Source organism: Lissotriton helveticus, chromosome 11 (assembly GCF_964261635.1).
Source record: "Lissotriton helveticus chromosome 11, aLisHel1.1, whole genome shotgun sequence".
Classification (NCBI taxonomy): Eukaryota; Metazoa; Chordata; class Amphibia; order Caudata; family Salamandridae; genus Lissotriton; species Lissotriton helveticus.
In genome coordinates this window covers 1,079,756,612-1,080,034,506 of record NC_136072.1, presented here as the reverse complement: position 1 = coordinate 1,080,034,506, position 277,895 = coordinate 1,079,756,612, and the positions used below count along the sequence as shown (strand labels likewise).

Below are 277,895 nucleotides of genomic sequence, written 5' to 3'. Positions count from 1 at the left end.
GAAAGAACCGAGAGTAAAGACCTCTTCCTCTTTGAGACAGAGGTACGTCTTCTATCGCCCAAGTTACTTTCAGTTCTTTTTTCCGGCTCCTGCAAGCAGGACCCTGGAGCATTGAGCTCTCCCTTTTTAGGGTTTATTAGTGTTTTTTCACTTCAAATTCGATTTGAAGTACTTTCTAAGTACTTTGTGACTTTTCTTCTTGGTGTTTGCACTCTTGTTGTGTCGAATATGCCTTCTTTATTCGACAAATGCCCTGAGTGCTCCAGGAAGATGGCTAAGTCAGACCCTCCTGAGGTGTGTATCCTCTGCCTGCCCTCTTCCCATGTTCCAGAGGAGTGTGAGATCTGTAAAGGCTTCTCTGGCAGGACCCTGAAGGACAGGATGAAGATCAGACTTCAGGGCCTCGAGGAAAGGAGGCTGAAGGCTCAAGGTGGGTCTGGTGGGGCTTCATCTGCCCATGCTGAGGCCTCTGGGGGGCTCCCCAGGGACAGGGAGTCCAACAAACATCCTAAGTCTCCGTCTGGGTCGGTGGCTCCGATCACGACGTCGAGAGGAAGGTCCACGGCCAGTTCCCGGTCTCCCCAGGGCTCTGGGTCGAGAAAACGTCGCCCGTCGACGTCGAGGAGCTTGCACAGGCCGCCTTCGAACCCAGTGACGGTTTCATCATCGTCGCCGTCGGCGTCGAGTGGGCGGCGGCGAAGGACCCGGCATCGGCGCTCGCCGTCGAGGCGACACCGCCGTTCGCCGTCAAGGACATCGTCGTCGTCGAGGGGATCCTCGTCGTCGAGACCGCCGTCGAAGCGGAAGAGATCGCCGTCGAGGCAGAAGAGGTCTCCGGCGAAGAAGAAGTCGACGTCGAGGCGATCGAGGTCGCCGTCGAGGCAGTCGAAGAGGTCGCCGTCGAGGCGGTCGAAGAGGTCGCCGTCGAGGCGGTCGAGGTCGCCGTCGAGGCGCAAGCGATCGCCGTCAAGGCATAGAGGATCGTCCATCTGGTCAGGATCGACGTCGAGGCATAGAAGCAGGTCGACGCCGAGGCATGTGAAACGGTCGCCGCCGAAGGGATGCTCGACGTCGAGGAGGCCACGTTCGACGTCTGGACACCGGTCTTCGACGTCAAGGGGTCGTAAGGGCAGACCGAGGACTGTGGGGGGCTCCCCTCAGTCCGGAAAGGATGGTGGCTCACCGGGATCGGTGTACTCGGAGGTGTATACCCCGAAGAAGTCTACTACTCCTCCTCCTCCTCCTCCTTTGCCTAGAGGTCCTCCTCCGAGGGTCCCAACCCCTCCTCCATTGCCTCCTCTACCGCCTCTTCCATCAGGTCCACAGGCCCCGGTGCCTGGTGCTCCTCCTCCTGTTCCACCGAGATCGGTGTCATTGCCCAGGCTTCCGACACCTCCGAAGAAGACTCCTAAGTCAAAGGACCCTCCTAAGCCCAAGACGTCCGTCCCGGGGAAGCCGGCAGAACGTCCCAGACCCAGGAGATCGAGGTCTCGCTCAAGGAAGAGGGACAGGTCTAGGAGTAGACACAGGTCCTCCACTAGGTCCAGACATCGCCATAGGAGGCATAGGTCCAGGTCACGTTCGACCTCTAGGACCCGTTCGTATTCACCTACATTGTCGGACTCACCGGAGACGAGGGTGTCTCCTATTGATGACATTGGCACGTTCCAGGAGGTTCTCCTGAGGGGGGCTGCGAAGTTGGGGATCAAGGTGTCGGCTCCTACACCGACGACGTCTGTGATCTTCGAGACTTTGCACAAGAAGCACCTGTCTCGCCCTCTACTGCCTTTGGTGCCCGGACTGGTTGAGCCTGCGGAACAGCTGTTCCTTACGCCAGCGGTGGTGAAAGCCGCTCCCTCCAGGCTTCTCAAGAAATACAGGGCGCCAGACTCGGACCCAGCCTTTCTTCGGATGGATCCAGTGCCTGATTCGGTGATTGTGACGGCGGCTAAGAAACTACATGCTACCTCCCCGTCCTCCACTGTACCTCCGGATAAGGAGAGCCGCTGGATTGACTCAGCTGGAAGGAAGGCGTGTGGGACGTCTTCCACAACGTTGAAGGCCTCCAGCGACTCGGCGTTACTGGGACGGTACGACCGTGCGCTGTGGGATTCCATGGAGCAGTTCGCGGACTTTGTCCCGCGTGACAGGAAAGAGGACTTCATGGAAATTGTCCAGGAAGGGATGCTGGTCTCGAACCAAGCCATCAGCGCTGCGGCGGACATTTCCCTGTTGGCGGCGCATGGATACTGCCACGGTATCAATCAGCGACGCCATGCTTGGCTCCGACTTACGTCGCTCAAGCCTGAGGCGCAGCAGCGAGTGGCTAATCTGCCGTTTTCCGGAGAGACTTTATTCGGGAAACACGCAGATGACGAAATGGCCCGGATGAAGGCCGAGGCCGAAACCCTGACGGCTGTGGGCTTGGAGAAGCCCAAGGACAAGAAGCCCTACCGCCAGTTCCAACGACGGTTCCGGTCGCAGGGTAGAGGAAGAGGGCAGTCTTCTGGGCAACAGCAGCAGCAGCAGCAGCAGTACAGAAGGCCCTTCCAAAAGCGTCAGAGGGGTAGAGGTGGACAGCAGTCCTCTACCGCGAACAAGGGCCCGGCCGGGTCTCGACCCTGAGCGGTTACTTCCCCTTCATCCGTTACCCGCTCCGGTGGGGGGAAGCGTTCAATTTTTTCAGGCAGAGTGGAGAAAAATTACTCAGGACAAGTGGGTGCTGAATATTGTTTGCAATGGATACAGTCTTCGGTTCACCAGCCCGCCTCCATCGATCCCTCCGGTCAGCTCGCAGTACCAACTGCGCGAGCTCCAGGCGGAGGCAGACATCCTGTTAAGGAAAAGGGCGATAGAAGACGTACCTCTGTCTCAAAGAGGAAGAGGTCTTTACTCTCGGTTCTTTCTAGTCCGCAAGAAGGACAAGAACGAGTTCAGGCCCATTCTGGACTTGCGGCAGGCAAACAAGTGGATTCGCAGAGAAAAGTTTTGCATGCTGTCGTTTCATCAGATCTACCCTCAGCTGCAACGGGGAGATTGGATGTGTGCCATAGATCTACAGGATGCATACTTCCATGTGCCCATTGCATGCAAACACAGGAGGTTTCTGCGTTTTCAAGTCGGCATCAATCACTATCAGTACACGGTGCTTCCATTCGGGCTGAAGTCTGCGCCCAGGACGTTCTCGAAATGCATGGCAGTGGTAGCGGCACACCTGAGGAAGAACAAGGTGTTTGTCTACCCGTACCTGGACGATTGGTTGATCAAGGCCTCCTCCTTCTCGGAAGCTCAAGCACACTTCCGGAAGACGTGCGTTCTCTTGAACAAGCTGGGGTTGCACATCAACATGTCCAAGTCTGTCCCGACTCCGGTCCAGTGTATCCAGTACTTGGGAGCCTCCATCAATACGCTGTCAGCAAGCGTGTCTCCTTCGGAAGAGCGACGTTTATCACTCCTTCGGAAGGCTCAGGCTCTCATGTCTACTCCATCCATGACAGTGAGGACGGTGTCTTCTCTGCTGGGATCGATGGCCTTGTGTATCTTCCTGACGCCACATGCCCGGCTGCACATGAGGCCGCTGCAGGAGTGCTTGGAGGATCAATGGGACCAGAGGAGAGGATCTTGGGACGACAAGATACGGCTGTCTCTACATGCTCTTCAGTCTCTGAAGTGGTGGTGCTCGAAGGAGAATCTCCTCAGAGGGGTTCCCTTCCACAAGGACATTCCCACACAGACTATCGTGACGGATGCGTCTCTCCAAGGCTGGGGAGCGCACTCCGGAGACCTGCAGATTCAAGGGACGTGGTCCCCGACGGAGTCCACGTACCACATCAATTTCCTGGAACACAGAGCTGTTCACTTGGCACTGAAGGCCTTTCACCCGTCCTTTCAGACCAACTCTCTGCTTGTTGAGACGGACAACACGACAACGATGTATTACCTCAACAAGCAGGGGGGCTTGAGATCGCACACTCTGTCGCAGGAGGCGCAGGCGATCTGGCACTGGCTTCTGGCTCGAGGACTGTCGATAACGGCCACCCATCTGCCAGGGGTGCAGAATGTTCAGGCAGAGGAACTGAGCAGACTGATTCAGGAAAACCACGAATGGGTCATAAACGACGAAGTACTAGGAGAAGTCTTCGCAAGGTGGGGAACTCCAGACGTAGATCTGTTCGCCACCGCCGAAAACAGCAAATGCCGAGGCTTCGCCTCCAGGTACTACCAGCCGGGGACGCTGGGGAATGCGTTATGGATCAACTGGTCGAACAGCTTTCTGTACGCTTTTCCACCAATTCCCCTGATTCCGGCGGTTCTCATCAAGCTGTCCCAATCCAGGGCGAGAATGATTCTGATTGCCCCGGAATGGCCCAGACAGTGGTGGTTAACGGACCTGCTTCACCGGTCTCTCCTGCCTCACATGAAGCTGCCGTGCAGGCCGGACCTTCTCACGAAGTTCGGGGGGCGGATGGTGCACCCCAACCTCTCGTCTTTGAGTTTGGCGGCATGGCTCCTGAAATAGTGCAATATGGCCTTCTGAATCTCCCAGAGGATTGTATGGACATACTGAAGGAGGCTAAGCGACCTTCCACTAGTGTTAAAACCTTAGTCGGGTCGGGGACAATCGATATTTGCCCGGCGGTATTGCCTCTGTGACCCTCTAGTTATTTAATCAATGAAGAGGCAGGCGCTGGAGACTGGAAAGCAGGAAACAAGGTTTTTATTCTCTCCGGAGGAGAACACAACGAAACGGACAGAAGGTATCGTTCTGAGGTGCTCTAACTTACGTTTGAGGCCTGGCCCCTTATATACAGTGTTGGTGGTTTTTATTACAGTTTACATACACATGACAAAGCTTTGATATACGGAAAGACATTCCCGGAATCCCCCTTTTGGGCCCGTTCCCACACATATCTACAGTAGAAGTCCCCACCCTAGTCACAACAGGTGATGAGTATCACGCAGCTGGATATTCCGCCGATTCACGGAATGTGGGGGGTTTGATCGGATCTCATGGACTGGGGGCTTTGATCAACCCGGGGATCCTTTGATGGGGGAAACTTTCTATTGTACGGGGAGGGGCAAGGAATGGTATCGGCAGAGCTGGGTGTCGGCCTGGGAACGGGGAGGACAAAACGGGCACACAGGGAAAAAGGGGGTTTGCGTCTAAGGGCCGGAGATCATGAAAGGGAAGCAGGGAGGTGTCGCGCTGGGAACAGGATGAGGGCCTGGGGCAGAGCAGCGCCGAAGAGGGGTTTATGACTCAAGGCAGGTGCAAGCAGGGGGTGGTCAGCGTGCAGGCTTAGTGAAGGCGAAGGGCTATGTCAGGGGCCAGCGGCATGAAAAAGGGTACGTTCTGATCGGGGCATCTTAAAAATGGCGGGCGCGCACGACAAAAGTGTGGCATCAGGGGAAGAGGCAAGATGGCGCAGATAATGTTCACCAAAACGTACTAATTTTCAACAGTCCTCCCTTTAACATATTCAAGACATCTTGCTGGCTCATTCTCTACTCGGTTCTATTGTGGTGGGCATGAGAAAGAAAACGGTAGGAACCCTAGATGAAAAGAGTTGTCAACAATACATTTTAACATTTCTAGTTTTTAGGAGGTGAGCCTATTTGATAAACTTTGATCAATTTGTTTAGCAGGAAAGTCATAGGAATGCAATACAAAAACGATTCTGTAGCGAGAGCAAGTATTTCATACAGGCAGGTGATTACATATATATCAGGTTCGGATTGGAGCATGATCAATACAATGGCGGCTGGGAGAGAAATGAGGTCTAGTAGAAACGGCGATTGGGGATGTCAAATGTTCGAAGTTTTAACGAGTTCTCATCATTCTTTGTTGCCTTTCGTTGGCGCTGTTGAGCACCGGCGGTGGAGCTACAAGTCCAGCTCTGTTCTAAGTTCTGCGTTGCAGGGCACGACCCTTTCCTCGCGTTTCTGGTCGGAAAGGTCCTTTTCGCCCTGTGTCCTTTGAGGTGATTGTCAGAAAGTTCAGATGGAAGAAGAGCGCACAAAACAGTCCATAGGGTAGGTCAGAGGAAAAGGGGGATGGAGCAAGGCCAAATTAGGAACAAACTAGGGGAACGAGAGACTTCAAATAGGCGGGCGTGTGACCGAATTCAGAGAGCGGGGACTTGTCGACAGACACTGGACATCGAGCAGGGGCATCAGGTCGACCCTTTCTTCTCATGTTGTCGAAAACAGTGCCTCGTCCTGCAGCTCTTTTCTGTCGTGGTCTCGCCTTGGCTAATGTCGCAGGTGTTCCTTAGTCTGCAGTCAGGCCTCGTGCTCCCACATCCGGTCCTTCTCTCCTCCAACAGCAGTACCCTTAAACAAGTTTGAAAAAACAGTCTTTAGAGAATTTGCAGATGAAGATAATCAAAAAGTCTATTTCTCTCCCAGCTCCAGGCAAAGAATGAAAATGCCCGTTATATTGGTGTTCACAACTGGCATATGAATGACCGGTGACGGGCCTGTTGGATTTACTATGACTTTCCTTTACAATTATTTATTACAGTCACGACAGTTCATCTGATGGTGACCCACCTTCGTGAGACGAACCTGGCAGAGATATGCTGTTCTCTAGAGTTTTACATTTACAAAGGGTACTGTGAGTCGTCAACATGGTACTACACAGGTATTTTGCTGAGAGACGAACATGGCTAAACATTTCCCTTCTATCGATGCATCCTGCCTTTCAACTACTACGGGGTTCATTTCGATGATTTCTTTACCTTGGACTAGTCTGTTAACCTTGTAAAACATCACTCTGGATCCTACGTAACCTTTTACAGCCCGATTACTTAATTAGGAAGGACAGGGGTTTTATGGGGAACAACCAGGGACATAGGAAACTTGTGGTAAGGGCATAAATCGACCCATCTCTCACAACCGGAAATGAGGGGTAGTTTCATAATTCCAGTTTTTGGGCGGCTGATACGGGGGGGGGTAACAGGGGTGGTCATTTTTCCGGTTTGGGTATTGTGACAATTCGGGGAGGGGAGGGTCGCGTATTCTGAGGTCCTTGTTTTATACCATAGGAGCCGTTGACATGTAGTTCCCTTATTTCGGGCCAGATTAGGGAACCTCTGTCGTCTTACCTGTCCTTTCCCTTACGGCCCAACCTTGGTTCATTGACTTCTAGCGGAAAAGGAGAGGTAATGACGCGGCCTCAGGGTGATTGTATTAAAGACAAGTTTTTGTGCAAATATTGACGGTATTTGAAGCCAATTAGGTGGTGTGCTAGGGGTGGCAGTCTGCCAATTTCGGGGTTAATCACTCGGAAGAGTGGGAGTGCAAAAATAGAGGAGAGAGAGAGAGAGAGAGAGAGAGAGAGAGAGAGAGAGAGAGAGAGAGAGAGAGAGAGAGAGAGAGAGAGAGAGAGAGAGCAACGGCAGGCTAAATAGTACACGTGCAACAGAGAGGGTGGCAGTGTATTCAAGAAAGGCTATTTAGTGCATTACACAGTAAAGGGCATTCACGGGTCTGCGTTAGAATCTTGTAATCATGCAGCTTGAGCATTAGACAAGGTAGAGGGGACGTGCCTTGAGAAAAAGGAGAGAAGAAAGGAGGTACCATTTTGTCGCACTTCTCGCATTCTCGGTCCTTCGACCAGTTGGGTCGACGCCTCAGTCACACACACACATTCCCTCATAGTTTCGCATCATACGTGACATGGGTTCATTCGTCCGGTCTGGTTTAAGGGTGATCACTTTTTCATCAGGTTGTGCTAATTTTTCGGGTTTGTTCGATACGTGAGTAGTTTGCAGGCGTGCTTAGACACCACCTTGCGGCGCTAGTCCGCTTCGTGTATTAGACATGGCAAGGCTTCAGATCTTCGCCACACCTCGGCTGTAATCTCTGATGTAACCTGCAGAGGGAGGGAAAAAGGGGGGTGGGGGAGACAGCATTCGCGCATATTCAAAATACATGGATTCATAAGTCCTTTACTTACCTCTTACTCGTCTTTCCTCCTCGGGGCAGGGTCCCCGGGGATGTGGTTTCTGGAGTCGAGGGGGGTAGTGTGTCCATATAGGTCGTGTGCGGGGAAACGTAAAAAGGAAACCAGAGGTGCCTAGTGCGAGGTATCTAGTCAAAGGATGTATCTCACTATCGGGATCCTCAAACCTCTTTCAACGCTGTGGCGTTCTAAGGTTCTTCGGTTCTTGGGTCAGCTCCGTTCCCTGATACTTTGGAGCGTTGTACTTTATAACATTTACATTATTTCCTTTCGCCCTCCTTTTACATTCCCTCATTTACACCGTTCGTTTTACCCATCCTTGGAAGTCAAGGTCTTCCTCTGCGCGAGAGTTCATGAGTCAGTCGCGTACTTTGAAGGCGGAGTGTCGTGTTGTCGATCCGATCCGTCCTCCAGGGCTGGGCAACCATCTTCTTTTAACCTTAAAGAGAGAGCAGAGTAGGGTGCACAGAAAAGAACTTTCCCACCGATCCCACATTTTTAAAATAAAGCATGCAATACACGTTCATAGTTTCAAAAACTTTATTTTGCAAAATCATTTCAGCATGTGGATTATGAGGGTGCGGTCGTATTTGGCCGGTCGTGGCAATGGCTTAAGTGCGTACAGTGGGGGGGTGTCGTTTGCAGCAATAAAAACATCGGAAAGTTTTACTCATTCATTTGTAAGAGACTAAAACGTCTATTAATTGGCTGGGGGTTCGGGGGCATTTATTTTCATAATTTAGAAGCATAATCATAATAGTGGTAATCAGATTTCTTATATGCATACCGTACGTGTGCGTCGTAAATGAGGTTTACATCAGTTATAAAAATATAATACATTGTACATTTGTAATCAACATTTGTAACGGGGATCCTTTCATACTGTTCGTAGAGTGAGTTCTCCTTGTCTTTTCTAGCCAAGTGTACAAAGGATCATATAAAATCTCAGAACATCAGGTTTATATTAGTGCGAAGGAACACCACGAGGTGTTCGTAAGTTCCGATTGATACCAGCGCCATTTTGGGCGGGGCCGGCTCAGTCCGGAAGCAGCATCAGGGGGAAATGTTTCCCATTACTGGCAGTTTGGACCAGAGTCCTTTTCGGCAGTTCTAGAATTCATGCTAACAGAAGGAGTGGCAATGTCATGTTTGTTTCGTTGGCGATCAAGGCAGCCGTCCCTTACCGGAAGCCTGCAAAGGCCGAAGGTTCCGCCGGGGACCTTTGTAGGATCTTCAAGGCTGCGGAGATGCTGTCGGAGATGGGGGCTCGTGCTCCAGGGGGCAAATGTTCGAGTTATGTTGCTGGTCAAGGTTACTCTAGTGGCCGGGGCCCGCCTTCCAGCGGACCCAGACGCCATTTTGAGGCCCTACAGGGGCCACTCTCGTCGAGTTTGCAAGAGTGGGAGAGATCCTTCGGAGTGAAAGGAAGAGGTCCCTGTTGTGTGAAAGCGGGACGTTCAGCTGGGGTGCAGCTGTGATGCCCCCACCTGGGGGGGCGAGGGAGACTCGTCCGCATCGTCTCCTTCTCCCGGTGCACCCCATGCCGCTCCTTTTCATCGCCCCGCATGAAGGTCTCTTCACATCCGGTGTTCCCCAAGTCCTGTGCTCAGTGCTGTGGGAGTATGGCCACCTGTGGCGCGCATTCGGCGCGGCACGAGTATCAGTGCAGTCATTGCAGGTTCGGTGTTCCGAAAATATGGCCACCATTGCACGTTCGGTGCTGCGCAAGTACTGGGGTGCCACCATGGTGTGTTCGGTGCTGTGGAAGTATTGGCACCATCGCCTGACTGGGGGTGTTCGGCGTCGGGCCGGGGGCTGGGAGACCTCCTATCGGTGGAGGTGGGAGAGGCTCGTCCGCGTCGCCTCTCCCTCCCAGCCCAACCTGGACAAATTGTTGTGGAGGTACGTGCAGGACATCCCGCCGTCCAGAGCTGCTGCGGCTGTTACGGAAGAGAAAAGGAAGAGGTGCCTCGTTCTTCTCTGGACATGTGGCGGGACTACTTAAGTCTATCCAGGCCCGTTGCGGCTGGCTGAAGAGACATGTGGCGGGACTACCTACAACTGCCCCGGCTGCTGGCTCCTGCCTCTCCTCCGGCTCCCCCATACGTTAAGATTTCATGACCAAGAGTTGGCGGCCGGGCCCGCCTTATATGGGTTGCCGTTGGTTGGGCGTAGCCGTAACCCTGCCCTACTTTGGAAGGTTCCAGAATGGGGGGGGGGGGCGAATGTTCTGTTTGACTTTAATTTTCTACAGTTTACCGTTATTATTCCTTGTTTGTTGTGCTAAATTAAAAGTTCAAGTTCATTAATGGTCTACGGATTTTGTTTTACCATTTCTTTCTTTCCAGGTTGCTTTTATGCTAATTTTCTGCTAACAGAGGTTGAGTAACACGGAAACACGTGTAGAGGGATGACGCAGATTTGTACATTACATACACACAAACTCAGACAGGGGACAGTACAAGTACGACATACAAAGACCCAAGACGAATATAAAACAGTTATTGGTCATGATTATCTCTTTCCGTCTGTGAATTTTAAAGCGAGGCTGGGTTCCCGTCTTGACGTTGCCCGACCTAGGAGAACTTGAGCATGCCGCTGAAATTGTCCTGGCGAAATCTGTGCCATCGGGCATAATCGAACGTGGTGGTTCTGTCTGGTCTGTCTATGTAAGTCGGGTTCTTCTTTGTCTCGCGCTTTTTCTCGTACTGCCGGTCTGTCGTTCCTGTCGGCCCTTTGCCTTTACTCACGCTCAGTAGAGTCGGGCATTGGGCTTTCCAGTGTCCGACATACCTACAAAAAGCGCATTGGTCTGGCCCTAAGTCTGGTCGTCTTTTGCATAGTGTCGGGGGATAAGTTGTGGGTAGCGATGTCCTGGGGTTGTCCTGTCGGTATATTTCTCTACTTGATTTGTCCTCGTCTTTTCTCTGTCGTTGCATAGCCTCTCTGCGCCACATACCGAGACTGTCGAGCATAATTGGCGTTGTCTTATTATTTCGAAGGGCTATTTCTAACGTTTCTATTTTATCAAGGTCAAAGGATCCTGCCAGTGGCCACTGTTTGTCTTGACTCTCTTCGGTATACCTGTGCCACAATTTATTATAGGCTATGGTGACTAATCCATAGTTTATGAACATGTCCTTATTAGGGGTGCCTTCTAGTGGAGCTATATGGTCCACCTCTAATACACGGTCCGGGCTAAACAGGCTATTAATCAGTGGGGAGAAGACAGACATGACGGCTCGTAACGAGGGACTAAAAAGTCAGCACTGCCTATCTTATCACTAGGTGCAAAGACTGGACAGAATATTTCTATTCAACGTTGTTTGCAGGCAGTGAATACCTCATGGATCAAAAATAACAAAAAAAGACCAATAAATAACAATGGGGAGAATGAGTAGGTCCGCAAAGATCTGCGTTACCTACCCTTTTCACTATCTGCAAAAAGGGTGGTCTCTTCCCTGTTTGCAGACAGGGAATCTCCAGGAAACAATAGTTTTGCGAACAACAGTTCAGTTTCAAGTAGTTATTGAGTGGGGGAGAAAAAATAAGGACGGCTGCTGCCCTACCTATCCTCCACTGCTTGCAAAGAGAGAGCCCGTTGTTTCTCCGTTTGTAGACAGTGAATCTCCAAATAAATAAAGAGCAATACTAGTATTTTTAAACAATCAAACAATCAAGCAATTATTTCGCAACTTGTCGTGATTACACGACCTTACCCGGACCATATGGACAGTTTCTTGTCTTCCGAATCCAGCGCCCGATCGTCCTCTTTTTCTCGTATTTCTCACGGCACTCCTGATGGTCCCCAGTCAGGACCGTAGATCACTCGAGAGAGGTCTGTTCGGAACTAGTGAAGTTCGGATGATCGGCTGCCAGACGAGGGTCTATTGGGCAAGAGCTCTCCCGATCGTTGCAGTCGTTCACTCTGTCGTCGGGACCTCTCCCACTGGATCCACGAGTCGCTGATGGGCCCCACGCTTGGGACGCCAATTGTTAAAACCTTAGTCGGGTCGGGGACAATCGATATTTGCCCGGCGGTATTGCCTCTGTGACCCTCTAGTTATTTAATCAATGAAGAGGCAGGCGCTGGAGACTGGAAAGCAGGAAACAAGGTTTTTATTCTCTCCGGAGGAGAACACAACGAAACGGACAGAAGGTATCGTTCTGAGGTGCTCTAACTTACGTTTGAGGCCTGGCCCCTTATATACAGTGTTGGTGGTTTTTATTACAGTTTACATACACATGACAAAGCTTTGATATACGGAAAGACATTCCCGGAATCCCCCTTTTGGGCCCGTTCCCACACATATCTACAGTAGAAGTCCCCACCCTAGTCACAACAGGTGATGAGTATCACGCAGCTGGATATTCCGCCGATTCACGGAATGTGGGGGGTTTGATCGGATCTCATGGAGTGGGGGCTTTGATCAACCCGGGGATCCTTTGATGGGGGAAACTTTCTATTGTACGGGGAGGGGCAAGGAATGGTATCGGCAGAGCTGGGTGTCGGCCTGGGAACGGGGAAGACAAAACGGGCGCACAGGGAAAAAGGGGGTTTGCGTCTAAGGGCCGGAGATCATGAAAGGGAAGCAGGGAGGTGTCGCGCTGGGAACAGGATGAGGGCCTGGGGCAGAGCAGCGCCGAAGAGGGGTTTATGACTCAAGGCAGGTGCAAGCAGGGGGTGGTCAGCGTGCAGGCTTAGTGAAGGCGAAGGGCTATGTCAGGGGCCAGCGGCATGAAAAAGGGTACGTTCTGATCGGGGCATCTTAAAAATGGCGGGCGCGCACGACAAAAGTGTGGCATCAGGGGAAGAGGCAAGATGGCGCAGATAATGTTCACCAAAACGTACTAATTTTCAACACTAGGACTTCTTATGCTTACAAGTGGAAGAGGTTTTGCATCTGGTGCAAGTCTAAGAACTATGACCCTACGACATGCAAGGAAGATGTCATCCTTCCATATCTACTACATCTGGCGCAGTCGGGCCTTAATGTCCATTCCATTAAGGTTCATCTGGCTGCTTTGACTGCCTACAGGAAATGCCCTTCACAGACTTCCTTCTTCCAGATCCCTGTGATCAAAGATTTTCTGGAAGGCTTGAAGAAAGTATTCCCTCCTGTCAGGCTTCCTTCGCGGGACTTGAATGTGGTGCTGTCCAGGTTGATGAAGGAGCCTTTTGAACCTATTAATAAGGCTTCGTTGCAGCACCTGTTCTGGAAGGCGGCGTTCCTCGTGGCCATTACATCGGCCCGCAGGGTGAGTGAAATTCAGGCGTTGTGTTGCCAAGAACCTTATACTGTATTTCATGCTGCTAAGGTTGTTATGCGTACTCACCCTAAGTTTCTTCCCAAGGTTCTTTCTGATTTTCATATCACCCAGACTATAACTTTGCCTACGTTCTTTCAGAATCCTTCATCTCCAGCGGAAAGGTCTTTACATTCCCTGGATGTGAGGAGGGTGCTGAAGTTTTATCTGGATAAGACCAAAGATATTCGTAGGTCAGACCAATTGTTCATCAATTAGGGATCAGTCAGGACAGGTCTTGCTACCTCTAAACAGTCCATCTCGAGGTGGATTGTGTCCTGCATACAATTGTGTTACTACAAAGCTGATAAGACCTTAGGGGGCAAACCTAAGGCTCATTCCACCAGGGGCAAAGCTGCCACGACAGCTATGCTTCGTAATGTTCCCATTGCAGAGATCTGCAAGGCGGCCACTTGGAAGTCGGTCCATACCTTTGCTAAGCATTACTGCCTGGACGCTGATGCCAGGGCAGACGCTCAGGTTGGGCAGGCTTCGCTGCGGAATCTGTTCGCACAATAGTGGCGTTATTTCTTCTTCTCCACCGCCGCTTGGTGTGGGGATGGGCTTGCCATTCTATTCACTAGATTATGACTATACACAGAGATCCCCTACTACAGAAGGAGTAGTTTCTGTCCTGTAACTACAGTTCTGTAGTAGGGGTATCTCTGTTATAGTCATAAGCGCCCGCCCTCCTCCCCGGTGGAGAGGGATATTCATGTACGGAATGCTACAGGTCTGGCGTGTTACGCCTTCAAAAAGAACTGAAAGTAACTTGGACCTGCTATGCATTCTGGGATACTGGGAGAAGGTTCTGGAAGATTCTCTTAAAGGCACAGTATCCTGTTTTGAGCCACATAATGGCAGCCTATGGGGCTTGTCTGTCCAGGTTCTTCTCTCTATCATCCCTGAGGGAGTTTGCTGTTGAAGCAATGGAAATCTGTACAGGCTTTTGCTGTTTTGTGGATTTTTTGGTGGAATTTCTAGTTGAAGTACTGGACAGTGTAGCCTTTTTAGGCTGCATTATCTGTCTTTAAAATCTCTCTTAAGTGTCTATGCATTTCTGCATTTTTTACACTGTAAGAGATTATTTTTTATTGCTCCGGGGTACACGCACATGGGTGGGACTATTCACTAGATTATGACTATAACAGAGATACCCCTACTACAGAACTGGAGTTACAGGACAGAAACTACTCCTTTCTAATCTTTACCTCATTCAATGCTATGCCTACATATGGTATTAATGCTCCAGATATCTAAATGAGGATTTGCTTAAAGCTTTGTCTGCTTTGTTTAATATCATTTTCTAAAGGTATATCTAAATTATTAGTATGATAAATTTGCAGAGAAACTAATAAGGCATAGCAACTTCCTTCCCAATTATGTGGTAATGCTTTTGTTAGTTACAAGAGTGAAGAATTGTATACTTTACACTGGCTTGTTCCCTTGATTTTGACCCTTTATAAGTACAAAGACATGTGTTTAGTAGCCCACACATATAATTTTGCCCCAGTTAGTATATGTACATTTTATAAGGAATAATCAAAGTCAGAATAGAACAGTCAAGGTGTGTTGATAATATAGATTAAGAAACACAGATCAAGAAAATGAATAGGTCAAAGGAAGGTGAAATAAGCTGCTCCTTCAGCTGCAGAAGCAGGTAGATAAGAACAAATAAAGCAATTTTCAACTTGCATAAGTTTCACATATTCAGGTAACATTTAATAGTACACATAACTATACACATTACCTTACTGTGAGAGGTGTGAAATATTTCTTTCATGAGATGGTGGGCAAGTCACAGAAACAGCATTAATATCTGATAAAGATTTCTAACCGCAGATTCCTTACCTTTGAATATCCCAGGTGCAGACTGGATCGGGAAACTTCTGCATGAGCAGCATCCCTGCTTACCGTCAGGCTCCATTCAGTTCCGCATGTCGTATGCATTGTTGGCACCGGATGTGACGTCTCATCAACTGTATAGAAGCAACCCAGGCGCGCGGACATCAGTTCTTTTCTTTCCATGCCAGTTAGAAATAAGCCAGAAAATAGCTACCCCTCTTTCTCTTTTTGACAGACTGTTTTCAATGTTTTGTCAAGGATTTGTTCTTGAGGGTTGAGGGAATGTCCCCTAGAAAGTTAGGGATCAAGCCATGTGGTGCCTGTCACTGCGCCATGTGGTTTACTAACTCGCACCTTGTGTGCTTATGGTGACTTAAGCGCGACCATGACTCAAAGTCGTGCTCGTACTGCCAGGCCATGGCACTGAAGGCTTTGAGGGAGCAGTCCCTAAAGCTGTTTGCGGCCCGGTAGTCAACGCCATCTAGCATGACTCCTAGGAGGTCTCGGTTCCAATCAAGGAAAAGAAGGTTGCAGTATCGCTCCAGGAGCACCAAATCTTCTTTGTTCCACTTGATGTTTCGGGACACTCCGGGAAGAAGCACAAAAGAAGAAGTCTAGATGGACTTCGACTTCACCTTGTCAGTCGGCTGGAGAGACGAGTGGGAAACATTGACGTTCCAGGCATGGTTCGGCAGAGCCGTTGCCAGGTCCAACTCCGCGCCTCCCCGCATTTACGGGAGATAGAATGACCCCCGCTCAAAAGGCCTTGCACCAAATATTTGAGCAGGCTTACCCCTCTGAAGCTCCTTTGGCACCTTCAGGGTCTGAGAAGGCCACATCCGTTTCTGGCCACAGCTCTGATGGGGTCTCATGGATCCTGATTCGCGCCAATCATGCCAACGCGACCTTCTCTGGTGCCGGTCCCGATGTCGAAGGTCCCGGCAGCCCCATTCTCGTCGCCAACAATTCAGAGTCAGAATGGCCGATTCTGGAGCTGACAGGACCCAGTGGTTCTAGGTTGTTGCCTGAGCCTTTTGAAGTGCAGAAAGGCATGGGGAAGAGTGGGAGGTGTTATTGGCCCCCTTAGAACACCAGTTATACACCCCTGGTGGAAATTTGAACTGGTATAAGGAACTAGCAGAGGCCAGTGGACTGAGCACCGCTCCAGATTCTGGTTTGCGCTCTCCACCTACCGTGGCTACGCATTGTTGGTGAAGAAGGCAGCAGAGGTCCTTGACCTGGAATTGCCCTCAGTCGAGGTCAAGTCTAACCTCTTGGCCGAAATGCTTCATCCTGGGGCTTCCTCATCTGAAGCCCTATTGCCCTTTAATAAAGCACTGGTTAATGTCCTTCTAGGCACTTGGTCCAAGCCCAGCACAGGGGCTCCTGTGAGCAGGACAATAGTGTGATCCTAGTTTCCTCAGACAACATCACACAATTGAGAGCTTGGTTGTCCAAGCCGTGACTTCCTATGACACATTCCGTGCTGCTCCCCCAGACAGGGAATCCAAGAGGCTGGACACACTTAGGATGCTTTTTTTCTGCCTACCTAGCATTGCAGTCAGTGAACACCACATGCCTTTTGGGCCATTACTCCCATACCCTATGGGAAACGAACCCTCAATTGGTGCCACAGGCCCCGGAGGCCCAGGCCATTCTCTCCCAAACAGTGAAAGATGGGAGGGATGCAGCAAAGTTCACCATTATGTGTGGTCTGGATATGACTAACTCGCTGGACAGATCGGTTTTGCCGATGGTGGTCTTACGGCACCATGCCTGTCTGAGAACATCTGGCTTTTTTGGGGATGTCCAGGCCAGCATCTTGGACATGCCCTTTGATGGGACTTCAGAGAGAAGGTAGACATGGCGCTGGAGTGCTTTGAGGACTCGCAGGCTACAGCTAAGTCCTTGGGCTCTCAGTAACACCTCGCGGCCAGTCTACTTTTTGTGGCTAAGGATGGGTCTTCCAACCGCATCATCCATAAGTTGTGTGAGGACGTGGACTTGGTGCATTCCGAGCCCGTGCGAATGGTAGCCAGAAGTCATCTGCCACCAACTCCGCTGTAGCCACTAAGCCCTCCTAGTTTGGTTCTGCAAGACCATGGTTGCCCAGTTTGAGGAAGAATCCAGCATCATCTCTTCCATTGGCAGTGTATAACATCAGACAAATCCGTCTTGCAAATAATTTGGAGGGGTTAGTCCCTCCCTTTTTAATCTTTCCCTCCCCCTTTACTGATGTCTCATGAACGGCTGGCAGAGGATCATCTTATCTTGCTCCGAGAGAAAGTTACACCACTCCTGGCCAAGGGGGCTATAGAAAGGGTTCAAGTTTCGGAAGTAGGCAGTGGTTGTTATTCCCACTACTTTATGATACCCAAAAAGAACAAAGATCTTTGACCTATTCTAGACCCCCAAACCGTCCATCTCTTCCTCAAAAAGGAGAATTTCAAGATGCTCACTTTGGCTCAGTGTAGGAAGCTGGCTCTCTGTATATTATACAAAAATGAAGTACACTGTGTAGAGAGTTCAGTGGGTCCCCAATTATTTTACAGAGACTAAAGTAGATAATACTAATGATTTCTTTTGTGGTAGTATGGGCGAGCACTTAGGCTTATCAGAGGGTAGTGCTAAAGATTTGTTGTACTTTCAGAGGCAAACAAATGAGACGCACACTCAAAGAATAAATCTTTTTATATATATTTCAAACTCAAGAACTTTGTTTCAAGTAAGTATAGTTTTCAATAAAATTATGCAGAGGTAGGTAAAAGTTTCAGACCTGCGCGCTTTTACGTACAATGCAATCCTATGGGAGGTAAAGACAATGATGCATGTAAGGTAGGTACAGTCGGTTTCAGGGGTTCACCTTCTGGAATCGGAATAGTAGTGGGCCAAGGTTCAAAGTACTGCCAGCAGTTCTTCAGAAAATGGCCAGGTTTTACTAGGAGCAGATTGCTAGTGAGGAAGGTAGCTGGGGCTACAGAGAAGAGCGGCCACCTGAAAAGAGGCTGCACAGGGGGACATGCGGGAAAATCTGAGGGCTCTCAAACGGGGGCTCAAGTTGCAAGGGGTCTTGGAGCATGGGGGCACAGCCGGTTTGTTGTGAGCCAAGCCGGAGGGCACAGGAGCAGAATGGTTTGGTCATCTGGGCTGGTGTGCAAAGATGCACCTCACGGTCAGGGACAAACAGCTGGAAGAGGAGAAATCAAGGCAGCTGGGTCACTCTCAAGTGGGTCTCAGTGATGCTGATGTCCCACAATGGCTGCTTGGTCCTGGTGCAGTGAGGTCTGGACTGGACATTCACGGTCAGTGTTCGGTGCAGGGCGTCTGGTATCCCGCGGGTTGGTAAGGCACTGCTCTGGTTGGTCCTGATGTCTTCACACTCAGTGGGGAGACAGATATGACCATCCAGAGCACAAGTACTTTCTCCTGGTTGTCTGTGGCGTCTATCAGGACGGGGAGCTGCAAGGCTCTGCTTATCGGTGCCTGCGAACTGCAGAGACTAGTTCCTCTACTCCACGGTAGACTTTTGGTATTGATTGAAGTGCTGGCAGGCTTCCCAAAGCTTTGGTAGTGCTCCAGCTCACAGGACGAGTCAGTCTGTCATGATTGTCGAGAAAGGGCTGAGGACAACAGGGTTTTAGCCAAAGTCCTGCTGCAGTTCTCGCCAGGCAGTGACTCTTCTTCAACCTTCTTATGTTGATCTATCAAATCTGAAGTCAAGGGTTGAGGGGTGCCACCTTAATACTCAATTTAGGGGCATTAAGGGGAGTACCGGGTAATGACTACTGGGCTGTCTACCTGTTGGGTGACTACATCTTCTATCTGACCGATTCCTGTGGGAAGTGGGCATGACCCTGACCCTAATAGGCTAATTCTCTTCAACACAAGATGGAGGATTCTGAAAAGTGTGGTCCACATAAGCTGTCCCGGCCTAGGGGTGGTGCTGGCTGAAAGGGGGCACATCTCCTAATCTAACTGATTTTCCCGCTTGTCTTGCTGCCAAAATGTGGGGTCCGGACAAGGGGGTGGGCACCTCAACTATGTGGAGAGGCCCAGGATCACATAAAAAAGGCGGCAGGGCCTTTGAAGCTTCCGAACCTGAAACGTCCATCCTGATTGGAGGAGGTGTGAACATCTCAGTCCAGAGCAGATATTGTTTCTGTCCTCCGAGAGTGAAGGCTATGATCTCAAGAGGTCAGAAATCGGTCTATGGTGGCTGGCTGGTCAAGACCAGTCAGTCAACACACTAGTAGTCAGTAGGTTTTCAGGGGGACCTCTAAGGTGCCCTCTGTGTGCATTTAATAATAATTCCAGCACTGGTATCAGTGTGGGTTTATTATGAAGAGATGTTGGGTACCAAACACCTTGGGGTACAGCAAATTCTTCCCCTAGCTTGGGAACTCGAAATGACGAGTATCAATCCCATGTAGCCAGTCAATCACACAAGAAATATCAGGACAGGGAACAATTAAAGAGAACAAACAAAGGGGCTTAGGCAAGAGCTTAACATTCTGTAAACTTGTTAATCGCGCAGTTTAGATTATAAAACAGAACAATATTGACACTTTCACATTCTTAAAGGGCAAATAAATCATTCCATGTGTGTAAGGTGCTCATAGTTGTCGAGGCGTTTCGATCCGTTTAACACATTCTACGGATCTCATCAGGACATTTAATGTATGCCTAATAGTAAAGCAGCCTCATTTGCCTAAAGGGAGGAAGGGAAGGAAAATACCAAAAGACATCCGTAAGGACAATTCGGAAAGGACGCATGTATACATAGTGTGAATTTTGTGGGCATGCACTCTGTGGGAGGAAGGTTCGAGTGCGACAGGCTGATATCAAGTACTGAACAAAGGATACCTAAACACATGCAAGAAAACGAAATTGAGGTCCGTGCATGTGCATGATGTGAAAATTACATTCGATGCAAGGTGTGAAATAATTACATTCGACGCAAGTGCTGAGGCTGGTTAAAAAAGGGGGGGGGGAGGGGTGACGACGCGTTCATCCAGGCTAGTAAAGATGACATTGAAGAGAGTCAATATCTACAGGAGAAGGCTAAAGCTCACCAAGAGGGAAGCCAAGGGGTTCAAGGCTTATTGTGTACCCGATCACAGGAATTTCCTGCAAAAAGAAACTCCATGCATGACTCGCCATTCCTACCGGCACCCGCGTCTGAACAGTATTGCATCCTTACTATCGGTAAGTCCTTACCAAGAAGTTTTGCCCGACCACCACGCTCTACGCTGGTTCCCCCCTGGGGCTGCCGGGTCTACCATCTAATTCCCGCCAACCTTTTGCTTCCCCACCCAGGTTATCGTACCGGACTATCTTGAATGTCCCTACATTCCTGATTGTGGTACGCCTGACGTTCTTTGACTGACCAAACCTTGGTAAGCGCCATTGCGACAATTCTCCTGTGTCGCCCCTGATCCTAGTTCACTGCTGGTTTCATTTTGACACTCCTATTCGTTCTTTCAGGTCCTTCTTCAGTCTTACACAAGCACATTGCTAACCGGAATCGAATCCAAGCTGACCCCAACAGGTCACAGCAACAGCCCGCCCGGTAAGCCTCCCTTTTCCCGTCCCACCCACCACCTTATCTGACACCTCACCCGCAACGTACTGTAACCTACTCGTTGTTTTTTACATTGACTGAAAAGTAAATACCAAGACCTCTGCCCGGCTGGGCATGTCGCTTTCAAATATAGCAACGACTTCGTCTATATTTATTGATTAAGCATTATTATTTGTAAGGGACCACTGTTGCCTTAATAATACATAGCACCAGGGCACATTCACTCTCGCAGATATGCCCTCACATAGGTATAGTGCAGCCTGCCGTAGGGCTGTAAAGCATCAAGACACGCAGGTTGCAATGGCAGTTTGCCTGAGCTTGGTGAAGTATCCCTTAGGGTGGCACAATTTGTGCTGCAGCCCTCTTTAGGTCCAATGCCCTAGGTACCAGGGGTACCACTTACTAGGGACTTACAATGTATACCAAAGGGTTTGCCAGATGTGGAACAATCAGGCAGTTTACAGAAAGAACACTGGTGCAGGGGACCTGGTTAGCAGGAATTCAGCATACCTTCAGTCAAAGTTGCACCAGATATCAGACAAAAAGTGGGGGGTATACTGCACAAAAACCCAGTTTCCTACACAAGCCCCCTGTCAACAGGCCAGGAAGCTCAGCCACAATCTGGGAGAAACTACCTAGTCTGTCAGGTGAGGACAAGTAAGGAAACAGACCGGATTGTTGCAGGGGCTACGCTGCCTTACATCCTCCTGTCTAGGTCATTCCCTCTGGGGAGCTGACCAACCTTAACAGTGTTGGGACCCAATGTGAAATGCACCCTGTCTGCTTCTTTGCCCAGTTTATTTTCTTTGGGATGAGAGGTGTCTATCTCTGCTAACCGTATCCTGGCCAGGGCAAACTCCAGTTTACCCAAAGAGAGGACACCCACAACTTGAGTAGCCCCACCATAACCAACAGGGTCTGGGGGCCTGCCTTGCTATTCGACATGGGGCCAGACCACCATGCCAAGAACAGTGCAGCCAAAAGGCTACCAACCAGCAGAACCTGCTGACAGCTGGCAGTGCCCAGACCCACACCCTTAGCTCTTCACTGTCAGGTGAAGGGGCTAACTCACAGGCTTCTATGGATTCAGGTTGTCTATCTGCTGTTTTAGAGTGGGGATTACTACATCCTGTAGTAAACACCCTCTTTCTACTCTCTCTTCTGTTAGTTGAGGAGCCACCATCTCATGCTTAACAGTTGCCTGACTAGTCAGGACTTCTTGTGGGTCAGGTTGAGCTTCACCAGTGCCAAATGTGAAGTTCTCCCCTTCTGGTATAGAATCTCCTTGACTCACTGGAACTTTGGCTAAAACTTGCCCTCCTTTCCTACACTTTTTACTTCTTCTTTTCTTTTGGGGCCTGCTTGTATTAAATGCCGGTTCAGCACCTTCGGAATCATTGGGTAGGGATTGGCACTGGGATAGGGCCTCCCTTTAGCTCAGACTGACCTCTGGGTGGTCCCCTTTCCAAGGAGACAGTCAAGGGGATGTCTTTACTGACTATGCCCTTCTCCAACTAAGGGTCCCAGCTATTTCTAGGTGTACGTCAGCCACAGGCTTAACAATAACCTCTCCCGGGATAGTCCTTACTCTTCTAGTCTCACCTGGCATCTACTGGTTTGAGGGAACCAATCAGTCATGCACAACAGTGTGACTGGCACAGGTATGTCTCAGGGCTGTGGTTGGAATTCCATTCACCAGAAGGTGGTGGAAGCGTCTACTCCTCTCTGGAATCTCCAACTCATCCTTTCAGCACATTTTCCAGTTAAAGGCTAGGAGGACTTACTCATCTGAGGAATCTCAAAGGCTACACTGGCAATCCTTGGGGGTTTGTTTTTAGGACAGGAAGAGCCCTTGGTGCGGTGGGTGTCCAGTCTTCTGACAGTTGAGATACCATGCCTTTTTGGGGTTCCAATTCTTCCCTTGGTACCCAGTTTTGTTTTGGGTGGTGTCTGGGGCCCACCCTCCTGGTCAGTTTTTTGGGGCCTACAGAGGATTCCTTTTACTTTATCCTTAGACTGGTCCACCTTTTTCTCTTGGGAGGTTTTTGGCCTCTTTCTTTTGGTCTCCCCCCTCCATGACTTGTCTTGGTCACAATAGTTTTCACTCAGTGATCAGCCTTCTTCCCAAACTCTTGGGAAGAGACTTGCCCTATGTCTACCAGGTACTGGTGCAAGTTTTTTTTTAACAATTACTTAACAAGTGTTCTTTCGTAATCAAATTATACAGCCCATCATAGTAATGCACATTGATAACTTTCAACCAACCACCTAGTGTTTTCACTGAAAACTCTACAATATCTACCCAGGACTGACTAGATTTTTTGAGTCTCCCTGAACCTGATCCTGTATTCTTCAGTGGTGATTCCAAAGCCCTCAATCAGAGTACCCTTCATGTGGTCATAGAACTCAACTGCAGTTCCTGTCATTCTCAGGAGTCTATTCCTGCACTTGCCAGACATCAGTTCCCAAAGGAGAGAGCCCCAATACACCTGGCTGACCTTCCTTGCTATACAGGCTCTCTTGAACACTGTGAACCATTTTGTGATGTCATCACCTTCTGTATACTTAGGAACAATCTCTTTGGGAATTTTAGGGCCAAAGGTTTCCTCCCTAGGAATTATGTTGCTCCCACCATTGATGGGTCCTAAACCCATCTCTGCCTTTTCTTCGGGCCAGTCTCTCTGAAAGAATCTCCTCCGCTGACAGTTCTTCTATGTAGCTTGAGTGACCTGAACCGTCCTCACTAGAGGCCGATACCCTTCGTACAGTGGCTTGTTTTTTAGATGGAGGTCCGGCTGTCCTCTACCTCAAGTTGAGCATACTCTTCTTCACTCCACTCTTGTCCTCAGGGTCAGTGGCCTCACCAGTAGGTTGGGCCTGCTCATACTCTGCCAACAGCTAATGAAGCTTTACAGTGGTAGGCGTTGAGCCTGTTTTTATTTTGTACTCTTTGCAGAACAAACTTAGCTGCTAAATGTAAGCTGTAGATAAGGTGTAAGGTTGAACTCCTTAGCCACATCCCCTGCAAGATCCATTATCACGCTAACGTTGGAATCTTTTTGAAGTTAGAAAAATCCTAACACAAGGCTTCTTAATCCTAACTATAGTACATGTTTTAAATCAGAAACAGTTATGAACTTCAGGGACTTAACAAAGTTTCTAACAATTAATTTTAGAAATTTAGAAAAAAAAATACCAATTGAAAAAATAAAATTTAAGTGAAGGCAATTTTTGCATTTACTTATGTAGTCACTTATGGACAAAGTGGTATCAGTCAACGCATGTCCGTAGATCCAGCCGCTGCCACCAATATAAAGCTGGCTCTCTATATATAATGTACTAACTCGAAGTACACTTTGCAGAGTCCAGTAGGAACCCAGTTGGTTTTTAGAGTTTGAAGTAGATAATACCAACGCTATCTTTTGTGATAGTGTGGGTGACCAGTTAGGTTTATCAGAGAGTAGTGCTAAGTATTTGTTTTACACACAAAGGCAATAAATGAGACACACACTCAAAGATTAAATGTGAGACCAATTAAAAAAAATAACACTTTATATATATGTCACGGGGCTGCTGGACAGGAGCCGGACTTTAATACTTCTTCGCTTCCGACCGTGGACAGGATTCCTGCGGCCCCTTCAATGTGGCCTGGGCTTTACCAGAGGAGGACTCGTCGGCCGTGACGTCACTGGCTTATTTCCAATCAGAGAGCGAGGCAGAGTTAAAAGCCTGCCTCCAGGAAGAGGACGCTGCAAAAGTCGGGCGGGGATTGAGTGTGGAGACGCCGAGCAGTTTGGAGAAGTTTCAGCGCCATGAAGGGAAAGCAGAAGACGGACAGCCCAGCGGAAAAGGAACGCCAGGAGGCCAACATTACCACGAGCCGCCCCCTGGTGATTCCCTCACTCCCCGCTCCCCTCTCTCACGTTAAGTTCCCCAGAACCTCCAGTAATCTCGGGTCTTTGTTTCTCTTTTCTTTACATGCCGGTAATAACTCCTGCTGTGCCCTGGCATCGTTCCCTGGAACCTCCACGCCTGCAACGAGGACCTCACGCTCCTGTGTAAAGACTATCTCTAGGAAGGCTTCCCCTCAAGGAGAGACTATTTCTGTTATATTCCCTTTTGTTCCTCTAGAAACAAGGACTATCTTTCATTTTTTTGAATGGCATGTTTGGTGGCTACCAATTAAAGCAACCATTGAACTCCGTAAAAGTGGTGTTGCTGAGTCCTTCATAAGCCAGCCCTTACCTGCATTCCTGACAATATATATATATTTTAAACTTAAGAACTTTGTTTCAAGGTAATACAGTTTTCGATAAAATTTTGCACAGGTAGGTAAGCGTTTCAGACTTTTATGCACAATGCAATCCGATGGGAGAAAAAGTTAAAGATTTATATAAGGAATGTACAGTCGGTTTCAGGGGTTCACCTTCTGGAATCAGAATAGTTGTAGGCCAAGGTTTAATGCACTACCTGCAGTTCTTCAGGAGCTGTCCGGGTTCTACCCGAAGCAGGGTGCTGATTAGGCTGGCAGGTGGCGTTATGGAGAAGGGGGGGCCACCTGAAAAAAACTCCTGGCAACTCCGAGGGCTCCCAAATGGGGTCCCAGGTCACCATATGGTCCACTAGGACTGCTCCAAGCATGCAATCCTCCTTCCTCCTCAGGCACTGTCATTGTGAACTATTCACTTTCAACTCATCACTCAGAATCAAAGCATTCTGCTGGTGCCCTGCACAATAGGACATCTTATTCCTCATGTTTTGCTGCATCACTGAAGATGTGGACATCAGCATTCAAAATGATTTTTGATTCTGCGCATTCTGTTCCGGATTCTGCATATCTGATAGAAACGTCTAGCCGCAGATTCCTTAACTTAGAATATCCCCAGGCGTCAGACTGGTCCGGAAAATTTTGCGCAACAGCACGTCTGCGCGTCGGGGGTCGGCACCGTATGGCTCCGCCCTGATGTCGTCCATGGACGTGACGTCAGCGGAGCCACATATGCCCCGCCCTGCCAACATCAGTTTTCTTTTCCGCGTCATGATGCGGATCCTGGAAACCAGCAGTTCCTGGCCTAGTTTTGGGCCTTCTCGGCACCGTTGGTGTCATACCGGAACAGTGTGCAATGCCCTCCGGGTTCAAAGCCTGTGAGGCCTGTGCGCGTTTGATGACTGGCACTGACCCGCACCTTATATGCATGTGGTGCCTTGTTGTGCACCACGACTCCAAACAATGCGGTGACTGTCAACAGATGAAGCCGAAGTCCCTACGGGAACGCCGCAAGAAGCTGTTGGCTGCACGGCTGTCCGGCCCAGCCTCTTCTCGTCGCCATTCTCCCTCTCCAGAGGGGGCTCGTTCCCAAGGCCGCTCCCGCGACCGGCACCCTAAAAAAGGTAAGCGGAGCCACAAGCATGCACTGAGGTCACCTCCCGTAGGTGTGCCGCTGGCGCCCATTCCTCTCATAAGGGGTCAGCTACGGGTGCCTGGAGGTCACTCCCTCCAAACCCTCCTTTTCCAGGAGTTGGAGCGATGCGTGCCCAAATGGAGGCCTACTCCTGGGCTCTTCAGGCCTAATTTGAGTCCCCCTCTCTCCCTGGCATGCCTTCGGGCCCCACAGAGGTGGAAGGTACCCAGGCCGGCCCCTCTCTGTGGATCCTTCCCTGACCAGGGTTGTGTGCACCGACTCCGGAGCCGAGGCGACGATGTTGGACCTTGGCCCAGACCGTCCTGGTCGCTCTAGCACACTCCGCCAGTCAGCGCATAGCCCTGTGCAGCTTTCCGCGCGGATGGCGGAAGCAGCATCGGCGACGCCAAGCTCACACATCCAGTCCACGCATAGCCCTATGTGGCTTCCTGCACGAACGGCGGAATCAGCGTCGGCGACGCCGGGTTCGACGCCAGGCTCACACCACCAGTCCACACACAGCCCTGTGCGGCTTCCTGCACGGACGGCGGAAGCGGCGTCGGCGACGCCGGGCTCCACGTCGGACCCGAAGCCGGGCTCGACATCCAAACCCACACCCAGCTCTAAGCCTGGTCCCACGTCAGGGGCAACGCATCATCCGATGCCGGTTGATGTCGAGGTAGCGTCCCTCGTGGAGGCCCTCGACGTCCAGTCGACTCCGACACAGCGCCCACCGATGCCGCTGTTGACGCATCCATCGAGACCGGCATCCAGGCCTAGGGTTGACCTCCCTCCAGATTCCTTGCTTCTGTCTCCTCAGCGGGGTCGGGTGACACCGGTATCCGCTGCAGCCCTTTTGGAAGCTGCTGCTTTCCCTGGCCCGGGGCCACTGGTGCAGGTCCCTAGTGTGGCATGGCCTTCGGTTCGATCCCCAGCCCAGCTCATTTTGGCATTTAGGAGGATTAGCAAAACACACAAGATGATGGACGGAATGTTGCACAATGGCAAAACATTCACCCCCAGTCACAGATCTGGGTTTAATCCATCGTTATTTTGCTCACCAAGCCACCCCAGTTCAGACATGACCATATGCAAATCAGTCTTGACCCTGTGCCTCATGGGAATAGTCCATATGTTCTTTGTCCAGCCGGACAGAATTCTTTTATTTAAACAATGCTTTTTAGTCAATGAAATATTCGAGCGGAGCGCAACCTGCGAACCACACGCGTAGAACAGGAAACAAAAATAATAAAGGGGTGGGGGGGTGTTGGTTTCAGGCAAGGAAAGAAGGGGTCTCTTTAACAGTAATCAGTAGACAGACTTGATTATGCGTTAGTACCATTGTACATTACATTCACAATATAAATATGGTACATAGGCGTCACAGCCCGAATTGCCAAGCCATGTCTTCCCTGGACCGGAATCAAGCATCCTAGGACCGGTTTCTGGCTATCAGCCATCATCATCCAGGATAGCTTGACTCCAGTGGCCTAGTGAGCACGGGACCCACGTCTGGGCATACCGGGTCCCATGCGCGCTCTGCGATTTCCAGGTGTCTGTCAGGGCTACCGTAATTCTGCAATGTCACTTACTGACATTCTCCTTGGACCTTAGTGGTGTTCCGTCGCAGTCCGCCTCCTCTAGGAGTATGGTTTTGGTATCTATTCTGACATAAGGAATCTGCGGCTAGACGTCTCTATCAGATGAACAAGTTACTTAACTTCGGTAACGATGTATCTGGTAGAGACATAGTCTAGCCGCAGATTCCTTAACGCTCGCCCGCCCTCCCCGTCCTGTCACAACCTTTTCAGGTTGGGCTTCTTGCCTTCACCTCCCTTTGGGTGGCTTTATTCCTCTGCGGGCTGACGTCTTCTCTTCCCTCCGACTCACGAGGCTACATTCTGTTTCGTGGCTCTGCTCTACCCATCCTTGTGATTGGACGGTAGGCCCATATGCCATGTGTCCTTTACAACCCTTACCCTGGGTTGCCCGATGTGAGTCTAAATCCTTCTACCCCCCACCCTTCCCTTCTATCTTCTTCAACCGCTTGAGGTCTCTTGCCTACTCTGCACTCTAGCGGTTGCAGTCTCTGATAATGCTGCATTCGGTAGGTCCCTTATTCAGATCTGACGTCTCCTTTTGGTTGACACCTTATGGTAGTTTGTCCTTACTCCTGGGTTCTGGACTTGTTGTCCTTCACTGTCTTATATTTTGGTTGCAGCCTTTCCGTCGGCTGCTGTGTCAACCAGAAGCTATGGCTCAATGGTAAGTGTTGTGCCTCTGGTGGCACAGGCTCACACAGGCCAAGGGTTCGAATCCTGCCTCTGCTCTGCATCTTCTTCTATCTCCGGGGGGAGGTTTTGGACTTAACAGTTGCGGGAGTCCCTCCCAGAGTGGTGCTCTGTTCTTTTCCCTCCTCAGTTTACAATATACGGTGCATGGCACTGTCCTTCTATGGTGATATTTTTCACCATACCTTGTTTTTTCTTTTTCTGCACACTGTTCCCATATTTCACGGTTTTTGGTGGTGGCTTCATGTTCTGACGCGGAAAAGTCTTCTAACGAAAACTGATGTCGGCACGCCCGGGGCAGAGTATATATTGCTCCGCTGATGTCACGTCCATGGATGACGTCAGAGCAGAGCCGTACGGCGCCGCCCCCAGCATGCAGAGGTGCTGCTGCACAAAATTGTCCGGGCCAGTCTGACGCCTGGGGATATTCTAAGCTAAGTAATCTGCGGCTAGACTATATCTCTACCAGATACATCGTTACCGAAGGTAAGTAACTTGTTCATTTGGAACCATTACACAATTTATTTCTCTGCATCTGTGAAATTTGCTCTACATTTCCCTGAATCCTGTTAGGATTCTGATGACACTCCCTCTTCAAGTGGCCGATCTTCACACAGAAGAAACAAGCTGTATTCTTTTTAATCATTATAATGCTCACATTCACTCAATCGCCTCTAGTACCACTTTATATCTACACCTGATTTATTCCATGAATTCCTATTAATCCATCTGATTTCGCAACCCTTTCTTAAACTGCTTTGTCTGGGCAATCATAAGCTTCTCTTTGAGCTTTTTCTGTTTTGTCTTAAATTAATCACTACTTTTTTTCGCAAACATCAAGATCTCATCTATACCCTTTGTCTGCCAGCACAACTTACTCTGTTGAATATGATTACTAATCTCTGGCCTCAATAAATCGATGAATGAAATACCATTTTATATAGCACAAACAGCTGCTTTGAAGAGGCATCCCAGAGCTTAACCAGCAGGGAGACCATTACTTCAGAATTAACAGAAGTGAACTTCATATTTATTCCAATCTAAAATCCAGGTACACATATAGTACCCTATTTCTTTCATCATCTTAGACGCTGATGTTCCTTCTGTTGGTAATTTCTGACCCTCTCAAGGTACAACAGTAACCTTAGATTTTACAAACAAATTTCCAATTGTTTACATTCAAAATAAACTAGAAATTAACTCTAACAAGCTCAAAATCACAACAAATGAACTAGTGAACAACCAATTGCATCGCGGCTTCATCAGCAACCAACTAAAGAAACCACCACCAGCTTTGTGATGATGTATCAATCGCAGAGTGGCTCCCTGGCTAAGTAACCAATCACAGCACAGCTTATCCGTGAATAGGAAAACAATCAAAAACAATCACAAAACCTCTTTAAAATCAAAAACTTCAATAAACAGTTCATTTTCCCCAAGAAAGTAAGGAAAGTTCAATAAATCAAGTAAAACAATTCAGTCGCAAACCATGAAACTTCAGAAATAAGAACAAAATTGAAAATCAAGTATGGAAAACCAAGAAGTTATCCACAAAGCACTTCAATCCCCGCTAAGCAGACTCTGGTCCGGCAGTAATTTATCCTAGTCAGTATGTTTTCTCACATGCACTCAAGAGCAAGAATCCCCAACTCAAATTTAACATGCAACCTAGAATAAGAAGTTTGTTAGGTCAGAATCTCTACCAATTTGGAAAAGGCACCTCGCTCTACACACCACAATTACAGACCAGTAGAATCAATATATCTCAGGATCTTGGATTTCGACAAATCCAATAACCAAACCAACCGATAATCTTATTTGAACTAGTAGATTTCAAATGCATTTACAAATCTGAATAATACATCAGCCCAATAGTGATCAATTCACCAAATTAACCCGCAATCATCTCCGCATATACAAACAAGTAGTGGCATAGTCAAAAGGTCCTACCTTCGGGACCTTATAAGTGTTTAGCCACAGCTATTGGCTTTGCCAATGTTTTAATGTATGTTGTAGTGGCTGCTGAGCAACATGTTGAAAAGTTATTTTTAAAAATGGGTTATAAGTATTTGTTTACCTTATATATAGCCAAGAAGACATTATGTACAACTGAACAACCCAATGAAAAAAATAATTATCATAAAAAAGTCTTCTAGTTTTTTTGTCCTTGCATTGCTAGCAATTTCCTCCTGCCTGTTCTAATGCTTGTTTGTTATAGATTTTTTTATGGGGGAGTGGACATGAACAACAGGAGGTTGGCAGTTGGGAAATAGTACCTGAATTACAACAAGAGCTGTGGACGGACAATAGGGGAGGATCGACAGAAACCACATTTCGAGGGGCAGACTGCAGTGGTGCTGAGTGACGCCGACTGATGCTGAAAGTGGGTCTGATGCTGAGGTTGCCCTGCACTGGTGCTGTGCTGAAGCTGTTGTTAGGCCACGCTGGAGCTGAGTTTAGGGCTGCACTGGTTGTGGTGGTGCACTGATGCAGAGGTGGTCCTGTGCTGATGCTTAAATGGTGCTGTACGGATGCTGAGGTGGTGCTATGGGAGTGCTGTGGTACTGCTGAGTAATGGTGAGGAGATGCACTGATGCTGAGGTATTCTGTGGTGGCGCTGAGTGATGCTGTGCTGGTGCTGCGCTGATGCTGAGGTGTTGCTGCTGCACTGATACTAAAGTAGTGTGGCGCTAGTAGTGAGGTGGTGCTGCGCTGAGGCTGAGTGATACTGAGGTAGTGCTCGGGTACTGCTGGGTGGTGGTCAGGTGTTGCTGGGTGATGCTGAGGTGGTGCCGTGGTGGTGCTGCTGAAGTGGTGCTGACTGGTGCTGCACTGATGCTGAGATGGTGTTGCACTGATGCACTGGTGATGATGTGCTGATGCTGCGGTTGTGCTCAGGTGGCGATAAAGTGGTGTTGTGCTGGTGCTGAGTGATGCTGCGTCATGCTGTGCTGCTGCTGAGTCAAGCTGTGGTGGTGCTGAGTCATGCTGAGGTGGTGGTGCTACACTGGTGCTTAGGTGGTGCTGATCTGTGCTCAAGTGGTGCTGAGTGACGTGAGTCGGTGCTGATGCTGTGCTGAGGTGGTGCTGCGCTGATGCTGAAGTGGTGCGGTGTTGAAGTAGTGCTGAGTTGCTGCTGAGGTGGGGCTACGCTGGTGGTGGTGCACTGATGTGGAGGTGTGCTGTGGTGTTGTTGAGGTGGTGCCGCGCTGGTGCTGTAGTGGTGTCCTGACACCAGCAGCGGTACCCACACACATTCAGTGTGCTTCTCTGGCGGTCTGGAAAGGGCTCATTTTGCTTTCCAGCATGGCTGGCTGCATGAAACCTCACTTCACAGAAAATCTAATTAATTTAGAGTACAAGCAGCTTCCTAACTGGCAACAGCTAGAGGTCAGTCACAGAACAGCTAGGATATCACACCAGGCCACCACACCGAGCAGCCTAACAAATAAAAAATCAAATAAATCTCTTGCCGTATAAATTCACAAGTTGCTGAGATTTACACACATTCTGGTTTGTTTTCGTATTTTGTCAGTTTGTGTATATGTGTAAGACATAACATCTATGCATGCTCTGTCAAAATAAAAGACATATTTCAGAGCGTTTGTGTTCAAGAACATTATTGATCATCGTTTCTAGAACAGGTGATAGAAACTGAATTTCATGGCAAATAATTAGTATTTATCACCACCCATTAAAACCCATATTAACAAACTTAAAATAGCAACATATTGAGTCAAAACCTATTCCTTAGCAGCCTACATGGAAACCTTTAAAGTAAGAACATGACTGGGTGATTTTATTGAGTGTAAACTTGCAGTTTACACATGGACGGGTACAAGAAAATCATTAGCCCACCAAACTACTTTGCAAAATACTAAAACAAGTGACTTAAACGCAGAGTTCTGCATAAGGTAAATTAACCCTCTGAGCTGTTTTATGATGTCAGACCTGTGACCAGCGCATGCTCACCAATCTCTCCAGCAAATGCATTAATTACCAGAGTTGTCTCAACAGCATCACGCCCTGAAACCTGCTGGGTGCATATGGACTTCCGCAGCAAGTGCCTTTACCTCCAAAGCTAGCTTAAACTGAAGCCTGTTAAATACCGAGTAAGGAAGCCAGAAGAGCTTGCCCATCACATTTTTCATGTTGCTATTTGGGGGCAGAATATTTAAAAACAAAAATGCATAGGGCGACTGTAATTCACTCTAGTTCTCATCATGCTGCTGCTCTTCTGGACTCGCCCCTCATCACTCTGCTCCCTTATGCCATTGTCCTGGAATTATGGGTTCCTGGGGTACATATGTTTCTATTTTCATGACATTAGTGAACTCTTCACAATCAAACCCTCATTTAAGAGCGACACTCGGTGAACTGACAATCAGTTTTTTTTAATGTCTTTTTATTGTTATCAAAACAGCACAGATTTCCATTATTACACTTAATACAGCAAAGTAGTTCACAGTGGGGTACATACAGTGCAGCATTGTCATAACAGTTCTTTTAAGTTCAAATAATTTTATTGACAGAAAGACAAGGTGACCATACAAGGTACAAGTTATAAATCATGTAACATCACAATCCAATCTTGCTTTTCAAAGCATTGTCATAACAGTTCTGATTTGGCCAACATCCAACAGAGCATTAATCGCCGGACTCCTCTAGGGATAATTGCAATGGCAGCTCGGGTGTGTCACAGATGTTCCCTCTGTATTCATTCCAATTCCCCCACACTTGCATCCATTTTTTGGGGCATCCCCTTGACGTATACATTGTTTTCTCCCTAAATCTGCACCAATCCATATCTTCTTCCCACTCCCTCAGTGTCGGAACAGTCTGCACTCCCCACTTTCTAGCAATATTTCTCTTGGCAACCATCAAACCCAGCGTCACCCATGTTTTCTCCTTGTGCCTCAAGTCAGTTGGCTCCCATATGTGTAATAGACACTGTTTAGCATCCACCACCACTGGTTTTTACATAGCCACCCGCATACTTGAGGTTACTCTGTTCCAATATCTTCTGATATGAGGGCATTCCCAAATTATATGAAAAAATGTGCCCACCTGGCCACATAATCGCCTACAGCTAGACTCCTCCCTATTACCCATTTTGACCAATGCCGGCCCTATGACATAGATTCTGTGCAATAGTGTTAGCTGTACCAGCTTTAATTTAGAGGATATTGCCTCGTACCTTGGGGATGCCAGTGCTTCTATCCACTCCTCTTCATCTAGTTCTGCTACATCGCTTATCCATTTTGCTCGAAGTTGTGGAAGTGGGTCAGGTGCATGTTTTATCAGCTTGGAATAGGTTAGGGAAATGGCCTTCTGGGACATGTACCCATCCAGGAGTCTGTTCTCGAGAGGTGAGGACTTAGGAGGGTTTTCACCTTTTGGAAACGCTGCTTGGAGCGCATGCTGCACCTGGATATAGCGGAACCGCTTGGTGTCAGCTAACTCGTAACTCTGCTGGAGGGTCGAGAAAGGTACCACCCCTCTCTTAACCCAAAGGTCACCCACCCGTGAGATCCCTATTGTATCCCATTTATCAAATCCCTTCACTCTCCAGAGCGAACCCAGTTTTTCAGACTCCCACAGCGAGGTTGCCCGCGTATGGTCTTTGCCCACCCCATACTCCTCTGGACCAAGTGCCATACCTGCACGGAGTGCCATGTGGGACTCATTAGGTGAAATCTTGTGGGATTTGAATAGACGCCCGTATATGATTGCTACCATGTAGTAGCCATCTGTCCATTTCATATCCCGGATCATTCTGGGGCCAATATATATACAGTGATTAATGGCTACTAATTGTGCAGCCCAGTAATACTTTTTGATAGCTGATAACTCAATTCCCTCATCATACCAGCCCTTTACAAGTTTTGGGAATGAGATTCGAGGCGGGCCATTCCCCCAAAGCAATGTTCTCTGTGTTGTTTCCACTAACTGAAAATAGGATGCGGGGACAAGGGGATGCCAGTGCTTCGGTGGGTTCTGGATACTGTACAGAAACTGTGCCAGTGACATCATTTTAAAAAGTGCTGCTCTGCCCAGAAGTGACGCGGAAGAGCCTTCCAGTGCTCCACATCGCTGCTCAGCCGCTGTAGCGGTGGTAACAGGTTTGAGTTATAAAACAATTTGGGGTCCATGGTAATAAAAATTCCCAGATATTTAAATCGACCCGCAGCTATCGTAATTTGATACTTGATAGGCAGGGTTGTTGGTTGGCCCTTGACCAGTTGATGGTGTACCCGGAGTACGAGCCAAAGTTAGTAAAGATATTAAGAACCCTGTGTAGGGACCTCTTTGGGGAGGCCAGGTACAATAAAATATCGTCCGCATAGAGAGATATACGATCTTCCCAGCCCTCCGTCCAACGTCGCCCATGAATTATAGGGTCCCTCCGGTTCCAACAAGCGAGAGGCTCCAGTGTGAGCACAAATAACAGGGGGGGGGACAAAGGGCACCCTTGTCTAGTACTCCTATGAAGATGAAAAAAGGCTTATTTTGATATTGTTGACCACGACCTGTGCAACTGTGTCATCATATAATAGGTCGACCCAGTTAATAAACTTGGGACCAAATCCCAACATCTCCAGGACGGCAAAGAGGTATGACCATTCTATGGTGTCAAATGCCATAGCAGCATCTAAGGATACCACTACCGCGTCCTCCATTATGGTGTTCGCTCTACCCATCACCGCATGCACTCTCCATAGGTTTAAAGCAGTAGTTTGTGATGGCATAAAACCGGACTGATCGGGATGAACCAGCTCGGATAGAACCCGGACCAGTCAGGGGGCTAGTAATTTGGCTAGAATTTTGGCCTCTGCATTTAGCAGTGATATGGGTCGATATAATGTGCAACTGTATTTGGGCTTACTGTCTTTGTGGAGGACTACCAACGTGCCTATTCTTTGGTCCTGCGGAGAAGACCCTTTTCAAGACTCTCCACAAACATTGCGCCAAGATGCGGAGCTATTATATCTGGCTGCAATTTGTAAAGTTCTGTCGGTAATTCATTGGGGCCCATCGCCTTACCCGTCTAGAGAGAAAAAATGGCCTGTTCTATCTCACCATGCGTAATGTCACCCTATAGCGAAACTTGATCCCCTTCTGATAATACTGGCATATGAATTTCCTCCAGTATCTCTTTAGTCTCTCTATTTTGTCTGGAAGTTCTGGATGTATAAAGTCGTTCATAATGCTTGGCAAGTTCGTTCCCAATAGCCTGTGGATCCGTGAGGCATTCCCCAGTCTCTGTCTGCAACTCTGTAACTAGGCGGCTTGCCAACTCCCTTTTATTTAACCAGGCCAAGAGTTTGATTGTCTTATCTCCCAGCTCGTATACGCTCCCCAACCTATGGCTATTTACTGTTTTTGCCATCTCTTTCGTTTCAGTACGATATTCCTCTTTGGTCAGGTTAAGAATGTGCATTTTATTGTGCTCCGTTGAAGCCGTAAGTTCTCCCTCTAATTGTAATATATCCTCCTACAGGCTAAGCAGCTTTGCTTGCTTCTCCTTTTTCCCACCGGATATTAGGGAGACTGCTTGTCCCCTTATCACTGTCTTAAAAGCTTCCCAAAGGATCTGAGCCGAGTCCACCGGCCCCACATTTTCACTAAAGTTGTGTTCTATTTCTTTACTAATTTTCTATTTGATCTTAGGGTTTCGGAGGTGCCAGGGGAGGTGCCAGGGGTTAATTGGCGCTTCTCTGGTAAAATAGAAAGTTTGCTGTTTTCGAATTAGAGGAGGGGGATAGGGGGTGCGCGGCGACGCGTGAGAAGATTGCAAAATAATGTCCTGGTCTCTGAAGTTGAGGAGTTTTGCCAGGATAGGCCTTGAAGGAGGTGTGGGGGGGGCTGCTTCGGTCTTCCCCCTGGCACCCTCTGTGCTCTCCTGACCGTTAAAAATTTGGAAAGGGTGGTGGGTCGAAGGTGCTTCATTATCAGATCTTTCACGAGTAGGTCGACCACCAGCCCTTCCGCTTTCTCAGGGACCCCAATAATTCTGATGTTGTTGTGCCTCGCGCGTCCTTCATAGTCATCCAACTAAGTGACTACACTCTTTTGGGCGGTTTGTAGCTACTTGATCTCCTTACGCATCTGTTGTGTGTCACTGCTGAGTTCCGCGGTCACACCTTCAATAGCACTCACTTTCTCACTCGTTTTTTGCAGGTCTGCTCTAATCAGCGCCATGTCAATAGATATGGTGTCCTTTCTGTGTTCTAGGGAGGTACGCACCCTCGCTATGGCTACCATAACATCCACTCGTGTTGGTTCTTCCTTAGACGCACTAGTAGACTTCTCTGTCTCCCCTATATTTGCTCTCTCCATCTCACCTGTTTTCTGGGTGGCATATTTAACAAGCTTGGTTTGGAGCGTGCCTCTCTGCCCCTTTGTCCCAGACATAGTGCCGAACACCAGAGAGGAGTAGTCGCTATGTTGCTGTGGTCTTGGTGCCAGTGTATGCTTGGCGCTTCAATCCAAATGAGGCTCCTTAGGAAAGGTCCCAGTCTGCGGTTCTATTGGGGCCACTCATAGTTGATCACAGCGTTTCAAATTGCGTCCCAGACCCAAATTTTCACCACCAGCTGGAAGACATGCAGTTAATCAACCCCTCGGCCCGAGATATAATCCCGGCTCACTGTTCCAGCTACGCATTGGGCGCAAGCCCAGGAGCCCGACTGTGGTTTAAATCTACTCAGCAGAGCCGTTATTGGGGTGATCTATCTCCAGAACTTATTTGGTCCGCCTCAGTAGTTCAGTGCGGCCTACGCCTGTTGCCCCCCAGCCTCACCACAGCTCTTCACCAGTGGGCCTGCAGCAGCTCCTGTACACTGCTGGGTACTACTCCTCAGGACCCGCTTCAGGCGCAGGCCCTGTCCCTTTCACTGCTAATCACAGTCAGCACCCAGGGGCCACACTCCCCCAGCAATAAGTATCACGTGACTCCTGGAAGTCCCGGTCGGCTGGACGGAACTCGAGCCCGAGGATCTGCAACCCCGATCGGCGCGCAGCTCCTCTCTGCCGCAGATTTGCTGCGCCGGCGATCTTGTTGGTTTGGAGCGACACTCCGCTGCCTTCCCGCCGGGGTGTAATACGATGTTGTAGCGGATAATAGCGGCAGAATCAGGCCATCGGTGTCGCGACTCGCGAGCTTCACTGCAACGCGGCCAGCGGCCAAGCCACGACGCGAACTCTCTTTTTATGTCTGGTCGGCACCGCAGCTGTCTGCCAAATGTTTTGTCTGCAAGTCTTTAAAATATACAAAAACAAAAGTAGTCCTCTCCTCATGCTATCGGCATATTTGAGCAACTTTCCTCCTTCCAGGAAGTGCTTTCATCGGAATGCATGAGGTACTCTTTTACATGTGAAGTTTTACCTTCGCGGTTCGTCCATTGGGGCGTGGGGGCGTAGCCCCCCCTGCCCGACGCCACCCGCAGCTCCCTCATGACAATCATGTCAATGAATCAACATGACGTCAGACCGCCGGGCGGGCGTCATGTTGATTGATTGACATGATTGTACAGGCGGCAACACAGTACGCATGCGTGGGGACGGAGGGTGAATTTTTACCCGTGCCCACGCATGCGCACTTGTGTTTTTGCGGCATTGCGCATGCCCATCAGGAGCCCTAATGGGCGTGCTGCAGGCGAGAGGGTACCTGTGCCCCTGGCGCCAGGATTGGCCAGGGGCGCTGTGAGCCTGTGACGTGTGGGGAGCAGAGCCCAGAGGTGGCGTGGACCGGAACCGGCAGCAAGGTAAGAGTGTGTGTTTTTCTTTTATTTTAAAGTGTTTGGTGCGAGCGTGCGTGTATGCATGAATGTTTGGTGGAGAGTGTTGTGAATGGATGTGTTTGTGTGTATGCATGTGTGAATACATTTCTTTGAGTGTTGTGTATGTGGGGGAGGGGGAGGGCGCCGCCGGCCTGAGTGGCCTGGGGCCCGCACTTGAAAATCAGTTTGCGCCCCACCACTGTAAAATGTCACCAGCCGCCCCATACCACCGTTTGCCACATTAAATTCTTAAGCGCATTGCTCCTAATTTTCACAGCAATGGCAAAGCCAATTGGACAGGCTTTTTATGTGACGAACAATTCTTATAGTGAACTGGAGAAGTTCTTATGTACAAACAGCCTAACTCATGACACTTGACAAATGTGTGACTTCAGGAGGTGTTACCACCAAGGGGTCTGTATTACTCATAGTTGGGAAACTACAGCATCTTGACAAAATTACATGAATTCTAATTTCGCATACACTGCATTATACTGCTCCCATTAAATGACATTGCAGGGACGCCAACGCCTCACAATGCTGCACGCAGGTATAAGCTCATATCAAGCTCACCAAATACGACAATGAAGCACTGCGAATAGTTGGGGTCACTCACCAGCCTCTGGAATTCACTCGGACAGGTGTTACTGTTACACAATTTAATAGAAGCATTTTATCGACCACAGAAGACTGGAAGCCCTGAGCTTGCCTGGTCTGGTATCCAACATGTGACCTTTCGTTTAGTGCATATAGCTGCAGCAGTCTTTACCTTACTGAGCCTAATTGCAGCTGTACTCCTGCCTTTATGTGTGCTCTGCAGCACGGCTCTGAGCGAGTCTCCCCTCAGCTCCATGTTCATGCCTGTGGGGGGCGAGGTTTAGTGGAATGCAAATGCAGTGGTGGCTCCTCCATGTGGGCGGAGGAGCGTTGCCTCACTGCTTTCTTGCAGTCCGAGAAGCAAAAACATAAAATGGTATAAATACCATTTTATGTTTCTGCTTCTCGCACTGTGAGGAAGCAGAAGAAGGTTTTGCATGGGGGGGCGGGGCGTGGAGGAGTGGCTGGCCCAATGTTGTGGGCACTGACTGTTTAGTCGGCCCCAGGGCCAACCAAACCAGTCATGCACACACTCCCGTTTTCTCCATGTAGGCTGCATGCAGCCTGCATGGAGAAAACAGCCTCCCCATTGACGCCAGTGCGGTCGGCGTCCCAGCCAATCACAACGCTGCCATTGCAGCGTCGTGATTGGCTTAGGGGAACGGGGGGGAGGCTGCCTGCAGCTGCATCCTGTGAGGACGGACGACGCAACGCGGAAACGGGCGGCCGAAGGTAAGTTTTAAGTACATTTTGTTTTAAAATTAATCCACCGCCCTCCGCTCACCCGCCACTCCACCCGTGAATCATGCCTGCTGCGACTGTACAAATGCAGCTGGTGCAGTATAACAATTCATTTTTCTACAAGAAAGGCAATGGCCAGGTAGGTTTGCCAACACAGGGAAAGCCATTCATGAAGACAAGTTTATCATAAAGAGTTTGAAGAAAAAAATTGTAAGAACCAGTTTCTTACAGTTTGTTTTTATGTTGAAAACCCATACAACCAATTAGTTTTGGAAAATAAGATACATCCAGGGTTTAAACTGACGTGAACTTAACATTGGCTTTGCAGTTCAATAGTACTGAATGAAGAGACTGACTTAGAAGCTTATTTGGAGCCTTAAGGGTAATATCTATTGACATTATTGGTAAAGGAGATGCTTTCAGCAGATGTGTACACCATTTTTGCTCCAACATCTTATTCTCTCCTCCTTCATTGCCGGGGCTCAGTTTAAGACCCGGGCCTTATTTATAAGGCCTTGCATCACTTTTACGCCGCCAGTGCTGCACTTTTTGTGACGCACCGGCAGCGTAAAACATGCACCATGTTGCGCCCTATTTACAAAGTGGCGCATCTAGACATATGCGTCACTTTGTAAACCCCTGCGCCAGGTATAATGGTATAATTTATGCAGGGTGGGCGTTCGCCCGCAAAAAGCCTTGTAGAAGTGGCGCATTGAATTCTATGAGATTTCAGTGTGCCACTTCTAGGAAGCCATTGCGTTGATATCGTACGCCTGCCTGACAGTGGCCCTTCACATGGAGCTTGCCCCATGTGAAAGGACGCTTTGCTGGAGTTACGTCTGTTTTCAGACACATCCCAGTGTTGCAGGGATTCTGCACATATACAGAACTATGTGCAAGAAACCAGGACCTCGATAGATAGTGGTGTACCAACCTATCACCTCAGTGCCCAAAACGACTAGCAATAGTGTGTCATTCGTTCTCCGACTAACAACGTAGCTACCAATGATTAGACAACCCAGAACACAACACTCCCGACTCTCTCAGGAATTGCGGGAGCAAGACAACTCTTTCGCTCACTCACTCATACCTGTCCACAAAAAGAGCATTCAGAGTCATGATATATTTTAAAGTTTTTTTTTTTTTAAACTAATGCGCTCTATGGTACAGTACCTGTGCCATTATAAGCAGCAAAATGCATAAAAACAATTTTGTCAGCATTGTCTCAATTCCATAGAATACAAAGAGGGATATCATTTTATAAAGACAGTGGGAAAGGGCTACAGTGCCTAACCACCCTCCCCTTGCTAAGATATAGTTTATTATAAAAAAGAAGACCTCTGGGCTTTGTCAGCAGACCCCATACCTCAAGGCCTAGATGAAAGGTTTACATCTCAGGACAAGTACAGCTCTTCTCTCTGAAAAGGTCTCTCTTCAAGTGCGTGAACAACACGATTCGCTTGCAATATTAAAGCACGCAGCTTTCAGTAGTGCAGCTATGTATCATGTTATGTCAAGGTGCGAGGGACAGACCAGAACAGAATAACAAGGGGCATTATTTATCGACCTTGTACATCGTGTGCAGACTAAACCTCAGAGCACAGCAGAGAACGCAAAAAGCAGACAGGTCTCTTGTGAAAGGGCATAAACAAAGTCTTGCAAAATAAAGGCATGTAGTGTTGTGCGCAAAAGCAGCCTCATGGCAGTAAAGCTCATGCTAACTTACCAATGTCGACAATGACCCCACCATCCATACTACACCCTCCCCCGGTAAGTCCATAGTATGCAGACATAGGACGAAAAACAGAGTTGAAATTAGTACGAGCAGAGTTCAAAAGCGCCTTCATTTGTAAAAAAATATATAAGGAAGAGTGAAAAGAAGGGGGAAAAAACGTTTATGGAGGAAAAAAAATTTGGAGGACAAACATCCGAAATGGAAGAACGTGCTAGAGTGCATTAGCGAGGCTAATCCATCAGATTATATGAGCAAAAGAATGTAACACCCGCCAAAAAGTAATCATTGTCGTTGGTAGAAAAATGGGATGCCATCCAATTAAGCAAGCTGAGTGAATAAGCGTGCTCCTCACAGTTGGATGCCTCCATGAGCATCGGCGTATTACTTGTGTGATATTCAATGTAACTTTGAAGTAGTGGATGATTCTGTGCAGCCTCACAGATATCCCATTGAGCCAAGACTCCAAGTGCAGCTGCACACGCCATAAGGCCGATCCCAGAACAGTCCAGCTCATGGGCCACTAAGGGACCTATTAACTGGTTGAAATCCGGGTCTGAACATGACGTATTGGAGAGGCATAAATGTAAACGGGATCGTAAGCATGAAAAGACTTTTTGCACACAAGTAAAGTACGCAAAGCGGAAGGACAACCCATAACAAACACTGAGAATAGCCAGTGGTAGTGGCATCCATGCATATGGTCACGGTGCAATTGCAGCCAGCTCGGTCTGTGCAGTACTACAAGAGGAGCATCCATTGCACAGCAGGCACAGTAGAAGCAGGATTCCAGCAGCTAATGCCAGTATTAAAGGGAATCCATCAAAGACGCTGGAAAAGATAGAATGAATGAATGCAGGTATTACACCAAATATTGTCTGAAATGAAGTCACAAGGCCAGAGCCGACAGCCTTAAAAAAAATGAGCAAGGCCTTGAGTATTAGACGCATTAAAATGCGGTGTAAAAGCTCCCCAAAATGTAGTGCGAGGTTAGTGTACAAAAGAGTATGAATTTCGCTAGCAGTGCTTGCCACCTGTAGTTGAAGGTCTCGCGCGCGTAAGTAAGGGGGACTTCTTGTTGGAATAAAAGCACTTTTAGTCTATTCAACTTGTTGAAATCTGCTTTCAAAGTTGGTATGGAAGGCCAAATTGAGATATTGAGCTTCCCACGCGGGGAGGAAAAAGCAAAATTTTACAGCAAATAAAGCACTGCGAATCCGTTACAATGTACAGTATTCCAGCAAGTAAACCGCAGCATTCCAGGTTATTTAAAATAAGATACCTACCGTTAGTAAGCAGAGTGAATGTGGGTGTTATTGCGGGAACTGGATTACCTTTTAAAACACACGCAAGGTTCAGAGCGAACACATTACATGCTCTATTCAACTTTGTTTTTACAAACAAGGGAATGACCTACTGTAGAATCACAGTCCTCCCCGTAAGGTATATCTCCTTCTCATCCCGTAAGCATCTCTATGTGTAAGACAGAGACCACAATTCATGAAGAAAAGCACTACCCAGGGGTTCAAAGCGGCCTAGCGGGTAATGTTTCATACAAGAGCTGAATTAAAACATAGAGAAAGGTAAAGATATAACTCCATGAATTAGCCAAACAGCAGTCAGTCTCTACCACAGAGAAAGGCAAAGGGTCTATTTTTTCTATGTGTAGAAGAGTGTAGATTGCATCTTTCATGGACATAAACTGCTGTTTGTCTGTCAGGTTAAATGGAAAAAACAAAGCAGTTGCATTTAAATAATCCCATGGTACTTTTGCCATTTTTAGAGTTTGCAAAGCCCAATGCAAACTGCATCACAGAACGAAATTGATTTTGACTATGATATAACAAAGACACATCTTCTTGCACAATATAAATAACAGAAGAAACAATATTAAATGTCTAAATGCGGGAAGACAGTGTGTTAATACTATTGTCAACAACAGCAAGAACCTTTTCTAAATTCGAATGGTCAATTTCCCGCAGACGTGACGCTTCTTCGATCTGTGAAAAATTCCATATTTCATTGTAAGCTGCGTAAATAATCTCTTTGTTCTAGGAACCCTGGGTCCCAAGACAAAGTCAGCCAACTTAATGTTATTGGACAACGACGACAAATGTTCTTTAACGGACGATAGTGTAGAGTGCTGCAACCACTGTTGACATAATTATCCAACCAAATAGGTTGTTACCGATGTGTATCTGGAAATCTTGGGTCGGGTTTGTCTTGTGTATAACCCGAAGTAGTGTTATAAAAACTGAGTTGGCAGGCATTCAAATAAATCTTCCAAACTAGGCAACCTAAAGGATCCATGTCAGACACATTAAATGTGTTATTTTGAAATAAAGATTGTAAAGCAGCAACGGTATAATTCATGTGGTGCGCCAATTATCATATTCAGCTAAAAAGGGAATGGCAGGGGCGTTCAACTTCTTTGCAGTTGCCAAACCAAAGCAAGTTGTTTAGTAGACTGTCATTTAAAAACAACATTTGTGCTGGGATGAGGCAGGCATGATGTAGGGTTTCAGTGCCTCGCACCTGCCAGTTCTTAGAACCCCAGAACGATTTCAAATCAATGGAGGCCTTCCAGTGATCATAACCCCTGACTGACAGATCATGTCTGAAACAACTTGAAAAAAAATAATGTCGTATGGGTCAACATGACTTTAGGAACATTTAATTTAAAATATTAGGACTCAAGTGTTGACCTATCAAAATCTGTAAAATATGTAAATGTATTACTAAGTGTTTTCAAACTTCCTTTTAACGGTGTAGGGCAATGTTCCCACTGTGTATAATTAACAACAGGACGTAATGTGTCACCCCTATGTAGGAAATGATTCCCATAATGTTGATAACAGAACAAATCAGCATCATTGGCAGAGTTTAAATACAAATCTTCAGCATTAAATGCAGCATTATACTTCAAATCTTAAAACAATGATTGTATTGCATGCACATCCTAGTCATCTGAACGTATGTCCTGTGTTACCACATCACCCATGGAGACACTAAAGATGTATGGCACGTTGATAATTTCCATCGGGCCATGGATCTGAAAATCCACTTTATCCGAAACGATGCCATCCGCAACTGAAGAGACATGAAGAGAAAAATCATGATGAGTACTAACCAGATGTATGTCCAAGGAGGGACTAAGTAACTGTGTTAAAACCAGGAGACAAAAATAGTCAATTTGGTTGGGCCAATTGAGGTGGTGGAGGACTAGTCATAAGAAAAGCTGCCAGGGTGTAAAGGACTTTCCAGCAATCCGTGCAAAGACTCACTCATGGGATAAGCATATTCCACTTCCTCATTGTAGGAGGAAGCAGGTGGGACAGGTAAATGGTCAACAATAGGGTCCATCTCGATGACAGGTTCATGTGGTGAGTTGAAAGATGCACCAACCCCAGGATTCCTCGAAATTGTGGGGCACGAAACAGCAGGCGTTACACTATTCAGAATCATCCAGATATTGTAGCTTGATATTGTCAATTGAGATGTTTCTGTTGTCTTTGCAACCAGGAAGCGGTGGTAAAATTACTGTATGAGTATCCTTCAAGCCAGGCACTGAAACTGGTGCACGATAAGAGCGACCAAATTCTTTTGTTCTCTCCAACTTCTCTCGGACCAGATCACCAACTGTCGGAAGCTGGCCGGCCACCGGAAATAGCAGTGCAGCATCGGTGGCAGAGGGCAAATGTTCAATTGTAAGACTGTCATGGGTCTCTTGTAGGTCTTGTAACATAGTAGAATGATAATCTACGTCAAAGGTTGCGGCAAACGCCGCAACGTCTGGACCATCAAGGTCTGGCACATACATTTTAATGCCAAAGAGCATCTTGTATTTATATGCAGTATCTGCAGAAAATGGACCACAGTGATCAAGATAGACACAACCAAAAGGCCTATTAGAATTGCATAGCTGTGTTTGTGGTGGGTGTGTCACAGTAGAAGGCTTAATTTGCTGACAGATGTCACAAGAAAGTACAAAATTATGGGTCTGTTTAAATAAACCACGCCACCAATAACGTTGCTGCAAGATAGAAACTGTTGCAGACATGACGGCATGGGCCTAAGCCAAGCCTTCTTGTGCGGCTTTCATCAAAGAGTATCTGTGGTCCGCGTTGGGAATCAGCTGATCACCAACGTCCGGTATTCTTGCAAAAGGAACTTGTTCAGGAGTTACCTAATAAGAATATTTTGAAGGGAAACCCTGTGGGTCGTTAATGCCCTTCGTAGTAGCAGCTACAGCTGCCAAAATCTCATTATCTATCTTAGTCATGGACCTTGTAACGGCTGCTACAGAACACGTGGCTACTGCAGATTTGGCTGCTTCATCTGCCAAAGAATTACCAAGAGCATGTGCTCCCACACACTGATGGCCAAATGTATGTGTAATGTGTGAGGGGCAGACGTTTAAGATCTGCCACTTGAACCCAAAGCGTTTTATGCTAGTTGTCCTGCCTTTAGAATCCAGATTACCATTTTGAGACCAAAAGAATAAGTTGTCATTGAAAGACTGAACACAGTACTAAGAATCACACACAATGAGAGTAAACCCATTTGGATCTGCAAACTCGATAGAAAGAACCAGAGCGCGCAGCTCGACCAATTGGTCAGTATTTATTTATTTATTTATTTATTTATTTATGGGATTTTTAGTGCGCAACTAATACCCTAAGGTGTCTAGGCGCAGTGAGATACTCTAGGATACAGAAAAGTCAGGACACAAACTTATTGATTAAAAAGCCAAGTCTTCAAAGCCTTGCGAAAGACAATGAGAGTTGGTGCAGTTTTAATGTACAAGGGGAGTGAGTTCCACAGTAAGGGAGTTGCTACCAGGAAACGTCTGTCTCCCCATGTGGCCGTTCTTGTACGGGGTACAGACAATAGACAACTTGCTGCTGATCTTAAGTTCGTTTTAGGAGTGTACACCTGAAAAGCATCCTTTAAGAACTTCGGTCCAGTCTGATGAATGGCCTTATAGGCGATGCAGAGAGCTTTGAATTTGATCCTGCTCTCCACCCTTAGCCAGTGAAGGTGGCGTATGGCTGCTGAAGTGGAGTGTCGCCTGGGAATGTTAAGCAGGATCCGTGCTGCCATATTTTGGACAGACTGAAGTTTATTCAGGATGTATTTATGCGTGCTGAGAAAAAGAGCATTTCCGTAATCCAGTTTTGAAAACACTAAGGTGGTAATCAGTGTTTTTCCTGCTGAAGCTGGTAAGTATGGCATGAGTTTTTTTATCTTCTTCAGCACGAAGAATGCAGCTGAGACCACCTTGTTAACATGACATCCAAAAGATAGCCTGTTATCAAAGATCACTCCCAGATTCCTGACCTTAACAGCTGGAACCGGGGGGGGGACCCATCTGACTGGGCCACCATATTGGGGACCATTCTGGAGAAATTTTACCGAAGGTCATGACCTCAGTTTTCTCCGCATTAAGTTTCAGGCAGTTACTGTGCATCCATGATTGTACATCCAGTAACCCCTCCTGAAACTTAGCTGCTACCACTGGGCCGTTCTTGTGCACCGCCAACACAAGCTGGGTGTCATCCGCGTAGGTGGTTAAGCGCATCCCATAAGATTTAATGACCCTCGCCAAGTCCGCGACGTAAATATTAAAAAGCGTAGGACTTAACGAGGATCCTTGAGGGACCCCACAGAGCAGTTCGGAGGTAGGTGAATAATAGTTGCCCAATTTGACTGCCTGCTTACGATTAGCTAAGAAAGAAGCTATAAGGTCTTTGGCCAGATGGTTAATCCCAAGGGCTGCGACACGGTCGACCAAGATGACATGGTCGACCGTGTCAAAGGCCGCCGACAGGTCCAACAAAATGAGCACTGCCGCTCCTCCTGAATCCATGATATCTCTGATTTCATCCGAGGCCTTTATCAGTGCTGTCTCGGTCCCGTGTCCCTTCCGGAACCCGAACTGAGTGTCATCTAAGAGTTTGTGTTGTTCAATAAACTCTGAGAGCTGTTTGTTCATGATTGCCTCTACGATTTTGGCTGGGAAGGGAAGGCAGGCAATAGGCCTGTACTTGGACGTAATGGTGGGGTCTAAAGAGGGCTTCTTAATCAAAGGTTTAACAATGGCCTTCTTCCAGGTCTCTGGATAGACACCGGTTTTGAAGATGGAATTGCATATATTGGTCAGCGGCTGCGTGATAACATTATGTAGTTGATTCATTATGGCATGATTTGATCTTGCCAACAAGCGCGCTGACTTGATCTTCAGTAACTGGCTGAAACTGAGCGAGGGAAGAATGATTCATTACTGGATGAATGATTGAATCAGTAGTTCTTCCCACCAGCTCTTTAGAGAAAGTGGAATAAATATCCATCACCTTAGTGGTGAAAAATGTAGCCAGTGAGGTGCAGAATTCCTGCGAGTTCTCTATTGTGGGGCCAGCCGGAGGACTGGAAAGAGAATTCACCACTTGAAACAACATCCTGGCTGAGTTCTGTGCATGCTCAATTTGACCAGTAAAAAAGAGATTCTTTTGCGTGCTAATAGCTTTTTTGTATATCGCTAGAGCATTTTTATAATCTTGTTTAGCAGAGGGACTATAGTGCTTTCTCCAGCGCCTTTCTAAATTTCTACAGAACTGACGCTGGAGTCGCAACTCCTCTGTATACCACTGGGCAGATGGAGTGGCTCTATTAGGGCGCTGAAAATTTTCGGGTGCAACTTGGTTAGCTGCCTTTAGGATCCACTCCTGAAATTTAATAGACATAGTTTCAGTATCGCCTACGCTTTCCGGGACTGATGACAACAGGAGATTTGTAAAGTGAACAGTACAGTCTCCTAGCCCCTGTGTATGCACTATATTACACTTGAATTCTCCATTCATTATAGTACCAGCCACAATAGCAGAATCTGCAGAATAAGGATGTTTAGAGCAGTTGGCTGGGTGCGCCGAGCCATCGGTGTAAATAATCCATGTGTACTCCTCTAAAGGAAACAAAAAAAGAGGAGGTGGATGAACGTGTTCATACTGCAAGAACTCCTGTGTCTGAAGAGAGGGCTCATAGATAAACGAGACATCAGGAGACGTCAAAGAAGTAGACCATTGTATCCAACGGGATGTAATGCTTTAGAGTTTGTTACACTTTCCTTTGTCACTGCTTCTAAGGCAGAGTAAGGCGTAACCACCAAAATGCGCTACCCCCCATCTACACAGCTGTTAAAACTTTTTCAACAGTGGAAAACCGCATTTGGGCTGAAGTGTACAAATGCAATTTGTATGCAATAGGTACTGTCACCTACATTGTACGTGAAGTAAGTGACACCCACTGTGCCTGGCACAATACGTATCACCAGGTTTGTGTGGTTGTCACTTGTCAACAAGTACTTAGATTCAAGTAGATCAAACTGCGAAGATTGCAGAGCAGCAGAATGTTCCGGAAGCCAGCTGGCCTTTGAAAATGTTGGTTGTATCAAAGCATAAAGAGGCTTAATATGCTGGGCATAATCGGGAATATAAGATTGCCCAAAATTTAAAAATCCCAGTAAAGACTGAAGCTTCTTCAGATTAGTTGGGAGACTGCAAACTTGCGCATTTCTCCAGAAAGTGGGATGCCAAGCCCCTACCCTCGTTATTGAGCTCATCGCCCAAAAAGAGCACAGCATAGGAAGTGATGTGTGATTTCGAAAAGTTAATTTGCAAACGTAGTCCGCAAACATAAGAATGATGCGGTCAACACAGCATAGATGCGCCCATAATTCGTCGTCTGTCAGATCAATATCGTCAACGTACGAGTATGCATCTAGGTCAATGCTGTCTAACAAAGAGACAACACGGGCTGCGAAAACCCTGGGGCTATTATTATACCCTATAGGTAAACTGCAATTCTTTTTCCTGTTTTCCACAGGCCATAAATGCTGTCCATTGACTGCATTCAGGGGACAGGTTATGACTATAAAAGCCATAGGAAATGTCAAGTGTCGTGTTATATTTCTTACGAACAAGACTGCCTACAAGAGCAGAGCTATGGGCATTCTGTACCGCAAAAGTACAACAATGAGAGTTCAAATGTCGGTAATCTAAAACTATGCGATAAGACCCATCAGGTTTGGATACTGTAAAAAGAGTATTATTCACTGGTGACACACACGTCTCAACCTTGATACTCCAACTTGGTCAGAAACGTGACCTTTGACTTCCCGCCGGATGGGATATTGGGGTTGAGGTTGTGGCATAGACCGCAATAGAATCTCATGTGTTGGAGAATCTTTATCCCACCCCACTTGATTACGGTACACTGCAGGCGCAAGGGCCAGAGCCCACTCAACTGCAAAAGCCTCTGCATGCTCCTTGGGGACATAAAGCGAAAAAGTCGGAAGTATCACGTCCTCCCCTCTTGCTGCGGGCAGAACAAACGGTGGGGGCCAATCCGCCTCCACCAACAAAATGTCATTAGAAGAGGTCAGATTCTCCCAAAAAATCCCAGTGATCACACGCTCAATGTCACCTTCAATTTGAAAAACTATATTATACAGTCCATTGGGGGGCAACTCGGGTGTCAGCTGTCTCTACTGTAATGAAAGTCTCAGTTGTTGTCGCCTACAGACAAGGACGCAGTGCCTCCCTGCGCTGTCGAGCTGAGTCACCACTCAAGTCCAATCTAGCAGCCAGGTTCTCACTTTCTGAGGCATAGCTCGCTGTTAATCCGGCAACTTTTCTCTTTTGAAAAGGAGGTCGAAAACAAGGTAGATCCTCTTGTTTCCCTTTGACGTCAAATTGACGAGGCAGATCACGTCTCTGTGGCGCAGACTGACTCTTGCCACGATCCTGGTGATCCCCACCACCGACTTGTGAGTCAGATGTGTCCTGTGAAGAATGAGGAAAACACAGATCAGGGACCTGAAATCTATCAAGTGTCTTAATTTTCGCGCGGTCGCGCAAGTCATAAGTATGCTCAGAAGAGTCAGGTGGTCAGTGAACTAGCACGCGAACCTTGCTTCTGTTGTTGCTGCCCCTGTTTTTTATTTTTCCAGTTCTTTTTAGGAAAGACTGGACGTCCGCCTTTATCAGTCTGAGCTTTTTGGTGTGTTTGAGATTGAGTTTGCATTTGAGTAAAAGGCTTAACTCCCAAACTATTGTGGCCTATGGTCTTATAAGCGTTTGCAATAATCTTTGGCAATTTGTGTGGTTTGTCTGCCTCAGGGACAGCCTCCAAGCGGTTTGCCTTGACATTGGCAAGGATCATATCAGCAACCACGTTGAACACCCCAACCAGTCTCATCCACAGGTCCACAGCCACTTCGGCTCCATCTTAATCTTGAACACGTTTAATCACGGAGGGGAGTACGGCCATAGAGGGAGTTCCAGTGCAGAAACACACGAAAAAACAACAACATCACTTTCACAACGAACTGACAGATCCGCGAACTAAAAACATTCATTAAGGCGCGGTAGCCACAGCTATTTAACACCTGCCTCAAGTAGGTGTTAAGACGGACGACTACCTGCAGTAGGCAACGGAGCCCCGCACACAGCCAAACCCGAAGAACAAACAACACCATGGAGCTACTCATCATGCAGCTCGGAGTCCCAACAGGGCCACAAAACCCACTGCCGCCACCCCCAGGACCCAGACCCGCCACCCCAGACCACCAGAGAGGCAGCGCAGAGTAAGACCGAGTGTGAGAAAATGCCATCTTTCTTGCATTGTATGCCCCCACTTTTTTGCTGAATTGCTGATGTGCTTTGACTGAGTGTGCCCTGGGATGCTGCCAATCAGGTGCCCAGCACCTGTGTTCCTTCCCTAAAAACTGTGTTGAAACTAAAACCCAATTGGCATCTCTGGCCACATGTCAGCCCCTGGTAAATGGTACCCTATCCTGCTCCTCCCACAGGAGAGGAGCAGGATAGGTGTACTCACCCCAGGACAGGGACCTATTGGTCCCTGCCCCTCCCTTACCTGTAACGCCCCTAAATGTAGTATTTAGGGGAACCCTGAACCTTCCTTCCTCAGACCCTGATTTCGAAACAAGAAAGAAGACCAAGCAGAAGAAGACTTGCCGGGCAGCTGCTAACAAGAGTACGACACCAACTGACTTGGCCCCAGCCCTACAGGCCTGTTGATCCTCGAACCTTCTCCTGCTAAATACCGGCTCCTCCTGCGGACAGCAACCTCGAGAAACCCGGAGGACCTGCCTGCCTTGACCCTCTTAGAGACTGTGACTCCCATGAGCAGTGGTTCTGCTCAAACAGCAATACCCCTGGTGCCAGCCTGGAACCGCAAATCCAGCACACACTGCACCTGCCGAGCCCGGCCTGTACCTGAATGAACAAAGACCCTGAGGACATCCCCCCAGAAAATCTGACCTAGAATCCAGTGCCCAAGGACCCTCCTCGACGACCCTGACGACGCCTGCAGCCTCAGAACAAGGGACCCCTCCAACCGCGACCTTCAGAGGGTAAGATTTCCCAACGTCAAAAGACACCCCTGCACCCGGTGCCCTCCGGTCCCCTGTGCCCAACTCCGGGGTGCCTACCTATCATCCAAGATCCCAACTTACCGCTCGAAGTGGATAACATTGACTGTTTTCACTTGCAAACAACATAAGAATAAATACTCCGTCCAAGGGAGGGATGGGAGGGATAATGTTAGCCTCCGTGTCTTTAATGAAATCCAGATTCTCTGGGCATGTTAATAGGAGAATCGCAATTTCATTACAAGACAGGAGGCTACATTATGCATGTTGGTAGCCTTGAAGAACAACATCGGATATGTGTTCAATAGGTTTACAATAATGACGAGCAAAAAAGGGGATGCATTAGACCAATCAGCAGCTTTATCTTACATCTAACTTACCACCAGACCAAAAGGATTTGCTAGCCCTAGCACCCCTGAAAGAGTGGGCTTGAAATTTAGAAAGGTCAATGCCAGCAAAGCTCATAACCAACTTGACCCATCTGGCGATAGAGCAGGAAGAGATTGGTTTAAAAGGTTTAACAAAAGAAACAAAAAGTTGATTGGCATCATGAGGACGAAGGCCTTTCATCCTGGAATCATATTCTTTCATACAATCAATAACACAAAGTTTTTTTCAGAAGTCGAAACAAAGGTAAAAGATAGAATCTGACGAGGGGGGCAGAGCTAGCCGGCACTGATGGGGGTCATGTAATCCCTGAGCTCTGTGCTGCCGCCTTAAACATTCGTTAATTATCCTGCATTGGATGCCCATATTGCGCCAGAAGTGGACTGCCGACCCTAGCCAACACCCGTGACACAGCGAGGGCCGACCTAGAGGCTCCGGTGCCATCTGATTGGACCCGGCGATTCACGCTCTGGGGGCCACGGACTGGGCTGCCGAACCACGACCTTGCCTGAGGGGAGTGCCGGAGTGCGTGCTGCGACGTGCGGCTGAGCGGGGCCTGCCGGCCTGTGCGACCCCGAAAGTCTGAGCAGTGTGGACCGGAGGAGGTACGAGGCTCGTATTTCTGTTGCGCCCCCACTGCCTGTCTCTGCCGACGTGCCCCGAGGGATATTGGAGGCCTGCACATGGGGGAAGCCCCGGCACCTTGGCATGGATGGAGCGCGGGGGGGGGGAGGGGGAGGCCTAATTTTCATCAGCCCCCCGCGGCAGCTACCAGCGTCTTTGACACACTCCCGAGCCTCACAGTGTACTGGACCTGCGCTGGCAAACTGAACTCATGCACCTCTGATGCCAACTACAGCATTGCATGGACGCCTGCAAGGATTTGCCACCAGGCCCTGAGTGCTACCAGTACCCTGACATCGTGCCACGATACCCCCAGCAGACCCTCTAAAGCGCATGACGCCCCACGCCGGCAGGGTGTACCCGGGGAAGCCAGTGAAAGTTAATAACGGGCACTCGGCGGGCAGTACTTCTGAATCCACCTCACGCGTGCTGGGCGATAAGGTCTGTCAGCTAGCAGCAGGAGTAAAACAGAGTTGACTTGGTGGAGTACCCTGTCGCGGAGTTCCTGTCCCCTCGGGAGCCATCATCACTCGGAGCGCAGACATGGGGAAGGGTGAGAAGACGCAGACCAAGCTCCCCTTTGAGAATCGCCGTCTGAAACCCCCTGGAACAGTTGAGGCAGACGCAGTACACCAAGCGTTCAGTGCAGAGGCCTCGCCGTACTCAGATATTAAATCCATGCTAGTATCCATGGAGCAGGGCCTGCAAAGCAGTATGACATCCATAGGCTCGAAAATTGACGCCCTGACGTATAGAATGGACCGCATGGCAGAACACGTGGATAAACATGCGGAGCGGCTGGACATGTCCGAGAGGCGCATTACTGAGGTGGAGGCAGCTCAAACGGAACTGGACGCTGATCGCAAGAGAATAGATAAACTACTGCAAAGTCTGCAGGACAAAGCCGAGGATTTAGAAGCGCGCTCGAGGCGCTCCAACATACGAATCACGGGGGTCGCGGAGACGACCCCAACAGGTAACATGGAGAAGTTTGTGGAACATTTGTTGGTCACGCTTCTAGGGGAGACCGCTTTTTCCCCGATGTTAATTGTCGAGCGGGCGCATCGCTCACTGGGTCCTAGACCGCGCCCGGGCGCCCCACCACGGCCCATCATTGCAAAACTATTAAACTACAGGGATCAAGACACTGCCCTCCGGCTAGCTTGAGAGAAAAAGAAACTGCAATTCAAGAGTCTGAAATCTCTTTGTACCCAGACTTCACGGCTAAAGTGCAGGAGGAACGCAGCCACTTTGCCCCTTACAAGAAACAACTTCGGGAGCTGGGGCTGGATTACGCCATGTTGTATCCCGTAAAGCTCCGTATTAACCGGCAGGGCCACTCGCATTTTTTTACGGACCCAGAAGCGCTTCAGCAGGCTCTGAAGGGGTGGACCAAGGAACACCGGTCAAGCTCTAGGAGCCCGCAGGCTGGTGGAGAGGCCTCTAGTCAACTGGACGATCAGGAGTGAAATTTGCGAGAGGTCACTAGCCCCACTCCATGCCTAGCGGGGCTCCTTTGCTACTCTGGATTTTCACAGACAGGGGCCTGGAGACGCAGCTGACGCCCAACGCAACGTCCTTCTGACTCTGAAGGCGCGGCGGACCTGTTTGGAGCAAGGGTGAGATCCACCAATTCCTTCTGTTTTGCATAATGTTGGCTTAATGAAGTATATGCGCGCAGAGTAAATTGAGACTGTACTTATGGCTGGGGGTATGGGAAGGGGTGTCTGGATGGGGCGCCCGCTCTTGGCCCGTGCCGTATGCGGCCGGTTTGTCCTCACCATTGTTACTATTGTCCGATGTCAAGCTGTTAGGCGGTGGTACATGTGCAGGGGCTGAGCTTAGTTCCACGCTTAGTCTTTTTACTGACTGCCTGTCTACCTTGGTCCCCGAGCTGTTAGCACCTACTATTCCCAGTTCTTTTTGGGGAATTCTGGTTCGTTAATTGAAGTGGGAGGGGGGGAGGATGGGTTCAGTCATGCAAGGCCGAGTTGGGGTTGGCCTGCTGTGGGTGGGGGGAGGGGGGATAATGGGGAAGGAATGTTTTGATTGCTTCAGGGAAGTTTGCCGCTCGAATTTTGACACAACTCTCACACTAGACGCCTCCGGGAGTTACACACACGGAACACACAGCAACACCACACAATGGCAGATTTAACTACAGCGGCTACGGCCGCTCACACTCCTAGACTCAAAGTCCTCACATGGAATGTTCGTGGCCTTAACGACCATCGTAAGATCAGGAAAGTTATCCGCTACCTACAGCGTCAACACATAGATATAGCGCTGCCTCAGGAGACGCATCTCCCACTGAACAGTAAGATGTTGCACTGCAGGGGGCTAGAGGGCAATATTGCGGCAGCCGGCTTCACCTCCCACGCTCCGGGGGTACTCACATGGGTGAACCCGCAAGCCAAACTGACAATGCGAACCCTAGAAGCAGACTCGGAGGGCAGATTTGTAATTTCTCAATGCACCAGACCAGGCCGGACATTCACTATTATCAACACATATGGCCCCAATTATGATACGCCAGAATTTTACCGTGCCCACCAAGATCAGACAGTACGACCCACACACCCTCTTGTGGGGGGGCGATTTCAACCTGGGCTTGACCCCACGCTAGATAGGTCGGCCGCCCCCCAGCTATGCTCTCGGCAACCTCCCTTGAGCTGAAACGTGCAATGATAACCCTGGGACTGGAGGATGTGTGGCGCTCCCGGAATGAGGAAAATGAAATTTTGCCTGACCAATGTGTCCCCTGCGTGTACCCTATGTTTCATGTATGTGCATGTCACCCATGCATTTTCTCGTAGTGGCCTGAATCACAAGGCCTCTGCAATCAAGTCCTGCATTAGAATACCAGTCATCAAGTCCCCCACATGTTAAGTTAGCATCAAGCATTGAGGCCCATGTGTTTGCATTGTACACGTTTAATATCGAGATGAACCCGTTTTGTGGCTCAGCCTGAACCACTTTCTGAATTAGTGATTTCATGACTCCAGACACTCTGAAAGCTGCAGTTACGTATCCCTGACCTCGCATATTTCTGGCTCAGCCGAAAGAGGCCCAGCAAGGGTTGCCAAGACAGTATTTTGCACAATAGTTATCAGCTTGCTATACAGAATCACATTCCTGCCCGGTGAAGAAGGTAAACAGAACCCGTCTACGAAGATAGGGCCCAGCCTTTCTGTCTCAGTTTAACTGAATTACAGCACTTGCATCCGTAGAAATCTCACAGCCCCCACGTAATGAACGAAGAAATATATGCCCTCTCTGGCTCTTAGCGACGAGCGACCTTTGCTTCAGATAATACATCCCCTGACTCAAGATATCAGATAGTACCAGACGTGCTGGTCGCCCTGACACTGAAGGCTTCCCTACTAGACTTAAAGTCAGCTTCCCCCCAGTTACACGTCAATTGCACGTCATGATCAAGTTGCACACACAAGTAGGGCAAAGTTCCAGCTGGCCATGCAACTCCTCCTCTACATATCCACCCACCTATCACCCACCTATGACTCATCAAGTGTACACCCTCATGCACGCCCACATGCTCTTATCTTTTATTCTTTCTTGCTCTGCCTCGAGCGCCTCCTCCCTATGTCCTATGTACAAGACTAAATGTATATATATCGTGTTCTGTAAATAATTGTTAGAAGACCCTTCCTGAACCTCAGTGGTGATGGAACAGATTCTCCCTTAACTCGAGTTATTGGAATAAAGCCCATTTGAATCGAACACCACGGACTCTGCCTCTCATTTAATGCATGATGCATGTATATGCCTAGAAATTATGTCAGGGTAATACTTTATTTACCACATTAATCTGGCGCCCGAACAGGAACTATCCCTTTCCCCACGCGCCGGTGACGTAGGTCCAGCCTTTGCCCCCTTCTACAGCCGTGACGGACTTCGAAGTGTACACGCCAGCGGGACTTCCTGCTTACTCCCTCAGGCCCACGGAGGAGACGGACTGCGACCAGGCGTCCACACGAGGCGGTGAGGATTGCGGATCATCCCGACCAGAGCCCACCCGTGAGAGAGCAAGGTCCGAGGTTTCCGAAGGCCCACCTGTTCCGAGGCGCATGCGTAGCAGTAGGAGTAGTAGTATCAAGTTTCCGAGGCCTTCAAGTTCTGCTTCCCGGTGAGTACCACTATGGGGAATGCATAAAGTTCAAGACGGGTTCATTTTATATGAACACGGTCAAGACGGGTTCACGTTTACGTGAGCACGGTAAAGACGTGCCTCATTTCTATGAGCACGGTAAAGACGTGTCCGTTCACACGAACACGGTCAAGATGGGTCCACGATAAAACGTGGGCACGGTAAAGACGTGTCTCATTTCTGAGACCGGTATTGCTGTACTGTATTCCAGTGCATAAAGTTTTTTTCAAGTACATGTTTAGCTCTCTGTAATGGTATCTGTTTTAGTGTTTTAGTGTTTTAGTGTTTAATTTCGTTAGTGTGAATGATTGTTGATTGTTTCAGTTTATTTTCGTGTATTGTGTTTTCATTGTGTTGGTTTCAACATGCCACTGTTTTCAAAATTACGTCAGATAGGGACCAGGAAAGGTATACTAGAAGAGTCAGTTAACATTCCGCCTAGAGACACACCTGGTCATTACATGTATAATAAGCATGGGTTAGACGCCATTTTGTTTTTAGATTTATGGGTAGACTATACAAAGGACCTAGAGGAGAAATATAGATGGCCTATCTCGGGAACATGGGATTCTGAATGCATTATGAGAGTAGAGGAAGCGCTATGGAAAAAAGAAAGCAAGACCCTCTCAGAAAGATGCCATTGAGTTGTGGCGCAAAGAGTCACATAGGAGAACAGAGAAAGAATTCAATAAAGTAGAGAGAACTAAACAAGCAGTGGAAAAAGCTAAAGAAAAAGAACTGCGGGAGGAGGGGGAACGGGTCAAAACAGAACAGACTGATAGAGAAAGAAATGCCGTCGTTACTGGTATTTATCCCGTCCTGTCAGAAGAACTAGCTAAAGTGACCACCTCAGAAACACCCAGTAGGTCGCGAACGCCACCACCTGTACCCTTTAGAGTATGTAAAAAGAAGCCGACAGCAACAGAGGCTTTTATTTCCTCCTATCTAGAAGAGCCCGCACCGGACTACGTAAACGCAGATTTCCCTCTGCCCCCATCGGCCATATAAGTTTATTGTGGAGTTCCTTGTAAATAGCTCCTTGTAAATATGGTTTATGAAGAGCATGTCAATATTATAACTTGTTGAGTTTCTTGTGAATATGGCTTGTGAATAGCGCCATGTGGTTATGGTTTGTGCAGAGCATGTTATCATTACGTTAGGCAGGAGAGAGCTGGATCTTTTTCAAGTACTTGGAGAAAACGTTTTGAAGATGTGCGTACGTGTTATGTGATAACGTGGAAAGATGAGTTCATGACTTTCCCATGTACTGCAGTCATTGGGGAATGATTGTGCTTCAGCTGCCAAAGGGTTAATATCTTGTATTGAGAAGGCAGTATTTGTTTTAACATGCTGTTTAACATGCATGGTTATGTGAGCTGACACTAAAAGTCAGTGAGTGTTAGATGAATGATGGTTTGATTTCACTTTTTCATTGGTTGCTGGGTCTGCCTATGTGCTTTGTCAGCTTGCAGACTGAATGGTAACATCTTGCATGGAGAGTAAAGAAGTGTTCATTTAACATTCTATTTCAATGGGTCCGCGTATTTGTGTGGGTTTGCCTTGGAACACTTGATTTAATGTGTTTGACTCAGAGGTCGGTAAGTTGTAAATAAACCAGTCGGATTAAGATAAGGGTTTGCACGGAGGGTGCTTTAATGTTTTCACGGTTGAGAAGAAAATATAAAACAGACCCATCATAGAATGTGCTTTTATTTAGTGTAATGCACCCGTGTTCTACAAAATATACATTATTATTTTTCCCAATGCAAGCTGCCCTTTAGAATAGCGTGTGACAGTTAATCCACTCAATTAGAAAACATGGCTTTTTGAAAAATGATGAATCTGGCCCTTATAATAGGTATAGAAGAGCTTGCACACTTAATTATGAAAATCTTGGTTATGCAATGCAAAATTATGGTGTTTCACATGTTATTTTCAAAAAGTAAAATGTGGTGTGTTTCCATGCCATGTTGTTCTGTTTCTTTTTTTCCTTTGCAGCTAGTAACAATATTTTATGATATAATTATTTTAAAATGCTAGCATGTGTCTAAGTTACGAAATAAAAAAATATGTCCTTATTAATTACTGATTTTAGGATGCTTTTTATCACGTTTTAAATTTGCTTCAGTTAAGTTAGAGAATGTTGGTTAGCTCTCTGGCCTGGGTACAGATATGTTTTGAATTACAAAGAATGTGTTTTTCGACCTTGGGGTGGCCTGGCTCCCAGGGAAAGATATTTTGTGAAGGGAGGGCTTTTCCCTCTTAGAGCTCCGAGCAGTGCCTGTCTTGTTATTATTGGCCATACTCCAATTCCTTTCCGCGGAGAAATGTTTATATAAGGAGGGGGTCAAGTTGCTTTTCCTCACAGTCAGCACTGAAAGCTTCATTGACTTCAGATAAGGCATGCTTGCAAATGAATAGTTTTTCCCTCGTAGTGTAAACAGAATAATTGGCAGGAGTTTCGCTCTTGCAATGAGCCCTAGTATTTACAGTCAAGCACTGAAAAGACAGCTGGACAGTATTAACATGCCTACCAACACTGCGCTACTCCAATACGTAGACGACATCCTAATTACTGCACGATCAGAATCGGACTGCGAAAATGCATCACTGACAGTTTTACACTTTCTGGCAGACAAGGGGCACAAAGTGTCCCCTTCAAAGTTACAATTCTGTGAACAGCAAGTGGTGTGCCTTGGACACTTGCTGTCCAAGAGGGGTAGACAGCTGACACAAGAACGTATTCAGTTAATTGTTAACCTTTCACAGCCCAAGACACAAAAGGAAGTACGGGCCTTTATTGGCCTCACTTCATACTGTAGGCAATGGATTCCCCAGTATGCCTATCTAGCCAAACCACTCATACAATTGACAACACAGGAAGCAGCGTCTTCGACTGTACTCCCTTGGACACAAGAACATACCTTGGCATTTGAGGAATTAAAAAGAGCATTATGTCAAGCGCCAGTTTTAGCGACTCTTAGTTACAGTAAACCTTTTATGCTTTTCGTAACTGAACGGGATGGAACAGCGTTATCTGTCCTCACACAACATCAAGCAGGAAAACACAAGCCTTGCGCTTATTTTTCTAGTACACTGGATCCAGTGGCCCAGGCTCTGCCTGCGTGCCTGAAATCGGTTGCAGCAAAAATCCCTAGCCATAAGACAAAGTGACTCGATAGTGTTGGGTCACCCTCTGACAGTACAGGTACCACATTCAGTAGAAGTTCTCTTAAACAGGACACAGACACAACATTTGACTGTAGCTAGACTGACAGGATATGAACTGACATTATTTCAACCACACATAGAGATCAGACGATGCAACATTCTGAACCCTACTACACTTTTGCCCTCAAGTACAGTAAATGCACCACCACATGACTGTGTGGAAGTAATGAATATAGTGACGAAACCAAGACAAGACCTGACAGATATTGCACTTCCAGACCCTGACCTGACGCTCTATGTAGATGGATCATGCATGAGAACGAGTGCAGGAGAGATAGTAGCAGCATATGCCGTGACCACTGCTACTGAAGTCATAGAGACACAAAGAATAGACACACTATCAGCACAAGCTGCAGAGCTCATCGCTCTGACACAAGCCTGCATAAGAGCTAAGGACTTGAAAGTAAACATTTATACAGATTCACAATACGCTTTTGGCGTTGTTCATGATTTCGGAGTACTATGGCGAGAGAGAGGTTTCTTGACCTCTCATGGTACGAAAATTCAGCATGGTCCGCTTATTCAGGCCCTATTGGAAGCAATACATTTACCTACAGCCATAGCTATCCTGAAATGCAAAGCTCATACCAAAGTTACAGACACCATTTCCCAGGGTAATGACCTGGCAGACCGAACAGCGAAACTTACAGCCCAGACACCAACAGACACGACAAGGACAGAGGTACCATTACTGACAAAAAGCATGACAGTCAGGGATCCTTCTCAAGATGTACTCAACATACAGACACATGCCACAACAGATGAAATAAAGAAATGGACTGAACAAGGAGGGGTCCAGACTGACCAGGGTTGGATGACTAAGGGAAAAGGTACATGGTTTCTTCCAGATTCTATGGTACAAGTAATCATAAACACAGCACATAGTCCAGCACACTTGGGAGAGAAGGCAATGATAGACAGCTTACAGAATATCTAGTTTAACAAGCACCTGCGTGCAGCAGCGAAACAGAAAGTACGAACTTGTATGATCTGTTGCCAGTTCAATCCAGGTAAAGGCATTCCGGTGGAACAAGGCGGATTTCATCCTCCTGACCACCCTTTTGAGGTCCTCCAGATGGATTATATCCAAATGGACAGATGTAGAGGTTACAAGTATGTCTTGGTAGTTGTGTGTGCACTATCTAGATGGACAGAAGCGTATCCAGTTCCAGATTATACTGCTGTGACAACAGCCAGGCAATTAGTGCGCGAGTTCTTCCCCAGATATGGTTTGCCCCGTGTCATCTATTCAGACAACGGTCAGCCATTCTCTTCTAAATTAATGAAACAAGTGTCTCTTCTGTTAGGATATAATTGGAAGTTCCATTGTGTACGTCACCCAGAAGCAGCAGGCCTTGTAGAAAGACATAATCAGACAATTAAAACGAAACTAGCTAAGATATGTGCAGAAAAAGGCGTGGATTGGATGGTAGCCTTGCCGGTTGCCCTCTTTTACATGCGTATGGTAGCTCATTCCAGAACAGGCCTATCTCCGTACGAAGTGGTTTTCGGTAGACCGCCAAATATGTGGGGTACGCCTATGCCTAAGAAAATAACTGATGTTGACAGTAACATGCTGACAGATTACCTGGCTTCCTTGATGTCTGCACTACTCTCTTGTCGTTCACAGGTTGCTGCCGCCTTCCCTGACAACACCCAGGTCAAGGAACACGCCATAGTCCCTGGGGATTTCGTTTTTGTTCGGAATTTTGATCGATCAAGCCCCCTTGAGCCGCGTTGGAAGTCGCCGAAGTTGGTGCTACTGACCACGAGGACTGCAATCAAGGTGGAGGGACAATAGGGGTGGCTCCACGCTCAGCATTGTAAACGATACTTTGGACAATCCGGAACTTTGGTAACAAATAAAGACACTAAAGACATTAAGGACAATACAGACTTTGCGCCGCCTTTGCTAGAAAAGACTCCACAGCAAGAGTATAGGTCTAAGTTACGATCTAGTAAGTCAGACGAGGTTTAATTGTTTAAGTCCACTAGGTGGTGAATCGGTTAGCCTAGATTTCTGACATGTATAAGATCACATACGAGAATAGTAAGAAAAGCAAGATGAGAGAAAAGTACTGCAAGTTATTACGCAGGAGATGTATAGTTTCTTTGATTATTTTATTTTTTCTGTGCATTGTTATCATCTGTGTTAGTTTAATACTACATGTTTTCTTTCCTCCTATTGCTTCACATATGCACTCTTCCAGTAACAACACCGTAGAGCATACATTCAGTGAACTGCCACCACATGAACTGTCATATCGACTTGCCTTGCGTAACAATACTTTCATTCGAATGTTACACCATTCTCATCAGACCAGCAGTGCGACTGATTGCTGGGTATGGGGCCAACTACCACCTTATCAAAAGACGAAGGGAGTCCTGCCCTTCTTTCCTTTACCGTTCTCCCACAATGGTTCGTGTGGAGCATGGTTTGCCTTAATGGCCTCAATAGATAGAAAGTACATAGCTTATCAAGATGGCTGGCTATATGGAAACTTGAATAAAGTAATGAATGAAGCATGTTTTCCAGACAAAGACGGGTTCCCCCAAAGGAAGGGAACCGATCTAGAAAATGAAGAATCCGAGCAAGGAAATGCATCCGTTAGTTTTGTAATGCTAAATGTTCAGCCCATGCAGAATGTAGGTCCACCGTTTATTTCAGTCCTGCCAGCAAAAGGTGATTTGTGTGTAAGAAAGAAAGGCTCAGTACATATGGGACACAGCGAGTGTAAAGTTGTAGTAGAGTTTAACGATAAAGGACAGTCTACTTTCAAAACATACCGCCATACCTATTTCATTTGCGGTCAGACAGCCTATGTACATCTGCCCTTAGACTGGGGTGGGACATGTTATATAGCGTTCCTGCTGCCACCCGTCTTTCTGGCCCCATCCCATTACCATCGAGATTCACGACTAGAGCATTTTAGACAAAAGAGAGAGACTGATGCCTCAGGGATCGATCAGACAGAAACAGCTTGGGAGCAATATACAGATTTCAACAAAGGATTCTTTTTCTTCATAGGTCCTGTCCAAAACAGTAAACTGATACGCAGGTTAACAAGAACTCTGGAAGCAGTAGTGAATGTGACTGCATCTGCCCTGGCGAACTTGACCCAGGAGCAGTCTGCTATGAGACTTGTTGTTCTTCAGAACCGCCTTGTTCTTGACGTCATCCTGGCGGATAGGGGCGGAGCCTGTAGAGTGATCGGATCTAGTTGTTGCATTTTCATCCCAAATAACGCGCCATCTGTGTACGCAGCAATAACAAGACTCCACAAGATTGCTCATGATATACATCAAGACCCAGGCACATGGACTTGGTCCAGTTGGCTCTGGGGTGTGATATCGGCATGGGGATGGAAAGTGATGTCGTTCCTAGGAATGATACTACTTATGATATTTGGTTGCTGTCTCTGTCTGCAGTGTGGCCCGGCCATTTGCGGCCTGTGTGCAACTGCCTGTATTCCACATCCACGTATACAAAGGAGTAAGGATGAACAAATGATGCTGTATGATCAAATATACGGTCTCATGAATATAGATGTATCCTGAAGGGTAATGTAGGGGACAAGGAGGGAATGAGGAAAATGAAATTTTGCCTGACCAATGTGTCCCCTGCGTGTACCCTATGTTTCATGTATGTGCATGTCACCCATGCATTTTCTCGTAGTGGCCTGAATCACAAGCCTCTGCAATCACGTCCTGCATTAGAATACCAGTCATCAAGTCCCCCACATGTTAAGTTAGCATCAAGCATTGAGGCCCATGTGTTTGCATTGTACACGTTTAATATCGAGATGAACCCGTTTTGTGGCTCAGCCTGAACCACTTTCTGAATTAGTGATTTCATGACTCCAGACACTCTGAAAGCTGCAGTTACGTATCCCTGACCTCGCATATTTCTGGCTCTGCCGAAAGAGGCCCAGCAAGGGTTGCCAAGACAGTATTTTGCACAATAGTTATCAGCTTGCTATACAGAATCACATTCCTGCCCGGTGAAGAAGGTAAACAGAACCCGTCTACGAAGATAGGGCCCAGCCTTTCTGTCTCAGTTTAACTGAATTACAGCACTTGCATCCGTAGAAAGCTCACAGCCCCCACGTAATGAACGAAGAAATATATGCCCTCTCTGGCTCTTAGCGATGAGCGACCTTTGCTTCAGATAATACATCCCCTGACTCAAGATATCAGATAGTACCAGACGTGCTGGTCGCCCTGACACTGAAGACTTCCCTACTAGACTTAAAGTCAGCTTCCCCCCAGTTACACGTCAATTGCACGTCATGATCAAGTTGCACACACAAGTAGGGCAAAGTTCCAGCTGGCCATGCAACTCCTCCTCTACATATCCACCCACCTATGACTCATCAAGTGTACACCCTCATGCACGCCCACATGCTCTTATCTTTTATTCTTTCTTGCTCTGCCTCGAGCGCCTCCTCCCTATGTCCTATGTACAAGACTAAATGTATATATATCGTGTTCTGTAAATAATTGTTAGAATACCCTTCCTGAACCTCAGTGGTGATGAAACAGATTCTCCCTTAACTCGAGTTATTGGAATAAAGCCCATTTGAATCGGACACCACGGACTCTGCCTCTCATTTCATGCATGATGCATGTATATGCCTAGAAATTATGCCAGGGTAATATTTTATTTACCACAGGAATCCACAGCAAGGGGGATATACACATTACTCTGCCTATCACGACATACATACCAGGATCGATTACTGGCTGGCTTCTTCTAACACGTTGACCCAAATTAGGGACTGCAGAGTGCTACCTAGAACCCTATCGACCACTCACCAGTGCTATTGGAGTTGCGACTCCCGGGAAAAACCATTCCGCCATTCACATGGCGATTTCCTCCGTACTCCCTCTTAGACCCGGTATTTCGTGGAGAACTCGCTGAGGCTATAGAGGTATTCTTCGAGGCTAATATGGGTTCGGTCGACGACTTCCAGGTTATATGGGAGGCGTTTAAGGTTTACATCAGAGGGGTGGCGATGTCCAAACATTCTGGAGTGTTGAAGTCTATTCGACAAAGGCTGTCTGATCTCGAAGCACGACTGGCTGACCTGGAGGGTAAACAAAACAGACAAGCGGAAAACTCGATTGGCGAAGAGATCAAGACCCTACTGGCGGAATACCATGAAGAGGCGGACAGGGAAATTAAACATCTGGGGAAATATGCCACAGCGAGGGTACATGGAGAGGGCGACAGGCCTAGCGCGGTTCTAGCTAGAATAGTGGGAGGGTGGAAGGAACGACTTCAGTTTACAGAGATGAAGTCTGCGGAGGGGACAGTGCTGACTGATGAAATCGACATAGCGAATGAGTTCAGGGCGTACTATGCTGTGCTATATACGTCGAGATGTGGCGACCTAGAGGATGAAATCAATGGTTACCTTGGCCGTATCGAAATTCCCACCCTGTCCAATGTGTACAGGGAGTTCCTTTCGCTCCCCATCGAAAAGGATGAAATCCTAGAGGCCTTAGCGGGCATGAGATCGAACAGCGCGCCAGGAGCAGACGGCCTTACAGTGGGCTTCTATAAAGCTTTTAAAGAACAGCTTATCCCCCACCTTTTGACACTATTTGACAGTATTTGTGAGAAGGGCATTATGCCTTCTACCATGAGAGAGGCGCTTCTGGTCACAATATTGAAACCAGGCAAACCCAGAGATGAGTGCGGCTCCTACAGGCCACTGTCGCTATTAAATGTTGATGCTAAATTGTTCGCTAAAGTGCTGGCCACCCGACTGGCCCTGCTCGCCCCGAAGTTGGTGGCGCCGGAACAGGCTGGATTTATACCCAACAGGAGCCTGGTCTACAACATAAGGACGGTGTTGGGTACGATACAGCATGTGCGCCCAGACAGGAAGGCTCTAGCGGTCTTTCTCGACATGGAGAAGGCCTTCGACTCCGTCGAATCGCCCTTCATGAGTGCGGTACTACGGCGCATGGGCCTTGGACCGCCTTTCCTGCAGATGATAGGGGCACTTTACAATCAACCGCGTGCTCGACTCCGCATGGGTGACCTGGTCACGGACTCCTTCCCCATCAGTAGGGGCACCCGACAGGGATGCCCGCTCTCCCCACACCTATATGCCCTGGTCGCGGAGCCACTGGCGTGTGCCCTTCGCGAGTATCATGGAAATGAGGGCATAGGTTTTCCTGGATACAAAATAGTTGTGTCAATGTACGCAGATGACACGTTGTTATATGTCCGAGACCCTGATAATAACTTGTCCGCTATACTTCGGAAGGTGGTCAGATTCGGTGCACTATCGGGCCTAAAGGTCAATTGGTCCAAATCAATAGCGTTCCCTTTGACTCCCATCACGACTCCCATAAACATGGAATACCCACTACAGTGGACCGAGGACACCGTCAGGTATCTGGGGATCCAGCTCCACACTGATGGAGAGATCCTTTTCAGGGCAAATTATGGCACAACATTTAGTAAGCTAGAGGACGACATTGCGACCTGGTGTAGACTCCCCCTTTCACTGCTGGGAAGAATATCCATTGTGAAAATGATGGTGCTGCCCAGATTCTTATTCCTCTTTGCGACCCTCCCGATCGTGCTCCCCAAGTCTTTCTTTGCACGCATACAGCAATTGTTGGTTAAGCTCGCATGGGCGGGCGGCCAGCCCCGTGTCAAATGGACCACTCTCACGCTGCCTTACTCCATGGGGGGACTTGGCTCCCCAGACCTCGAGTTATACTACAGGGTTGCCCAGGCTGCCCATCTGTATACATGGGTCCATGGAGACAGAGACATCCCGCATGTACGTATGGAAACTCTTTTTGCAAGTCCGCTTTCGCTCCCGCACACGATTTTCCAGCCCACTGACCGCAGGACTGGCGTCCTAGATTCTATCACGGCCACGAATCATGCCTGGCACTGCCTCCTCCAAAGACAGGGTGGTGCCCTGCTGTACTCTCCTGTGATGCCGATAGACTGGGCCCGATGGATACCCCCTTTGCAGGAGAGAGGTGTGGTCCGTGCATTGCAAACTTTGAATGTCGGGGTCGCGGGCGATCTGTTCAGTGACGGAGTAGCTAAGACCTGGGAGCAGATTGCGGGAGGGGGGGAGACGCCGCCACTTTTGTCCCGTTTCCAGTTCCATAGGGTTCGCTGCGCCCTGTCTGACCTGCTCAGAGGGCATATGGCGGAGCCTCCGGAGGTCCCGGAGCTCACCTATGTCATTAAGGCTGACTCTCCGCAAAAATTACTTTCTCGTCTATACATGTTGTCCCAATCCCACAGAGAACACAGCTACACTAAAGCACGACTGGCGTGCAGGTTGACCTACAGATTGTCCTAGACGACGATATGTGGCGATACTGCTGCACCAATACAAGGACGCTCTCTCTCAATGGTAGACACAGACTGGTGCACTTTAAGTTCCTCAACAGGGTGTACTACACCCCGGCTAGACTCTGCAGATACGGCTTGCGCCCCTCGGCCACCTGTGAGAGATGCCAAGCGCCTGATGCTGATTTTTTACACCTTGCCTGGCAGTGTCCTGGGGTCTGGGACTTCTGGACGCAAATCTTCGCTGAAATTAGCCGTGCGGTGGAGGTGGACCTAACTCCTGACCCTCTACTGGCACTGTTAGGCTACCACAAGAAGCTCCCTAGAGCGGTGCGTAGGCTAGTAGACATGGGCCTGCTAGTGGCTCGGAGAGTGCTCGCATGCTGTTGGATGAAAGGCCCTCTACCCACACCAAAGCGTTGGGCACATGATATGCTGTATTGCTGCACGCAGTCGGAGAACTACAATGAGCTCTTGCCCCCCACTAGTAGGCCTAAAAATGTTTGGGGCTATACCAGACATACCTAGCGAACAGGAGGGACACGCACTCCACGGCAGAGACATGAAGCCGCCATCGGGGCGGGGATGGAGGGAACTCCCGTAGAGACACAGTATAGGACTCTCTGGTCATCACAAGCGTCTTCTCTTTTGTTCATTGTTTAACTGTGTAAACAACTTACCTATGTTGAGTTCTGCCTGCCCGGTATACCGAATCACTGCCTGCCCCACGATGGGTTGTTGGCTGAATGGCTGTGTAACGAATTATATACCGCGAGTTGTGCAACTGTAGTAGCGGAGAAGAGATCGAAGTCGAATCTGGGGGAGGGATTTTTTGTTAGTTTCTACTGGTTGATTGAGCAAACACAGAAAAAAGTTTCATGACATACTGTTTGATGTGACGCGGCCGGCCCGAAGTGGTTGTAGGCGGCTTGCTGTGTACTCCCACATTGCTAACGCTATTCTTTATTTTTGATTGCTTGATGTGCAGCCAGCCCGAGAAAGGGTTGTAGGCATTATGCCGTGTTCACTGACACATACCAAGATTAAAGGTGTTTTAAAAAAAAAAAAAAAAGATAGAATCTGACAGGGTTTTAGTTCTCCTAAGGATTTCAAACTTAACACCATACATGTCATAACATCTATTAGAAATATCTAGAGATTTAACGTCAGATACTCTACGACAAGAAATCAAACATAGGAGAGTAGCAAGTTTAATGGAAAGACATTTCCTGTTAAGAAGAGAATTATCAGGCCATGAGCAAAAAAGGTCTAGGATAAGTTTAACATCCCACAAGGATTCGTATTTGGGTCTATAAGGTCTTCTTAGTCTATAGTCTAATACTCTTTAAAACTCTACAAATAATAACATTCTTACCTACCGTCTTACCGACAAGAGAATGTCCAGCAGAGATAGCTGATCTGTAACAATTAATGGATCTATAGGAGAGGCCATTGTCAAATAATTCAACGAGGAAATTAACTATATTGATGATAGGAGCCTCCAGGGGATCCAAATTCCTCTCCATGCACCAACAAAACCAATTTCTCCAAATGTTATTGTACCTGTAGTGAGTCCCTGGTGCCCAAGACTCTCCGAGGAGAGTGAGAGCTGATGACGAAAGTCCAGACAACTCGTTAGATTACCTGACACCTTCCAAGCAAGAAGGTTAAAATTCCCTGAAAGTATCAGGTGATGATCTTTGCCGTTTGCGTTGGAAAGCAGGCCTTTCGTTGCCGGAATTAGGAAGGGGATGTCGCACGACAGTTCCAAGGTCGTCGGGAACCACGCTTGAGAGGGTCAGAAGGGAGTTATTAGAATCAGGGAGCACTGGTCTTGTCTCACTTTCTGTAGAACCCTCTGGATAATGGCACAGCGAGGAAAGGCGTAATGCTGAAGATGAGACCAAGGCTGGAGAAAGGCGTTCACTGCAAGTGCGCCTGGATCCGGCATCCAGCTGAAATATTTCGGCAGTTGAAAGGTCAAGCTGCTCGCAAATAGGTCCACATCGAAAGGGCCCCGAAAAAGAAAAGGGGATTTGAAAACGTTCACATTGAGTTTCCAAACGCTGAAGTCTAATAGGAATCTTGAATTCCAATCTGCGGAAAGATTCGATTTCCCAGGGAGATATTCTGCCTTTAGGGAGATTTTGTGTTCTGAACAAAACATCCAGAGCCTCTTGGCTAAATCGGAGAGGTCTGCTGATCTGGTCCCGCCAAGGCGGTTGACATAGGAGACTCCGGAGATGTTGTCCATTTTCAGGACAACAGATCTGCCCTGAAGAGAGTGTTTGAAACTCATCAGTGCGTAAAGACCGGCAGTCATTTCTAAAAAGTTTATATGGTGGGAGAACTCCGCTTGGTACCAAACACTACCCGTGTCCTGGTCGAGAAAACGGGCGCCCAACCGTGAAGGCTGGCGCCTGCCTCCAAGATGAAATCCGGGGTCGAACCGAAGATGGCTCTTCCATTCCATGCGTCCAAATTGTCCAGCCACCAGGAGAGTTCTGACCTGGCTTGATGATCTAGGGTTACAAGGTCTCCGTACCAAAGACCAGATCTGAGGGCTTTGGCTTTCACTCTCTGGAGGACACGATAGTTGAGGGGTCTCGGAAAGATGACTTGAATGGAGGAAGAGAGTAAGCCCAGAAGTCTGGCCAATTCTCGAAGAGTAAGGGATTGCTGTTTTAGAACAAACCTGATCTCTTTCTGAATCTTGGCAAGCTTCTTGTTGGGAAGAAGGAGACATTTTGTGGTGTCTACTGTGAACCCGAAGAACTCTAGAGATTTGGACGGGGTAAGAATGGATTTTTCCCGGTTTATAATGAAACAAAGAGATCCTCCAAGAGTTGAGAGTGAAATTAGGACATAATGAGAATATCGTCTAGATAGATAATTAGGCGAATCCCCCTTTCTCTCGAGAGAGACGACAGATCTTATGATCTTGGTGAAACACCAGGTGGACGGACGACAGCCCGAATGGGAGGGCTTGAAATTGAAAGAGGTGGTTGTCCCAGATCGTTTGAAGGAAGGGCTGGTGTTCTTCTGCCATAGGGATGGTAAAATAGGCGTCTTTTAGAGCCAACTTGACCAGCCAGTCTCCCTGAAGTAGAAGGTCTCTGAGGAGATGAATGTCCTCCATTTTGAAGTGTCTGTACACTATGTATGTGTTTACTTCTCGTAGGTTGATAACTGGTCTCCACCCTTTTTCCTTCTTTTGGACCAAGAAGAGAGTGCTGACAAACCTCTTCAGGGACAATGGCACTTCGATAATGACACCTTTTTAGAGCATAGAGGAGATTTCCTCCTTGACAATCTCCTGATGTTCCACAGAAAAAGTCAACGGCTTGGGTGTGTGCGTTTGATAGGGGAAATCTACGAAATCTATTTTGAAACCCTGAATTCTTTGGAGAACCCACGGGTTTTGAGTCAAAGATTTCCAGAAATGGTAAAAGTGTTTGAGTCTTCCTCCGACCTTTGGAGGGGAGGAAGAGAGAGAAAGACTTACTTGTAGGGTTGCTGTTGGAAGATCCACGGGAGGAGAAACCTCGGTTACGGGAACCTCTTCCTCTCTGTGGGTAGAACTGGCGGTTGGAAGCATAGAAACCTCTGCCTGAAGCTCCTCTTCCTCTTGAGGATGAGAAGAGCCGGTAGAAGCCATGGCCGGAAGAGCGAACCCTTCTCCCAGCCTGTCCAAAAACACTGCTACTTAAGACACGCTTCATGTTGTTCTGGACCTTATCCAAGGCAGTAAAGGTCGAAACGTTCTTCCCAATAGATTTTATCATGTCCTCTCCGAAGAGGAGGCCTCTGGGGTTTTGAGAAGGCTCCTTTTCGGCCAGGTCGCCGAGTTTTGGATTTATTTTTTTGAGGATGGTCTTCCTCCTTTCAATATTGAGGGAAGAGTTAGCATTACCGAGTAGGACATTTGCCTTTTGGCTCAAGCCTCTAATAAGGTTGGTATCGAAAGGGGAATTAGAGACACAAGAGTCTTCGGCCAAGTCCAGGATCTTGGTAAGCGGGCCGAGAATGTCGAGTAGACGATCTTGGCAGTTTTTAAGTGCTCTCTCGAGGCCCTTCCTAGGGTCTTTGCCCAGTTTAAACAAAAATGTTATAAGGTCAGGGTCGAGATTAGGGGTCTGACAGACCTTGTCTCCAATAGAGGGTCTCGGGCATTCAGACCTGAGGGTGTTACGAGTTTCTCTCTCAAGAGAGTTTCTGATCCATCTGGTGATGAATTTTGAGACGTGATCTTGGGGGAACTATTTTGAACTATTGGGGTGGGAGATGTTGAGGGGGGAAAACTTTTCACCACCAGGGGGTCGAGGATAACATCCTTTCGCGGAGAGGGAAGAGTCAAACTTAAACTGGTCGTTAAAGGCGAGGTCATTAAGGTCTTGATCATCCAAATCAAGAACAAACTCATCATATGGATTGTTGAAACTTCGTCTTCATCAGAATCGGTACCTGCATCATCGTCGTGGGCACTATTAAGATTTGTGTCGCTAGGGACACCCATCAAGATTGTGCCGCCAGGGACACCCATCCTATTTGTGTCGCAAGGGACACCTGTATCTTTTGTGGCGCGGGGGCCTCTCAGCAAGAATGAGGTGCTAGGACCTCCCATGGCATTAGAGGTTCCACAAACTCCCGTAGTGCCTTCGCAGTATTTGGATTTTTTACTGCTCTTGGAATGTGCAAGTTGAGGAGCACGAGGAGGGAAGTCATCATGATCATAAGGAAGGGGTCTCTTAGATGACATAACCTCCTTAGGGTGGCCAACATGCATGTGGCGGGGTCGTAGACAGGGGTCGGAGACTGGATCTGGGTAAATAAGGCTTTATTTTTATAAAGGTTTTCTTTTTGCGCAAAGTGAGTCTTTCCCAGGTATGTATGGCTAGATCCATTGTAACTGGTGCCCTCTGGGGAGTGTCGGGGTTCTCGCTTCTCGCTTTGCCCAGTGGATTCTGCTCCTCCTCGGCTGCGTCAACGCAGGACATGCAGGAAAGAAATATATAATGGCCGTCAGGACTCACTTCTAACCATATTATGCCCGAGGGGAACCAGGGAATGGTGGGAGCACCGCTGATAGTGTGTATGTACACTTCAAACTATATCCACAAAGTGGTCGGTGGGCGGTTTGTGAAGAGAGCGTGATGGGGGTTAGGGGGGAAAAAGGGGGGTAGGAAAGGCTATGTACCTGGGGAGGGAAACTACAGGTAGTAGCAGGTCAGACGAGTTACTGTAGAGACGAGTCTCCCCGCCTCCCAACCCAGCCGGACATCCGCTGCCATACCTGTTTAAGCCACACTCTTCCGAGAGTGTGGCTCGGCGACTCTTGGGGATGGTGGCCTCCTGGCGCTCCAACTCCCTCAGATGGTTCTTCTCTCGCCTTCCTGCTCCGGGTATTCCTCTTCTTCTCCGCACTTAACTTGATCTCCACAACACACCGCAAACTCCTCCTGGGTGATGTCAGACGCCGTTCTCTGTACTTCCTCCCTTTTGGCCAATCCAGTTCAACGAGCGTCATCTGGGGGCATGGCCTCTTCTCCCATTTATGCCCAATTAAAGGAGCCGTCTTGTATTTCTTTGTCTTGTGTAGTCCACAGTGGCTGCGTGTCCGTACACCACTCGTTTTGGTTTGGGTGGAGAGAGGGAGGGGTAGTAGAGTCAGCAACCCACCACTCTACGTACGGGGAAATCTCTCCTACCCGCCTAGTCTCCCTGTTACAATGCAGGACCTCATCTCTTTTTGCAAGAAGACTTTGAGTCATTAGTACTAATTAGGGGGAACTGGCGATGGCGTCGTCTGATTCCATGTCAGACATGCGAGGAATCACAGAAGACAAGGGTGAGATTTTTAGGTAAGTAGGAATTAAAATCCTACAAAAATATATATATAACTATTTAGTAAATTAATATAAAATTGGTAAATAATATACGAATTTAAACTGTTGTTAAAACAAATATTATTATTTATTTTTTATATTTACATTTTTTAAATTAATTTTTTTAATGTATTTAGGTATAAATCTTTAGAATCAATCATTTTTATTGGGCAGTATGACAACTCAGAACACAGCTCAGCTGCCTACATCCACTGGCCGGCAGAGCAAGTTCCAGAAGCAATAGACACAGCGTTCGGACCTACACCCGGGAGGGCGACCCCGCGATGGGAACGTTAGGCCGTGATGAGCCGCCAGTGCAGGTGCAAAGCTACCGCATATTAAGAACAAGAAAAAGAACAGACAAAGACAAAGGAAACGCCCATTCCCCCCACGCCCCCAACCTCCCCACCACCACCCACCTCCGCATCAGTCTCATATTCCTCCTCATACTCTCTACAGCCTCTAAGCCTCCCTCAGCGCCACTCAGACCACCTTAGCAGGTCCCCAAGGTTCCAGAGGAATAAGCTGAAGAATCTGTAAGTACTTCGGACAGGTGACCTCCCGCAATTACCTAGACAGAAGATGCAGGAATGGACCCCACAGTTCCGCGTATTCCGCCCCCTTTTCATCCATACTCAGCGAGAGCCGTTCCATAGCTAAAAGATGCCACAGTCTTCGAATCCAGTCCCTCGGGTCAGGTGAGTCTGGGGAACCCCACTGCGCAAGGATGACTAGGCGCGCTGCCAGCATGGCTAAGGTGATCTGTCTACCCCTCAGCGAACGCAAAGGAAACGATTTGATATCTGGAAGCCCCAATAGCGCATGCTCAGGTGCTCTAGGGAATGTGATCTGGAAGGCATCGTCCAAGTCATCAAGGATCACCTTCCAATACCACTCTAACTTCGGACAATGCCACAGTAGGTGTGTCAAGGTGCCTGGGGAACCACACCCCCTCCAACAAAGGCCCGAGTTCGTCACATCCCAAGCCTTGATACGAGCTGGGGTATAATACCAATAGGCAACCACCTTGTAGGCGGACTCAGTGCCTGCTACGTTGGCAGTGGTGTGGTGCACACTGTAGAAAACTTGCTCCCACTCCTTACGTGACAGCAGGCGCCCCAGCTCCGTCTCCCAGTGAACCTGCGCCTTCGTACGTAGAGCTTTGGGATGGCCCATACAAGTCACATAAGTTTGTGACCATCTTTTTAGCAGACTATCCATTTTTCAAAAGCCGTCAAAGGACGGGACATAGCCGCAATATTAGGAGGCTGAGTGACCCAATGCGCCACTTGCGAGTAAGGGAAAGCATCGGACTCCGAGAAAGAAAAATAGTCCTGACAAAGCTTGGGAAACGGAATTAGGTCCAGGTCAAAGAGGGAGCCGACTCTCTTACAACCCTCTTCCCTCCAGCGTTGGATGATCGGGGACGCACGACCCGGAGGGAAATCCGGATTATCCACAATGGGTGTCATAGGGAACGGGAAAGTAGTCCAACCCCTCCGCTGTGCTAATTGATCCCAGGCTTTCATTGTTGGTGACGTCACCGGGGAGGAGTAAAGACCCCATGCTCTGTGCTTGCTGGGAAGTCACAACTCGCGCCAAATATTACACCCCGCTACCGTCTGGTCCATGAAATTCCAATGCTTGCTGGACCAGGGCCTGTTCCACTCAACGACAAACCGCAGGCATGCTGCCTGAAAATACGCCTTCAGTAAGGGGAAGCCCATCCCACCACTGGACTTAGGAGCCGTAACAAGTGATAAGGCAAGCCGTGACCTTTTATTGTCCCACAAAAACTTATTAATGAGCCCCTGTAGCTTCTGGAGGGCACCCGGTGGAGGGCTCAATGCGAGCATTTGAAAAAGGTACAGGATACGAGGGAGCACCGTCATTTTGACTGCCGCCAACCTACCGTACCAAGCCAAGTTAAGACAGGACCAATCTGACAGCGATTTGGCCTTCTGGTCCACCAACAGCTAGTTATTAAGAGAAGCCGTTTTTGCCAAAGATGGGGTAAGACGGAATCCCAGGTACTGAATATCGGAATGTATCCACTGAAAGGCAAAGTCCTGCTGCAGATTCTGCACCTGCGCAGCAAGAACGGATATATTGAGTATCTGCGATTTGGAGAAATTAACTCTAAACCCCGCCACCTTGCCAAATTTGAGAAGTTCTCCCGACAGATGCCGCAAATAGGAATGGGGATGCGTGAGCGAGAGGATCACATCATCAGCATATAAGCTAATTTTATGTGTGTCCGCGCTGAACCGGATCCCCGCTATACCCCCATTGGACCGAACTCGCTGGGCAAAAGGCTCCATATAGAGCGCAAAAAGCAACGGGGATAGGGGACACCACTGCTGCGTCCCTCTGGTGATAGAGAAGAGGGCGGACCTGCACCCGTTCACCCGCACCGCCGCCTTCGGTGCCGCATACAAGCAGCTGACCCATCGCACAAAGTTATCTCCCAGACCGAAGGCCTTCAATACCGCAAACAGATATTTCCAGTCTACTCGGTCGAAGTCCTTCTCTGCGCCTATAGATAAAAAAAAGGCCTGTGCGTGAGAGCGGTGAACCAGATCCGTGAGGTGCAAAAGTCTTTTGGTGTTATCCCCCCTGCCGTTTTGGAATAAAGCCCGTCTGGTCAGGGTCTTTGATGCCATCCATCAATGGGCTAACTCGCGCCACCAGGATACTGGCAAAAAGCTTGGCATCAATGTTAAGGAGCGAGATCGGACGATACGATCCACACTCCGTAGGATCCTTCCCGGACTTGGGAATAACTGTAATGGCCACCTCCGACATGGAGGGGGTCACCTCCCCCACATCCAAAAAGGAATTGAAAAGGCGTGTTAAAAAGGGAACCAGCTCCACACAATAAGTCTTATAAAAGATGGCAGAGAAGCCATCCGGCCCCGGGGACTTGACCAGTTTCAGGCACGCAATCGCGGATATGACCTCCTCAATACGAATCGCGGCATCCAGAGCTTCAGCCGAGACCCTAAGAAGAGGCGTAACGTCGCAAGATGCCAAGTAAGCTGCCACCCGCTCAGAGTCCGATGCCTCCCCCCGGTATAAGTTCTGATAGAACTGCCGAAAGGATTCTACAATAAGGGAATCAGTGGTATGTTCCACTGCTTGCGAGTCCCTAATGGACTGAATGGCCGACTGCTGCACTCGCGCTCTCAACCTGTGCGCCAAAATCCGTCCCCCTTTGTCCCCGCTAAGGTAGATTTTGTGTCACAAGCGTAAAAGGGAGTGCTCTGCTCTATCTAGATCTAGGTGCTTTAGCATGCGCCTCTTCATCTCCAATTGCCTCCATACTCGTGGTGCCCTGTCCTCTTATGTATCGCTTCCAGGTCACCCACGTCCTTCTCTAACTCCGCACGCTTCTCCCTTGGCACCCGCGCATATGTCGCAGATAGCACGATAAACTCCCCCCGAACCACCAGCTTGAAGGCCTCCCACAACGACGTTAAGGACATGCCATCCTGGTCATTGTTAGCAAAGTACTGGGTGAAAGTATCTCTGTGTCGAGTGACTTTTGACTCCGAATGGAGGAGAGAGTCTCGGAGACGCCAGCCAGACGACGGCGGCCGTTTACCACGACAGGTAAGCAAGACTGAAATAAGAGCATGGTCCGAAAGAGAGCGTGGGGTAATCGTTGCTGCGGACAGGTGAGGCAAAAGAGAAGACGTAGACAAGAAATGGTCTAAACGTGCATACGTTTTATGTGCAGAGGAGTAATGAGTGTAATCCCGGTCAAGGGGATGTTGGACACGCCAGACTTCATGCAGCCCACTTTCTAGCAACCATTGCCTTCCCCCCTGCGACAGAGCCCCCGCCTGATGCGATCGCAACTCAGATCTGTCCAGCCCTGAGTCCATTACTATATTCAGCTGCCCCCCACCAGCACAAAAACGTCTGGGGATGCCAATACTTCCGAGAGAGACGCTTTTAGGAAGGGCTGTTGGCGTTCGTTGGGAGCATACAGTGATCCCACTGTCAAATGTGTCCCCCCCAGGATAGGATTTTGCAATGCGCACATGCACTAAAGAGAATTGCTACCCCGTGTTTCTTCGCTGGACCCGAGGACCATATTTGCACAGGAACCCGTCTGTCCTTCATCCTCCTAGTATCCCTAGAGAGGAGATGGGTCTCCTGTAACAGGCACACATCTCCGTCTGCATTCTCCAATAAGGAAAGGATGGCAGCGCGCTTGACAGGGTTATTTAGGCCCCTAACATTTAGGCTTACAATCTTCAGATCTCTACCCATAACCCCTGTAAGGGAGGGAAGCGCCAGCGCAACATCCCAGGACGGTAGCGCCAAAGGAAGCGCAGGAAGTGGTCAGCGGGCCCAGCCTACAACTAGCTACCAGGAGAACTGATGCGGTGCCCCAAAAACAACCCGTCCCAAAACCAACCCCCAACACCCCCAAAAAAGTACTGAACCACATATAAAAAGGAAAATATCAAAAGTCTTGTGAGGTGACCAAAGTCCGTCTGAAGAATCAAACTATAGGGAAAACATGGCGCCATCCTAGAACCTTACCCAACCCTGATACAGGGCACCTCCACTCAACAAGGATGAAGAGAAGAACAAAAGAAACAGTCTCTTCCCTCCAGGTCCTGCCTCCGGCGCCACAGAAGGACCCAACCTGTGCCAGGCTAGCAGCCCTCAAGGAACACTCTCATTGTCAGTCACCAGCGCCACAGAAGAGACAGCCGCTTACCTTTCTAAACGGCTCGCAGAGAGGTCAGGCTTCGCCGGTGGAGGCGATCTTCCAACTCTCTGCCATTCAGTGGAGCGTCTGCGCCGTCGAGTAGATGATCCAGTGGACTAGGCCTGAGTAGCAGACCTCCCCCATCCTAGCGCCTCGTAAGCTGCCTCCAGCGAGCGAAGTTTGCCCTTGAACTTAAAAATAATGCAAAACGGGTGCCCCCACGAGTAGGGGGATGCCCTGTTCCCACAGATAGGCCGTGATAGGCTTGAAGCTTCGGCGTTTGACACGAGTGGAGGCCGCCAGGTCTTGAAAGAGAGCGGGTTGATGCCCACGAAACTGCACAGGGTTGAGGTCTCGAGCTCTACGAAGAATCCGTTCTTTGATCTGAAAGTCATGCACACATACCAGGATGTCTGGTGGAGGACTTTGGCACCTCTCGGTAAACCAACGCGGTGTACACGGTCCAGCTGAATGTCCTGCTCATCACCTTCATCAAGGATTTGTCGGAACAACGCCCCAGCGTATTCCCGCAAACTGTCCCCTTCCCCTTTCCACGAGACCGCTCGAATTCTGATATTGTTTCTCCGCGAGCGGTTCTCCAAGTCCTCGGTGTGTGCCTGCAGATCTAGGTTGTTTTCTGTGAGGCAGAGAACGTCCTGCTGGAGCTGGTGAACCTCCTCGGCAGTGCCCAGATGATGCTCCTCTAGGGTCGCCACCCGCTCCCCAATGGTGTCCACATCTCGCCGCATTTCCCGCACATCCGAGGAGAGTTGGGAGCGGAGTTCCAAAATGTCTTCCTTGATGGCTGCAAAGAGCTCCAGAATAAAGGCCTTAGTCGCCGGCGCGTCAACATCCTCAAGCTGCGAGGACTGGGCATCCGACTGCGAGGCAGTCCGACCCGTCGCTTTCTATAGCATGTCTTTCAGGGGTTTATCCCTCTTGTCCCTGGAAGCCGACATCTTGGTGCCGCAGAGGACCCAGCGGGGCGCAAACAGGCGTCAGCAGCACCCACACCACTCCGAGCAGCCCAGGCCACAGCAGGGAAGCGCCGCCCGCCGACACACGAGCCGATGGCGCGCCCTCCACCGCCCAGCAATCTCCTTGCCTTAGCAGCGCTGCTGTAGAGCAGCACTAGGAAGCCCCAGGACCACCAACCATGCAGGTCCGCCTCGACACAGGAGCTAGTGCAGGCCACCCTTTGCTCACGACTCCTTCGCCCAGGTGGCAGTGCCAACCCCTTGCCCAGGGCACTTGCAGGCAACTCCCACAGCAGGCAGTCAATTAGGGCGGTGGGGCGCTTCACACTAGGTTTCAGAACGATCCCAGGCCCCACGTGCCCCACAAAGGCTGCAGCACGATCAGGCGACCACCAACCCCCTGGCAAGGATATGCCAGTTCTCTCCTCCTCCCCATCCACGGGCCCTCTCACGGGCGATTCTGAAGGCTTCCCTTCACTCTCCCGTCGCTACCGGGCCCAAAACACCAGCAGAGAACCTTCTTAGTCACAGACCTCAGGGGGCTCGCAAGCAAGTGGGGGAAGGCTAATGTATAAGGCGCCGCCCGCTGATATGCGGGCCGAGGTGAAGCCCCACACCAGCCCCGAGAGCACCGGGCCAGAAGCAGGCATCCTGAGCACATCCACTGGCCCCAGGGAGCACTCCGGCAGGCGGAGAAGAAGGGAGCTACTAACGTGCCGCCCGCCGATATACAGGGCGATATGAGGCACCACGGGGCTCCCAGATCACCAGGCCCCAGCCAGCCAGCAAAGTCCACCACCACTCAAACCAAAGCAGGAGAACAGCCAAGACCGGGGGGGCCACAAGGCACTCCGCACAAGCTGCCAGGATTGAGGCCCACCACCAACACCACCAGTGTGGGCCTCCCGCCGGCCCGCAGCCCGAGTTCTGGGCCCCAAGGTAGCCTCCCCTCTACTCCTCACCTCGCTCCGCGGCCCTTCGCCGGGTCCAGGCAACCCTCTCTCGGCCCGTCGTGGGGCGGGAGCACACACCCGACCAACGGGGGTCTCGACCGCCGTCGCCTCAGCAGGAGCCCGAGCAGCTCCTCAGTACTCCAGCCCCTCCAGGGCAGGCGGCAGCTCCGTATGTGGGCCGGTACGTTTCTGGGCTTGGCAGCGGCTGCCCATTTCCTCCGCTGCGCTGAGCACGGCCCCCAGACAAAGCAGCACCTCTAAGGGCAGCCGGACAGGAATGTTAGCCTCCTGTCTTGTAATGAAATTGCGATTCTCCTATTAACATGACCAGAGAATCTGGATTTCATTAAAGACACGGAGGCTAACATGCATTAATCTTTTAATGCAGTCACAAGCACAGCCGCTCTTACATCATAGATAAAAGAATTAGAATGCAGTGACAACATAACAACAATATAAGGCATGAACAACAACAGAGCTGCCTCTTTTAAATGCAACGAAGCAAAAAGAGAGAGAGTTCGTAAGGCCGAGGTGGACTAGAGAGCAATGAAGGAAATTCCGAAGAAGGAAAACGAAGAGAACTCCAGGAGACAATCCCTTAGGCTGAGTTATCTGAAAAGAAGAATGAAAAAAATTAAAAGTGGGGTTGAAAAAACCTTGGTATCAAAGACAAAAAAGTATATTGTAAACAATAAAGGAATAAGAACAAGAATCATAATCATAAACAGAAGAATAGATGCTCCGTCCATGGGAAGGACGGGTGGGATAATGTTAGCCTCCGTGTCTTTAATGAAATCCAGATTCTCTGGTCATGTTAATAGGAGAATCGCAATTTCATTACAAGAAAGGAGGCTACATTATGCATGTTGGTAGCCTTGAAGAACAACATCGGACATGTGCTCAATAGGTTTACAATAATGACGAGCAAAAGTTAAGGCATTGGACCAATCAGCAGCTTTAAGGATATTATCTAACTTACCACCAGACCAAAAGGACTTACTTGCCATAGCACCTCTGAGAGAGTGGGCTTGAAATTTAGAAAAGTCAATGCCAGCGAAGCCTATAGCCAACTTGACCCATCTAGTGATAGAGCATGAAGAAATTGGTTTAAAAGGTTTAACAAAAGAAATGAGAAGCTGATTGGCATCCTGAGGGCGAAGGTCTCTAATCCTGGAATCTTATTCTTTCATACAATCAACAACACAAAGTTTTTTGCAGTAGTCAAAATGAGGGTAAAAGATAGAATCAGACATGGTTTTAGTTCTCCTAAAGATTTCAAACTTAACACCATACATGTCATAACACCTATTAGAAATATCGAGAGATCTAACATCAGATACTCTACGACAAGAAATCAAACATAAAAGAGTAGCAAGTTTAATGGAAAGACATTTCCTGTTAAGAAGAGAATTATCAGGCCATGACAAAAAAAGGTCTAGAATAAGATTGACATCCCACAAAGATTGGTATTTGGGTCTAGGAGGTCTTCTCAGTCTAATACTCTTTTAAAACTCTACAAATAATAACGTTCTTACCTACCGTCTTACCGTTGACGAGAGAATGTCCAGCAGAGATAGCTGACCTGTAACAATTAATGGATCTATAGTAGAGGCCATTGTCGAATAATTCAACAAGGAAATTAACTATATTGACAATAGGAGCCTCCACGGGATCCAAGTTCCTGTCCATGCACCAACAAAACCATTTTTCCCAAATGTTATTGTACCTGTAGTGAGTCCCTGGAGCTCAGGATTCACCGAGGAGAGTGAGAGCTGATGACGAAAGTCCAGACAACTCGTTAGACATCTTCCAAGCAAGAAGGTTCAAATTCCCTGAAAGTATTATGTGGTGATCTTCTCCGTCTGCATTTGAAAGAAGGCCTTCCGTTGCCGGAATTAGGAAGGGAATGTCGCAAGACAGTTCCAAGGTCATGGGGAACCAAGCCTGAGAGGGCCAGAAGGGAGTTATCAGGACCAGGGAGCACTGGTATTTTCTCACTTTCTGAAGAACCCTCTGGATCATGGCAAAGGGAGGAAAGGTGTAAGGCTGAAGATGAGCCCAGGGCTGGAGAAAGGCGTTCACTGCAAGAGCACCTGGATCCGGCATCCAGCTGAAGTAATTCGGCAGTTGAAATGTCAACCTGCTTGCAAATAGGTCGACATCTACAAAGTAACTAATTGCATTTAACTAGAAATTCCCATTGAGCTCAATAATGCATTGTGTTTGAAATTGTGTTGCCTAGTGCAACAAACTGTAACTATTGTAATCAAAAAGTCTATTGCCTATTTGAAAAGTATTTAACCAAAGTAACTCATTCTGAGAAAGTATATTTTGATACCTTGTTAGTTCTAAAATAAAACAACTATATCTTTTGATATAAAACAATTGGCCTAGAGTTTAGTTCTTGAGTGTGTGAGACCATTTGCTGACTGAGTGTTTACAACAAATGCTTTACACTGTCCTCTGATACTGCCTTACTGCTCGACCAAGCTACCACTTTAGAGAGTAAGCTTATATCTGACTTTAGCCTCTGCCATACCTCTGGGGACTGTGGACTCTGTGCACACTGTACATTACTTTGGTCCAGTATATACAGAGCCACTTTCTTACACTAAGCCTCCTTTTTAAATATATATAACTCAATACATATAAGTCACAACTAAAGTAAGCCTAACAGGCACTAAGGCTGGGAGCTGTGTTGTGTAGTTTCTATAAACATATATAGGATCTGCGCTTTAGACATCATAGACGGTGGGATTGGTGTCCAGATTGATTCCAGACAACCCCCTCCGGATATGTTTGCCTGTATACCAGCTAGCTCACAGTACCACTAAATGTTACCACCCCTGGATGTTCTTGTTGTACATAGCGTAAGTCAGGCCTATGGATACTAAACCCTACGGCGGTACCCCTGAATCATGACTGACACCTATTTGTGTTGATAGGCCAAACTGACTATCCCTTCCAATTGGGGTCTGTTGAATTGTATGAAACGCCATGCATGATGTCATCTAGTGTACCCTCACCATTTTCTGTATAGTTGTGCCATCCCTCAAAGTGTGAAAGTGAGGGAATACGAGGTGTGTTCAAGTCCTTAATCTTGGCTAACCCAAGACAGGAAGTCCGTTGCATAGTGTTGTTCAGGAAAATCGTTTGTTGTGGTATGAGGCATGCTCTGAATAGTGCCTCGGTTCCCTGAACCTTCCATTCTTTAGTCCCCCAGACTGAGTTAATGTCTATAGTGTCTTTCCATAAGCTGAAACCCTGTTCAGATAGTTGGGCAATAAAGGATGCAGGGTATATCTGTTTTGTGTTAGTGAGCATACTTTTCCTTGCTGCTAATGGTGCAAGCTTATAATAATATATGTGTGGATCTGATGTATTGAACCCAGAAAATAAGCAAACTTTTGTGCAAAAGTTTGTGTACTACCTTTAGGCGGTGTTGAGCAATGTTCCCATTGGTGGTATGCGAAAACATTATGTGGTGCACTCGTTTTATGCAAAAAGTGATGACCATAGTGTTGATAACAGTACCCTGCGTTAAAATCTGAAGAATCATCAAACATATCATTTGTTGAAAATGCTGCAGACAGTTCTAAATCGGACAACATATTATTAAAGTTTAAAAATCCCAACCGTCAGAATATGTACTTAAGGTGACAATATAATTTAAAGGATTTTGTAATGCATGTGGTATTTTTCAGTGGGACCAAATACATCATATGAAACCGTATCCCAAACTATTTCGTCAGGAACTGGAACTGCTGTAATGTTTACATAGGACAGGTCTCTTTGTTCACGATGAGGTGGCGTATGAGGTTTCAATACCAAGTTCACTTTTGATTCAATGGTTAAATCGAGTTTAATGACATTGGTGAGCAAAATGAAACTTTAGAAGTCTTGGAGACAGCTTTCTGCCCTCCTGAGGAGACATGCTAATGTGACCGGGAACGCCTCTTCCTCTTTGTAGACCGAGGAATAGCCACAGGAAGACTTCCCCTCCTACCTGCTGACCGCATCACATCCTTGAGCATCTTTAGCATCCTTCATACCATGCATCAAGAACACTTGCATAGGAAACAACTGCAAAGGAGAACAGTGCATGGAACTGCTTCATCTGTTGATTTAACTGTTTTCTTAGGGTCTTGCTGGTCCAACTGGCTGACTCCCTACTGCAGTTGGTCTCCTAGAGGGACTCTAAGCAATCGCAATACAACTAACCCTACTTTTTAATTAAACGGTTTCTAAGTGTCAAATTTGTTGAGTTTTCCGATCCTTGTTTGCGCTTGACTGAAATGATTTGATTTACTATACCGTGTAAATTCTTATCTCTGGAACCCTCAGGTGGATCTTTTTTGTTCTGGTGTCCGAAAATACTGCCTATTTTTATAAATTTGGGTCAGATTTCTTCAGTGTCTTGTTGGTTTATTCTTCAATTGTTTTGGCACTGTTTAAATGCTTTACACTTGTTCCTTTGTATAAGCCTTGCTGTTCAGAGCCACAGCTACCCCGGGTTTAGCTGAAGGATTGACATATGAAACCTACTGGTCCTAAAGGGGTTGGTAAGTGTATTATATGGTGAGGTTGCACATTCACACCGCATAATACAATCCATTTCCTCACAAACACATCCTCTCCCAACTCTGCAGCAGGTATCCCAAGAAGAGTACAGCCATCAAGACCTTTGTTCTATTTAAGGGACTGAAGAGCCAGCTTTACACAATGGATGAATCTGATACTGTGATTTCAACAATACCAGCTATTGAAACTATTGCTGTAGTTTACTATGAGCCACTCACAGAACCGACATCGCATGAAATGTTCCCCTTACATTAAATTGTACTATATGAGTATGATTATGATGTAGATTTTGAAAGAGAAGGGATCATCAATCCTCCTCCAGTGAATCAGTGCTACAGATGGTTTCTTGCTTGGTGTTGGTTTCGCGACAGATACCTCCAGCCAGCATATTCATACATCTGGATTGCCACTGGAGTCTTATTCCTCATAATGTGGATTTTTGAAAGTTTCCCTAGATGATAATATAATTCCTGGCCCCTTTGCAAATTCATGGGGCATAACTGATGTTAAAAAATGTATACGTTATTTAGTTTGCTATTTTACATAATGAAGACCATTATTTATACCCTGAAAATCACCAAGAGCTGTCTTGTTTCTATTATTCAGTACATGATTACATTAATAGAACAAGTGGTCCTCCAGAAATATATAATCCCTCGCATCGAGAGCATTGTGGGGTAGTGCCTTGAAATAGTCCAGAAGATTCAAGAAAAGATTCCCTTATGTTAACAGTGATGGCAGGTCAGACCCATCTGCTTTTTGTTATGCACACAAAACACAGACCTTCCTCAGAAAAATTTGATTTCCAATCACCGGTTCATAAATTCTTCAGAATGTATTGAAACACCTACTATTGAAAAGAAAATATACATTTAAAAAAAGTATTTTAGGGTACCAAGTTTAAGCAGATTAAAAGTACAGAAGCTTTATTCAGAGCATGTGTGATTCTTAGAGAAATCACATTTTTAAACAAGACAATCCAGCAGAAAACATGCATGGGGTTTGCATACAATCTAAAGACACCATTCTCTGCAACAGATAATTTGACACAATTTACAGGTTGATAATGGAAAAAAAATGTTGCTCATGCTGAATTAAAGACTATGATTCAGAATTGTATATATAAATAATTTTAATGCATTTGGTTCAGATGGACTTGATACTGATGTGCGCGTGAACCGGCTTTTTCTCTCAAGCTGCTAGGCACCTAGCAAACATACCAGGGGATGTTGTAATGTGTGAATTCTGTTGGTTCACTTTAGTTCACGCACATGAGAATGTTTTCTGTGCACGCTTATTTCCTCATGTATGTTAATTGTATAATGCATGTTTATTTATAATTTTGTATTCGTATCTGTTGGACCTGCGATGGGCAAGCCCAGCACAAAGGGGGTAGCTTGGCTCAGGTGACAAGGCAAGTGAAGGCTGTAGTGTTAAGCCGGCTTTGGCCCAATAATAACTCCCTGCACAGCCACACCAAAAAGAAGGACACCACACCACTGCTGTAGAAAAATACGATTCCTTTATATAAAAGTTCTCTGTTGTAAATAGGGTTGACTGGGAAAGCACATACACATTTCTTTTGGTCATACAGTTCTGGGTTTCAATTCTGTAATAAATAGTACTATAAATAAAGTCAGGAATAAATAGCATCAATAAATAGAATAACTTCAGGAATGAGTACCACAAATAAATATCACAATAAATATCAGAATAAATACTGGTTCATTTAAATAAACAACCACATGTTTCTTCTGGTATCGCTGCCACCAATTAAATACTTTAGGAACATCACATTTGCAATACGTTTCAAATGGGAAAGATAACTCTTACAGTTTGTGTTGATTTCAATGACAATGTATACGGCTTCTCTGAGCACAGAATAAGGTTTGGGACTCTTTAAGAATCATTCAGGGCGTATGCGCGTGTATCTAAAAGGCAAGGAAACACAGTGAATACTTCATTTGCACTCGGCTGTCACCAGGATAGGATCTCTGCTTTGCCGGTGAAGTTTATGCACGCCTACGGGCTTTAACACCGCTAGAACACAGGCGGCACCAGTTCAAAGTCTTTAGACTGACGAACGGGCTGCCGGAGAGGTCACACAACCTTCACGCACAGTCAAATGAATGCCGGTTCACAGTTCCTTCACAACGCTGCATTCAATATGAAGAAATGGGCCTACCTCACATCGGCTGCAATCGGAATACGATTCAGTCGGGCACAGCACTTCTCTCGTCAGCGACGGGGTTCTCAGGGGCTCCACGGACCTCCCTCCGACTTCCGCATACAGGGTGGTTCCCGCCCACAGCTACAGCTCCCGGGTCACTGGGGAGTGGCAGAGATGCTAGTCCCACCCAACGAAGGCCGGCCTTTCCCCGCCCCGGCGCACCACCTCACCTTCAGTCTGCGCAGGAAGCGCTCTACGCTGGTGGGGCTCGGAGACGTCCGAGCTCCCCTCTAGAGGCGCCTGTCGCGAAGGGGGCACAGCTGACGATCGCGGTCGCGGCGAACTTGCTCTCGCCTCGCGACTCGTGAAATCGGTCACAATTCCCCACCGGGGGGGCGGGGAGGCACACGAATCTGGCCACAGTCTTTGGGGGCAATGAGGCACTCGCTGGGCAGGCGCTGTAGGCGCTAGGTCACTTCTCACGTAGCTGACTGGAACGCCAGTCAGAAACAACGCCAGCAACCCTTTGCTGCTCTACTGCCTGCCCTACCAGCCACCTCAGGGGTCAACAGGGCAGGTGTCAATCTGGTGTCAAGTCTGGAATCTCTTCTCATCTAAAACCATCTAATCTCAATCCAATCTAATCTCAATCCAATCTAATCTCAATCTAAAATGGCCGCCAGGGACTGTGCCTTATATAGCCAGTGCCCTGGGGTACTGGCATGAGCCAGAAGGTTCTAGAACCTTCTCTGGCTGTGACAATGACATGGCACTCTTGAGGTGTATTTAGGACACTAACAGCCACCGTACTGGGGTTCTAGAGCAGCCATTTTGTGTACCTGAGGGAAATAAAGGAATTCCTGTCAGGAATGCGCGCCAAACAAAGGGCGCCAAAACCTCAAAAGGCCAGGGTTCATGAAGGCTCCAATGGGAGTCACTCACATGAGGAAAAAGGGTGTCCACCATTTTAGGGCCATTTATACAGGTTGACAACTCCAGTTTGTAATGCCACAGGTTTCGCCAGGTGCCTTGTAAATAGGTGCCACAAACCTTGTGAGCAACTGGGCGTCAAGGAACATCTAACCCCATGAAACAACACATAAAAAGTCCTGGTAGACAAAGAAAAGCGACAAATTTTGGGAGGTACAGGGTAACAAAAGAAATCATAGTGGTGAGGGGACTCTCAGAAGCAGACGGGTCTAACACGCGTCCCCCCCAGCTGAAAGTGGGGAGAGCTACCCAACCCCTTGGGAGTCCTCAACACTAAGGCGGAAATACCTGGAGAGACCATCTGCATTGGCGTGGTCAACTCCGGGCCGGTGTTCCACCCGAAAGTCCATTCCCTGTAGGGAGATAGACCACCTCAACAGTTTGGGATTTTCCCCCTTCATTTGCATGAGCCAACAAAGGGTTCGGTGGTCTGTCTGAACAAGGAAGTGTGAACCAAACAAATATGGTCGCAGCTTCTTCAGTGCCCAGACCACCGCAAAGGCTTCCCGCTCGATGGTACTCCACCTCTGTTCCCGGGGAAGCAGTCTTCGTGACAGAAAGACCACAGGTTGATCCAGGCCCTCTTCATTGAGTTGCGATAGCACCGCCCCAATGCCAATGTCGGATGCATCTGTCTGGACAATGAACTCTTTTGAAAAATCTGGAGCCTTCAGGACTGGAGCTTTACACAATGCTTGTTTCAGAGTGTCGAAATCTCGCTGGCAAGCCTCCGTCCAAATGACTCTCCTGGGTTGCTTCTTGGCCGTGAGTTCTGTAAGGGGTGCCACGATAGTGCCATACCCCTTCACGAATTGTCTGTAGTAACCTGTGAGGCCCAGGAAGGCTAGGACCTCAGTCTGGGTCTTGGGGGGTTTCCAGGCCATGATTGCCTCAATCTTCGCCTGAAGGGGCTGCACCGTTCCCCGGCCCACCAAGTGTCCTAAGTACACTACCGACCCCTGTCCAATCTGACATTTGCTGGCCTTGATCGTCAAGCCAGCCCGTTCCAGGGCCTGGAGAACGGCTTGCAAGTGCTGCAAGTGATCCTCCCAACTGCTACTGAAGACAGCTATGTCATCCAAGTAAGCAGCAGAGAATGACTCCATCCCGGTGAGGATCGTGTTCACCAGCTGCTGAAAAGTGGCAGGAGCGTTCTTGAGCCCAAAGGGCATGACGCAAAACTGGTAGTGTCCATCAGGCGTGGAGAAGGCTGACCTTTCCTTGGCTCCATCAGTCATGGGAGTCTGCCAGTACCCTGCAGTGAGATTAATGGTACTGAGATATTGGGCAGCTCCCAACCGGTCAATCAATTCATCCGCCCGAGGGATCGGATGAGCATCCGTTTTGGTTACCGAATTTAGTCCTCGGTAGTCCACACAGAATCGCAATTCTGGAGTGGCACCAGGTGGGGCAGCCTTGGGAACCAAAACCACCGGGCTAGACCAAGGGCTACTTGAAGGTTCGATGACTCCTAGCTCCAGCATCTTAGCTACTTCGCTTTGGATACTGGCCTTCACCTTGTCAGACAGCCGGTAAGACTTTGACTTCACAGGTGGGCTGTCCCCTGTGTCCACATCATGGGTACACAGGTGGGTCTTACCCGGGACAAGGGAGAACAGAGGAGCGAATGACCCCAAGACCTGGCGACATTCCTCCTGCTGCTCAGGAGTCAGGGTTGGCGAGAGTTTCACTCCCTCCCTGACCCATCCTTTTCTTGAGACGCAAAAAGGTCGGGGAGAGGCTCAGTGTCCTCTTCCTCCGATCCGTCAGTCACCATAACAAACATGACTTCGGGCCTCTCGTAGTGGGGCTTGAGGCTATTGGCATGTAACACCCGATGCGGATGCCGAGGGGTCTTTACGTCCACCAGATAGGTAGACTTGCCTTTCTTCTCCAACACCTCATAGGGGCCTGTCCAACGGTCCTGGAGGGCACTCAGCTCTCCAGGCTCCATCACCCACACCTTCTGGCCAGGCTCCAACTCCACTGGGTGAGCGTTGTGGTCATACCATGCTTTCATAACTGCCTAACTGGCTTCCAAGTTGTCAGAAGCTTGCTTCCACAACTTAGCCATTTGGCTTCGGAAGGCCAGCATGTAGCTCACCACATCCTGGGGAACTTTCCGGGGAGACTTTTCCCAGGAGTCCCTCACCAGGCTGAGAGGTCCACGTACAGGGTGCCCGTACAAAAGCTCGAAGGGGCTGAAACCCACTCCCTTTTGCGGCACTTCCCTGTAGGAAAAGAGCAAACAGGGTAGGAGGACGTCCCATTTCCTCCGCAGGCTTTCGGGTAGACTTCTGATCATACCCTTCAAGGTTTCGTTGAACCTTTCCACGAGACCATTGGTCTGTGGGTGATAAGGAGTGGTGAACCTGTAAGTCACTCCACACTCCTTCCACATTGCCCGCATATATGCTGACAGGAAGTTGGTCCCCCTGTCAGACACAACTTCCTTGGGGAATCCCACTCGGGTAAAGATCCCCATCAGGGCCTTTGCCACTACTGGTGCAGTAATGGTTCTCAGAGGAACTGCCTCTGGATACCTTGTGGCGTGATCCACCAGGACCAGGATAAACCTGTGACCGGATGATGTAGGTGGATCTAGGGGCCCAGCAATGTCGATGCCCACCCTTTCAAAGGGGGTGCCAACTACGGGAAGTGGTTCCAGGGGAGCCTTCAGCTTCGTCCCTGTTTTCCCACTGGCTTGGCATGACGCGCATGACCGACAGTATGTGTCGGACGCCACCCTCATTCGAGGCCAATAAAAGTGGGGAACAAGCCGGGCAAAGGTCTTGTCCTGACCCAAGTGTCCTGCCAAGGGAATCTCTTGAGCCAACTCTAATAGGAAGGCTCGGTAACACTGTGGGACTACCAGGGCCCGTGACAATCCGTGCACTGGCACCCTGGGCTCACTGTAGAGGAGACCATCCTCCCAGTAAACACGATAGTTCCCAGACTCGTTACCTCCTGCCTGGGCTTCAGCCTGTTGCCTCAGACCCTCGAGGGTGGGACATTCCCTTTGTCCCTTGCTCAGTTCCTCCCTGGATGGTCCTCCCTCCACTCGCCACTCAGCGGGGATAGGCAAGTCCTCCAACGGAACCATGTCCTCCTCCACGGACTCCGGGTCCACCTCCGCAGGTGGCCTATCCATCTCACGGGGCACGGACATCGAGGCAGGCTCTTCCTGTCCTCGGGATGTTCCCTCATCAGCAGCTGGGTGGGCCATTGTTCCAGGCTCCAACCCACGCGACTTCTCCTCCCGAGCAGCCGCAGACCTGGTACTCACACAGGCCCAATCAGGTGTACCCAGCATCTCCGTATGAGTCCGGTATTCCACCTCCTTCCAAGCATGGTGCTGCATATCATTGCCCAGCAGACAATCGACTGGCACGGCGGGGCTTACGGCAACTCAAAGTGAACCTGCAACCCCTCCCCACTCAAAGGGAACCTCGGCCACAGGATAGTGGCCCATTCTGCCGTCAGCCATCGCGGCTGGATGAAGTACGCCTGGAATCACCTGCTCTGAGGACACCAGATGACTCCTTACCATAGTCATACTGGCTCCTGTATCTCTCAGAGCTTCCCATACTTGGTAGTATTTGAGGGCACCTGGATCTTTGGAACCATCTCCCGATCACCCAGGAACACTAAGGTGACCCGCCCACTTCCTCCCCTTAACTAAGGGCATCTCCTCCCGAGCGCTACACTAGCGACTCCCGGGGCCTTTCCTCCAGTGGGAGGGGGTGGTCTCTTTGGGCATTTCACGTCTCCCTTATAATGTCCAATACCACCGCACTCAAAGCAATGGATAACCCTTGGCTGCTGACTCTGCCCAGGATTAGGGTTCTTGCGGGTTAGCCTTAGAATTGGAAAATAAACTTTTCCCCTTAAAGGTATTTTGGGGGCCTTTGGAGAACTCCTGTTTCTTGTTATCTCCCCCCTCTTTCTTCTGGTAAGCGCCCTGTCCGGACTTCTGAGAATCTCCTCCCGTCCCCTTCGTGGACACTCGGGTACTTGCCCAAATGTCCACCTCCTCAGCAAGCTTACGGGGGCAAGTAAGTTTGCTGTCTACCAGGTGTTGCCTCAGCTCAGGAAGACATTTCTTGAGTAGATGTTCCTTGAGTATTAGGTCGTACAACCCTCGATAGTCCTCCACCTCATTACCTTGGACCCACCCATCCAGGGCTTTCTTGGCAAAATCCAGGAAGTCAACCCAATTCTGTGAGCTCAGTTTGTGGCTGCCCCTAAACCTTTGCCGGTATTTCTCGGGGGTCAACCCAAACTTTCTGATGAGCGCCACCTTCATGGCGGGGTAATTTACCTGTTCCTCCCGGTCTAGGGCCAATAGGGCATCCCTACCTGTCGGAGGCATGTACCGGTATAATCCACCACCCCAATGCTTCTCATGGATCCCATGGGCTCTTAAGGAGACCTCATAGGCTGCCAACCACTTGGCTATGTCGTCTCCAGCGGTATAACTGGCGACTACGTCCTTTGGTAAATGGGGCCTGTGCTCCCTGGCAAATTCCTTTGACTCGACACCCTTCGGAGTGATGTTATGGGCCTGGAAGTTGAGTTCTCGTAGCTTGAACTCGTGTTCCATCCTTTTCCCCTCCATCTCCAGTTTGGACTCATGTTCCATCCTCCTCCCCTCCCTCCTTTCTTCCATCTCCATTTTTGCTATTTCCCACCTTAACAGTCTTTCCTCTCTCCTGTCAGCTAACTCGGTCTCTGACAACCCTCTCGATGACACACTGCTGCCCTCCCGTGAGGTTACCTTGGGGCTGATTGACATCGCACCCACCCCCGGGAGACATTCCGCAGTCCTATCAATGACAGTACCTCTGTCTGATTCCTCCTCCTCCACCGTTCCCTCCGTGTGTGCTTCCACCCAGGCTCGCAGACTAGTACGGAGCTCCTCTCTTTTGGCCCCTCGCCTGACGAACACTCCCCTTTCCTGACAGAAATCCTTGAGCTGTGCCACTGTATAGGTCTCCAGCTCTGACATTTCGAATTCCATATTATCAGTGAAAAGTGTGGACAACCACCCAGAAGTAGGTGACCAGGATAAGAACTCTGAGGGTCACTTCCACCCACCTCCAGGAAAGAATTTGGAAAAAGCAAAACGTTGAATTTGAGGGCCGCTAGGAGAAAACTCCGGGTGTGTACCGGTGGTGCACACTGAATTATTATGGGGTACAAAACAAGCACGGCTCGCAATCCCACCCGCTGAGCACCAATTTTATGTTGGACCTGCGATGGGCAAGCCCAGCACAAAGGGGGTAGCTTGGCTCAAGTGACAAGGCAAGTGAAGGCTGTAGTGTTAAGCCGGCTTTGACCCAATAATAACTCCCTGCACAGCCACACCAAAAAGAAGGACACCACACCACTGCTGTAGAAAAATACGATTCCTTTATATAAAAGTTCTCTGTTGTAAATAGGGTTGACTGGGAAAGCACATACACATTTCTTTGGGTCATACAGTTCTGGGTTTCAATTCTGTAATAAATAGTACTATAAATAAAGTCAGGAATAAATAGCATCAATAAATAGAATAACTTCAGGAATGAGTACCACAAATAAATATCACAATAAATATCAGAATAAATACTGGTTCATTTAAATAAACAACCACATGTTTCTTCTGGTATCGCTGCCACCAATTAAATACTTTAGGAACATCACATTTGCAATACGTTTCAAATGGGAAAGATAACTCTTACAGTTTGTGTTGATTTCAATGACAATGTATACGGCTTCTCTGAGCACAGAATAAGGTTTGGGACTCTTTAAGGATCATTCAGAGCGTATGCGCGTGTATCTAAAAGGCAAGGAAACACAGTGAATACTTCATTTGCACTCGGCTGTCACCAGGATAGGATCTCTGCTTTGCCGGTGAAGTTTATGCGCGCCTACGGGCTTTAACACCGCTAGAACACAGGCGGCACCAGTTCAAAGTCTTTAGACTGACGAACGGGCTGCCGGAGAGGTCACACAACCTTCACGCACAGTCAAATGAATGCCGGTTCACAGTTCCTTCACAACGCTGCATTCAATATGAAGAAACGGGCCCACCTCACATCGGCTGCAATCGGAATACGATTCAGTCGGGCACAGCACTTCTCTCGTCAGCGACGGGGTTCTCAGGGGCTCCACGGACCTCCCTCCGACTTCCGCATACAGGGTGGTTCCCGCCCACAGCTACAGCTCCCGGGTCACTGGGAGTGGCAGAGACGCTAGTCCCGCCCAACGAAGGCCGGCCTTTCCCCGCCCCGGTGACCACCTCACCTTCAGTCTGCGCAGGAAGCGCTCTACGCTGGTGGGGCTCGGAGACGTCCGAGCTCCCCTCTAGAGGCGCCTGTTGCGAAGGGGGCACAGCTGACGATCGCGGTCGCGGCGAACTTGCTCTCGCCTCGCGACTCGTGAAATCGGTCACAATTCACCACCGGGGGGGGGCGGGGAGGCACACGAATCTGGCCACAGTCTTTGGGGGCAATGAGGCACTCGCTGGGCAGGCGCTGTAGGCGCTAGGTCACTTCTCACGTAGCTTACTGGAACGCCAGTCAAAAACAACGCCAGCAACCCTTTGCTGCTCTACTGCCTGCGCTACCAGCCACCTCAGGGGTCAACAGGGCAGGTGTCAATCTGGTGTCAAGTCTGGAATCTCTTCTCATCTAAAACCATCTAATCTCAATCCAATCTAATCTCAATCCAATCTAATCTCAATCTAAAATGGCCGCCAGGGACTGGGCCTTATATAGCCAGTGCCCGGGGGTACTGGCACGAGCCAGAAGGTTCTAGAACCTTCTCTGACTGTGACAATGACATGGCACTCTTGAGGTGTATTTAGGACACTAACAGACACCGTACTGGGGTTCTAGAGCAGCCATTTTGTGTACCTGAGGGAAATAAAGGAATTCCTGTCAGGAATGCGCGCCAAACAAAGGGCGCCAAAACCTCAAAAGGCCAGGGTTCATGAAGGCTCCAATGGGAGTCACTCACATGAGGAAAAAGGGTGTCGACCATTTTAGGGCCATTTATACAGGTTGACAACTCCAGTTTGTAATGCCACAGGTTTCGCCAGGTGCCTTGTAAATAGGTGCCACAAACCTTGTGAGCAACTGGGCGTCAAGGAACATCTAACCGGTATACAACGGTTAGCACGCATTTTTTACAACGTGGTACTGTTACCACGCTACTTTTACCACGCAAGTCGTTACCACGACTTGCGCTGGGGGGCGCTCCAGGATAGTAAATAGTTTAATTTACTATCCAACTCCTTCCCTAGAGTCCACGGGGACTGGAGTTGGAATAGTAAATTAAAAAATTTACTATCCAGCGCCCCTCCACGCAAGTCGTGGTAACGACTTGCGTAGTAAAAGTAGCGTTGTAACGGTACGCGTTGTAAAAGTACGCGTGGTACCGTCATACATCCATCTAACCCCATGAAACAACACATAAAAAGTCCTGGTAGACAAAGAAAAGCGACAAATTTTGGGAGGTACAGGGTAACAAAAGAAATCATAGTGGTGAGGGGACTCTCAGAAGCAGACGGGTCTAACAGTGTCATACTGACTTCCAGCGAGGCACGAACAGTCATTGCCTGTTCGTGCTTTGAGGTGTCAGGATCCACTCAGTGGTGTTAGCTTTCCTACTTAAATAAAGCTACTTCACCTTTACATCAAGACGTCTCCTCTACATTCATTCGTCGAGACGACTTACTCATTTCATCTGGCGACGAGGGAGAAGCTTTCATAACAATAATTTGTGCTCCTTTGCGACTTTCACCTCTTTCCAGTTTGCTGCTTTGACGGACTCCTCACTGCGTGACCCGCTCCGCAAGTCTGTACGCCGACGAACCCGCCCACCTTCAAGGCTTCCTCTCAAGCTAAGGAACCTGATTTGCTACGGGCAGAACACGCCCTCATATTTCATAATATCCGGAGCCCCTCTCCTAAACTGATTGCTCTCCACTACATCATCACGGAGATTGACGTCCTGCAGACATTTTCGTTTGGGGCAGAACGGATTTCTCGTCACAACATGCTTTTTACGCGCGTGTAACGAAATTTTGGGTGCTGGTTCATTGCTTTTCTGTTCATACACGCTAGTCACGCGTGTCACCTTTACTTATTTAAATTACTTCAAAAAGGAATCAACTGCTTGTCTACACTTCGTGTTTGAAAGTTCTTAAAAAAAAGGTATTGTGTTATTTCCTTTTCTTTTATTTATAAGTGATTTTACTCAGTTAATGGCTTCATCTCAGCACATTTTTCAGTTAGAGCATTTTCTACCTAAACCTGGCAAGCCAAAAGAAACATGGAAACTATGGTTTCGTTCTTTTGAAAATTATTTGGTAGCAATAGATGCTGAAATTACCAAAGCGTAAATTAGCTATTCTCTACAATTTTCTGGGCAGCTCAGGACGTGAAACTTTTGATAATCTTCCAGTTTTTATACCTCCACCTGGAGAAGGGGATGGCTGGAACATTTATATAGACGCTGTTCAAAGATAAACAAAAAAATTCTTGAGTAACCAAGCATCATGTTAGAAAGGTCTAATTTTATGAAAAGGAAGCAAAATCAGATGAGTCAATTGAGGATTTAATTTCCGCTTTAAGGAACTTGGCTGCAAACTGCAATTTTGGAGCAACATTGGATTATCAGATAAGAGACCAGTTTGTATACAGTTGCTTTCACAAGAAAATTCAAGAGCGCATACTCAGCTGCAGGGATCCTTCTTTGGCTGAAGTCATTGACATAGCAAAGGGCATTGAAAGATCAATAATTACTTCAAGATGCATTGCTAATGAAAATGTCACTTCTGTTAATGTCATTCAACCTGACTCAACTGTTAATACTGGCTGTATGTTAAGCCTTTTCAAAACAAACAAAACAGACCTAATTCATTTTGTTTCAGGTGTGGATCCAGATCTCATCTTGGAGATAGTCCTGTTTGTACTGCTCTAGGCAAAAAATGTACTAATTGCAATAAATTTGGTAATTTTCATACGGTTTGTAGAAGTAGGAATGTGATCAGAGTTAGCAGTCTTCAAACTACTGATTGCTCAAATAATCCTACTTCTGACTCCAATGTACAATTGTCTAATGATGTAGAAAGACTCATGCTGTCTATTGACTCGCATTATTTAACACCTTTGACTCATAGATTTAAAGATCATTTCTGTGAAGTCACTGTGGGTGATCACGTTTTTAATATGATGGCAGATTCTGGAGCACCTGTCACTATTGTGTCCGACATCCTATTTAAAGAACATTGGTCTTCTCACAAGTCATTAGAACCGTTAGACATCATCCCTAAAGCCTATGGTGATCATATCATTATTATGTCAGGTTTCTTTCTTGAATACATAACTTGTCTTGGTCGAAAAATGTATACAAAAGTGTATGTTGCTCCCAAAGGGATGAACATTGTTGGTTGTCAGGACTTAGCAACAATGGGTCTAAAGTTGGTTCCGGGCTCTGACAATCCAGTTCAAATGAATGATGTTTGTGTTTCCTCAATTTCAGAGAATTACTCTGACTGTACTGATGTCTTTTCCAAAATTATTTCTGAATTTCCTGATATATTCACTTCAAAATAGGAAAAATTACAAGGGTTGAACATGTTATCAAATTAAAAGCCAATGCTATTCCCATCATTCACAAAGAGAGGGCTATTCCTTTGGGTGTTAGAGATGACTTTAAAGTTATGTTGGACAAGTCGGTTGCTGAAAATATCAAAACACCCACTGATTCTTCTGAATGGGTCAGTCCCATAGTAATTGTTGGGAAGAAACTAAGATCAATCGATTTGTTTATATGCTGACTTACGCTCACTTAACAAAACTATCTTAGTTGATTGTCACCAATTACCCAAGATCCAAGATCTGTTATCTAACATTGCAGGTTCCACTTGTTTTACCATTTTAGATTTGCGATCTGCGTATCATCAAATTCCTCTCTCTAATGCTTCAGCTGATCTTACAACCTTTGTGACACCATTTGGAGCCTATAAGCATGTAAGGTTACCTTTTGGTTTGGCATCTGCAGCCAGCGTTTTCCAAAGAGTTATGGATTTTATGTTGGCAGGAATTGGCTCAGTACAAGCATATCACGATGGTGTACTTATATCCTCAGAAAATAAGTCCGAACATTTAACCACATTAAGAAAAGTTCTTAACAAATTCAGAGAGTTTGGAGTCACTTTAGGCACTGAGAAATGTAAATTTATAGTCAACTCTCTTGATTATTTAGGTCACACAATTTCATGTTCAGGTGTTAGTCCAAAGTTTTCACTTACACAAGCCATATCTCAAGTTTCCATGCCCAAAAATAAGGATTAACTCAGATCCTTTTTAGGCATGACTGAGTACTATTCTAGGTTTATTTCAATTTATGCACATGCCTTTCGACCCCTACGAGTACTACTAAAAAAAATGCAAATTTTGTTTGAAATCAGGATGCTCAAGAAGCTTTTGAGTTGGTTAAAAAACTCATCCTTGAGGCCCCAGCACTTGCTGCCTTTTCACCTGGTAATAAATGAACTATCTTTGTAAATGCAAGCCAACATGGTCTTGGAGCAGTCCTTTGTCAATGGATCAATGGCAAAGAAAACACTATAGGTTTCTCCTCCAGGACACTGACAACTGCTGAGAGTAACTATAGTACCATCGAAACAGAGGCACAAGCCTGTTCATGGGCGGTAGAGAAATTTAGAACATTTATTTGGGGCACACATTTTGAGATTTGCTCAGACCATAAACAATTAATCCATTTACTCAATGGGGATGGCATGGGCAAGGCTTCTGCCAGACTTGTCTGTATTCTTTCACGTTTACATGAACACAACTTCCTCATAAAAAACATTCCTGGTGGACGCAATGTCAGGGCAGACTGTCTGTCTAGCCTTCATTTGGGTGATGATTCAACTTCCTCCAGGTTTGATGATGTTGAGTGTGTTGTGGCATCTATTGAAGATTTCATTGAAAATATGTCATGTATTACACAAAAAGATTGGCTTGAGGCGTCAGAGGAAGACTCAGTTCTTTTGGCAGTCAAGAACATGATTGTTTCTGGCTGGCCAAAAGAGCGCTCTTTGCCTGCGCCTTTAAAATCCTTTGCCCAGGTGAATGAGGAGCTCTCTATTGTTGAAGGTTTTACTCCTGCGTGGTGATCTTGCTGTTCCTCCTGTTTCTCTACGCTCCAAAATTTTTAATATAGCACACAAAGGTCATCTTGGAGTAGGTGCCACATCCAGAAGACTGAAGGAAAATTGTTGGTGGTCTGGATTGGAAAAAGATGTCTCAAATTGGATTAACTTGTGCCAAACTTGTCTTTTGTCTGATAAGCACTGGAAAACTATGAAAGTTCCTTTACATAATGTGCCTGTACCAGAGGGAGCATGGTCCAAGTTAGCTTTGAACTTTGCAGGACCGTTTGAAGTTTTGTCCAGTGATAAGAAATACATTATTGTATTAATTGATTATGTTTCAAAGTGGGTAGAATTCGAATTTTGTTCTTCTCCCAATACCTCATCTGTGATCAGTTTTCTAACAAGAGTTTTTCTTTCGGGAGGTTTTCCCAAGGAACTGGTCACAGATAATGGTTCTCACTTCACCTCAATTTCAATGGACAATTTTATTTCTGCTCATGACATTAAACATTTGGGAGTGGCATTATATTCCCCTTCCTCAAATGGTCTTGTGGAGCGGATGAATAGATTCATAAAGGAGGGTATTCCATCTGCTTTAGCTTCTAATTCACCTGTAGATATTTTTCTCAAGAAAAAGATTTGGTTGTATCTCACTACACCTCACTCTTCTACAGGTGTTTGTCCTTTCAGGCTCCTTAAGAAAAGAGATCCAAATGGTACTCTCTACCCTGCTTGATTGAAAGTTTTAAGAAAGGAGGATGATTCATGTCAGGTTTGCAAAGATAAAAAAATATGCTGGAAAATGTTTCTGCTCAACAGTTGGCATAAAAGAAAAGGTTTGACACGAAGAGTTGTAATACTTTACATGAATTTCAGGTTAGTGATTAGGTTATGGTGAAGTCTCCCACTAAGGTCAAAAAGGGACTCTACAAATATTCCTTACCCGTACAAATTCTTAAGCTCGCAAAAGGACTCCTGATCAAGCCTCTACCATTTTAACTAACAAGAAATCTCTATTATATGATGATCTACATTTTTCACACTTTTCCAATTAGTTGTTAAATGATGAAGCTCTCTCCTCTAATGGAGTTGATTCACAGTCCTCTATTTCCATGTCATCACCATTGTCCCCAACTACAGGTTCTTCATGCCAAACTGACTTAGATGTCACACCAACCACACTTACCTCAAGACTTTCTTGCAATCATCCTCCTCCTTTGAAATATAAGGATTTCTATATGACCTAAATCACCAACCTCACGTTATGTTCCACACTGTTTTCATTTAACTTTTATCTTGTTTTTTTTAATAAGGGGAGGGTGATGTAATGTGGGAATCCTGTTGATTCACGTTAGTTCACGCTAGTTCACGCGCATGAGAATGTTTTCTGTGCACGCTTATTTCCTCGTGCATATTAATTGTATAATGCATGTTGTCTCTTTGTTCTGGCATGCGCATCTCTTCCGTTGCATGCGCATGCTGTACAGTTGATTCTTAATAACATGTTTATTTATAATTTTGTATTCACGTGCATACTGAATTCCATCGAGGCAGGAACAAATTTAACAGTCATTGCCTGTTCGTGCTTCGAGGAGTCAGGATGCACTCCAGTGGTGTTAGCTTTCCTACTTAAATAAAGCTACTTCACCTTTACATCAAGACGTCTCCTCTTCATTCATTCGTCGAGAAGACTTACTAATTTCAGACGTAATACATATATGGCGCACTTTCTATGTTTGCGCCATTGTGCGCTGAGCGCAAACATGGATAGTGCCCTATATTACCATGAATGCATTGCCCCAAGGCAGTGACGAACATGTGTTGCCCTGGGGGTAGTGCATTTATGTGAAACACGGAGCAGCTGCTACAAACCCGTTCCGTATGTCATTGTGCAGGCGGTAACCGGCCTGCACTTTAAACAGGGGAGAGAGATCCCCTTGCAGGTGGGTGCACTTTTAATAAGTACTTCTCAGAGCAGTGTTAGAACGTGACACATTAATACCAAAGGTTGCACATGCTGAAGAAGTACACTTTTTTTAATTTTCAAGACATTTTATATTTTAAGTGATATTTGTTGTATAATTTAAATAGCAATCATTTTTAGGGCTAAGCGCGTGCAAGAGCTCTAAAAGCCGTGCCAGGCCAGTGGCTCCATTCCCCCAAGAAATTTGTTGGCCCGCCTACCTTTTTTGGTTGCATATTTATATAGTGCGTGTTAGACCTGTCAGCCCTTTGGGTGGTCCCTCATAATTTGTATCCGTTTGTTTTTGTTGCCTTCTATTTTTTTTTTGGTGTCCACTACATTTTTTTTGGTGTTGACTTTTTAAACCTCCGGGCGTCTCCTCACTGCTAATCAGTGCTGAGGCGCAGGTGTACCCTCTTCAAAATGGTGGCCTATTCAGTACAGTCCGTTTTCAAAACATTTTGAACACCATTTTAGATAGAGCACAAGAGATGGGTTGGATAGATGAGCAAACACGACGGTTTTTGACTGTTCAATACCCTAAGAGACCGCATATCTACATGGTGCCCAAAATGCACAAGAATCCTGAGGACCCACCGTTCAGGCCAATTGTGGCCGGATGCGGGTCCCTGCACGAACCACTAGGCAAGTATTTAGATTATTACTTACAACCACTGGTTCAACAATGGGGCACGTACATCCAGGACACCACAGAGTGTTTAAAAAGAATCAGGGAAGTGAAGATCACACCGACAGACAAAGTGTTGTTATGCACGGTTGATATAGCAGCCCTATACACCTCCATTCCCCACCAGGAGGGCATAGAGGCAGTAGAATGGATGTTATTACGACATGATTACGAAGAAGGTACCAATGTGTTTCTCTTAGAGTTACTGCACTTCTGTTTGTATCATGGGTATTTCAGATGGCAGGACAGTTTTTACCTCCAGAGGACAGGCACCAGCATGGGTTTTACGGGAGCACCTACTTTTGCAAATATCTTTATGGCAAAATATGAAAATGACAATATCCTGCAAAATTCACAATGGTCAGAACATCTCAAACTCTATGTCAGGTATATAGATGACATTTTAATGGTGTGGGACGGCACTCAGGAAGGACTGGTGAACCAGTTAACTGCATTAAACACCTGTCATGATCACATAAAGATCACTTACTCCATAGATAGTACATCTATTAATTACTTGGATATACTCATAGAGAACAAGGGAGATGGTTTACAGACAAGGCTGTATAAAAAATCCACTGACCGCAATAGTGCACTACACTACAGCAGTTTTCACACTTTTTCCTTGAAGAACCACCTACCTTATTCACAGTTCCTACGTGCCAGGAGAATTTGTTCACAGGAAGAACAAGGCACACATGAGATGGAAGTCATGGCGCAGGCATACAAAGAGAGAGGATATCCCGAAGCATTACTACAACAGGCCAAAGATAGAGCCAGTCAGAAAGACAGACAGCAATTGCTCACAAAAACAGTCAGACAACCATTGAAGAGGGAGGTATTTGTCATTAAACACTCCACATCGAGCAGACACATCAAGAAAAGCATTTTGACAAGATGGGAAGTCATAGAACAAGAGACTGATTTCAAAAATGTGTTCTTTGACAAACCTATGTTTGCACACACAAGGTCCAAAAATATTAAGGAGATATTAAAACAATCTCAGACAAGAAGGACGGACGTCCGACACAGAGGCATGGTAAAGTGCCACAACTGTGGACATTGTGGAAATGTAATGGTAGGGGATGTTTTTACACACCCTAAGACAGGCAAGCACATACAATTGAGGCACACGTCGGATTGCAATACCAGTATGGTAGTCTACGCTATCAAATGCCCGTGTGGGCTAGTATACGTAGGGAAGACCACTAGAAAGGTTAAGGTCCGCGTGACAGAACACAAAAGTCTCATAAGAACCTGCAACCCCAAATCTAATCTGGCCATGCATTGGAAGGAGAGACAACACACAATTCCACAATTACGGTTTACAGTTCTAGAAAGTATCAATCAGGAGGTACATGCTGATACCAATCGCCATTTGTCACAAAGGGAGACATACTGGATTCGCCATTTGAATACGCTGGAACCGGAGGGGCTTAATGACAAGATTGAATTGATATGTTTCTTGTAAATGTGTATTTGTATTGACAACAGCATCAGCATGCTTTATAGTTGTTATTGTCATTGGATATATGTAAGCAACTTTGTCAAAATCAGTATTCACTTAGTCTAGCTTCACATGACGTTTTCGTCAACCTTTTTTATAGTATCCCACGTTTTATTTTGTATTTTGGTTTATGTGGTTCACAGGTGTGTTAGGAGTGATAATATCCGATTCAGTTTCTTTAGGTTAGACAGTAATGGCGCCCACAGTAAGAGCTATTACACAAGTCCGTCTTTAGTGTTTATACGGAAACGCCGGTTTTCCTTTAAAGAAGGTGGAGGGGTGACTGCTCGAGGACGCGACACGAAGAGCAGAAGAGAGGAGTTTCCATTTGGCAGGTACACGGACGAGAAGGGGGCAGCAGTTAGGCGGTGAGACACTAAGTCACACGACGTGGAGGGCGCATAGTGATGGTTACATTTCTTACAGATAGAGAGACAGCGAGAGAGCGGACCCGGGTTGATTACCAGTAGACGGGAGAACGAACATTGATTAAGGTAGGCGGAGGTCGCTGTCTGGTCGTTTTGGTTTTTTGATAGAAGTTTTTTGTGAAGGATTGCTCAGGGAGTTATTTTCGATTCATTCATTTAGGAACACCATTTTCTTGAAGCTTCAAGTCTACCATTGCGCAGAGTCAGGTACTTGTTACATAGAGTACACTGTGCATGGACATTGGATATCACACGTTTTTCATTTATTTTTTCCTGCACTTGGTGGTGAGGGTCTATCAGTATCATTTTAAGCCCACGGAGGTGAGGGTTTAGCTAAGTTGGTACTTGTCATGACAAATTTGCACAACAGTTCACATGTACATGAGGTGGAGACTGGGGCTCCCTCATTTCCAATTTTGATTATTGTTATTGCATTGATTCTAATTGCAGTATTCCCCTGATGAAGGTATAACCATACCGAAATGCATTGGGACTAACTGAACAGAAGGATGGGATGTACATGATGTAATGTATCATCTGACTGAAGAACCAAGCATAAGAAAAAAGAAAAATAGCAATTAAAAATACAACGTTTCTTATTTAGTTTGTGTTTATCTTTGAGCATCACGGATATGTGTATATGATTTTGGTTGAATGCATTTACACTATGAGTTGTTCAGAAATTGTTTTCTAAATCTGGTGAAATCATGAACTACTTTTGGATATAGAGCACCCCTAGGGGGCATGTGAATAGTGCGTCGCTTCCAAACAGTACCTGTTTGTGTTCCTATTCAGTACTTCAAAATGGTTGCCCTGTCAGGAGTTACCTCAGAGCCATGGTCCATAGGTTAGCATTAGGGGGATCTAGAATCTTCTGGTGCCTTCTAGTGACCTGGGCCTAGGTTATATAAGGGAGCTCACTGGTCGGCCATTTTGTCCACTCTAGGAACTGACTGGGTGCAGTCTGCTGTGTATGAGGAAGGGTGATCCTGACCAGGTTGATGGTTCTGAAGAGCTGCTGCCGGTGTGGTGAATCTGCCTCCCTACCTGCTGAACTGACCCAGCTGTGAGAGGGATTGAGGGGACCCAGTATCCATATGAAGGAGAATTTAATGATCTCCATTCCCCCCTTCTCCTTGAACCTTGAGATCGCCAGGTCACAGAGGGACATCATTTCGCCTGAGTAAAAGGTGGTGAGTGAAAAGCCTGAGGGGACCTGCTCTGCTGCTGTTCTTCCTAGAGGAGTGAAGACAGACTGTGAGGGTCCTAAGACCTTATCAGAAACTAGCCCCAACGTGAAGAGGGAATTGGGGGAACCATCGGACTAGCAGCTGTCCAAAGAAAGACTCCCTCTGGGTTGTCTGTGCAGTAAATTAGGAGAGTGGGGGGGTAAGGGGAAACCCTCATGATGCTGAACGTTATGCGTCCTGCCCCCTGCTGCCACGGTTAGGAAGGAAGCGGATGGGGGAGTATTACACCAATACCTTGAATTCCCCAAAGTTCATCTAGCGAGAGCCCTTGCTCCTGGTGGTTCCGCTGAATTCCTGTCAAGCGGGAACGCCGGTCCTGCTCCCCAGAGAGAGGCGTGAGAGTTGGTTGGGGCGGGTCCCGCATCGAGAGAGAACCGCCCCGTTGATCTCTGCCTGGGCTGGCGGGCGTCGTCAGCTTCACCTTTCAGGAAGATCAGAGCCGGCGCTAGAGTTGGGAAGCGGCCGGCTCACTTGAAGCAGTGACGTGGGAAAAGGCGCCGGACGCTTCGTACAGAGATGTGAGGAAAGAGGAAGGGCTAAACGGGCCTGGAATTGGGCCGGTAGTTACGCCGCATTCACCCTCCGGACTCGGCCCCAAATGTAGTCTGTGGAACGGGGCAGGGCTCGAAGGGATTGCCGGCTCCTTCAGTTCCGAGTGCCGGTGAGAGCAGCGAGTGAGGTAATTGTTCCCCATGTTGTTAAAGTATTCCCCCTTCATTCAACACCTATATGGGGATCAAGTTGAGGTATTATAACTGGAACCAAGAATATTCGAACAACGGAGATATTGAGCTAGAGACCTAGGGAGTCGGGGGAAGGAAAAGGAAGACTGTTCGCCTCCGCCCCTCTGAAGTGGGGCCTGTGGGGATATTCAGACCTAAATTCCCACATGGTTGTGAACCCGAATTTGAGGGGTGACTGGCAGATAGGAGAGGAAGATAAATAACCTTGAAATGCCAAAGTTAATCACCTCTGTGGGGTTATGCCGGTAGCCCTAATGGAAATGATCTGGATGGCTGCCTAGTTGGGATACAAAAGCTGCTCATCATCCCCCTGGGATATGTGACAACTTCTTTCATAACCCTATAGGATTACCTGTTCTTCCTATCTATGAGTGTAACTTGCTGCTTGATGTATTAAAACTGTAAAGTAACTGCCAGGGATGAAATATAAAGCAGAGCTGCCTAGCTCATTACATATGTTGGTTCTTGAAATGTAAACAAAAGGAATGTGATGCTTTAATGTTGTATAAATCATATGTGGAAATGCTTACGATGCAAGTTCTTCACTGCTAAAAGCTAAAGTTGATCTATGAGCAAGAGATAAAGCTTTTGCATATTTTTCTAAAGATGGTTGGAGTCATTTTTAGGTCTCGTGACCTATCAATGCGCATGCGCATTGAGAGAAGCGAGACTATAGGGCTTTAAACAAAGTTTAACTAACTGTGGCGATTTGGTGCTGTGCCCGTGCGCTTTTAGGTCAATGCGCAAGCGCATTGACCTAAAATGCGCGTGCACATCATCAAATCGCCATCTGTTCCCAAAGCCACACTCCTCCCACACCTTTGAAGTGAAGCTTAGCTTCACTTCAAAGGCCCCGGCTGCTTCACATTCTCATGCCGCTCTCCCCGCTCCGCCCCCTCCCCTGCCCGCCGTGTGCATTTCTCCTCCCCCCCTACCCACAGCAATGCCCTCCGTCTTGTTTCCTTTCTTGTTTGTCGCCCTGCCCTTCATCTGACTGTATTTGTTGTCCCTTTGCAACTGTTCACTTCTTTTGGTTTCCTTTAGCCCCCACCTCGGTACAGCTTCGATTCCATCTATGATCTGCTTGTTTGTCATCTTTCACAGGCACGGCCATGCCCTGCGCATAGCGCCGTTCAAATGCACCCGTGCACTCTGACCAACAGCGCTATCTTGGCTCTCCTTCTGTTCTATGTCTCAGAACCGATAGTTCACTCATGAATGATCTTGTCACCTGTTTGTCATCTTTCACAGGCACGGCCATGCCCTGCGCATAGCGCCGTTCAAATGCACCCGTGCACTCTGACCAACAGCGCTATCTTGGCTCTCCTTCTGTTCTATGTCTCAGAACCGATAGTTCACTCATGAATGATCTTGTCACCTGTTTGTCATCTTTCACAGGCACGCCCATGCCCTGCGCATAGCGCCGTTCAAATGCACCCGTGCACTCTGACCAACAGCGCTATCTTGGCTCTCCTTCTGTCCTATGTCTCAGAACCGATAGTTCACTCATGAATGATCTTGTCACCGGTCAGATACCTGAGGTTCTCCTCATCTCTGAGACCGGGATTAGTGCGATGCGACCCCTGTTCAAAATTAGAAGAAATCACACATAATACCAACGTCGTCTCCTGGAACCATCTGAATAAAAAGTGCCATCAAATATCAGATGCATCAAATCACCACTGCTATCCTTGAAGTGCGGAGACAAAGTGCATGAAATATTGCTGTAATTATATCTGAATGTAAAGATCGGGATCTAAAAACCGGGACAAAATGAACAAATATATTCCAGAGTAAAGTCTCAGCTCAGATCTGATACTCCCGTCCACCAGCGATCAAAGGGTGCAGGCGTAGCTATTTCATCCAGACTGCAAAAACTGCCACTCCATTCCTGAGGCCTGATCTGGCCCCATGCTTTGTGATAGACAGGCGCAAAGAAGCAACAACATCTTCCTCTGTACTCTCTATTCTATCTCTCACTCTGTCTCTCTCTCTTCTACCTCTATCTCACGCAAATTCGTTGTCCCTTTGTCTCTCTCTGTCCCTCATTGCGTCTCTCCTCTCTTCTTTCTATTTTACATTCATTCTTTCTCTCTCTTTCTCTATCTCTCTCACTCTTCCTCTCTCTCCCACTCTCTCTCTTTCTCTCTCACTTCCTCGCTCTCTCCCTCCCACCCTCTCTCTTTCTCTCTCTCTCTCACTCTCTCTCTTTCTCCCACTCTCTCTCTCCCACTCTCTCTATTTCTCTCTCTCTCACTCTCTCTTCCTCGATCTCTCCCTCCCACCCTCTCTCTTTCTCTCTCTCCCACTCTCTCATTTTCTCTCCCTTCCAACCTCTCTCTTTCTTTCTCTCTGACCCACTCTCCCTCTCTTTCTCCCACTCTCTGTCTTTCTCTTTCTCCCACTCTCTCTCTCTTTCTCCCTCCCACTGTCTCTCTTTCTCTCACTCTCTCTCTTTCTCCCATTCTCTCTTTCTCCCACTCTCTCTCTTTCTCTCTCCCTCTCTTTCTCTCCCTGTCTCCCAAACTCTCTCTTTCTTTCTCTCCCACTCTCCCTCTCTCACTCTCTTTCTCCCATCTGTCTTTCTCTCTCTCTCTCTCTCCCACTCTCTCTCTCCCACTCTCTCTCTTTTTCTCTTTCCCACTCTCCCACTGGCTCTCTCTCACACTCTCTCTCTTTCTCCCACTCTCTCTCTCTCCCACTCTCTCTCTTTCTCTCTCCCCCACTTCCTCTCTTTCTCTCTCTCTCTCTCTCCTTGCTGCTTGTTTTCCACAATCAGAGCACTCTCCTCGCTGCTTCCCCTGTATCATCTTAAATTTACACAGATGCCTCCTTTTCTGCATGATTCTATATTGTTATTGAAACTAGTGCGTAATTTATATTTGAAAAAAAAGTAAGTGTCAGGGCCCTTCTTTGGATGCCACTGCAGCCTGCACTGCCAATAAAAGTACCAGTACAACTACAACACATTGCAATGTTACAAGTGTAACAATTCAAACTATTCCAGGACTCCCAATACGAATGGCATGGAATAGTCTCAATTGCCATTTTCAATGTATTTTGAATTATTAAATACTGTTGTTGCTCTCATCTTATAATTAAACAGACAGCGCCACCATGTGTGAACTGTCATTAGCGCCGACACTGAGAATAAAGTGCCCGTACTGAGCCCTGGAAACCACCGGTTCAAATTAATTGCTGCGTTCCCGGTATTCATTCCAAACAATCTCTATTATACATGCACACCACACCAACCACCACCCTTCTTTCCCACATGTACGGCCTCAGAAAGGAATCATTTACATTTCAAACCTGTAAAGTTCAATTCACAGTTTCTGTATTTTGTGGTCGCCTTTACATAGTGCATTACACAGTGAGTTATAGCCCTCAGTTCACGACAGGCGACACTGTTTCAAGCTGTTTTCAAGCTTTCAAGCCTTATTACAAATCACAAAAAAGATGTTAATATTTCACTTCTGTTCTTGGATTTTCGTCACAATAAAAAACACTGAATATAATCTTCACAAAAGTTATTTACAAAAGTTTAAGCTATTGCCATTACAAATTAAATACAGTATTTAACAATTTAACAAAAACAATAAAAGCCATTGTTATTTGTAATATTAATACATCTAAGTCACGTAAATAAAAAACATGTTGCATTACAAATGCTATAGGTGTCACATTTGCGAAAGTTATAACTATTGGCATTGTAAATGACAGAGCTATTAATTTAGCTATTTTAACAAATACATAAATAAAAAAAAATGTAATTTATAAGACCAATAGCTCAAACTTTCCTAATGCGAGACCTATTGCATTTCCAATGCTTGTTTAAGTGGGTGGTACATTGGGTTACTGTATTGAGAGTGACGCAAGCGCGACAGATTGCCTTGGAGTTAGACCTTATCACTTTGCGCCAAGCTACCCTAGTTGGGAGAGAGGGGTGGGGGAGAGTGAGCAGACCCAAAAACCATTGAAGTGTGAAAAAGGCCGCTTTAATGGAACAGATGCACATTTACAAATACACCAACTCGGCAACCGCCTCACAATCTAAACCACAACCAATGATTTGTTCGTTTTTATTTCCAAACCCCAAACCCCGCCCCCACCCCACACCCTCCATCACACCCGCCCCCACCCGTACATGCCCACACACATAAAACCATACAAACCCCAAATAACATTATAACATCACCTTATCAAATACCAAATATCACCTCCCCGATTATAAACCAACTGATCATATCCCCCGACCCCTAATCTCCGAACACCACCTCAATCAGTATGAAACATTCCCCAACAAGGTCCTACTTTACAACCAACGGGTCCAAACCTGGCCCAAAACTGACAATAACATAGCAAACCGCCACGCATCTGTCCCAAGCGACAAAAGCACAAAGCCAAAAACCCCATGCCCACCTGTCCCAAACAGCAGCCAAACAAAATGTAATAAACAGAAAAAACCCCAACTAGGGAGGGAGGGAGGGCAAATATCTAGGCTCCAACCGGCCACCAGGTCACCAAAGCCCAAAATGGTGCCCGGACTGCGGAGCCACGCCCCTTTGAAGGCCACGCACAAAACAACTAAAAACCAGCCCAAAAGGAGCCCAGGTGGAATCTGCTAGAAGGTAAACCCCCACCCTGATCTCCCAAACCGCCCGGGGGAGGAGACCTCCCAGGGGTCGGCTGCCCTCCCCCAAGCCCCCCTTGGGAGAGAGGGGTGGGGGAGAGTGAGCAGACCCAAAAACCATTGAAGTGTGAAAAAGGCCGCTTTAATGGAACAGATGCACATTTACAAATACACCAACTCGGCAACCGCCTCACAATCTAAACCACAACCAATGATTTGTTCGTTTTTATTTCCAAACCCCAAACCCCGCCCCCACCCCACACCCTCCATCACACCCGCCCCCACCCGTACATGCCCACACACATAAAACCATACAAACCCCAAATAACATTATAACATCACCTTATCAAATACCAAATATCACCTCCCCGATTATAAACCAACTGATCATATCCCCCGACCCCTAATCTCCGAACACCACCTCAATCAGTATGAAACATTCCCCAACAAGGTCCTACTTTACAACCAACGGGTCCAAACCTGGCCCAAAACTGACAATAACATAGCAAACCGCCATCCAGAAAGCCGTGGGGGGAAAGCCCGATTAGGAGAGAAACCCCCACCTTTCTGCCCCCCCCCTCATCAACCAAAACAGGGGGGGGGGGGGGGCGGGGGGAGGGGAACTCCCGAAAAGAGAGAGCAAGCCAATACCTGAAAGGACCAAACACCCATTATTCACCGACAAAATGTTGCACGGTCAGACAGCGAGACAAAACCTCCCGCAACTCCAGCAGATAGAGATCCATACCCATGTGGGACAAATGTACTCCGTCACCCCTGAAAAATTCCACCGCATCGTATTTGATGTCACCATGAACAATACGACCGAAACCTAAGTCCCTGCAGAACCTGGAAACCTCTAAATTCACCTTCCTCCGAGATTTGTCCACCGCCTTTGGCTTCACCGCATTCCTCCAAACCCTCCGTGGCACCAATTCTGTCCACAACACGTGGCACCCCGACCACTGCTTGTGCAATAAAGCCAGATCTTTTTTGATCGCCCGAAGCAGAACAACCCCTTTTACAGAACCCAAATCATTTTCACCTAAGTGAATCACCAACACATCCGGGCAAACCCCTCTGACTAACCAAGAATTAAGTGCAGGAATCATTTCTTTCCATAACATGCCCCCTTTTCCTTTCCAAACCACATTGAATAAACGATCATTAAAACCCAAGGAGGAACCAAAATAACTTTGACGAGCTTGAACTTGAGCCCTTGTCACGAAGGAATGGCCCACGATCCATACTGTGAGGAAAGCAGCCCGAGGACCAGCCACAGAACCTGAAATAGAAAACAGAATCAGACAGGGTAAACAAAAGAAGACGCCTGCGCACTAGCAGATTCGTTCCTAACATAGCGCCGAAAGCAATTAGAAGTCCAGCGCCCCAAGCCCATGATCTCTTCCCTCGACCAACCCCTGTGGAAAGCCTCCGTGGCCGCCCCAATTCGAAAAGAATGAGTACCATACAACGACCCATCTAAGCCAAGATGTCGCAGCGCTTTTCGCAGCACCATGCGCAATTGATAAGTAGAAACACAGGAGCCGTTGAGGTGTCGAAAAACCTGGAGTTCCGCCGCCCCCCCCAACATGTTTCTCCAGCAGTGAGCCCAACGCAGAGGGCACGTTTCCGGTGGGGATACAGCGTCCAACCAAACCCCTTTTCCCATACTTCTCTGATCAGTTTTAGAATGAGAGAGCCAAACATGGACTCCCCTGATCGACAGCTGAACATCTCCCCACAGAAGGCCAGGAGAGGACTTGGTGCCCAGCAATTCAGACACACGAAAAGCGCCAAAGAACATCCACACCATCAAAGTAGCGAACAAACAAGCTTCCACTCTATCAGAACAAACAACCGGAAGCACAGAAATCACTTGAAACAACTTTTGCCACGACAAAGGGGATCGCAAAGAACGCACAGAACCCCTCTCCCTAGACCATCCTTCCAACATCCTCCTACCCAACTCCCCCGCCGACGGAGAGTATCCCCACAAAAGCTTACCCACAAAGGAAATACCAGCCAGTTTGCCAGAAATAGTAATTCTAGATAAATTCCTGTCCATCATACATAAAATAAACTGAACCACATCTTCAGATCGCTGCCAATCCAGCTCCTTCCAACACGCTCCCGACTCCAAAAATTCCGCCCAGGCCAACTCGTATGCTGTTCTCGTGGAGGGAGCCAAAGAACCTAAAACCAATTGAAAGACCCGGTGTTGCCTACCGTCCACAGGTGGTCCGGCATGGGAGTCGGCTCCTCGTCTGCCTCCAAAGCAAGCCCACGGAATCTCTCCCACTGTGAACGAGACAAAGCATCCGCAATGTCATTGTCCACGCCAGGAACATGCAGGGCCCGAAAACAGATATCATATTTCAGACAACCCAACACAAACACTCTCAAGAGCTTCAAAACCTGGGGATCCCTGGCTGACTGTTTGTTAAGTACTTGCACCACAGCCATATTGTCGATGCGGAAAAGAACCTTCTTGTGGGCCAAATCCGTACCCCACAAAGTAACCGCCACAACGACAGGGAAGAGTTCCAGAAAGGCAATACTTCTGCCACCAGACTTCCATTGTTCTGGCCACTGTCGGGCACACCACCTTCCCTGCCAGTAAAGACCAAAACCTTCACTTCCGGCAGCATCCGAGAAAATCTGTACATCCCAGCACCAATCCACCTCCCGACACAAAGGCACACCGTTGAAGGAATGTAAAAAGAAGACCCACATACGTAAGTCCTCCTTAACCCCTGCCGACAGCCTCACCCGATGATGTGGAAGGGAATGACCAGACAAAGCTCTGCCTAACCGCCTACAGAAAGTCCTCCCCGCCCTGACCACCCTGCAGGCAAAGTTAAGGTGTCCCAGCAAAACTTGTATCTCTCTCACAAACACTTTCTCTTTCCTCAACATAACTCCAACCAGATCCAGCATTTTCTGTTTTTTGTCCAATGGAAGACGAGCTTGCATCAAGTGCGAGTCAAGCTCGATCCCCAAAAAAGACATGGTCGCGCAAGGACCCATGGTCTTTTCCGGAGCCAATGGAACACCCAAATGACTCATCAATGATTGAAACGATGTGAAAGCAGCTTGGCAGATCAGTGAATTGGCAGTACCCACAAAGAAGAAGTCGTCCAAATAATGTGTGACCAGGTCATGTCCGCTCTGTTTAGTAAACCACCATTGCAGAAACGTACTAAAAGTTTCAAACAACGCGCAGGACATAGAACAACCCATTGGCAGAGCTTTATCCACGTACCATTTTCCTAGAAAATGGATGCCCAGAAGACACCAATCTTCAGGATGGACTGGAAGCAAACGAAATGCGGATTTGATATCGCATTTTGCCATCAGAGCGTCAGGTCCTGCCGTGACAACCAACTGCATAGCTACATCAACAGAAGAATAAGACACCGATGCAGCTTCATTGTCAATGAAATCATTTACAGACTCACCCTCAGGCCATGATAGATGATGAATGAGCCGGAACTGACCAGGCTCCTTCTTAGGGACCACACCAATAGGGGATACAATCAGATTCACCAAAGGCCAGTCATCAAAGGGACCCGCCATCCTACCCTCACTCACTTCCTTATCCAGTTTCGACTGTACAATAGCAGGGTGTTCGGCTGCTGACTTCAAGTTCTTAGACCAACGTCTCAAACGAGGTCCCTCGTAACCCAACCTGAACCCAAACTGGAAACCCGCTAACAAAACCGACCGCCGCTCAGCAGAATCGTAATCCCGCAAAGCGGCAGCCAAACGATCAACCTTAACCGGAGTATGAGCCTTTGGGCCCAGAGCCGGATGAAGACTTCCCTCCCCTGGGAGCTGGAGGTTGCTGTGGTGGCACGAAAGACCCTGAATTCTGGTGGGAAACCTGAGAACCCCCGGAAGACCTAGGACCCCAGCAACGGGATAACGGATGATTCTTTCTACCACATTGTGAACATTCGTGACGGAACTTACAGAACTCTCTATTACACGTCCCTCTGTTAAAGTCCCAACATGTGCCTGTAGACGACTGGGTGTACGAGGTGGCTCCCACCCCTCCCCGGGTGGGACGGGGCTGAAAGGGACGATAGACCAAAGGAAGACCACTGGCCGTAAACACCGTTCTACCAGTGGCGGAGGAACCCATGGTGTGCTGCCACAGGTCAGTGTCCAACTCACCCCATTTCGCCTCAGGATCCCACGCCATACGCGCCCTAAATTCCTCATCGTATTGAGCCCAAGCATAATCATTCCTGGTAAGTTGAGCTTTACGTATCACATCCATGTACTTGAACAATGAAACGCAGCGCTCAGGGAATTTTTCACAGTAGACGCTGGCATAAATCAAAAAGGCCGCCGTCCAATTTTCAATAGTAAGAGGTACCTTAGGGCGCTTAGCCAATTCGAACTCCTCCTCCTTAGAACCCTCTTTTGCACGAACCTCTCTGTGCAACAATTTTAACAGCTCTACATACTCACCATTCCATATCCGTTCCTTCGTACTGAGCATTAAATGAGCCCCCAAAGGCTTTGTCACACCCATATACGGTAACTTTTTGATTTTCAATTCCTTGCTGTGTAATACAGTTTTAGTAGTGCCCAAACCAACAGTGGACGTGCCACCATCCACTTTATCACTTGTACTAACTTCATCCACGTTTGTACCCACACCCTGGTCTCTGACCACACGTCCTTTGTATAGTTTACCATCTTTCTCACTAGATATTAAATCCACACCAACACCAACAGAAACCATATTTGGCCGGACAGAATGAACCGCAGTCTCACCTGGACGTAATAGAGGCGGCTGACCGGCTTCCGTCCTCCACTCTGTCTGTGCACCGCCATCCGCCCTTCGAGGAGCCCTCACCGATGGGCCGAGCACTCGTGGCATCGACGATTCCGCACGACTCCGTCCCACCTGTGCCTGTAACATACTGTGAAAAACGTTAGCATGACCCACCCCAGACGCCATTTCCCGAACTTCGCCCTCTTCAGGGCTGTCCTCATCATAGTCTAAAATCAATGATTCGTCTAACTGAGAAGGGGCATTGACAATCAACGAAGCCTGTCCTGACTCCACCGTTGTAGACCGACCATGGGCCTTACCAGCCCTCACGTTTGACCTCGGCGGGGAGGCCGACTGAACCCGTCTATACCCTCCTCCGCCAGTACCACTTACAACCTGTTGATTCCTTGTAAAGGTTAAAACATCATTACGACCAACGCGTGGCCCAAGAGAGGTCGTGCATGACCCGCTCCCAAGGAAAACGCTGGTGTCCACCGACGAGGCTGGGAAGGTCGCGCTAGACCTGCAGGCACCGCCCATGTCGAAATCACTCGTTGGGGCCATCGAGGTCGTACTGAACCTGCTTGCGACGGCCGCGGCGGGATCCCTCGATGGTATGGGACGTGCCGCGCCAGGCTCCACTCGCCCTTCTCCTCGGCGTACTTGGGCTGCTTGCCGCCCTGCCAAGTCTGCTGCTTCAGTTCGAACTCCCACCTGTAATGAAAAAGGCCGGACTGGTGTGCCGGGTCCCTCACTAAAACCAACTCTAGTAGCAGAAGACAAACCACCTACTCGAACCCCACTACCCCTGCCAGTCGCATCCAAAATCCTAGAACCACCTGCTCCCTTCCTTTTCAAAGCATCACATAGACGCGGAGACGGCGGGCAAACCTCCTCATCCGAACTCACCTCCAACATAGTTTGAATAATCTGCGACGCCGGCCCCTGAGCAGAAAAATCCTGAACCCTCGCACCCCCAAGAGAACCCCGAGATGCAGCCCCCGAAACCACACCCAAACCAGGAAGCTGAAAATCCCCGGAAAACCCACAGAAAGAACCCCCCTCAGCAAGACCCTGCTGAACCAAACCAACACCACTGTCCACAACCTCCGACGGGCGAAAACTCCTCGCAGGGATACCAGTACCATACAGTTCCCCCCCAAGGGGAGGCCCCTCAGACCGACCAACTCCTTCTACCAAACCCAACTGTGCCCATTCCCCCTCCCCTAACGAACCACTACAGACCGACACCGCCTCTCCCCTGGTAGACACCGTTGGGGAAAACAATAAAGGACTACTCATATCCCTCCCCGGCGACCGCACCAGCCCGCCAGAACCCTCAGCCATAACCACACCAGGCCCTGACGCCAAAGGCCGAACCATAGGTCCGCACACAGAAACACCGTCCACCGTAATGGGAACCTGAACCACTTGCTGCCGAATAACACTCCGAGGCGCGACCACCTCTCGAACCTCCTGAACCTGACCCCTCCGTAACGGCTGCTGCGCCACAGAAACCACCCTCAAAATGGCCTCCACTCCCCCTGACCCGGAGACGTCAGAGCCCGCCCCCGCTGAGGCCGAAGCCGAACGCCGTGTGCAGCCGCGCTGTCTGTTAGCACGGCGGCCTCGCAAAACGGGAGCAGAGGCCGCCCTCTCATGCATACCAACATTTGAAACTCCCCCCGTTACTGAAGGAAAATCACCCTCCCCCGCCACTTCCACCAGAGAGGTATCCAAAAAGGCAGACGGGTCGGAAGACCCAGAATCACTCCCCCGGCGGGACCTCGCACCCGCCCGCCGAGTCCTGGAGCGACCCCTTTCACTTACCCCATCCTGCCTCCGGCGTTTCGGGGAGATACACGCTGCTACCACAGCCGACACCCTCGCCGAAGCCTCCCGCTGAGGCCGCGGAGGCTCGGCCCGACCCTGATCACCAATAACCAGGTCCAAACGACCCGCCTCGCTAAGCAGGCGGATAGCCTCCAAAACTCGATAATCCTCACCCGCCATATTACGCTAAATCAGCAAAGCTATATAGGAAGTTAAGAAATACCAAAACCAAATATCTAGGCTCCAACCGGCCACCAGGTCACCAAAGCCCAAAATGGTGCCCGGACTGCGGAGCCACGCCCCTTTGAAGGCCACGCACAAAACAACTAAAAACCAGCCCAAAAGGAGCCCAGGTGGAATCTGCTAGAAGGTAAACCCCCACCCTGATCTCCCAAACCGCCCGGGGGAGGAGACCTCCCAGGGGTCGGCTGCCCTCCCCCAAGCCCCCCGTGGACCGGAGACCCCGGGTCCAACAGTGCGAACTCGACCCGAAGGTATTGGAGCGCTTTACATGAGCACCGTATTTACATTACACATTCGGGCACGGGGAGATTAAGTGATTTGCCCAGAATCACGGTATGTGGACACGACCCCGAGGCTTGAACTCTGGCTTCCTGCACCAAACTCGGCAGTCTAACCGACGGACCACATCCTCTCCCCTTCAGTGCTCAGTTGGTATCCACTTGATGCTCAAATATTAGGACAGCGATTGGAAAGAGTAGTACTTGGTGCGATCAAGTTTCAAAACGTAGGCTGACTTGATTCTATTAAAAACCTGTTGTAGGCATGATTTACTGACTCAAACATGGACAGCAAGTGTTTCCGTTCATTTGGAATGCTTCTCCTGCCGACAACAGGTGCTTTGGCACCTTTAAATTCGGTTAAACATCTTTATTGACAGAACAAACCATGACGCCTACTGCCTTGGTGCTCTTCTAACACACATCAGTGCCCATGGGTGGCTGAATCATATGATTGGGTGTGGGAGGAAGCGTCTCATCTCTGACGCACGGTCCTGGCTGAGGCTTCCTTCTTAGTACCTACCCCGCCCACCTTGACAGGTGGGTGACGCAACCAATAGCAGCAGCGCCCGCTTTGCATGTGCCTGCCCACTAAGCCCTGTACCAGGTCTGATATGTGTGTTATAGGAGTCCAATCAGTGAACAAGTCTATGGATGCACCTATGAGTTGTTAAAAGTGTACTTTAAAAAAACATCAACTTCAAATTTCTAGAGAGCAAAATATTTCAGTACAACGCACGTCACCAAGCTCTACCTATTGGGTAATTCACTACTCCTAATATGACTTCTGCTGCAGCCACTATGTTAAAAATAAGTGTTGTGCAGTCTAGTGCTTAGGAAAGTGGCTATGGCAGGCGTAACATGTAGGTGAGCTTAAGCATATAAAAAGACGAGTATTAAAAGCGTTTATGTTCTATTACGTGTGAATTTAGCAACCACGTCCCATTACAGTCGTGTCAACTTACGACCATCTAACCCCTTTATCAAGTTCAGAAATACACGATGTGTATTTTTAGGGAAATATTGCGACTAATGGATACAATCAAGTGTATTTAAAAATTACTTACTTCTGTATTTCAATATCCAGCTGCATGTACTTAGGTACAAACAGTTGTAATAATTACATAATCGAAAGAAAACCATGTAATAAGTATCATCTTGGTCCCTTTCAACTAATGTCAGTACCATGTTCTATTGCATGTTAGTTTACATGTTTCACTAAACTGATACGTTCTTTCCTATTGTCTGTCTTTTATGTCTAGGAAGGCTCGCATTCTGCCGGGTATGCGCTTTGAGTCACTCGCAGGCGCGCGCCGTGCCTCCTTGGTCGTGAGTTTGCGCGCCGCCTGCGCATGCGCAGGGCTGCACGGAGGGTGTTGCTGCTGCTGTCAGTTCCGGCTGTTTGTTCGGGAAGCGGATCCGTAGCCCAAACCGAGTGCGAGGCCGACGGTACCGGTCCCGACAGCACCCCCACCAGTCGGCCGCAGCCATGGCCCGGGACTACGACCATCTTTTCAAGCTGCTTATCATCGGCGACAGCGGTGAGTGGGGCGGTGGTCTCCGGAAATGGACTGGGGAGGGGACCGGATAAACCAAACACTGGTGGGAGCGGGCTGAGGCCAGAGAGAGGCGAGTGGCAGTCAGAGACGGCCGTCCTAGGATGGGCAAGGGGATGCATGTTACCCGAGGAAGGTTAGGGGGTGCAAGGAGGAATGGACCGTCTTGCAAAAGAGATTGAGCCCGCCAGCGGAGGTGAAGCGGGGTGCTAGTGAAGTGCAGAGCAGGAGATAGCATTCTGGATAGAGAAATGATAGAAAAGTCAGGCTTTACTTTAATGAAGCTCAGGCTCACGGTGAGGCGACCGGGGCGGAAGTACAGCCCATGGCATAACGCAAGGAGAGCCAGAGCGAGAATCCGAGATTGGGGCAGGAAGACCACGGGTGCTGATAGTTGACTGTGGTTATGGATGGGTAGGATAAGCTGTTACCGCCTCGGTGGAGGTTACTTGCGTTGGGTATTTGCCACAGGCTCCAGAACTTATTTGTGGACCAGGTGCATTGGACAGCACCCTACTTGGGTTGTTGTAAGAGGTGTTCGTTTGGGTACATGGGCGAATAATTAACAATAGGCAGTTACATCGAGGTCTGTTGACCGTATTGTGGTAAATCAGGGTTGTTTTTATTGGGTTACACAAGGTGCTTCTCTGGGACTATTTGTTGCAGGTCTGCATTGGGCATTTAATGGGAAAATAACATTGATTTATTTGTGGGTGACATGCATTGGACAGTTAGGCGTTCCCTGTGACTTATTTGATAGTGGTTTATTTTTCGAAGTTGCGCGTGGTTTTTAGCATTACCTTTTATAGCTGGGGTTCATCTGTATTTATCTGTTGCTGAGTTTAATCACCCGAGCCTGTGTGGTATTTCTTATGTATTAGACAGATAGATAGCGTTGTTTGTTATGCAGTCACCAGGATTTTATCATGGATTGGAAATGTGCCATATTGTGTTTGTGTACTGGTGGTTGTCATGAGTTGCTTGCACTAGGCATTTACATGTCGTGATTGCTGTTTGTGTATTATATTTGAGGCAATTGCATGTTTTTGTTTCTTTGAGCGGTCGTTATATATTATGTACCTGTTTGGTGCCAGGGGAGTTCTCACAGGGAATCGAGTGTGTAGCCTGCAGTGCTTCGTTACATGATGGTCACTGATTTGTACTAGGGGCAGATAGCTGAATCATTTTCATAGAACTAACAAGCAGGTCAGCCAGATCAGAGATTGTCTTTCAAAACACACTCCACCCTTTCCTCCTCCCTCACTGTCGTCCAGGTAACTTAATGTGGTCAAAGTAATACAGGTTTGGTCACATCAGCACGTCTGTCCTGTCGGGTAGAACCCCACAGATCAATGAAATGTTAGTTCCATAGTATGTTGACAACTAAATCATTGGCACACAAACTTTCATAGTCCCCAAATTATTATGACTTATCTCAGTACTAGAGCAGTGTTTCTTAACCTTTTGACTTCTGCAAACTCCCACTGAATTATTACTGGAATCCGGGTAGCCCCAGTGAGTCAGTATTGGAATCCGAGGGCTGTATTGGAATCTGCGATTAGAATATCAAGACAAAACATACAAATAAGGAACAAGTATATATCAAACAAATATTGAAATACACAAATATCGAAACATTTCAAATTTTAATCGGAAGGTTGGAGCATTTGTAACATTCTTTTTGAAATTCCTAAAGACCAAGGTATGCTAAACTATGGCAAATCACTTTGTCTACTTTGCTCCTAATGCATGCTTCCTTTTTGTTTGTGCTTCATTTGATACCAGTGAATCAAGCTAAGGATACCAACCTGGGGCCTCATTTATGAAAAGTATTGCATTGCTGCGTGAAAACAGCGATGCAATACTTTTCAGTGCGCCCTTATTTCGACACCATGTATGCGCCGTATTTACTGTTGGCGCTCCATGTCGCGAAGATTTACAGATACGTCAGGAATCTTGACGTCTCTATAGGCGCAAAAGTGGCGCATTGCTGGGGTGCGTCTGAAAACCGACGCAACTCCAGCAATGTGTGTCCTGTCACATGGGGCAAGCCCCATGAGAATGGACCTGTGTCACTCCTTACGCCTCTTGTGAAGCAGGAGTAAGGCTTTGACGCAGTGGCGTCTTGGAAGTGGGGTAGTGAAATCTCATAAATTTCACTCTGACACTATTACAAGCCGTTTTTGCAGGGGGACGCCCACCCTGCATACATTATACCTGAGGCAGGTATAATGTAGCGCAGGGGTTTACAAAGTGACACATCTGGCTCCATGCATCACTTTGTAAATTTGACGCAGTTTGGCGCATATTTTACGCCGCCGCAACATCACAAAAAGTGATGGAGTGGCGATATAGAGGGCTCTTAAATAAGGCCCTTCATTTTTATCCTCCAGTTTCAAATTCTTTCACATTGATAGTTTTAAAGTGATATATACTTTATCTTAATATTCTTTCCTTTTCTAAACAGTCCCAGATTCCCTGAGTAGGGATTGCGAGATACCAGGGGACTGTGGACTTCAGGTTAAGAGAGGAATCAGTCACTAACCAAGTTTGCAGAATCTGTCTAATTCTTACTCGGTATAGCAGCCTGCTTGGGATGCCGTGTATGGCAAAGAAGCCTTGTACCCAACCCATCATTGTGGAGCATCTGATAAGTTGCAATGCAGGAGTAGCAATACTTGTTGTCCTAGACCTGTACACTATTATTGACATTAATGCCCCACTCGTGTCTTTCAGAATCATAATTGGTGTGTTTGGTACTGTCCTCAATTGGATACAACCTTGCTGTCTTATGGAACCCTGACATATGTTCTTGGCTATTATTGGTCAATATTCCACCTTTTAGCTTACATAGTGCCACACAGATCTGCTTTTCAAACCTCTTCTTTAATACTTCTAAGCTCTTGTCTTGTTTGATACAAGCCTATTATCAGTTTTTCAATCTTTGAGGTGACACACATCCCTCTAGAATAAGGTCTCAAATAAGATCTAAGGTCTTGCTAGCTACACCTCGACCATCTAAAAATAGATGTTAGTGTAGAGGGGCACTTGGGTACACGGTTGTATATTATGTCAGTGTGTAGGTACATAGTTATGAGATGTGGGGATGCTTCAGTCTTGACACAGATCACGTTATTCTAGTAGTGGAAGCACTTATTAAACGGTAACATTTATGATGAGGTGCCATCGGAGCAGTGAAGTGTGCTGTAGTAGCACTCTGAAACCAGGGCACGCACTTAGACGAATAAGAACTTCTGGCATTGATTGCAGAGGCCCTTTCGTACAATGCTCAGTTGTTGGAGCAATTTGAAACTGCCATATGTATTTTGAAAGTAGAGCATGTCTGAACACTTGGGACCAGCTACATTAGATTGTACCAGTGCCAAGAAGGCAAACCGTTTGGTATTGGAACACGGTGCACACTAGCAAACTATGCATTTCCTGTATCAGAGGGCGAGCTCAGCATTTCACCTGCTCATGAAGAAGTGAAATTGTCTCCTCGAGTGTTTAGGCAGTGGCGAATACATGAGTAGTGGGCAAGTATGAAGGTCTTTTAAGATACCTGCTGCGGATTAATAGTCTAGACCATTTTTCACATTTTGGAAGCACATTATCTTCTTAAAGGTGTAAATAGCAAGGCATTAACTGATTATCTTTATAAGGGCAGTGCCATTAATGAATTATACTTTTAATTGACACTGTTACCCCGAGGTGTCTCTTGGCGCTTAGGCACATTCTTAACTGAAAGAGGGCACAGAGAGTTAGGGCATTATGTGATGGCAGTGAAGTTCCAGATTGCGAGAAGTACCCTAGAAACTTGAATAGTCTTTAGCGAGATTAGCATTCCAAACTTGTGTGCTTGTAAGCCTCTTCCGATATTTATGTACTCATTTATTTTTGTTAGGGCTTTGTCTTTTTACAGTCAGCTTTTGCTGCTTTAGGGACCTTTTCTTACCAGTTTTTTTCATATACATAGAATGGGCTTTGCGTCGCTTGAGTATTTCTTTCTCACCAAACGGTATTGACTGCTTGATCCATAATTTCACTTCCTATGGCGTACTTCCAATGCATCAGGAACTCATTTACATCTCAAAGACACTGTCTTTGTACATTCCATTCTTGGACATGCATGCATTCTGTGCATATCAGTTCAGTTCAAAGACTTTATTGCGGTTGGATATAACCATAAAAGCACATACATTTAGAGAAAATACAGTTTCCAATCATTGCAATTTGTTTTTTCTTTCTTTAAAAAAATCAATGACATTAGTTTTGATATACAAACCATTTCATCATCATTAATATTCATCAAGGTTGGAAGAAACGATTTGAAAAGGAATACAAAATGTAAGTTAAGTATACAAGTTTAAAACAGTAAAATCCCGTCTAATCTACACATTGCACAATCACTCCCTCACAGAAAGCTACAGCTCCACCGCTTGAGCTTATTGCAGGTAATAGTACTCCAAGTTTGCTTGATCAGGTTCCTACGAATTAACCACATAGAAAACAGGAACTTTGCTACATCAGCCACAGTGGCTGGGTCGTTGTCTGTCTTTAAGATCCTGAAAAAAACAAGATAGTTCCTGATGCCCATATTATTGCACAGTTGGATAATCCACTTCTTCCGGATATTCTTGTATACCGGACAGAAGAGAATGAGCAGGAGTTTCCTCCTCCTTTCGGCATCCTGGGCAAGGACGAACAGGACCTCCCGTCCACCTATCAGTGATTGCATATAAAGGCAAGGTTCCATATCTAAATTGTAGGTAAAGCTTCTTCGCTAACGTAGGTTGTATGACATCAATTTCCTGTTCAAATTCATATTGTAACTTAAAGTCCGAGAAACCATACGTTAAGCTTGAAGTATTCACTGAGCGAAATACTTTCATTAGATTATGGTCTTTTATCGTATGTGCCAGTGTTTTCTTTGGAATGGCTGGACAAGAAACCTCTGGATTAGTCCAGAGGTTCTCCAGGCCAATCAAAATAAGAGTGTCTTACAAATGATAGCCAAGGGATCCTACCTGCCCCTATGAATGCCATTACCACCTTTAATTCCTCCTTATAGCTCACCAGCTCAGGAGTACTCCACAGCCTCCTCCAGTAGAGCAGTGGGCGAGAAGCGATGGCATTCGCAATTTGGCGAATGTTTAGGTCTAACCTTAGTGGCACTAACGGTGTATTTCTTGGCAAGGTCATAATTTGCCTAATAAAGTTATTTTCAGTGGTTGTTAGATCGTTTAGAGATGTATGGCCGCATAGTTCCACCCCGTATAGGGACGACGACCTGGCTTGGACTTTATATAATTCAAGCGGTGGTCTTACTGTTTTTAGAACACAATTTGTTTGAACGTTTAGAATCCCCCCCCCACGACCTGAGTTAATTTTAAGTTTGCCTTGGCCTTAGGGGGACCCTACCCCATTTTATCGTTCAAAGATAGGCCCAAATAGTCGAAAATGGGTACCCTTTCCAGGGGTCTGCCCTCCATCATTGGGTGGGGGCAATTAATAGTGCTGGCGTTAAAGACCATATACTTGGTCTTATTGATGTTAACCACAAGGTTCCTTTTTTTACAAAAATTAATAAACTGGTTCAACACCGGCTGCATGCCCATTGCTGACTTAGAGAGCAGCAGGGTGTCATCCGCGAACATAAGTGCGGGAAATCTTTGAGAGGCCAGTTTGGGGGGGTCTATATCCTTAATAGCAAGGAGGTCTTCTATCAGCCCGTTAAGAAAGAGGGAAAAGAGGGTCGGGCAAACACACAGCCCTGCCTAACCCCCTTCTCAACTGGGAACGGGCCCGTTAGTTGGCCATACTTGCCAAATCGTACTCTTGCGAATGTCCCTTCGTGGAGTCGTTTAAATTGGTAGCAAAGATATGGTGGAACCCCCATGGTCAGTAATATGTTCCATAGCTGGTTACGGTCCACCATGTCAAATGCTGACTTCAAATCCACGAAAGTTAGATATAGGCTACCCCCTTCAAGGACAACATGCTTCCACTAAAGTACCTGGAGCCTAAATAATTTATCACTTGTTGAAGTTCTGGCCCTAAAGCCCCTTGTAGCGGAGTCAAAATATTATTGTCATTAATCCAGTCCTGTAAACGTTGTAAAAGGAACCTTGCATAGATTTTCTGTGTCACATCAATGAGGCTGATATGCCTATAGTTGGCTGGTTCAGGCGGTGAACCCTTTTTGTAGATGGGGATAATCTCCGCCCCCATCCACGTACATGGAATTTGTAAACCCTGGAGAATAGCATTATATAATAATAAAAGATAGGGTACCCGCACGGTCTGTTCATCTCTATAGAGGTCACCTGGAATCTTGTCTAACCCAGGTGCTTTATTCAGTTGCAGCTTGGTTAGAGCCATTTGGACCTCTGCTGTTGTGCAGAGTGTTATGCACCACGTAGGGTCTGGGACCAAGAGACTTACTGGGACTTCACTTCTCCCAGTTAGGGGATTAGAATAAAGTTCTTTGAAATGTAGGGAATGTTTATATCAATGGTAGTCTTACCCTCTGGTTTCCCTGTATGGACTAAATTCCAGAAGGTCCTTGAATCTTTCACGAGTGCAGACCGAATGGCCTGCCATCGTTCTGCTTCCCACTCCGATTTTGCGTTAAAAAGAATTTTTTTATAGGTAAGTCTGGCTTCAGTAACACGAACCCTGTTGCCTTGTTTAAGGGCCGTAAGCAGTGTAGACTTCGCATCCCTGCAGCCCCTGTTAAACCAGGGATTTCTATCTCCCAAAGGTTTGGGCTTAGTGGGCCTTGATTTATAAAAGAAATCCGCCGATGTTGCGACTAGTTCCTTATGAATTCCACCCAGATCCACTCCCACACCATTCTCTATGGGATTTTCTACGATACTAGTTCCCTTTTCAAGCAATGGGATTATGCTATCGTACATTTTTGCCATATTTTCACTGGACTGTTTGAAAGTAGCCCAACGAATGCGCCTCCCTCCTTCTACTATTCTAATGTCAGTACTTGGGGAGGTTACCGGGCCTTGATCCTCGTCATACAAACAAAAGTCCATCTCGATGCTCAGAGGGTTGTGATCACTTTCCGTGCGCTGGGTGACACTAAAGTCAAGAACTTTGTGCCACAGTACCATACTGACTAAAAAGTAGTCTATTACAGATACGTGGCCCATTCCTCTGTAGGTTGGTTGCCCTTGATTGTCCCCCTGAAAGCGCCCATTACAGGCTCTTACAGAAAACAAATAGGTGAATGAGATCAACTGTAAAACAAGTGGGGACCATCTTTTTACTGTGTATATATTTGGGGGTGAGACTGACCAGATTTCATCTTCCTCTGTGGTAATCAGTGGGACACCATTAAGGGGTTCATAATGGCAGTTAAAATCCCCACCAATCATAAGAACAACATCACCCGGAAGTGAATTCAAGAGGGTGATCAGAGAATCTAAAGTCTGGGAGGTTCCTGCGTGCCGTACTGGCCGTGAGTAAATATTAATAAAGGCCAGTTTTTGTAATTTGCTATGGCTCATTAGAATACACGTTAGATTGGGGCTATTGGTGTCAGTTCTTTTCACCATGAATCCAAGATGTATGCCTACCCAAATACACATCCCCCGATGGTCTACCTTTCGGGCCTTTAATAGCTGGCTCATTAAAAGTAACATACCCCATTCTATGCACAGGGTTTACAGCCCAGGTTTCCTGGAATAGGCAGATCCCATGGAGGTCTATAAATGCACACCACTCCGGTAGATCTATTTTGGCGGCAAGACCCGCAATGTTCCAGGACAGGATTTTAAGGACCCCCTTTGAGGACATCGGCTTACTCCCCAAATTTACCCTATGCCTCATACTCTCGAGTCTACCCACTTGATTACTAAGCGCGCTTTGAAGAAGTTCTACCTCTGGAATCGGACTACTATTAGAGGGTGGAACAGTTTTATCCTTAAGCATTGCTTGGGCGTATGAACCTACCTCTATCTCCCTCATAGCTGGAGGCAGAGTTCCCCTATAACTCACACCTACTTCTCTGGGCATTAGGTGTTCTATTGCCCCAGCAGACCCCACTTTGCTTTTGATCCTTTGCTTTTCTAATAGGGGCAATAATGACAGTGGGGGAAGCGATAATGGTCAGTCTACCTGATCCAATACGCTATACCTGTTGCTTACTGAGAAGCCTAAGACATCCTCATTACCCCTCCTTCCCACATACCCTCTCCATTGCACCTGTTTTCGCGTTGGGATTGCCACTCAAGATTCCCAGGACGGAGATGGGTAGGGGGAACATTAGATGACGGATAAAAATAGCTTAGGTCCATTGTTTGGATCGTGGAGTCTAGACTCTTGGAAAAACCCCTGCACACGTGATCAACTACCCTACAATCTTGGAAATTAATTACTACACAATCCCCGTCCACATCTTTGGATCTATGTCCAACCCACTCTTCTGGCAAAAGAAATGTGACTTTGCACATTCCTTGGCAATGGTCTATTGATATTCAACCAGTGAATCAATTTATTTTTAAGTTCCATAAATGTTTCAGTTCTGTTAGGGCCCAATTTGGGGACCCCAGTTAGAACAACCACATAAGGGACACTTTCAGGGGGTAAGTCAATACGAGATAGATCCAAATTAGGGTGGTCATCCTTGAATTATTTTGAAGGGACTCTGCCTAAGGTTTTTGGCTTTACCACCCCTTCAAGTCGTACATTATCGGCAGCATTAATCCCAGTACGGCTTAATCGGTCACTGGTTCGTTGTTCAGTAATAACAGCCAAAGGGTTTGTGGGAGAATTGCTGGGGGGGCGTCGGGTTAGTTGGCGGGGGCCCGTCTCCTACAGTTGGTACTCGGACTTGTACTGTGTTAACAGTTAGTTTTTCTATGTAGTTCATATTCTTTCTGGACAGTTCCTCAATTTTCACCAGCCTTTGTTCAATTGATATTAGTCTTTTTTCAAGGGGCTGTACTATGGATGATATAACCATACTCCGTTTTTCCAACAGCAGATCTACATTTGAAGAGGTTAAAGGTATAATATAATTTGCTTCCACGTAGTCGCTTACTGAGGGCGACACTGTCTGAGTGTTGAAATGTTCTCCCTGTTAAAAGAACGGTCTGCGTTCTTTAGGTCTTTTGAGCGGGCTAATGAAATGTTTGGGCTTAACTTGAATATTGATTCTTTTATGTCCAAGTCCATTCTGAAGTTTATTATGAAGGGCTCACTGTCCAAAATTAGCTTGGCCAGAGATACTGCCGTTATACAGTAAAATCTGCATAATTGGGTGGTGTGTGAGAGCGATCTGGGGGACATATCTCAGCCTTATTTGGTATGGGATTTGCCCCAGGGGATCAGAAGGTCGATACTGTTGCTGAGATTGAATTAGCTCCAGCTGCGTATGATTTCGCATATTTGGGACAAAATTCTGAAAAAGGGCAGAAGGTGCGAGCTGTGCCAGCTATATATTCAGGATCTTAACCACGCATTGTTTGTATGCCCTGTATTACAGAATGTTAAACGTTATCGTTTAACCCGTTTCATGCGTCGAACGTTAAGCGCCAGTGCTGAATGTTCTAAAAAACGGGTGGGGCCGCGTCGGCCGTTGGACGTGCACAGCACTACGGAGGTAGTGCTCGCAACGGCCGACGGCAGCACTAAAGGGGTTAAGGCCTATGTTTATTAAATGTAACGTCCATTCTATTTTGAAGGCCCGTAAATTTATTCTATTTGAATGAAATGATTTGTAATAATTTTTTTGCAACTTTTTAAAATCCCTTTTGAATATTTATTAGGGATTCAGTTGCTATTCTCTGATGTATGACACTGTAATATTTTCAATCTGTGTATGTATGTTGCTATCTCTTAAGATTGTATTTATAAGATTGTTTTATGTATTATTTGTATTTTGTGATTTGCACTTTGCACATTCTTTTTTACACATTTTTTAATATATGTAGTTATTAAATGAGCACTTTATCGACCTTTTATTTGAAAATAAGTAAGCATAAATTGCTTTTAATGTGAATTAAAACATGATGCTATACGGTGCTATGCACATGGTCATTTTTATAAAGGATAGTTATTGTTGTATGCTGCTATTGTTTAAAGCTATATTTATGAGACTGTTTTACACATTATTTGCACTTTTCATATTGCACCATTCACGTTGCGGTTTATGAAGGTTTGAAAATGTAGTTATTCAATAAGTTCTTCTGTGCCTTATTTGCTTCTGTCGTGTTTGGATTATGTGTGTATAACGTTGAGAATTGAAATACGATGTTCTATGGAGCTATGCACGTCGTCACTTTTTAAAGGATAGTTATTGTTGTCATTCTATGTTGGATGCAACTAATTTTAGGTCCTACATTCTTCTAATCATGGATGTGAATATGTATTGAATACATATGTTTTATCTGTTCTGTATTATCAGGACCTCCGTAGGAGTTCCCTCTTATAATAAAGTTAAATTGCCACTGAGTCAGGTAAAGCCAGGCAGAAAGAACTTGAGAGATGAAAGTGAGAAAGATGGATACCTTTACCTCGGGACCCTCCATCGCCAGTAGGCTTCTTTGTCCCTGCCTTAAAACTGCTCTGCTTTCCATCCTAGAATGGGACCTGTGCTCCCACCTTCGCTTTACCTTGCCTTCTTCCATCTTACTTCTGGTCGTGAAGCACGGCTGTACTATATTACTCTGAAACCATTCCTTGAATCTTATTTCTTCAAGACACAGGGAAACTTCAGACTAGGGGGTCCAATTAACATTCAGCTCATTACGAATGTTCATTGTTGCAGTCTGTATTTAGCTAGCTAGCTTTCCTGCTGCTGTGCAGTATCTTTTCACACTTTGTGTGAGGGACACTTGCAATGTTACAGTTTTTGCTCTCCACCCTCGCAGGGAACTTTGCTTTGCTGCTGTACCTGCTGGTTTGTGTGAGGAGAGCCTGCAGTGCTCTACCACTTTATTTCTGTAATGCCCCTGTAGTGCTGGGTAATGCTTGCTCAACAGATGACTATGCGGCAGAGGCTGTGCGGATTTGAGGGACGTTTATGATATTGCTGCTCTAATTGATACTGCCTTTGTTTGTAGATTAATTACTTTTGCACTGCTGCTGCCTATGTTGCATCTGCTCTCTGTTAGTGTGCATGTGTTAAGAGCGATTCAATACTGTTTCTTGTGTTATATCAGCTTGTGTTGCTGCTGTGAGAGAGAACCTTGCAGTTCTCCCTGTCATGTGCGCAAAGGGAATATTAAAATACTTGAATGGCCATTTGTTTGAAGATTGAATCAGCGGAGAGGAGGTCAAAATAACTCTCTAGCAGGACAACAAGTTTGAAAGGACCCCGAGTAAATTACTGCACTCCTGTCACTTATTCTCAGATTGAATTACACTTTGTAAATAGTTAAAGAAAAATAAACATTACATTGGCTACAGACACACTTGATGCGTTTTGCAGAAGAAATAAAGAACATGGTGAAACTATATTTTCAACTTTACATTATGGTGTAGTTATATTATGGTGTAGTTAATTGACCCTGTGCATGCTGTTAGGTAAGTAGCACCAGTGTTTGATTCTAGGGTGATTATTTATGCTTGCATGTAGATTGTTTTATGCAGATATCTATGTACTTTACTTTAGAGCACAAATGTGTGTCACCACTGCTGGGCTTTAGTTAAAAGTGATCTGGAAAAGTCCAGTTCAGTTTTCAGGCTTTGCCTGAGCTAGTCTGAGATAGTTGTAGGTCATTTACACCGTAAAACTTCACTGCAGATATTCCGGTTCTCTGCTTCAGTAAGCATTGTGTGTGGCACTAATAACTCTCCTGGCTTTAAGTAGATGCTCAAATGAAGTTTAGAGCGCTTTCAAGTCCCAATTGTATATGATCCTACTGCATGTTTAGACTCATTCTGCCTCCTTGATTCAGAAACCGTTGAAACAAGTCTGTGATAAGTTTCTTGAAGATCCCTATGTAAATTGTTACAGTGGTCTACTAAATCCGTTGCTAGAGCTTTCTCCTCAACTCTACCCAGTGACTATTTTGAAAGTCTGGGAAACTTCTCTGGAGTCTTTGACTGTCGCATTGAGCCAGGGGACCGAAGAAGACTCTAGAAACAAATGTAACTGCTATATACATAGGGGCAGATTTACAAGAAAGTTACGCATCTGTAGAAATGTTTCACTTTCCTTGCGCCACCCTGAGAAACCTTTGCGCCACCTTGGGAGCGCCGTATTTACAATATGGTGCACCTTGGACAAACATTGACTGATGCGTCAGAAATTCTGACGCATCTGTTGGTACAAATGTCACGCATTGCTGTAGTTGTGTCGCAAGCACGACTCAACTCAAGCAATGCATGTTGAGGCCTACCTCATTGTACTGTGTCACTCCTTTCGCCGGCTCCAAGCAGGCGCAAGGTTTTGACGCAGTTGTGTCCTAGAAGTGGCGCGGGGAAATCTTGTAGATTTCACTGCGTCACTTTTACGAGGCTTTCCTGCGTGGGAACGCCCACCCTGCATACATTGTACCGGATGCAGGTATAATGTGATACATGTTTTAACAACGTGACGCATCTCCCTAGATGCGTCGCATTGTAAATGGGGTGCATTTTTACACCGCTACTGCGTCACAAAAAGTGACGCAATGGCGGCGCAAAAATGACACACGGCGATTGTAAATCTGCCCCATAGTATTCAGTGCAAGGAAGGTGTAACTCTTCTAGACCATCAGGGCACTAAAATGATATTACGGATGAACTCTGGTGCTCCCACAATACATATTTCTGTCTTTAAATTAAGTTTTCATTTACAAAAGTGTTTAGTCCAGGCAGGTGGACATTTTGTCATGTTTACAAGTTTTTTTTTTAAGTTGAATAAAAGTGCATATGAGTATTGCAAGCTTACATTGAGGTTCAAGTGGAACTTCTTCATTGAGCAGCGGGACTGAAGATTAAAAATGATAGTTGTATTTCAAATATAATACACATAAAGGAACTCTTTGGCCACTCAATCAGTTGTAGATGTGTGTAGTCGGATCAATTTATAGTTATTAAAAGACCAGGTTATTGCTATACTTCATGGATATTTCGTCACTGCACCCAGTTTTTGTATGGAGCTTTTGTCAGGACATATTTATAAACCACAATTTCATAACTGCACTTAAAACCTCACTGTTGCAAATTGCCTCCCCTTCAATCCCTCTATCACAACCAGTGTTCAACATCTTGGAATGATATCCTACGCAGGATTTTGGAATTGATGAAACGATCAAGCAAATCATTCAACTGATTGATAGATGTTTGCCTCATCGAGGCAGGAGTAAATAGGTCTCTTACATTGTGTGGGCAAGCTGTCAGTGTGAAACTAAGAATTAATGTTTTATTACTGGCTTTGATGAAGGTGAATTTAAGAACTTGCAGCAGGGCAGAAACATAAGTATAGTTTGAGAAGGAACCTGCTCCTACTTCAATAAATGCAAATTGTGTTGACCATACAAATCTATAACACAGTCCAAGGGTTCCACCTTTTAATTCTATTTTTTATTTTAATCAGACATTGACATTTTTTCTCTTTTTCCAAATCAAGTCTTCTACTCTGCTCTCTATGCCTCATGTAATGATAAAAAATATAACCATGCTATAATATTTTGTTTCTCGAAAATGCATAAACGTGATGGTACCCTGATACTGTGGTCTTGGGGTTTTCCGCAAAAATATTAATTTGTAACATCATCCACCATTTGCTGCATAATCTGCAGATTTTAACAAAAAATAAAAATTGTTTCTAGCTGTAACGGATTGAGTACTAAAAATGCAGCAACACAAATTGAAGTGTAGTGAAAGACCTTTTGCAAAGGTTGACTGCTTATCTTTCCGTTGCTTATTGCTATATTTGATTGTTAAACTAGTAATAATGAGATGAAACCTATTCCCACACAGTGTTAAGTGTACAAATGAAAACACAATGAAGTAACACTATAACAAAATGTGTTGCAATATGCTGCAAAGACAATTAATCAAAACTGCTGTATCATTTTGCCTTCCCCTGCAGCATAATTCCAGTGGCCCTGCATGTACCTCAGAGCGTGAGCAAATTAACATCTGGACACACAATTTTATGTCTTGCCGACCAACAGCTTCTAGCTGTATATTTGCCAGAGTCCGCTTGTGGAACATACTAGAACTTACAGTGGACTTATGGAGAGTCCATTGCTTAACTTTGGTTGAATCCCTTAACTCATTAGATAGCTTGCCGTCTTGTGTTTGCTCCTCCTGGGCATAGTTTCTCTACCACCCTATTGATTGGATTGTTTGTTTCTCGTCACAGTTCACATTCGGGGAACTACTTATTCTCTAGCACTTCGGGAAAGTTTGTGTATTTTTTTTTGTTCTTTACTTTGTGCTGTTTCCCCCCCCCCCCGTCCCCCATACCCTGCGTGCTTCGTTGTGCTTCCTGCACTGCCACGTGATGTAGGCATACGTTATCACTCCTGGCTGCCATCATTGCCAATGCAAATAGTTCAAAAGAGGAAACCTGTTGGCTTTGCCAATGCTTAGTTTTCTAATGTGAGTTAATCGTTGCCCTATTGATTACTTGGTAATTAGAGCTTTCACTAGTGGTTATTGTGCAGTATCCGTTCTCTATGGGCGAGTGAAGTTTGAACTGCTGCTGCACAAGACCTGACTGTTCTTTAAGCAGAGTTCTTCTGATGCTGTTCATGCTCCTTCGGTGAGGAAAGGAAGTCTCAACTGGTTCTGCCGATGTGGTGCTTTTCTGGTGAAATCCTGAGAAACTCTACCACTATGCAAACTTCTTTATGATTGGTTTTCTCTTGTTTATTTTATGTGGTGGACGATTGGTCAGTTGTTTTGAGTAAGTCCTTTGCTTATGCATGTAGAGTGTTCATAAGAGGATCCCATAATGTTTAGTTGCATCTCGAAACATTTTCGACACTTTTAATCTCATACATGCACGAAATGTTAGCTCTTCGTGCATGACAGATCCTTTTCATAACTCAAGATCTGCAAACTTTTATGGTAGCAGATGAACATTAAAAACTCGTAGATTCCTTTAGTATGACAGATTTTCTGTGTTCTTAAGGTTACCTGGTGCTATAAGGAGAGGGACAACAGAAAAACATTTATAGTTTTGTGAATACACTTAATGTTAAAACTCTGTGGTCCTTTCCCAGCATTTCCAACATCCTCCATGTTTTCAGATTAGTGTACCCCACTCCCCCCCGTAGAAAACGTCCGTCGCCTACCTGGAGCTCAGCACAAACATGCCTGAATTCCTGTTATTTGCCAAGACTAGAAAAAGTACAACCCTGGCTCGCTCGCTCGCTCACTCACTAATAAATAGTTTGTTGTTTGCTAAATAAAGTCCTTACAATAGGTATAAAACTTGTGATGAACTTTTTACGCATTGTATTTATACATTAATATAAACAATAGATAACATTCCCTAATAAAGCGAGGTAGCCATCTTGTGGCAGCAGAAGCAGAGTTACTCTAAAGTGCGTACTTGTTCATAGTCAAATGCAAGATCACGGTGATAAGGCACAGGGATACTTAACGACCAAGGGCCATATGTAGGTAAATTGCCAATACCGAATCCTTAATACCGATTCATACCGAATCGGTATTAAGAATGAGGTAAACGTGATGTAGGTAAAAATTCGTTAAACATTACCGAATCGTAGCAAATCGGTATTAAATACCGATTGTGAACAGATCGGTCATAAAAATACATACCGAAAGGCTATTACCGAATCGGTGTCACCGAATCCACACCCAAAATCGGTATTACCGACTCGGTAATTCAAAAAATAGCGTTTTGGTGAATCAGCCAATCCTGATACACCCATTTACTTCCCAAACAGGAAGTTGCCACACCCAGCCAGGTGCACAGGGCCTGGAGCTCACTGTGAGGCAGGCAGGCAGGCAGGAGAGCTGAGGAGCCAGCAGCAACACAGCCAAGAAAATAAAAAGAAAAACCACTGAACAACCATTGAAATGGCAAGCCAGGACAAGGAGAAGGAGGCAGGTGAAAGAAAAAGAAAACTCAAGTTCAGCGACAAGGAGCTTGAGATCCTGATCGAGGATGTCACCCAAGAGTACCACAAGCTGTTTGGAGCCCAGTCCCAACAAGTGCCAGACGCACAGAAGAGGCAAATATGGAGTGGCATTCGGGACAAGATCAATGCCATAGGTGTGACCCTGCGCACCATAGAGGACATCAGAAAGAGGTGGTACGACCTCAGAAAAACAGCAAAACAGAGGATGGCAGAGAGACATAGGCTGGCAGGGAAAACTGGAGGAGGAAAAAATCGAGCCCCAGTACCAACACCACTGGAACAGATGGTAGAGTCCACCATCCAGCGGGAGAGTGTGAGTGACATAGGAGACGCAGACAGCTCCGCCAGAGCAGCTAGAAAACAAGGTAAGAAGCATGCCCAGCATGCTGCCCTACCCCCTCCCCAACCCCCATAGTGGTAAATGTGCTCCCACTCCACACCATGTCTTACTGCTTACCTGCAATGCATTCTGGGTGATGTGGTCAGTGTGAAATCATGATCAGGACTGTCAGGGCAGCTAACACAATAGCATGGTAATAGAATTGGATAGGTCAGGATAACCACTGTGCACTGTTGGCATGTACTTTAATGCAATGGCAATGCAGACAGAGCATTGAGAATATTTACATTTGTGTCATTTCAGGCGAGTCATCTCGCAGTGCAGCTGAGGGCAGCAGAGGCAGATCAGCCAGGCCAGAGGGGAGTGAACAGGATGAAGACAGCATGCCTGCAGGGAACACAAGCTCTGCGCCAACGCAGCCAGCCAATCCTCCACCACAGCCATCACCACAGCGCCAGGGAGGTCCGCAATCCCCTCTCACTCAGTCACCACTGCGACGTTCACCAACACCACCACCACCACCACCACCACCACCACCACCACAGTCAGGCAGGAGGCATGCCGTGAACACCCTCCAGCAGATGGAGGCGTCGGAGGAGGAGGGCAGCCAGCGCGCACAAAGTCCTATCGTAGAGAGATCCAACAAGGAGCGGGCTGGTTCTGCATCCGAGGGTGCGAACATCTCATCACGACGCCGCAGGGCAAGGCCAGACAGTCCAGTGGCATTTGAGCAGGGTGACAGTGTGTTTGCTGGCCTGGAAGGCAACATGCTGAAGGTCCAGCGCCTGCAATGGAGGGAGATGAAGTCAATACACAGGGAGGTGGCAAACATTAACAGACATATGCACAAGATGGAGAAGGGTATCAGTGCCATGGGGGAGAATATGTCTGCAATGATGGAGAGGGTAGCAACCTCGGTGGACAACCTCTGCAGCCAGCTGGAGCAGGACCGTGTTGGCATGCGCCGGGAGAGACAGAGACTCCAGGACTATACCAAGTCGGTGAACCGGCTGGCCACTACGACATCACTGATGTGTCGCCGGTCCATCGCCATGCAGGAGGAGATGGCGCATTGCAGCAGGGATGTGGCCAGGGGGATGGTGTCCATGACCTCAGTGCTAGAGCTCATGCAGAATGCTAAGGCCTCAAATATGGAAGGGGGGGGGGACAGTGAGGAGGCTACCAGCCGTGGTAGCATTACACCCTCACCCACCGAGTGCAGGAGGCGTAGTGGACGTAATGTCCCAGCACAGGAACGGTTCAACTCAGAAGTCTGTGTCGATGGGGAACATGCACGTGCAGCACGGGGACGCAAGAAGTGAAGGACACTGGCTGTCCACATGCATGTGATGGGTGATGTAACCCATGTCCAATTGGACAATGCTCACAATGCTGAAGGTGTGCCAAATAAACACCTCTACATGTAATTTGAAATGCCTCAGTGTCGTTACTCACTCAGAAATAGTGTGATGTAATCTCTGCCCGTCTATGTCTCCCATCATGTTCAATTGCAGCACCAGCCGCGCCGGGCTCTGGCTGAGGGTTGTCCTCGTCCTCGTCCTCTGACTCAGTTAGTTCCACTGCTGTTCCTTTTTTAGTGGCCAGATTGTGTAGCATTGCACACGTAGCAATGATCTTGCAACATTTGATGGGGCTGTACAGACGCGCACCTCCTGTTTTGTGGAGGCAACGGAATCTGCTTTTGAGCAAACCAAAAGTGCGCTCCACCACGTTGCGTGTGCTCCTATGTGCCACATTGTATCTCCTCTCCCTTCGGGTGGTTGGGTTCAGATATGGTGTGAGGATATACGGCCGGAGGGCATATGCGCTGTCACCTATGATGAGAAGTAAGTGGCATTGATTGGTGTGACCAACAGCTTGTGCCAGGGTGTACATCAGGGTGTGTGACATTTACTTACCAAGTATGTATCCGTCGGCGAATTCACCAGCAAGCAGACGTGTGTGTATGCCACTGTTCCTGAAGATGTAAGCATCGTGGGTACTCCCGGGGTATTTTGCCACGATGTCTGTTATTATGTGTTTGGCATTGCAGATCACCTGCACATTGATTGAGTGGGTGGATTTGCGGTTCCTGTAAATGTATTCACTTGCTGCAGGTGGGCAGATGGGAATGTGGGTCCCATTGATGCAGCCGATCACGTGGGGGAAGTGGGCAAGTTGATAGAACTCCAGCTTGGTTCTCTGCAGCTCCGCCTGCGTACTGGGGAAGGATATGTAATGTTCCATTCTGTCCATCATGGCGTCTGGGAAGGTGTTGAAGAACCGGGATAGGCAGCTCTGTGATACTCCACCCACTACTGCTATCACACCCTGGAAACTTCCTGATGCAAGGAGGTGCAGGCAGCAGAGTACCTGGACATGGGTGGGGATTGCGTGGGCCCTTGGCGTCTGGTGCTCCAGATAGGGTCTTAGGTCCCGTATTAGCTCCAGGATGGTTTGTGGGTGCAATCTGTATCTCTCGTGTATTTCTGCGTCTGTCAACTGGAACAGAGTGATGCGTACTCTGTACACCTGCTCCTCACGTCTCCAGATCCTCATTCCTGCTGCTCTCAGGCGTAGCCGCCTTGCTATGAGATAGAGGCCTGCCATTGTGTTCACACTGATGCATTTTGGGTCTGTTTATATAGACTCCTCCTGATTACCACATGCTCCTGAAACGTGGTAATTAACGAATCGTTATTACCGATTTTGGTCAAAATCGGTATTACCGGGGTTTGCTACATAGCATATTTGGGGTTCTTACCGATTCGTTTATACCGATTCGGTATTCATTGTTTCGGTAATTCCAAGTCGGTAACTTATGGTTATTACCGATTCGTTATTATCGAACCTATTCGGTGTTACCTACATCTCACATGGCTAAATTTTTGTCGGTAACACCGAAAATGACCCTTTTTCGGTGTTACCGATCGGTATTTGGCCACCTACATATGGCCCCAAGTGGCACTACTGTTCATTAGCCCGGTAGTAAGTGGTTAGGAACAGGTCTCAAAGAAACTAAAGTGTCCATGCTATACTACAGCAGTTTATTCAGCGCAATCAAGGTGGCACTGAGCAGGACAAGGCAATGAGATTTTGATGAAAAACAAATGGTTTTATGTTACGCTTAGGGTGGGGCTTGGCGGTGAAGGAGACCGTTCCAAGACATGCTGTAGGCTTTGTAACCTGATTCAACATGGTGATGCTGGGGTGGAGATCGTCAAGCCTCCTAAGAGTTAGACTGACTGCAGCAGCTACTTATTTTATATGCCATTTGTTGTGATACCTGTGGCAGTTGCCTCATTTTGCCTTGATTTTATTAAAAGCTAATGGGCTGCTTAAACTTACGATAAGCCAGGTGGATAAAGGTCGTAAAGCTGATGTTTAGAGCTGTGTTATCTGGATTCAATGCAGCAAATAATGTCCTGCCTGCAGGCCTGGACTCCCGTTTTTTTTCCACTCAGGCCTCAACTTTGTTATGCGCTGGGCAGATGCATACAATGTGCTCCAGAGATTGAGCTGATTTGCCACAACTCCTGCACCCAAGGTCAGCTGAGGGGCGCCGCCAGGAAGATGTTTCAGAAAAAGCCACCCGCCCAGCCTGAGAGCCAAAAATCTGTTTTAGATGTAAGGGATATGTGCAAGCCAGGTGTGGCAAGGGAGGGGACAGCTGGTAGGATTTAATTATTGCCCATGCAAGCTTGCGTTTGGATAAAATCTCTCTATCAAAATTGCCTGGACACCGTTAGATTCGCTTCTTGATGCTGGATTTACTGCTTTTTTTGCTAGGATTGAGAGACTACAATTCACTTGCTGATAGTTGTGACATGCATTCATTGAGGTACTGACTGTGTGACCCACCAGGGTTATTGGCACTGATGTCCGTAACAGTGACTCAAGTGAGCCTACTCTGGCCTGTCTCAGCTTATGGCACAGTTTAGGAAAGCCCCCGTGCTTTGCAGGACGTAGTTTACAAGACATGGCTCTAGTCGAATCGGGGCAGCGGAAAAGATTTTTGACAACCAAAGCCCCTTTTTAGGTCTCGCCTACTCAGCGTGCATGCGCTGCATAGGAGACCCTTAGCCGTCGCTGTGCTGTTTTTGGAAGCACACACTCTTGCTTGTGGCGGCATCCAGCTTGCGGAAGCGCACAGGGGTGTGCCACAAGCAAGCGCATGTGCTTTGAAAAACAGCAGACTGCACACGCACCACTCCCCGGCTTCTGAGTTTTTCTCTTTCTCTTTCTCTCTCTCTCTCTCTCTCTCTCTCTCTCTCTCTCTCTCTCTCTCTCTCTCTCTCTCTCTCTCTCTCTCTCTCTCTCTCTCTCTCTCTCTCTCTCTCTCTCTCTCTCTCTCTCTCTCTCTCTCTCTCTCTCTCTCTCTCTCTCTCTCTCTCTCTCTCTCTCTCTCTCTCTCTCACGCGCGCTCCCGCTTCCTCTCTCTCTTGCTCTCTTTCTCAGTCTTTCCCTTGCTCTCTCTCTTGCTCTCTTTCTCAGTCTTTCCCTTTCTCTCTCTCCTGCTCTCTCTTTCTCAGTCTTTCCCTTTCTCTCTCTCTTGCTCTCTCTTTCTCAGTCTTTCCCTTTCTCTCTCTCTTGCTCTCTCTTTCTCAGTCTTTCCCTTTCTCTCTCTCCTGCTCTCTCTTTCTCAGTCTTTCCCTTTCTCTCTCTCTCCTGCTCTCTTTCTCAGTCTTTCCCTTTCTCTCTCTCCTGCTCTCTTCTTCCCACCCCCTGCTGGCAAACCATACCCACGGTCATCTCTACCCACAACAGACTCCCAGCCAGCCATTAAAATCGAATTCACTCTAGACTCATGGCTTGTTGCAAAACAGAGCATTGAGGCGTTTTTAAGCATTGTATACTGGTATCGCATGTGCTACTGGATGTGAAAATAAAACCGTGCTGCCAAACTTGAAGCAACTGAAGAGCTGTGTGTGTGTGTGTGTGTGTGTGTATGTATGTATATATATATATATATATATATATATATATATATATACACACACACACATATATACGCTCCCTTCCTCCAAGACTCCTCGAATAAATTACCGCACTCACGGGCGGCGGAGGGAGGGGCTCAACCAAACTTTTATTCGGCAGACTAAGAAACAAACGTTTCGGCGTAGAGCCTTCCTGTGTGTTCGTAGTTCATTCAAAAGAGCATGTTAATAAAGCATTTTTCAAAAGGCATTGAAACCAAGAAGGGACACATTTCCATTTACATTCATGGACGCCATTTTGAAGTGTACATATAACTTCAGATTTCACATGGAAACACACTAATACATCGTATAGATACGACTACTGCACAGGATATCATAAGCATATTTCACTATCAATCAAACCCATATGTTAAATGCGATTTATTTCTGCCATCTATTGGCTGTTCTAATGCTTACTACTCCAAATCTCCTACAGTACTTCACTTAAATCTAGCCGTGGATCGGCAAGTGTCCCTTCTAGTCTTTCCTAATTCATGCCCCACTGATTTATAGCTTTATAATGCATCTCCAAGAGACCCCAATAGGACATGCAAAGTGTTAAAAATTATACACAAAAAGAGATTTTTTTGTGAACATTAAATACTCAATACTGTTCAATCTATTCACTTTACTGATACTTCATGTTACTAACATCTGTTCCTTGATATCCTGTGTAGTTCATAGCACTCAATTTCCCAAATGCACCCCTAGTTCTTCCCCACAATTCATTCCTCTAGGAAACTTTGTAAGAAGGTTAATGATGTACCTCGACTCTAAGCGTCTCATTCTACGCAGTCTATCATCCCCATGCGGATTCATAGGAACAAAATCTAAACCAAAATACTGTAATTTGTTCCTATCACTGCGATGAAATTCTGCAAAGTGGCGCGCCACCGGATATGCAGGGTCCACTTTATCTATGGCTCTTTGGTGTTCTAGAATTCTTATTTTTAATTGATGGATGGTGCTGCCTATATATTTGAGCCCGCAAGGGCATACTAGACAGTATACTGCATGTGTGGTGCTACACGTTATAAACTTGGTGATTTCCTTTGTCTTACCCGTATCTGGTAATATGTATGTTAAGACCCTCTTACTGTTTGCACACGCCTTGCATCTATTGCAAGGAAAGAAACCCTTCATCTCCTTTAGTGTGTTGGTTCGTTGTTGTGCAGTGTCTAGATGACTCCTTACTAGCATATCCTTTAAGGATCTAGCCTTTCTAAATGTCACCAATGGTTGAGCTGGAATATCATCCTTGATAACCCTATCTGTTTTCAGAATGTGCCATTTTGTTCTGAGCATCTTCAGATGATTGACTTCAGATGAATAAGGGTAACCTTTACTGTCCCTTGCAGTTTTTCTTTTTTCCTTATCCTCAAGCAGGAGTTTCTCCCTAGGAATACGTTTTACTTTGTGCAGTGTCTTCACTAACAGTGTAGGGTCGTAACCTCTTACACTGAACCTCGCGATACTCGTGAGGCAGCCGCCTCAAAATCCTGATCTTTCGTGCTATTCCTTTTTAACCTGAGAAACTCCCCATAGGGGATGCTCTGGATGAGTGTGGGTGGATGATTGCTGCTGGCAAATAAAACTGAATTGCCAGCAGTGGACTTACGGAATAGTGCAGTGTGTAAGTTGTTGTTTTCCACTAATACTCTCAGATCCAGATGGTCCACTGCCACTGGACTAACTGTGCCCGAGAAGCAAAGGTTTAGATTGTTGGTATTTAGAACACTGATGTATTCCTGGGCCGATTCCAACGTACCCTGCCATACAATGAATAAATAATCAATGTATCTGTGCCACTGCACTACACTGTCATGCTCAGTCTTCCTGTGTCTTCGGGATTGTGCTGAAGATAATTAGGTTCCACCTCCTGACGTCCCCGGTGTCTGAGATCAGATATACAGAGAACCAGGATAGTCAAGCGAGGGAGGGAAAGGAAGAGGACAGCAGGGAGGGAGATCTGCAACAGCAACAATAATTGCACTCAATACATGTACCACCAGTGAAGTTTAGATAAACTGAAGCTTCTTCCTTTACCCCTAAACAACCCCTACAATCTTTCCTACCTGAAAAGGAAAATAGTAGTCTTGTATAAAAGAAGAGATAAGGAGATCCCAGGAGATATTAGACCTCTAGGAAGAGACAACAACATTTAGATAACATGTTAAACATAGCGTAAAAATTATTGCATAACATGAGTCACAACCTACCAACCTACCAACACTTTTCGTGTGAAGTTCTTAGGACTATGATCCCCTGTGAATCCCTTGTAATACTCTCTTCTATGTGAAAACAAAAGAACAGGTTGCGGAGAAAAGAAAATAGGCAACCAGCTGGACACGATAATAATCCTTAATGTCTCCTTTCAAAGCATACAACGGACTCTGTGAATTCTTCAAGGTTTAGCAAACAGTTATTGTTTTAACAGAAGATCGAGAAGTCCAGTCTGGACCCCAAATCACTAGTACAATCACCACGTAAAACACTCCAAGACTCGTGTTAAATCCACACGAAGAATGCCTCAGTGGTAACGTGAAACAAGTCAAAAGCACCGTTCCGAATGCAAGAAAGTCTCCCAAAACGGTTCTCTATATACGGAACCGAACATAAAGCAACAGTACATGATAAACAATGTGCATAGAAGCTCGTTACCCAGCGCGTCCTTCTTACACGTAGAACAGGCAGAACAGGCTTCCGGCAACCAAAGAGGGTACGTGAAAGGCAGTGCTAGACGCACAGCACTTACCCAGAATCCGCAATCCGTAGTAGCATAAACCTTAGGCAAATATTCGGCAACGCTGGCTTCTTTTGGTCCGACCTTATTTCCTGAAAGAGCGCGGGTGCGCATTACGTCGTTGACGTTCCGGGCATGCTGGGGATTGTAGTTCCATGCCCTAGAACGTAACCAATCGAAAAGAAAAAGGTCAGCGTAACAAGGCTCACTCGAACTGTGACAGTACTGCCCTGCTGAATGCCCTCCACGGTTCTGGGCACCTGCTCCTCCCACCAGCCAACGAACAAGTTCGCATAGCTGGGGGCAAAGCAGGTGCCCATAGCCGTCCCCGAGGTCTGCCTGAAGAACTGATCCTCAAACAGAAAAATTTTGTTTCTTAGGCAAAATTCCACACATTCAAGAAGCATTTGATTATGCAGTGCATATCGCAACTGACGTTTCACCAGGTAAAATTGTACAGCTTTTAAGCCTTGTTGATGATCTATGCACATATAAAGGCTTGTGATGTCTAGCACAATTAATTAATAACTTGGATCCCAAGTCAATTTAGATAGTTTGTTAAGGAAGTGTTTGGTGTCTTTAGTGTACGAGTCCAGCTGTGCAACAAAGGGAAAAAGAAAATGATCTATAAACATAGTTAGATGTTCAGTTAAACTAGTGACTGAAGATACTATAGGCCTTCCGGGTGGATTCAAATTATCCTTGTGTAAATTCGGAATATGGTAGAATGTAGGGACCACCGGGTGGTTATTGCGGAGAAATAGATGTTCTTCTGTCCCCAATATTGACTTCTCATACCATTTGCCTATTAGTTAATCATACAGTTTCATACTGTTTTGATACACTTCCTTTGTAGTTCTTTTGTAGAGAGTTGGCGTTGTGCTTCAATCCAATACTTTTGTCAGGTTTGGACAACAACGTTCCCCCCCCCCTTATCCGAGGGTTTTATTATTATTGTCTTATCCTTCAGGAGATTTTGTAAAGCTGTTCTTTCCATCAAATTGATATTGTTTTTTTGTAGCTTTCCTCTTCTGATTGGATCTAAACTCAAGCAGGTCATTCACCATGGCCTCTGTGAAAACATCAATTGCATCAGCTTGCATCAACTGGACACAGGGGAGATATGGAATGAGTCACCAAGCAGCAGACAGCAGACTGAGGAAAAGGCAATGGGACCAACACATTGGATTCAGCACACCCACTCGAACTTTCTGAAGTAGTTCCAGAGAAAACAGTAGCGTTTTTTTACTTATCTTAATTAGTACCAAGCATTGACATAGCCAATAGGTGGTGCTTTTGGGACCTTATAAGTATTTAGTTATGCAGGACAATATCCTTGGTGCTATAATATCAACTGTTGCATGGATAAAAACTTATAAGGTCCCAAAGGCACGACCTATTGGCTATGCCAATGCTTGTTTAAGATTGAATATGGCTTGTATTTTTCTCTGACCAGTGTCCGGCAGACGCTTGGCAGCATGGTTGGAAGAGGTGTGGCGCCGCGGCCAGGGCGACTGACGCTGGAATCTGGGGACCACGGTTCGATCCCCGGCTCCGGCGGCAGGTCAGCCCAGCACCATGTGACTCTGGGCAATAGCTCGCTTAATCTTCCCGACGGCCCCCCAGCGCCTAGAGACCCTTACGGGTGATTGTGCGCTTTACAAATGTGGACTTTACTTTATGGTTGGTGGAGATGCCAGAGCAGCCGGATAGCCCAGTTTAAGATATGGGTGAATTTAGAACCCCATAGTCGAAAGGTTTCTGTGCTGGCTAAGAGGGCATGGGCCCAATTGGTGGATTTAAATGTTACCTGTGTAGCATCTGATGGTTGTGAACCTCTTGGAGGAAGAAATTCAATAAACTCGATGTCGTTGGATACCAGTGCGTTGAACCTTGGGTTGCGTTAAGTAGTTTAATAATGATACTCCTATTGAGAACATCATGCTGGCCTTTTGAATGGTATTCAGGTATAAGTAGTATCTTGGTCCTTGAATGCTTTTGTTAATCTGCCTTAAAAGACAGCTATGACGGGGTAGGTGAGGTGCATCAGTGGGCTGTAGGCCGCTTGATGAGTACTCAAAGGGGGTTTGGCGTGCAACTTGGGGGGGTGCTCTCCTTATGCTTCAAGTCACTTGCATTAGCAGCAGTTAATGTATGCGTGTGCCAAGCTTCATCTTGTTGGTATTTGGCACCTCCTCAGTGTCTTTGGATATTTTGTGGGCGCGTGTTTTCGTAGATTGCAGCTGCCCCGCAATTACTGGACTGAAATGTGAAACTTGTTCTGGGTTTGGTGTTGAAACAAAGGAAACGATTTGAGAGAGTCAGCTCAGATTTATGTTGGTGGTTTATTTGCTTGCCCGTTCTTTTCTCTCTTATGTAGCAGACTAGGTGGTTGCGCTTTCATTTTGGAGGTTTATGCGTCCGGCATGAGCGGCTTCGAGACCAGCTTTGGCTCAGCTAGCTGGGTTTGGTCAGTCCTAACTCGGGGGCTTTGCTGCAGGATTGCAAGACTCTTGTCGGGTGTATAGAGGCTAGGGCTATAGAAGTAAAGTTTAATGCAGCATAGTCAGTAGCCGCATGGCTCCCTGCCAACCGAGGATCAACAGGAGCTCGTACGTTTATGCATGTTGGAGCTGATGCTTATTCGGTGCGCCTTGGATGGGCCTGATTCTGGGTCTCAGTATTCTTTTTTGCTACCTGAGCCTTTGATAGGTGATTTACTTTGTCTAGAGCGCAATTTAGGAATGTCGGGAGAGTTGATAAACTATCTATGATAGGTGAGCAGCAGCAGGCTGACTGGACTAGGATTGAGGCTGATTGGGCCCTTGTTATTTTTTCAAGTCTTCAAGCTTGCTGTCAGTACCGGCCGTGAACAAGGCTAGGGTATTTAGAAGGTCCACTTGGATGTCTAGTTTGTCTGAGTGATAATTTAACGCCGTTACTGTTGTTTGAAAGTTTTGAAGCAGGTGAGGACATGCTGCCGAAATTAAAGAGGGTGCGAGATCTTTTATGCTGAATTTTGATTTCCGGTTTGTTGATTGGACTGAGTCCACAATAAAAAAATGATCGCTCCAGGAGAGATTGGTCATTTATGTCCATGCCTCCTTGCTGCTATTGGGCGGCTGTTGCTGTGCCCATATTAATTTGAAATTGGGGCAAGAGTGGTTTGATGTCTTCTTTTGGTGATCTTGTCCACTGAGCAGCTGGGGGCCTGGGAATGTCCGTACTTGGTGAAAGTGGTTTCGGGTTTACTGGCGAATTTGGTTGCATAAGTTGTTGAGATGCCATATGAAATTGACCTGTTTGTTATGATAGTATGATAGGAGAAGACCAACTGACTGTGCTCGGTGATTGTTTGATCAAAAAGTGTGATTGAGGGGGCGTGGCTTAGCGGGCTCGCATGTCGGACGCTGCCTGAGAGAGCTCCGTCCTGCCCGTAAATAATCCGGCCTAATATATCCCCTCAGCCCTTGCCGCTGCCTGGAACGGCAGATTGGGGTGCCGCTTGGCCCAGGGACCCTCCGGTGACTTTTCCGAGCGCTGGGACTTCCCGGCGACAGGTGGCGACAGAGGTCGTCCTGCGGCCTAGCTGGGTGCCGACGAGCCGGGGCCTCGATTTTGGTGCTCCCCAGGCCGGAGGCGCCGCGGGCGGCCGCGGACATCGCGATTGGGTGCAGGGGCGCCCCAAACTTTCCTGGCGACCCACACGGAGTCTCCCACCCACAGGAGCTGGTAGTAACCATCGGTGGGGCGCCTGGATCCCTTGCATCGCGGCTGGGCTGCAGGGACCTCGGAAAGGTCGGGCCTGGCAGCACATGTGGAGCCTGGGATTACATTTTGGAGACACCGGGGAGAGACCCAGGAGGCGGCTGCTCTGATCTGGCGCTTCAAAGACAGTAGGTCCTAGGTGGGGATGCTGGATGGGGCCTGGTGGAGGATAACCGGCGATAGCCCTTGAGGGGGACACAAGTTTATATTGCCCCGCTGGCTGGCTGCTGTTGGAGAAAGGGCCCGGAGCGGGGAGTCGTGGCAAGGGTGCTCGAGGAGCGTTCACTGGGGCTGGTGATTTGTGGCTTGCCTCCGACCCCTGGTGGCCTCGTGGTGCCGGACCTTGCTGTGGTAGGGCCGGGCGGTCCAGAGTGCGGCCTGAGCAGAAGGAGGGTACCACCTACGACGATGCCACCCATACCCTGCCATTGGAAATACGAGGTCGGGAGTCAGGTCGGACTCCGAGTGAGGCAGCTGTAGAGCTCACGTCGGGAGTGGTGGGCGCCGCACATCTCTGGGCCAGAAGTATCCTAGTGGTTCACACAGAGACATACCCGGGGCGCTGAACAGGGCTCCTGGTGGAGGTCGCAGGGGGGCCCTCAGAGACGGAAGCGGAGAGGCGACACGGCAACCCATCTGCCCTTGCTTGATCCTGGAGACGCAGCCCGGCAAATCGAACGCCAGTAGTGGTGTTGGCAGCGCTGGCACAGGTGTTCCGCAGCCCGGGCAGTGCATCCCAAGACCAGTGCCCCAGCCACGGCCCACGATGACGAGAGGTGGGAGTGGAGGTGGGACCTCGAAGCAGGGTCCCATAGATAAATTCACGGGACCGAGTGGTGGTGCCGGGGCCGCTGGAGGCCAACAGGGCTCGGGCCGGACAATGCAGCACTTATGGCGGCGATAACCCAATCCCGGGACATGTTAGATGCAAAGATTGGCGCTGTGGGACCGGAGGTTACACTACTAGGCCAGGACCTGCGGAATGCAGTTGCCCGCATCACGGAGGCGGAGGCACGGATCTCGGGTGTGGAGGACGATGTGGTAATCCTGAAGCGGACGGTGGCCGCCATGGAGGGGATCCAGAAAGGCCTGGCACTCCGGGCGGAAGATGCGGAAGGGCGGGCCCGGCGGAATAACCTGCGCTTTGTGGGTTTCCCGGAGGGTTGCGAGAAGGGCAACAGGGAGAGGTTCTTGACCCAGTGGCTGGAGGGTTGGCTCCCACCAGACCCCTCTCCAAATGCTTTGTGATAGAGCGTGCACATGGAGCCCTCACGCAGAAGCTGCCGGAGGGAGCGCGCTCAAGACCGGTGATCGCTAAATTGCTGAACTATCACGACCGGGACACCATTCTGCGACAAGTACGAGCCACGGAACCCCTCATGTGCGAAAACCAAAGGATCCTAATTTTTCCGGACTATACTCGGCTTGTACAACAACAGAGACCATCCTTTACAGCGGCCAAGGCACGACTGCGAGATCTCAAGCTCCCCTATGCACTGGTATATCCGGCCCGCTTACGTGTGGTGTACCAGTCCCGCACGCTCTTCTTCGATACTCCTGAGGAGGTGTTCCATTGGACTGATGAGACGGTGAAAGTGAGAGCGCAAACTCCGCCGGGCCGAGACTCGGATTCCTCTTTGAGCGGGGCACGAAGGCAGACCCCCCGACGTTCACGGAGCACAAGCAATTGGAGGTCCAGATCTAGGAGGGGTCCACCTCAAGAGGGGCGGCGGATGAGAAGAAGGCGGCTCCTGACCCACCACAGACTGATCCTTGAACGATTGAACTATACCTGGTGGAGCAGTGGCAGATATGAACTCCTGTGGTACCTGGTAGGATGGGGTTGTGCTGGGACGTGATGGTGGATCTGTCAGGAGGGACGGACAGAGACTGCTGAATGATTAGGACTTTGTTTGATAAGGGTGGCGGTTATGGGAGGGGGGTGCTGTGTTAGGGGCGGATGGTTTCCCCCTTGATTAGAGTTCTTTTTCGGGGGGGTTGGTGGGGTTTTGGGTGGGCTGTTCATGGGGATCCATTGGGATAGAAGGTCTCCGGCCTCCCGTTGGGGGCTGGGGATATCCTATGCCGCAACAGGTACTTCAATGTTGTTGCTGAGGTATGGGGGGGGGAGAGGCTGGGGAGTTGAGGAGGAGTTGGGGAAGTGGGTGCGAAGTTGGGTGTCTGGGGGGGAGGGGGAAAGGGGGAGACGGAAGGTTGAGGGATGGGGGGGGGGGGGAGTTGCACTGCACATGGCTGTCTCGAACGATGCTGTTGGTGTGTCCATGCTCACTATGCCCATTACTATGCCTGATGTTATACTTGCGCCTGGATGGTGGCTGAAGATTCGAGCTGAGGCCCACTAGTGCCTCAATGAAAGTGATGAGTTGGAATGTGCGGGGCATGCTTGATAAGATTAAGAGAGGCGCAGTACTAAGGCTGGGAAAAAGGGAGAAAGCGGACATTCTATTGCTGCAAGAGACACACCTGCTGGGCAATAAAGCACTCAGCCTGCAGAGGTACGGTTAGGACCAGGTCTATCATGCCGGGTTTGCGAGGGGGTCTCGAGGTGTGGCGATTTTGGTGCACCACACACTGTCCTATGCCCACACGAAGCAATGGATTGACCCACAGGGTAGATATGTTTTCATACAAGGGATGCTGGGCACGGAGCCACTGATAATTGGGAGTGTATACGCCCCGCCCCCACTACAATGGGCATTGATCGAGAAACTGTTTACGATATGGGCAGAGATCCCGGAGGGGCTGGTAGTGATCGGAGGTGATTGGAACAATGTTATGCAATGCCGACTCGATCGGTTCAGGCCCGAGGGGGACCCCATTGCAGATACTCCCACCAAACTGAGCAACATGGTACAGGGCATGGGATGGGTGGACACATGGCGCTATCTCCACACACATGAACGAGAATATTCATATGTCTCAGCGGTGCACAACTCGTTTTCAAGACTTGATTATATTTTTGTCCCTATTGCCGTTGTGAAGAGGGTTACCTCGGCGTCTATCCTACCACGTGGGCTGTCAGATCACTCTCCAGTCACGATAGAGATCACCCTAGGCAAAGGGAAGCAGCCATTTCGATGGCGCCTCTCCGCTTGGAATTTACAGCAGGAAGCCTACCAGCAGAAGATGGGGGAGGCTATTGCTCACTACTGGGAAGAGAACTTGGGCACCGTGTCTGACGCGAGGACGGTTTGGGTGGCCCTGAAGCCTACGCTTATTGGATATTGCCTGGTGCGCAGCAGCGCGCCGGAAACGGAAAGAGGAGCTCGTGAAGGCCGCAGCGGCCGTAGAATTGTTGGAGACCCAATGCGGAGTGGCGGGATGTCAGGAGGGGGTGGGACAGCTCCTCCTGGCGCAGCAATCATATGCGTCCCTACTACTAGATGAGGCTCGACAAGTATGGCTGGCAACAAGGAGCAGAATCTATCAGTGGGGCGACAAGTCCAGTACAATGCTTCATAGACTCTGCCAAAACACATTTCAGGCACAGGTATTGCCAGGTCTCAGGGATGAAACTGGGGCCTCAATTTCGGCCCGAGGGACTTGGCAGAGAGCTTTGCACTCTACTTCGCGGCCCAATATGCTCCGCAGGAATATCTTCCCGCGCCGGACGTCGACAAATCCATAGCTGACCTTCCACCCCGCGCGCTCCCAGAGGACGTACGGGAACGTCTTGATACTCCGTTATCGGCTGAGGAGTTGGGTACAGCCCTGGGGGAACTTAATACCGGTAAAGCCCCAGGACCTAATGGGTTTCCAAGCGAGTTTTTCAAACGATACCACCTCCAATTAGGATCGCATTACAAGGCTGCCCTGGAGGCGGCAAGAGAGGATGGCCTTCTGCCAGCAGACTGGAGACATGCAGAAATCGTGGTGTTCTGTAAACCTGGACGGCCCCCGGACCGACACGAGTCCTATCGACCGATTTCCCTCTTAAATATTGAGGCCAAAATATTGGCCAAGGCGCTTGCGAATCGACTCCTCCCATATATCACGGAACTGATCCACCCAGATCAGGCCGGATTTATGCCTCATAGAGCAACGAGACATAACATCAGACGCGCGCATGTGGCGGTGGAGGCGATGGGTAAGACCGGGGATCTGGCGGCGCTGCTATTGGCCGATATTGACAAGGCCTTTGACTCCCTGAGTTGGACTTACCTGTTCGCACTCCTTCCACGTCTCAATCTAGGGCCACGTTTTATGTCATAGATACGGCTGCTTTACACTGATCTGACAGCCTCGGTAAGGGTGGCGGGACCGACATCAGCGGCCTTCCCAATAGGGCGCGGCACCCGACAGGGATGCCCCCTCTCGCCATACCTGTTTGCTCTTGCTATGGAGCCGTTAGCCGCATGGGTCCGGTTGGATGCGCAGCTGCGGGGCTTCGAATGGGAGGCTGGACCGTCGGATAGAATCGCATTATATGCGGACGATGTTCTGTTTTTCCTTACGAATGTGAATAGGTCCGGGCCTAGGGTTCTGGAGATAATGAGAATTTTTGGAGAGGTTTCAGGATTGTACCTAAACCCACGGCAATCCACGCTCTGGATGCTGGGTGACCGCATGGAGATCGGGCCGTGGGCATCGACACTCCAGATCACAGCTGGAGGTCTTAAATACCTGGGGGTGTTCTTGACGGTCTCGCCGGCAATAGCTTGGGAACGTAATATTGTCCCGGTGTGGGATAAGGTACAACAAGATATGAAGTGTTGGTCCCGTATGCCCCATAACATCTACGGCAGGTCGGCTATTTTTAAGATGGTCGCCCTTCCCCGCATGTTATACCAACTACAGAATTATCCATACCTAATTCCATCGCAATGGTTCCGACAGGTTAACTCAGCTCTGGGCCGATTTCTATGGGCTGGGGGAGCGGCACGAGTGGCCCTGCGTACCTGCTTTTTGTCCACGTATTGTGGAGGATTAGCGACGTCGGATATATTGTCCTACTACCAAGCTTCCCATCTCGTAGTCCTGAATGAAGGGTGGTACAGTGACAGAGGAGACCCAGCATACGCCCTTGAGAGGTACCTGATGGACCCAGATACACTGCACACTATTCTGTACTCGGCAAGGCTGAGAAAGGGGCTGCCTAGAGCAACCCAGGTGGTCTTCCAGATCTGGCGTCAGTCACTGCGTCGTATCGGCTGGTGGGTGAGACTGACGGAGGAGACCTCACTCTGGCACAATGGGCAGCTGCTGGCACTGGCATTGTTGCAGGGCTTCCACGGCTGGGACTTAATAGGAATTTCCGCGTTGGGACATGTCCTGAAGGGCACAACGCTTAAATCATTTCAAGAACCTAGTGAAGAATTTTGTATCCCCCGAACGCATTTCTTTAGGTATCTACAGTTTAGACATGCACTTGCACCCGCACTGGAGGGATTAGACACCTTGCCCGAATTCAGCCCGATCGAGGCGAAGGTGTTCATGGGGGACAAGAAAATATCCCGTATATATCAGACACTAGTTACACACTGCTCTTCCAATCTAAAGACACTGCGGGATCACTGGGTGAGAGATGTGGGGGAGCTGGAGGAGGAAGATTGGCGAGAAGCTCTTGAGTCCCCCAGAGGAGCGGCTATCGCCATGCGCCTGCGCTTAATACAGTTTAAGTACTTACATCGTGCTTACTATACTAGGGAGAGGCTGTGGAGGGCAGGTCTGATTGAGTCCCCAGCGTGTTTGAGATGTAGCCATGACATGGGCAATTTTCTACATACAGTGTGGGACTGTGCTGGTCTGGTAAGATTTTGGACCGGGGTGTGGGACTGTCTGTCGGAAGTGCTGGGTTGGGACCTCCCTCGTACCCCAAAATTAGGCCTACTTCATGTCCTCGAAGGGGTGGGGGGTAACATTTATAAGAGACACCTACTCCTACTGGGCCTTACAGTGGCAAAGAGAGATGTGGCTCAGGCATGGAAGGACCCCAGAGCTCCCAAAGTGGTTGTGTGGAAAAAAGGCCTTGATTTTTGCATGGGATTGGAGCGACCAATATTCGAAGCCAGAGGCTGCCCCACAAAGCATTATAAAATATGGAAAAGATGGGCGGACTACAGGGGTCTGTGGCTGGAACCTCCGGCACCGATAAGAGATGTGGAGGGGCGGGTGTGATGGGCACATAGGGGAGATGATATATACACTGTTGTAATGCATGTACACTTTCTACAGTGCTGGAGAGACGCTGTGCAGGGGGTAGGTAGGGGAGGGGGTGGGCCAGGGAAGTTGGGGTAGGGGGCTTCGGGTCAGGAGTATGTATTCTAATGTAAACTGAATCGCTGATTATGCTGTACTGTACTTGCCGCAGTTCCTCCGGGGTACGGAGTGCTGTATCTTTTATGCGATTTGTCAATAAAAAGAGTTGTTAAAAAAAAAAGTATGATTGATGGCTACGCCGAGACAAAGGTGACAGGGTTGAAGCCCCGTCTGTTGACCTGGAGGCGATCTTACATTTTCCATGGCTGGGCTGCCACTGGAACAAACCTCCGGTATCACAGTCCTATGTTTTGGGGGAGGTGGACTGTGACCTTGGTTGTTGTGTGCTATAAGCTTTCCTTCAGTGCTTCTTGCCCAAGGATAGGGGATGAGCCCTTCCTCCCTCCTGTTTAAAAAAAAAAAAAAAGAGGCTAACAAAGAGGAGGCATGCGAGGAAAAGGCAGCGTGCTCGTTCCAATGAATGCAGAATGGGAGAGGTTGATAAATGTGAAATGGACATATCCAAGGGTTGTTTAGCAGAGGTTGCTGTGCTGCCAGCATGTCCTGATGATCTTGACCTCCGCTTTTTTTGCTTTGGGGTTGCAAGGGCCTTTCTTGTTCTACCAGATTTTATTCCTTTAATTAGTTGGCTGCTCTTGATGGCGGCGCACCTCACTTCTCCAGTGCGGTGTGTCCTTGAAATTAAATGAAATGAAAAAGAAACTTGATAAAGCGCACTGCGGCCAAGCGGCTTCCTGGCGCTAGGGACTAGACTTGACTCTGCGGGGGGATCCGAGGGAGCTAACAGGGGAATGCCTGGGAAAACAAAAATGTTTTCAGGGCTTTGCGAAAGTGGGTGTAGCTGGGGATAGAGCGAATGGAGAGAGGAAGGGTGTTCCAGAACCGGGGGGCCAGAACCGAAAAGCGGGTGCCCCCCGTTCTGGATTTGCGGAAGCGGGGAACGTGCAAAAGAAAGAGAGAGGAGGCACGAAGAGTACGGGTCGGGGTGTTGGGAGTGATCATAGATCTAATAAAGAGGGGAGCTGAGTGAGTGTAGGCGCGAAAAGCCAGACAGGCCAGTTTGAAAAAAGATCTGAAGTGCACGGGTAGCCAGTGGAGGGATTTAAGTGCAGGCGTGATGTGGGAAGATTTGGGAAGACGGAGGATGAGGCGGGCTGCCTGATTTTGGATGGCCTGTAGACGTCGGGTTTCATAAGCAGGTATGCCCACGTACAGGCCATTCCCATAGTCAAGGCGAGAGGTGATGAGGGCCGAGACTATGGATTTAAGGGCGTCCGCAGAAAAATACCGGGAGATCTTCCGAATGAGGCGAAGGGACAAAAAACAGGAGGAAACAACGGAGCTGACTTGGGCATGCATGGTGAGGTCATGGCTGACCTTGATGCCCAGGGTCCGAACAGAGGAGACCGGAGAGGGAGGTGAACCAAAGGAAGGGGGCCAGTGAATCGGGGACCAAGGATTGGAAGGGCCCCCCGTGAGGACAAGCTCCGTCTTGTCAGGATTGAGCTTTAAGTGGTTAGTGCTCATCCATTCAGAAATAAAAACTAGAGTGGAGCAGAATTTAGGAAGAGAATCCAAAGGAAAGGAAAGATCAAAGACGAGCTGAAGGTCATCCGCGTAATTATACACAGAGACCCCCAGCTCGCGAAGAGAAATGATAAGGGGGTGAATATAAAGATTGAAAAGAAGGGGGGAAAGGGAGGAGCCTTGAGGGACCCCGCAGGTGACTGAGCGCGGGGGAGCGGAAAAGCCCGAAAGGTGGACCGCTTGGGACCTGCCTTGAAGAAAGGACGCAAGCCAAGAAAGGCTGCGCCCCGGATGCCCGCTGCGCTGACACGGTCGAGAAGGATGGCATGGTCGACCGTGTCAAACGCAGCGGACAGGGCGAGGAGAACCAGGGCTTGGGGAAGATTGGTGTCAGCTTTCCCCTTGAGTTCGTCCAGGACGGCGATGATCACTGTCTCCGTGGAGTGTCCTGGTCGGAAGCCTGCCTGATGGGAGGCCAGGAGGTGGTTCTCCTCGACGTAAGAGGACAGGCAGGATGTGACGTAACTTTCAAGGATCTTCCCCAGGTAAGGAAGAAGAGAAGTAGGCCTGAAATTAGAGGGGAAAGAGGGGTCAAGTCCGGGTTTTTTAAGAATAGGAAGAACCATAGCGGTTTTGAAAGAAGAAGGAACAGAACCCAGGGCCAAGGAGGCGTTAAGAAGGGCAAGGGGAGGTGCAGAGCAGCTAGTAAAAAGAGCTTTGAGGATCCGTGCTGGTGCACAGTCCGCCGGAGAACCAGACTTGACTTTAGAGAGCAAGTTAAGAAAACAATCAATGGAAATGGGAGGAAAGTGATCAAGTGAAGAAGAAGGCAAAGGGAGGGGACAGGAAACACCGGGTTGCCGCACCACGGGAATGTTGGCCTTTATGTTGGCGATCTTGTCAATAAAATAATCGTTGAGTGAGGAGCAGAGGGTCTGGGTGGGGACGAGAGTGGTACTGGTGCGGTCGGAGGTGGCGAGATGATGGACCAAGGAAAAAATTTCTCGGGGTTTGTTAACAGAGAGGGCAACTCTCTTGGTGAAATAATTGGATTTGGCCGTCAAGATCGCTTTTTTGTAATCATTAAGGAGGAGTTTATATTTAGCACGAAGAGTGGGGCAGTAGTTACGTCTCCAATGGCGTTCTGAACGCCTGAGATCGAGTTTGAGATCTTTAAGCTCCCTGGTATACCATTTATGTGCGTCGTAGGGGCGGACGGATTTGACCTTTTTAAGCGGGGCAACCTGATCGCAGGAAGAAGAAAGCCAGGTGCTGATGGCTTCTGTCTGCGAATCTAGGGAGAGACCAGTAAGATCAGGCACTGAGGAGGCCAGGGAAGACTAAAGAGGGTTGAGGTTCGTTAGATTCCAACTGCGGGCTAGTATGTTTTTAGGTAGAGGCGGGTTGACGGTAGAAGCAGAAAGAATGGAAAAAGAGATGGTGAAATGATCAGACCAGATACAGGGAAGTATAAAAGGGGGTGAGACATCACGGCGCAATGACCAGATTTGGTCAAGGGTATGACCCTTGGCATGGGTGGGGGCCAAGATGTGAGAGGAGAAATTCAGACACTGGAGCGTGGCAGAGAAGTCTTTGGAAGAAGAATCTTCCCTTGGGTCGCCTGGCCAAAAGTTAAAGTCGCCAAGTAGGATAAGCGATGAATTATTGACCGCCAGAGTTGCCAAGAGATCCTGCACGGAAGCTACAAATAGAGGCATGGGTTGAGGGGGACGGTACATGAGGACAATGGTGAGAGGGTCGGGGAGATTAAGAGATCGGGCCACCAGGTAATCCACATTGGGTATGGGTGGGTGATCAAGGAGCTGAAATTTCAGGGTGGAGCGAATAATCATCGCCACGCCGCCCCCAGCCTTCCCACGCGGGCGATCCGCTCGAAGGGCATAATAGGTGTCGGGGAGAATGGCCAGGAGGTCCGGAAGAGAGTCGGTGGAAAACCAGGTTTCAGTGAGAAATAAGTAATCTGGAGAATCGGTGCTCAAGAGATTGAAAAGTTCTATCTGATGCCTTACTGCCGAACGAGTGTTGAGCAGGCAAGCAACAGCTGCAGGGGGGTGGGTGAAGAGCAGGATACAGGCAGGAGAGCAGGGGAGGAAGGAATGGGGCTGAGAGTAGGAGGGGGTGAACAGGAAGGGTGGGAGGCGAGAATACCAAAGGAGTCAAGGCGTTGCAGCAGAGAGGGGGGGAGAGGGAGGGGGGCCAAGTGTGCAGAAAGTTGGGCTGATGAATAAACCAGAGGACGGGCAGGGTCTGTGGCCCCTGGTCCCGGCCGGTCGCGGACGGGCGCAGACGGGCTTGCCCTAGGCGCGCCTTCTGCGCGCAAACGGCGCGCCCGCTGTGCCCGTCCGCGGAGTTCAAGGGGTTTGCCTTACCCTGAGGTCCCAGCTCCCCCAGAACTTCCTGGCTAGTAGTGAATAAGGGAAGGGGTCACAACCTCGCCCTATCTGATCTGGTCCGGGCTCCCAATCTGTGGCCTCCATGGAGACCCGGTGACCCAGCACCTCCTCAGGGGACCAGCACACTGCTGCTCGCTCAGCAGAAGCGCCGTAAGAGGTAGAGATACTTGTCCTGGAAATCCGGGGAGTTCCAGCCCGTCCAACCGAGCTGAGGAGTAGGGCTGCAGTGACCCATGGGGCACGGACGCTGGAGCGTTAGCGCAGTGGCGCCGGAGCCCAAGGAGGGTGGTCGTGCCGGGAAAGGATGGCCTGGCCTGGCCAGACCAGACGGCGAGCCGGGCTAGGAGCCACCCACAAGCTGTATCCAGCCGTAGCCCCACCGCCTCCACACGTCTCCTAGGGACTCACGCTTGGCAGCAGCTAGTTACAGCTGCCACACTCTTATTCCAAGCCCTGCCCAGGCCCCCCTGTCTCCCTGATTACCTCGGCGGAAGGCGGCAGTTGGGAGCTGCACAGCACTTTGCCGCTTGCCGCAGCTCGCTCACTGTTTGTTTAACTTGCGGCTGTGACTGGTCTGTGGCTTACGGCTTGCTGCTTGCGGCTGGGACCGAAGTCTGCTAGATCCATTCCACTGCTTCTCACTCTTCTCTCTCTCTGGCCTCTAGCGCGTCACATCTACTTCCGCAAATCACTCACAGAATGAAAGTAAGTTAACGGACATGAACCTTGACAGCATCAACCCCAACTTTCACGACTGCCAAGTTACTTAGATTTATCCTGGACACCAGCTTCATCCTCAAGGGACACATTTTCAGAAAGTGACTTGAGAACTGCTGCTTAGGCCCCCCCATACTCTCACATTTTGATGATGGCAATGCTCTGCTCCATCTCCTTCCATTGCACACTAACTCTCTTTAGGGTATCCCACTCGCTGTAGCACATCTCACCCAGAGTCTGAAGATATAAGATAGTATCACCCCCATCCTGATGTAATGTCATTGGTTCCCCTTGCCAGCCCACGCCATCTTCAAAACCAGCTGCAACATTTACAAAGCCATCACAACCAGCAACCCTGCTTATCTTGCAGACAAGCTCACCATCTCTAATGGTTCTCAGTACACCTGCAATCAGGACACCATCAGACTGCTGCCGAAAGGCAGTAGCTCTTTTCAGCTGCACACTCAAGATCTGGAACAACATCGCCATGTCTATCAGAATTGCCTGAACTATACTCCATTTTCGGCTCACCTCTTTAAAAACTGCTTCATCGCAAAGCGCTACCCATCCTTATCTCAGCTACTTCTCAAATCAATTTATGCTGGTCTTTTACCCTGTACAATGCGACTCTGCCTTTTAGCTAGGTTTGCTCTAGGATTGAAACAACGGTATATATTTATAAGATATGTGTATACAAATATATATTTATATATATATATATGTGTGTCAGCGTATATATAGAGAGAAACGCATCTTCTTACAGTGGCCTAATTAAAATGCACTATACAGCCAAGATTTATGTAGTGTTTCTGAGCAGTCACTCTAGCATATCCCATGTATCACTTCCCACACGCATTCACTGTCCTCCTATTTCGAGCAATGTATAAAGTAATGTAAATTTGAAATAATTTATATTTGTTTCGTCTGGCCTATAAATTGTGTTATGTTATGTGATGTTAACATTTTGTCATTCCAATAGGATTACATACATCATCCATGAAGTCCTTAAGACATTTTGTTTATTACACTGTTGCACGTACACCGGTTCTGAGGCATACATGAAGAATTATTTTTCTCTTCCGCAGAAGGGGGCCGTTTGGTACGTTTACTCTGCCAGACAGGCTGCTATTCTGTTTTCAAGGATCATCCCAAAATGCCTGGAGGCGTTTCAGCATACTCTAAGTTATGTGAAAGGTATTTTATTTTGGCTGATTTATTTGTAGAGTTTACTTCTGTGACACAACCGTTGGGTTGTGTCACAGAAGTAAACTCCACTCTCTCCCCCTTCCTGATTGATTTTCATCCTCTCTCCTTACCCGATGCTAATGAAGCTGCCCTAGGCCTGTCGGATACTCTCTCCAACGCTGTGGACATGCTAGCACCCTCTAAAAAACACTACTCCGCTCGGAAACGTCCATCGTCACCCTGGTTCTCGGAACATCTTAGATCACTACGGCAGAAATGTAGACAGAAGGAGAGAGCCTGGTGTGTACGTCCTGACCTTCCAGGGAAAAACCTACATAAATCTGCCCTGAGCGAATATAAAAAGGCCATAGCTGAAGAAAAAAAATCTACTACAGCAAGGTTACCACCTCACTTAAATCATCCAGAGAGCTTTTTAAAGTCATCGATTCTCTTTCAGTACCTAAAGCCATTGAATCAGTTAACGAATCCCAGGAGCATTGCAACAACATCGCAAGCTTCTTCCTCACCAAAATTTCTGATATCCATGTCTCTTTAACTTCTCTTAATATTGAACTAGATGCTAATAGTGCACTCCTGCCCCTTCCCTCTCCTCCTTTACATAATGAAACCCCCGAATTTGACCCCCGTCTAATTTTTCGAAATGTCCTCGTCTGACACTTGACGATCTAAATCGCCTCCTTGACTCCACCAAATCATCTTCGCCTCTTGACCCATGTCCTCTAAAGATAATGAAGTCCTGTAGAGAGACTGTTCTTCCTTCTCTTCTGAAAGTTATGAACATGGCTATAGATGAGGGGTCTTTTCCTACCCCTTGGAAATCAGCGGTTGTCAAGCCCCTTTTAAAGAAACCCTCCCTTAACCCTGAAATCCTAAAACATTTCCGGCCAATATCTTTGCTTCCCGCCCCAGCAAAGATACTCGAGGCTCACCTCACTACCTATCTGGAGACGACGGGCCTTCTTGACATCTCCCAGCACGGGTTTCGTGCTGCTCATAGCACAGAGTCTGCCCTCATTGTCGTAGCTAACAACATCCGCTCCGAAGTGGACAGAGGGCAGACCGCATTATTGGTGCTACTTGACCTTACAGCAGCATTTGATACCCTATCCCCTTCCATTCTGGTTAATCGTTTGAAGGGGATAGGAGAAGGGGGAACTGCTTTGAGCCTCCTGTCTTCCTCTCTCTCTCAGAGACAACAGAGGGTCCAGCTTGGTAGTTTCCTTTCCCCCTCCCAGGCCGTGCAATGTGGGGTTCCTCAGGGCTCTTCCCTGAGTCCCTTGTTATTTAGCATCTACGTAACCCCACTTGCCGAGGTAATAAGATCTTTTGGGTATCAAATACTGTCTTATGCAGACGATACCCAGATTATCATTTCCACCACCTCACAGGCCTCAGCGGCTGCCTCCAAATTTCGATCTTGTATGGAGGCAGTGTCACAATGGATGGTGCGTAACTACCTAAAGCTCAATGGGGAGAAAACGGAGGTCCTAGTCTTTGGAGGTAACCATGACATCTGGTCCGAAGACTGGTGACCCCCTTCCCTAGGTGACTGCCCTAAACCTTCCAACTCAGCTAGAAACCTTGGTGTCCTTATAGACTCGGCCCTCTCCTTCGATCTTCAGGTCAACAGAACTGTATCCACCTGCTGCAACACCATCCGCATGCTAAAATAAAAAGCCCCCTTTTTGTCATCTGACGCTCGTAAGCAGGCTACAGTCGCCCTGGTATCTTTCAGGCTCGACTACTGTAATGCGTTATATGGGGGCATAAACAAGAAATCCCTACATCGTCTCCAGATGGTCCAAACTCTGCTGCTAGGATGGCCCTAATGCTGCCTAGGCTTACATCTGCAACACAAGCCAGGAAGGACCTCATTGGCTTCCAATGCACGCCAGGATTTCCTTCAAACTTATCTGTCTGACCCACAGGGCTGTGTTTGGATCTGCCCCCGAAGGTATAAAGACTCTTGTTAGTCTTTACTCCCCTGTTAGATCCTTACGGTCATCCTCGCGAAATCTGCTCGCTATTCCCAGATTCAAAAAGGCTAGATGGGGTGGACGAGCCTTTTCCACCCTAGCTCCCAAATTGTGGAATAGTCTCCCTCCCGAACACTCTAACCAACCCTCTCTGGCCATTTTCCAGAAACTTTTGAAGACTTGGCTCTTCTCTCAGGCCTATTATTAAATCATCTTGGTTTTGTATGAATGTACATGTACGCACTGCGCCTTGATGCCCTTTGGTTTAAGTTTGCGCACTACAAATTACATTGGTTTATGCATTTGAGAGAACTCCGGGTTCTCATATTTAGTTCTATGGTATGGGTAAGAAATGGCAGGGAACCTGAAATACTCTTCTGGCCATTATTACCATACTGTTGACATTAATTTAGCAGTGTTACTTAGCTATTTTAGTTTGTGTCTGAGCTGCAGCTTCTTTTGGGTTTTTTCCACCCAGTGGCACTACACTCGGAGCAAAGTGTTGCATAAGACTACGCATTAGGACTTAAGAACAGTCCGCTTTAAAATCTGCCCGTGCAGTTAAAAAGTATCTGCATGACCGTACCATATTACCAAGCAATTTTTAATGTGATTGATTTATTCTTCAGCATAGAAATGCATTGCCTGAAGTGACCCTTCCCCTCACACCAGAACCCCAAATCTACGTTCTACTCCTTACAAATAATACAATATTGCTTTTGGACAAATGGGTGGCTATTTTGTTCAATTTATTATATTTTCCTTAAGCCACTTTCGAACTTTGCAGACCGATTTTGGTACAGTCCAGCGGGACCATAACGTCTGCGTATAATAAAATGGCTTGCTGCCGCTGGGCAGTTTGTGGAGGAAACACTCGCTCTTTCTCAAAAACCATCCCAATGTTTTTAGGATACAAGTTGAATAATAGAGGTGATAGCATAAGATCTAAGAATTACATATGACTGAGATTGTTCAGTTACATCTAAGGTCTACCTGCATTACAAAGAAGCATGTATACGATACTTTTTGGTGAAGGTGGTGACAAATGGAAAGATTTAGACACTTCTTAAAATTATTCGATTTCACAATTTTATGTAGTCTGTTTTCTCTCTCCCTCTGTGTGAGTTTATTTTGCTGTTTTGTGGAGCATGTCTGTTAGCTTTTGGCCCATTTGAAGGCAATAATACACTTGGCAGCCAGTAAGGACTGTTAGTTGGGTGGTGGAGTGTTCTCTTACCAAGAGGGGTTGGTGGTCCCGGTTCGATCTGCCCTTGAAGGTGACCAGTCTGTTTCACCACCCGTTACTCTTAGTGTGCCGCTAAACACTATAGTTAGAAATGGAGCTAGGTCTTATCCCTTCTTTTGAATGGACACTTGAGCAGTGTTTGGGTTGTTCTGTTGTTGGTTGTGTTGCTGGTTCCAGGGCAGTGAACAACTAGGTTCTTTGTAGAAGTTAGTTGGATGTGACCATGTACTCTACGAATGCATGCACCTCAAAAATACACTTGAAAGCATCATAATTCTTCCTGAGTGGAAAGCACATACAATGAATGTAATTATTTTCTGTCTCTACAGAAATTCTTTCATAGTTATTCTGAGGTTTCAATTTGCAGTGCATAAAGGGTTGGTGCGAATTGAGGCAAGCCTGGCCTACTTACTGAACCTGTTACATGCTAATCAGTACTTCCCCAGCCATGGTGCAACTTGAGACATTTTTCTTTTTTGTTGTTGTTGAAGTTTTGCTGTAATTCTAGTCCTTTTTTAGGTCGAGCTGGTGTAAGCAGCACGAAGCGCTGCTAGTCCAGGGAAGACCTTATTGTTATCCACTTGCTGGGAATGTGGGACAAGGGATGGGTACGCGCAGGACCGTCGGCGATTTCGCATGTGTGCGCGCACGTTCACCCACGCGCCATGCACATCTCCTTTCCCAGATTCCCAGCAAGTGGATAACAGACACACAGACACACAGACACACAGACACACAGACACACAGACACACAGACACACAGACACACAGACACACAGACACACAGACACACAGACACACAGACACACACAGACACACACAGACACACACAGACACACACAGACACACACAGACACACACAGACACACACAGACACACACACAGACACACACACAGACACACACACAGACACACACACAGACACACACACAGACACACACAGACACACACAGACACACACACAGACACACACAGACACACACAGACACACACACACAGACACACACAGACACACACAGACACACACAGACACACACAGACACACACAGACACACACAGACACACACAGACACACACAGACACACACAGACACACACAGACACACACAGACAGACACACACACACACAGACACAGACACAGACAGACAGACACAGACAGACAGACACACAGACAGACAGACACACAGACAGACACACACACAGACAGACACACAGACAGACACACAGACAGACACACAGACAGACACACAGACAGACACAGACACAGACAGACACACACACAGACAGACACACACACACACAGACAGACACACAGACACAGACAGACAGACACACAGACAGACACACAGACAGACACACAGACAGACACACAGACAGACAGACACACAGACAGACACACACACAGACAGACACACAGACAGACACACAGACACAGACAGACACAGACAGACACACACACCATACACACACACCATACACACACACCATACACACACACACCATACACACACACCACACACACCACACACACACACCACACACACACACCACACACACCACACACACCACACACACCACACACACCACACACACCACACACACCACACACACCACACACACCACACACACCACACACACCACACACACCACACACACCACACACACCACACACACCACACACACCATACACACACACCATACACACACACCATACACACACACCATACACACACACCATACACACACACCATACACACACACCATACACACACACCATACACACACACCATACACACACACACATACACACACACACATACACACACACACATACACACACACACATACACACACACACATACACACACACACACACACACACACCATACACACACACACACCATACACACACACACACACACACCATACACACACACACACCATACACACACACACACACACACCATACACACACTCTGCATACACACATGCGCACACACCGCCCCCCCAGCCCCTATGGTACAACTAAGCCCCACTCACTGCATCGGCGGCCTCAGCCGCCACTCCTGACTTCTTAATTCTGCAGCCACCGCGGGGCTCTCCCTCAGGCATGGGAGCCCGCGTAACCACTGCTCCTCTGGGCCAGCCACTCAGTGGGTGCGGGCTTCCCACAGAAGGCAGAAGTCTCGCCTCACGACCGGCGTAACGTTCCCGAACTTCCGGTTTCCCGAACTTCCGATTTTCGCCCACGTCTATAGCCTCATTCGGGAACTATGGTCACCGTCACTTGTTTTTACATGTCTCAAATAAGACCAATCACTCGTCATCCCTTTGCAGACAATTCTCCTCCCACAGACGTTTCAAGAACGCTTGGTGAGTAGAACTTTACAACTAATCTTAGTTTCCAGTGAAACTAGCGGAATGCTCTTTAGGGACATTTGTTGTGATGTTTTTTATTCCAAGTAAGGGTAAGTGTAGCTGCTGGATTTTTTATTCACTGTAACCTAGCAAAGGGTTATTTTGGTAGCATTATCAATCAAAAGCAATTGGAATCAACCGTCTATAAATGGAGCAAGTAATGCGCCTTGGCATAGAAAAGCATCACAATAATGCTGGATACGGTAGTGTTGTATTATGGCAGGTTGTAGAGTGTACTTGCAGCCTGTGGGTCAGCCGAATAGCACACAGCATTTGTGCAAAAGCAAATCTTGCTTTTTTTTCGTAGAGTATGAGGAGCACTGGGGGCGTGGGCAATAACGGCGAAGCAGACACGAGGATGAATAACGGGGGTGCAAGGGTCAATCGACCTGAACCCGGTTTAGCTGGTCAGGGATTGCCTGATTATCCCCGGCTGCCCTGTTGGCTGAGGAGGCGCGTTGATGGGCCCTTCACACCTCTTCAGCTCCTCAGAAATGGCCGTCCAGGTGCGCCTGGCTCCTCGAGCCTGAGTGACTGCTCCTGGTCGCTGACCGTCCTAGCAGGGGGTGGCAGGGGCGGTGGTGCGACCCCCGCAAGTGGGCAACAGAATGTTACAACCCGAGCCCTTTACAGCTAGCGCCTTCACGGGGGCTCTCTCTGTAATATTAAAGAGCTCCTCGCGCTGCTGCGGCGTTTTACTTTATTTGATGATGCTGTGACCCAAAAATGTATGGGCAGATTGTTAGTAAACATTATATATCCTCTGGCGTTGTTACAGAGACGCGTCCTGTCTCTTATCACGCTCTCTTTTCTCCACCTTTGACGTCCCTGGGAAATCACCCTGCTGCACCAGACATCCCCAAAGAACGAATGGAATATCCCTCGGCTCCACGAGCGTAGCTTGCTTTGGTGCAGCAGGTGCAGTGGCACCGGGGCAGACATCCATGCTACCCTAATTTCCCTCTCGCTGTACATTTTATCTATAGTTCTGACATCCTCCGTATAGTTTACCAGGAGTACAAAGTAAAGGCAGGAATAAGCGGGTTAGTGGTGAGGGAGACAGAGTCTAGGGACTGGTAACAACCATGGGCCGATGTTTCTTAACTTGGATGATAAGGTACACTTGTGGCGGTAAAGAAGCACTACATAAACAGGCAGCTGACCATCTGTTGTGAGGGTGATGTTCATCAAGCCCTAGTTTTTCAGGCCGCATTGCTAAGCAGGCTGGAACTTGTAGTGTAGAATACCCTGAGAAAGTACCTTAAAGGGCAGAATCAAGCATCTGAGGCTTGAGGTGCGGTCTGGGGTGGCGAGAAGGACCCGGAGTGATGTAAGCAACACACCAAGCCCTTTGTTTGTCTCCTTTCTTGCCGGGACATCATGTTTCCAGTCGCTTACTCTTGTTTGACAGCCCAGTGGTTTATGGCGATTGTAATTCTTGTTTGCTTGTATTGGCACTGTTGGTCTCACAAGAGCTTTTCTAGCTCCACCCGCAAGAGTATATTTTGTTTCTATGCATTCTGGGCTTTATAGTTGTGGTGTTGTCATGTTAAAGAAACCACAAACCGCTTGAGATGCTCTGACAGGCTTGCGAGCTCCGTGCTCTCGACGAGGGGAGGGAGCTATTATATTATTAATATAGCGATTTATACTACATTTTTAGACGATAAAGGGCAAGACAAAGAGACATATTTCAAGACACATGCTGATGCATTTCATTTGCCAGTTGACTTAGAGGCGGAGGCAGAAGTATAGAAGAGGAAAAAAATATATATATATTTTTTGTTTTTAGCCCAGCCCATTTTTCATCCGTGTGTCTTCAGTAACGCTGCTGTTCTAGCAAGGAAAGACGCGGTGATTATGTCTTCAGCACAAGATGTCCTTCAGCTTGCACCCACACCTGGCCCAGGTACATCCCCCAAGGGCTGCGGGGACAGGACACCTGCCCATGTTAATAACTGGAGACTTAGCTCAGTTGGTGGAGCACCTGCTTTTGAAGCATGTGTTAATGCTGCTTATTGCAGGCTTGACTCTGACTGTCATACTTCTGAGGTGGATAAAATAAATATGTTGACGACATTTACGTTGTGACATTTACCAACATGCTATTATGTCATTCAAGCATCAAGCATCAATTTCGTTCAGAGTGGTCCTTATTTACACACACTCTATCTATCTATCGCCCTCACTCAATCTATCTATCGCCCTCACTCTATCTATCTATCGCCCTCACTCTATCTATCGCCCTCACTCTATCTATCGCCCTCACTCTATCTATCGCCCTCACTCTATCTATCGCCCTCACTCTATCTATCGCCCTCACTCTATCTATCGCCCTCACTCTATCTATCGCCCTCACTCTATCTATCGCCCTCACTCTATCTATCGCCCTCACTCTATCTATCTATCGCCCTCACTCTATCTATCTATCGCCCTCACTCTATCTATCTATCGCCCTCACTCTATCTATCTATCGCCCTCACTCTATCTATCTATCGCCCTCACTCTATCTATCGCCCTCACTCTATCTATCGCCCTCCCTCCGTCTATCGCCCTCCCTCCGTCTATCGCCCTCCCTCCGTCTATCGCCCTCCCTCCGTCTATCGCCCTCCCTCCGTCTATCGCCCTCCCTCCGTCTATCGCCCTCCCTCCGTCTATCGCCCTCCCTCCGTCTATCGCCCTCCCTCCGTCTATCGCCCTCCCTCCGTCTATCGCCCTCCCTCCGTCTATCTATTGCCCTCACTCTATCTATCTATCGCCCTCACTCTATCTATCTATCGCCCTCACTCTATCTATCTATCGCCCTCACTCTATCTATCGCCCTCACTCTATCTATCTATCGCCCTCACTCTATCTATCTATCGCCCTCACTCTATCTATCTATCGCCCTCACTCTATCTATCTATCGCCCTCACTCTATCTATCTATCGCCCTCACTCTATCTATCTATCGCCCTCACTCTATCTATCGCCCTCACTCTATCTATCGCCCCACCACAGCATCACTCAGGGGCACCACAGCATCAATCTGTGCAACCATTCAACAACAACTGGTTCAAATATGTTCTCTCAATGTTTCAAGCTGTATTACAAATGTCACAAAAAGATGTTAATATTTCAATTCTGTTCTTGGATTTTCGTCACAATAAAATACACTTAACATAATCTTCACAAAAGTTATTTACAAAAGTTTAAGCTATTGCCATCATAAATTACAATAACTTCTATTTAAGTATTAATTATGTAAAAAAATTAAAAGCCATTGTTATTTGTAATATCAATACATCTAAGTCACGTAAATACAAAACATGTTGCATTACAAATGCTATAGGTGTCACATTTGCGAAAGTTAAAAGTATTGGCATTGTAAATGACAAAGCTATTTATTTCGCTATTTTCAAAACCAACACATAAATAAAAAAATTGTCATTTACAAGACCAATAGCTCAAACGTTCCTAATGCGAGACCTATTGCATTGCAAATGCTTGTTTTTCTCCCTACACCGTGTCGATATAGCAGTTTCTTGTATCCATCCTGCGCCGACCGAGTCTGAGCATGAGCCTAGAGTAGACATTAGATCTTTCTTACTGGAGGCCAGAACAATTAGTTGTTGGTTCAGCTTCTTCTCTCGGCTTACCTCCACCCCAGCTTCCTGTGCCCACTTACTTTCTTGGGCAGCACTGTGGTCCCTTGCTTTTTAAGTGTTATATATTTAAGCACGTTGCCCCCTCACTAGTTACTCCTACGCTCCATTCTCACTGATGTGCAGCGCATTTAGTTCCTCCACTCCAGACCCCGCTACTCCAGTGCTCCCTCAACCCTGTTTTTAAAAAATATTATTTCACTTTTTAGAAGGTCCTGGAACCTTCAATTTTCTGCCTGGTTTCTTCTCTCTGTAATGTCGCTTCATTAACTTTTTATTTTATAGTTTTGAGTCACTGCTCCAAGATTGGCATCTGCACTCTTGGAATGGTAATTATATAAAAAAAAATCCTACATTGCACATGTGTGATGACGCATGACCACTTATACACCACACTCTTTTTGTGTATTTATTTTTTGGCCAGTACTAAATAGCAATAGTTTCTGCCATAGGAAACCAGCATTGATGAAGACAATAGAACACCACTTGTTTTTTTAACAGGTTTTTAATAGGAGAGATTGATTGGCTTTGCCACTGATGTCTGACTCTCTACACTCCTTGCTCCCTGATTATCGCCTCCTCCTCAACCCCTTCCCCGCCTCTCATTCTGCCTCTCCCCTTTTCTTCACTCCCTTTTCCCTCTGAACGTTAACACCCCCTCCCCCTATTGATCTCCATCACCCCTAAACACCCAGCACTTTCTATTAACCTATTTTATGTAACTCATTTTTTAATGCACATTGTTTTACTTTATTGTAATTGTTTACCTATCTTGTAAAGCGCTCTGATACCCCTGGGTCCAGTAGCGCTATATAAAACCTTGGAAATAAATAAATAAAAATAAATCTTTCTTTTTGGGGATTTATACATGCACATAAATACACCTTAGAGATTTTTTGTAATCTGAAAGAGACACGTTAGTGATAGATTCCTTACCTTAGAATATCCCCAGGCATCAGACTGGATCCGGAAACTTTTGCATAGCAATACCCCTGCGCGTCGGTAGACGTCGTCCGCGGCTCCGCGTCCGTCGTCGGCGTCGTTAGTGCCGGAATGACGTCGCCGGAGTACTTAGACGCCGCCCTCGCGCGCTGACGTCAGTTCTTCTTTTTTCCGCACCAGCTAGCGCAGATCCGGAGAAGCTCTACCCCTTAGTCACTTTTTGACTAAACTTTTTTGATCTTTTGATCTGTTTTTCTCGAGTCGCTACGACTCCTGCGGTGCCGGTAGGGATGCCCGGGTTCAACCCGTGTTCCAAGTTTGGTCGCATGATATCGGTTACCGACCCCCATCGCCGGTGTCTTCAGTGTCTAGGCCTCGACCACGACGACTGAACCTGCTCAGACTGCCGGACCCTGTCGTCTAAGGCTAGGCGGGAGTGGTCCCGCAATCGGCTTGAGCTCCGGCAGTCGGCCCCGCGCCATTCGAGGTCCCGGTCCCACAGGAGGTCGAGGGACTGGTCGTGGGGTCGGAGCCCTCGTAGCTCCGGGAGTCGGCATCGGTTTTCAAGAACCAGGTCCTCAGGTAAGAGGCAGGAGAGGTCGGAAAGGCCGGAAAGGCGTCCTCGTTCTTCCGACCCACCCCGACGCTCGCGCGATGCGGCCGGGGGTTCGGGTGACACCACCCACGCGGCTCCGACGGAGTCGCGGGCGTCGCCACCTCCTCCATACCTTCCGGTCCCTGGGCACGGTGCGACGCCAGAGGAGGTCGAGCGGTACCTCCTGGCCATGAGGTCTCTCCCTCCTCTGCCGGGCTCCGTGGCGCCTTCGGGCCCAGCGGTCCCGGCTGGGAGGCCTAGTGGGTCGGGTGCTTCGGCTCCAACGCAGTCGGGTGCTTCGGCCCCGGGGCCGCCGGCGACTTCGGTCCCGGCGCCGCAGGCCCCCACTGGTTCCGGTTCTGGATCCGGATCGTCGCCTGTCGACCTCACCGACGCCGGCCCCTAGGGGGTCGCCCCCGGCGCCGCCGTCCCCAATCCTACCCTTGATTCGGTACCGGCGCCGCTCTCGACGTCGTATGGAGACTTTTTTACTTCCACGAACCGGCCCCATCCGTTGAACCTGAATTTCAGGTGATGGGTGACGAGGGTGATTGGGAGGGGTCTGTGGACCCTCTGGCACAGGAGTGCCAGTCTCAAAAGGACTGGATATATGAGCTTGGGGATGCCAGTGGCCTGGACACTTCCCCAGACACTGGTTTTGTCTCCCCTTCAACCGTGGCTACGGAGGAGGGGGCTGCCTACAGTGTAGTGTTGACGCGGGCGGCCAAGGCATTGGGCCTAGAGCTCCCCGTCGCGACCGTGAGGACTAACCTCCTCACTGGTCCTTAAACCGCAGGCAAGCTCCACTGAGCCTCTGCTGCCGTTTAATGAGGCCTTGTGTGACGTTCTTTTGGGCACTTGGTCCAAACCCGCTACGGGCCAGCCTGTAGATAGGAACGTGGCCAGACGCTACCACCCGGCTCCGGGCGACCCTTGCTTCTTGTCCACCCACCCCACCCCCGAGAGCCTGGTTATCCAGGCCTCTACTTCCCAGACCGCATTCCCGACGGCTCCGCCCGATCGGGAGTCTAAGAGGTACGAACAATTCGGTAAGAAGGTGTTCTCGTCCCTGAGTTTGAGACTGCGGTCAGTCAATACCGCATGCCTCTTGGGCTGCTACACCCACACTCTGTGGGACACGGTCACGGACGTGCTGCCACAATGTCCGGAGGAGGCCCGGACTAAACTCGCCCAAGCCCTTGCGGAGGGTCGAGATGCGGCACGCTATTCCATCCGGTATGGGCTGGATACCACAGACTCACTGGGCAGAGCGATGGCAACGACGGTGGCGGTTCGACGCCATGCCTAGTTGAGGACCGCCAACTTTTCGGCTGATGTCCAGGCTACCCTTCTGGACATGCCGTTTGATGGCCGTCGCCTCTTTGGCGACAAGGCAGACCATGCGCTTGAGCGTTTTAAGGACTCCAGGGCTACGGCCAAGTCCTTGGGCCTCTCGGCCCCACGCCAGCAAACGGGTGCCTTTCGCTCAATTCGTGGCCAAGGAAGGGGCGACCCACACGTGCTGCCAGCCACACACCGCAGACTAATACACAGCGCGGTGGCGGCCGTGGAAACGGCCGTGGCGGCGGTCGGGGACATCGGCAAGGCCAGTCCACACCTCCCCCTGCAGCATCCGCCTCAAAACCCTCCTAGTCGGTGCTTTCAGGCCCATGTGACGCCAGTGAGGGGCAGGGTTCGCCATCACCACTTCCACTGGCGCCCTGTCCCGTTGGACATGTGGGTGCTGCAAATCGTCCGAAGGGGCTACTCCCTCCCCTTCGAGGCGACCCCTCGAGCGCGTTCCTGGGCCACAAGTAGGGTGTTGTTGTTATTCCCACTACTTTCTGGTACCCAAGAAGGGCAATGGGGGCCTACGCCCTATCTTGGACCTACGGAACGTCAACTGCTTCCTCCAGAAGGAGAATTTCAAGATGCTGACATTGGCTCAGGTCTTAGCTGCCCTAGACCCTGGAGACTGGTTGGTAGCGTTGGACTTGCAGGACGCTTATTGTCACATCCCCGTCCTGCCAGCCCACCGGCGTTTCCTGCGGTTCACGGTAGGCCACGAGCACTTTCAGTTCTCCCCTTCGGCCTTACCAGCGCCCCACGGGTGTTCACGAAAGTGATGGCGGTGGTCGCAGCTCATCTGCGCAGGTTAGGGGTTTCAGTCTTCCCCTACCTCGAAAGACTGGTTGTTGAAGACGGGCTCGCCCCAGACAGTGGTCAGCCACCTCCAGACTACGGCCGACCTCCTGCACCTGCTGGGGTTCTCCATCAATGTGCCGAAGTCACACCTGTGTCCCTCTCAAAAGCTACTCTTCATCGCAGCGGTTCTAGACTCGGCGCAGTTTCGGGTTTATCCTCCCGAACAGCAGGTTCGGGATATTCAGGCTCTGATTCCGATCTTTCAGCCTTTATCCCGAGTCTGTCAGGTTGACTCTGCGGCTTCTGGGGCTGATGGCCTCCTGCATCCTTCTGGTGCATCACGCCCTGTGGCAGATGCGGGCTCTGCAGTGGGAACTGAAGTTTCAGTGGGCCCAGCATCAGGGCAACTTGTCCGACCATGTCTTGATCTCTGAGGGCACTGCAAGACAGTTGCAGTGGTGGCTCACGTACCGCGATTGGGTCAGCGGCAGATCCCTCTCCCTACCCCAACCGGAGCACGTAGTTGTGACTGACGCGTCCCTCCAGGGCTGGGGGGGCCACATGGGAGAGGCGGAGATCAGAGGCCTCTGGTCTCCGGCGGAGTCCCAGCTCCACATCAACCTTCTGGAGCTGTGGGCGATCCGTCTTGCACTGAAGGCATTCATCCCCCCTGTCTGGGGAAGTGTAGTGCAGGTGTTCACGGACAACACCACTGCCATGTGGTACTGCAACAAACAGGGCGGGGTGGGGTCGTTGACCCTATGCCAGGAGGCTCTGCGCCTCTGGCAGTGGCTGGAACATCAGGGCGCGTGACCCTGTTGGTTCAACACCTGGCAGGTTCTCTGAACGCCAGGGCGGACAAACTCAGCCGTCTGTGCATGATGGATCACAAATGGCGTCTGAACTCCGACGTGGCGCAAGGTCTCTTTCAGCAGTGGGGAGAGCCTTGGTTAGATATATTCGCCACAGAAGAGAACGCGCAATGTCATCAGTTCTGCGCGTTGGAATTTCCAAGGCGGCACTCGCTCGGAGACGCTTTTCATCGCAAGTGGAGTTGCGGTCTTTTGTACGCCTTTCCGCCTATACCACTTCTGCCCAGAGTGCTGAAGAAGACCAGGCGCGACCGGGCCCAAGTTATCCTTGTGGCTCCGGACTGAGCTCGAAGGTACTGGTATCCCGAGCTACTCAGCATGTCAGTCGGTCCCTCGATCCGCCTGCCCCTTCGGGAGGACCTTCTGTCGCAGCAGCAGGGGACGGTCCTCCACCCGAACCTGTCCAGTCTCCACCTATGAGCTTGGAGGTTGAGGGGCGACAGTGGAGGCCATTTGACTTGCCTCCTGAAGTCTGTAATGTCATTCTGGCAGCCAGGCGTCCCTCCACAAAGTCGGTATACGCCTGCAGGTGGAACAGATTTGTGGCATGGTGCACAGCAAAGGCTGTGGATCCACTCTCTGCCCCCCTTTCTGAGGTTCTCCTCTTCCTTCTTTCTCTTGCCCGGCAGGTCTCAGCTCTGGGCACTATCAAGGGCTACCTTTCTGCCCTTTCCGCCTTCTTAAGGCTACCTGATCAGCCATCTTTGTTCAAGTCCCCAATGGTAAATAGGTTTTTGAAGGGCATCACACACGTTTCCTCCTGTTCCATTCGTGATGCCTCAGTGGGACTTGAATCTTGTACTTACTTATCTGATGTGCGCTCCCTTTGAGCCACTTCATAACTGTCCTCTCCGTCTTCTTACTTTGAAGACTGCTTTCCTGGTTGCCATCTCCCTCTATCCTCCGTCCCTCCCCCCGGCATGTCTTGTGCTATGAAGTCCTTGCACTTCACCTCAGGGTATCTCCCAATTGCTCCTGTCTAAACCTGTTATGCTCTGAACGTCCAACTTAAACTTTCGCTGGGAGGACTCCCAGCAGTAGGAGGTCAGACTTGTGTCTGTGGCAGCAGCATCCATTTTGTGATGCTGAGGCTCTGGTTAACTTTAACCGGGATTAATGGAAGTAACATGTCTTATCCCTCTAGAAGGGTGGAATGCTACCCCGTCGCCAGAACTGGCGAGGGGGTAGTATTCCAAAGCGTATGCCACCTTACACGACATGTTTTGATAAAGCCAAACCAAAGATAGCATTTAACCACGAGGTTCATAATGCACTTAAGAGTATATGGTATGGCTATATCCAAGTGGAGAGGTGTGGCTCAATGGTTAGAGCGGCAGACCCTGATGCAGAGGTCTAGCCCGGGACCAGGGTTCAATTCCCCGCCTCGGCGGGTCTTGAGCTAAAAAATTCCACGGACCTGATAATTCTCGCCTTGGTGTCTATTCCAATCATGGAGTCCCACTCTGCAACTCTGGGCAATAGCTTGCTTAATCTCCACAATGGCCCCCACAACGCTAAGGATGCCTGGCCTCCACCTTGGGGGTGCCCAGGAGTGGACACCTCACAGGGAAAGCCAGGATGGGTTCCACAGCGGTATTCGTACAAGCGCCTTGAGACCCTTGCGGGTGAGTAGTGCGCTATACAAGTATCAATTTACAATTTTACATTTTAGAACAGCTATAAGGACATGGTTCCGAAAGCTGCAGACAGGCTCAGCTTATGCTAGAGCCTCATCTCACATAACACCAAGCACTCTGCCTCCAGGATTGTTAAGGCCTGCCATAGGAGTGACTTATAGGTGTATATGTGTCTAGATATAAGGTTAGATATAGGAATACTATATCTAAGCAAGGGGTGATTACACGACCTTACCCCAGCTGAGTGATCAGCCAATTGTGTCAGTTTGGATGGCCAGCCAGGGGTGGCAAAAAATATGCTGCAGCCCCTGCTAGGCCTTGGGTGCACCTATAGTACACTATACAGGGACTCATAAGAGTGACCCAAATCCCAATTGGTGATGTACCTAAAGTACATGGTGTGAAATTTAGAGAGAGAACAGCAGGGCTGTGGGTCTGATTAGCAGGCCCACAGCCACATTAAGTCGAAAACCAGTGAAGCTAAAAGCAAAAAAATGGGGTGACCATAGTAAAGCAGACCCTACTCTGCTACCATGCCATGCTATTTTCTTTCCTGATCTTTTACCTTTTTATTGTATTTGTTTAGTTCTTATATGCTTAAACCTTCGTCCGGTTACTATAATTCAAACCCAATACTATAGTTTCTTTACACCAGTACCTAGCCTATATTTTGTGTGAGAGGCAATAACTAGAAAGGATTCTATTGCTGTTCTAAGCACACCTACCTTCTAGGAAGCATTTATACTCTTCTGTTTATTTATTCATTTTATAGTGTGTGCCATCCCCGAGGGCGACCGAGCGCTCTACATCGGTATTTGATAATAGACTCAAGGGTGTTTGCAAACAGTAGGGAGTGCAGTCAGACTGTTGAATCTGATAGCATGATGAGTATTGGTTGGGATTAAGTGAAGGAAACTCATAACGCAGCTCACAAGGAAACAATGCAGATCTATATCTTGGATATTTGTGACTTTTTTTTCTGAACCTTTTTGATTGGCTGAATCCTCCTTGTCCTGATAAGACCCTTAGATATTTTGGCCATTTAGTTTTAAAGCGTTGTCATCAAGTATAGAATTTGATATTAGTGACTATTGTTCGTTAGAACAAATAGAGATTCTACCTCTTATCACTTATCCATTTTCTGGGAGGGAGCAACACAGCGTGGATGGGATTTGAGGGTGCAAACATCATACAAGGGAGAAGGCAAGAAAACACATATTCCTATGGAGTGCTGAAAGAAACAAAAAAGTTGTTGCCTAAATAGAAGCAGTAAAAAGAGGCAAGTTGTCAATCAAAAGCTATACTTGACGGGCGTTAAGCATTCTAGAAGAATAAAACCTTTGAATAAGAAGCAAGCTAATGAGTGACTAGAAAGCCAGCAAGTGGTAAGCAGTGGTTTGACCCAAAGCCACATTAAAATATTGGTGTGGTGCACAAAAGGTCTTCATCAAGAGGTGATTGTTTCTGTAGGTGGGACCTAAAAACAATTAACCATTGCACCAGCTTGTCAATGCCAGACCTATTGTCTTTACCAGCTTTTGTTTACTTTTAAGCAAAGCAGTGCTAAAAAAAACTGTTGGAGTGGTAGATATAAAGGTCAATAAAAGTCAGTTACTAGATCCATCCCTAATCTTTCCTTTGCTAAAGGATCCTTTCCATTACTTGGCACAGATGGCAAAGCCTCCATCTGCTCTCTCAATGGTGTGCTGACCCAAGTTACACAATGTTGATTTGCCATCTTTGACACAGACGTGGGTCCTGTACTCTCCGTGCCACTGGAGTCAAGCTAACCTGGTAATTGAGGGCTGAAAGCCCGAAACCAGTCCTAAGATGCTTGTTTCCTGTCCAGGGAGGACCTGGCCTGGCGGTTAGGGCTGGACTGTTCCCATTGGGCGCAGGGTCAAGACTGATTTGCATATGGCTGGGTCCAAACTGGAATGTCATGGTGAGCAAAAAAAATATGGATTTAGGCCCAGATCTCTGTACTGGGGTGAATGTATGACATTGTTCTGCATTCTGTCCATCATTTGTTCTTTTTGCATCTTTGACTAGGAGGCACGAGTTGTCATTGACTGCGTGCGATAAACAGCAGTTGTAGTTGTCCGCTCGTAGTAATTTCAATGATCATTAACCCCTTGCATGCGGCCGCGATTCTGCGCCTGTGCAGCAAAATCGCAAGTGGGCGGTTCATGACGGCCCCCAGCCGTCATCAGCACACGAGCGCCGTAGTGCATGACGGCTGGGGGCCATCATCAGCATGCAAGGGGTTAAGTATCCAGTTGGAAATGAAACACCGCAGTGAAGACTGAATGCTCCGGGAGTGGATCTCACCGGAACTCTGCCCAAGAATCCTTCTGTTGCTGCATGGAGGAGGATAGTTACTCCTTGTGCTGCTGCAGGAAGCCATAGACTGACATCCCCGTGTGTGGCGTGGGTGCCGCTGGCGTACTGTTTAGCACCTGCATCGCTGAAAACGTGCATCAATGGGAGGGATTCATCGACTTGATCACAAGAATGTTAACTCTTTACTAGTTGACTTGAATTATGGTATGGCTTGAAAACGCAGCTGTCTACAATTATTTGAGCATCACTAGATAGGGGCTTCGGCACCACTCACATTTTGGGAGCCAGGAGTACAGAAATTGTGTGCCCAGAATGTTCTGTTCTGTTGCAGTTGCTGTGTGTATGTCTTGCACTCCTTCAGTATATGTTGTGTTGTGCAAGGGAAGCGTCCACTGCTGCTGCCCATGTGGTTGCTGTATATACAAAAGCCATAACTATTGGCATTATCAATGCCGCGTGTAGGATGGGAATGAAACTAAGGGGCTAAAAACGGAGAGAAGACTGTCTGCCTACACGTGGAGCTGCTCTGCTGTACTAGTTGTTAGCATTAGCTGTCTGCAGAGTGCTTGTCTCGGTTCTTTCATTTTAGTTTAAAATTTCTCTGGGAACTGTAACATTTTTGTTAAATGATCTGGTTTTTAACTCGTGTTTTCTCACGTGTGTTATATCATTTAAATGATCTGGGGGCCTGGACAGACCAAACTGTCTCCTAGAATTATATGGCAGTACCTCGAGTTGCCATTTGCTGTGTGAGGCGTGCACGGTGTTTTGGCTTGTTTGTCATTTTCCTTCAGGGTATGTGGATCGTTGAGTGAAGTATATTAATTTCCCAGATTTCTTTTCTCACCGAAGTCTTCAGTATCAATTTGCAGTGCTGTTGAAAACACACGCCCTTCAGTTAATGTGTCAAAGTTTCATAGCCACAGGAGCAATGTAGTTGTGGTGAAACTTTGCACCTTCTAGATACTGTAATGAATAACCACCCTTGCTGCCAAAGCAACAGAGAAAGAGCAGTCTCAAAGATCCCTCATTAGGTCGGTTTATTTAATTGTTTTGTGGCACATCGAAGCTACTCTCGATACTTCCAAGACAACAGGCCAGGGGACGTAGGAGAACTAGTCTTCTCTGCTGCTGCAGATCTGTGGTTAATACGAAGTTCTAATGTAAGTTGGGTGAGAAGTGTCAAACTAAAGTCTGTTTGTATGGCTTTCAGAGATGATTAAGGAAATTCAACCGAGACTCCTAGGGTCTTCGTTGGATGAAGTAGCCCTCACATTCTGCTTATGCACTGAAGCAATTGAGAAAGTTGCACTTTTCCTTGGAAGCTGTGAGTTATCTGTACATGTCTGAAGCATCTGACCGCAGTAATGCTTCATACCCATCTCCCTTTTGTAATCATGTTTTCATTGCAGACCAGGGTGCCAGCCGTATGATGTGTTATGGTTTAGGTATAGGGTTATGGACCGTCTCTAGTGATATTTAGCATAACGTGCCTGTTGTGTGGTCATGATTCTGGTGACATTATTGCACAAATGTCCATTGAAAACTAAAGGCCATATGTACGAAAGCTCTTTTTGAGTATCGGAAATAGCCCTATTCACACAATCTGGCAGTGTCTGACAGCAAACATTCTTTTTCATGTGTAGAAAACACAAATTGCGATTCGCTAACATGTTACCAAATGGCAGTTTTTGTGTAGCGATTTGGTTTTTGAAAGGGGAGTATTTGGGGCCTCCCTTCTAAATGCCGAATTTTAGTGCTATGCATAAATGTTTTGCGACCGAATTATGGTTGCAAAACATTTCATTGGTGGTGGTAACCTTAAGCAAAAGGGAAGCCGTCCACACAAGACCTCTTCCCCTTTGTGAATGTTGAAAACAATATTTTAAGAGCAGGCAGTAGCTGAAAGGAAAACTGCCTAATCTTAAAAAAAAAATTAAAAAACATTGAAGTTTCATTTTATTTTTTGAAACGCATCCCGTTTTCCCTTTATGAAAAATGGACTGGATTTGAAATAAAAAAAAGATTGATTTTATTAAAAAGCAATCACTGACATGGGGGTCTGCTAACCCGAGCAGGCCACTGTCTCTGAGATGTCTGCAATTCCTATGGGTCACTGTAACCCACCTCATTAATATGAGATAGGTCTATTTGCAACCCCATTAGGAATCGCTAAATAAAACTCAGTGAGTTGCTTTAATTAGAAATGGTGATTTCCTTTTTGTGATATGCATAAAAATTGCAGGTAGGTACTCGCTATTCCTTAAATTTGTACATATGGCCCTAAATTCATACCTATATTGTGCTATACCCTCCCATGGTGTTTGGATGGGTAGATGATTTGGGCATTGCTGGGTGATTTGGAGATTTACTGTTACAGCTTCGATGGGGGAGTGATAATATAAATATACTCGTGAAATACCTCCGGGAAACATCCCCTGAAATCTTCATTGCTAGTAGACTTGTCCATGGCAACGTTTCCAAGACTTGATCAAATAGCTTTGTGTATCTAAAGATAGCCAGCGTGCGGATATTATCGGTTTTGGTGCCTTTTAAATACTGAATAGTACTGTAACGAATGATGCATTAAGTTGACCCTCATCACCGTGGAAATATGTTCCCATACAGCAATAATTTCTGTGAATTGTAGTGTTAATGAGCTTAAACTGAAAACATTTCTCTTTTGCTTCTGCTGACATTGCTTTTGTTTTGTTGTTTTTTTTGTTAAATCGAGGCCAGAGACCAAGAACCACCCAGTTTCCCTGCGAAATAGAGGGGTGTTGGGATGGTGGTGATGATGCAAAGGGTGCTTTTTTTCCATTGGACATATGGGTGAAAGTCAATAAATTGAGGGCTGTTTAGGCAGGATGCAGGCTATCCATCGGTCATAATCTAGTCTTGTTCTGGGGTGTGTATGTTAGTGGTTGTGAATTGGCTGACCACTCTTGGGAAAGTACTTTCTTGTCCATTGTTTCATTCTTTTCTCTCTCTCTGCAGGTGTGGGGAAGAGTAGCTTGCTACTGCGCTTCGCTGACAACACGTTTTCAGGTGAGTTCTCCTGAAAATCTGCAGTTCCTGCCCCTTCCAGAATTGAAAAATTGAAGACCAAGTTAAAACAGGCATAACATTGATGGGGAAGTCATCAGGAGGATATTTAAACGTTGTCACTGATGTTTGTGAAATCTGGTGCACACATGTTTTACATATGCACCTTTTCAATGGTCAGTTTAAGTGGTCAGGAAATTGTGTGTTGTCAGACACCCTATCATAACTGATGGTTGTGATAGTGAATGTGGGGAGTTTCAACTGCTCCTTTTCTCAATAGCAGATGATAGTGACTTACACATTGTTTTTGCTCTGCCTTCCTTTATGCGTTATGCCTGGTAATTTTCATGGTATGTCTATAGTAACTCATTGTATCTAGCCTAGTGTAGCTTCTCAAATAGCTATATTCCCTTAAATTTTTTCCACTTATACTTTTGAGACGGTAATACCCACAAATTGAGGTAGAGTGTACCATTACATTGTGCTGTGGACTTTTGTTGTAATATAAGAATTAGCTAGAACTTAATGAATGAAGGAGTTATTTCTGAAATATAACTGTCACTCGTGTTTGAGCATCCTGGCACTAGGCTCAACAGCAGCTATGATGCTTTGTACTTGGCCCTAGATGGAGCCATTAAACAAGACTATGACAGAGAACATCTGGTGGTTGAAAGAGCCAGGTCTTCAAGGCTTTTTTAAATGTAGCTTCTGTATTCAAAACAGAAGGTGCAGTAGCAGTTGGTTCTACGCTTTAGCACCTAGTGCCATAAAAGATTTCCCACCTTGAGTTTTTAATCTGAAAGAGAGAGTTTTAAGCAGATTTGTATTTGAAGATCTCGATGTTCTCAAGGTCTTGGAGTGGCTAAATCTGGCAGTAAGATATTTAGGGTCCATGGCCTTGAATGCTCTGAAAAGAAGCAACATCTTAAACAGATTTTTTATGAATTGGGAGCCAGTGAAGTCTTTAAAGAGACTGATGCTGAGCTCTGTTTTGGGAGATGTAGTATCACTCTGGCTGCTGTGTGCTGGGCCATCTGAAGCTTGTGAATTAATTCTTTTGAGCAGCCAGCATAAAGACTGTTGCAATAATCCAGTCTCTACTAGATAAGGGCAAATTCTACAGTTTCCCTTGTGGTAAGTAGTACTAGATTGAATTTTTTATTTATTAGAGATTTAATAAGATTGATACACATCCCAGGTACTGCAGTCGCTTGCTGGTGGAAGGAGTGTTTAATGTCAAATTTGACACCCCAAATTCTTTGTCCGTGTCTGGTGGAGGGGGAACGTGTCTGGTGGAGGGGGAACGGAGTCTTGCCACCAGCGTACGGGAGAGAATAAATTGGATTTTCCCAAAAATAGGATCTCCGTTTCCTCTGAATTGCATTTAAGATTATTATTGTGCATCCATGAGATTACATTGGAAAGATACTTTTGGAAACTCAACTCCGAACCAGTGGAGCCTGTTTCTAATGAAAGGATCAACTGGGCGGCACAGATATGAAAAAGGGCAGGGCTAAGAGATTATGCTTTTGGCACATCCTTAGTGATAGGTTTTTGATAATTTGCCTAGAACTACAGTTTGTCTACCATCGACAAGAATGATTTGAACCACACTATTGCTTTGTGAAAGATCCCTGCATCTTGAATTTGCTGGATAGCGATGTCATGTGAAATCGTATCGAATGCTGCGGATAGGCTCCAACAGTATCAATACTGCATCCTTTCCAGCATCCAGAGTAGTTTTGATAGTCCTGATTGCTCATTAGAATAATATCGTAGCGCTAGATTGCCAAAGTGTGCTTTAACGATCTGCTCAATTGTGCTGTGCTGCCTGTATATTTCATTTGTGCCCGATTGTGCCGGTGCCACTGCCATTTGTATCGCGTTTAATCTAATTGTGCCCCAATCCTGTTTCGCTTTTGGCTGGCTGCCATTTTGTTGTTGTTGTTGTGGCTCCCTGCCCGGCTCTCCGCCCCGCTCCCGCCTCCCAGCTGCTCCTCCCTCGCCCCACCCCCCTCCACTATCCCATTTATGACAGATGCTTCCGCGCGCAGCGATCGCGCCCTACGCGCGCCGAAGGTGCGCCAAAGGTAAGCCCGTCTACGCCCGTCTACGCCCGTCTACGCCCGTCTACGCCCGTCTACGCCCGTCTACGCCCGTCTACGCCCGTCTACGCCCGTCTATGCCCGTCTACGCCCGTCTACGCCCGTCTACGCCCGTCTACGCCCGTCTACGCCCGTCTACGCCCGTCCGCGCCTGGACCGCGCCCAGCGCCAAACCCCCTGTCCCCCGCAATATCCATTCCACCCGCATAACATACGACGCCGCAACCCTCTCAGCCCTTAACCCCGGCCGCCCACCAAACTGCTACCAAGCCGCCCCAGGACACACCCATGGACCCTTCACCTGCCACTCCTGCAAGTTCGACTGCATCAGGACCCACACCAAACCCACATACTCCAAACAGAGCTCCGACACTAACCACCTAAATTGCATCCTGCTCAACACCCGCTCAGTCCACAGACACTCCATTGAAATCTGGAACCTACTCGACACTACATCGCCGGACATCGCCTTCCTTACAGAAACATGGATGAACGCCTCATCAGCGCCCGACATCGCCATAGCCATCCCGGACACCTACAAGATCATCCGAAAAGATCGCACCAACCAAACAGGAGGAGGCCTCGCCATCGTCCATAAGAACACCATCCGCATCACGACCAGTTCCGATGATAACCTCGCTACCGCCGAACACCTTCACTTCCAGATTCACACCGACCCCAAAACCACACTCAGAGGCACCCTCATCTACAGACCCCCAGGACCCCGCAAACAATTCAGCGAAGATATCACTGACTTCATCAGCCCACATGCCCTCCCCTCCGAGGACTACATTCTACTGGGAGACCTCAACTTTCACCTGGAAAAGAAAAACGACAGCAACACCAACACCCTTCTGGACAACCTGGCCAATCTCAGACTCAAACAACTTGTAGACACCCCCACCCACTACGCCGGACACACGCTCGACCCTATCTTCACCTCCAGCAAGCACATCTCCTTCGATCACACCACAGCTCTCCATTGGACGGACCACAGCTGCGTTCACTTCAACTACAAAAAGACCTCAACCCACAACCCCCCACAACCTATTCCTCGAAGAAATTGGAACAAAATCACCATCGACCAGCTCTTCACATCGCTTTACCAAAACCCCCCTGCCAAATCATCGGACCCAAACCAAGCAGCCACTAACCTCACACAATGGATCACCCACAGCGCCGACGAACTAGCACCCTTGAAAAACCATCTAATCAAGCAAGGTAGCAAAAAAGCCCCCTGGTTCAACGATGACCTTAAGAAATCCAAGAAGCTCTGTCGCACTCTCGAGAAAACCTGGAGAAAAAACCCAACCACTGATAACCTAGCCACCTTCAAGAATGCCACCCACAAACACCACCAACTGATCCGTTCCACAAAGAAATCGGCATTCAAGGATCGACTTGACAACAATGCCCAAAACAGCAAGGAACTATTCAACATCGTCAAAGAATTTACCAACCCCACCACCGGCACCAACGACATTACTCCCTCCCAAGACCTCTGCGACCTCATTCCTCCACAACAAAATCGGCGAAATACAGAACAGCTTTGAAAACCAGTCCGAAGACAAGTCCACTCCACCCACTTCCGAACCAACACCGCACTCTAACAACCTTTGCGCCTGGAACCCAATCACCACCGAAGACACCATCCGCCTGATGAACTCCATCCACTCAGGATCGCCAACCGACCCATGCCCCCACCACATTTTCAACAAAGCAGGCTCCATCATCGCACCCCATCTCCGCGATGTCATCAACTGTTCTTTCAACTCCGCCACCTTCCCGGAAAACTGGAAACATGCCGAACTCAGCGCCCTTCTGAAGAAACCCACAGCAGACCCCACTGAACTTAAGAACTACCGCCCCATCTCGCTCCTCCCATTCCCCGCCAAAGTCATTGAGAAAGCCGTCAACAGTCAGCTCGCAGCCTTCCTCGAATCCAACAAATCCCTCGACCCTTCACAATCCGGCTTCCGAGCCAAACGCAGCACCGAAACCGCCCTCATCGCAGCAACAGACGACATCCAAACACTACTGGACAACGGAGAAACAGTTGCCCTCATCTTACTTGACCTCTCCGCAGCCTTCGACACAGTCTGTCACAGCACCCTCATACAACGCCTCAACAACGTCGGAATACAAGGAAAAGCATTGGATTGGATCATCTCGTTCCTCACCGGAAGAACCCAGAGAGTCCGCCTTCCCCCTTTCAAATCAGAGGCCACCGAAGTCATCTGTGGCGTACCACAAGGATCATCACTCAGTCCCACCCTCTTCAACGTATACATGAGTCCCCTCGCATCCATCGCACGCCAACACAACCTCAACATCATCTCCTACGCAGACGACACCCAGCTGATCCTCTCCCTCACCAAAGACCCAAACACCGCCAAAACCAACTTACACGAAGGAATGAAAGAAGTAGCCGAGTGGATGAAGAATAGCCGCTTAAAACTAAACTCGGACAAAACGGAAGTCCTCATCTTAGGGTCATCCCCCTCTGCCTGGGACAACTCATGGTGGCCACCGGCCCTGGGAACCGCACCCATACCTACGGACCACGCACGTAACCTGGGCTTCATCCTGGACTCCTCCCTCTTGATGACCAGACAAGTCAACGCCGTCTCATCATCATGCTTCAACATCCTACGCATGCTCAAAAAAATCTTCAGTTGGATCCCCACCGAAACAAGAAAGACGGTCACCCACGCACTGGTCACAAGCCGACTGGACTACGGAAACACCCTTTACGCCGGAACCACAGCCAAATTACAGAAAAAACTCCAACGCATCCAAAACGCTTCAGCCAGACTCATACTGAACATCCCTCGCCAAGATCACATTTCCGACCACCTTAAAGATCTCCATTGGCTCCCTGTCAACAAGAGAATAACGCTTCGTCTCCTCACCCACGCACACAAAGCCCTCCACAACCTAGGTCCCGAATGCCTCAACACAAGACTATCCTTCTACACCCCCTCCCCCCAACTACGATCGTCAAATCAAGCCCTCGCCGCAATTCCTCGCATCCACAGATCCACCATGGGGGGAAGATCCTTCTCCTACTTAGCGGCCAAGACCTGGAACTCTCTCCCCACCCACCTCCGCCTTACACATGACCACCTCTCCTTCAGAAAGCAACTAAAAAGCTGGATATTCGATAAGTAAAGCACCTCCCCCCTCAAGCGCCTTGAGACCCTCTGGGTACGTAGTGCGCTATACAAATTCTGGAACTTGAACTTGAACTATATGGTGGAATGTCTGGACCTAAAGCCAGATTGGCATGCATAAAATATATTAGAACTTTCCAGAAAGGAGGTAAGTTGCAGGTTCACTGTTTTCTCGAGTTATTTGGCTAATACAGGCAGCAGAGAAATAGGCCTAAAATTAGATAAGGTGGTAGGATCTGCCAAGGATTTTGTCTGCAGGGGTTGACGGTTGCCAATTTCCAGGCCAGAGGGACCACAGCTGTGGCTAGGAAGGGGTTCAACATTTTATTAATCAAAGGATTTAAAATATGAATGGGCTTGTGAAGTATTGCAAGTAGACAGTGGTCTGAGGGCACACCCGATATACAAAAGAGCATCATTTGCAGTGTCAATGTCAGGGAAATGTCATCAAATGATGGCAAATTCATATTGGGTGCATCATAGGGAAGGCCATTAACAGGGCCATTAAAGAGTCAGTTATGAGGGTGGACGCAAAACCCTTGATGTATAGCTTGGATCTTTTCTTCAAAGAAAATTGAGATTCAGTCACATAAGACCGAGGGCAGGGAGGGGCAGCAGGATCTCTCTTGAAAGAGGTTTGGGTTGCAAAAACATTTTTGAGATGTTAACAATTACTTTTGAATCCTGATTGGCCTCTTGGGTTTTATTATTCAAATAAACTTTTTTGTTGATTTAATCAATGTATGATATATCTTCTGAGCCTCTCTAAAATGGGACAAAGTGTCCATGCTGTATGCCAGTCGCCATTCCCGTTTGCGTTGTTTACAGTAGCACTTTTGCTCAAGAAATGTAGGGGAGAACCAGGGTTGAGAGTGTTTATGCTGGCCATTTTTTTGGGCAGATGGAAGGTGCAAGACATGAAGCTGTTTCAGTAATCCAGGCGTTAAATATTTTTTTATATCTTTCTCCGACTTCCCTTTGAGGATCAGGGCAGTGGAGGACAGGCAAGCCTTCAGCCTAGAGTTAGCTTTCATATTTCATCCATTTTCGGCACGTGAAGGAGATCAGAACACATAGGTTGTACAAATCTTATATTGTTTTCACAGACTTTACAGCAAAGAATACAGTAGCCCAAAATTGAGGTCATGACTTTTCTCTTAACAAAAGCTAACCCTGTAATCCGTTGTTTTGCATACTGAACAAAAACCAAAATAAATAAGATATTTTGGTACTCCTTCCATCCCATGTATTCGGCTGTAGTAATGATGGTGCTTACCGGGCTGTTATAAGCCCGCACTAGTCACTTACCTGCTTTATGGTCTTGCTGAGATCGGACTCTGTCCCCCAGCGTGCTCTTCACCCATGGAGAAGAGGCAGTCCTCCCATTGCCAACTAAAGCGCCATGAGACTCCTGCATTGTGGGATGCGCTTGCCAGACTGTTCCAAGGCTGCACCAGTCACTTGCCTGCTGTGTGGTTTTACTCGGTGGGACTCTGTCCACCAGTGGCTTTTTGCCTGTGGTGGAAGGCTCTCCTCCCAGCGCCAACTAAAGCGGCAGGAGACTCCCACAGCGCAGTCCTCCTATCGCCAACTAAAGCGCCAGGAGACTCCTGCAGCCTGGGATGCGCTTACCAGGCAGTTCTATGTCTGTACCAGTCACTTGCCTGCTGTGTGGTCTTGCAGGGGTGGGACTATGTCCCCCAGTGTGGTGTTTACCTATAGAGGAGAAACAGTCCTCCTAATGAGAAAGTGCCAGGAGACACCCCCAGCGCGGGAATCGCACAGGCGAAGCCCGGCCCCATCTGCGCCCGGACAAGGGTGGGCCTGCTTTCTTGATTTTTGTTCCCTGTCTTCATCGGCAGTTACAGTGCAGTTTGACCTATAGTTGGCTGGGCCTCCTCCCGGCCTGGAAGTAAGTGTGTAAAGTACTTTTTTTAAAAACAAGTTTATTGAGATAATAACAAGAGGTTACAGGGCATCAGCAGAGCTTTACAAGAAATTGAGTTTCTCAGAACAGGCAAACAGCAGTTCAATGTTTCTTATAGGTCCATTTTCTGCACGTTTATACAGCTATGAACTTCAGTAATGTGTGCCAACAATTTGAGCCCCGTAGCTCCAAAGTGAAGACCTGAAAGGAGTGAAGAGAGAGGAGAAGGAGGGGAAGAAAGAAGACAAGAGCAAAAGGGTGAGAAGGGGAAAGAGGAGAGAGGAGGGTATGCTAGCCTCAGTGGCGGAGGCACTGTGCTCCAGGTGCTGGTTGTTTAGTTGGTGCACAGTCCGGTTTAATGCATTCACTCACTGCTGTGAGGCGGTTCGACAGGGGCCAATGGGTGAGATCTGAGATAACCCTGTAGTGGTTCCCACATGACTCTAGGTCGAGAATGCATGGGCATGAACTCCCAATAGTTAGTCAACTAGCCTTTGCAGAATGTTGCGTCACCTTGCCAGTCGGTCAAACAGGCCGGGGTTGTGCCTCCTGCCCTAGCACATGGCTATCCGTCTTTTGGCAATTAGCAGGAGCAGCACCGCCAGCCTCCGACGAGGGGCTGGGAGATGTCGCACATAGCCCAAGAGCGCATTTAAAGGGGAACATTTGAGACTATACTCCAGCATTTCATCTAGTTCATCAGAGATACCTGCAATCGCCTGACATGAACCGGACAAGTGCAGAAAATCCACCTCCGGCCCCTGGCAGTGCGCGCACCTTGCATCATCGTTCAGACTTACTCTATGCAGCCATGTGGGAGTTCTGTAGACACAGTGGAGTAACTTCAAATGAATGAGCCACAATATGTAGTTAGGGGACAGGTCCTTGGCTGGTGCGCTGCAGTGAGCCCATTGTTCATCTTTGTTAGGCCTGGCATCTTTGGCGTGGTTTTCCCCTATCTTTTTGCCTCTACCTCCTGTGTTTTTGATGCTGTGCTGGATTTTGTTTTTGCTGGTTTAGATGCTTTGGACACTCTGCCACTGCTGATCAGTGCCAGATTGTAAGTGCTCCCTATGTAAATTGTTATTCTGATTGGATATACATGTTTGGCATATTTGTATCACCATGAAGTCCCTAGTAAAGTGCACTGGGTGTGCCAGAGCTGGTGATGACAAATGCTACTAGTGGGCCTGCAGCACTGATTGTGCCACCCACAGGAGTAGCTCTAAAAGGGTGTCTCAGGCCTGCCACTGCAGTGCCTGTGTGCAGTTTAGAAACTGCCATGTCCTCCTGGTCAGTGTCCCCACTGACCAGGCCTAACCCTTCCCTTTTTGTGCACATCAGTCACCCCTATGGAAGGCCCAAGGAACCCCCCTGGGCAGGGTGCAGTGTATGTAAAAGGTAGAGCATGTACTAGTGCAGGTGACATGCTCTGATAGTGAATGGCAGCCATTTTCGTTTTCACTATTGTAAGGCTATCTTACTCCATAGATTAACATGGGGGATGCTGGCTACAGTGGCTACCAGCATTTCTTCTCATAGGAACAAGGTAGGACAAAAGTATCTAGTATCCCTGAACTCAGAATTTAATAACACATCTTTTAGGAAAGGTTGTTTTTAAATCCTGTGTTTGAGAACAGCACTTTTAGAAAGTTGCTGTTTTCTTGTCTAGCCTGTTTGTGGATTGACTGTCTGGTTTGAGAGTGACAGGGGCTGGGGATGCCGCAGGAGGCTGGCTGAGTCGGCCCTAAGCTGGATGACTGCATTTGCAACTGGAGTGGTGGGAGGAGTTAGCACCTGGGCCTGAATAGGGCTGTCCCTGCCTTCCACAAGGCTGGCTCCACCTCCTGCTGGTCGGCTGACGACCCTGCCCCTCACTCTGAAAGGAAAGGAGAAGCCAGGAAAACAAAGTTCTCTGGCAACCCCCAGAATGGTTCAGACCGGGCTCAGGGCCCACTTGCACAAAGAGAACAAAGACTTTTAGGTGTATAAGTACAGGACCCCCTGACAACAGAAAATTAGATCATCCTGGAATCAAGAAGGAACCTCTGCCAAGGAGAAAGCTGAATCTGGAGAAGGAAGACTGTCCTGCTGTTGTTCTGCTGGACTGACCTGTTGCTTTGCTGCCAAGGAGAGGGGAAGGACTTTGCTGTGGTGCTGTGTCCCCTGTCTTGAAGGAATCTCCAAGGGCCTGAGAAGAGCCGGCTCCCTGTTCTGAAGTCCCAGGAACAAAAGGGCTTCGCCCCCAGCTTCCCTGAACTCTGCTGAGTGAGTTCTGGCCTTCCTAGAGTGCTTGATGCAGTTGTGGGGCCTCTGGAAGTTGTACCTGTGCTGGGAAGCTTGAAACTAAGCTTGAGAGACTTTTGCAATTGAAAAGTGTCGCACCGCTCGCTTGCGGAGCGCATCCCCGACAGTGCGAGAAGTTTCCCGCCGCTACGAAGGTCGAGATCGTCGCAGCGTCTGTTGCCGCTGCCAGAGCCGCCGCATCCTTCGTTTGTGGGACGCACCAGACCGGTGCGGGAAAGTCGAACATCGCTGCGAGTGTCGTCGCAGAGCCTGTCGTCGCTGGGTGAGATCGCCGCACCGCTTGCTTGCGGACCGCATCACGTCGCTGCGAGTGTCGTCGCAGAAACCATCGCATCGAGGAGCTGTGAGAGAGAAGATCACCGCTGGTCCGCTCATCGTCGCTCCGGAGATCGTCGCAACTCCAAAGATCGTCGCATCGTGCCTTTTGCGAGAACAAACTTCCTACGGAACCTCCGCACCGGAATCCATACAAGTGGCCTTCCTCTCCATACAGACCGGATTCGCCGCAACACGCCCGCTGCTGCAGCGGAGCTGTCGCAAACGCCACCCCAGGGTCTCGGGAGCAATGCATCGCTTGTTTTCCACCGCACCAGCTTCTGCTTTTGGAACTTTGTTGCAACTAAACGGTACTGTGAGTAAACGTGACGCAACTGTGAACTTTTCACGCATCTGTGGATTACTTTATCGTAACCTGAAGAATTTTATCGCAAACCTTAAGAACTCTTTGGAAACCATATTCTTGAACTGTGTATGTTGGATTTTTTTCGTTTTGGTCTTGTGTAGTTTAGATTAAATACCTTTATTTTTCTAAACTGTTGTGGAGTCAGTTTGTGGTGTTTTCACTGTGTTACTGTGAGTATTGGTACAAATACTTTACACATTGCCTCTGGTTAGCCTAGACTGCTCGTGCCAAGCTACCTAGAGTGTGACAAGGGGTTATCTCAGAGGGTTTCCTCCTTACCCTGACTAGAAGCAAGGGTCCCTATTTGGACAGTGGTACCTACCTCTGCCAACTAGAGACCCCCAGTTCTAACAATCTTCTATGGGGGTCCCCAGTAGCTCCTCCCAACCGCTTTTCGCAGCCGGTACACAGATTGGCGCCGCACGCTGCAGGCCAGCATACATGCGAGTGATTAATTTATGCAGCGATGGGTAGGTTAAAAGACCCTCCCGTACCTGAAACGTGGGGGTGCTGACGGGAATGTGTCGTATCTCGCGCTTCGCACGGAGCTGGAAGTACGTCATTTTGTCGAGGGGGGCCTCAACCCTCTGCTGCGAGAGCATCTCCCACGTCAGCAAAAATCCTGCCAGGAAACACGCCCCCCATGGAGCGGATCCCAAGACTGTTGAGTCTTCTACGAGCTCCAGAGTCTTTGAGAAATGGCAGTTCCGGAATGGCGCGGCAGGGGAACTGAGGGAGCATACATCTCCTCTAGGTGTGCCCTGTGGCGTAGTTCTCTCCAAGCCCAAAGCTTCCAACCAATCGTGTCCACCATTGCGCATGGTCTGGGCTGCGCCTTATACAATACCATGCTCAGCGGTGTGGGAGCAGCACTGTCACGCTCGGGTGCAACATGTACAATGAACGGGGTGGGGAAGATTCAGTGGTAGCAGAACTGTGCCTGGGCACAATTGTAAAAAAGCTCCATATTGGGTGCTCCCAGTCATCCCTGCTCGAAGGGCAGAGTGAGGACCTCTCTCACAAAATCCTGGGCTGCTTACCCGCCCATGCGAGCGTAATTAGGTTGGAGCTCAATCACTGCTTAAAAACTGAGGTGAGAGGGAGCGTGAGATCGGTGAAAGCATACAAGAACTTGGGGAGTATCACCATCTTGGCGAAGGGAAAGCAGCAGCGAGATCCAGCGCCCAATCCGGCTCTTGAGACAGTTCATAAGTCTCTGGTAGTTGCACTGCCACAGAATTCATCGGTCCTTCACTGGACTAAGAGACAGCAGGAAGATGATCGATTTCCCCCAATTGACAGTTACCCCAGAGAGACCGCCAAATCGTATAATTTCCCTAATTAAGGGGTCTAAATTGGCTACAGGGTGCTTAATGTATAAGGAAAAGTCGTCTGCGTAAAGGGACACCCTAGACATGAACGCCAGTCCACAAAGGGCATGGTGCTGCCGCAGCTGGGCAGCGAGCGACTCCATCGCGATAGCGAAAAGGAGAGGGGACAGCAGGCCCTCCTGCTGGATGCCTAGAGATGCGGGGAAGGAGGGGGACACAATGCTGTTAAGGCGGAGGCACGCTGTCGAAGAGGAGTCTAGGAGGGCAATCAGTTTGTGGAATTTAACGCTGAGACCTAGCCAGCTCAGCAGGGCATACATATATGGCCACTCTAGTGCGTCGAAAGCCTTAGTGGCGTCAAGGAAAACCACTGCCGCAGGCATCACAGGGTCGCTCTCCTGCGTAGTGGCGATAAAGGTGCGCAGGTTGTGTGAAGTGGCTCATCCGGGAACAAAACCACACTGATCGAGTAAAAGCACTAAGGCCATAAGAGGGAGCAAATGCCCTGCACTGATTAGTGATGAAGAATTTATGTTCCCAATCACAGATTTCACTCTCAAGGCGTCGGAGGTCACAGCGCAAATGACCGTAAAATCCCTGCTTGCTTGGGGATACACTCTCCCTAATAACAGATTTAAATGCCCCGCAGAGTGTGAAAGGGGACTGGACTGTGCCTTCGTTCAGTGCAAAATATTCTGTTATCGCTGCATGGATCGCATCGCGAAATACATGGTCACGCAGTGCTCCCGCCAGGAGTCGCCAACTGAATGTCCTGCAAGGGGCGCCAGGCAGCGCGAGCATAAGCAGCGCCGGGGAGTGACCAGATGGTGATCTTACCAGGTGAGCCGATTCAGAGACTCCGTCAAGATCTCCTTCGAGACCAGCCAATAGTCAATTATGGGCCACGCGGGACCAGCCGAGGAAACACAGATGCCCTCCCCAAGGTGCGTGTGTCTATGGCACCACACATCCACAAGCCCGTGGCACTCCATGAAATTGTCTAGTTGTGCAGCTGCCCTGGGGTGGGGTCGACGAGCGCCCCCTGATCTATTGTAGGCCGGGTCTAGGATAACATTAAAGACACTCACCCCCTTGTCCTCCCCAAGATCACGCCTGGCCCAGATGTGTCCACCAGTCGCCAGACCTCTACGAATAATTCTGGGTCATTAATTCTAGGCCCGTAAACAGAGAGGGTGAGCACCTAGGATGCCTGCCAGCATGATATAACGCCCCTGTGGATCGTGTAGGATTTTGCGTGTGCACCAAGGTAGTCCCTTTCTCACCAGTATTGCCACCCCCCAGGTGTAATTGGAATAACTCGCTGTGCTTTTCTTCAATCCACCCTGCCCTCAGTTGGGCACAATCATTGTCAGCGGAGTGCACTTCCTACAGCAAGCATACATCCGCTCCCTGCCGATTGAGATAGGCTGCCACCAACCGCGCTTTTCTACTGTCATTAAGGCCCCGGACATTCCAAGTGATAGCTTTTAATGTAAGCCCATTCACCTCAGTTGTGCCCAGCATTGCCGTAAACATCCGGCATTCGTACCGCATGCATACCGCTCAAGAGCACATCCTGCGGGGAGGCCAGTAAGAAAAGGAGAAGGGTATGAGAGAAAAAAAGAAGAGAGTAAGAAATAACCATAGAGACCCCCCCACATGCTTCAAATGCAACAACCCCTCCCACTCCAGCCCCCCAACCAGGCTGATTAGCACCCGCTCAACCTCCAACAAGGTCAATCGAGGCTGATAAAGAGAAAATGTGTGGGAAACATCCACGTGGGGAAGGCCAGACTTCTCCCAGCAGTGAAAGCCAGGTGACCGGTCAAGAAGTGGGAAACCGGGGAACCCTGGCTTCCCATAAGGCAGCTCGAGGAGTACTAATTCAATATAATGCAGAAAAGTTCAGTTGGTGAATCCTATCAATTGTAACAGTGGGTAGACAGGAGCAAATTAGCTTAGGTCACTGGTGAGAGTGGACCTATGCAGCTACGGTCGCGCATCAGTCATTGTCACTGAGGGGGTCGCCTCCTACTGCCTCCTCATCTCAGTGTGGCGATGTTCAGGCGGGCGGAGACCGCGCTCAAACTTGGCAGCCGACTTGGGGTCTGTGAAGTATGAAAAATACATAGTTTAGCGGGATAGAGGATAGAGTACTTAATGTCCTGTTTGTGAAGCGTGTGTGTAATGGGCATGAATTCAAGTCTGGGTAAAAGGAGATAGAATTGCCCTGGAACTTGATTTCTTGTAAGTCCCTGGCCGGGCGTAGCACTGTGTCCCTGCTGCGATAATTGAGCAAACGATCAATAATCGGCCTGGCTGGGGCCCCAGGCAGGGGGCGTAAGCCAAGCGTCCTATGCACTCTCTCAACAATGCAGACCGCTGAGAGAAACTCACTATAGATGGTTTTCAGCATCTCCTCGACGTGGTACATCGCAGTAGTTTCAGGGATGCCAATAATGAGCAGGTTGTTTCTCCGCAGTCGGGCCTCAGGGTCTTCATTCTTGCTTTTGATGACTTCTAGCACTTTTTCCATGTTGAGCAATTTCTAGCGCGTCAAAGGCCCATCGTCCTCAAGCGTGGAAGTGCACTGCTCCACCTGACCAATTTCTTCCTTGTGACTGGATACCTTGTCTCTGAGCTTGTCCTGCGGGTCAGCCATGGTGTTGTTTTTTTGATCAATGGTAGTTTAGGATTGCTTGAGGTCACGGAACATGTCACGAATGTGCGGTTCTGGTGGAATCTCCGAGGTACCAGGGGGCCAAGGAGAGTCGTCTATCGGTGGGCAGTTTACTGGCTCAGTGTGTCCTTCGAGTGCTGCCCCAAGATGGTGCACATTTTCCCTTGTGTCGAAAGTCTCAGCTTATGGGGCGTGCTATCCTATAGGTTTCACTCAGATTGCCAATGCAGAGTAGGACGACCCAGGGCTTTACTCTGCACAGCATAGCCCCAGTGAGTGTGGTAATTAGGGGTCTCAGCGTGCCACTTCCGGCGCCACCTCCAAGCAGGCACTCCAGTATCCTGTGGCTACCAGGCAACGTGATGTTCTGGGGGCGGGGGGGGGGGAGTTGGAGGGGTAGGTGTGGTGTCTGCGCAGTCCAATCAGCATTGTGAAGGAGAGACAAACGGGCCACTCCTGGTCCCTAAGTTAAACCAGGGGGGGCCACCTCTGCAGAGATCTGTTCCAGGGTCCCCCAACGATTGCAGAAGCCGCTTCACTGTCTCTCTGGGAAAAGCGATCCCCACCACCATTCGGGCCGCGGCATAGCTCTAGCAGCGCCGCTCGGAGGGGTACACCCCTTCCTGCCGCCGTGGACCTGTCTCAGAGCACCAGCTCGCTGTTGCGGGGGTGGGGGCCTGTGTGGCAGACACAATACGGTTCTCTGCCGCCCTATAGCCTCGTTCCTCACCTGATGCGCACCCTCTGCCTCTAGCTGGGAGCGTTCCATGCCCCAGCGCAGCCGTTCCTCACCGCCAAGCTCCAAAGGGCACCTGCCAACCCGCAATTCCAGGGAGGCCGCTCGGGTCCAGATCAGCTGTCTCTGCCAGCAGCTTCTTTTTTTTAAAAAAGCCGCGCGGGCCGCCACTAGTCAACTGCCAGCACCACGTGGGGCTGTAGCGCAGGCCGCACCGCGTCCCCTTCAGGCTGTTCGGTCCACCAGCCGGTCCCCCACTGCTCAGGCGCCAAATGAGTCTCCGTGCCTCAAGGAGCCCTACCACATGTCTGCTGCAACGCGGCAGGGCAGCCCCAGCAGAGCGCCTCCGATCAGGGTCCATGCCTTCATCAGGCTGCAGTAGTGGCTGCAAGCGGGCCTTCCTCCGTTTCGTCCACTCGCAAGCCGCAACTCCGCTGCACGGCCCACAGGCATGTGCTCGATGTAGAGGAGGTTACTTTCCCACAAAGATAGGATGCATATGGCTGCTGCAACGTACGGATCCTAGCGGATTGCCTGACCGGCCTGCAGAGCCTCACAGAGTGACAGTCATCTTGCAGCCTGCCTCTTTAATGCCCCCTTGGAGCATAGTACTTTGTCATTATTTCTATTTTGTCGCAGCCATCCAATTCTCTGGATTTAGCAGCCAGTATGAGTAAGTGTAAAATTGGTAGCTCTTAGATAATAGCTGATACAAATCGGACTACCATTGACTAATTTCTTGCGTGTGCTGTGGATGTTATATCAAAGGTGGAACGTTGTCTATCCCTGGGTATGCCAGGGCCAAATGATCATGTGGTAGTCACTGCAGATAATGAGCCCAGACCTGACCAGGAGTTGGGCGAGAGGCATTCTAACAGTACCAATGACGTTTTGGACATTCCTACTAATCAGCAATCCACATGTGTAACTGTGCAAGTTCCCTCCGTTTTGGTCCCTTCCCTCCTTAGTCCATTCACCTGTAGCTAATTGCAAAAATAAGTGTCGGAAGGCTGTAGCTGCTAGCCCAAGCCCTCGTCAACTCTGCCTGCTTTACTAGAGATAAGCATCTTGTAAATTATCCCACTCCTCTGGATTAATCTTTTTGGGCCCCATTATGGAATTAAACTAAGTTACTATTAAAGATTTATTGTTGCCGCTTAAAATGAAGTTGGATAGGTTAGAGGGTGAAAGTGATAAAATAATTTATTTTTGCCGGAAAATGTCAGATGTGAGCACGTCTAATGGCAGTGCTGTTGATCCTCCCCTACCAAACCTTGCACAGTGAAAGCCCGTTATAACCCAGGCTCAGTACACCAATTAGTTAGGAGCTTACCAAGGGCTTGCCCCAGTTCGGATCAGACCCACAAGGGCCCCGTGATTGGGTGTTCGCAGGGGACTTTCCCAAGGGCTCCTCGACTGACAACCTCTTTGGTTCATTTTCAGTCAAATCAACTGCCTTCTGCTGGTATACAGCCACAGCCCTTAGTTGCACATGATTTTCTAACAATTAACCTGCTTCCTGCCTGCTGCCCCTATATGGCTGTTAAGGTTAATATCCCCCTTTGAAACAGAGAGTAAATGAAACCCCTGACTCCTTGAAGAATAAGTTGGTGCACTGGCTTAGCTCTAAGGGCATATTTCCACCAGAGAGAGCACATGAGATTTTGTTGAGTAGGATATGGATTGGGCTCTTAATGAAGAGTCTTAACCTCTTCCATGCTCATGACGAGCTCAGCTCGTCATGCAGTACACTGGGCGCATGCTAATGACGAGCTGACCTTGTCATGAACAATGGGAAAAAAAAATATCCAGCACAGGAGAAAAATCTCCATAGCATTGAAGGTGTTAAGGGGGACAGTATAGTTATAAACTTTCAACACTCTAGTTATGCTACGGAAATTCTTGCAAGGGCAGTGCCGCCCTCGCCGTTCATTCGGAATATGGCGTTATATTCTTTGGGGTTTTTCTATCGCTATTTACGGAACACTATGCAAATTGCTGCATTACACTTGCAGTGAGTGCCGAGGCCTAACAACATTTCTTACTCTCCTTTGGCCTTATCCAACAGGTTCCAGGTATTGAATTCCTTACAAGACAATGACTGACTTAACTATCCCAGGCATAATGATCTGAGGTGTGAGGAAGATGATTATAGGTGTATCATGGTGGAACCTGTTGGTGAAATGCTTGATGTCGATCTCCCAGGCACCACTGGGTTGATAAATGGCCCCAATATGAGTAATTATATTTAGCTAGCAATATTGATGGCCATCCCAGTTCAAGCTGTCTAAATGCCCGTTAGAATGGTATTAACTACACTCTAGAGGGGTGTTATAAATTTGCAACTTGGAATGTGGGAGGATTAACAAATAAGCTAGTAAATATTGACTGGTTCAGTACCATATCTGGTTTTGATGTCATTTGAATCCAATAAACCTGGTGCACGATTCAACACCTGTAGAGGGTTTTTCTTAACATTTCTTGGGTGCTATACCTTCCAATGCTGGGCGGGCCAAGGAAGGGCTCCAGATTCATATCTCCAATAACATTCCTGTAACTGTTAAAATTTCTTCTACAGTGGGTCCACAATTCTCAATTACTGTGGTTAACCATTAAAGGGGGGATCGCAATCTGATGTTGGTAAATCTTTATAACAATGTTTTTGATGCTATATGTAGCGGGGTCGCCAGAGCACTAGAATAAGATTTTGAAGTTTTTTTTACGCCCTATCCATACTGATTTTGTATTATTATGGGCTGGTGATTTTAACATCCAGACTTGCCCTTTATCAGCCACACGTGTATTTGGATATACTAATCAGTGAATGAAGCAGATAAACTAGCTCTAGGGAAACCTAGAAGTAATTTGGGGAAACCTAGAAGTAATTTGGAAGTGACAAACTCTTAAATCTTTGAAAGACAATAAAGCCCCGGGTCCTGATGGCTATTCAGCCGCATTCTATAAGACTTTTGCAGAATCAATACAACCGACCATGTTAAAAGTATTTAGTAATATAGGTCAAAAAGGACAAACAACTAATTCAATGGCAGAAGCCAATATCATTGTTGTACCCAAGGAAGGGAAAGATCCATTATTACCCAAAAATTACAGGCCTGTATCTCTTATTAATGTGGATTGTAAAATCTATGCAAAAATGTTAGCTACAAGACTCCATGCTGTCCTTCCACACCTGATAAGCAATTCACAAGTTGGTTTTCTTAAGAATAGTATGTCAAATGATAATATCCGCCTGCTGTGCCATGTTCTAGAGAACGCAGCGCTGAATCTGCACCAGACTATAGCTATCACCATAGACACTGAGAAGGCGTTCGATAGAGTTTCGTGGCCATTTTTAAAGCACTGCATGCAATCATTTGACTTAGGGGAAACATATATTAATATGGTTATGGCTCTTTATTTGGCCCCTTCTGCTTGCATTGCTATCAATGGGACACTCTCGTAACCTTTCATTCTCCAACAAGGTACAAGACGAGGCTGCCCACTTTCCCCTTTACTTTTCCTACTTGTGCTTGATCCCTAGGACATCAAACAGAACCAGGATATTCAAGGAGTAAGGTTCAACGACATTCAAGTTAAATTGGCCGCATATGCGATTGACATCCTTCTAGGGTCGAAAGACCCGAGATCTTCCATTGATGCTCTTATGTTGACAATAGGGAAATATTCTATACACTCGGGCTGCAAATTAAACCGGGACAAATCAGAGGTAAAGTCACTAAATGTCCATTGTACTCTTGCGGTATTAGGTAATTCAGGTCTTAAATGGCAACCGGGTCATATAAAATATTTAGGCATAGAATTTGGTAGCAATATAATAGACACTTTACTCCATAACGAAACTACCACACTAGACAAAGTTAAGAAACTTTTAGACACATGGTCACCAAAATGTATCACTTGGTGGGGAAGAATTGAAACAATAAAAATGATAATCACACCCCTAATTAATTATTTAATTACCATGCTTCCTCTCATATGTACTGAAGACTTCCATCGAAAACTTGACATTCTCCTATCCAAATTTTTATGGCAAGGTAAGAAGGCTCGAATTGGACTTAGAAAATTACGGTTGGACAAATCACTAGGTGGAGTTAACTTAGCTTACTTTAAAACTTACCAAACCGCTTTCGTGGTGAAACATGGCTCTTACTGGATTTCGCCTCCCACTAATTACACCCCAGTATGGTTGGAAGTAGAAAAATCCATCCTCTCATATGTACTGAAGACTTCTATCGCAAACTTGACATTCTCCTATCCAAATTTTTATGGCAAGGTAAGAAGGCTCGAATTGGACTTAGAAAATTACGGTTGGACAAATCACTAGGTGGAGTTAACTTAGCTTACTTTAAAACTTACCAAACCGCTTTCGTGGCGAAACATGGCTCTTACTGGATTTCGCCTCCCACTAATTACACCCCAGTATGGTTGGAAGTAGAAAAATCCATCCTTAATAACCTTGATCCTTTGCCCCTGCTTACCTCTAACCATACTAAACTAATAAGATCAAAATCTATTCTTAAAAATACAAAAGCAGCATTGCTTCAAGTGGATACGATACTGGAAACCAGTATAAAGCACACTAAATTGGAATCCTTATGGGACAACCGCAATGTATTATACAGAGGCAAACAGTTGGATTATGGTACCTGGATCGATAAAGGGATCTTCTTCCCCCATTAACTAGAAAACTCATCCTATCCAATTACTTTTAAAGAGCTTCAGACTAGATATAAATTGCACAACACAGAATTTTATAATTTTCAGAAATGTAGAGCTGCAATTAAAAAAGCTAATTTAATGATTGTTACATTCTTCCCAAATTTCATTTTGAAGATTAATAAGCTAGGTCACCAAGTTTCCGTGAAATATAAATTACTTTGTCCTAAAAGCACCACACTGAATAAAAACACTCTAGTTTTCTGGGATTCTCACTCATCTAACGCAATACCTGATACTGATTGGACTAAGATTCGGGGCTCCACTACCAGGAACAAAATATCACCGGTCCTCTCTCAAACTAAATTTTGGCTCCTTCACAAAGCCTTTTGGACACCCGCCCAATTACATTTGCAAAACCTTCGAGATTATCCTCTTTGCTGGAACTGTAAGAAAGAAACAGGTGACTTAGCCCACCTTATTTTACATTGCAGTACTGTAGCGCCATTTTGGGACAGGATATTTGATTTGATTTCTAAATTATTTTCTTGTAATTTGAAAAGAGAACTATGCACTTTAATAAACTTCTTTCTTACCATTGGTACATTAAATGATACAGATAAAGCCCTACTAGACCTTCTACTTACTTCCGCAGTTAAAATTATATTAAATAATTGGAAAGACACGCACAAGGCATCATATAAAAACTGGATGAACTGGCTTATCCACCTTAGGGGCGCAGACAATATCGCTCTTCTAAATTCCCCTTGGAAACCCTCTATTAGATGCATGTGGGATAGTCTGGATACATATTTCAGTACACATAAACCTCTGTGATTGACTTTGGTAAGTTTCTTTACCATAATTTCCCTTTTTTCCGACGTACTAATTTGATAAACATCTAATACTAACTGCGGCAGGCCTCTTAACGACTCTGACTGTAATATTCTCTTTTTCTATTTTTCTCTTTGACGTTTATTTGTGTAATATATTTCTCTAATTTATCTTTATTTTTCTTCTTTTTCGTTGATATTAAAATTAGTTAGTATGTACAGTTTGAAGTTTTATCAGGTTTTATTTACTGTTGAACAAAATTGGAATGTCATGTGCCTCCTCAATTGATGCATCAAGATATTGACATTCTGCTGTACACTGTTGTGCATTGGCTTTTCCTTTTTATGTTTTTAACAAATATTAACATTATTTGATATTGGATATACTAATCAGGAAGGGATGGGCTTTGTTCATTTTTTCCATAATTAATATGGAGATGCTTTGAACTACATTATTTCTAAGCATGATTTACAGTTATTGGAGTGTGAATGGGACGTTAATGGGAAGCAGATTCCATTGTTTACTGGAAGAAACGCCTCTACAGTAATCGATCATGTATTGGTAGCTGCCTCTGTAAGCAATTTGTGTGCCATCCCTAGCATTGTACAGTCTGTTTTGTGACCATGACCCCATTATATCACCTTTTCTTTTCTGGGTTAAGAAATGTGAATTTTTTTCCATTAAATTATATTATCCCTAAAAGGCTTAAATGCATGCAAATTAAGTGGGCAGGTATTGATAAAAACCGCATAATACAACAAAGAGTAACAAACAATTCCACCGAAATTGGTTACTGTCTACAGGATGATGTGACTCCTAATTTTCTGATGGATAGCTTGAATCATATTAGCAGTTCTATTAAGTTACTTCTGACATGGCACAATTTGGTACTGGGGACAGTAGTAGGGGATGGTTCGATCATGCCGGTACCCAGGCCTCCAGTGTCTGAAACAAGCCCTAAGCAGTTCATCTCGGGATATTATGGTTATTAAGTCTCTTTGCTTACAGTACAAATAGGCCTCCCAAAGTAAGAAAACACTCCGGTATGAGCCATGGTCAAAAACTGAGCTTGGCTGCAGAAGCTAATAAGAAGTTATTTTGGGATATGGTCTATGTGCCATTTTAAAAACATGATATTATTCCTAAGTTCTGTTCTTTTGTTTCCTGCGAGGCCTGAGTTGCTCATTTTTTCTGGAATTTTTAAACAGAATAATCTGGACAGTGGTGTAGAAGGTCGTGAGTGGATGCATAGATGGGAACCCCTTCCATTTGATATCACTATTGACGAGGTCCTTTTGGCTCAGCATGTTAGTGTTGGGTGGCAGGCCCCTGGACCGAACGGGGTGCCGATAGATGATTTTAAATCTTGTGCTGAATTATGGGGGCCTATTCTTATAAGAGTATTTAATGTAGCTGCTGTCAACATGATCCCATCTTCCCGGGGTACTTCTATTATTGTACCAATTGACAAAAAGGGCGATAATTCAGACCGTAAAAACTATTGTCCTACTTCGCTCCTGGACACCTCAGTGAAAGTAATGAACAGGATCCTACTGAGGAGATTGAAAGAATGGGCACAAGAATATTCTATTTCATCACTGGCCCAGTTTGGCTTCAGAAAGGGCATAGGAATTAACAAGCAGTGTGTCCATCTGGACCTGTTGATAGCGAAATATACCAAAGCTAAATCTATCCAGCAAACTTTATTTTGGCTCACAGGGTGAATGCACGTCCACTTTCAAAGTAGGGCAGTCATTCGTCAAGGCTGTATTTTGGCCCCTTTACTGTTTTCTCTTTTTATCAATTGAGTGGATAAGTCTTTGCAGTCATTGCGCTGAATATGGTGTCTTGCTGTCTAGGACGCCGGTTGGTCTACAGAAATTGATGAGTGGCTTTTGAGAGTTTGTCTTCTAGAAATGTGGTGATCAATAAATCTAAATCGTTTACAATGATCTGCGGTCAAAAATAAGAAAATGTAGAACCTTTTTAATTGATAGTACCTTAATTGTTACTGTAAATTTACTTTGTTACTTCTGGGTAATTCACGGGTAATGGCTGTTGGGCACAACCGATATTAACTGCCAAAGACAAAATGAGCAGTGTTCTAATGGGATTTTTATGTTCTCATCTAAGCTAGGTAGCCGACCCATTAGAGAAATGGTGAATGTATATAAGGCTAGAGTGGTGGCTTCTGCTACCTATGGGGCTGGCCTTTGGGGCTGTGCTCCTAGTACAGCACTCCAAGTCGAGGACAATATCGTTTTTTTAAACTATTATTATGCCTTCCTGTTTCCGCCTCAACTGTGATCGCTCACAAGGAGGTTGGTCTACAGTACTTGGAGAACATACTTTTGTCAAGACCTTTGTTCTTACGGTTTTCTCGATAGGCAAAAGAGGAAACCAGTTTTACCAAAAGCTATTATCCTTGACTCCTTATATCAGCATAATGTATCATGTATCCCTTGGCTAGCATATAATAATTCTTCCTTTAGTTTGTTGTTTAAATTGCCCGTATGGTCAGGCCCCAACCAAGTACTATCACTTACTAAGAAAACTATTAAAGGAACCTTTATTCAGCATAGACTGGAACAACGAATGGGCACATAAATGACAAAATCAATGGTTGATCCAGAATACGGTTGCAAAAGCGATTCATTCTGTTTTACCAATATGCAGCACGGGATCGGTTTTGACAAGACTCCGGTTTGGTACATTGTATCACTTGGTGGCTGTTCCTAACATGAAGTCCGTCCCCTCAGAGATGACCTTTTGACCATGTGCTGGTCGGACTAAATAGAGCACATTGCACTTTTTGCTGTTTTGTAACTTCTACCTAAGCTATAGGCGTTTTTTTCTTAACCCCTTCGACGCTCATGACGAGCTGGGCTCGTCATGAGGTAGCCTCCTCGCACGCTCATGACGAGCCCAGCTCGTCATGTAAAGTGCGCTTTTGAAAAAGTCAGCGCAGCAGCAGAATTCCACCCGCTCGCATGCGGTTAAGCCTATTCTTGTTGCTCATAACATTAGATTTTATAATGCTGCTTTGAAGTTTTTGCTTGCATTAAATGATCCTTCTGTGTGTTTTAATTTTGCTCTTTTTTATCGTGAAGGCCATTAATTTTGCTCTTTTTTTATCGTGAAGGCCATTAATTTGAGGAAAAGTGTTCTGTATTAGCTGATTCCTTGATCTTGGTATTCTGTAATTAATTGCGAGTATTAATTGATCCCTTTGTGTGTTATTTATGCTCTTTTTATTCTGAAAGCAGTTACTTGAGGAAAAGTGATATTTATTAGTAGATCCCCTGATTTTTATTAGATATGTTAAAACATTGTTTTAATTACGTCTATTATTTAGGCACGTTTTATACAGTTTTTAAAAATGTTTTATGTACTTTTATGGCTATTTTTGTACTAGCCGAATAACGTTTATGAATTGAATTGATTGACAAGTGCCAATAATGGAGATTTTGTGAAATCTTTTTTTTGTAATCCTTCGCATACAGGACTGTATATTATACAATCTTTTCCTGGCGTTTCTGATTAAGGGAAACGAGAAAAGCTTATATAAGTGTTGGTGTTTGACATCAAGTCCCAGTCTCACATGGATTCTTTCTTTTTATCCAGGCAGCTATATCACTACAATAGGGGTGGATTTCAAAATCCGAACGGTTGAAATTAATGGGGAGAAGGTGAAACTGCAGATCTGGGACACAGCAGGACAAGAGCGTTTTCGGACCATAACATCCACGTAAGTGTTGTACCCCTGGTGACAATGTTTTAGATGTCTGAATTAGATCCTAATGTACCTTATTTATTTTATTTATTTAAAGGTTTTATAGAGCGCGAACATGACCCGTGAGGGTATCAGAGCGCTTTACAGATACAATAGAGTAATACAGGTTCACGGTAGGTCATAGCACAACAAAAAACAGGTAAAAATGATAAAAATTAGTACATAGGAGAGCTTACAGAAAATCAGGGGGATGAAGGTGGGACAGGGTAGCAAACAGGTACTGTACCTGGGGGATAGGATAGGCTATACAGCAGGACAAATATAATACAATGAACAAGAAAGGTAATGTACAAGGATGCAGGATAAGGCAATAGTCTCTCAGGTGGCTGAGGGAACGAGATTAGCCAAGGAATTTATCCATGAGAAAGGCCTTGGCCTCTTTTTTTAAGCGAGCAAAGGAAGGGATTTTTCTAATGTTGGGAGGGAAGGAGTTCCATATTCTTGGTGCAGTTCCGGTGAAAGCCCGATTGTAGGTTTTTATTTTCCTAAAGCGTGCAGGCCGGAGTAGGAGGGCCTTGGTCGATCTTGAGTTTCTGTTTCCTCCAGATAACACAAGCTTCTGTGCAAGATACGCAGGGGAGTTAGAGTGAAGGGCCTTGTGCGTGATGCATGCCAGCTTGAGGTGAATCCTCGCCTCGAAGGGGAGCCAGTTTAACGCTTTCAAGTGAGGAGTGATGTGATCGAATTGTTTTGAGCCTGTAAGTAGTCTGGCGGCTGCGTTGAGGCAGGCTTTTAAGGGTGCCAGCAATATCTTAGGTAAGCCAGAGAGGGTGGAGCAACCGTATTCCAGTCGAGAGATGACTAATGATTGGACAGCGAGTTTTAGGTCCGGAGCGTCTAGAAAGGGTTTCAATTTCCATAGGTAGCTCAGGTGGAATCTGGCCGATTTCGCCATTGTGGTGATGTGATCTCGCATATTTAGGTTATAATTCAAGGTAATTTCCAGAGATTTGGCTGAATTCACAATGGTCGGGGAGCAGTTTAAGGCTGTGATGGCTTTAATCCATCTCTGGATGTCGGGGTTGTTCTTGGGTGGGGAGATTAGAAGGAACTCAGTTTTCTTGGCATTTAGTTTTAGTTGATTGGAGGAGAGCCATCTGACGGTCAGCTTCAGGGCTTCATTCAGGGTGAGGATCTCTGCAAGAGATGAGATTTTTATGTAGATCTGAGTGTCATCGCCACCCTCAGAGACCCCTCAGCAAACACATTCACACTCCCATTGCAGTCTGTTCTTTAGGTGCAGACAGAACTGAAGAGTCGACATGGCACACATCCCTGTGTGCTATGCCTACAAACCACTGCCTCTGGCATAGGTAAGTTACACCTCTAGTAGGCCTCACACCATAAGGCAGGGTGCACTATACCACAGGTCAGGGCATAGCTGCATGAGCAATATTCCCCTACAGTGTCTAAGTCCATTCTTAGACATTGTATGTGCAGTGAAGCTATATTGAGTACATAGGCTGGGAGGTTGTCATTACGAACTCCACAGCTACATGATGGCTTTACTGAATGCTAGGAAGTTTGATATCAAACTTCTCACCATAATACACACACACTGAGGTCAGTGCTGGATTTATTGTAAAATTCTCTCAGAGGGCATCTTAGAGAGGCCACCTAATAAACGACCAACTCTTTGGTGTGCAGCTGACTGGTCAGCACCAGCTTGCCACACACATACTTGTTGGTGGGAGCTCTTGTGGGTCAGAAACAAAGCCTGTTTGGGGTGGAGGTGCTTCTCACCAACCCTCAATCAGGAACAGCATTCAGGGGAGTGAGCCTCAAAGGCTTCCTGCCTTTAGTTATGCGAGCAAGGGCCTCTCCAGCTAGTGGATATGCCCGCCCCCCCTGACCAAGCCCCACTTTTGTCAGCAGAGGTCATCGGGAAAATTAGTAAGCATGGGAGGTGTGTCCCCTCTCAGCCATGACCACCCCTTAGGTGTCCAGAGCTGAAGTGACCCTCTCCTTAGAAAATCATCCATGTTGGATGGAAGGCTTTTAGCCAATAGTGTTAGGGATGCCCCCTCCACAAAGGGAGGGGACATACGAGGGGTGTAGTCCCCTAAGTATAAGTAGCCCATGGGCTACTACCTGCCAGTACCTGTAATGCCCCTCATTTGAGTATTTAGGGGCGCTCCTGAACCTTGATCCTAAGATTCCTAGTGACCTAAAGAAGAAGGACCGAAGAGCCGTGAAGCAGTGAAGACTCCAGATGACAACTGACTTGGCCCCAGCTCTACCAGCCTGTCTGCAGCCCTTGAAGAAACCTGCTTGAGAAAGCGACTGGTCCTGCAGGTTCAGCGACCTCCACAACCCAGGGAGGACTGCCTGCCTTCACTAAAGACCAAGAACTTCCAAGGACAGCGGCACTGTCCACAAAAAAACCAACACCAAGGACTAAAACAAAAAAAAGGACTCCCTTGCCTTTTGGAATGTGAGTCCTGCCCACTCTGCACCCGACGCCCACGGACCGAGTCTGAGTGGCCCACCGGTCTAGTGAGGTCTCACCAGTGAGACTGACATTGAAACCATTGGTGGCTGCCCTCTCCTGGACTCAACAAAGACGCCTGTAGCCTCATCCCAAAGGGTTCCCCTGACTGCAACCGGCTCTAGTAAAGATCTTGCAACATCTAAAGGCACCCCTGCATCCTTGGCCCTTGCCTTTGGGGAGTCCAGCCGACAGTGCCCAGGCTTCTGCCGACATCCCAATTTACCTGTCCAGCCATTGATCACACTCGCCCAGCTTCCTGGTCCGAGCATGCAGCCTCTTTGTGAAACCGAGCTCCCCCATTCGCATACATTAGGTGACCACCTCTGTCTTTGCACCCTGCCACCCCGGTGTCAATCGTGGTGCATGCTTGGTGCTGCCTTGTGGCTCCCCGTGATGGCTTAAACGCCTGGGAACTGTGCCCTGAAACCGCAGGTACTTACCTGCAAACAGTGATACTCCAATTTTGCCCAGTCTCCATAGACTAACATTAGGGTCAGGGCACCACCTTTGACCTCTGCACCTGGCCACCACTGTGCCGCCGGTGGTGCTGATTTGGTGCCCACTTTAACCTTGCCCTGTATTGGTCCAAACCCCTGGAGACTGGGATTGTAAGTCATGTACTTACCTGTTAATGTGCATAACTGCTTTCCGTCCACAGGATTACATTGCATTTTTCTTCACTAATTGTCTATTTTCTGCGGTGCTAAGTATGGCTACTTTTGATTGACACCACAAAGTGTTTATATTACTACTGTAAAGTTATCATATTGCTGTCTGCAACACATTCCTATTGCACCTTAAAGTATTGCTATTTTTAAACTGGTACTGACCTGCAACTGAGTTCTTCTTGGTTCTGAAATAAAAGTAACAAAGTAATATTTTTAAACAAACATTGGATTTGGAGTTAGTCATTGAGTGTGTGCCTCATTTCTTGACTGTGTTTGTACAACAAATGCTTAACACAACCCTCTGATAAGCCTAACTACTCAACCACACTACCACAAAAGACAGAAAGGTATTCTCTACTTTAGCCTCTGTAAAGCCTCTGGGGTTCCACTGGACTCTGTGCACACTATACATTATATTGATATAGTATATACAGAGCCAGCTTCCTACATCATGTGACTCAAAACTATTGCCAGATCAATGACTTTGGAAAAAGAAGGGTCTCTGCAACTGAATAGTCAGGCCGTTCCTGTGCTAAGGCCTTTAATGCTGCTATAAATTCTTCCACGCTTTCATCAAAAGATTATTTCTTCCTAAAAAAAATGTAATCTTTCTAACAGCATACTATGTTCTTCATCAAATTTGTTTCTAAGCCTTGAAATAGCTTCAGAGTAAACATGCCAAACCCCAGGTTGGCTCCCAGGGGCAATAGCTTGAGGCAAAAGGGTCGAACATTTGCTGACCCTCGTTGCCTAAATGACTGAACAAAATTGCAGCTTTGTGTTTTGGGCCAAATTCGTCAGCATCAACAACAATCAAATCGTTTTCAAAAGATCTCAACCAAGTATTCTATTTGATAGCTCATTTGCCAAGATTCTGCGCAAAATTGATAGCAACGTCAGACTGGGGAAAGAGTCGTTAAAAGAGTGCACAATTATGCATACAGCCAGAACTAATACCCACAATAAGTGTCGGCATTAATACATTTTTTATAATAAATTAATCTTTTTTTTTTAGCAGATTAATATGCTGAAAATCCTGAACACCAAATCCACCAAAGCAGATCAAGATAGTGTTCTTGAGTGCTTCCCAATACAAAATGGCCATATCCAAAATGGCAGCCAAGCGTCTAGTGTGCAATGATGTAAGCCCTGCATGACACTGTTATTGAAGACGCCAAAATTTCTACGCAAGAACATTGGCTCGAGGGATATCACACTCTAGGCTGTGGTGCTGTGAGCCTTTTATATTTTTTAGCTAAGGCCAATGCTAAAACGTGAACTGTAGTGTGGGGGGATCCAGAGTTCGCCATCACTCACCCAAGAACACCCTTGAGGAGCAGGGCACGATTGGGAAACACCGGCGTCCTCCAGGAGCTGGACCATCTGAGAAATCAGCACCATAAAATGAGGCCGATGTGGGTTCCAGTAAACTTGTCGCCAAATATTCAGATGTAAGAACCCTGGGCCTTCAGGTGAGTAAGCACAGTCAAACAATAACAACAACATACACTTAATACACAGCATGAGATAGCGCAAGCTCAGTATCTACTTATATCTACTGTGAGCTCACAGGATGAGAATTACATACATATAAGTATAGATGCGTAAAAGGTTTAAACATACATGAGTGGTACAAGAGGCCGAAAGCAGATGTTGCCGAAGAATAAGGCTGTGCAGTTTTGATTTAATCTGTTGTCTCTTTCTTCCCCCAGTCTATACTTCATGTTTCTTTATATCACTTTTGCAGGTTCTCTTTGAGGGTTTCTCCATTTGTGATTCTTTATCTATTTTTACTTCCTCCATTTTCTGTCTTTTTAGGTCTTGCCTAGGCAGCGCGCATGCGCTGCCCTAGAAGTTGACCTTTATAAATTGGTCAGCTCTTTTCAAGCACTCATAAAACAGATGGCCCACGCGCCCCTGCTGGTTCCCGCAAGGTGGATGCCAGCACAAGCACAAGTGCCTGAAAAGAGCTTTTTGCATTTGCCTGCTCGCGGTTGCTTTAACTTTGATTGAAAACAGGCCTGTATGTCTTGTTTTTCTTGTTTTCGTTTCACATCGCGCAGCCACAAGTGCAGGGGCCATCTGTTTTTTCTTGTCCGCGGCCGCGCTTGTCTATGAAGCATCTGAAGAAGCGTGAAACGAGCCAGGCCCTGGCAGTGCATCCCCGAGGCCGACCTCGGCTCACACAAGTGAGGCTTCTGGTCACAAACATTAGGGAGCAACTCGTGAGCAACAGCGCCTAGAGTTACTTCAACGCATTTAATTTCTGTTTCCACGCTGATTTTGGTGTACAAAATAAGGAATGCAGGCTTACGTCAGGCTGTTTCATGGGCTATTCATGCCTCTGGATGCTGGGCCTGCAGCCTAAGGGGAGTCCACTTTACTGACACTTCACAATGTGCTATTTTCTCTTATTGGACGGTGACACAGTCTAGGGTTCACCATTTCCATGGCCTCTTGGCGCCGTTGGTGTGGGGTACGCAGACGGTCTTGGTTTAGGCTATGGCTACAAATCATACTCTCCCGGTGTCATGTGACCCACTTGCGTGTCTCTTTCGGTCAGTCTAGTCTCTGTGTCTGTCAGCGCAGTTCTTGTCAGGCTGTGTTGTGCGTTCCCAGTGTGTGACACTTATCTTGCGGCCTCAGTGTCAGTGTAGTGTGTGAGTTTGTGACGCCTGTCTTCTCTGTCAGTGCCGTCTGTGCCATTGTTGATGTGTTCCCGGTGTGTGACACGTGTCTTGCTGTCTCAGCATCATTGTAGTGTGTGAGTTTGTGAGACCTGACTTCTCTGTCAGTGCAGCCTCTGTCTTGTTGTTGGCGTGTTCTCTGTGTGTGACACGTCTTGTGGTCTCAGCGTCAGTGTAATGTGTGAGAACCGTCTTCTCTGTCACTCTAGTCCAGGTGGTAGTGCGTTTCCAGCTCTATGCTTGCCTCGATACCCGGAAGTACTGTGCTCTGAGAGGAACTTGAACTTGAGGGAGCACGCAGAAGGCAGTAAAAGCATGGTTCTTAGGGGTGCTGTCGGGCCAAGTTGCACTGATAGAAATGGGTTCTTTGAACTCACTCTAGGGGAGCGACATGGAAGACGAGCCCCTAACGGGTTGCAGGAACAAAGACGGTTCGTGAGAACCATAACAAACAGCAATTGACAAGCACAGCGGACAAAAACGGAGCACCTACAGGATCAACTGTCTCTGTTCGTGGAACATAAATGGCCAAGCATCCAAAATGCTTGACTTGGACTTCATAGCTTATATACGGTCCTTTGATTTAATCGCGCTACAAGAAACCTGGCTTGCTGAGCCTCCGCACCTCCAGGGATACCTACGCTTTTTCTCCGGCGCAAAGAGTCTAGCCAAGTATGGACACTTAAGAGGAGGCTTGGTAACATATGTAGCTATAACTAGCTTTGCGATGGCCAAAGAAATCGGGCCCTCAGCAACAGCTGCACTTGCAGTCAACTTGACTCTGACAACAGGACAAGGCAAAACAATTAACACCTGTACCCTGGTCAATGCTTATATTCACCCCAAAAGAAAGAAAAAAGCAGCGGAGGAGCTACATGCATACATAGAAGAGTGTATCATGGAGGAAAAAACAGCGAATCTAGTAGTCACTGGGGACTTTAACCTCAATCTCATGGGCTCAACACAAGAGGAGGGTATCCTGGCACAAAATATATTCTGGGCCCTACCACAACAATGCAAGCCACAAAGAGCTGACCAATCAAAATTGGGAAAGAAGGTACTTGAGGCATTAGAAAACTTTAACATCAGGGCACTAAATGGCAGGTTTACAGGGGATAACCCGCCAGCCTCAACCTTTCACTCAAGAATAGCGAATAGCACGCTAGATTATACCTTCGTGTCACTTCCACTCTTCCAATTCATAATATCTTATCAGATTGGGAACCAAACAGACAGTGATCACTGTCCCCAGGAAATCATTATGGATCTTGCCAAACCAAATTACGAGCGTTCGACGGCTCCTAAAGAGTCCATCTACACCGTAAACTTCAAAAAGATCAAGTATTCGGTCGCAATGGGCGAACTTTTGATTGGACTGGCAAAAAAGCACTATATGGAGCGCAAAGGCATTAATGAAGTAGCGAAATGGGTGCAGTTCACTACTATCCTGGGGCAATATGCATCCAAGCCAAAAATGCGCACAAGGACGAATAACCTGGGCACCCTTCCCCAAGCATATAGAGGGAAAGTAAAAGAAATGAAATACTCAATCTCTAAGCTAATGAGAGCAGCACAGCAGGACCAGAACAACAAAGGGACACTGCATCAACTCTCTAAACTAAAAGCTTCACTAAAAAAAGAAAAATGGGAAGCAAACAGAACTAAAGAGGAACAACTATGGGCAAGACTCCATGAGGACATAAAAAAGAATGACAGTGCAAATTATTGGAAAAAAATAAATGCATTAACGCACCCTGCAAAAATGGAGGTTACATCTAACATTGCAGAAGCAACTTGGGCAGCGTTTCTTGAAAACCACTTTAACCGAGATCTGTCGCCCAATCAGATTCTGAGCAAAACTCTCATCTCACGAGCCCATGATGTCGGCAATAAGCTACAAATGTGCCAAACTAAACAGGACATGGCAGGGGATGCAGATAATATATCTCTGGAACCTATAATAAAGTGGCAAATAAAGAAAGGAAGAAGGGAAGGTGCGCCGGGTCCAAATGGGATTCCGCCCGTCCTTTTTAAACAAGACACAGATTATTGGGCAGCGGCATTGGAACCCCTCTTTCGGGAGATCAGGTATACCAACAACCTACCAGACACTTGGAGGGGCTCCGTTATTGCCCCCATATATAAAGCAGGGGATAGAGGTCTCCCTCAAAATTATCGGTTAGTTGTCCTAATCGATAATGATGCGAAGTATTTTGCAGGTCTAATACTGGAAGAACTAAAGGCATGGGCCACAAGGAAGTCTCTCATACCTGTTAATCAAACAGGTTTCGTTAAAGCTGTGGGGACAACAACAAACATACTGTCTATGAGCATGCTTATAGATAAGGCAGAGATGAAAAAAATGCCCCTGCACCTCTGCTTCATAGACTATAAGGCTGCTTTTGACAACATCAACCGCAATTTATTATGGACAAAACTCAAGGATTGGGGCATCCTAAAAGGGTTGCTGGAGCCGTTAATCAACCTACATACAGACACTTGGATCCAGATTAAGGTGGGGGACGGCTCAATGCTGTCAAGGCGGATACAAACTAACAACGGCCTTAAGCAGGGTTGCGTGTTAGCACCCACACTGTTCAATCTGTTCCTGGCGGATCTTGTGCCCCTATTAAATAACTGTAACTCACACTCGCCAAAATTAGGAGGCCTAAATCTACCATGCCTCCTATATGCAGACGACCTGGTGTTAATAAGCCATACCAGAGTAGGGCTTCAAAACCTCTTAAACACAACCCAGAGATACTCCGAGCTAAACGATCTAACAGCGAACCTCGAGAAGACGCAAACAGTGACAATCAGCAGGATCAAACATAAGAAAAGCTTCTCGTGGTTCTGGAATAATATCCGCATCAAAGACACCTCGTCGTATAAATATCTAGGTGTGAAGATTGACAGGGGTGGCCAATTCAGTGAACGGCCAATTCAGTGAACAAAGGGCCAGTATAAGAGGTAAGGGCCTTGCTATGGCAATTGCCTTAAAAACATTAAACAACAACCTCTCGGGCCCTTCTCTGACCCCTCTACTACATGTCATACGTGCAAAATTACTACCAACACTAACTTATGGGAGTGAGGCCCACCGAGGCAGAGACGCCGTAACACTTGATACTACAATGTTATGTTATGTTATGTTATTTTATTTTATATAGCGCGCGGATGCCGCAGCCAAGTGGCGTCCCGGCGCTTTGGAGGATTGAATAACACAACACATCAGAGAAGATCAGAGAAAAACAGGGTCTAAACTGTGGAAAAGAGGAAGGTTTTTAAGGCCCTCCTGAAAGGGAGCAAGTCAGGGATGGAGCGGAGAGGAGCCGGCAGAGAGTTCCAAAGGGCTGCCGCCTGCACAGAAAACGAACGTCCACCCATTCTAGCTTTTTTTAAACGTGGCACAGTGGCAAGATTTAATCCAGCAGAGCGAAGGGCTCTGGCAGGGACATAGTGAAGAATCGTCTGTGAGAGGATAGGAGGGGAGGCTAATTTAAGAATTTTAAAAGCTAAGCATAAAGCTTTAAACTTAATACGTTGCCCTACCGGTAGCCAGTGGAGATCTTGAATAGTTCGACGAGCAGAGACAAACTTTGGGAGGCCGACCAGCATCCTGGCCGCCGCGTTTTGGACCCTCTGAAGGCGGGAAAGCTCGGCCTGATTTAGGCCCAAAAAGAGAGAGCTGGCATAGTCCAGTCTGGTAAGAAACAGAGCTTGGACTATAATCTGTCTAGTCTCCGCATCGAAGAACTTAAAAATAGGCCGAAGACACTGCAGAGTACCTAAGCATGTACCAGCCACACGTTTAGTGTGGGAGGTAAACAAAAGCTTATCGTCAAACCACACCCCGAGGTTTCTGACTTCAGTCACGGGGGTGGGGACAGGGCCTAATTCAGAGGGCCACCATTGATCTCCCCATAATCCGCTTTCCCTACCAAAAATAATGACCTCAGTCTTGGAGGCATTAAGTTGGAGTCGATTGTTCGCCATCCAGCCAGCCACGGCTTTTAGAGCTGACTGAAAGGTGGGGGCATCCATGTTGGAATCGCCGATGAGTGCCACCGCCAGCTGCGTGTCATCGGCGTATGACACCATGGAGAGACCAAAGCGCTGGACTAGTGATGGCATACAATAGTGATGGCATACAGAATCATCTTCGGCCTCCCAAAACGATCCTCCCCAGCACAGATCAGATTGGAGTTTGGTGTTCGGTCACAGGTTTTGGCACGACAAGGGGCATATATCTGCTCATGGAACAAAGTAAGAAAAACGACTGAAGGAACATTAAATGAATACTTATGGAAAGAACTAGAGCAGACCCAAAACTCACCAGCAGCAAAATATTTGGCAAAGAGCATAGTGAGCAACGGGCTGGCAGATCTCTGGGCGTCCCCGGCAGATCATAAATCAATTAATAAACTGGTGAAGAAATCGATCAAGCTTCAGTCATGGGTCCAGGATAAAGCCACTCTATCAAAAAGATCACACGCATGGATGGTATTAAATACATACCTGACACAAGCCTCCCAGCCTTATCTTGGTCTAGGTTATACAAAAAAAAACAAATTGTCCTTTTTAAGATATAGACTGGGTCTGCTTCCATGCATACTACACCTCCCTCATTGGCTGAGATCCAAATCAGGAACACTATGCAGGCTATGTGGCATTGGGGCTGAAGACATGATGCACCTGCTATGCACGTGTGAAGAACTGCAAGAAGAAAGAAAGCTCCTGCTGAAACGCCATTTGATTTTACAGGGGGTACGCACACGAAGGAGTGCAGTGCTAACCTGCTTTTCAGCACAGGACCCTCAGCTGAGCTGCAGCTTTGTGAAATTTTTAAAAGTAGTGGGAAAAAAACTACTAACAATTGATCAATGAATAATTCACAAACAGGACACATGATTTAATTTATGAATCACCTGTAAATTTTAATGGAAACTGTGGAAAACATGAATAGACTAACAGGCTACAGAGTGGATGAGAAGTATAAAAGGCCTAATGTGGGCGGCCAGCAAAGAACATCATTTTGTATGCTGAACTGTTTATGTTTATCGCAATATTGTGTTGAATTGATCTTAAGCGCATGGTCTTATGAGTATTTTAATTTTTCTATTGTGTACTGTATCGCATTGGTTTTAATTAACTGTGCAATAAACTTTCAACCAACAAGCTCTGTGCTTGTGACACTAATGCGCCCTTCCTGCACACAACCACTAATAGATAGTTCTACGCACAGAGACCGTTTCCGAGAAAGACTTGTGGGAACCAAGGGACCCCCTCATTTCTACGAGGGCTTGGCTGGTGTGAGGGGTGCTGGGAGAAGCCCTCCTGTAGGTGCCTTGATGGTCTCCGGGCAGCCTGCCACAGATTGTCGGTGCTTTTGGCCTGAACCTGAGCCAATGGGGAGTCGGCTCTAGTGATGGACACCTTTCCCAAGCACCCCCAGAGGTTTGGGAGAACATTCAGGATGCAGGGCGCACAGCTCTGTATCTGTCACTCAAACATTGTTCCTCGCCATCCAGACTATCTCTCCGAGGGATGTGAATAGATGAATGAAGCAAGTATTTATAAGCGCCTAAACGGCTTCTTGGGACTTTTAAAGTAAGAAGGGAGAAAACCAGCTGCAGATAAGTATAACTCATAGAAAGCAAGGACTATTATTTCCATATTTTGGACTGATTATTAAAAAAGACTTTCGTTTTTCCGAGACAACAAATTATCCCAGATGGCGATGCCAGCGCAGTGAGGCCTGCACAGAGAAGGCTCTCTCTTTGTTTGGGAAATAGGGGACCCCTATATATGAATGCACTAGCTATACATAGAGAAAATTTACTGGTTTGAAAAGGTCTATAGCTAGTAAATTATTAAATAAACCTAACTTAATAAATACAGTTATGAATTCATTTATAAGTTAGAATTTATAGCCCACTATAAAAAAGACTTTTCACCAACTACGTGAATCGGTTTCTCAGTTTTATTGTTTAAAGACAATATTTAATATATGATAGTTTTTTTATACTTATATATAAGATCTAAATATTTTGGGTACAAACTGATATATTTTTTTCTTTTTTCAAATAGTATATTTTTTTTATAAAAACATTATATTCAAAATAGTTCATAAAAGACATAAACACAAACACAATTGAGCATAAGACAAGAAAATTATGGAGGCAAGGCGGTAGATGACACACTAAGCGCGTTTCGGCTTGGCAGCCTTCATCGGGTGACCCGTCTTTTGCACTATAATTTAAAAACATGGGAGAAATATAATGTGACAGGATGCAAAGCAGGTTAGCATTCGAAGAGTGGTTAGATCGTAAGAGTGGTGAAAAGGAGATCCTTCTGTTGCAGCATTGCATACTGTGATGAAGCATTTTATTCCCTGTACATTGTCAGTGGTTTAATTAGATTGTTCCACCTGTTTTCAGCATGTTCATTTCTGAAGGAAAAAAAAGCAATCCCTTTGGACTCTTTGATTAAAACATACCAAGATTGCTCTCAAACATTCTTCAACTTCCCATTCGTTAGAAACCAAAAACGTAATATAAATTCTGTACATTTTTATTTTTAGGATCCTTGTGAATTCAATAAATGTACAAAAATGTGTTTAAAAACATATGTATATCCAAATCACACATTAAAAATGTACTTCATTACACAGACAGTGAGAATATATCAAAACTTTTGTTTAAACAAATTTAAATGACCAAATGAATTAAGTAAACACTCCAAGAATAAAACTGAATATTTTAGTGACCCTAGAATAATACTTGATCACACTCTTCCTTTTGTCCTTCGCTATTCAGCCCAGGTGTTACTTGGGTGCGTTTCTTAACCAAAGCAAGCGACACGTGTCGGTGGAATAGTTAGATTCACCACCTTCTTTAGGCTTTAAGAATTTCATGCAATGTCTCCCACCACATATATCTAAAAAAAATCAATATACAATCACAAGTTTTACAACCATTATAAAATCTCATATTCTTTCATGTTACATTTCCTTTTTAATTTGAACATTTTATTTACAATAAACTTAAAAACGTTTAATTAAACATAATACTGAGCATTTATATTACAGTATGGGTTCCCTTATTGGTGCCAACCATATAAACACACACTAGTTTCTAAGCACAACCATGCAACCCACTTTTATGCTTCTTATAAGCACAACCATGCAACCCACTTGTATTCTTCTTATAATCCAAACTACACATTTCTCATCAATTCGACTCAAAATTGTATCTATCTAGGGTATTACCCACCAGATAAAGAGTGTGCACAAGAGGATCTTTCTCTCCCCAGAGACTGTTTCCTTTTCAGTGCGATCACAACAATGAATACAAGGCAATCAATAATACTGGACCACAGTTCCTAAAACAATCACTAAGCCTATATGCGCGGGGACACTCTGTTCTTGAGTAACCAGGCGCTTTACAAATGGCTTTAAATAAATTAAATAAATATGCCCCCTCCAGACCACTACGCTCCTCCACAGCACACCTACTTCCGGTCCCACGCACCAAGAAAGCCTCCTGTGGAGACCGACGTTTCCTAGTCGCCACGGCAAGACTCTGGAACACCCTTCCACTCCCCATTAAAACTAGCCTAACACTTATTATATTCAGGAAACAATTAAAGACCAGGCTTTTCAGTCAGTAGTCTCCACTCAACGATTATCCTCTGAATTACTCCTGAAGCGCTGAGACACCCCAGGGTATTTGTGCGCTATATAAGATGCCTTAAAAAAAAATGAATGTGGCACTAGGGGCGTTAATAAATTCCCTAGAAGATATAAGGTACAATATGCTTTGGTATTAAAAAGGGTTTGCATTTACCGCCAAACATTGCTAGTTTTCCTGAATACAACCCCCTGAGATAGCTTCAAAAGTAGAGACCTGTTAAGCTCTCGACTTTCATACTGATAATGCAAATATTAGTGTCCAGGCACAATCTGTAGATGCTATCAACTTAACTTGCTCCTTACAGTTAGGCTGGTACTACATATGCGAGCAGAAAGCAGTGCTTTCTTTTTAATGCTCCCAGCTGTTGTTGTCTGTTTTTTTTTGTTTTTTTTTAAACAGATCTACCCTTTTTTGCTTGAATAATACCAACTTGATGTTCTATGTTGCTTAATACAGTAGTTTGTTTCTAAGCTCTGAAAATCATATGTGGAATATGTTATAATGCTGAATGGAATCAATAATGTGCTCTTAAATGATGGCAGTAATCTAACAGACTGCAGCAGAACTGTACTGCTTAAAGCTCAACTGTCACCCACTCTAAAGATGGAGGAGCGTGTGTGTTAATTAGGGGTGGTTAGAATTCACAAAGTTTCACTTTGCTGAATACCACAGAGTTACCTAAAACACAAGCGCGAGTGGTGGAATTTCGGTACATCACGCTGATATTTAGCGCAGTGAGCTTGCCCCGCGCAAAATGCACCAAGTGGCACTCTAGAGGGGCGCTGCTTATTCGAGTGGATTATCGACTCGAGCTGCAGCATTCCCAATGTGAGCGTTGACAACCTGCCCGACCACCCGCGCTGAGAAATCATTTCAGGACTCATTCTAGTGCTCGATTTTACTCGCTTGTCAACTTAACGTAGACAAGAGCGTGTTAAAAAAAACTCTGCCACGCTGCTGTTGGAGTTTTTCCAGAACTCTGTGCTCCAGTCAGAGCACAGAGTGGGAAAAACTCTGTGAACTCAGTCAGTTTAGCGGAGTTTAGCATCCATCCCTCCTGTTATTTTGAAATAATAAGCAGCTTCTACACAACACAATGTCCATAGTTATGTAGAGCAGATGTGTGAGTCCTTACAAGCAAGTTACACATACCTGAGATCTTGACCAGCCCATGTGTGCCTTCCAGACGATGGGGAGAGACAGCCTAAGAAGGACCAAGGCAGAAGACTGAAGTAATCAAGATCCTAGTGAGAACAAGCCAAAGATGAGACGGAGGCCTGAAACTTTGATATACAGAAAGGCATAAAAGGGGACAAAGCACATTAACAAAAAGACTCTACAGATATGACAGTTTAAGGGCACAATTTGGAGGTGTGAAAAAGTCCGAAATCTGAATCCTACAGGACAATGAGAATGAGCTCTGAGAGTGGAATGTTAGTGCACAAAGGTTTTGCCAAAAATCATGATGTGGGAAGAACTGAGAGGTAGGTCAGGACGCCTAATATGATAGCCAAGTATAAATACTAAGAGGTTAGCATACTTCTCACACTATACCGATTTATATTAATTGTGATACGAGATTTGTTGTTTGTGATTATATTTGCAAGCTGAACATTTTGTTGTTTGTGATTATATTTGCAAGCTGAAAATTTATGTTGGAAGCAGAAAAATAATGACTTGAAATGTCCGATAGTGTTGCATACCTTTGAGAGCCTCCCTGGTTTGCCAACTCTCAAATTCAGTTTTCATGGTGTTGATCACGTAAAAAATTATGTACGAGGTGGCAATAGAGAACTTTTACTAAGATGACGGGAAGCAACCTGGATAATGAAACTTCGAGCGGTGTAGCTGGGTATTAATATTTAGAATGAAAGGCAATGGGCCCGATTCACAGAACTAACTTAAGACAAAATCCTAAACTTACTACCATTTTGATATTCACAGAAGGCACTTACTCATTTTGGTATTCACAGAAGGCACTTACTCATTTCGGTATTCACAGAAGTTAGGACTCATAACTTTAGGACTCCTAAATGCATTCTGTGAATACCGTAAGTCTTAAAATTAGGATTTTTCTCAATTTAGTAGTAGTAAAGTTAGGACTCCTAACTTTAGGACTCCTAAATGCCTTCTGTGAATACCGAAAGTCTTAAAATTAGGATTATTCTCAATTTAGTAGTAGTAAAGTTAGGACTCCTAACTTTAGGACTCCTAAACTGCGAAAAATCCTAATTTTAAGACTTTTGGTAATCACAGAAGGCATTTAGGTGTCCTAAAGTTAGGAGTCCTAACTTTACTACTACTAAATTGAGAAAAATCCTAATTTTAAGACTTCCGGTATTCACAGAAGGCATTTAGGAGTCCTAAAGTTAGGAGTCCTAACTTTACTACTACTAAATTGAGAACAATCCCAATTTTAAGACTTACGGTATTCACAGAATGCATTTAGGAGTCCTAAAGTTAGGAGTCCTAACTTCTGTAAATACCGAAATGAGTAAGTGTCTTCTGTGAATACCAAAATGAGTAAGTGCCTTCTGTGAATACGAAAATGGTAGTAAGTTTAGGATTTTGTCTTAAGTTAGTTATGTGAATCGGGCCCAATATTTCCTTGCGAATTAATTGTCCGTAGAGATGAAGATTGTTTGACTCTGAGCTGTGTCTTCCGTTACTGTAATGAGTTATCTTTGGTAATGTAAATAAGATGCTTGATCTTACTGCTCTTGTTAACTGATTATGTCTAGGCACTGCATACTTATAAAAACCAGATTATGTACGGTCCATATGGTTCATGTGGACCTTCTGGCAATTATGTACAACATTACGTTTGAATACAGTTTAGTATAGCTATACACATGATTTTATTCGGAGTACACTTCATGGTGTATAGATATGTTTTGTTGCAAGTTGCCACTCCATCCCCCTTTTTTTACTCTTTCCTTTTTCTTAATCTCCCCTTTTCTTTTATTTCTTATTCTCTTTTACTTTAGTAATACTCTCTTTCTGGTATATGATTATATCATACAATCTGACTGACTGCCGACTGTTCGCTATATTACTTGTACAGTATTGTATATGCTCGAGATAAGACTACAATATATAATTAATTGAAAGATTTACTATGCTACGATGGCCGCCGCATTACCGCTAAAACCGTAGTACTGCGATGTAGCCGTTGAGATATGTTAATTATGCCAGTTACAATCACTGAGGATGATTTTGCCTGAGGATCAGTTTAGGTCTTTACCGATGGATTTCGTACTAGTCCTTGGTAATATACACACAGTGTCAAGATGGTGCGCACTTGGACGTCTATGTGTGACACGCGATAGACCTTGTGATACAAGTAGAGCTTCCAAGATGGTGCTGGAGGTCCATGCCATAGACACACGAGGAATACTCTCCTTATTGTTCTACTTTGACTCTAGTAAGTGATGATTGTTTTTCTACTGTGGACTACGTGGTAACTTTTTCGACGTCTGTTTAAAATAGTTACAATAGAGTTTTTGTAACTTGGGCTACTTATATCAGATAAGTTGTTAATATTGAATTGTTTTGGGCACGGTCCCCTAATCATATTGCACTCTCTGTAATTATCATCTGCTGTGCCCCTAATACTCTAATTTATAACTGTTATTGGATACGTTAAAGATGACATAGTGTCTACTGTGGCAACAATAACTTGATTTGTTGCACGCTCTAGATAGTATATAGAAGCTTTACTATTTCTCTTAGAATATTATCCATATGACACGTTGGCGTTCTTCTCATATGTTTAATATTGTCCTACAATAGTTATGATGCATATTTAGTCACTCAGTACGTGGCTGAGATTGTACCAATAGGAGTAGACCTCTCAGAATGGCGCTTTCATAACTTGTATGCCAGTAAGTTTATATTATTTTCTTAACTTGACTAAAGAGCACTCTCTATTTTCTCATATTATAGAAAATATACTGATACTTCGCTATTGTATCATCCACACTGAGCCGGTTACGTGGATAATAATGGAATACACTCTTTATTCTGTCTGGAACACTATAACAGGTTACATTTTTACCTGCCATCCTATAATCCTTCTACAATATTTCTCTCATCTTAACTCTTTATCTCTATCTTTTTTTCGTTTTTCATATGGTCTGGCTCTTGCCATATTTTATTGCCATATTTTTTTAAAATCTTGTGTGATATTGTGACATGGTGTATTTTAATCTTACCTGCCACTCCCCCCGCCTTTCCCGGCGCAGCGGACTTTAGCGCTGACGTGGGTAACTCTTCTAAATTGCCGCCATTGCCGAGGAACGCTGAGGCCACGCCCACCATCCTCAGGCCACGCCCCCCGCTTCCAGTATTAAAGGCGTGCTGATTGCGAGCGCGCACAGAGGATTGTAATCTCCTGAGGCGGAAGCCGGGAGACCTGTTTGTTGCTTTTTTAAAAATCTTGTGTGATATTGTGACATTGTGTATTTTAATCTTACCTGCCACTCCCCCCGCCTTTCCCCGCTCAGCGGACTTTAGCGCTGACGTGGGTAACTCTTCGAAATTGCCGCCATTGCCGAGGAACGCTGAGGCCACGCCCACCATCCTCAGGCCACGCCCCCCGCTTCCAGTATTAAAGGCGCGCTGATTGCGAGCGCGCACAGAGGATTGTAATCTCCTGAGGCGGAAGCCGGGAAACCTGTTTGTTGCTTTTTAAAAAATCTTGTGTGATATTGTGACATTGTGTATTTTAATCTTACCTGCCACTCCCCCCGCCTTTCCCCGCTCAGCGGACTTTAGCGCTGACGTGGGTAACTCTTCTAAATTGCCGCCATTGCCGAGGAACGCTGAGGCCACGCCCGCCATCCTCAGGCCACACCCCCTCACACTTTAATAATGTGCATTCACCGGATGCGCAGCGGACGGGCGCAGCGGACGCGCCGTTTGCGAGCCGAAGGCGCGCCTAAGGCAAGCCCGTCTGCGCCCGTCCGCGACCGGCAGGGACCAGGGGCCATGGACCCTGCCCTTTCCTTAACCTATACCCCAGCTCAACTCCTGTCCTTCAACAACGGTCAGCACATTGACCCTCTTCTGCTTCAGCGCATTATCGCTCTGGACATCCTATCCCCATTAGTTCCACTACCCTTACCCACGCCATCTTCCCCCTTGTCCCTTTCTTGTCCCATTTTGGTTCCTCCTCCCCTCTCCTCTTCTAGCATGGCTACTGCCTACCTGCTCAACACTAGATCTGCGAGTAGACATCAGCTGGAGATCTTCAATTTATTGGACACTGACACCCCTGATTTTCTCTTCCTTACGGAAACTTGGTTCTCTGTTGATTCCCTTCCTGATCTTCTCTCCGCCCTCCCCGACTCTTACTATGCCCTTCGGGCGGATCGTCCCGCTGGGAAACCCGGGGGGGGGGGGGGGGGTGGCGATGATCATCCGTTCCAGTCTTCAGTTTCAGTCTCTCTCCTATCCTCCCATCTGTGGAGTAGATTTCCTAGTTGCCCGCTCAGTTAATCTCAGGGCCCCCCTTACTATAGCCCTTTTCTATCGCCCTCCGCAGTACATGTCTTCCTTTGTTCCTGCTCTTCAGGAACTTCTGGCTACGCTCTTTGTCAATAATTCCTCTGTGCTTCTTCTGGGGGATTTTAATTATTGGCCGGGCGACCCCAGAGAAGACTCGTCTTCTAAGGATTTCTCTGCTACCCTTCAGTCTCTTAATTTCTCCTCACACATTCACTCCCCCACCCATATTCACGGTCATGTCTTGGACCAAATTTGGTCAGCTAATTGTCCCATTCCTCCCCCTATCGTCCTTCCCTGCACCTGGTCTGATCATTCACTGATTTCTTTTTCCATTGAGCTCAGAACGCAAGAGAGGCCCCCCTACCTAAAAACATCTTGGCCCGAAATTGGAACCGGGTGGACCTTGACTCTTTTTGTGTGTCTCTCTTGCTTCCTCTGGCCCTGACTTAAGCAACCTCCCTATTGACCATCAAATAGACGCCGTAAATCACTGGCTGTCTTCTTCCTGTGATTTAGTCGCCCCTCTCAGGAAAGTCAAGACGTGTCGCCCCCATGATGCTCAAAAATGGTTTTCAGACGAGCTAAAAATCCTCAAACTGGACCTTAGACGCTCCGAACGTCATTGGAGGCGTAAATACTGCCCTGTTTTGCGAGCTAAATACAAAACGCTCTTAGCGAGCTACAAAAAAGCCATATTGCGAGCCAAAACCATCTACTTCTCGGAAAGAATATCCCTTTCAGCCAATAAACCTAAGGAGATCTTCTCTATAGTTCGCAATCTTGTTGCATCCGACAGAGCCAATCTGAACATTATCCCTTCCCAAGACCTTTGCCTTTCTCTTAACGACTTCTTCCTGGAGAAGATTGCCAAGATCAAATCAAATATTCCCTTTGTCTCTCCGTCCCCTCCTTTTTCTGCCCCCTCTCTGTCCTCTATTTCTCTTAACCAGTTTCCCCCTATCTCCTTGGATGTGTTCTTGGCTCTACTCCAGAAAGTGAAGTCCAGCTCCCCAGCCGACTGTGCGCCGGCCCGCTTTTTGAAAGTACTTTTCACCCATTGCCCTGACCCTCCTCTCTCTCTTTTGATAACTTTTCCATTTCCTCTGGTTCTGTCCCCAAGTATTTTAAATCCGCTATAGTTCGTCCTATTTTTAAAAAACCTGGTCTAGACCCTTCCCTCCCCTCTAACTTTAGGCCTATCTCCCTTCTCCCCTACCTCGGAAAGATCCTGGAGAGCTACATCACTTCTTGTCTCTTCCTACATCGAGGACAACCACCTCCTGGCCTCCCACCAAGCGGGCTTCCGACCGGCTCACTCCACTGAGTCAGTTGTCCTGTCCGTCTTGGACGAGCTAAAGAGTAGGGCAGATTCTAACTTGCCTCAAGCCCTGGTGCTCCTCGATCTGTCCGCTGCGTTTGACACGGTCGACCATGCCATCCTTCTCGACCGTGTTGGCGCAGCGGGTGTTCGGGGCACTGCCCTCTCTTGGCTCGTCTCCTTCCTTAAAGATCGAACTCAGGCGGTTCATCTTTCCTGCTACTCCGCCCCCTCCCGCTTGGTCCCCTGTGGAGTTCCCCAAGGCTCCTCTTTGTCCCCTCTTCTTTTCAACCTTTATATCCGTCCTCTTATTCTTTCCCTTCTTGATATGGGGGTCTCCGTGTACAACTACGCGGATTACCTCCAGCTTGTTTTTGATCTTTCCTCTCCCTTGCACTCCCCACCCAAATTCCACTCCACCCTGGTCTTTATTTCAGATTGGATGAATCGGAACCAACTGAAGCTCAATCTGGACAAAACTGAGTTGGTCCTGAGTGGCTCTTCCCCCTCCCCTTGGTCGACTGCCTTTTGGCCTTCCATCTCTGGCCCCCCACCTTTACCAGCGGCCTCGGCAAAGACCTTGGGCATTAGAGTCAGTCGGGACCTCTCTATGCATGCCCAGATCAGCTCGGTTGTCTCCTCCTGTTTTCTTTCTCCCTGAATCATCCGAAAGGTGTCCCGTTTCTTTTCTTCTGACGCCCTTAAACTCATTATCTTGGCCATGATTCTCTCCCGTCTCGATTATGGGAACAGCCTGTACTTGGGCATTCAAGCGTATGAACTTCGCCGCCTACAGGCTGTTCAGAATCAGGCCGCCCGCCTTATCCTTCACCTCCCAAAATCTTCCCACATTACCCCCGTTCTGAAAACACTTCATTGGCTCCCCATCTCTCAGAGATCTCTCTTTAAGATGGGCTGTCTGGTTTTCATGGCCCGAGCCCGCATTGGCCCAGCCTTTATTAACTCTCTCATCACTCCCTATACTCCCAATCGTTCCCTCCGTTCCTCTCATCAGTTCCTCTCAATTGTACCTCGGTTCCGTAGATCCAAAACCGGAGGCACCAGATTCTCTGTTTTGGGTCCCTCTTTTTGGAACAGTCTCCCTCTACCAATCAGATCCATCACTGTTTATTCCCAATTCCGTAAGGCCCTAAAAACCCATTTGTCTTCTATTGCTTACTCCTGCTAAACAGTTCTGGCTTCCCTTATTTCCCTCAGTTTTTGCACCTCTAGCGCCAGGAAACCGCTTGGTCACAGTGCGCTTTATTAAGAACCTTTTTCATTTAATTTCATTTCATTTCATTTCTTGCGAACAGGATATTATCATATATTGGGACACATGATATGTGCCCCGAACACTGATAATTTTTTGAAATTGTTAACAGATCACTTATAGTCCTGAGACTGATTGTGACCGCTATACTGACCTTGTTGACCATTAACAACTGTGTATAATGAATGTTAAACACAACAGTAGTAGTATACTTGTTAATACCACACATGTTCATTTGCTTAAAAATGCATTTGAATACTATTTTTATTTTCTCAAACTCACAGGTGAGAAGATTTCTCGTCCCCTCCACTTTTCTATATAAATTTTAACTATCACCCCAGACGGAATTAGACCCTTAATTCCTCTCTATTGTGTGGCACCAATGGTGAGTGATGGTTTTTTAGTGTTGGTTATGACGAATTTTCTGATATTTTGTATTTGAAAATTACAGCCCTGAAGAAGTCGAGGTATTAAATACTGTTCAACGAAACAGGTGTTGGCTGAACCATTTTAAATTGCTGACTTAATATTTGCTGACTGCATGAATTGGATCGAACATTGGCTGTATGAAAAAGATGACCAGTCTTACATGGGAAAACTGCGACTTTGGATTTTGTGACCTAAATCTGCTGATTCTAGATTAAAGTGGACACTTAAACCGCTTTTTTGTTTACAACATTATTGATTTTGAACTTTAAAAAAGTGCTTGGATTGGATTATTGGTGCTACGCAAGTCATACCTGCATTTCATTGAAGAATTGTCAAGCAATTAGAACTCATAAATGCTCTTGGGTTATCACTATTCATGACATCGCTTCCTGTTTTAGGCAGCGGTTCACCTCAGACAGGAAGTGGGGTATTGGATGCGTTCAGCTCCGCTGACTCCCTGCTGTCTCAGAGCACTTAATCAGCTGATTGGGTGGGTTCTACATCACTGCTCTCTGGATCTGCAGACTTCCTGTTCAAAAAACACAGTTGACTGTCTGCCTGGTACTCAAAAGGCTTGTTCCTAAGTAGCAGCTGTGACAGTCTTCAGCCTTCTCCAGCACATGTAAAACATCTTAATTAGTTCATAGTCCTCAACCATTTGTTCTTTGCTTGCTTCTAGAGATGTTAAGTTTGAAAGTCTCTCTAACTTTTGCATGGACTTGGTTAATGCCCCCCAGTGTAGCATGGTACTATGATTGAATAGTAATCCCTCTGGGCTCTCGCCCATAGGCCTGAAAATTATCCTTATTTCTCTCATACTAATATGGTGAAAATAGTCTTTTGACCCATCCTTTGATGTGTGTAGGGCAATCCTGTTAAGAAAACATGCTAGTATCCTCGCAAGCCAGGATTCCCTTGGGGGCAATAGTTTTCAGAAATAACTTAGGTTGGTAGTGTCCCTGCAGGCTGACTGACCCTGGGTTACAGCCATCCTATGTCCAAAGAGAGAGAACATTAGATGTTTTAGATTTATTTATATTTGCGGGCATTCTGGGTAAGAAAATATACTAACATCCAAACAAGCAACACTTGCCTAGATTCCCCTGGGTCTCTAAGTTAACAAGTCAAGCCTGCTGCTTTTAACATAACTTTTAATAACTATCAGGCTGTAACCTATAATATTGGCTTTTCGCCATAACTAACTTTGACCTATTCTGTTGTACATTACATATTACAATTGTTACAGTTCAATACTGTGAATTGCAGATGTCAAAACAAATAAAATCCTTTCAAGAGAGCTTAGTAAGGGTAGTTATGGTGCACATCTTCTATCCCCACAGTTTGTCGGTCAGCACCATCAAAACCCTTGTCTACTACAGTAATCTTTGAGATTCAGGGTACCCAAATACCTGACTACAGGCTTTAGCAAAGTGTAATAATCCATTCATATCAGCCTGTTGCCTTTAATATATACTTCCCACAATAAGTAAGTCAGGGCTACTGTCTTTATCATAACGTTTCCTAATAAACCAATCAAATTTATGGAATCTAACATAACTTTTGCCCACAAACCAATAAGGCCTACAGCACTACCAACATAGACCTATACAGGTGTACACAAACCAATAGCTCAAACTCTCGAAAATGCCAGACCTATTGCATTGCAAATGCTTGTTTCAACTATTCATTGACTGATTTCCTTTGTCCACCACATCTGTGGTCTGGAGCTGGCTACTTTAGTGTATTTCCCAAGTTTTGAACTGTTCCACCAATCTTTTATGTGCCCGACTCCAGCTGGCGATTCTCTGTTTCACAGATAGCTGAAGAAGTTCTGAAGTTTCAGCCCATGACTTTATATGGTGCATCTGATCATATAGCCTGAAATTGTCCCAAAACCGAAGCCCCCATTTATAAATTATCTTATTTAAAGTACTCCTCCTTCTCTGATCTGTCCCTCCTGACACTTCCAAAGAGAACATCCATTTCTCAAGCTTATTCTTGTCCTTTTTAAGGCCTTCTCTAAGTGAGGAGAAATTGTTGTGTAAGCTGCGTTGCTGTCAAGGAGTTTGACCACCTTGAGCTGTATTACCTTTATGACCATATCGTACAATGATTACTCTGCTCTGGAGGCCTGTGGAGAATTGAGGAGTTGTCCAAACCTCCATTGTACCCTCCTCATGACCATGAAAACGGAGATAAAGACTGCCCAGCACAGAAGCCAGACCTGAGGATCCATAGAGGACTGATTTGGGGACACGCCCAGTATCAGAACCATTCCAGGAGGAATAGCAAGCTTTCAGGTACCTGAAGGGTATATTCAACCTGGCGGCAGTGATCGTGGGTCCTCCTACTTCCAGAATCAGTTGAGCTTTTGCTGATCATCTCTTCTGGATAGGGAATTAGGTGCAATTTCCCTACCTCAAGTTGCCCAACTAAAGGCAAGACAAGTATGAGGAACTTGGAAGGCTTCTCATGGCCCCAAAGCTCCCCAGTGTTGCCGCCTGGTCCCAAAAGGATATGCCATGAAGTGATTATCGCAAATGTGAGTAACGTTGTTGAGTTGGGACGCCAATGCACAGTGGCAGGGCTGAAGCAAAATAAGGTGAGGTATGACCCTCCCCCATTTGATGTCAAGCAAAATCGACTCCCAACAGACTGGAGAAGGTTTTCGAAGACCATTGAGCGGGGGATACTGACCTTCAATGGAAACCAAGTATGACCATGAAACCAAGTAAGACCGTGAAAGATGCAGATAGTCTCTTAGATGGTGAGAGCAGTGACTTGAAACTGATCTGTTGCTGCTTTTTGCCTGCCAAGAGTGGCTATGACTCTGACAATGGAAAATTACCAGTGTTCTGCTCTATTATGACACATTGTTTAATATCTTTTTTTGTTTTATGGTTTAAATGTCTTTATCTGTATATCAAAAGATAGAGCAGTACAAAGAAAGTGATGGCAATAGACCTTGTGAAACAAATCGTAGACCCTGCCCCCCCCCCAACTCTACCAACGTCTGAATGTAAGCGCATTAGGTAATCCTAAAACGGTGTAGGCTAATAAACGAGGTACTTGTGTTTTAAAATGGCCATCACTATCGTCCAGCACCTGTGCCCAGTAGGCTACGAGTTTGGGACAGTCCCACAATAAGTTTGTCAGGGTATCCAAGGAACCACAGTTGCGCCAACACTACGGGCTGCGAGTGGGATTCCTTTTATGCAGTCAAGGAGAGTGAGGTACCCGTAGGTAGTGATTTTAGTTGCGGTTTCAATGCAGGCTACATTTCGGGCTGTATGACTGGCGCAGTAATAAATATCTTTCCATTTCCACTGTGTAAATGAGCGACCTAATTCAAGCTCTGTGTTTCTAACCTGGAGGTCTATGGGCGGGTAAGGGAGGACGAAAAAAGCCATACAGTTCCATTATAAGACAAGTGGCTGATGTTTTAGGAAGCAACCATTTTTCAAAGGGGGTGGGGTGTCGTTGAGCATGTCGGCAAATCAAAGGGTTCTTCACCCAGTACCTAACCTGATGGTATCGGTAATGTTCCGATTCAGGTATGCCCTGTACAGAGCAGAAGTCCTCAAACGGCAAAGGTGCCTCCTCATCTAAGAAAAGACCAATAGAGCTACAGCCCTCCCATCTCCATTATCCTAAGGCCTCTGAGGCGAGGCCTGGTGTTAAATCAGGGTTGTCAACTATAAGTGTCAGTGGTGAGGGAAAGGATGAGAGCCCCCCCCCCCCCCCCCCCCACCCCTCAAAACAGCCACTCTGTCCAATGCAGTAAGGGGGGCCTGGGTAACAGGAGATTGATACAAGCTTTTCGAACACGCACATTTTTGGAGGAAGGGAATCTTCCACAGGGACTGCCCTGCCACTTCCGTATCCATGAAAAGTCAGAACTTTCGTGGACTGGTCCCGCTCTGGATCCAAAAAGCACTAAGTTGCACGGCTTGGTAATACTACAGCAGATTCGGTACGCTCAGGGCTCCCTCACCTTTGTTCTGTAACAGAGATCCCTATGCAATTGGGCCCACTTGCCCTCCCATACAAAGCGGTTGATTTTCTGTTTGAGAGTATGGAACGTCCGCGGAGGGGTCTACTGGGAGGACTTGAAAAAGAAAGAGTATCTTTATCAGTATAGTCCTCTTCATCACCGCTATACAACCTACCCGAGAAAGGCTATATGCTCTCCATCTGCGCAGATCTGATTGTGTTTGCTGAAGTAATTTTTTTATAATTAATGGATACCGTCCTCTTGAGTGTTTGCCGTAAGCTGTAGCCCGAGATAGGGGACTGATGTGGAGGCACATTGAATAGGGTAAGAACGTTGTTACTCGGAGTGTTGGGACATGAAGCGGGAGATTGAGATTTACTTTGAATCCCGCCACTCAAGTAAACATCGCAAGTTCAGGCATGAATGCCGGCAAGAAGGCTAAGGGATCCTCCAGAGTGGCTATGACGTCGTCCGCGTAGAGACTGATCGTGTCTCCCGATACACCCACCCCCTCGAGTTCCGGATATGAGAGGGTTATCTCGGACTCATTGGGCCATGGGCTCTATATAGAGTGCGAACAGTATGGGGGAGAGCGGGCAACCCTGCCTCGTGCCCCTACAGATTGTGAGGGGGTAGAGGAGTATTAATTCACGTGCCCCGTTGCTGAGGGCTGTGTATAGTTGCTACGTTCACATTGAAGGAATAGGTCCCAAAGCGATGGAGTGTCTCCCTCATGTTTGGCCAATGAACCCTGTTGAAGGCTTCTTCCGCGTCTATGGATAGTAGCATGTGCTCTGTGTAAAAATGCGGTGCCTTATCAATAAGGTGGAGCACCCCTTTTGTGTTGTCCCTACATTGGCGGTTGGGGACAAACCATTCTTTGTCTGGGTCTATCAATCCTAGCAACAGAGGGGTCCGACGCGCAGCCAATATTGCTGTATACAGTTTAAGGTCAACGTTTAAGAAGGATATCAGCCTGTAGAAAGCTCAATGTCGCCTTTCCTTGCCTGGCTTAGGGATGACTCCTATTGAGTCTCTTCGCATTGACGACGGGAGTGCAGAAGGGTCTCCTATTGGCATTGAATACCCTGGCAAGTATGGGGACTAAAATGGGGCAGAACGTCTTCTAGAAAAGCGTGGAAAAGCCTTCCAGTCCTGGGGATTTCGGTGGTTTTCTCTAGATCTGGTGGACACCACCTTCTCAATACGGATCGGGCAATCCAGATCTGCAGCCAGTTCCTGCGTTAGTCTGGGGGTCGCAGCTCCCCTGAAATAGCGGGTTGGAGCATCTAAAGGAAGCACCTCAGCTGCATAGAGGTCTGTGTAGAATTGACTGTATCACTCTGCTATTTGTGAATCACTCTGTTCTTCCCCAGCAGAGTTAATCACGTTCCAGACTTCTGTCATTTGTTGCTGGGCTCACAACCTATATCTTTTTGTTTTAAAGAGGTTTTTTTAATCTATGAAGTTCTTTTGAAAGTTTGTGTATGTTATTCAGAATGTTTTTTGATTTTGATCAACATTAACACCTTAAGTGCTGAGGCTTTTCTCATCTTCCAGTTGCTGAACCCCTTTTTAGGTCTCGCCTACTACACAGTGTCTGTACTGTCTTTTGCAAGATGAATTGTCTGTTTACAATGGGCTTAGAACGCACTCCTTGGTCGACTTCATTGTCACTCTTATTTGCTTGCTTCTTGTTTGTTGGTTTGTGTGCACTTTCCTTCCAGCTTATGCCTTTGTTTCTCCCCTGTAATATGGACGCAATACTTGTCCTTCTACTGCTGACTTTTGAGGCACTATTTAGTTTTTTTAAGCACTCCATGAGAGTGCATATTTGTCAGCTGCCATCGTCCTGTACTTTCCTCCTCCGCTGCACTTATGTTACCATTTCTCACCCCGTGTGCTTCTTCCTGCCTCCTCCGTGATGTACTTGCCCAGATGTGTTTCTCCCCCCCATTGTTGCATTCTTGCTGGTGTGCTTCTGCCTCCAGCTTCGCATTGTGCTCTCTTGTCCTGCTGTTGCTTATCCACCCCTGCCCTTTGTCATTCCAGTGCACCCCTTCCATGTTGCTTCCACCCACCTGCTACCCCTTCTTTTTTTGTAAATCAGTTAACAAACAAAGAAAAGGGCTCACATAATTTTGTGGGTGCGCGCATGCTTGATGCATGAACCTAAAATCTTTTTTAAAAATTTGTTTTAGCCATACTGCACAACATCTGGATGCTGTGGAGCAATGTTAAAAGCGTGGGCAAAGACAACAGGTCCCAAAGAAAAAACGTATTGGTTTTCAAATGATTGTTCATATACTTAAGCCCTCATAACCTTTTTCCAGAAAAGATGTAGCTATCTGGATGTGTGGCCTTTTGCCCTCAAGTTGGGGATTCTGCAGATACCCTGTGCTTGTGGATTTCCTTCGAGGAAACCAAGAAAGTTGCCAAAATGTAGCAAATTTGTGTTTCTTTTTGGAAAAGTTGAGAAAAAAAGATTGTGGAAGAAATTGTCATCAACATCGGGTGTGTTGTGCTAAGATTGCCCCCTTCCAGTCCTGCCTTCTGAACAGGCAGAGTTGAAATAGACCCGTGAAAAAAGCTACAGGTTTGGGTGAAAGCTTTGCCAATAAATCACACGGAGTACTTAAACTGGTTCTGCGATTGTTGTTTGTGACGAAGGAACTTTTTGGCATATTGTATGTGTGGGGCTGTTTGAGCTCGATGTAGAAAACCACAGTAAGTGGCGGGAGGCTTTGGGATATCTCATTATGAACATAAGAAAACCACAATGCCCCTGCACTAGTACAGAAAAATTATTGAGGTGTATGGTAGCTACAAAGTCACTCTGCTAAGTATGAAGAACAGATCGAAAAAGTTCCGTTTATTGTTCCTTTAGGTAGGCCTACCTAAAGGAACAATAAACGGAACTTTTTCGTACCAGCAACGGATTACATCCTAAACTTCTTTCTCTATTTTGTCTTAAGAGGATCACCTACTATTGAGCTAATTGTATGAATTGGGTGTTGTTCGATCTGTTCTTCATACTTAGCAGAGTGACTTTGTAGCTACCATACACCTCAATAATTTTTCTGTACTAGTGCAGGGGCATTGTGGTTTTCTTTTGTTCTTGTATGTACCAAGCTTGGTCCATCTTTGAGCGGTTGTGAGGATTTACCGTTCGCCCTATTGCCTGTACCAACCTTTGAATAACCTTCGTTGCTACCTTTAACTTTACGGATACTCTGGCTGTGCGCCTTGCAATTCTGGAATACTCTAAAAAACCTCCCAGTTGTTTGTATATCTCATTATGAACATGTTCACCACAGCTTTATCAGTTTTCTTAGTGGTTGTCAGTTTTTTGTTTGTTTTTTTCTTTCTACATCCTGGTAATTTTTGTGGGAACAGGGGTGTAAATCATTCAAGAACAAGCATTTGCAATGCAATAGGTCTCGCATTAGGAAAGTTTGAGCTATTGGTATTGTAAATGACAATTTTTTTGTTTGTGTTGGTTTTGAAAATAGCGAAATTAATAGCTTTGTCATTTACAATGCCATTAGTTATAACTTTCGCAATGCAATATGTGTTGTATTTACTTGACTTAGATGTATTGATATTACAAATAACAATGGCTTTAAAAAAAATAATAATAATACTTAAATAAAAGTTATTGTAATTTATAATGGCAATAGCTTAACGTTTTGTAAATAACTTTTGTGAAGATTATGTTCAGTGTATTTTATTGTGACGAAAATCCAAGAACAGAAGTGAAATATTAACATCTTTTTGTGACATTTGTAATAAAGCTTGAAACATTGAGAGAACATATTTGAACCAGTTGTTGTTGAATGGTTGCACAGATTGATGCTGTGGCGACGATGAGTGATGCTGTGGCGTTCAGAAATGCTGTGGTAGAGCATAGTGATGTTGTGGTGCCCCTGAGTGACGTGGTGGTGCTGAGTGATGCTGTGGTGATGCGATAGATCGATAGTGAGTGTGATAGATAGATAGATAGATAGATAGATAGATAGATAGATAGATAGATAGATAGATAGATAGATAGGTAGAGGGAGGGCGATAGATGGAGTGAGGGCGATAGATGGAGTGAGGGCGATAGATGGAGTGAGGGCGATAGATGGAGTGAGGGCGGTGGCTGGATGGAGTGAGGGCGGTGGCTGGATGGAGTGAGGGCGGTGGCTGGATGGAGTGAGGGCGGTGGCTGGATGGAGTGAGGGCGGTGGCTGGATGGAGTGAGGGCGCTGGCTGGATGGAGTTGAGGGCGCTGGCTGGATGGAGTTGAGGGCGCTGGCTGGATGGAGTTGAGGGCGCTGGCTGGATGGAGTTGAGGGCTCTGGCTGGATGGAGTTGAGGGCTCTGGCTGGATGGAGTTGAGGGCGCTGGCTGGCTGGAGTTGAGGGCGCTGGCTGGCTGGAGTTGAGGGCGCTGGCTGGCTGGAGTTGAGGGCGCTGGCTGGCTGGAGTTGAGGGCGCTGGCTGGATGGAGTTGAGGGCGCTGGCTGGATGGAGTTGAGGGCGCTGGCTGGATGGAGTTGAGGGCGCTGGCTGGATGGAGTTGAGGGCACTGGCTGGATGGAGTGGAGGGCGCTGGCTGGATGGAGTGGGCGCTGGCTGGATGGAGTGGAGGGCGCTGGCTGGATGGAGTGGAGGGCGCTGGCTGGATGGGGTGAGGGTGGTGGGCAGTTAGATTTCATGAAGTCTTTGGCGTGGCAATCAATGCACACGGTCTATGACAATTTAAACAACTTTTGTCATCTTTGCGGTGGAAACATACTTTTTATTTAAATCCACTAATTATGTAACAGATGCTAGATTAGGTGGTAGTATGGAGAAATTGTATTTTGGCAGAAAGACAGCAGCTTCACAATTGTGTTTTTCGGCAGCTCAGCTTGGAACCAGATTGTTCATGCTTGATTATAGTGGTCACAAAAATGTGAAAATGGCATAATAAAGGAAAGTTTGGGAAATACAATCCTTCTTTTAAGGAAGGAAAACCCAGAGATCCGACAACAAGCCAGCACAAAAATAATTGTCACGAAAAAACACACGTTCTTAAAGTACGGTTTCTAGAAAGACTGTAATATGCATAAGGAACACTAGAGGGTAATGTTGGCCAAAAAAAGCCTTTTCGATAACTATCTAATTCGCGACATGTTAGACTGAAGACAAATTCATATAAAACTAAAACAAACCACCGAGAGCATGAATTGTTAGGTCTCACATTTTTAGTTACACAAGATTAATATATATTTAGCATGAGATAAAGCTACTAGAAGAGCCAGGTCTTGAGAAGTCATCTGAAGGTCAGCAGGTCCTGGGTCTGACGTAGGCCGGTAGGGAGAGTGTTCCAGATCTTGGCGGCGAGGTAGGAGAAGGATCTGCCGCCGGCGGTTGTTTTCAGGATGCGTGGAACTGTGGCAATGGCAATGGCGAGGCTGGCTGAGCGGAGGCTGCGGGTGGGGGTGTAGAAGCTGAGTCGACCGTTAAGGTAAGTTGGTCCGGCGTTGTGTAGGGCTTTGTGTGCGTGGATGAGGAGTTTGAAGATGATCCTCTTCTTGACAGGGAGCCACTGCAGGTCTCTCAGGTGGGGTGTGATGTGGTTGCATCGAGAACCAGTCATGCCGAGGCGTTCTGTATGCGTTGGAGCCATCTCAGAAGCTTGGTTGTTGTTCCTGCGTAGAGGGCGTTCCCGTAGTCCAGTCTGCTAGTGACCAGGGCCTGGGTGACGGTTTTTCTCGTGTCGGAGGGGATCCACTTGAAGATCCTGCAGAGCATTCGGAGGGTGTTGAAGCAGGAAGCGGAGACGGTGTTGACCTGCTTGGTCATGGAGAGGGCAGACTCGAGGATGACCCCCAGATTGCGTGCGTGGTCGGTGGGTTTTGGGGGTGTTCCTAGTGATGTTGGACACCAGGAGTCCTCCCAGGCTGAGGGGGTGGAGCCGAGGATGAGGACCTCCGTCTTGTCTGAATTCAGCTTCAATCTGCTCTCCATCCATTCGGCGACGGCCTTCATTCCTCTGTGGAGGTTGGTCTTGGCGGTGCGGGGGTCTTCGAAGAGGGAGATGATCAGCTGTGTGTCGTCGGCGTAGGAGATGAGGTTGAGACTGTGCTGTAGGGCGAGTGGTGCCATGTAGATATTGGACAGTGTCGGGCTGAGGGATGATCCCTGTAGAACGCCGCAGATGATCTTGGTGGTCTTGGAGCGGAAGGGGGGGAGGCGGACGCTCTGGGATCTGCCGGAGAGGTAGGATGTGGTCCAGGCCAGGGCCTTCTTTTGAAATCTGGCATCGTGGAGGCGTGCTGTTAGGGTGCGGTGGCAGACTGTGTCGAAGGCGGCTGATGGGTCCAGAAGGATGAGGGCGGCTGTTTCTCCTTTGTCCATGAGGATCCTGATGTCATCGGTGGCGGCGATGAGGGCGGTCTCTGTGCTGTGGTTGCTGAGGAATCCGGATTGGGAAGGGTCCAGGATGTTGTTGTCTTCGAGGTAGCGGGTCAGCTGACTGTTGGCTATCTTCTCCGTGACTTTCGCCGGGAAAGGGAGCAGGGAGATGGGCCGGAAGTTCTTGAGGTCCTTGGGGTCCGCCTTGGGTTTCTTCAGTAGGGCGTTGATCTCTGCGTGCTTCCAGCTCTCCGGGAAGGTTGCTGTCTCGAAAGATGTTGATTGTTTTCCGGAGATGCTGTGCGATGGCTCTGCTGGCTTTGTTGAAAACGTGGTGTGGGCAGGGGTCACATGGGGATCCGGAGTGGATAGAGTTCATGGTCTTGATGGTGTCTTCGTCGCCGACGTTGGACCAGGCGGTCAGGCGGCTGGTGCGGGTTGTGGTTGCAGAGGTTTGGTTCTCGGCGGCGGGGTGGCAGTGTTGAAGCTGTCGTGGATGTCTGTGATTTTGCGGTGAAAGAAGATGGCCAGTGAGTCGCACAGGTCTTGAGATGGGGGAATGTCGTTGGTGTTGGAGCTGGGGTTGGAGAGTTCTTTCACGATGCTGAAGAACTCTTTGCTGTTGTGTGCGTTGCTGTCTAGACGGTCCTTGAAGGCAGTCCTCTTGGCGGTCCTGATGGGTTGGTGGTGTCTGCGGGTGGCGCTCTTGTGGGCTGTGTAGCTGTCTGGTGTTCGGTCGCGGAGCCAGCTTTTCTCCAGCTTCCGGCAGGCGCACTTTGAGGTCCTAATCCAAAATGTTATCCATGTCAAATCATCGTTCCTTTATTGTCTTTAGTACTTACACCTCCAAAGGGATCGCCCGACTGTCCTACTAAGTTAGCTCCTGTAACACATGAATATTGGACTACGGAGATGCCAGTTCCCATATTTGAGAGCCCTTTTGGACTTGGGCATCTGATGCCATGTTTTCAATGTTGGAGTACATGATGTAGTTTGTCATGTGCAAGCTATTACTGTTTATGCCCCATCTTCATTGTGTTCCATAAAAGGGGCGCGGTATAGAACAAAACAGGAACTAAAAGGTATTGCGTCCACCATATTTTGGGAGGCGTATTTAAACTTGCCCTCGTTTTATAAACTTCTCAAATAACTGAACTGTTTTGCAAGTGTGTCTGCACCCAGTATCCCTAACACGGTTTATACTGTCCAACCCACGTATCCTTTGAGTTAAAGTGAGACCTGCATTTGATGTGGATACCCTATTATGAACAGAGGTGTTACCCATGTATGTTGTATACTCCTGCAATATGGATGTTGTGAGAAGAAAGCCCATTAAGCCTTCTAGTTTGAATAGAAACATAGTAATGGGAAACTCATTAGCAGAGGCTTAAACAGTGAATGTTCTCATTTAAACCTGTAGTAGGAGTGTTAAGCCTATACACCCATCTTTATTCCTTCTCCAAGGGAATCTTTGACACATCTCTAATTGTGGACTGTTCTTTGGCTTGCTCCAGGATTGTCCAGTAGAGATCTGTGTCCGAATGGCCAGCGTCCATGTGATGGGTGGCCATTTTCGTAGTGGTACGTTTACATCTGAAATTACTTCGCTGTTCGCCAATTCTGAGTTTAAATTTTCTGCTGGCCATTCCCACATACTGACAAGGGCAAGTTAGAAGTTACACCACATTTGTAGAGTTACAATTAGTATGTTTATACTGTATCCATTCTCTTTCCAAAACAAAAAATCCAGTGGCTCAGTGGGTTATGTAATGTGTAATATACTGCAACCACAACAAGCGTAATGACACGTCACTGGAGGTAACCCCCATAGTGTTTTCTGGTGGCTGTTTACAGTCCTCTTCCAGGTCCTGGAATGAACCAGGGCATCCTTAAGATTTCTGTCCTTCCTTTGTGCAAATAACGTTTTTTCTATTTTCAATTCACCTTTTCTTAATATTCTCTAATTCATATTGATGACCCTCTTTACCTCAGTGGAGATGCATAAACATGTGGTTGCGCACACTATCTGTTGACTCTTCTCTTTATTTCCGTCATGATCAATAAAAGCTCCTCCATTGTTGTTCCTGGCTCTCTCTTTTCCTTGTCATATATCACTACATCCATCAGACTCTCCCAGTTACAGGGGTTTAAAATGTTAGTTGTCTGTTCAAACTTATGTGCCATACCCAGAGCCATATACATGCCTGCAGCTTATACTGATAATTCATTGTGTATCGATCTTTATCAATTCTAAACTATTGAAGGAAAAAGGTGTATGAAGGAAAGCTATCCAGTATTAAATGTGCCTAAGAATGTGCTTTAGGAAGAGAGGTTATTTGCAGGACTCTGAATATGGGCTACTCACAATATCATATGATTCAGAGAGTGCTTTTTGAAATGTGTTCTTTTCTGGACACCGACTTACATTTGAAAGCCTAAAACAAAGTAATTTAAGGAAAAAAACAGATTTACTACCCTGTGTTCACACACATCTCCCGGCAAAAATGGTTCCCTACTTCTGAGGCATATCACCTCTCACTTGTAAAGACCCAAAATGTAACACTTTGAGACACCAACATTTTTCCTTGGAAATTCTGTCTTTCCGGGGGATGTGTGTAGCCGCATTATTAGGGTCCAGGGTTGGACAGAAGCCAGAGAAACATACCAACCTCCGATATTATTGTAAACTTGGCATCCAAGGAAGTCCAGGGTTTTTGTGACTTAAGTGGTTCTCCTGCTTCTGTGAAGGAAAACTCCCCTCTCCCCCAAGCAGTTTCATTCTGATAAAAATGGTAAACCACTTGTGTGCCTATCTCCCATGACAGTAGACAGTCAAAACTTGGACCGGGGGAAGTATATAGTCCATGTGCTTATAATTTTGGTCTGTATCTATGATGTGCATTGGTGCCACCCACATATTGTAGTGCTTTTATTAGGAGAATTGTGGAAACACAGAGTTTAGGCTTTGGCTGAAAGTATTCATGATTTCAATCACATTAATATGCACAAAATAGCATTTTGAACCATCCTTTGACGTTTGCAGTGCATTCTGCTAAAGTAAACCTGCTGGGTTCCATGCAAGCCATAGCACCCTGGATTCCCCTGTGCCAGTAGTTTATAGAAATTGGTAGGGTCCCTGCATGCTGCCTGACTCCGGGCCTCAGCCGTCACATGTCGAAAGAGAGAACGTTAGATGTTTTAGCCTTATTGATGTTTGCAGGACATTCTAGTAGGAAAATATACTGAAATACACATAAGCAACACCTGCCTGCATTCCACTGGGTTTTTCCAGGAATACCCAGAGTTGTTAGGGCTCCCTGATTGCAGGCGGACCCAGAGCCTGAATATTGCAGCCTATGGCAGGTGATGGAAGCTTAGACATTTGAGCATGCAGAGAGTGGATAAAACCACCCTTTCTGCCTAACCCTGTGGGCAGAAGTACTGTCAGTTGTGGGGTATAATGCCAAGGCGGTCCAGCACTCTAATCCATTCCTTTTCTTACTTTGTTCCCCTGGTATTGTAGTGTGCTTTCAGCCTCCCTAAGTGGTCCGGATTGGGCTTCTCTCCCGCCGAACCCATTTCTCCCAAGAACAAAATATTTTAGGGATGGTCAGAAAACCCACCTTACTATCAGGGGAAACAATTGGCAATTAGAATGAGGGGCAGGGTTTTCCATCCTGTCTTTGGACAGATGGCCCCTCCATTAGCCACCAGATAGTCTTTCTGTCCCCTTAGGAGGAAGTTTGCAGGGTTCACCAGTGATCTCCCTGCTCCAGGGGCAAAAAGCCCACTAGGCACCAGGATTTGGAGTTAAGAAAGGAATGGTTCATTAGACCATCTTTCAATCTGGTCCTGTCCCTGACACCGAATAGTATTTCTGCCCACCCGGGAAAGGCAGAATGGGGTTGGGGAAGTGGGGGTTTAATCCACTATCTGTTGGCCCATATGTCAACACTACACTCTGAGAAATCTAAATTTCCTCTCACTTACATGGGGGAAAGACTGCAACATTAAGCTCTGTGCCTGGTTTGGCTCCAAAGGTGGAGGAAGATACCCGATTTTAGGACAAACTGGCCTGCGCTCCATTCTATTTAAAAAAAAGAATCCTTGGTTTACATTACTCATGAGACGCAACTCCCTCCTTGCTCTGTGATGCACCCTTAATTTGAGGCGTCTGTGTGAAGCAGCACAATGCACCCTTGCACAAATGATGAGTCCTCTGAATGTGGATGGCGTTTGTGACAGACTAACAATTATAGGGATAGTTTTTGTAAAGTAAGCCAACCATGTCTCATAAAAGCCATATAGATGTAGATTATTCAGTCACTTCAGATTTTCCCAATTTTGCTTTGCGTCTTAAGTGCCTCAATCTTGTCAAATAGTATTCACCTTATTCAACATATCCTGAGCATCACCAACTTGTTTTTCCACCTCCATAGCTCGTTATTTTTTCAAGGATAAGACCATTTTCTATCCATGTTTAATATTGTCGTCTTTGTTTCAATTAAAAATGGTTTCACATAGTGAAACTCCTCCCAATTATAAACTGTTTTCAAAGTGCAAGTCTTCTCTAAAAGATTTTCAGTTTTGGCAATTTACTTGAAGGAGAACAGTCTTTAAGTCTTTTGTTGATACTAACGGGAGTGTCCTTCTGAGTCAAATAATTTAGTGTTTGACTTACGAATGCCAGAAACAGACACCGCAGCCTTAACTGAAGAGGAGGAAGCTTCCATTTTAAATGAGATGATGGACTTTTTCAAATACTTTTTTAGCTTGTACCATAAATTTTGAATCTACTTAATAGCAACAGTTTTATCAATCATATCATGAGGAAGAAATGCCCTCCTATATCATATGGCTCTTAAGACAACAAAGACCTGAATATTAGTAGGACATAGTTTAAGGTAAGCACACGGTGTAAGCGTGAATGATCAAATAAAAATAACAAAATGTGACAAAATGCTAAAGAACACACCAGAGATGAATAGAATAAATCTTCAAATGCAAGGGAAAGGCATCCGGTCGCCTCATGAAAGAATGCCACATTAAAATGACTGCTGCTTCTGAGGGCCTAAAAGGCAAAGAAACTCAGTTGAAGTTGTGGCAAAAACCGCCTCTACAAATAGCAGAAAACATGCTCTGCTGATGGCACTGTAAAATGCATCCCCAATACACTCTTATATTCCTGCAGAAAAGCAATTCCGTGGACAAAACAAATCTGCAACGCTGCCCGGGAGATAATGGAGCTTGAACTCAGAGCAGCCATCTCCCATGCCTGCCAAACCACCTTCGCGACCTCTCTTAATTGTAATTTTGCATCTGTTATTTGGTAATTCTTTATTCAAAAGGCTCGGACGAACCAAAAGTGTTAAAAAAGAAAAAGTAAATTTATCAAAAATGTTTTTTTTTTATTATTTCTTTTTTTTATATAGCTTAGTGCCTAAGATTGAGGCCAGGTTCATCAGAGTCATTAATAGCAAATGTGCACTTGGGCCCCAGTTCCCTTTCAGTGAGGTAAGACTTGCTGTAGCTTTCAGTTTGTTAGTGGTGACCAGATACTGTCGTTCTTCTGATGAGAAGAAAGTGCTTCTCACTTCTGCTCTTGATAACCAGTAGATGCTGACATCCATGTGGATCTATTGGCAGTGAGCAGGCATTGCACAGCTTTCAGTACGCCACTGTCTGTTTCGCAGTAAACCAATGTTGATTTCAGCACTGGATTGGTTGGTTATAGATGTTGGAAGGTGTTGGGCTTCTTCACAGTAACCTGATGTGACATAGCACGAGAATGTGATGTAGTCATGATTTGAGTAAGTGATCGTTTTTTTGTGAGGGTGAAAGGCTCCATTAGTTTTTTTGGCTCTACATCTGACCTTTTACAGAGGGTAAATATTTGATGTGCACCAAATTTAGATACCAGGAGATGGTTGGCTGCTAAACCCTGCAAAAGAGGTAGGTGGCACATTGTGAATGAGAGTTGTATACCAAGTCATTTAACTTATTAGCTTTTCAGATTAAAACATAATGACAGTATGAAGATCTAGCCTAGGCTCCTTTCTCATCATTAAGAACAGGGTTCATGCTTGTTGGTGGGCATTGTGGGGAATCCAAATGCTCTCTGATAATCTATAGTATAACTAATATGCATTTCAGAGCAGACTTTGACATTGTTTGTTAATGCTTGGAGATTGCTGAACCTCCTGCAACTACGGGTAGGGGTCATTTTTAGGTCGAGCTGACGTTAGCATTCATGCGAAGCATGAATGCTGTCAGCTCGACAACTAATGTGATCCGTTTTTAGGAGAGTGGACACCAAAGTGTTACGAGCGTTTTCAGTGCCGGATTTCACCTCGGGAGCGCGCAGCATTGTCTGCAGTGGCAGTGTCAGTTTCGCTTTTTTATTACTTTCGTTTTTCCCGAGGCTGGCTGAGGCTGGCTTGGAATGAACAGGCTTGCCCCCGCGCATGCGCAGAGTAACTCACAGCCCTTGCTTTTACAGACGCAGGCAGGCAGCCCCCACCCCTCTGCATGCACGCACGCACGCACACACAGGCGAGCGCATGCACACGCAGGCACACACATACAGGCACACAGACACTCGCTCACACACACACACACCCCCCTCCCCCACAGTCACACGCACGCACACATACATACAAAGCCCGCCCGCCCGCACATGCTTTCCCCGCGCCCCCCCCTTCCCCGCGCCCCCCGCCTCCCCCTTCCCCGCGCCCCCCCCTTCCCCGCTCAGCAACGCACTCACCGGCTTCCTTCGTGCGGCGGCTCTCCTCAGCTGCAGGGCCCGGCAGCAGGACTCTTCTTACCTCCTTCTGCACCGGGGCGCAGGGTAGGCTCCTGCCTGCTCCGGTGCTCCAAACACGGCGGCTCCGTCCAATCGCGGCTCTTCCGTGGGAGGCGGGGTAGGCTCCCGCCCTCCTACTTCCTGTTTCCTGTTGACGCGCCGGCCTGCCTGACTTCCTGGTCGCAGGCCGGCAGAGTGACGGCAGTGATTTGCGGTATGTATTTAGTTAGTTATTTATGCATTTTTATATAGCGCGGACTTTACCCGAAGGCGCTATTTATTTATTTATTTTTTTGGGGCGCTACCTTTTTATTTAGTTTTAAACATTGATGGCTGAATTTTATGGCACTGTACTTCTGAAGTCCCCTCGAGTTTGGTTACAATACTTTCTATCCAAGCCGATAGCGTAAGGCGTTTGGATATGTACTGATCCTGGACCCCATATCTGAACCGAGTCATCACATAATTCATAAACCGATCGAGCACTCGAAATCAAGACACGGCCCTTTTTTACACCCTTTTTAGTTGAAGTCATTTACTTTGTCCATTACCTCATAAACCGGCTTTAATAATGTTACCGCTCTTTAGGGGCTAACATGCAGAAACCCTGCAGCCTTTCGGGGGGATCCTATTCAGCCCAAGCTCATTACATATCTGCGAGGCATGCTTTATACTCAAGAGCCTCGGGGCCTCTTCGCATTCTGCAGGGGGGGCATCATTTTGCGCTCCGCCACAGCAGGCTGCCTCTCTGTGCCCGTTCTGCATTGGCGAAGGCTTGTACCCCAGCTCTCAGGCAATTCACGGGTGCTCGGACAACGGCTTTTTAACTAATTTAAATGATAAGGTTTGCGGCTATCACTTGTTTGTTTAATATTACGGGCATGTGGGTTGTGTGATGCTGCATAAACAGATGCGTTTGGAGTTTATTTACCGATCCGCTATGGAGGGGCTTTTCTTTAATCTGTTGGTGGCTGTTTTTTTTTTTTAATTTATATTGCGTCTTCATGTACACATGATGTTTGACTTTTTTGAGCAATTCGTTACGTTGGGCTTTTGTATAATTTGATACTAGCTGTTATTTTATTTATATTGCGTCTCCCGATGGTTGTGTGATGCTGCATAAACAGATGCGTTTGGAGTTTATTTACCGATCCGCTATGGAGGGGCTTTTCTTTAATCTGTTGGTGGCTGTTTTTTTTTTTTAATTTATATTGCGTCTTCATGTACACATGATGTTTGACTTTTTTGAGCAATTCGTTACGTTGGGCTTTTGTATAATTTGATACTAGCTGTTATTTTATTTATATTGCGTCTCCCGATGCTGTGTTTGCCTGCCCCGCCAGCTCTCCAAGGTTGCTATTTGTTTCTTTCCCATCTGCGTACATCACTTGCGGGATACAGGTAAATCTGCATTCTAGAGTTGCCTTTATTGTTTTGAGGCCGGGCGCAGGGGCTGCTCCGATGTTATCAAGGCTGCTATCCCACTGCTAAGGCGGTGCTGCACTCACTGCCTTGTTTATATTTGTTTTAGTTCCGTGATGCTCCGATCTTTGCCCCTTCCGAGTGGAGCTTCCGAGTGGAGCTTCCGAGTGGAGCTTCCGAGTGGAGCTTCCGAGTGGAGCTTCCGAGTGGAGCTTCAGAGTGGAGCTTCCGAGTGGAGCTTCAGAGTGCAGAGTGGAGCTTCAGAGTGGAGCTTCAGAGTGGAGCTTCAGAGTGGAGCTTCAGAGTGGAGCTTCAGAGTGGAGCTTCAGAGTGGAGCTTCAGAGTGGAGCTTCAGAGTGGAGCTTCAGAGTGGAGCTTCAGAGTGCAGAGTGGAGCTTCAGAGTGGAGCTTCAGAGTGCAGAGTGGAGCTTCAGAGTGGAGCTTCAGAGTGCAGAGTGGAGCTTCAGAGTGGAGCTTCAGAGTGGAGCTTCAGAGTGGAGCTTCAGAGTGGAGCTTCAGAGTGGAGCTTCAGAGTGGAGCTTCAGAGTGGAGCTTCAGAGTGGAGCTTCAGAGTGGAGCGTGGAGCTTCAGAGTGGAGCGTGGAGCTTCAGAGTGGAGCGTGGAGCTTCAGAGTGGAGCGTGGAGCTTCAGAGTGGAGAGTGGAGCTTCAGAGTGGAGCTTCAGAGTGGAGCTTCAGAGTGGAGCTTCAGAGTGGAGCTTCAGAGTGGAGCTTCAGAGTGGAGCTTCAGAGTGGAGCTTCAGAGTGGAGCTTCAGAGTGGAGCTTCAGAGTGGAGCTTCAGAGTGCAGAGTGGAGCTTCAGAGTGGAGCTTCAGAGTGCAGAGTGGAGCTTCAGAGTGCAGAGTGGAGCTTCAGAGTGGAGCTTCAGAGTGCAGAGTGGAGCTTCAGAGTGGAGCTTCAGAGTGCAGAGTGGAGCTTCAGAGTGGAGCTTCAGAGTGCAGAGTGGAGCTTCAGAGTGCAGAGTGGAGCTTCAGAGTGCAGAGTGGAGCTTCAGAGTGCAGAGTGGAGCTTCAGAGTGCAGAGTGGAGCTTCAGAGTGGAGAGTGGAGCTTCAGAGTGGAGCTTCAGAGTGCAGAGTGGAGCTTCAGAGTGCAGAGTGGAGCTTCAGAGTGGAGAGTGGAGCTTCAGAGTGGAGCTTCAGAGTGGAGCTTCCGAGTGGAGCTTCAGAGTGGAGCTTCCGAGTGGAGCTTCAGAGTGGAGCTTCCGAGTGGAGCTTCAGAGTGGAGCTTCAGAGTGCAGAGTGGAGCTTCAGAGTGGAGCTTCAGAGTGGAGCTTCAGAGTGCAGAGTGGAGCTTCAGAGTGGAGCTTCAGAGTGGAGCTTCAGAGTGGAGCTTCAGAGTGGAGCTTCAGAGTGGAGCTTCAGAGTGGAGCTTCAGAGTGGAGCTTCAGAGTGGAGCTTCAGAGTGGAGCTTCAGAGTGCAGAGTGGAGCTTCAGAGTGGAGCTTCAGAGTGCAGAGTGGAGCTTCAGAGTGGAGCTTCAGAGTGGAGCTTCAGAGTGGAGCTTCAGAGTGGAGCTTCAGAGTGGAGCTTCAGAGTGGAGCTTCAGAGTGGAGCTTCAGAGTGGAGCTTCAGAGTGGAGCTTCAGAGTGGAGCTTCAGAGTGGAGCTTCAGAGTGGAGCTTCAGAGTGGAGCTTCAGAGTGGAGCTTCAGAGTGGAGCTTCAGAGTGGAGCTTCAGAGTGGAGCTTCAGAGTGGAGAGTGGAGCTTCAGAGTGGAGAGTGGAGCTTCAGAGTGGAGCTTCAGAGTGGAGCTTCAGAGTGGAGCTTCAGAGTGGAGCTTCAGAGTGGAGCTTCAGAGTGGAGCTTCAGAGTGGAGCTTCAGAGTGGAGCTTCAGAGTGGAGCTTCAGAGTGGAGCTTCAGAGTGGAGCTTCAGAGTGGAGCTTCAGAGTGGAGCTTCAGAGTGCAGAGTGGAGCTTCAGAGTGCAGAGTGGAGCTTCAGAGTGGAGCTTCAGAGTGGAGAGTGGAGCTTCAGAGTGGAGAGTGGAGCTTCAGAGTGGAGCTTCAGAGTGGAGAGTGGAGCTTCAGAGTGGAGAGTGGAGCTTCAGAGTGGAGAGTGGAGCTTCAGAGTGGAGCTTCAGAGTGGAGCTTCAGAGTGGAGCTTCAGAGTGGAGCTTCAGAGTGGAGCTTCAGAGTGGAGCTTCAGAGTGGAGCTTCAGAGTGCAGAGTGGAGCTTCAGAGTGGAGCTTCAGAGTGCAGAGTGGAGCTTCAGAGTGGAGAGTGGAGCTTCAGAGTGGAGCTTCAGAGTGCAGAGTGGAGCTTCAGAGTGGAGCTTCAGAGTGCAGAGTGGAGCTTCAGAGTGGAGCTTCAGAGTGCAGAGTGGAGCTTCAGAGTGGAGCTTCAGAGTGCAGAGTGGAGCTTCAGAGTGGAGCTTCAGAGTGCAGAGTGGAGCTTCAGAGTGGAGAGTGGAGCTTCAGAGTGGAGCTTCAGAGTGCAGAGTGGAGCTTCAGAGTGCAGAGTGGAGCTTCAGAGTGCAGAGTGGAGCTTCAGAGTGCAGAGTGGAGCTTCAGAGTGCAGCTTCAGAGTGCAGAGTGGAGCTTCAGAGTGGAGCTTCAGAGTGGAGCTTCAGAGTGGAGCTTCAGAGTGGAGCTTCAGAGTGGAGCTTCAGAGTGGAGCTTCAGAGTGGAGCTTCAGAGTGGAGCTTCAGAGTGGAGCTTCAGAGTGGAGCTTCAGAGTGGAGCTTCAGAGTGGAGCTTCAGAGTGGAGCTTCAGAGTGGAGCTTCAGAGTGCAGAGTGGAGCTTCAGAGTGCAGCTTCAGAGTGCAGAGTGGAGCTTCAGAGTGCAGAGTGGAGCTTCAGAGTGCAGCTTCAGAGTGGAGAGTGGAGCTTCAGAGTGGAGCTGGAGCTTCAGAGTGGAGCTTCAGAGTGCAGAGTGGAGCTTCAGAGTGCAGCTTCAGAGTGCAGAGTGGAGCTTCAGAGTGGAGCTTCAGAGTGCAGCTTCAGAGTGCAGCTTCAGAGTGCAGCTTCAGAGTGCAGCTTCAGAGTGCAGCTTCAGAGTGCAGCTTCAGAGTGCAGCTTCAGAGTGCAGCTTCAGAGTGCAGCTTCAGAGTGGAGCTTCAGAGTGGAGCTTCAGAGTGGAGCTTCAGAGTGGAGCTTCAGAGTGGAGCTTCAGAGTGGAGCTTCAGAGTGGAGCTTCAGAGTGGAGCTTCAGAGTGGAGCTTCAGAGTGGAGCTTCAGAGTGGAGCTTCAGAGTGGAGCTTCAGAGTGGAGCTTCAGAGTGGAGCTTCAGAGTGGAGCTTCAGAGTGGAGCTTCAGAGTGGAGCTTCAGAGTGCAGAGTGGAGCTTCAGAGTGCAGCTTCAGAGTGGAGCTTCAGAGTGGAGCTTCAGAGTGGAGCTTCAGAGTGGAGCTTCAGAGTGGAGCTTCAGAGTGGAGCTTCAGAGTGCAGAGTGGAGCTTCAGAGTGGAGCTTCAGAGTGCAGAGTGGAGCTTCAGAGTGCAGCTTCAGAGTGCAGAGTGGAGCTTCAGAGTGGAGCTTCAGAGTGGAGCTTCAGAGTGGAGCTTCAGAGTGGAGCTTCAGAGTGGAGCTTCAGAGTGGAGCTTCAGAGTGGAGCTTCAGAGTGGAGCTTCAGAGTGGAGCTTCAGAGTGGAGCTTCAGAGTGGAGCTTCAGAGTGGAGCTTCAGAGTGGAGCTTCAGAGTGGAGCTTCAGAGTGGAGCTTCAGAGTGGAGCTTCAGAGTGGAGCTTCAGAGTGGAGCTTCAGAGTGGAGCTTCAGAGTGGAGCTTCAGAGTGGAGCTTCAGAGTGGAGCTTCAGAGTGGAGCTTCAGAGTGGAGCTTCAGAGTGGAGCTTCAGAGTGGAGCTTCAGAGTGGAGCTTCAGAGTGGAGCTTCAGAGTGGAGCTTCAGAGTGGAGCTTCAGAGTGGAGCTTCAGAGTGGAGCTTCAGAGTGGAGCTTCAGAGTGCAGAGTGGAGCTTCAGAGTGGAGCTTCAGAGTGCAGAGTGGAGCTTCAGAGTGGAGCTTCAGAGTGGAGAGTGGAGCTTCAGAGTGGAGCTTCAGAGTGGAGAGTGGAGCTTCAGAGTGGAGCTTCAGAGTGGAGAGTGGAGCTTCAGAGTGGAGCTTCAGAGTGGAGAGTGGAGCTTCAGAGTGGAGCTTCAGAGTGGAGAGTGGAGCTTCAGAGTGGAGCTTCAGAGTGGAGCTTCAGAGTGGAGCTTCAGAGTGGAGCTTCAGAGTGGAGCTTCAGAGTGGAGCTTCAGAGTGCAGAGTGGAGCTTCAGAGTGCAGAGTGGAGCTTCAGAGTGCAGAGTGGAGCTTCAGAGTGCAGAGTGGAGCTTCAGAGTGCAGAGTGGAGCTTCAGAGTGGAGCTTCAGAGTGCAGAGTGGAGCTTCAGAGTGGAGCTTCAGAGTGCAGAGTGGAGCTTCAGAGTGGAGCTGGAGCTTCAGAGTGGAGCTTCAGAGTGGAGCTTCAGAGTGGAGCTGGAGCTTCAGAGTGGAGCTTCAGAGTGGAGCTTCAGAGTGGAGCTTCAGAGTGGAGCTTCAGAGTGGAGCTTCAGAGTGGAGCTTCAGAGTGGAGCTTCAGAGTGGAGCTTCAGAGTGGAGCTTCAGAGTGGAGCTTCAGAGTGGAGCTTCAGAGTGGAGCTTCAGAGTGGAGCTTCAGAGTGGAGCTTCAGAGTGCAGAGTGGAGCTTCAGAGTGCAGAGTGGAGCTTCAGAGTGCAGAGTGGAGCTTCAGAGTGCAGAGTGGAGCTTCAGAGTGGAGCTTCAGAGTGCAGAGTGGAGCTTCAGAGTGGAGCTTCAGAGTGCAGAGTGGAGCTTCAGAGTGGAGCTTCAGAGTGCAGAGTGGAGCTTCAGAGTGGAGCTGGAGCTTCAGAGTGGAGCTTCAGAGTGGAGCTTCAGAGTGGAGCTGGAGCTTCAGAGTGGAGCTTCAGAGTGGAGCTTCAGAGTGGAGCTTCAGAGTGCAGAGTGGAGCTTCAGAGTGGAGCTGGAGCTTCAGAGTGGAGCTTCAGAGTGGAGCTTCAGAGTGGAGCTGGAGCTTCAGAGTGGAGCTTCAGAGTGGAGCTTCAGAGTGGAGCTTCAGAGTGGAGCTGGAGCTTCAGAGTGGAGCTTCAGAGTGGAGCTTCAGAGTGGAGCTTCAGAGTGGAGCTTCAGAGTGGAGCTTCAGAGTGGAGCTTCAGAGTGCAGAGTGGAGCTTCAGAGTGGAGCTTCAGAGTGCAGAGTGGAGCTTCAGAGTGGAGCTTCAGAGTGCAGAGTGGAGCTTCAGAGTGCAGAGTGGAGCTTCAGAGTGGAGCTTCAGAGTGGAGCTTCAGAGTGGAGCTTCAGAGTGGAGCTTCAGAGTGGAGCTTCAGAGTGGAGCTTCAGAGTGGAGCTTCAGAGTGGAGCTTCAGAGTGGAGCTTCAGAGTGGAGCTTCAGAGTGGAGCTTCAGAGTGGAGCTTCAGAGTGGAGCTTCAGAGTGGAGCTTCAGAGTGGAGCTTCAGAGTGGAGCTTCAGAGTGCAGAGTGGAGCTTCAGAGTGCAGAGTGGAGCTTCAGAGTGCAGAGTGGAGCTTCAGAGTGCAGAGTGGAGCTTCAGAGTGCAGAGTGGAGCTTCAGAGTGCAGAGTGGAGCTTCAGAGTGGAGCTTCAGAGTGGAGCTTCAGAGTGGAGCTTCAGAGTGGAGCTTCAGAGTGCAGAGTGGAGCTTCAGAGTGGAGCTTCAGAGTGCAGAGTGGAGCTTCAGAGTGGAGCTTCAGAGTGCAGAGTGGAGCTTCAGAGTGGAGCTTCAGAGTGGAGAGTGGAGCTTCAGAGTGGAGCTTCAGAGTGGAGAGTGGAGCTTCAGAGTGGAGCTTCAGAGTGGAGAGTGGAGCTTCAGAGTGGAGCTTCAGAGTGGAGAGTGGAGCTTCAGAGTGGAGCTTCAGAGTGGAGCTTCAGAGTGGAGCTTCAGAGTGGAGCTTCAGAGTGGAGCTTCAGAGTGGAGCTTCAGAGTGCAGAGTGGAGCTTCAGAGTGCAGAGTGGAGCTTCAGAGTGCAGAGTGGAGCTTCAGAGTGCAGAGTGGAGCTTCAGAGTGGAGCTTCAGAGTGGAGAGTGGAGCTTCAGAGTGGAGCTTCAGAGTGGAGAGTGGAGCTTCAGAGTGGAGCTTCAGAGTGGAGAGTGGAGCTTCAGAGTGGAGCTTCAGAGTGGAGAGTGGAGCTTCAGAGTGGAGCTTCAGAGTGGAGCTTCAGAGTGGAGCTTCAGAGTGGAGCTTCAGAGTGGAGCTTCAGAGTGGAGCTTCAGAGTGGAGCTTCAGAGTGGAGCTTCAGAGTGGAGCTTCAGAGTGGAGCTTCAGAGTGGAGCTTCAGAGTGCAGAGTGGAGCTTCAGAGTGGAGCTTCAGAGTGCAGAGTGGAGCTTCAGAGTGGAGCTTCAGAGTGGAGCTTCAGAGTGCAGAGTGGAGCTTCAGAGTGGAGCTTCAGAGTGCAGAGTGGAGCTTCAGAGTGGAGCTTCAGAGTGCAGAGTGGAGCTTCAGAGTGGAGCTTCAGAGTGCAGAGTGGAGCTTCAGAGTGGAGCTTCAGAGTGGAGAGTGGAGCTTCAGAGTGGAGCTTCAGAGTGGAGAGTGGAGCTTCAGAGTGGAGCTTCAGAGTGGAGAGTGGAGCTTCAGAGTGGAGCTTCAGAGTGGAGCTTCAGAGTGGAGCTTCAGAGTGGAGCTTCAGAGTGGAGCTTCAGAGTGGAGCTTCAGAGTGGAGCTTCAGAGTGGAGCTTCAGAGTGGAGCTTCAGAGTGGAGCTTCAGAGTGGAGCTTCAGAGTGGAGCTTCAGAGTGGAGCTTCAGAGTGGAGCTTCAGAGTGGAGCTTCAGAGTGGAGCTTCAGAGTGGAGCTTCAGAGTGGAGCTTCAGAGTGGAGCTTCAGAGTGGAGCTTCAGAGTGGAGCTTCAGAGTGGAGCTTCAGAGTGGAGCTTCAGAGTGGAGCTTCAGAGTGGAGCTTCAGAGTGGAGCTTCAGAGTGGAGCTTCAGAGTGGAGCTTCAGAGTGGAGCTTCAGAGTGGAGCTTCAGAGTGCAGAGTGGAGCTTCAGAGTGGAGCTTCAGAGTGCAGAGTGGAGCTTCAGAGTGCAGAGTGGAGCTTCAGAGTGGAGCTTCAGAGTGCAGAGTGGAGCTTCAGAGTGCAGAGTGGAGCTTCAGAGTGCAGAGTGGAGCTTCAGAGTGGAGCTTCAGAGTGCAGAGTGGAGCTTCAGAGTGGAGCTGGAGCTTCAGAGTGGAGCTTCAGAGTGGAGCTTCAGAGTGGAGCTGGAGCTTCAGAGTGGAGCTTCAGAGTGGAGCTTCAGAGTGGAGCTGGAGCTTCAGAGTGGAGCTTCAGAGTGGAGCTTCAGAGTGGAGCTTCAGAGTGCAGAGTGGAGCTTCAGAGTGGAGCTTCAGAGTGGAGCTTCAGAGTGCAGAGTGGAGCTTCAGAGTGGAGCTGGAGCTTCAGAGTGGAGCTTCAGAGTGGAGCTTCAGAGTGGAGCTGGAGCTTCAGAGTGGAGCTTCAGAGTGGAGCTTCAGAGTGGAGAGTGGAGCTTCAGAGTGGAGCTGGAGCTTCAGAGTGGAGCTTCAGAGTGCAGAGTGGAGCTTCAGAGTGGAGCTTCAGAGTGGAGAGTGGAGCTTCAGAGTGGAGCTTCAGAGTGGAGAGTGGAGCTTCAGAGTGGAGAGTGGAGCTTCAGAGTGGAGCTTCAGAGTGGAGCTTCAGAGTGGAGCTTCAGAGTGGAGCTTCAGAGTGGAGCTTCAGAGTGGAGCTTCAGAGTGGAGCTTCAGAGTGGAGCTTCAGAGTGGAGCTTCAGAGTGGAGCTTCAGAGTGCAGAGTGGAGCTTCAGAGTGGAGCTTCAGAGTGCAGAGTGGAGCTTCAGAGTGCAGAGTGGAGCTTCAGAGTGCAGAGTGGAGCTTCAGAGTGCAGAGTGGAGCTTCAGAGTGCAGAGTGGAGCTTCAGAGTGGAGCTTCAGAGTGGAGAGTGGAGCTTCAGAGTGGAGCTTCAGAGTGGAGAGTGGAGCTTCAGAGTGGAGCTTCAGAGTGGAGAGTGGAGCTTCAGAGTGGAGCTTCAGAGTGGAGCTTCAGAGTGGAGCTTCAGAGTGGAGCTTCAGAGTGGAGCTTCAGAGTGGAGCTTCAGAGTGGAGCTTCAGAGTGGAGCTTCAGAGTGGAGCTTCAGAGTGGAGCTTCAGAGTGGAGCTTCAGAGTGGAGCTTCAGAGTGCAGAGTGGAGCTTCAGAGTGGAGCTTCAGAGTGCAGAGTGGAGCTTCAGAGTGGAGCTTCAGAGTGCAGAGTGGAGCTTCAGAGTGCAGAGTGGAGCTTCAGAGTGCAGAGTGGAGCTTCAGAGTGCAGAGTGGAGCTTCAGAGTGCAGAGTGGAGCTTCAGAGTGCAGAGTGGAGCTTCAGAGTGCAGAGTGGAGCTTCAGAGTGCAGAGTGGAGCTTCAGAGTGGAGCTTCAGAGTGCAGAGTGGAGCTTCAGAGTGGAGCTTCAGAGTGCAGAGTGGAGCTTCAGAGTGGAGCTGGAGCTTCAGAGTGGAGCTTCAGAGTGGAGCTTCAGAGTGGAGCTGGAGCTTCAGAGTGGAGCTTCAGAGTGGAGCTTCAGAGTGGAGCTGGAGCTTCAGAGTGGAGCTTCAGAGTGGAGCTTCAGAGTGGAGCTGGAGCTTCAGAGTGGAGCTTCAGAGTGCAGAGTGGAGCTTCAGAGTGGAGCTTCAGAGTGCAGAGTGGAGCTTCAGAGTGGAGCTTCAGAGTGCAGAGTGGAGCTTCAGAGTGCAGAGTGGAGCTTCAGAGTGGAGCTTCAGAGTGGAGCTTCAGAGTGGAGCTTCAGAGTGGAGCTTCAGAGTGGAGCTTCAGAGTGGAGCTTCAGAGTGGAGCTTCAGAGTGGAGCTTCAGAGTGCAGAGTGGAGCTTCAGAGTGCAGAGTGGAGCTTCAGAGTGCAGAGTGGAGCTTCAGAGTGCAGAGTGGAGCTTCAGAGTGCAGAGTGGAGCTTCAGAGTGCAGAGTGGAGCTTCAGAGTGGAGCTTCAGAGTGCAGAGTGGAGCTTCAGAGTGGAGCTTCAGAGTGGAGCTTCAGAGTGGAGCTTCAGAGTGGAGCTTCAGAGTGGAGCTTCAGAGTGGAGCTTCAGAGTGGAGCTTCGGAGTGGAGCTTCAGAGTGGAGCTTCAGAGTGGAGCTTCGGAGTGGAGCTTCGGAGTGGAGCTTCGGAGTGGAGCTTCGGAGTGGAGCTTCGGAGTGGAGCTTCGGAGTGGAGCTTCAGAGTGGAGCTTCAGAGTGGAGCTTCAGAGTGGAGCTTCAGAGTGGAGCTTCAGAGTGGAGCTTCAGAGTGGAGCTTCAGAGTGGAGCTTCAGAGTGGAGCTTCAGAGTGGAGCTTCAGAGTGGAGCTTCAGAGTGGAGCTTCAGAGTGGAGCTTCAGAGTGGAGCTTCAGAGTGGAGCTTCGGAGTGGAGCTTCGGAGTGCAGATTCGGAGTGGAGCTTCGGAGTGGAGAGTGGAGATTCAGAGTGGAGATTCAGAGTGGAGATTCAGAGTGGAGAGTGGAGCTTCAGAGTGGAGCTTCAGAGTGGAGAGTGGAGATTCAGAGTGGAGATTCAGAGTGGAGAGTGGAGCTTCAGAGTGGAGCTTCAGAGTGGAGCTTCAGAGTGGAGCTTCAGAGTGGAGCTTCAGAGTGGAGCTTCAGAGTGGAGCTTCAGAGTGGAGCTTCAGAGTGGAGCTTCAGAGTGGAGAGTGGAGCTTCAGAGTGGAGCTTCAGAGTGGAGAGTGGAGCTTCAGAGTGGAGCTTCAGAGTGCAGAGTGGAGCTTCAGAGTGGAGCTTCAGAGTGGAGCTTCAGAGTGGAGAGTGGAGATTCAGAGTGGAGCTTCAGAGTGGAGAGTGGAGATTCAGAGTGGAGCTTCAGAGTGCAGAGTGGAGCTTCAGAGTGGAGCTTCAGAGTGCAGAGTGGAGCTTCAGAGTGCAGAGTGGAGCTTCAGAGTGGAGCTTCAGAGTGGAGCTTCAGAGTGCAGAGTGGAGCTTCAGAGTGCAGAGTGGAGCTTCAGAGTGGAGCTTCAGAGTGCAGAGTGGAGCTTCAGAGTGGAGCTTCAGAGTGCAGAGTGGAGCTTCAGAGTGGAGCTTCGAAGCTCCACTCTGAAGCTCCACTCTGAAGCTCCACTCTGCACTCTGAAGCTCCACTCTGAAGCTCCACTCTGCACTCTGAAGCTCCACTCTGCACTCTGAAGCTCCACTCTGAAGCTCCACTCTGCACTCTGAAGCTCCACTCTGAAGCTCCACTCTGCACTCTGAAGCTCCACTCTGCACTCTGAAGCTCCACTCTGAAGCTCCACTCTGCACTCTGAAGCTCCACTCTGAAGCTCCACTCTGCACTCTGAAGCTCCACTCTGCACTCTGAAGCTCCACTCTGAAGCTCCACTCTGCACTCTGAAGCTCCACTCTGAAGCTCCACTCTGAAGCTCCACTCTGCACTCTGAAGCTCCACTCTGAAGCTCCACTCTGCACTCTGAAGCTCCACTCTGAATCTCCACTCTCGACTCTGAAGCTCCACTCTCCACTCTGAAGCTCCACTCTGAAGCTCCACTCCGAATCTGCACTCTGAATCTGCACTCTGCACTCCGAAGCTCCACTCTGAAGCTCCACTCCGAAGCTCCACTCCGAAGCTCCACTCTGGAGTGGAGCTTCGGAGTGGAGCTTCAGAGTGGAGCTTCGGAGTGCAGAGTGCAGATTCAGAGTGCAGATTCGGAGTGGAGCTTCAGAGTGGAGCTTCAGAGTGGAGAGTGGAGATTCAGAGTGGAGAGTGGAGCTTCAGAGTGGAGCTTCAGAGTGGAGCTTCAGAGTGGAGCTTCAGAGTGGAGCTTCAGAGTGGAGCTTCAGAGTGGAGCTTCAGAGTGGAGCTTCAGAGTGGAGCTTCAGAGTGCAGAGTGGAGCTTCAGAGTGTGAAGAGCAATGCCAATAGCTCTAACTTTAACAAAGGCAAAACCATTGCATTGTAAATGCTTGTTATTTTACCGAATCACATGCTCATGCTGCTGCCTGGTTTGTCTACATGCACACAGGCAGAATCACTCGGTACAAAATGGCTCCTGTTCACTCGTCAGTACGGTCTTGCGCCGCCCCACCTTCCCCCTGCCAAATACATTCATTCCAAATACTGCTTATTTTCATATCAGACTGACTTCTCACATCTGGGATAGCAGGGGCACCTTCCACAGTGATTAGTGCTTCACAAAAAATAATTCTCGGCTAGCGCTCAGAAGCCTTGAAGCTTTGATTGAATGACACTGCAGTTTGATGCCCCGCTCGTTTTTTGATGCTATGCGTTCCAGACACTGATTTTATTAAGACTCACTTGGAGCTCTAAACTGTCACTTGATCTTTCTTTGGGTCATTTCGTTTGCCCGGAAGGACTAACATATCTGTGAAACCCTCTTCTTTTATAGTTTGAGCATCGTCTTCGTTTAGCAGGATAACATTATACATTTGAAAATACAAATATCCGGGAAGAGCAGAGAGCAAATCTCCGCGATGTTGGGCATTCTCCTATCATAAAGGAAGCGTGTTGGTGGGACCTGTGGCATCTAACGCATCATTTAACCCTATATGCGTGGGCACCTACCACAATAATGTATAGGATGAGTTTGTTCCGTTCCCGTTTTTAATTTGATGTAAAACTCAAATCACTGCACACTCTCTACTACACACTCTCTACTACACACTCTCTACTACAGTCACTACTCTCTACTACACACTCCCTACTACAGTCACTACTCTCTACTACACATTCTGCTACACACTCTCTACTACAGTCACTACTCTCTGCTACGCACTCTACTCTCTACTACACTCTACTACACACTCTCTACTACACACTCTACTACACACTCTCTACTACAGTCACTACTCTCTGCTACGCACTCTACTCTCTACTACACACTCTACTACACACTCTCTACTACACACTCTACTACACACTCTCTACTACAGTCGCTACTCTCTACTACACACTGTACTACACACTCTACTACAGTCACTACTCTCTACTACACACTACTACCCACTCTCTACTACAGTCACTACTCTCTACTACACACTCACTACACACTCACTACTACAGCCACTACTCTCTTCGACACACTCTATACTAGACACTCTCTACTACACACTATCTACTACAGTCACAACTCTCTACTACACACTGTACTACACACTCTACTACAGTCACTACTCTCTACTACACACTACTACACACTCTCTACTACAGTCACTACTCTCTACTACACACTCTACTACACACTCACTACACACTCACTACTACAGCCACTACTCTCTTCGACACACTCTATACTAGACACTCTCTACTACACACTATCTACTACAGTCACTACTTACTACACTCTCTACTACACACTCTACTACACACTCTACTACACACTCTACTACACACTCTACTACACACTCTACTACACACTCTACTACACACTCTACTACACACTCTACTACACACTCTACATTACACACTCTACATTACACACTCTACATTACATACTCTACATTACACACTCTCTACTACACACTCTACACTACACACTCTACTACACTCTACTACACACTCTGCTACACACACGCTCTACTACACACCCTCTACTACTCTCTACTACTCTACTACACATTCTCTACTACTCTACTACACACTCACTACTTTCTACTACACTCTACTACAGACTCTCCACTCTCTACTCCACACTCTCTACTCCACACTCTCTACTTCAATCTCTCTACCTCAATCTCTCTAATTCAATCTCTCTACCTCAATCTCTCTACTTCAATCTCTCTACTTCAATCTCTCTACTTTCTCTACTTCAATCTCTCTACTTCACATTCTGTATTACACACTCTCTACTACACACTCACTACTCTCTACTACACACTCTCTACTACACACTCTACTACACTCCCTACTACACATTCTCCTACACACTCTACTACACACTCTACTACACACTCACCACTCTACTACACACTCACCACTCTACTACACACTCACTAGTCTCTACTGCTCACTCTCTACTACACACTCTCTACTACACACTCTCTACTACACACTCTCTACTACACACTCTCTACTACACACTCTCTACTACACACTCTCTACTACACACTCACTAGTCTCTACTACACACTCACTAGTCTCTACTACACACTCACTACTCTCTACTACACACTCACTACTCTCTACTACACACTCTACTACTCACTTACTACTCTCTACTCACTCTCTACTACTCTCTCTACTACTCACTATTACTCTCTACTACTCTCTCTACTACTCACTCTCTACTACTCACTCTCTACTACTCACTCTCTACTGCTCATGACAATGCCATTTATTTATCTGTTTCCAAAACCAACACATAAATAAAACATTTGTCATTTACAATGCCAAAAGCGCTAACTTTTGCAAAGGCGAGACCGTTGCATTGTAAATGCTTGTTTTATATGCCGAGGTATTTCTAGCTAGTGAACTCCTGAGGACAGTTTCCGTTTTGCTGTTGTGTGGAAATGCTGTAGATTTGCAATGTGGTGCTTTACAAAGCTACTTTAAGAAGGGTTGTAATTTGGTATTTGTTAAAAGCAAATATATTTATCGGCTGATCTGTTTTGTGGACATTTTAGAAAGAGCTAGAGGGTGATACTGTGCTTGAGAGGCCCAAGATAAGAGGATATAGTAATACTGTGTAATTCTCGAAAAAAAATGCAAGTTGTATGTGAAAGAACAGTATAGTGATGCTCACAAGCGTGGAAAAGAACCAGATAGTAATACTGTGCAGACTTAATAGAGCTAGATGGGTAATACTAGCGAATCTGTTAAAAGACCAGATAGTGGCACTCTGCTGTGTATAACCAGATAGTAATACTGTTCAGTGGAGGTTTGCAGAGAGCTAGGTGCAGGCCTGAAAAAGATGCAGGTGTTGATACTGTCCCATGCGTGCCCATGAAAGCAGCAGGTAGCGAGTTATATACATTCAAACTTGGCAAATATCCGGGAGGTGATACTGTGCAGACTGGAGTGTGTTCCAGAAACTGGAAGGGCAGTTAATGACAGGATGCTTTGATATGTCCCGTTCTTTCTTCTGTGTTGAGGAGTTAATCAAGGCAGAATGGATTCTGAAGTACTGGCCAAGAGGAGCTCACTGCCCTATCCAGTGGCAGTTTCATAAGCGGTATTTGTACGGAGTTTATGAGGGAACTGTTCAGTGGATATGTTGCTGGGAGTTGATGTTGATTCTATGCAAATGAACTGTTGGTGCTGCGTGTGGATCTTATGTTGCAAGATTTAACTCTAAACTGTTAAGATATTTGAGACTTTTTATAAGCGTTCTGTGCAGAATTGTTTGAAATTAATGTTGGTTCTGTTGTAGGTTATGGTAGTGTGTTGAGGTGTCAGTAGGTGTTCAGTGGGGAAGTGCGAGTAGCTGTTAATTGGATGTATACATGGACTGATAATTTTAGTGCTATGGCAGTGATTCTCTTGTATACCGTTGTGGTATGGAGATAGTGAAAGGGTAGAGCTCAGTGCCACCGAGTTTTGTTGGAACCAGACCTTTTCTTATTGTCCTGTGTATGTTTGCATTTTGCTGTCCCCAGGCATGGACTATAAGCAAACAGTTATGCCTATTTTTCAGTCGGATAGTTGTGTTCTTATTCCCTCCTAACCCTCCTCTGATCCTTGCTTTCTAGCGGACTGGTTCAAATAGGTATAAATCACGTAAACCTCATATCCTTCTGAGGATGCTACAATTAGTACCATTGGGTTTGACACTAGAGACACTTTTTATTGACAGCACTATGACATTGCTAAACTGTGCTTGCTGATTTATATATAAGAAAGGCAATTCAAGTAAAGGTTGAATGTTTATATTGAATTGAGATTCAGTGATCTGATTATTTTAGCTCATACTTACTTTCAGAGATTCCTCATCTTCAAGTAACTCTGGAGAAGGCTGGATACCAAAAATTTTTCGAGCAATTCACCCTTATGCTGCTAATTTTGTGACAACTGTGCCTCCATTGTGCTTAATCACAGGCAGTGACATTGCTGCAGTGACAGTCGTTTTTAGGTTGCGCCTCGTCGAAAACTGCAGCGCAGCTTTTCGGCGCAGGCAATCTTATGTCTACAGTATGTGGCTTGGGAATCCGCCCTCTGTTCCATTGGCTAGCTCCATAAATGGAGGCTAGCCATTGGAACAGAGATCTGTCCGTCAAAGCCAGAGCAGATTTGTGGGCGTTCCCAAGACTTTTAGGCTTTTGCCTACGTCATGTGGCTGTGGGCGGTGCTTTTTTTGGGGGGGGTGGGGGGGGGGGGAGGTTTGTTTTGGTCATTTCTCCTGGAAGGCACCGCAACGAGGGACGTCTGCCTGGCATCGGCTAGCAGGTAAGCGGCATATTTTACTCCCGTTCCCGCCCCCCCCTCCCGCTGTCCGTTAATCCGTCCCCTCCCTCCCGCTGTCCGTTAACCCGTCCCCTCCCTCCCGCTGTCCGTTAACCCGTCCCCCCCTCCCGCTGTCCGTTAACCCGTCCCCCCCTCCCGCTGTCCGTTAACCCGTCCCCCCCCTCCCGCTGTCCATTAACCCGTCCCCCCCCGCCCGCTGTCCGTTAACCCATTCCCCCTCCCGCTGTCCGTGTGTAAATGCATCGTAAATTCTTGTTCTGAATTGGACTCCTGCACTGATTGTTTGTTTGGGTACTGCACCCAGACACATGTTTACTCCCACTTACTCTCGATGCGAGGTTTAGCTTTAATGCACTCCTGCTGGAATTGTTTGGTAACTGTCGTGTAAAGCTCTCTGATGCCCTCAGGCAGTGTACTCGCTATATAAAATCACCAAAATAAATACATAAATCCAAATAAAAAGCAATGCCTTGATTACTGCACGAATTGATGGAGGGCTGCCACAGCCCACTCCCTCCCGTCGCACCTGATTGTGTGGGTCTGATGCCAATTGTTATCGGGCCTCCTGTGTGTGCCAGCAACGCAGATAAAGTCAAGGGCTTTTAACTATAATGTCGAGAGCAAGTAATGTGTTCAGGTGAGGCCTTAGTTAACAGAAAGGTAATTGTACAGCGTGTTTAATCTTTTCTACTGTTTTGGGTGCAGGCCAGGTAACACGTATCCATTTTGTGGGCCCAGAGAGAGGCATTCCGTCATTCACTATTCATCCTATTATGCCACGAGTTAAAAAACGTCTCCAGTTCTCCTTTCTGTCCCCGGAAAAAAGATTTTATTAGATTTTTTACATTTCTTTATCAGTGGGCCTGTGCATCTGAAGATGGCGTCCGTTCAGCCCCCTTGGTTTGCCAATAGCTGGTCGGTTTTCATCAGTTTCTCCGTTTCTGCCTTGTGCCCCTTTAGTAAAGTCTGGGAGTTTTCATTGGTACGTTATTGGGTTCTACTGAACAAGTTGCTTCAACTCAATAGTGCTTCAACGCCCTGTTCATGGGTAGTAAGCTACATGGACAGGCCAATACAGTAATGGAATTTTTTTCCCGGATGTCTTTTTGCCGAATCATTTATCCGATGCATTCTTCCCAGGCATCAGGCAGATTGAAAAAAGTAATCTCCAGCAATGGCCCCTAGGTGGCGCCAGTACGATTCTAGCGTGGAGTTACATAGGACACTTCTCCATGAATGCGCCCATGAATTATTTTCACCTTAATTCTAGCGGTCCACAGAGGCCAGCATAGGAGACCGAGCTAGCTAGACCGATTATTAACTGGGAGAACCATTCATGAAATCATCTCCCACAGCTCGAGAGAGGAGGAGGGACTGCAATGACGAGTCTACAGGGACTCCGAGTGTCCATCAGAAATGTATTTAGCAAAAGTAAGTAACTTGTTGGAAAGGACACATCTGATGGATTCATCACCAGACGAGTCTGAAAAACAGTGCTTCTCGAAATGTCAAAGCTTCTACATACAGTAAAAAAATGCTTACTGAGGTAATGAATGGAAGCCCAATTAGCTGCTTGGCAGTGAGTGGTGCTAGGATATTTTTTTAGCGTGAACAGTACTGGTCAGTAACGTCATTTCACTAAAGGTATAAAGGATATGTCACAGCCTGGATTAAAACCCCTCAAATGCCGCCATTTGAATGTCCCGTTGATTGTCGATCTCCGCATGCATTTTTTAAAATTTTATGGGGGTGCTGCCGCACTTCTCTCAGACCCATAAACATCATCTCTTGTAATATTTGTATGGATGTCCATTAGATACTATCTCGCCCCATTGTACAGTTGTCAGCCAATACAATATGAACGGAAGGAGCCATTTAAAAAGAAGGGTACAATAGGTCTCACATTTGCGAGAGATTAAGCTAATGGCAATGTAAATGACAATGCCATTTATTTATCTGTTTTCAAAACCAACACATAAATACAAATTTTGTCATTTACAATGCCAATAGCTCAAACTTTTCCAAAGGCGAAACCATTGCATTGTAAATGCTTGTTTTATTTCCATGTGCTGCAGGCTTTTCAATTGAGAACTTTTTCGATCTATTGCCCTTACCCGTTTCCATAAGGAATGTTCTCAAATAGAAAATACTCATTACTACTTTCCCAGGATTTAATGCTTGCCCAGAATGCTAGATGCATATGTTTGTTTTCGGACCCAGATTCCTGGTGTATGGGGGTATTTCTAGTTTTTTGCTCTGGGCATCAGATCGCTCTATTCAAAATTGCCACTTTTTAACTTTTTCTTAAAATACTTTGGGGATTTAAAATTTTTCTCAGTTATTCTATGACTGGAGTTCCAGGAGTAAAATTGATCTCCCATTGTCTACAGTGCCCACTGCTGCCCTAATCCCGCTACTCAATACAAAAAAAAAAGAAAATCCCACCTTCAGCCATGTCTTGGTCTCCAGGATTTTAAGGTAATTAATCACTGACCATTCCGCTGCCAGTCAGCCTTCGTACCTACAACTATTGCAGGTGTGAGTGATCCTCCGATCTAGTTGTAGAGAGATGAGGTTCTTCTCTGATATTAAGGTTCCTGTCTAAAAGCAGAGATTTCACCTTCTTTGATGTCCTTTTACTATGTTGCTACTTCAGTTTTCCGAACTGTACCCAGTGGGAGGTGAAGATTACTTTTACCAAACACATTTTTTTTTAATTTTAAGATATGTATGGTTCCATCTATGCAACATGATGGCAACAACTAAGCTATTATTCTGATCCTGATCAATACTTAAACCTTTGAAACTCCTCTGGCGTAGACACAGCCCCAGAAGGTGAGTTTTGAATCCTCTCTGATCTTCCTTGTGAAGAATATACATCATTGGATAAGACTGCAGTAGCTTTCCACTTGGCTCTACCTATTTTTTAAATACAATTGTATTTATTACCAGGGAACTTCAGCTCAGGACTTGAAATGTTGGAGTACCTTTTATTTAAGCTTTGATATAGTTTCTCACTGCTTGGGGAAAGTCTTAGCACATCCTGTTACTGAACAGGCACCCATAAAATGGACTCGTGTATTCTGATCTAAAATGTTGGATCATTCCAGGGAAAGCTGCTGTTGAGGCTTAGTCAAGAAAGCTGAAATAAAAAACTTCCTCTTGATTTCCTCATATCGAGAAAAAGAGGCTTTAGATTTTTGTGAATGGGATCTTGGCCTTGGAGCTTGCGAAGCATTCTCTTACAACCTGTTTTACACTATTTTGGGGAATAGTTTACCTCAAAGCAACTCATTTGCTGGAACCTGAGCAGGAGCACAACTTATGAATGATAGGCTTTATGCTTGCAGATGGGGCTTACACGCCAGCCCTAACACTGTGGATGATGTGTCTAGGTGTTAGGCACTTGTCATGTTGTTCTATCACAATTGGCCAGTTGGTGAAAAAGCAAACCATTCTCTGGGGAGATTTGAGCAGAACAATTGCACTTTTCCTTGACTTTGCCGCAAGCTTGCCATTTTCAGTAGCAATATCGAAAGTTTTTTGGCTCTGGATGTTCTTTGGACTACACGCATTGATATCTTGAATTAGGTTTGCCTTGAAGGATGTTTTGTTATTCCAATGGCTAGTCTCTTACACAAATTAGCTCAGAAACAGCCCCCAGATACAGGCATCGTACACATTTTTTAATTTAAAAGTAAAAACCATCAGAAGGGATTTTGATTGACTCTACATGAGCTGAGCCAGCCTGCTGAAATTAGTCAGGCTGATTTTAAGAGTGATAGGACCGCTTCTTCTCACAACATGGTTTTCTGGCTCCTGCTGCTCTGGCTGTACTACAAGACAATAAATATGTGGGATGAAATGTTTATTCAAAAAACAATTTACCCACAGTACTTTTATTTGTACTGGATATTTTATCTTGCTGTAGATTCCTTGCTACCACCTTCTTCCCCTTTTCTGAGGTCATATTAGTTTTTCTCAAATATTATTTTCTTGATGATTTTATTTCTTTTTTTTCTTTCTTTTTTTTAATCTTGGCCCCATGTTTTGCATCCTAGCATCTTTGTAGATGTAGACATTGGGTAGAATTTACGTTGCAGGGGTGTGTAACTCCTGTATATATTCATTACATCTTTTCCTGTGATACAGTAGCATCTCCATCACTTAGTGTTGTATGCAAGGGTTACTTTCAAACCCTATCTGCTACTTGGTGATACCACATAAATAATCAGTGGTATTAGTGAAGGTAGCAGCTTGATCTTGATACTTGTATGTCAAATTCTAGAAGTCTATAAACCTGTGCTCATATTTTGAATGTGTTTTGTGGAGCAGATTTTCTTGCAGAAATCAGTGTGTGTTGACGGTCAAAATACATCTGTTGTGGGTGATCTATAAATCCCTATCCCTTGTTTTCATTCAAGGACTAAGTTAAGGTTTTCATCCCCAGAAGGGTACTGCTGTCATCAGATATTTGTATTAGTATTCACACATTCACATATCAAGCTGCATAATGTCTGTTCCTGTGTCCAAAGTGTACAAATCACCCTATGTTTTAATATTTGTTCTTTACTTATCTCGGACAGATACTACAGAGGGACCCACGGGGTAATCGTTGTATATGATGTCACCAGTGCTGAATCCTTTGTGAACGTGAAGCGGTGGTTACATGAGATTAACCAGAACTGTGATGATGTTTGCAGGATATTAGGTAAGATCCGGTTGTCGTGCATATGCTATTAACTATACTCTAAGATTTGCCTGCGACAAGAAGTAATTTAGAGCAATAGTACTTACAAAATCTATTTATAACGAACTGACTCAACTCACTTCTATTTTCCTTCCAGTTGGCAATAAAAACGATGACCCCGAACGAAAGGTAGTGGAGACAGAAGATGCTTATAAGTTTGCTGGCCAGATGGGGATCCAGCTATTTGAGACTAGTGCTAAAGAAAATATAAATGTTGAAGAGGTATGTGCTGGTGAAAAGCTGTGACAAAATTAAAATTTTTCATGAAAAGGGTTGTCTTTGTGTAAATGAAGTGATGAAGACTATCTAACATACATAGCTGTGTTCAGTTTTTCAAAATTCTTCTGAAATATCATTTGCTTAGAGTATTAACTTCAAAACTATAGTTTACGCTATGTTAATTGCCCTTTGCTCCTCTTCTCTGTTTCAGTACCAAGAGAGATCTTAACGTTCTTTAAAATACATTTTACATAACCTAAAACCTAGTTGTCTTGTCTACAGAACTTTAGTACTTTTTTTTGTATGGTCACTAATGTAATGGAAAATATGTTCTCCTTTCGCCTGTTAATTCCGACCCAATCTCTTGCTTTTCCTCCTTCTGTTATTGCATCTGTATTACTCATCCTTAAACCTTCCTTTTCCCCCATCAAATTCTCACCTGTAAAAATCTCCCCTCTCCCCCTTTATTTCTTTGCGCTGTATCCCTTTTTGTTGTGACTGGCAACTTTATGCCTTGCCTGTTTTAGTAGATCTTCGCTTCAAGAATCTTCGCTTAAATTTGTTGAAGTCCCATTTCTTTCATTCTTTTTTTTTTTATGAAAGCTTGAAAAACATAATCCATGTGCAACTTGCGCTCTTGCTACTCTTCTCTATAGGTTCCCTTCAGTGCTATTCTCAATTTATGCATTGCTAATCCCCATATCTGAGCATATGCAAAACATTATTCTGTTCTTATTCCTTTAGATGTTGTGGCTCCTTTCAACTTGGTTTGTTGATGCATTGTTCTCAACTCTGACCTACTCTGTCATCTTGCTCTCCCTCCTTCCTTACTGTTTGAAAATTGCCTTCAGAACTGACAGACTTCTCTTTAAGAACACTGTCAGTTTGTTTGTTAAGCTCCTCCTGTGGCAGTACCCCTCCTTGCTTGAGCCCATAGAGAGTTTTCAGCTTCTACATTGAGCGTATAAGGGAGTGCCAAGTTGGCCAGCTTCTTGTGATATTCACTGATAGTAAAATGTATAGCATTACACAACTGAATGCTATCCAGGTGGATCAACCTGTGCATGAAGACTTTCTATGCCCAGGCCATGAAGGAGTCGCTTTACATCAGAGTCAAAACTGCTTTGAGGATGTTGGTGAGGGGTGTTCCTTTCTTAGACGCTTGCCAGGCTGCAACATGAAAGGCTGTATATGTATTTACCCAGCACTACTGCCTTGAGAGTCAGACCTACAGAAAGGACCATTTTGCTTCCGTGGTCCTCATGGGACTTCGCAGGCACCAAACTGAGTGTTGTTCAGCAGGAGGTTTTTTGCTAGAGCTGTGTGGATTTGCAACATGGACGATTAATCGTAGTAGACTACCCTTTATAAGCTGATTGGAGGCAAAACGAGATTGAGCTAGGACTGGTAGTGCATGTTGTTAAGGTTCTCATTAAGTCTGCATGACTCATTTTATCAGAGGGAAGCAAACCCTGATTCAGCTTTCTAAGATAAACTAGTGGTGAAATATTTGTTTTTGTAATGACGTGAAACCAAATCAATACATTTGTATATTTTAGTTCAAAGGACTGATTTAATTCCCGTCTGGTCTGTCTTCAATATTAAAAATATACTGCACAATTTGATAGATTGCTTGGAAAAGATAGTGAATCTTTGCCAGTTTTATTAGCTGGGTTGAAATGTATTTGCAAATATTTGGACAGGGTTTCTGGCTCCATTATATGCAGAGAACAATTTGGGATTAAGCCAAACAGTTAACCAAGAGTGCCAAAGGTTTAGGTAAATGCAGTGATTTGAGTAAACCACCCCTTTCACCATCCTCTGTTTTTAACGTACAAATGAAATGGTAATTCTGACCATATTTATTAAAGTAACGGAAGCGCAAACTATGTCAATCAATACATGTTACATGGAATGCAGTGTCTAGACACGTGTGTGTAACTGGCACAATTCTTTATGAAAACAATGATCCTTAAACTGAGGAGCTACAATATTGAAGCAGTATTGGAACAGGTTCTCCTATATTTGTAAATTGTATTTATTGAATCTGTGTGCATGTTTAGATTGGAAGTTTTACTTGTGTGTATTGAGAAGACCAACTTGTCACACAATAAAGGAAGAATTAGTAAACTAATGAAGATCTGGCTGTTCACCTACACAATAACTCTTACAATTTAGACCGTATGTTACCTCTTAGGGTTCGTTAGTCTTTTTGATAATCATTCTTTTCTGCAAGGGTTTCCTTTGTTTTTCACTGCTGCTCACTCCAACCGTCTGACCCTGGATTTGGCCACCTTTTTGTTACTCTAGAACCAAGTCAGTATTCTGAAATTGTCTTTCATTGTCATCTTGACAAAAGTAGTATCCCTCGCAGGTCTTCTTGTCAGTGCTGAGATACTGCATGTTCTGGCAGTGTTAGGACTGTTACTTAAATACTGCATTGATACACTCCAGCAATACTTTTCAAATACTACATAATTCTGCTGTGCATTTTAGTGTCAGTCTTGCACCTTAGTAACGCCTCTTCTTTGATCTCCCCACTTTATTTCTATTGTGTTTCCTGTCTATTTAAAATGTCTCTATCTTAAAACGGGTCCTCGTTTTTCCACTGTATCCCTCCCTTGCGCTCTACTGGCTTTGCCACTTCTGCTTTCAACTCTTTCTTCTTACTATCTTTTGCTTCTTCACAATTTGTGTACTTGCTCCCTTCACTGCAGTCCTATAGATGGCCATCTAACACTCAAGCTTTTGTATTGCTCTAGTTGTCACTTGTCACCTCCTTTTTAATCTGATATATTAGTCCTTTATTTCATGTTTCCATTTAGTAACACCACTATTTACATTTGTGCAACAATATCTGTGTTTGTGCAGTTCCTTGCATGTGCCGCAGACAGTACTGTATTAAAACTGAATAAATGTATTTCCAAACACCTCGCTTCTAAAAATTATCCTGTGCTACCTCATTACAGTGATTATAACTAAGGGTACTTGATTGTAAGACCAAAAACTATCCACAAATTCAAGCAGGAACGCAGCTAATACCTTAAGTAAGCGTGCCTCCACTAGTTCATCCTACCCCTTTAACTGTGTACTTAAAACGCCGCCTTCTTAGAATAGCCTTCAGAGGTTTCTTGTTTTGACACCACCAGCCGGGACTAGAAAATAAAAAACGCTTCTTAACTGCTCAGTACTATTTAGAAACATATAGAACCCTGTAATAATCTTCTTCGTACTGTCTTTAACCTTCGAGGTTTGATTTGTTTGGGGGAAATAACATTATTTTTTTCCAGGTTCCCTTTTTCTCAGACTTCCATCACCTTCCAGCTGGACACTGATGAAGATGCTACAGTGAATATGATAAATTGCATTAAAAAACTTGAAAAGTTGGATAAATTGAACTAAGAAATGCATATGATGGGAGTCCAGGGTAAACATTGTAGAGCGTTTTCTGATACTTCCAATAAATAAAAAAAGTTATTAAGGTAGACTATTTGTAGGTAATGGTTAATATTGTGCAAGCTCAGTGGTATTCATTTTATCATCCTCAGAAAGATGGGTGGCCATGGTCGGATTTTAACCTCTTACCAGCAGCTCTAGACTTGTCTGTCTGACGGACTGAGCTATTTCACATGCTTTGTTTTAGAGCAAATGGGGTAGATTAAGGAAAGCAGACTAGGTCAGAGTTTCCTGCCTTTGAGTTTTCGGATTTCCAACTGGAGTCAAAATAATTTTCTCCCTTATTAAGACCAGGCTTGCAAACTAGGTAGAGGTGAAAATTATTAAATGATAAGGTGTCAAATCGACAATAGACAGTCCAAGTTCTGTTGATGCTGCTCCCAACATTATTTGTAAAAAGGGATATGATTTCTACCATACTACACAAATCTTGCTATCACAAGTGTTAGCCTTTCTTGATCGCCAGTGAAAGGGGAGGGTGGGCTACCTATACATGTAGTTATTATTGTCTGGAAAGAGATTATGGGCTTCGCCAAGACCCCACTGAAAGGATGCCAAAATGCACATTTGTAGGATATGTAAGATAATGCTTGTGAATTGGTGAGAGGTACTTGAAAATGAAACTCTTGGAGGTGGAATAAATAATGGCAGCTTAGAATGTGGATGTTCCAGTAAAGATTGGGGTGGTGGGTGTATTTTGTATTTTTTGGATACATTTTTATAAATGTGGGGGATTTACTTAGTCTCCAGTATTGGGGTTTCTTTCATAGATTCACATGCTTGAATCATTCCCATTCGAAGTGGGAGTCCCACAGTACCATAGTAAAGCAGAATGTATCAGTATAATAGGCTGTAAAGAGAATGCAAGGCTTAGCTTAATAGCCTATCCATGTCCTTTTAAAAAAAAGAAGTTGAACAATGACCAATCAGGCGACAGCACTGTTAGAACACTCCCAATATAAGCATCGTCCTATATATTTTCACTGCATGTTGTGTGTGAGGGTGTCTCCCTTAGCTATGCTCAATTCTTCAGCTTTGGGGATTTCCAAATTGATTCTTTTCTCTGTTCCAGCATGTCAGAACTTGTTAAGAAAGGACTATTTAGACCTTGTGCCACCCGTGGTAAGAAAAGGCTTCCTTCAGGAGATCCTTATAAAGAATGTATTGCCTTCCTCTATCCCACAATATGAGAGACTGCAAACTATGCATAACCTTTTCTACCAAAATCCTCAAAGACAGTGAGTGAAGACTGTTATTATGGTTGCAGAAATTGAAGTCTAAAACTGCAGTTGTTTCTGAGGAGGAAAGTAGGGAGTGTTTTTTTCATCACAGACTTCCAAGAAGAGGGAATGGTCTCACCATGTGTCCCCTCGTAGGAGCAAGAAAGCCTACAAAAAGACCTCCCATGGATCTGCACCAGGCTCCTCACATGAGGAAAAAAGAATAAGGGCTTCTTCAAACTCTAAATCTGAGCCTTCAACTCCATTTACAGCCCTGCCTTTGAAACCTAGAGCCTCTGAACAGGTTTAAAAAAAAGACCAAATTAATTGGAAAAATGTTTTTGACGGCATCAACGCCTTGGAAACCTTCTTCGACTGCATCTAAGATCAAAACATTGATGACTGGCATTCTGTCAATACTTTCACAATGAACTACTATCACTTTGACGGTATCTGTGTTGATGATGATTACTCCAACAACGACAGTAATGTTGACTAAAACTGTATTTAGACTGGCGTCCGTACCACTATCGACAACGGCACTGTTGACGATGCAATCCTAGTCTTCATCGAAATTGACAGAAGAAGCCACCAGTGTTACTTCTAACCCCACCATCAACACTACTGCCGTCTTTTACCTCGTCAACATGACTTTTGCATGTCTCCAGTACAACTAAACCACTTGTTGGTTCTCCAAGAATCAGAGGATGAGTATCAAGGGATCTTTGGTGCAGCCCACAGCCCTTCTGAGTTACACATGAAATATCGAGATGAAGAGTAAGAACATGATTATTATGAACCAGTTTAACAAGCCATCACTACGTGCAGCAATACCATCACTTTGCTCCTCCTCCATCACTACCAGGCATGGTCCAGGTTCCAACTGCTTTAGTGCAAGATCTGCAAAGCATACTTTAAAATTACTACAAGCGCTTTCCAACACCAGCTGAAGAGCAACAACCATCTCCAGTGGTATCTATGCCTGCACCTAAGTCACCGGACTATATGCCTCCACTTACTCTAATAATGACGCCACTATCTTGCATCGCCATGCCTCCTTGATAGCATCCATCTACTACAGATAATGATGATAATGGAGATATAGTAGAAGGCGAAATAAGGCAATAGAACCATCACCAACAAAAGGGACAGTTTCCTTATCCCTACATCTTCACCTACTGCACCATAATCTGTGAATTCTCCACCGGAAGATGGTTTTCACACGCTAATGGAGAGAGCAGCGAAATGTTTCCAGCTCCCAGTTTCTGTCAAGCAATCTGACTGTTTACTGTATGATTTCAAAGAGCAATCCAGAAAAACAGTCGGAGCAATACCAACTGTAGATCTGGGAAGAATGAGTCCAAGTACCGGAGACACGGGCTACTGTCACTACTGTTCTTAGACTTGACAACACATATAAGGTGCCAGAGGGCTCGCCTGCCTGTTTGATTTGATATCGAAAACCTGTTTCATAGAATATCCAAAACCTAATTTGGTTATTACTCGGACTGCGCAGGTCTATCAATCCTTCCACCACAATCTCTACTCTGCGTGACCAGGAGGGCAGGCAACTTGGTCATATCAGTAAGAGATTCACAAGGATGTCAGGTACAACTGTCCATGCAGCAAACTCTCTGGCTATTATGGGGCGATATGGTCGCCAGATGAGGTTGGACATCGCCACATTCTTAGATTTTTTGCCAGAAGGCAAAAAAGCTGAAGCTGCACTTACCTTGCAGAAAGGCGAATGATCAGCACCCGAAATTGACTGCGCAATTGACATTGCATCCATAGGCTTCCAGTAATCTGCAGGATAAGCTGTCCTTCGACGCCAGGGTTGGCTCAAGGTCACATCCACCTGGCCAGAAGTTCACACTAAAATCCCCAACATGCCCTTCGATAGCGATTCTTTATTCGGCAAGCACTTTGATGACGCCCTACAGGCTATGAAGTCTGGCGCTGAGATGGCTATATCCCTAGGAACTCACAAGTGCTATAAGACCCCTTTTTGAAGAGCTCATGGGTGAGGAACATACTTATATTGTGGAGGATACCAGAAATATCAACCACAGTCCTACCAGCAGCCCTTTTGGCCCGCCAATAAGCAGCACTAGCCTTATCGAGCACTGCCCTCAGCATCCTATTCTAAGTTTCAACCTAGGAGACCGGCTGCTTCCACCAGAGATACCGGCAGGAAGCAGTGGCAAACTCAGTGTGCCGGTTACAACCCCTACACAGCAATCAGTGGGTGTCAGAATTTCCAAATATCTACATCAATGCAGTAAAATCACTACGGACAAGTGGGTCCTAGATCTCTTTGCATATACCCTGGAGTTCATTCAGGTTCCACCTCATACTTCACCAGTAAAATTCTTCCCATCTCACCTTCATCTTCTTCACAAGGAGGTATTAGGCATGTTATTAAAAAGAGGCCATAGAGCATGTTCCACACACTCAGAGAGGAAAGGGATTTTGATCCAGTTTTTTCCTAGTGAGGAAGAAATCAGGGGAGTGGCGCCCCATTCTATATTTCAGGAAACTCTACAAGTATCTGTAGAAACCATATTTGCATATAATTAGCCTCCAGGAAATTCTCCACCTTCTCAACCATGGAGATTTTCTAACCAGCCTCAATTTTTAAGAGCCTATGTCCCCATCCACCCCAGGCATCACAAATTCCTCAGATTGACAGTAGGCAGCACTCATTACCAGTTGAAGGTGCTCCCTCTTGGTCTATGATATGCTCCCCGTATATTTGCAAAATGTCTCACCCCAGTGGCGACTCATCTACGACAAAAACCTTCAAATCTTCCCATATCTCGATGATTGGCTAATAAAGGCTCCATCCTTCCAACAATCATTGAAGGATACTTCCATGTGCCTACACCTCTTTCAAACCCTGGGGCTCACAGTCCACTTCCAGAAGTCTCATTTCACCTTCAATGAAAATAACAGGCAACAGAAACTTTCTTTTCTAGCCTGCTCAATTTAAAAAAGAAAGTGCGCCTCAGTTTGCCTGATCGAGTCTCTACTCGGCATGATATCATCAGCCATTCTCCTAGTACCTCATGCTTGTCTCAAAATGCGACTTTTCCAGAAAGAACTTGGACGCACAGTAGCTCCAGATGGAAGGACATTTTGATGACATCATCCAGATCACCCCAGTGATGAAAACAGTCTTTCCTTGGTGGACAAGGTCTGGTAGTCTCTCTGCATGATTAACATTCCTTCCCCCCCTTTCGGAGCACGTCATTACAACAGAGACTTCTCTAGAAGGGGTGGGGAGTTCACTTACAAGACATTCAAATTCAGGGCAAGTTACTCCAAATCAATACAGGATGTATATCAACTTTCTCGTACTCAGAGCAATGACGCTGGCCCGCCAAGCCTTCTTGCCGAGGATTCAGGGGTCATTTGTCTTAATAAGAACAGACATGACAAGTAAGCGTTACTGTTCTGTCTCAGGAAACTCAAACCATCTGTCAGTGGGCAATAAGTCATCTGGTGACCATAAGAGCAAAACCTCTCCCAGCACTGCACAGCTCCCTTACAGACACCTTGAGCAGAACAACCCAGAGTTGCCACAAATCGAAACTAAACCAGCTCGTTCTGGACGCCATATTTTAACAGAGGTTCAAGTACAAACTGGATCATTTTGCATCTCAGGAGAACAAGAAATACTGGTTTCACACCAGCAGATACTCTATAAAGGGATCCTGGGGGAATACCTTTTTGTGCTAGGATATATGCCTATGCTTTTCCCCTGATCTCGCTTGTTCCCAGGCTTCTCATTAAAATGAAAAGGGAACCATGCCTGTTAATACTCCTCGCTCCACGATGCCCCAGACAACACTGATTTATGGAGCTCCTCATGTTGTTGGAGAACAACCACAATCAACTGAAGACCCAAGTGGGCTTGTTGTCAATGAACAATCAGCAGGTCCCTCATCCAGACCCGATTTCTCTGCATTTATAAGCCTGGCTCCTGAGCACCATGAGCTTCAGCACCTGGCTATTCCAGAGGATTGTAGTTGTATCCTTACTAAGGCCAGAGGTGATTCTTCCAACAAAACATATTGCCTCAAATGGAAACAATTTTGTCTATGGTGCGAGAAATCTAAAGTACATCCTCTCACATCTTATTTTATTTATAAAGTTTTATATAGAGCGAACGTGACCCACAAGGGTATCAGAGCGGTTTACAATATACTGTTATTAAACATTAGAAGGTTGAGGTAGTATACAAACATTTGGTATTCGCCATTCCATGCAAAAGAGGTACATAGTAGTAAACGGATAACATAGGTGACTAGTAGTCAACAAAGAATTATCCCAGAGGGAATCGAAACGCTTCACAATACACAGTATATACACAGTTATTAAACATTAGGTGGTTGAGGTAGTAAACCTACATTTGTTATTCGCTTTCAATATAAGAGGTAGGCAGTAATATGTGAATCGTATAGGTGACTAGAGGTCAGCATAGAATTAAAGTCTTAGGATGCGAATTTGTTCATTAGCAGCATTTTTACTTTTTTGAAGGAGGTAAAGGAGGAGATTCCACGTACCACTGGAGGTAGGACGTTCCAAATCTTCGGTGCAAACCCTGTGAATGCTCTGCAACCAATTATCTTTTTATGGAAGGATTGTGGTTTCAGTAGTAGTGAACTTGCACTTCGCAATTGTCTGCATCCTCCCGATCACTCTGCTTTAGAGCTAAGTAACTGGGGGTGTTGTTATGCAGTGCTTTATGGGACATGCAAAGATCTTTAGGTTTATTCTTGCCTCATAGGGCAGCCAGTTCAGAGCTTTCAAGGTCGGAGAAATGTGAATATTTCTTTTAGTTCCTAATACCAGTCTGGCCGCAGCATTAAGCGATGCCCTCAGCGGGGCCAGCTGGTATTTGGGGAGACCGCATAGAGTGGTGCCTCCATAGTCTAATCTTGGTAGCACTAGGGCTTGTACTGCCATTTTTAAGTTGGTCTGTGGGAGGAAGGGTTTGAGTTTCCTCCTCATCTGGTGATTAGCTCCCTTGGTGGCATTAGTGATTTGCGCCTGCATGTTCTGGTGTTGATCTATGGTGACTGCCAAGGATTTCACAGAATCAATGATGTGGAGAGCACAGTCAAAAGAAGTTTGGTGTTTCAACCATATGTCTATCTTGGGTGTGTGATTGGGTGGGGAAATGAGAAGGAATTCCGTTTTCTTGGTGTTAAGCATGAGGTGGTTGCCAGTAAGCCAACTTTGAGTATTCTGTAGAATAGCAGTGAGGGAGATGAAGTATTCTGGGGTGGAGATTTTCATATACAGTGGGTGTCGTCCGCATACAGGTGATAAAAGAATGTCCCCTGAGTTCAATGCGTTTGCCAGGAGCTCCATTACTAGATTAAAAAGAATGGGTGAAAGTGCTGAGCCCTGTGGAACACCTAGGACAGGTGTTGCCATGTTTGCGATGTCCAGCCAAATCCAGTCTGGTGCATTCCTCTGTTAAAGTGCATTTAGCTCCTATTTCAAGATCAGGCAAATCTTGGGGTCTCCTTCCTTGTGGTCTCAAAGATTAATCATCCAATTTCTTAAAGAACTATTCAGAGCATATCCTCCAATAAAGTCACCACATGGCAGCTAAACACTGTACCATAACAACTAATCAAAAGTTCTTTTGAGCCTTTCCATCCCCTCTAAACCAAGGTTCCTTACTTGGAAAGTGGGTTTGCTGCTAGCTCTTTCTTCCGCTAGAAGAGTGAGCAAACTCCAAGAATTCACTATTAAGGAACCTGTTTTAGAATTCACAGATTGCATGGTAATTCTTCGGACTAATCCCAAATTTCAACCGATTTTCGCCTATAATCAACCAGTTATGCTAAAGACTTTCTTTCCCAATCCTCTACCAGTAGCGGAAACAGCTCTTCATACTCTTGATGTTAAGAAGTGCTTAAAGTTTTGCTTACATCACACAAAGCATATTCGTATTACAGACAACTTTTTGTGGCCTACAGAATCCAATATTAAAAAGTGGACCGATTCCTTAACCCACCATAGCAAGGTAGACTTCGGCAGCTATACAGTTCTGTCATTCTAAGGCAGGCAGACCTTTAACACAAAAGACTAAATCTCACTCTACAAGAGCAGTTTCTGCAACTGCGGTTTTATTTGCTGGGATGTCCATTGAAAGTATATGCTGTGCTGCAACCTGGAAGATCAGGCACACTTTCACCCAGCATTCTCTGGATTTGGCGCAGAGCACTGATAAAGCCGTGGGTCAAGCTATACTTGAGCATCTTTTCCAATAAGATGAGCCTGTTACCATACAATTTATAATGTTGTGCCCACCATCCACTGCCATATTTATGTATTATTTTATTGCTTATGTATTGTACTACCAACTATTCTGATTCAAGAAACAACAATGCTGGAGAAATAATGTGTTACCTAACTGTAACTCCTGTTCTCCAGTATTGGTATCTTTTATGGATACATATGTGACCCACCTTCCTCCCCTTAGAGGCTCTCCTTCTTGGCAAGTGAGGACTATCCCACAAGTGCTTGGAAAACTTAGGGATGATGCCTCGGTTGAGTGTACTAAGGGTGCAGTCGGCTGATTGTTCCTTGTTGAACTTTGGTCCTTGTTCAACTTTGGTCCTTTTTTAAAAATGACATAGATAGGCTATTAAACTAAGCCTTGCATTCCCTTTACAGCTTATTGCACTGATACATACTGCATTATTATGGAACCGTGGGACTCTCACTACGGGGAATGATTAAAGCATGTGAATCTGTGAAAGGTACAATACTGGAAAAAGGGAGTTACAGGTAAGTAACAAGTTCTTTTTCCTTAAATCAGGAACGATTGCATGGTTTGTTAAAAGAGCATCAAACATTATGAACTGAACTCAGGACGTGAGTTTGGAATTTTGTGTATGAGAAATGTATCCAGTTTTTATTATTTATTTCTATACAGATTTTGATTTAAAAATAGTCCAATGTATTCCCTTTTGATGATGAGCAAAGCTGTTCTTTCCATATCCCCAGATCATCATGGTTTTTAAAATGTCTTTCCATCCCCAATTTAAAAGCATTCGGTGGGGAGTAGGCCCTTACATCCTGCATACTATTGGCTGGATTTCATATGGCGACTGAATCTTATCTGGTTGCTCTTTTGCAGATGTTCAACTGTATCACGGAGCTCGTTTTGAAAGCGAAAAAAGAGAACTTGGCAAAGCAGCAGCAGCAACAGAATGATGTGGTGAAACTCAACAAGAACAGCAAACGGAAGAAGCGGTGCTGCTAACGTGCTGGGCGGCCTCGGAGAGCATGCTCTCAGACCGAACAATCCCTCCAGCGAGACTCGGACTCCCGGCAGGAGGAGAAGAAGCAGACACTGGCTCAGGGCCCTGCTGTCAGGGGCCCCAGGGGGCGTTTTCTCAGTCTTGTGCCGTTATTTAAAAAAAGAATCTCCACGTTTTCTTTCAAGAGGCATTGGCATCTGTTCACTGTTGTGCCAAGAAAGCGCTGTTGGATTCTTCTGGTCCCCCCTTTTCCTCCATGCTTCTTCCGGAGCGCTCGATCACAAAAGGACTGTCCGTTGTCTGCTCTGTGGACTAATTAACCCAAGGGCCTGTACATAATGTATATTGCTTTAACCAGCCGCGCCTCCCTTGTATCGCTTCGACTTCCGTCTTCTTAATGCCAACCAATCAGGAACCTTAGAGTTCGTCTTTTTAAAGATATAGTGCAGACCAAGTTCTTAATCTCAACTTGCATCAATCAGGCTGCTCACAGTGGTGCCCAGCTCTAACCACTTAGTCTGTGCTCTTTAATTTGTGTCAAAATATTCAAAACTATACAAAAGAAGAAACACACTCCGGTGTTTAGGACCGAAAAGGAGCAGATTTGGATTATATTTGTTTTTTAATCAAGTGATAATTGGATGAGGATTACTGACAGTCTGTTTCTATTCTGATTCCATTCTCCTTCTCCCCAAATTAGAGAGGGAGGAAAACTACAAACAAATCTGCCAAAAATGTTTTCTACCAGCCTGTCTATAAAAAAAAAGGAGAAACTAAATAAAATGTGAAGTCTAGTACTGGTCTGTGATTGTGGGTGGGGAGGAACACACAAGGGAATTGAAGATAATTTCTTAAAGGGTTTCTGAAGCTCTCATATGGTCATTGATTGAAGTCCTGTTTATCTGTGTGCCTTTTAGTCGTTCAGAAAATCTCAGCTATGTGGCGAGGGTGCCAAAGCATACTCCCTTTATTAAACCCTCAACTATAATCGAGCTTTTTAGGGAAAAACCAATCCCTAAACTTTGGATTTAAAGAAGCTTCTGATAAGAGTGAGTGTATCACAGGAGCTCTTCCTGTTCTTCCATTGTAATGC

General features: G+C 47.0%; 1 protein-coding gene across 1 annotated transcript; it reads left to right on the top strand.

The window, feature by feature from the left end:
- Nucleotides 1-118,532: 118,532 nt before the first annotated feature.
- RAB35 (RAB35, member RAS oncogene family) lies at nt 118,533-277,596 on the top strand. The gene is made up of 6 exons (XM_078667657.1): nt 118,533-118,770; nt 179,601-179,651; nt 203,725-203,848; nt 264,458-264,582; nt 264,719-264,843; nt 276,679-277,596. Exons 1-6 carry the CDS (start codon nt 118,719-118,721, stop codon nt 276,802-276,804), a joined length of 603 nt encoding a protein of 200 aa, XP_078523783.1. The 5' UTR covers nt 118,533-118,718; the 3' UTR covers nt 276,805-277,596.
- Nucleotides 277,597-277,895: the final 299 nt, after the last annotated feature.

Excerpts from the sequence above, each read along its gene's own strand:
- RAB35 (XM_078667657.1), top strand. The coding sequence starts at position 118,719 with ATGGCCCGGGACTACGACCATCTTTTCAAGCTGCTTATCATCGGCGAC. Across the intron at positions 264,583-264,718 it reads TGATGTTTGCAGGATATTAG|TTGGCAATAAAAACGATGAC; the intron begins GTAAGATCCGGT and ends TTTTCCTTCCAG. Across the intron at positions 264,844-276,678 it reads AAAATATAAATGTTGAAGAG|ATGTTCAACTGTATCACGGA; the intron begins GTATGTGCTGGT and ends GCTCTTTTGCAG.